General features: G+C 40.5%; 1 protein-coding gene across 3 annotated transcripts; it reads right to left on the reverse strand.

Annotated features, from left to right (window-relative positions):
- Window positions 1-30,902: 30,902 nt before the first annotated feature.
- On the reverse strand, window positions 30,903-217,809 carry rbm33a (RNA binding motif protein 33a). 3 transcript variants are annotated; one of them, XM_072254055.1, is made up of 20 exons: window positions 217,587-217,809; window positions 209,537-209,615; window positions 202,404-202,452; window positions 194,891-194,961; window positions 157,746-158,088; window positions 143,790-143,930; window positions 135,696-135,864; window positions 120,731-120,912; window positions 119,176-119,464; window positions 112,143-112,201; window positions 106,615-106,738; window positions 106,081-106,400; window positions 103,941-104,111; window positions 102,984-103,052; window positions 97,800-98,126; window positions 79,846-80,478; window positions 66,478-66,678; window positions 63,200-63,388; window positions 34,958-35,046; window positions 30,903-34,059 (listed from the first exon to the last, which is right to left on the reverse strand). In XM_072254055.1, the coding sequence occupies exons 1-20, from the start codon at window positions 217,603-217,605 to the stop codon at window positions 34,011-34,013; spliced, it is 3,573 nt and encodes a 1,190-aa protein (XP_072110156.1). In that variant the 5' UTR covers window positions 217,606-217,809; the 3' UTR covers window positions 30,903-34,010. The 3 variants fall into 3 exon arrangements, with proteins under 3 accessions (XP_072110156.1, XP_072110157.1, XP_072110158.1); XM_072254056.1 differs by lacking the exon at window positions 102,984-103,052; XM_072254057.1 differs by lacking the exon at window positions 66,478-66,678.
- Window positions 217,810-259,173: the final 41,364 nt, after the last annotated feature.

A 259,173-nucleotide genomic window follows, 5' to 3' on the forward strand; every position in this document is an offset into this window, starting at 1 on the left:
AACTTCTTTACTCAGAGAGTGGTAGCTGTGTGGGACGAGCTTCCAGCAGAAGTGGTTGAGGCAGGTTTGATGTTGTCATTTAAAGTTAAGTTAGATAGCTATACAGACAGGAAAGGAATGGAGGGTTATAGGCTGAGTGCAGGTCGGTGGGATTAGGTGAGAGTAAGAGTTCGGCACAGACTAGAAGGGCCAAGATGGCCTGTTTCCATGCTGTAATTGTTATATGGTTATAATCAAAGACCCCTCTCACTCAGGACAGTCTGTCTTCTCCCCTCTCCCAACGGGCAGAAGATACCAAGTGCCTGAAAGCATGCACCAGCTTCTACCCCACTGTTATGGGACTATTGAATGATTCCCTAGTAAGATGGACTCTTGACTTCCCCATCTATCTGTCCTGGCCTTGCACTTCGTTGTCTGCCTGCACTGCATTTCCTCTGTAGCATCTTAATTGGTAGTTGCTTCCCTCCTGCTACCTCAATGCACCGATGTAGTAAGACTGGATGACATTTCACTTTGTCTTGCTCCACGTGGCAATAATAAACCAATTTAATTTATCATTTTCTGCATTTTGCTTTACTTTTTTACAACCTCAGTGTAATGATGATCTATCTGTCGGGACCATCGTCCGTTGTCAAGTGTACCAAGATGCACTGAAAAGGCTCTTCACTGTATCTTGGTACAGATGACAATAATGAACCAGTTGCAAAGCCCAAAGCCACGGGAAGAGCAGCTGCTTGAGTTCTGTATCGTGTCGTATAATTGTCGCATATCATGCTACATTCAGTCCTCTAGGCACGACCTAGACTCTAAGAAAGTGCCAGGGTCATTCTCTGAACCCACACCTGCGCACGTTGTTTCCTTTTCAGGCATTTACCTGATCCCTCTTGGAAAGTTTTTGTTCAATCCAATCCAACTGCCCGAACAAGTCATGTCAAAAAGGATCTCGAGCTTTCCCAGCATGCATGACAAATAAACTCATCTCGGACTTCCAGCCGGGTACAGCTATCCCTGGCAGAGTTGGTCATCAATGCTTCAGTTTAAGTCGATACCTGTACCTGGCTGGGTGCCCCAGAAGAGTTTATAAGTCAAGTCGTTGATTGTCATTTAACTATATACATGTATACTATCAAACGAGACAGCGTTTCTCCAGACACAGTAGTACACATAACACACAATAAGTAGGAAAGTAAGGATTAAATCTACTAATGAATTACGCATACATAGACAAACTAACGTGCATAAATTAATACTGTAGGGTACAGAAGCAGTTCATTCCAGAGTGCATTCAGCTTGCTATTTAAAGACACCCTCTCCTCATCCCCCCTCTGCCTTTTACCTCAGACCTCAGTCCCTGGTCTGCGACGCTGCTGCCACGTGAAACAATTTCCCCCATCACTGACTGGATGCTTTAATCTTGATCAGACTGTATTCTTCTCACATAAACTGCAAGCAGCATAAATATTTTATGGCGATACTTTGTGCATGTAAATAGTCTGTGATCTTATTAAAAGTTGCTATAGTAACAAGTAGTTATTTTAGCAAGAAGAGACAAATAGGATAAAAAGTTAACATTCCCTGCCAGCCCATTGGGAAGGGCAATTAAAGCTGACTGATAATCGGCGGATCGTTAAATAATACCTTTTAAAGTCAGCGTTAGCCGTTTCGGTGGAGAAGAAAAATACTTCAAATAGCCACTGTGGGGCAGTGTTTGCACACAGTATCCCAGGCGAAGGACCCGCGTGGGGAACTTGGCAAGGGAAAGGAGAAAAGAGTAATTGGACAATGAACGTAGCTAAAATGGCACACGATGGAGCTCACATTGTTGGTCAGTATTCGCAGATAATGTCACCATCTACTTATAGCCGTCCTACCTTCGGGCACAGAATCTTCTGTGAATTAGGTTATTCCCGCTAACTGCAGCTCGTCAGGCAATCCGTGGGGAAATTACTTGCAACAAGATGACCCTGTTAGATATTTTCATTCTGTATCTCATGAGAGTCTCTTTCCCAAGCCTTTATATAATCCCCCACACGGCACGGTCATTTTTTTTTATCTTGAAAGAGGGGATTGGATGTAAAATCACATACAAATATTATCTCTTTAAAAAACGCAGCTTAAGTGATTTTTCTGGGCAGGTAATATTTATAAAGGTATAACTGATGGGCAGTATTGATCATGTAAACCTGAGGGATAGCGCAGTCAGTATTCTTCATAGTTTCACTGACTGATGTCACTGAAGCTTGGTTGTTGACCCTAATGCACTTCAGCACAATGTGCTACGTAAGTGTGAGAAGATGACTTTATAGAGTGTCGCGTTGGTTTCGGTAAACTATTAGGGCCAGCCAGTGATACAGTTACCGCCCGGGCGGTTTGTGCGTGTAGCAAGAATGATCCTTTCATTATGTCTTCTCTGTAAAGGCTGAGGCAGGCAGAGCTATCAGGAACACAAAGGCTGGAGAGCTATTTTACTCAAAACAGCACACACTCACACTCACACATATATACACACTCACACAAATATTCACACTCACACACATATACACACTGACACACACACATATACACACACACTCACACATATATACACACACAAATATACACACTCACACTCAAACATATACACACTCGCACTCACACACATATATACACTCACACTCAAACATATACACACTCGCACTCAAACATTTACACGCTCGCACTCACACACATATACACATTCACACAAATATTCACACTCACACACATATACACACTCACACACACATACATACAATCACACGCACATAAATATACACACACACACATATATACACACACACGTACACACACACATATACACACTCACACTCACACACATATACACACACACATACTCTCACTCTAATATCAAAGAAGATACTAAAAGCTTTTTGAAGTATATGAAGGGTAAAAGAGAGTTGAGGGTAGATACGGGACCAATAGATAATGACGCTGGAGATATTGTAATGAGAGACTCAGAGATGGCAGAGGAACTGAATGCGTATTTTGTATCAGTCTTCACAGTGTAAGGCTTTTGCAGTATACTAGACATTCAAGAGTGTCAGGGAGGTGAAGCAGGCGCAGTGAACAGTATGACTGAGAAGGTGCTCAGGAAGCTTAATGGTCTGAGGGTGGATAAATCTCCTGGACCTGATGGAATGCACCATCAGGTTCTGAAGGAAGTAGCTGGAGAGATTGCGGAAGCATTAACAATGATCTTTCAAGAATCAATAGATCCTGGCATTTTACCGGATGACTGGAAAATTGCAAACGTTACTCCACTATTTAAGAAGGGTGGAAGGCAGCAGAAAGGAAATGGTAGACCTGTTAGCCTGACATCAGTGGTTGGGAATTTGTTGGAATCGATTGTTAGGGATGAGATTAGGGAATACCTGGAGGCACATGACAAGATAGGCCAAAGCCAGCATGGTTTCCTGAAAGGAAATTACTTTAATCAGAGGGTGGTAAATCTGTGGAATTTGTTGCCACGAGCAGCTGTGAAGGCCAAGTCATTTAAGGCAGAGATAGATGATTAGCCAGGACATCAAAGGGTATGGGGAGAAGGCAGGGGAGTGGGGATGACTGGAAGAACTGGATTAGCCATGATTGAATGGCAGAGCAGATGATGGGCTGAATGGCCTACTTCTGCTCCTATATCTTATGGTGTTATGGTCACTCACACTCACATACATATACATGTAAACACACACACACACACACACACACACACACACACACAGAGCTGGAGGATCTCAGCAAGTCAGGCATCATCAATGAAAGAAGATGAATCTATGCCATGGGCTGAGACCCTTTATCAAGAATTGGCACAAAGTCTCCACTGCCCATTTCCCTCCATAGATAATACCCGACCCGCTGAGTTCCCCCAACATCTTGTGTTTGCTGATCCAGATCTCCATTGGCATTCTCCCCTGCGCCAGAGGAATTCCAGTTTAAACATGAAGTGGGGGTTACCTCCAATTAAACAAGGGTGGTGACGCCACATTAAAAATAATCCATCCTAAAGCAGTTTGACAAGCCTAACCAGTATGTAACACGTGGGAGTGAGGCCAGATACTCACCCGTTCCCTCATTCCCACAGCTACCTGTGACGAGTTTGTACGTTGTTCTCCCCATGACTATGTGGGTTTCCTCTGGGTGCTCTGGTTTCCTCCCACAGTCCAAAAGACATAAGGGTAGATCAGTTAATTAGTCATGGAACATTTCTCATGATTAGGCTAGGGTTAAATCAGAGGATTGCTGGGTGGTGAGGCTTGAAGGGCCGATTCTGTGCTGTATCTCAATAAATAAATAACAGCGGAATAAGCTGAAGGGGATGAATTGCCTCCTTCTATTCCACCACAGCATCCCATAAAGGGACTAGCAGCTCAGAAGTTTCAAAGTCAGAGAACGACTTGGCCAATGGGGAAACCAAAGGGATGGCAGCAACTCAGCTTTAATGAAGGGCCTGTTTCTGTGCTGTAATGTTCTACGTTTTACATACAGTCACCATGGTCATGCAAAAAGCAAATTTACTTACAGCAAAGTCCCACAAACAACAATGTGTATAACGTAATCTGTTTCAGAGAGGAAAAAAATTCTCTATAGAGAGAGAGAGAGAGGAGAGAGAGGAGGGAGGAGGGAGGAGGGAGGAGGAGGGAGGAGGGAGGAGGGAGGAGGAAGGAGGGAGGAGGGAGGAGGGAGGAGGGAGGAGGGAGGAGGGGGGAGGGAGGAGGGGGGAGGGGGGAGGGGGGAGGGAGGAGGGGGGAGGGGGGAGGGGGGAGGGGGGAGGAGGGAGGAGGGAGGAGGGAGGAGGGAGGAGGGAGGAGAGAGGAGGAAGGAGGGAGAAGAGAGGAGGAAGGAGGGAGGGAGAGATACCATAAATATGTGTGTGTGTACATATACAGTCTCTCTCTCTCTGTATAGAGATATATATATATATATAAAACCACTTTTTATGATGTTTTCATTGTGAATACATGCTATTATTTTGTAATTATGCACGCTTTATTCCATATCGTACTTTAACCTATAACTTTATTTTATGTGGTTCTTTATAATCATTGAAAATTGGTTTTTGTTGCACCACTGCAAATTCCTAGTACATGTAAATGTATATGGCGAATAAAGATGATACTCATTTTAGTAAATAACACCATGGGATCTATTACATCCACAGGGAGAGCTGACACAGCCTCAGTTTAACATCTTATTTAAAAGACAACACCTTTAGCAACGTAGCAGTCCCCCAGTACTGCACTGTCAGGCCAGCCAAAATGGGTGTACTGCACTTCTGTTTGTGGAGTGGGATTTCAACTCAAAACCCTCTCACTCAGAGGGAAGAGTCCTATAGACTGAACCACAGCCAAGCAAATGCACCTGTTCCTCCAGGAGAGCTAATGCACCTGTGCAGGCCAATTGGGCAACTGTTCAGCTATTACAGGGTAATTGAGAATGAATGAATGCGGTTGGCCGACAAGGAACGTTTTCAATCATCATCGTTATTTCTGCTCTCCCTTTCCTGGTGACCTTGCCACCGGGAGGAATGAAACAATTATGAAACCATTAACCCTATGTTTGCCTGAAGGAAGAAAAGGCAAATAAGGTAACCTGCTTTTTCAGCTACAATTGAAGTACAGATTCAGGGGGGTTGGGCATATTTTTCTGCTTGTTTACTCCTGAATTGCAGCACATCCAGGCTGATACAGTTGCAACAACAACACAGGTAAGAATTACTAACAGACCAATTTAATGATGAGTTTCCCATCATGCTTTATGCATATTTGAGACCAGTGCACCAATATCAGTCCCTTTTCCAGAAAACAGCTTTGCCCCTGGTTGGGATTGTGAGATTCCATTCACTTCATGTCCTCAGCATATGTTCTACGAACCATTTTGTGCGCACCAAGGAAAGGTAAATGGATTTATTTGGTTCGTAAGTGATTCTCAGCTGTTTTAATATGATTGTCATAAACAAGAGGCTTACAGGAAAGTCCCACAAACAGCAGTGTGATAACAGACAATCTGTTTCAAAGAGGAATCTATAGGCCAAGACATTATTAAACACCCTTATTACTTTAATTAATCAAAAATATTAACTAGTTTTAATTATTAGTTAAAATATGAACGACTTTTATTTAAATAGTAACTAGTTTTAATTAAAATATTTGTGGTATTGTTGTTGGACAAGATATCAAGTTGAAGACATCAGATTTACATATTTTGGCCTTTAGCTCTCTTATAGCTAGGAGGGCACTTTTGTTTAAATGGAAAGACGTTTCTCCTCCTACTCATGCTCAATGGTTATGCGACGTTATGTCAATCTTAGATTTAGAGAAGATTCGTTGTTCAATTTCTGAATCTCGTCAAGACTTTCAAACATTGCGGGGACCCTTTCTGAATTATTTTCAAAACTTTCAAAACCCTCAATTCGTGCTCGCTTCCGCAGCACATATACTAAAACCCTCAATTCGTTGTTTAAATTTTATGTTGACTATTATTAATTTTTATTATACAAGAAAGTATCTTACCTTCTCCTTAATAAACAGCTTCTGTCTTAGTAGGGGTTAGATTTTTTTTGTAATAAATTATTATATTTCAATATAACTTTGACTAACCTACAGGAATACGGGGTAATGAGATTGTTATTAGGAATAGATGTAGTGTAATTGGTAGTTGGTTTTTTCGACCTTTATATATACTTCCTTGTACTCTATATTCTTTTATGTGGAAACTAATAAAATATTTGTTTTTTCCAACAAACCTGCTTTGTTAATGGAAGTGGGGATTCCACTTTTAAATATTCTGCTTTAATAGGAAGAAATATAAATAACTGGACTCCACTAATTCAATGCTTTCATGGAAGATTTTGCACTTAGGGTTGTGCAAAGGTTTTACCAGAAATTTTAGACCATAACTCAATGAGTATGCTTTCCAGTCTGCTTTGGGCAGAGCGTCTCACTGCATACAAAGCTGAAACTCCGCCGTGTGGTATCAGAGGCTCAGCAGATGCTGCTGATGGTGGAAATGTGGAGCAACACGCAAAGGAGAATCAGTTTCAGATTTATTGATCACATGTACATGGAAACATAGAGTGAAATGCGTCATTTCCATTAACAGACTAGAGATGTGCTGCGGGCAGCCTTCAAGTACTGCTACACATTCCGGCGCCAACACAGCATGGCCAGGGAACTCAGAAGGTCAGAGGACATCTCGGAGGAAAATGGACAGCTGATATTTCAGGTCAAGACCCTTCACTAATGTTGGTTTCTGCGTAATGATTGTGCAGGATTCCTTAAAGGTTAACTTGCAGGTTGAGTGGGTGGTGAGGAAGACAAATGTGATGTTAGCATTCATTTCAAGAGCACTGGAAAATAAAAGCAAGTATGTAATGCTGGGGCTTTATAAAGCACTGGTCAGATTACACGGAGTACTGTGAGGAATTTTGGGCCCCCTATCTAAGAAAGGATGTGCTGGTATTGGAGAGGGTCCAGAGGAGGGTCACAAGAATGATTCTGGGAATGACGGAGTTAACATATGAGGAGCATTTGATGGTTCTCAGCCTGCACTCGCTTGAGTTTAGAAAAATGAGGAGGATCTCATTGAAATCTATTGAATATTGAAAAGCTTAGAGTGGAGGTGAAGTCAATACTTCCTATAGTGGGGGAGTCTGGGAACAGGGAACGAAGCCTCAGAATTCAAGGATGTGCCTTTAGAACAGGAATGGGACTAATTTCTGTAGCCAGAGGGTAGTGAATCTGTGATATATTTAAAGCAGAGGTTTACAGGTTCTAGATTAGTAAGGATGTCAAAGATTATAGAGAGAAGGCAGGAGAACAGGGTTGAGAGGGATAATGATTCAGTCATATTGGAATTGCAGAGCGGACTCGATGGGCTGAATGGCCTAATTTTGCTCCCATGTCTTATGATCTATGATCTAAATTGTTGAGATTCACTGTGAAGCTGATAGCCAAAATCAGGAAGCTGCTGTCTGCAACTCCTAGTTCCTTGACAGGGAACGTCGCTTTGGAATTTTTCCAGCATTTTCTTGGAAATCAGCAATTTGGTGGCAACTTCCAGGCATTTTCTAATTGTTCATTCTGTTGAAGAAACCCCGAAAATGTGATGAGGTGTATGTGAACATTTAATGTCTATAATTATTCCTCACCTGTGGTTCCAAGTAGCTGTTTGCATATGAAAGTTGACATACCTTAGTAGACGGCTTCAACAGGTAGGCCAGACCAGGTGAGTGCAGCCAGTGGGCCTCATACCTGGTGAGGTGGGAACATGCCTGGCCTGGCCTAGCATGTGAAGTTAGCTTCAGCGGCCTGGACAGAGTGGATCCACAGTGAGAACCAACAGCCAGGAAGGTGCTTCTGCAAGCTTCATGAAGAGCGAAGGGCATGACAAGGTGCAGAAGAAGTCATGGTCATCCACCATAACCACGGAAGACCTGAGTAGTGACGAGCACTGGTCCCACTGACCCCGGCTGAGAGAGTGGAACCACCCCAGGGCAACAGCTTTTCCAATTTAAAAGCTCCTTGGCACAGGTTTTCTGTCATCGTTTGATACGACAAACTTCGCCAGCCCTAGAAAAACAACTTTGTGCAGGTACATTGGATTATTATTCCAAGATTCTGCACATTTAAAATAGCATTTATATTTTAGATAAACTTCACTGGCGATATCTCTGTTTCCACCCTGATCTCTATTCTGAGGCTGTGCCCTCTGGTCCGAGACTTCCCCACTATAGGAAATAGCCTCTTCACATCCACTCTATCTAGGCCTTCCAATATTTGATAGGTTTCAATGAGCTCCCCTCTAATTCTTCTAAACTCCGGCAAGTAAAGGCCCAGATCCATCAAACGCGCCACGTGCATTAACCCTTTCATTCCCAGTATTATTCTTGTGTTCCTCCTCTGGATCCTCTCCAAGGCCAGCACATCCTTTCTTGGATAAGGGGCCCAAAACTGCTCACAATACTCCAAGTGTCGTCTGACCAATGCCTTATAAAGCCTCAGCATTACATCCTTGATCTTGCATTCTAATCCTCTCGAAATGAATGCTAACGTTGCATGTGCCTTTCCTATCAGTGACTCAACCTGCAAGTTAACATTTAGGGAATCCTATACAAAAACTCCAAAGTCCATTAGCACCTGTGCTTTTTTAATTTTCTCCCCATTTAGAAAATAGTCTATACCTTTATCACTTCTACCAAAGTGCATGACCATACATCTCCCTACTCTGCTTTCCATCTGCCACTTCTTCGCCCATTCTCCCAATCTGTCCAAGTCATCCTGCAGGCTCCCTGCTTCATTAACACTACCTGCCCCTCCACCTATCTTTGTACCATCTGCAAATCTAACCACAAATTCATCAATTCCATCATCCAAATTGTTGATATATAACGTGAAAAGAAGTGGTCCCAATATCGACTCCTTTGGAATACCACTTGTCACCGGCAGCCAACCGGAAAAGCCTTCCTTTATTCCGACTCCCTGCCTTCTGTCAATCGGCCAATCTTCTATCAATGCTAGTATCTTTCCTGTAATACCATGGGCTCTTCACATTACAGAAGTATGATCTAGTGATTTTCTTTTTCACAATTGGGAAAGATTTCTGAAAGAAAGCATCAAGTGAATCCTTTTCCACATATGAATAATAATCTCACAGAATGAAATACAGCTGAAGAATAGACTGGATGTGTTTCTGGCATAAAGAACTGGCTGGTGGATTTAGGGACAGAGGATTTAATGTTAGTTCAAAAAAGACAGGGTTCTCAGAGTGAATCTACCCTTGAAAAGTACAGATGGGTGCTCTGGTGGTCTTCAGGAAATGACTCTCTTCCACCACCGTATGCCACCATATCTCAAATAACAATAAGTTGGAGTACAGGAAAGAGATAGACAGTTTAAAAGCATGGTATCATGACAACAATCTTCCCTCAATGTCAGCAAGGGAAAAAAGCTGTTCATTGGCTTTAAGAAGGAGCTGATGTACGTGCTCCCACTCACTATCAATGGTGTTGAGGTTGAGAGGATTGAGAGGTTCATGTCCCGTTACAAACACATAGATGCCACACCAAAATATCTCGCCAACACCTCTATTTCCTCAGGAGGCGAAAGAAATTTCCCTTCACCACGTCAACTCCTACCAATTTTAATTGATGCACCATAGAAAGAAAGCATTCTATCTGGATGCATAAAGATTATGAGAGAAAACTGGCAGGAAACATAAAAACGGACTGTAAAAGCTTTTATAGATATGTGAAAAGGAAAAGACTGGTAAAGACAAATGTAGGTCCCCTGCAGACAGAAACAGGTGAATTGATTATGGGGAGCAAGGACATGGCAGACCAATTGAATAATTACTTTGGTTCTGTCTTCACTAAGGAGGACATAAATAATCTTCTGGAAATAGTAGGGGACAGAGGGTCCAGTGAGATGGAGGAACTGAGTGAAATACATGTTAGTAGGGAAGTGGTGTTAGGTAAATTGAAGGGATTGAATGCAGATAAATCCCCAGGGCCAGATGGTCTGCATCCCAGAGTGCTTAAGGAAGTAGCCCAAGAAATAGTGGATGCATTAGTGATAATTTTTCAAAACTCGTTAGATTCTGGACTAGTTCCTGAGGATTGGAGGGTGGCTAATGTAACTCCACTTTTTAAAAAAGGAGGGAGAGAGAAACCGGGGAATTATAGACCGGTTAGCCTAACGTCGGTGGTGGGGAAACTGCTGGAGTCAGTTATCAAGGATGTGATAACAGCACATTTGGAAAGCGGTGAAATGATAGGACAAAGTCAGCATGGATTTGTGAAAGGAAAGTCATGTCTGACGAATCTCATAGAATTTTTTGAGGATGTAACTAGTAGAGTGGATAGGGGAGAACCAGTGGATGTGATATATTTGGATTTTCGGAAGGCTTTTGACAAGGTCCCACACAGGAGATTAGTGTGCAAACTTAAAGCACGGGTATTGCGGGTAAGGTATTGGTGTGGGTGGAGAGTTGGTTAGCAGACAGGAAGCAAAGAGTGGGAATAAACAGGACCTTTTCAGAATGGCAGGCGGTGACTAGTGAGATACCGCAAGGCTCAGTGCTGGGACCTCAGTTGTTTACAATATATATTAATGACTTGGATGAGGGAATTAAATGCAGCATCTCCAAGTTTGCGGATGACACGAAGCTGGGTGGCAGTGTTAGCTGTGAGGAGGATGCTAAGAGGATGCAGGGTGACTTGGATAGGTTGGGTGAGTGGGCAAATTCATGGCAGATGCAATTTAATGTGGATAAATGTGAAGTTATCCACTTTGGTGGCAAAAATAGGAAAACAGATTATTATCTGAATGGTGGCCGATTAGGAAAAGGGGAGGTGCAACGAGACCTGGGTGTCATTATACACCAGTCATTGAAAGTGGGCATGCAGGTACAGCAGGTGGTGAAAAAGGCGAATGGTATGCTGGCATTTATAGCGAGAGGATTCGAGTACAGGAGCAGGGAGGTACTACTGCAGTTGTACAAGGCCTTGGTGAGACCACACCTGGAGTATTGTGTGCAGTTTTGGTCCCCTAATCTGAGGAAAGACATCCTTGCCATAGAGGGAGTACAAAGAAGGTTCACCAGATTGATTCCTGGGATGACAGGACTTTCATATGAAGAAAGACTGGATGTACTGGGCTTGTACTCGTTGGAATTTAGAAGATTGAGGGGGGATCTGATTGAAACGTATAAGATCCTAAAGGGATTGGACAGACTAGATGCAGGAAGATTGTTCCCGATGTTGGGGAAGTCCAGAACGAGGGGCCACAGTTTGAGGATAGAGGGGAAGCCTTTTAGGACCGAGATTAGGAAAAACTTCTTCACACAGAGAGTGGTGAATCTGTGGAATTCTCTGCCACAGGAAACAGTTGAGGCCAGTTCATTGGCTATATTTAAGAGGGAGTTGGATATGGCCCTTGTGGCTATGGGGGTCAGGGGGTATGGAGGGAAGGCTGGGGCGGGGTTCTGAGTTGGATGATCAGCCATGATCATAATAAATGGCGGTGCAGGCTCGAAGGGCCGAATGGCCTACTCCTGCACCTATTTTCTATGTATGTTTCTATAATGGCTTGGAATGGCAACTGCTCTGCACATGATCACAAGAAACTGCTGAGAGTTGTGGACATAGCTCAGCACATCACAGAACATAGAACACAGAATAGTACAGGCCCTTCGGCCCACAGTGTTGTGCCGACCCTCAAACCCTGCCTCCCATATAACCCCCCCACATTAAATTCCTCCATATACCTGTATAGTAGTTTCTTAAACTTCACTAGTGTATCTGCCTCCACCACTGACTCAGGCAGTGCATTCCACGCACCAACCACTCTCTGAGTAAAAAACCTTCCTCTAATATCCCCCTTGAACTTCCCACCCCTTACCTTAAAGCCATGAACTCTTGTATTGAGCAGTGGTGCCCTGGGGAAGAGGTGCTGGCTATCCACTCTATCTATTCCCCTGAATATCTTGTACACCTCTATCATGTCTCCTCTCATCCTCCTTCTCTCCAAAGAGTAAAGCCCTAGCTCCCTTAATCTCTGATCATAATGCATACTCTCTAAACCAGGCAGCATCCTGGTAAATCTCCTCTGTATCCTTTCCAATGCTTCCACATCCTTCCTATAGTGAGACAACCAGAACTGAACACAGTACTCCAAGTGTGGCCTAACCAGAGTCTTATGGAGCTGCATCATTACATCGCCACTCTTAAACTCTATCCCTCGACTTATGAAAGCTAACACCCCATAAGCTTTCTTAACTACCCTATCCACCTGTGAGGCAACTTTTAGGGATCTGTGGACATGTACCCCGAGATCCCTCTGCCCCTCCACACTATCAAGTATCCTGCCATATACTTTGTACTCTGCCTTGGAGTTGTCCTTCCAAAGTGTACCACCTCACACTTCTCTGGGTTGAACTCCATCTGCCACTTCTCAGTCCGCTTCTGCATCCTATCAATGTCTCTCTGCAATCTTCGACAATCCTCTACACTATCTACAACACCACCAACCTTTGTGTTGTCTGCAGACTTGCCAACCCACCCTTCTACCCCCACATCCAGGTCGTTAATAAAAATCACGAAAAGTAGAGGTCCCAGAACAGATCCTTGTGGGACACCACTAGTCACAATCCTCCAATTTGAATGTACTCCCTCCACCATGACCCTCTGCCTTCTTCAGGAAAGCCAATTCTGAATCCACCTGGCCAAACTTCCCTGGATCCCATGCCTTCTGACTTTCTGAATAAGCCTCCCCCTCCATGGATTCTGTCTATACTTCTTGATTATGCTGGCTCCATCTGCATCCTTTCCTTCATCACCTTCCTCTGCCTATCACCTACCTGCCTCAGTCTTCCAGCTTCAACCTCCACTCCCTCAGCTACCTCCTGCTGTCCATCATCACCCTCCCATCCCTCAGAAGAACTATTACCCCTCCCCCACATCTTCCTACTGGTGACCTTCCCTCTGTACTCTCAACCAAGATGCAAGGTCTCAATGTGAAACATTGATAGTCTCTCCCCCGAGATGCTGCTCGATGCCTTGAGCTCATCCAGCAGATTGACCTTTGCCCCAGATCCCAGAACCTCCAGACCCTTGTGTCTGCTCACTCCCTTCCATTCCGGAAACTGTGGTGAGAATGAAGAACAACTCCACCACCACCACAAGGAGAGAGTCACTAAGGTTACTAGCAGGGACTGCGTCTCAATGACTGCTTCAGAGAAGAGAGGATAATGTGAGAATCCTCACACTTTGTCCATGCAGAATTGATATCACGACATGTTGGAACCACTGTTTTGGTTCCGAGGGCTGATTGTTTGCCCCGGGCTAAACAGAGAGGCATGAAGGTGAACAAGAGAAAACCTGCAGATATTGGAAATCCAAAGCAACACACACAAAATGCTGGAGGAACTCAGCAGGCCAGGCAGCATCTATAGAAAAGAATAAACAGTCGACATTTCGGGCCGAGGGCCGCGTGAGCAAGCTGGGGCTTTTTTCTTTGGAATGAAAGAGTATATGAGGCAACTTGGTAGAAATGTACAAGCTGATAAGAAGCATTGATTGCATGAATAGTCAGAGACATTTTTCAAGGGCGGAATTGGCTAGTACAAATGGGCACATCAGAGTTAAGTTCTGTGTAAGAGTGGTGAGTGCATGGAACACCCTGCCAGGGCTGGTGGTAGAGTCAGGTAGATTAGGACATTTAAGAAACTCTGGGATAGGAATATGAATGATTGAAAAATGGAGGGCTATGGTGGAGGGAAGCATTAGATTGATCTTAGAGTCAGCACAACATCGTGGGCCGAAGGAAGTTGTACTGTGCTGTTATGTTGCAATATCAGGAAAGAGCCCTTGGGGCAGATGATGCATGCTCCTTCAGTGTTTAAGAATCTGCTCCAAAAATTAATCAGCCTTGAATCTTGGAGATCAAGAGGTAGCATTGGATTGACAGCTGGAAGGCCAGTAACTCCCAGCACAGGACCAATCCACCTCACTGAAGGGAGGAGAAATGAAGTTTATTGGGGCTCCTTAAAACTACCTCAGAGGCATGCCTGCCCGACAGTGCTGTTGAAAATGTACTTTTAGAACCACCGCCTTTCTTTATCTGTGCTTTGCACTGTGCCTGCACTCCCTGCAGACGTGAGCTCAGAATTGAAGCTTGCAATAACCTTGATGGCCTGTTAGGCAAAAAAAAATCTTTCCATCTGATCTCTAAACAGCTTGTTGCCGTCAATGGATGATCACATGATCATAGAATAGAATGGACGATCGTGCTTGTATCACTCAGAGCAATTCCTAAGCTCTTCAGCTGAGCATGTCTGAAAGAGCAGAGCATGTTTACCAGATCAAAAGCTCCCTGTAGCTTTAGCTGAATTGTCTGTAAGACATCTATTTATTTAACAAGAAAAAGCTGTTATGAATTGGATAGAAGGTGCAGGGGCTGCCCTCCATTTGAGGGGGCCTATCTGAACGGAACAAATTATATGTTGAAAATGGAATTGAAGGTGCTTGAAATCTGTGCAGCAAGATTGCATTGCATGTAACCAAGGATTTTTGAAAAATAATTACAAAGTCAATCCTCCACAGTGAAGCAAATGGTGAAATAAGACATGTCAACAGTCAGTTGTCATGATACTGCACACATTTAGATTGTAGTTAAAACTGCCCGACATAACAACAGCAGCTTACACACCATCAAGGACTTGTCCGTGCAGAGAGGTGCTGAGAAAAGGCCAGCAATAACATGAAGGGCTCCACCCGCCTTGTTTATGGACTGTCTGTCCCACTCCCATCAGGGAAGAGGCTGCTCAGCCAGGACCAGCAGATGCAAAAACTGTCACTTCCCCCAAGCCATCAGACTGATCGACACCTTCACCCATTAACCCACCCACCACTACTTTATCATTTCCTGTCAGTCACCTTACGCACAAATACATCTGTACCAAGTGTCACTTTATGGACATACAATCAATCTATGGATATAAGCTAACCTTATTTATTTATATTTATTGTGTCCTTTGTGCTTATTGTATTTTTTATGCTGCATCAGTTCTGGAGTAACAACCATTTTGTTCTTCTTTACACTTGTGTACCAAGTGACAGTAAGCAATCTTGAATCTTGAAAATAGACTGTTCACTAAGTTTATATGAATTGAATCAAGGAGAATAAATTGGAGACGGTCCAAATCACCCCAGTCCTTTTAATGGAACCTGAGATCAATCTGGTCTCAGTATAAACGGTACGAGTTGAAAGAGATTATGGATGTAGTTATGAAAGAGTGAGAAGCCATCAATGTTCAATATAACTCTCTCCATTTCTCTCTCTCACACACAGGTCTTCAAGACTGTAAATGTCAGGACCAGTGCTACATGAATTCCATTACTGCTCCTGTTTTTGACTAAAACAATGCTTTAGGTTTTGTCCATGGGGAGTTCTGCCAAAGAGGATTTTGGCAGTGGACCAGCAATACAGCACGACTCCAGTTCATATATTGTGATTGACTTGGTGTTTTGAAGATGACTGGGAGCTGGGCTGTGGAAAAACAAAGCATTGTCAATGTAAGAACACCCTGAGGACCAAACGACACTCCACCTTGCAGTATAATCTAGATGTTAAATGGTCAATCCTGGAATGTGGCCATTAAGATTGTAATGATGCATTGAAAGGGATTAACAGAATTAAAGGAATAATTGTAATGTGAAAATTGGCAAAGTGTCCAGAGCTAGGAATCTCCACAACCTGCTGAACACAACATGCCAATCTGCCATTTGTTTCCAGTCGTATCGCTCCCTTGGTATCGCCAGTATGTTTAACAACTTTGATGGATTTTCACATTAATTGTCTGTAAAACTTGTCACTGAGTATTAAATTGAAGTATCAATACCACAATAACAACTTTAGCATCCGTATTTCATTGGATAATCACAACTTTCACTCACCTCAACTCTGAACTGATTCCACGAACTATGGACATACTTTCAAGGACACTACAATTTGTGATCTCAGTTTTATTTATTTCGATGTATGTTTGTTTGTTTATTTATTTACACGGGTTATCTTCTTTTGTGCATTGGTTGTCCCACAGTCATGTGTAATTCTTCATGGATTCTATTGCGTTTCTTTGTTCTACTGTGAATGCCTGCAAAAAATAAATCTCAAAGTAGAACATGGTAACATTGAATGTATGTTTGTGGTCTTCTGCTGCAGTAAATCATCCACTTCAAGGTTTGTCATGTTTTCCATTCATAAGTGGTCTTCTGTACAACAATGCATGGTTATTTGAGTTCCTGTCACCTTCCTGTCTGCTTGAACCACTCTGGTCATTCTCCTCTGACCTCTCTCATTAACAAGGTGTTTTCACCCACAGAACTGCTGATCACTGGATGTCTTTTTTTGTTTGTTTTTCACAACATTCTTCGCAAACCCCAGGAACTGTGTTGTGTGAAAATCCCGAGACCAGCAGTTTCTGAGATACTCAAAGCACCCTGTCTGGCACCAGCAAACATTTCATGATCCAAGTCACTGAGGTTACTTTTCTTCTACATTCTGGTGTTTGTTTTGAACAGCAAATGAACCTCTTGACGATATCTACATGTTTTTATGCATTGAGTTGCTGGTACATGATTGGCTGACTAGGTATTTACATTAACGAGCAGATGTACAAGTGAACCTAATAAAGCAGCCACTGAGTGTATACATTTTGATAATAAATTTACTTTGAAAGTTTTGTGAAATATTGGTAATAGTAAAACAGTTCAGTTTTGTACTTCATAATAATTTTTTACACCAGTGTGAACGAGAAGTATTAGAGTAGTCAGGCTTTGGGTCAACAGGCTTCAGAAAGAACAGGCACAGGCTCTATATAAGTTTTGAGTAAGTCAGTTTTCCTTCCTTTGTCTATTAGTAAATCGCTAGTACAGTGACATTGGGTCTAGAGTTTGGTATGTTTTTGTGTGAGATGTGGGCACTCTGGGAGACCCACTCTCCCTGATAACTACATCTGCACAAAGTGTACTGAGCGGCAGCTCCTTCGACACCAGGTTAAAGATGAATTTCAGCTTGTATGGGGGAATTGGGAGATGCTAGATAGAAGCTTCAGGGAAAAATTTACCCCTCAGTTGCAGGCAGCAGGTACCGGGGTGATTGTCAGGAGAGGGAAAGGGAATAGGCTACCAATGCAGAGTATCCCGGGGTTGTATCCTTCAATAATAAGTATACCACTTTGGATACAGTTGGGGGCAACAACCTACCAGGGGGAAGCCACAGCGACTGAATCTCTGGCACTGATTCTACTTCTGTGGCTCGGAAATGAAGGGGGAGAAGAGGAGTGGAATAGTGATAGGAGATTCCATAGTTAGGAGAGCCGTCGAAAGACACTGTGAATGTGAAAGAGACACCCGGATTGTATATTGCCTCCCAGGTGCCAGAGTCAAGGGATGTCTCAGATTGGGTCCACAGCATTCTAGAGGAGGAAGGTTCAACAGCTAGAAGTCATGGTACACATTTGTACTAATGGCATGGAAAGGAAAAGGGAAGTGGGCTTGAAAAGAAAATATAGGGAGTTAGGTAAAATGCTGAAAAGCAGGCCCTCCAGGGTAGTAATCTTGGGATTGCTGCCTGTTTCATGTGCCAGTGAGGGTAAGAATAGGCTGATTTGGCAGATGAATGCATGGCTGAGGAATTGGTTCGGGGGCAGGATTTCAGATTCCTGGAACATTGGGACCTTTTCTGGGGAAGGTATGACTTGTACAAAAAGGTTACTCCTGGATCCAAGGGGAACCAATATCCTTGTAGGTAGATTTGCTGGACCTATTGGGGAGGGTTTAAACAAACCTGGAAGGGGATGAGAACTGGAGTGATAGGGCCGAGGAAGGGGCAATTGGTATACAAGTAGATGCAGTGTGTAGTGAGGCTGCGAGGAAGAACAGGCAGATGATAAGGTAAAATTGCAGTCAGTGGTATGAATTGAAGTGTAACTAGAGGGCAAAATTGAAAATGGTCATGAATATGAATATGCATGAATACTGAAGATGTTACCTTTAAATGCACACAGCATACAAAGATGGTCCTAGTTGGGAGCTTAACATCCAAGGATATACATTGTATCAAAACGATGGACAGGTAGGTAAGAAGGTGTTAGTAAAGAATGAATCTAAATCCTTAGAAAAAAAGATGACATAAGATCGGAAGAACACACACAAAATACTGGAAGAACTCAACAGGCTAGGCAGCATGTATGGAATAAAAGTACAGTAGATATTCAGGTCAAAAGCAAGATGTAGAACCTTTGTGGGTAGAGTTAAGAAATTGCAAGGATAAAAGACCCTGGTGAAAGCTATAACAGTAGCAAGGATGAGGGATACAAATAACAACGGGAAATAGAAAAGGCATATAAAAAGGGCAATGTTATGATAGTTATGGGGGATTTCAATATGCAGGTAGACTGGGAAATTCAATTTGGTGCTGGATCCCAAGAGGTGGTTTTTTAGAGTAGCTTGTAGTTGAAGTCCACTTGGGGAAAGGCAATTCTGGATTGGGTGTTGGGCAATGAACCAGATTAGAGAGCTTAAGGTAAAGGAACCCTTAAAGGACCAATGATAATAATATGATATAATTCACCCTGCAATTTGAGAAGGAGATGATGAAGTCAGATGTATTACATTGGAGTAAAGGGAATTACAAATGCATGAGAGATGCTGACCAAAGTTGATTGGAAGGGGACACTAGCAGAGATGAGGCAGAGCAGCACTGGCTGGAATTTCTGGAGGTAATTCAGAAGGCACAGGATAGATACATTCTAAAGATGAAGAAGAATTCTAAAGGGAGGATGTGGAACCATGGTTAACAAGGGAAGTCAAAGACAGCATAAAATAAAGAGAGAGCACATATAATATATCAAAAATTAGTGGGGAGTCAAAGGACTGGAGAGCTTTGAAAAAACAGCAGAAGGCTACTAAAAAGCCATATGGAGAGATAAGATTAAACATGAAGGTAAGTTAGCCAATAATATAAATGAAAATCCCAATTTATTTTTCAGATATATAAAGAGTAAAAGAGAGGTGAGAGTGGATATTGGACCACTGAAAAATAATGTTGGAGAGTTAGTATTGGGGACAAAGAAATAGCAGATGAACTGAATAAGTATTTTGTGTCAGTCTTCACTGTGGAAGACACTTACCAGTATGCCAGAAATTTGAGTGTGTCGGGGGACAGAAGTGAGTGTAGTGGTTATTACTAAGGAGAATGTACTTGGGAAACTGAAAGGTCTGAAGGTAGATAAGTCACCCGGACCAGGTGGTGTACACGCCAGAATTCTGAAAGAGATAGATGAAGGGATTTTGGAGGCATCAGCAGTAATCTTTCAAGAATCGCTAGAATGGTTCTAGATGACTGGAAAACAGCAAATGTCACTCCACCCTTTAAGAAGGGAGGGAGACAGAGGAAAGGAAATTATAGGCCAGTTAACCTGACTTCAGAGGTTGGGAGGATGCTGAAGTTCATTATCAAGAATGACGTTTTGGTTTTGGGGTACTTGGAAACTTGTAAGGTCGAAGTCAACATGGTTTCCTTAAGGGGAAATCTTGCCTGACAAATCTGCTGGATCTCTTTGAGGAAATAACAAGCAGGATTTACAAAGGGGAGTCAGTAGATGTTGTTTAGTTGGATTTTCAGAAGCCTCTGACAAAGATGGTTTAGCAAGAGGATGCTTAACAAGCTAAGAGCTCATTGTATTAAGGAAAGCTACCAGAGTCGACAGAAGAGTGGCTGACTGGCAGGAGGCAAAGAGTGGGAATAAAAGGGGTCTTTTCTGATAGTCTGCCAGTGATTAGTGGCAGATTTGTTACCACTACTTTTCCAATTATATGTCAATGATTTGGATGACAGAATTGATGGCTTTTTTCAAGTTTGCAGATGATGTGATGATAGGTGAAGGGGAATGTAGTGTTGAAGAAGCAAGGAGCCTGCAACAGAATTTAGAACGATTGGGAGAATGGGCGAAGAAGTGGCAGATGGAATATTGTGTAGAGAACTGTATGGTCATGTACTTTGGTGGAAAGTATAAAGGCATAGACTATTTTCTAAATGGGGAGAAAATTTTTAAAAAATCAGAGGACTAGAATATAAAAGCAAGGATATGATGCTGGGGCATCAGAAGGCATTGGTCAGATCACATTTGGAATAATGTGAGCAGTTCTAGATTCCTTATCAAAAAAATCATTTGCTGGTATTGGAAAATGTCCAGAGGAGGTTCATAAGAGTGATTCCACGATTGAAAAGGCTAACAATTGAGGAGCTTACTGGAGTTTAGCAGAATTCTTTTTTTCACATTGGCTGTTGTTTGTTCTTTTGGGTACAGTCTTTCATTGATTCTATTGTTTCTTATACGTAATGTGATTACACACAAGAAAATGAAACTCAGGATTGTATATGGTGACATTTATCTACTTAGTTAATAAATTTTCTTTGAACTTTGAATGAGGGGAATCTCATTGAAACCTATCAAATATTTAAAGGAACACACATCAAAGTTGCTGGTGAACGCAGCAGGCCAGGCAGCATCTGTAGGAAGAGGTGAAGTCAACGTTTCAGGCCGAGACCCTTCGTCAGGACTAACTGAAGGATGCGGAGAGGATGTTTTCCATTGGGGCTGGGGGTGTGGGGATGGAATCTAAGACCAGAGGGCGCAGCTTCAGAATAAAGTACATCCACTTAGAACAGAAATGAAGTGGAATTTCTTTAGCCAGAGTGTGGTAACTAATTGCTACAGATGGTTGTGGAGGCCAAGACATTGGGTATATTTAAATATTTAGAGCTTGATAGGTTTTTGATTAGTAAGGGCATTAAAGGTAATGGGCAAAATGCAGGAGACTGGGGTTAAGAGGGATAATAAATCAGCCATGATGGAATTGTGAAACAGACTCAATAAGCCATTTTATGTTTTATGGCCTTCCTTCTTTATTGGAGCCTAATTTGAACTCACCATTTTCCCCAATTCTGTCTCATTTCTTGATCACCTAATTTCATTTGTTAAGGAAATCTACTATTGTTCCCAGGTCCACCATTTCCCCCTTTGCACAACTTATAATTAAAGAAAGTAATCATGTAAAAACTAAAGGATAAAGAAAAAAGTCAAATACACTAAGCTCAAAGGAAAGTCACTGGTAAGGAGATACAGAAAAAGTCAAAAGCGGAAAAAATTAAATGGCAAGTTGATGCATTACAGGGGAAAAACAGATTTAAGGGAATAAAATGTCATGCAGAGATATCAAGTAACTTTTCTCCTGATACTCAATACTTACAATGCTTAAAATCTTGATTTATACAATTCACTTAAACGCTGTATTTCAGTGCCAAAATCACTCTTCCTTCCAATCAATGTGTTAAGCTCCCTTAACAATGTCAGTGCCCTTTTCCAGATTGTCTGTTGTGGCTCAGGAGATACCATTCTTACTGTTCAGTGAGAAAGTGAGAGTTTAGGTATCACAGTAGCACTTCAAGCACATTGTCATGGAATTGCATACTGTACTTTGTGTGACCTAAGTGTCCTAAGCTAGCATTGCCTCCATCTTCAACTTGCCTTCTCAGAAGTTGTCTACATCGTTCATCCTCACACTCCATTTTGTATCACTGCTTAATCCTACTTATTCGAGTCTCAGTCATTGGTACATACAGGAAATGTATTCACCAAGCAAGATGAGCTCTTGCAACTGCACTGGAAACTCTTCCAATGATGACACACCAACCAATGCATTCTAATTCCTGCCATTGAGCCAGGTTCAGATCCAACTGGCTACTTTCTCTTGCATCTCATACAACATAAAATGAAGCCATTTCAGCCCATTAAATCTCTGCTTTAGTCTTTTATCTTATATACCAATGTCTTATACAACTTAAACATAACATCCCATCTCCTGTACTCAGTGCTTTTTTGCACTAGAGGCAATATACAGTAGCCAATAAACCTACCTACTTGCATAACTTTGGGAGGAAAGTGGAGCATAGAGTTATTGAGTCATAGAGCACCACAGCACAGAAACACGTCCTTCAGCTCATCTATTATTATTCTGCCTGTCCCATTGACCTGTACCTGGACCATAGCCCTCCATACTCCTCCCATCCAGGTACTTATCCAAACTTCTCTTGAATGTTGATATTAAATTTGCATTTACCACTTACACTGATAGCTTGCTGCACACTCACTACCCTCTTAGTGAACAAGTTTCCCTTCATGTTGCCCTTAAACATTTCACCTTTCACCGTTAACCAATGACCTCTAGTTCTAATTTCACCCAACCTCAGCAGAAAAAGCCTGGTTGCATTTACCCCATCTACACCCCTCATAATTTTGCCCACCTCTATCAAATCCTCCCATCATTCTCCTATATTCCAGGGAATAACATCCTAACTTGTTCAAACTTTCTCAAAAACTCAGATCCTCAAGTCCTGAAAATATTGTTGTAAATCTTCAGAGCTCTTTCAATTTTACTGATAATCTTTCCAGTAGGCAGGTGACCAAACTGCATGAAATACTCCAATTTAGGCCTCACCAATGTCTTATACAACTTAAACATAATATCCCATCTCCTGTACTCAGTGCTTTGATTTATGAAGACCAATGTGCTAAAAGCTTTATTTACAAGCCTATCTACCTGTGACTCCACTTCCAATGAATTATGGAGCTGTATTTCCAGATCCCATTGTTCTACCACACTTCCCAGTGTCCTACCACTCACTGCTCAGGTTTTTCCAACTGAAGTGCAACATCTTGTACTTGTCTGCATCAAATCCCATCTGCCATTTTTCCAGCTGGTCCAGATCCCGCTGCAAGCTCTAATAGTCTTCCTCACTGTCCACTACACCCCCAATCTTGGTGTTATCCACAGTGTTGCTGATCCAGTTAACCACAGTATCATCCATATCATTGCTATAAATAACAAACAACAATGGACCTAGCACTGATGCTTGCAGCATTCCATTAATTAGGGGCCTCCAGTCAGAGAGGCAATCATCGACCACCACATTCTGGCTTATCCCACAAAACCAATGTCTAATTCAACTTACTAGCTCATCTTTAACGCTGAGCGACGGAACCTTCTTGACCAACCTCCCATATGGATCTTGTCAAAGGCCCAAAAGAACACCTTGTCAGCCCTGTGGATTTATCCACCCTGATTTGACTCAGGGTAGCGAACACCTGTACAGGGTCTGTGAAATTGATGCCACTTTACCTCACTTCTAAGGCCTTTGTGTGCGTCTCCTGAGCAAAAAAATTATTTAGGATCTCTCCCTGCTTTTGACTCCACACATAGATTACCATTCTGATATTCTAGAGGATGAATTTTGTCCCTTACAATTCTTTTGCTCTTAACATATCTGCAAAATCCATTGGGATTCTCCTTCACCTTGGCTGCTAGGGCAACCTAATGTCTTCTTTTAGCCCTCCTGATTTCTTTGAGTGTTCTCTTACATTTCTTATACTACATAAGCACCTCATTTGTTCCTACCTACCTATACCTACTATGCACTTAATTTGTTTTCTTAACCAGTGCCTCAATATCTCTTGAAAACCAAGGTTCCCTAAATCGCATTATCTTTGCCTTTTATTCTGACAGGCACATACAAGTTTTGTACTCTCAAAATTTCACATTTAAAGTCCTCCCACTTACTAAGTGCATCTTTGCTAGAAAACAGCCTGTCCCAGTCCATGCTTGCCAGATCCTCCCTGATACCATCAAAATTGGCCTTTTTCCAATTTAGAATTTCAACACAACCAGATCTATCATTTTCTATAATTACCTTGAAACTAATGGCATTATGATCAAAATGTTCCTCGACATAAACTTGTCACCTATCGTGCCTCATTCCCTAATAGGAAATCTAGTATTACACTATAATTCGGACTTCTATGTATTGGTTAATGAAACTTACCATTTGTGCCAATGGTAGGAAAATTATTGGAGGAAATTGTAAGGTATATTTGGAAAGGCAGGAACTGATCAGGGAGAGTCAGCTTGGCTTTGGGGAGAAGCCCTGTCTCACTGATTTGATGAGTTCTTCTGGGGAACTTTCCTCAGCGTTTTTCTGAGAAACTTGCCACTAAGTTGGCAAGGCAGTAGATTCTATTAAGAAGATCTTTGACAAACTCCTGGTCTTGGGATTCATGTGAGCTGGCTAATAGGATCCTAATTTGGCTCAGGTATTGTGGTGGTGGATGGGTGCATTTCTGATTGGAAATCTGCAACCAGTAATCGGTGCTGGGACCATTGGGATATACATTAACAACTTGAATGTAGATATAGGAGGTATGATTAGCAAGTTTGTAATGACACGGTAATTGGTGGTGATGCAGAGAGGAAGATTATTTATACTTCATTGTCTTAAATACTTCATTTAAGACTATAGGAGGATGTACTGTAGATCAGATGGGAAGTTGGGCATTGTCAGATTGAATTTAATTCTGACAACTGCGAGCTGATGCATTTTGGGAAGTTACATGGGGGTAGGACATACACAATGATAAGAGCACCAGACAAGGTTAATGAATAAATAAATCTTGCAGCAAGTCTAAAGTTCCCTGGAAGTAATACTACTTTAAGTTGGTAAAGGTGGCATGTGGCATGCTTGCCTTCATAGGTCAAGGGTGATTAATGTAAGAATTAGGAGGTTATTTTGAAACGTGCTGCTAAGACTACATTGAAAGAACTGTACTGTGCTGGTGGTCACCACACCATAGGATGGATGTGGTTGTCCTGGAGAGTGCAGAGAAGATCCACCAGGATGTTTTCCGGATAGAAGTTATCACGATTGGATAGGACATACTTGGAGAAAATGAGGCTGAGTGGAGTGAAGTAGATAAATGGCATAGATAGGGTAGATAGTTAGCCCTTTTTTATAGCTATGGTATCAGAAGAGGGCACAGGTTTGAAATGAAAGAAAGGAGTTTGAAGGGAAGTTTATTTTTGCTTTTACATGGTTGGAGATATCTGGAACTATTTTTGCTTTTACATGGTTGGAGATATCTGGTAGTGATGGCATCAGAGACAGTCACTATATTTAAGAGACACTCAGGCACTTAAATAGGCACAGAATAGGATACAGTTCTAATGTGAGCAAACAGGATTACTGTAAATGGGGGGGAGGGTCTATATCTGTGCTGTACAACTATATAATCCAACTTATTACTTCAAAGAATTAGGCATATTTACTTACCAATTCCATACAGCTAACCATTGATTACACTATGTTATTCAAAATGAAAAGTAATGTCCTTCTGTAGTATTTGTTCATTAATAGTGATGGTGCATTGTTGAGACTATTATACTTCAGCTTATATTCAGAGCACTAATGCAACCACAGGTGCAGGACAGTGTTGAACACTTTTGACTTATTTAACGATGGAGTGGGTTGGTAGTGGTTCAAAGATTCACAAGGACCTGGACTCCACTGACAAGTGAAAGACCTGAGTAAGTACTGACAAGTGGAAGTCAGTACTTCCCACTTGTTCTGACTTGCACAGCATAGAAACGTGCACTTCGGCCCACCAAGACTGCATCAGTCATTAACTATCCATTTAGGACTTATCATAGGTTAATTCCACTCTTCATCTTCTCCACCTTCCTACTTACTGACCCCACATTCTTCCAAAAGCTATACATTCAGAGTAATTTATAGTGACCTACCAATCCATCTCTTTGAGATGTGGAAGGAAACCAAAGCACTCAGGAAATCCGCTTGACAATGAAATTTAATTGAACAACCTTTTTGCTCTTTTTAATATTTTGGTCAACTGGACCTATTTACCATTGGTGTTAATAACGTGCAATGTTACCTTAGGAAATAAACTGAGTCATTAAACATCCAATTAAGAATAACATAATGCCATGAAGTCAGCATATTACAAATAATAAATTGTTAATTATTTTTATGCAAGTCTGTGACTCAACTAAAAATAAGACAAAGTATGCCAAGTTCATTTTGGAACATTTTATTATCAATTGTTTTACTCACAGTTCAATACAAAGAATTTTTATATTAAAATTCTTTATTTTAAAATGGTCAATATTACAAATAAAAATCTTATGCACACCATAAATAATTAAAAATAAAGATTCACACTTTAGATATTTGGACAGATTAATGCATTTAATAAAATGTTACACAGTAATATTTGGAGCATGAAGCAATTCCAAATCCTCCATCAGTATTTAGAAACCCTGAGAATGAGTACTCCATTGTAATGTTAATGCTACTGTAACTCCCAAAGAGCATCTATTTAAACCTCAACTGTAAATTCAGGTTAGGAAGGATCAACTTCAGTGACAGATACAACTTGGAATACAACAACCCTTTTAAGTTAACCAAGTACAGTTTTCAGGTGCCGAACTGCTAACCATATAATCGTTTCTACCACAGAATAGTGGCCAATTCAAGTGAAAGGCAATCCCTCTACATTCCTCCTGTGGGCTTAAACTGTAAGAAAAACAGCAAGTTAGTGTCATACATTAGGATAATTTCAACATACATTTAACAAGCTTGCAAAGTGCCAGGTTATCTCCTCCACACACCACCTGCAAGAAAAACTAATTAGCAAATAAGAATATTTGTCATAAATACAGGTATTAGCAAATCCTGAATGATAGAATGAACCTCCATCACCATCAGAAAACAAAAATCAAAGTTATTTAATTGACGCCCATGCTCTTGAAGTATCATCTACTTTACTGTATGGCATTCATGCAAAACATTTCAAAATTTAATAAAAGATAAATTTCTATCAAACCCCTTAGACTTACACCATGAAAATAAGATTATTTATGCAAGTCAATTTGCCATATGTTAAAAATTACAATCTCCAAAAGAAATTTAAACATTGCTTAATGACATCATGCAATTGTGGCAATCACTTAACAATTACAGTTTACAGTCATGTGAATGTCTACACTGTAAACTAGAAAAGGCACATACCACAATATACAGTACTAACTAGGTGTGGAAAATAACCATGACAGCATTTCCAGAAAATACAACAATTCTAAAATACAAGGCACCATAGAGATAGCCACATAAGTTTCTTAAAAAAAAGTTTTGAAATAAAGCATGGAATTCTCTGTGGATTAAACAGAAGTTATTTTAGGAGGAAAAAAGGGATCCAACCAAATATACTGGATCAGAATACTGCATCTGTAAGGACATAAATCTGTTAGAAGCTTCATCCCTGACACCAACTGCTACTTCTCAGTTCCCTACAAAAAAAAACACATCTGTGAATAATATTTAATGTGTCAGTCATTGAAACACAGACCTGGTGCAGGCAGCATCCGTTTCCCTGCCAACCCTCAGCCCAGGCTTGGAGAAAAACACGCTGGGGACACCTTATAGTTTAAGATAAAAGCTCTTAAGTATTATGCAAGACACTCAGCAGGGAAGAAAAACAAAGTGAATGAGGGGAAACTGCATAAATAATAGGTGGCTCTTAGCATTTCAAGGATGGTAAGAAATCACTGTTACTTCAACACTGATGAATTTTACTTTCTTGTACAGCATGCTTGGTGAATAACAAATAAAGTTATTATATAAATGTTAAGGTCAACTCTGTCCAGTGTCAAGACATCATTAAGGTGACCAACAGTTCATAATGGCTATCAGGTAATGCAGGGCTCTGTTTATCAAATTACTTTAACTGAAGACATCAAATAATGTATGGTTGGAAAGGAAAATAACATGGCTCTTACTTAAGATGCAAATGGAATATGCAAAGCAGCAGATTAAAATATACTTTCTCAGGCTATGAATTTTTGAGTGCTTTTTCTTGGATATTAATAAAAATAGGATCTAAATGCTAGGAGAATGCCAGAAAGGAAACACATTCAAAATATATTACAATCTTTCTTGCATCATTTTTGCACATTTGAAAAGAAACATGGACTCAATGCAACAAAACATTTCTTTGTAAATACAATTATCCTCAAGTATTTAGGAAATTTACTTTTCAGCATCTTACCATGCTGAATACTTTTATACTCGAACATTGCAGCATTAAACGGTTACATTTATATATAGTCTAAAGCAGAACTAAACACAAACAGTTAATATACAGCTGTTTAGCAGGGGCAAATTGTAGTTTATACGTTTAAATACAGAGTGTTGTTCACAATTCATTCTTTTGTGGAAAGCCCGGGCCAAGAGACGCAGGGATGAAACAGTGGAAAAGTTGATGTTACAACATTCAGATACTGATCCTTCCCAACTGTGTTCTATAAAGAGCTCTAGTAAAAGCTACAACTTAGATTCAATGTGAATCAGCTTGTTCATTTAACATTTGCATGTAATGGTTTCAATTACCAATACCAACCTAGTCAGAAGTTACAAAACAAATCTTACATGAAATCCGTTGGATTCATAAGATTCTAACCACATAAAATCGTGGGAACGCTGAACAGCTGAATACCCATGGATATCCTACTATTCCAGTAACCAATTTAAAATAAAAAAAATAAAAGTACTTTTATGCAAACCCATTATGTTCCGTTTCTTAAAAAACTTTCTTGAAATATTGGGAAAGAACATGTTTCAGCACTTAGTCCTTACAATTAACACTGCATAAATGCAGCTATTTTAAACTCTGACTTTATATAAAAAGAAAAAGTAAAAGAATAATAATATTCAACTGATTTAAAGAAGCCAGTTATAAATAATGGACAGAAAACAATGTCAATAAGCGATCACGAATGGTTGCAAGGAAAATGATGGTTATTTCTAACGCACTGAAGCTATAGGTGTAAAGATGGGGAAAACCACAGTATCTAACTCGTTGAATAATGTTAAATACAGCTTGAACAACAAAGTAGTAAAACAGCTCAATAAACATTGAACTTTTGTGCCATGATTGATGAATTCTTGATTATTCTACCTTATATATAAATTAATTGAACTTCTCTACACGTGTAAGGAAAAGCACAACAAATATTCTTGAAAAATTCTTAGTAATCCACTGAGTGAGTAAGTGAAGCCAAATTCAAAGCAAACAAAGCAACGCCACACAGTAAGCAAAGCATGACAATAAACTTGAACAATGCTACACTAAAATGCAAAAGCTACAGCAGGATAAATACTACAAAACTAGCAGAGAATAAGGCCTGGATTTGAAATATCCACACAGCTATGTATTAACTCTAACCTTGTGGCAGGATATTCAAATCTAAACGATCCAAACAGAAGGCTAATACATTTGTCACTGACAGACAAATACATTACAGGCGATCACACAACTATATCTCTATCCTTATAATTCTACATTTAAGCACTTCAATATTGAAAATGAACAAATGAAGGGTATTCCACATTCTTTGAAGTAAAATATTTAAATAATCATATAATTGACAATTGTCTACGCTTTCAAGTTATTTGCATCTGAGTTTGGGATGGGATAGTGATTTATTAAAATATTTTGTCTATAATTCAGGTCAAAAATATTACAAAATGTTAATAATGCATATCTAAATGCAAGTCAACAGAATGCAGAGTTAAATGAATAAATATATAAAATATTAAAAGAGAAAATGTACCTTTCACAACTGTTAAATTGTAGCTATCTAGTGTTGACCAGAAACAATACAACTAAAACACTATCTTCGAGGGGCGTGGGGTGGAAAGAATGCTTTTTTAAAAGTGTTTAAAACACAACTTCTACATACAGTATTTCAAAACTTTTTCACAAGCTCTCATACAGATGTGTTCACATTTCCAACAGTGAAAAAATCAACTAGGATGCTTCAGGAATCATCACGTAATGGTTATCCAGATCGAGCAGGGGCTGCAATCCGCTTCTTAAAATTAGCGATGTGGTTTGCACCATCAAAGTACAGTCCCTGTCAGCAAACACCCAATATGACTCAATGTTTCCTGAAACACACTAGAAAAATTACTGCTCCACCTTTGTAAAATGCAAGTTTTCCTTGCACCTCAAAGGTAGGTACTAATTTTAAGAATACTGTATGTAGGAGATTTAAAGGTGGACGATTATGTACTTTTCTTCTATAACCCTTTAAACCATGGCCCTGAATCACAGTTGCACGAAGTACAACTTCATTTGTGTCAATGTTTGGAGCATCTCACTTAGAAGCTACCTCCTGCTAACAAGATTTCCATAAACATCCAGAAAATAAAGTTATTGAGTCAGATTCAAATTATACTATTTTAAAACTCAACCCCACAAACTCAAGAAACATTTTACTACATATGGAACAATACAGCAACACCCCAAAAAAAAAATTTGGCTCCACATACACACTGAGGAGTTTATAAAATATCACCTCTGAGTGAAAAGAATCATGCAAATAAACAGGAGAAAGTACATATGGAAGAACTGTGATCTTTATAAAAATGTATTAATACACAGAATGTCTTGTTCAGTTCAATAATCATTGCATCCAATAAACTTCCGAATACATTGAAAAAAAACACAGGCAACTTCAGAAAGTATTAGCTAATGCAAAACGTCTAAAAAGTAGATGGAACACCACGGACGATGACTTGAAAGCATTTTGCTCTACTTACATGCTGCTATACAAATGCATCTTTACACTACAAGTGAAATCCACCAATGTGCAGTGAACAACTCTGATGATGGTTGCAGCAAATCTTCCTCTAAACACCTACATTTATACTGCACTTATGTCCTTAGTGTGTCATGTCTTATCCCACATTATTTCCCCTCTGGCAACTATCCCAATACTATTAACAAATGGCCATATACATTCCTTCCTCTAAAGCTACAGCACTGAAAGTAGTTGTTTCAATATTAAAAGTTACACTTTACTTCATGTGTATATATATTATACACACAATATATATTTTATATTTGTGGATGAGTTGTAACCCATTTGGTTTTCCAAAGCTAAGATGTTATATGCAAGTGCAACATCTAAGAGAACCAAATGGCAACTCAATTTATGGGTGATGCAATACAAAAAAATAAACTGCAATAAATAAAGACCAAAGACTCTTACCATCTGTAATATATTTCATTCCATCTACATCTGATCATGATACAACAAATAGTTCCTCATGTTGAAAGAACTAGCAGAGACAGATCCATTCTGTCCGGGTTTTGTTAAATGCATCCACCAAATTGCATGTAACAAGATTCTATTTCCTCAAACAGAAGCTTATGGTGGGTCTAAAAAACTAAGATGAAAACCCTCATGATACTTTCAACCTTTGCACTATTTCAGGATTGACCAACCAATCCAAAAAAAAAGACTTGCATAAGCTCAGTACATTCCTGGGTGACAACCTCACCTCCTGCCCTTGCACTGTTTTTGTAGGTTTATGCTAAACCTTCTGTGATAAATCTACAGTGTTTACAGTTATATATCAGCATAAACAAAATATGCAACTGAAAACCCATCCATTTCATGCTAATAATAAAACCTCAAAAAACAGCAAGATCTGACAAATCTGGATTCTTTGCTCTTATTTCCCCTATAACTGTTAGATAACTTCATTAAATGGGACTTTGCTGGGCAAGCTCTCTCAAATGTTATATTACTATCTTGGATCCACAAACACATATATACTTTGTCCTATCACAAAACAGGTTAAACATCCAAGTTTCTCTGATCATCAAATCCGTAGAAACAATTTCTCCAGCTGCAATTAAGTTAAATATTAAACTGAATGTCGACCATGTCAAACAAAAGCTGTTTTGATTGCACAAAATTTACTTCTGCAAGAATGACTGAGAAGTGATGTATCAAGTTAAATACCTAAACAACTCTCAATTGTCTGAATAAGATCAATTCTGTTTTTAAAGATATCCAATAAAAATATTTTGCTGAAGACCTTGGAGCACATACTAAAACAATACCTACAACAATTTTTATCTCCATCCCAAGATATCATGCAATAACAACTGTTTCTTAAGTTCTTCAGTTTGCAATGTCACTGACTAAAGTATAATTCCATCTGTTTTGGAAGGCTTGTGAATGACTAATTTCACCAGCAATCCAAGGTGAGAAAACTGAGCAAGCCAACTGTCACTGCCTGTGGCTGCGAAACATATCTTTCTACAGGTGATAAGAATTTAGCAGATACATTATGGTATGAGTAAATGAGTGGTGCAGTGGAATGAAAACCTGGTTCTCCAGTTCAATGTGCATCTACTTCAGTAAGCACTTGGTCTGTTTATAATCCCAAAGCAAATAATAAAAAGCTTTACATCAGGTACGAGACAACATAGTGATATATATGCTAAATGTACAACTGTGGATGAAAATATTTAAAATGCTTCAACAAAGCCTTGAAACCATCCTAATTTCATGGTCGATAATATGGAGAAGTACCAACTATAGATCAATCTATAGGAACATACTAGCATTCATTCTGTTACTGCCCCAGTAACCCTGATGAACTACCCAAAAGCATCCATCTTTGATCTGTATTTGTAATAGTAAACTATTTTGCAGTCTTCTACCACTAAAGAAAATGAACAACTATGTTTCAAAAGTTGAATATCAAGTATGTTGGATATTTTACAAAGGTTATATCTTTCAAAATTATTTTGCCGTAATGGGTTATAAATCTACACATCTGATCTTTCATTCACTTCTGATCAGAAAGGATAGGTAAATATTTTAAGGTAGTCAGTTAAATATCTGACCAATACTCTGATAATTTCCTTCAAATTATCTTTTGAAAACATTAACAATGTACGTTTCTTCTGATTAAACCCATTGTTCATAATCATAAATTTTCCAATAAGCAGATTTACTATGAAACAAAAATAAAACTAACAACTAACAGGCAAGCCTTCGTCAAATGTATTCCCTTGAACTTTCTATTTAGCATTATATGTCTAAACCCATATCAGGAGTTCTAAAAGAATGGATTAATGTGAATTTACAACTCAAACTCAGCAGCATGCAGTTCAACTTAGCTTTCTTTCCAACTAATTCTTACTTAGATGGACATAATGATGCATTATTTGGAAGTGAGACATGACATTGGTACAATATAGTTTAAAAAGGGGTATGTATCTCACACAAATCTAACCCTGCAAGGAAAGAAGTCTGCAGCAACCATTATCTAGTGTTATTCACCATAAAAGTCTTCTATTATATAAGCAGCCAAACTACTTCTACAGTGCCTACTTCAGTCACTGTTCACAGATAAGTCATTCTTTGTGGTATTTTCAATCCACATAGGTGGTTTTGCCAAGATTTTGTTCCATTTGTTGACAAGAAACAAATATGGAGAAAAAAAGAGTACAAACAGTCTTCTTCAGTGCCATTACATACTTCAACCCACAATGGCCTTGGGTCAACTCCTTTGGTTTCACCAACTTGACAGCTTACACTGGCTAGAAATTGATCGCTGTATGGTAGCTCTGCCATATCACACCTTCACTGGACTTGATCTGACCTTCTGCACTCGTACGTAGCTATACTTCCATTCAAAGAGTAATCATTCATCCATCAGTGCCACATTAATATGGGAGAGGTCTATCATGTGTCTGCAGAAATATGCAAGGAAATGTAAACAAAAACAATTCCAAGAGATCCAGGATTAGAAGAAAAGACATAAAATTAATATCAAAAAACACAAGTCTTCTAAATACTTCTTCAGTTCTTCTTGATCTACTTTACATACTATGAAATGAAAGCCAGACAGCTTCCAAACTCTGATATTTAATACCATTATTATGTATTACCAAAATGTCAGGTCAAACAAAATGTCAAGTTATACAGAACAAGTCTAAAGCAAAAACAAGGGAATGTGACATACAGATAGTCACGAATGGTGAAATGGAGGCAGCAGTACTCCTTCAAGTATGAATTAGAATAAAATAAACATACATATACCAGCTCAATCTCAGGATGTTTCAAAGGAGTACACAGACAGTGTAGTATGGAGATAGAATAAAGCAGTGAAGGAAAAATTGTAATCAATAATCAATCTTTTTGCTAAGACTGAGGGAATAAGTTACTGCAATATTCAATGGTGACGACAGTAGATATGTGGTTGTTACAGCAGCTCTGCGCACATTAGAAAAGTAGCATTTCATGTTGATAAACTGTCAGTCAACCAAGTATGAATTGTAATTTTCAGGTAAATATTGTGGGGCAAAGAAAAGAAACTTCCCGCCTGGTAGTTTCCTAGGAGCTAGTGGTTGGCAAGTGGTGCATGGAGGTAATAATCCCATGTGTAGTTTGATTCGGAACATCCCGAGAATAATGCTTACCAAAGACTGAACTAAGAATTCAGGAATAAGCAACAGAATTAAATCTAAACTTATATTTTCTGTTGCAAGAAAATGTATTTTACTTGGATTACAAATGTTATTGTTAAAACATAATTTACTGTGTTCTTTTCCAATTTTCCACTTTCCAAAAACAATAATGAATAATGACCTGTGAAATTTCTGCTGAAAGGCTGAAGCATGCGCTGGTTCCTTGAATTTTGCAATGGCTTTTCGTTGCTCTCGCATCATCTTGAAGTCCTGCAAAAATATTTTGGAAGTGTATCATTCTGAAATTGGATTTTTGACATAATCCAACTGTCACATTCAAAGAGTAACTGGATAAATACTGGAAGAAATTCTATTTAATAGGAGAATATGATGCTGTGGAGAAAACTGGACAGTTTAATGAAAAAACAGCCGACATGTAAATCACATTCTTCTGTATCATTCTGTAATATTATGCAATATCACTTAACTTACACATTTCTCTCCTAAAGATCAAGTCCCACAAGTCACGTGGTACTTATAAACTGGTACAGCATTAGCTTCAAGTAAAACTGCAAGCACTCTGAACTCGAGTCAAATTTACTCCAAGCACAAGTGAAGTAAAATTTGAATTCCTCTCTTCCAGTCCTCCTTGCTTTCATTTGCTTTGATTCATGTCAATGACAGTTTCCATTTTGTTGGTGATTCAGAGAAGCCTGATCGCTGACTGGATTTTGTCCTGCATTTTATAAACAGGATACATTTGCCTCTCAGTTCCAGCAACTTCTGGTACTGTGTGTAATTTGTGCATTCTCCTTTTGACTACATGTTTTCCCTGGAAATCTGATTTTCTCCCATTCCCAAAGTTGGATAGGTTAATTGCAAATTGTAAATTGCCCTAGTGTGCAGATGAGTGGCAGAATCTAGATTTAGGGAGAGTAGGAAATAAGACTGTTCTTTTGAGTCAGCATAGGAACTACTTCTTCCCCTCTGTCATCAGATTTCTGAACAGTCCATGAACCCACGGATATGACCTCACTATGCCTCTGTCGTGCACTCTCTCTCTATATATTTATTTATTGCAATTTATAGCATTTTATAATGTCTTACACTGTACTGCTGCCACAAAGCAGTAATTTTCATGACATGTCTGTGATAATAAAGTTGATTCTGGATTTTCAGTGAGTTGAAATGCATTTATCCTATATTGTAAGGAAATATGAATTAGATAAAGATGATTTGACTTTCATAAAACTGGGTTGGATATGCCCGATCACCTTAATTTTACCTAAGAGCCCTGCCCTAATGTTTTTCACAACAGCTTCTAACACTTTCTCTCTTGCAGATTAGCTTATTGGTTTGTAGTTTTTAGCTTCCTTGTCTCTGACCCACCTTGAATAAAGAAATAATATTTGACTTTTTCCAAACTATTGGAACCTTCTCCAAATCCAGACATTTTGGAATGTTAAATCCAATGCATTAACCATGTCACCAGCCGATGCTTTAAAGATGTAGTCTTTCACAACCCAGAGACTTGTTAACCATTATTTCCAACAATTTGCTGAGTTCCACATTCCTTGTAATATTTTTTTTCAGTTCCTCCCTTCCAATTTCAGACATACTATATGTATCTTCTGAAGTGAAGTCCAATGCTAAATACCCATCGAATTCATTTATTCTCGGCTTATTTTCAAAGGTTCATTATCAAAGTATACTACTCTGAAACTCTTATTCTCCAGATAGCACGAAACCAGGAAAGAAAAGACCATCAGCACAATCATCAATCCCCAAATCCCCTGCCCCCCACACAAAAAAAAGAAAAAGATCAGGCGAGAAACAGAGAATACAACAAAAAAAAACACCATAAGATTGGAACAGAAGTCCACAGTCCAAATCCACATCCAAGACACTGAAAACATTCTCCCTCTCTGTAGCAGAGCGATCTCACAGTGATACAAAATAGTCTCCCCTCTCTAGCAGCACAGTGAGTCACCAGCGATAAAAAGGGAGTCTGCTCTCTCTGTAGCAGAGCAATCTCACCAGTGATTAAAAAGGCAGTCTCCCCTCTTTCGCAGCAGAGTGATCCCGCAGCAAATAAAGGTAGACAGCCAGCATTTCAATCTCCATCATCGCTTTAATCGGTGAACAATGGAAGCTTTAATCAGCAAAATGGAGTCGAAAATCAGGTCGCAGCCTTCTCACTACAAAATTCATGCACACTGCCTCTGCCTCTTGGATCCCCTCAAATACTGAAGAACGTTGAAACACCCAAATAATCTCCAAACTGCAAATCAAAGGCTCCAACAGTTCCAGAATCACATCCAAGACAAAAAACAAATAGTGAAATATATGGTTTCATGATCTATCCAGAAGATGTCGCCCAAAGGAGCGTTGTATGCAGGCCCCATCTTGACTGGAAGTTCAACCAGAATTATTTTTCCATTATTAATTCCCAGGACAAGTTCTCCATAGGGCCAAACCTAAATTTATATTTTTGGCTAACTTTGTCTCATACAATCTTTTCCTTCCTCACCAATCCTTACCTTTCTTTGTTTTTGAAGTCTTCTGAACTGACACATGTCTTTGTATAATTGTTCTCTTTTTCTTTAAATTTAAAACCATCTTTAACTTTTTTTTGTTAATCATGAACAGTGGGTCTTAACCCTGGAATTTTTCTGTTTCGCTGGAATACATCGACACTGTGATTTCTGAAAGGTACTGTTAAATGTCTCACTGCACTTTGACTAGTGATTCTGCATTTTTACCCATTTACTTCCACCTGTTACCCACCTACTTCTGGCTTGAAATTCACCACTGCCCCTCTCCACTCCAACTGCCTATCATCCTCCATATCTCCTTCAGCCAACTATCACCTACTGGTCTCTCTCTCTCACCACTCCCCCCCCTCCTCCTTACACTGCTCACCTTCCCTCTCCACTCACCGTGCAAGCTAGATATATGCCTTTTTGCCAAAATAAAATCTGCACTGCTCATTTACTTTTCAATCTTCAACAGCATTTCTTGAACTCTTTATTATGAATATTTGAGTTTTTAAAAAAAAATAAAGTTAGTTTCTTATGGCCCAACTACCGAGTCTTTCATTTAGTGCTGTGTAATTAGTAGATATTCAGTCAGATGCCCAGTGCTCATTAAATTACCGGTCTGGGAACAAAATATCGACAGCTTTCTTCTCCTGCCATTAGCATTTTAGAATTTTTTTTGCAGATGAATGCAATTACTTTTGAGTTCGTCAGCATGGTGATCTGGAGATCTTAATATGAAAGACATTTTGATAGCAAACCTGCAGGCATGTCAGGAATCACCTCCTTTTGGATTATTTCAAATGAGTACTGAACCATTTGTGAGCCTAAAAGGCAATTCATGAGTTATGTATTGGCTGAAATTAAATTTAAAAACTACATTAAACACATTTCACATGCAACAGGTGGAGTGAGTGATTCAGAGAGGAGGCAAGGTGGAAGAGTTTTGATGCCTGTCCACCTAAACGGGGTGCGAGTTTGGATTGGTCTAAGTGCTGAGCCAATGGCATATCACTGCAGTGGAACCTGAGTCCGAGTGCGCGGCAGCATCTGGTGTTTGGATGATTTAGATGCTGGCTCAGACAGACTGGAAAGGCGGGGCGTTGGGCTGTTTCCGCTTGCTCTCCCGCGACATTCACTGCTCACTCTGAGGTGCTGAGGCTGTGAGATTGCTCTGGCTCCTATGCATTTCATGCCTGTGATTCACAGCGATTTACCCCCCCCCCCATATGATGAACTGAAACCAAGGCTTTTGGCCTACTCTGGCTGCTCCGTGATCAGGGTCGATGGAGTTAATTTGGTTCAGAATACTATTGCTTGCTTCTACTGTTTGTATGATTTGTGTTTGTTTCCCCCCTTCTTCCTCTGTGCATTGGGTGTTGGTCTTTTTTTAAAAAATTGGGTTCTTTCGGGTTTCTTGCTCTGTGGCTGCCTGTACGCAGACGAATCTCAAGGTTGTATAATTTATATATACTTTGATAATAAATGTACTTTGAACTTCAAAAATGTTCCTCCACAAGTCTTGCCAGATCACAGTAACACATTTACTAAAGGAAACTCTTCTGTCTTAGAAATCAGATTTAAATTCCGTATACCAGAGAAAGGTATCTTTTTGCAGGATAAAGAATAGCTACTTAAATAGCAATTAATAATTCTGCTAGTATATTTTGCACCCCGCATATGGCTTACAGCATTCCAGCACAAATAGGAACACAATATTAAGTTTACTAAGAAAGGTCAAAACATAGAGATCTAAAATTTCCTCAATTGAGCTTAAAAGTTATGTATGTCAGTAAGAACTGACAGAACTGTGGGTGAATACATACCATAGGACCAGAAGACGTAGCAGCAGAATCAAGCCATTCAGCCCATCAAGTCTGTTTCACCATTCCATCATGCTGATCCCGGATATCACTCAACCCCATACACTTGCCTTCTCATCATACCCTTTGATGCCCTGAGAGATCAGGAATCGATCAACTTCCGCCTTAAATATATCCAGAGACTTGGCCTCCACCACAGTCTGCGGCAGTGCATTCCAGAGATTTACTACACTCAGGCTGAAAAAATTCCTCCTTACCTCTGTTCTAAAGGGTCACCCCTCAATTTTGAGGTTGTGCCCTCTAGTTCTGGATACCTCAACCAAAGGAAACATCCCCTCCATATCCATCGTATCTAGTCCATTCAACATTCGGTGGGTTTCAATGAGATCTCTCCACATTCTTCTAAATTCCTGTGAGTACAAGCCCAAAGGTGCCAAACGCTCCTATGCTAACCCCTTCATTCCTGGAATCATCCTCATCAATCTCTGGGCTCTCTCCAATGACAACATACCCTTTCTGAGACATAGGGCCCAAAACTGTTGACAATACTCCAAATACAGCCTGACTAGTGTCTTATAAAGGTTCAGCATTATCTCCTTGCTTTTATATTCTATTCCCCTTGAAATAAATGCCAACATTGCATTTGCCTTCTTTACCACAGACTCAACCTGTAAATTAACCTTCTGGGAGTCTTGCACAAGGACTCCTAGGTTCCTTTGCTCTGCTGTCATCCCTGTCAATATCCTCCCCCAATCCACATGGGCAAGCTCCTCTCTCATGCCTCTGTAATTCCCTTTATTCCACTGCAATACAGATACATGTGAGTTATGCTTCTCCCCCTCAAACTGCAATATAAATTCAATCATTATGATCACTGTCTCCGAAGGGTTCTTTTATTTTAAGCTCCCAAATAAGATCTGGGTTATTACATAACACCCAGTCTAAGATAATCTAAGACAAGCTACTCTAAAAAAGCCATCTCGTAGGCATTCAACAAATTCCCTCTCTCGCAATCCAATACCAACCTGATTTTCCCAATCCCATTGCACATTGCAGTCCCCCATTACAATAGTGTTATTACCCTTATTACATGCCCTTTCCAGCTCCCTTTGCAATCTCAACCCCACGTCTTGGCTGCTATTTGGAGGCCTATGATTCCCATAATGTCTTTTTCACCCTTGAAATGTCTTAACTCCACCCACAAAGATTCAACATTCTCTAACCCAATGTCACCTCTTTCTAAAGATGTAATTCCATCCCTTACCAACAGAGTCACACCACTGCCTATAAGTTCCCACCTGTCCTTTCGATGCATAGTATATCCTTTGATGTTAAGCTCCCAGCTATGGCCTTCTTTCAGCCACGACTCAGTGATGCCACATCATACTGACCGATCTGTAATTGCGCCATGAGTTCGTCCACCTTATTCCAAATGCTACACTCAATTTAAATACAGAACCTTCAGTCCTGCATTCTTTGTCCTTTTGAATTTTGCCTCTGAGGTACAATTTAACACTCTGCCCTCTCTGCATTTGTACCCAGTCATTGCTTGTCCTTCGTTCACATTCAAGTTACACAGATCACCTACTTGTAAATCTGCTGGTTCATCCTCAGCTCTATCATACTGGCTCCCATCTCCCTGCCATATTACTTTAAACCACTCCCAACAGCTCTATACGTTAGCAAAGCTGGAACAAAAAGGTAAGGGGCGAGATAAATGAGTGATAAGACACTTGCCTGTTAGAATCCAACACAAGAGAGTCTTAAAGAGAGGAAAGCAATGACAATATAGAGATGATCATGAGGATAAGAGCTCAAATATCATGGTGAGACATTGGAAGCCACTGAAGGCTGAAATGGCAACAAGAGGAGTTGCAAAAGTCTTGACTTTGCATATTTAGGCATATGCCTAAAACCAATCAATAGTAGAGCGGCCAATCTAATACTATTTTTTTTGTTACAGACAGGTTCAAATGGAAATCTGGTAGAAGCAGAGTCCTACAGGTGCTCAACCGAAGGAAGTTTTCACTCCTCTGAATATCAAAACTGGAGAGATAACTGGACATGCAATTCAGACTTTCCCTTCCACTATCACCATCACTTCCTAAGACCAATAACCTACAATATACTGGCTATTTTCTCATTTACATGTTGCCTCTCAGTAAGAAGATACACATCAGCCCACTCACTGCCAGTTTCTGTATGTTGGCCAACATCCCCAACTATATCACAAAAACAAGCGTGCCTTCAAGCTTGTTGTCTGGCATAGAGCAAAATCATAGCTTTCAGACTTCACCATAGTATTGTTCCTCTGGAAGCTGCAGCTGTTTGAATCAGATGCAAAATGATTTTCACCACATTTCCAACTCATTTTTGTTAACCTCCCAACCTCGACCCTTTACAAACATCAAAGGATATATATAGAATATTATAGCACAGTGCAGGCCCTTCGGCCCACAATATTGTGCTGACCTTTTAACCTACTCTTAGATCAATCCACCCCTTCTCTCCAACATAGCCCTCCATTTTCTATCATCCAGGTGCTTATCTAAGAGATTTTTTAAACGTCACTTGCGTATCTGACTCCACCACCACCCCTGGCTGTGCGCTCCACGCACCCACCACAATATGTAAAAAAAAATCTGACATTCCTCCTATACCTCCCTCCAAGCACCTTAAAATTATGTCCCCTTATATTAGCCACTTCTGCCCTGGGAAAAAGTCGCTGGCTGTCCACTCGATCTGGGCCTCTTACCGTCTTGTGCATGCGTAACAAGTTTCCTTGCATCCTCCTTTGCTCCAAATAGAAAAACCCTAGCTCACTTATCTTTCAGGCCAGGCAGCATCTCTAGGAAGAGGTACAGTCGACGTTTCATGCCGACAAGTAGTTGCTCCATTGCTCCTTGAAATCCTAATTATTAAATCTCAAGTCATATTCACATGTACCAGATTTAGGCAATCTGATCAAAACAGTCTTCTTCAGGATAAAGCAACACACTCACTCGCTCTCGTTTACACACCTGCATCCTCAACCAATCCCCACCAACTCGCCTCCCCAAGTATACAAGAAAATAATGGCTAAGCCAGGTCACACTCAAGAACAGAAAATTAAACTTAACATCCCAAATCATTGAGAGAACCACCTTCTGGCTCAGATTCCCTTCTAAACCCTCTCGTATTCTAAATTCAGTGTTGGTTTTCACATCACTCACACCCTTTTACAATATCCATACTACCCTCCTTAATTCTTTGAATAATATGGACAAAATTAAAACCAATAGCTGCTGCATTAAATCGAACAAATAAATGGTATGAAATGAGCTTTTTAAAAAAAACTGCGGATGCTGGAAATCTGGGATAAAAACTAAAATGCTGGAAAAGCTCAACAGGTCACACAATATCTACGCAAAGTGAAGAAGTCAAACTGGAACATTAACTCTGCTTCAATTTCCACAGCCATGCTGGTTAACCTGCTGATGGTTTACAACATTTTCTGTTTTTAAATCATGGCCAGCTGCAGACGAAAGAGATGAAGAATGCAGCACGTTAACTCTCATTTGGAGACGATATTCCAGGAACAAGAGAAACAAAATGCCGGAATCTGGGACAACAAACAAAATGCTGGAGGAATTCAGCAGATTGAGCAGCATCCATGGAGGAAGAGAGATTATTCAATGACTTGGTTCGAGACCCTGCATCAGGACTGAAATGCAGAGGGGAGAAAACTGTATAAAGATGTGAGAACATGAGGTGGACAGGAGCTGGCAGGCAGTAGGTAGAACTAGGTGAGGAGAGAGAAAAAGTCAAGGGACATTGATAGTTACAAACAAAAAAAAATACGTGGGGCAGGTGAAACTACACAGGGGGAAGAAGGGAAGGGAAGGGTGGAGGTATAAACCAAGGTTTGAAAGCTGATAATTGGAAAATCAAGTGGTTGCAGATGCTAGAATCTGGTAAGTAAGGAAGGTGATAAATGGAACCACAAAAGGGAAGGATGATGGTCAGATGTAGCACATTAGGATTGGAAATAGTAGAGCCATTTTATTTGCCTCCTCCACCTGGTTTCTTCTGCCCATCACTGACACACTACCCTTTCTGGTTCTCTTAATCCAGCGTTTCCAACCTCGTGCATCTCTAATTATAACATTCCAGCCTCTATCTCCACCTCCACCCTCTCCTTCCTGCAACCTGGCTCCATCTACCCCTTTATTTTCTCTCCTTATCTATCTTTCACCCACTAGCCACTGTTGCCTGGCTCCACCTCTTCCTCCCTCCCCCACCCACCTGTATCTGGCAGCCCCTGCCTCAGTCTTCCCTCTCACCTCTTTTTGGCTATCTCCCATCTATACTCAGTCCTGATGCAGCATTTTGACATAAAACATCAACTATCCCTTTGCCTCCACAGATGTTGCTTGCCCCCATAAGTTCCTCCAGCAGTTAGCTTTCTGCCCTAGAGATAAAGCTCACATTGCTCACCTGCAATGCAATAAGCAGAGTCATGAATATATTAATCAATGAAGAGCACAAAAAGGCACATCAATTTTTATATGACATTTAGTTTAAAATGTGACAGCTCTGAAGTTGTACAATGATAAGCAAGCCTCCACACAAAAATGAACTAATTAAAACAAATCTTTCACCAAGCAGGATAATTAAGAATGAGCAAGACCCTTTAAGAAAGCTGAAGCTAAAGGCCAAACATAATGTATATTATATAACAGGCAGTGTGATAATGAGAGGCACGGCTGCAGATTTGAAAACCTGCAGGTTTTGTAGACTTATAGTAATACAATACTACTTGACACTTATTAAATTTTGGCCTTATGACAAAAGCATTCACTTCAAGTATCTGCAATTAAAAAACATAATTGACTATGAGTGATCATTCTGTACAAATGCAGCATGGGAATTTTCTTTGAGAAATAACTGGAGACATAAACCTAGAAGCATTCTTAGTTCCAAACAGATTTAAAAGGTAAATTATTCTCTAAAAGATTCAACAATCTGCTATCTGTGATGAAGTTGTGCACCACACATCCTGGTTAACTAGAAACATCAGTGCTATCTGTCCCATGAATAAATCCTGGCAGAAACCCAAGTAACACTGTCCCTGCACATTTTAATACCTAATTAGTATCACACTTAAGATAGGAGAGGGGGAGGGACAAAGGAGGAGCAAGAACATGAATTGAAAGACAAAATGGAGAGATGCAAGAAGAAAAAACTACTTATGATATAAACTATCCAATAGCTCCTAAGTGAACCAGTTCCAACCCCTTCTTTTCAACATTTACCCTGCCCAATGAATTTTATCCATTGCCTTATCAGTTCCTCATATTTTCCATTTGAACATAAATATGACCGGAATATTTTATAGGATGTTTTAATACAGATTTCATTTCCTTCATCTACCTAATGTTAAGAATATGTTTTATTGTATTTCTACTGCTATGCTATGAAATATTTTTAGTTTAGCAGTTTTCTGCAAATGCAATGTGTTCTGTTAGCTATGCTTCATAGATCAGTGCTTTTACTTAGGCTGAGATAAGGAGAGTTTGCTCAGCCTAGAAATGTTGTTAGCCAATTGGGTTTGTTTGGAATTGTGCAGTGACATCCTGTCCAGTAGGACGTCACAGAATATTTGAGAGAGCTAGGTAGGATCAGATTTCTGAAGGACAGTCATCTGGCTTTGGCTCTTTTGTTGGGAGGTGTGGAGAAGATCATAAGGAAAGATGCTCAGAGGATCCCACCCGAAGAGGTGACCCTATTGTAAGAAGTGCTCTGTGCAGGCAAATGGTTCAAAGGAGGAAATACCAATACTCCTGAGTTAGCCAGTTTGTTCAAAATGGTCTTCGAGGCAAGTTTGAACTGTGGCTAGTATCTTTCATGCAGAACGTTGGTTCAGCATATGAGTAATCAAAGCGAAGGATCCCGACTACTCAAGAAATGAGCTGCAACATTTACGTGCACATTTAGATTAGTTTAACTGTAATGGCCTTTTTCCTTTCTTCCCCCCATCGACTTTTTGTTAAAGTTGAAACATTTGTAAGTATACTTCCATTTTAATTTTATACTGGTGCAAGGTCTGTCATTTCCTAATGACTGATAACTTTGCATGGAGCAGCATTCACCACAACTTTCATTCCCTCATCGGAACACTCCAACTTTCCTGTTTGGCTGAACCCAAATCATACCGACCCAAAACATGTGTTGCTTATTGAAGGTGGCTTTCACACCATTACCCATGCAATGCTAAGTTAGCTAACCAGCCAATTTTGTTACTAGCCACGGTGTGAGGGTTACACTAATAAATCAAAAAAAATTTAAATGCAATTTGATTTTTAATAAATTTATGCCAGCCATCTTATATTTTGAAGTTTCACTAATTATATACCAATTTATCAATCCTCAACATGCTCTTTGGCCCAACACATCGGTGCCTTCCATGATGCTAATCACATCTGGCTGCATGTGAATCACTTTCCTTTTTTCTCAGCCCATTGATGCGTCAATGCAAATGCTTCTTAAATGCTGCTATCCTGCTTCTTCACTTCTCCTGGCTTAACATTCCCGACACTTACCCCTGTGTAAAAAACCTGCCTTGTGAATCTCCTTTAAACTTGCCATTCTCACCTTACACCTATCCCTTCTACAATTTGACATTTCCACCCTGGGAATAACTTCCTACGTGGTTCTAGACATTTCCTCCTCAATATCAGCAGGAGCAAGGGTAGATTTCCTTCAGGTTGCCTTGACGCCTCTAACACTCCACAGAAAACAATGAGTTTATCCAACTGCTCCTTACAGCTAATACTCTCTAACTCAGGCAACATCCTAGCGAACCTCTTTTGCACCTCTCCAAAGGCTTCCTGTAAATTCTTCTTGTAAAATAATGACCAGAACTGCACACAATACTCCAAGTGTGGCCTAACCAAAATTTTATATAGCTGTAACATGTATTTCCAACTTTTAGACTCAATATCTTGACTAATGAAGACAAGCATGCTGTACGCCTCCTTTAACACCCTATCCACCAGTTGGCATGATCAGGGCACTGCAGATTTGCAGTTCACGATTTCCCTGTACATTAATGCTCCCAAGGGTCTTGACATTTAATATACATATGTCTTTTAACCATTTTCATCACTATCCACAACTCCAATAATTTTCATGTTAGCTGGAAACAAACTAATCAAACCACCTATATTTACATCTATATTATTTAAAATAAGAGGTCTTAGCACTGATCCATTCAAAACACCATTGGTCATAGACTTCCAGTTACCAAACACCCACAGGCATGACTGTCTTCTATGAACAAGCCAATTTTAGATTTAAATTACCAGTTCATCATGGATCCCATGTGACTTAGGCTACATCCATACTATGCCGGATAATTTTGAAAATGCCGGTTTCGAGTAAAAACGACAGGCGTCCACAGTACGCGTTTTTCAAAATATCTCTGTCCACACCAAAACAGATATTTGGGCGAATCTACTCCTACTGGGCATATGCAGACACATCTACAGAAAACAAGCGAAGAGGAAACGGTATAATATTTACCGTTTCCGTGGTGGTGTTGTGCTATTTCCATAGAATAAAACTAGAGTCCCAACAACAGCGAAAGAAAGTTTTCAACAATGTCTTCGAGGAATACAAAGAAAACCTCCGCTGGAAAAATCAGACCGGACTTCTCCGTTTAGACAGACAATGAGGTCGAGCTGTTTCTGCGAGTTACAAACGACTACAAAGTCTGCAAAGCGGTAGGGATGAACAAACTATTAACGTAGGCAATAAAGTAAACAACACACGCATGAAGCCGTCCTCCACCCAAGATCAACAAGTGAGTGGAATCTTCTGCCGCCAGACCTGCATAGTATTTCTGTCATTAGTATTTTTAAAGACAGACTCAATCAAATCAATTTAGGGGATCTAGTCAAAAAAGCTCATTTCACAATTTAACACTCACGCCATTCACACCAACTGCGCATTATAACAGCGGTGGTCAGTCAGCGACAGTGCCGGCTTGGAGACCCCGGGGTACAGGAGATCGAGGGTATGACCACCACAGACTGGGAGACCGGAGGGTACGGGCAGAAGAACAGAGGATGCAAACAGAGAAACCGAGGAGACCAGCTTGAAAGCCACCTCCAGTTTAAATTCCATGCGGAATATTTTGGAGGATCAAGAACCAAGAACAGCCGTCCGGCAGTGCTTGCACAGCAGCAAGCAGAAGCAGAGAAAGCATTGTTGTTGTGGTGTTGTCATGACAACGCAAAACAATCGTTTTCAAATTTACACACTCTGGAGAGTGTTTTCGAAAATCTACGTTTTCGGGGGATGAAAACGCCGGTTCAGTGTGGACAGAGGGTCAAAAAGAAGAGAAAAGGCTTCGTTTTCAAAATTATCCGGCGTAGTGTGGATGTAGCAATCATCTGGACTAGCCTACCACGAAAGACTTTGTCAAATGCTTTACTAAATTCCATATAGACTGCCTACCATTTGTGGGTAAAATGAGGGGGCATAATTTTAAAATGATTGGAGGGAAGTACAAGGGTGTATTAGAGGTAAGGAAGCTCTAGGGGTGTGCCAAAGGCAATTTTTTTTTCTTTACACAGACAGTGGTGGGTGCACTGAATGTGTTGCCATGGATAGTGGTAGAGGCAGATATATTAGGGACATTTAAGAGACTCTTAGGTAGGCACATGGATGATAGAAAAATGGAGGGCTATTAGGAGGGAATGGCTAGATTGATCTTAGAATAGGTTAAAAAGTTGGCAGAACATTGTGGGCTGAAGGGCCTGTAACGTGCTGTAATGTTCTATACTCATTCATCAATCACTCTTTGTCATTTCCCAAAAACTTAGTTGAATTTGTGAGACATAACCTCCCCTCAACAAAGCCATTTTGACTATTTTTGACATCCATGCTTTTCCAACGCAACTAAATCCTATCCAGAATCTTTTACAACCACTTATGCAAGGTTCACTGCCTATAATTTTGTGGAACATCTATGATGGCCCTTCTTAAAAAGCAGATCATCAATGGCTGCTCTCCAGTTCTCTGGCATCTCACGTGGGGCTAAAGAGGATAAAAAGCATTCTCCTTACTTGGTTCCTTCAATATCCTGGGATAGATCTCACGACACTTTGGGGATTTACCCACCTTTAAGCTTTTCAAGATACCCACCTCCTTCTTAATACCAACATGGCCTACAATATCAACATGCCCCACCTTAATTTCATCATCCACTGCATTCTCCTTGCTGAACATTGATGCAAAATACCTACTTCCTCTGGCTCCACGGAAAAATACTCTCTTTTGCCCTTGAGTGGACAAAATATGTTAGGATTCTCTTTAATCCTACTTGCTAAGGACATTTCATGGCCCCTTTCCAAGTTCTTTCCTACCTCCTCAAGGGCCTTATCTGATTTCAGCTTCTGAAACCTTGTCTACGCTTCTTTTTGCTTTAAAATCCCCTATTTAACTGCCTTTTATTTTATTGGCTGTTTTCCAGATCAATTAAACAATTTTCATTTAAAAAAAAATGGAAACTGCTTGCAGAGAATTTCCAGTTTCTTTCATTAAACTGGAATGCACTAATCATAATAAAATGGTTGGAACTCAGTTTGGCACCTAATATGAGAAAAGATCAATTTAGATACAAGGGGATATACCAAGAGGTAAACAACCTCAGGGTGATATTCATAGGCTAGGAGAGATGTGGAATTTTTATGTTGTAAACATACTGCAGTTTATTTCAGGTACCCGAATGGAGTAAATTCACACTTTTAAAAAGACAATGTGTTAAATACCTTGGGAAATGTATAAAAATCTTAAAAATATGGACGGGCACGCAAAAATCATTGGATTCCAGATTATATAAATTAGGAAATACAGTACAAAAGCAAATAAGTACTATTCACACATATTTAAATCAGTTAGATTACAGTTATGACAAGGAAGCTGATTTTTAGTGGTTCCTCATAAGCAGAACCAAGGCCAACATAGAACCTATTGATTAACAAAGAATGAAAGCCAACATTGAAGGGAGGCCAAAGGAATTGAGGTCTTTCTCATCTGAGGTAAAGTACACTGAAAATTGAGGAGTTTTGATGCAATACTCTGGGAGAAACCAAGCAATTAAAGTGCATAGATTTATTGCCAAAAATACCTGGGCCATGTCTGAAGGAATTGGAGGTTTCTGATATCCCGACAAACATTTATCCCTCAACTAATACTACCAGAGCAGACAAGTGCATGCAAAGTGGCTTCTGTTCTTCCCTAATACCTTGGCTGCACTTAGGAATGTTCATAAAAGCGACTCTGTTTTTCTTCATTACAGATACACTCAGTGGCCACTGTATTCTGTATTAGGTACAGGAGTGAAACCTGGTGTGGTCTTATGTTGCTGTAGCCCATTGATTTCAAGGTTTAACGTGTAATGTATTCAGAGACTCTCTTCTGCACACCACTGTTGTAACATGTGGCTATTGAGTTACTGTCACCTTCCTGTCAGCTTGAACCAGTCTGGCCATTTTCCTCTGACCTATCTCATTACCTAGGTGTCTTCACCCACAGAACTGCCAGTCACTTGATTTTTTTTTCACACTATTCTCTGTAAACTTTAGAGACTGCTGTGTATGAAAATTCCAGGAGATCAGCAGCTTCTGCGATACTCAAACTACCCCATCTGACACCAACAATCATTCCACGGTCAAAGTTACTTAGATCTCATTTCTTCCCCCATTCTGATGTTTGGACTGAACAACAACTGAACCACTTGACCATATCCGCAAGCTTTATGCATTGAGATGGTGCTACATGATTGGCTGATTTGCATCAAAAGCTGGTATACAGGTGTACCTAATAAAGTGGCCACTGAGAGTATTTTTATAGTAGTAAGGTATATAAGCTAGATGATGTAACATATCACCTAGCTAGATGTGAGAATTATGAAGGATTTCGTTAGGATTAATTGAAACAGCAAATTTCTAGATGGAGACCAGTAATGAGGTGTCGAAAATGTTTAGAAAGAATCATACAGGAGTAATTATTACTACCTGGAGAAACAGATGCAAGAATGAAAATAGCTAAGATTTGCAAACGTAACTCTGCAAATAGTTAACGCATATCAAAGGCAAGAGGGGACAAACATCTGAAGATGCTGAGCTACTGGAAGAGCACAGGCAGTGGCATTAACTTTCCCCTACTGAAAACAGAACTCACTGTACAAACTTAGCCTATAAACTACTGAAAATAATTTGATTAATTCCTGCTTTTCCCAGTGTATATTAATCTTGAAACTCTGATTATTTTCCTGTTAATTTCCCTACAGCTGATGTTAGGTTCATCAGTTTAAAATTACCTGCATACCCCCACTGCACTTGTTGAATAAAAATACCACATTTGATGTCCTACACTCAACTGGTTCCTTGTCTGTTGCCAACAAAGATTTAAAACTCACTTTTACAGCCTCAGCAATCCCTTCCCTTGCCCTCCATAGGAATTAGGGAATATATCACCAGGACCTGGGAATCTGTTAATATTTAAACTGAGTAAGACATTTAATACCTCCTGCCTTTTAATAATAACAAGTTCACGATTAATTACATGGTATTAATCATTCTAAAAATGCATCATTTCAGATTGTTCAGGAGTAAATTCTATATGCTATTCTCTGCCCATATTATCAATAGATATCATTCTGTTGCTGAAGAAATTTAATAACTTATTTAAACATATCAAATTAACAGGATCACCCTTAAAAACATGCTAACACCTACCTCCCCAAGGACAGACTAATCCTGTTCTTCAACATATTTTTCCTATATTTTATCTACTACTGAGGCTAGACTTGAAAGTCCAGACAACTTCTCCTTGCAACTATAATTCCATAATCTGTCATCATCTTTCAGTTGCACAGTGGTCTACCTGTGGTATATGTAATGTTTTCTGCAGTTTTGTTTCTCTATTCTTCAGGTCTGCCACAGAGACCAAATAAGTCCAACTCCAGTCTTGCCTATCTTCTGGCATGGGTAAAGTTGTCCAGTACTGGCAAAATCCTTAAAATCTTACTTCAAGGACTCTAGACATTGATAACTATAGCTATATTCAGTAAGCATCAAGATGTAACTTAGCAAGTTTTTGTTCAATTTGTTCATACCCTCCTTACTTTTATTTACTATGTCATGGTTAATAAAGTATCCATGTGCTTAACTTTATCAACTTATCCCATTCCCTTTGCAGTTCAGTAGACATGCACCTCTCAGTTTCTATTCACTTAATGGTCTTACTTTGTAGTTCTACAATTGAATGATTAAGGGAAAAATGGGCTAACGAAATATAATGTCAGAAAGTATTCTTAAGTAAGAGGAATCAAAATTATCTAAATGGAGAAAGGGCAGTGAGATTGTGGTGTTCTGGTGAATGAATCACAAAGTTGACAGGTTCAACTAGTAGTTCAGAAGGCAAACTGCATTTTGGTCAGTTGCGAAGAGACTGGAGTTCAAGGATAGGGGGCTTTTTTACATTTCTGCAGTATGCTTGCAAAGCCACATTTAAAATAATAAATACTTTAAAAAAAAAAGGGAGAGTCGCTTTGGAGGCTGCCCAGAGGAGAGGTCTGCCATACAAGAGAGGGGGTAGATAGCTTGGGACTGTACTCCTTTGAGCTTAGAAGGATTAAGGTGACATAGTTTAATCTTAAGTGCAAAATAGAATGCAAAAGACAGACTACAAGCCATGTATGGCCAATAAAGACCACTCTTTAACAGAACCAAGTGTAATGTAAATGATGGTGACAATAACATTTATTAAGCATGCAAAATTAATACAAAAAAGATAATTGAATCTGGAATAAATGAAAACACTAAAATCACACAGAAAAAATAACACACTAAATGGAACACTGAAAAAAATCACAAAGCCCTTAGTCATTTTTTTTTTCTGGTTCAATCAAGTATGACTTACTGTTCTTACAATTAATATCTGCTGAATTCAGAATTGGTGCATTTGTCAGAAGCAATCTAACCAAGAAGCTTAAGTGTCTAATGACAGCAAATCACATACAAAGTAATGAGAAAACATTACTAGAACAATAACAAGTAACACTGATATACAAGCTAGGCTTCCACAATTAAGCCAGGAACAATGTGATTCTGCTGATACGGACCAATATTCTCTTTGAATTGTCAAAAGTCCAATGAAAACTCACGTAAGAATAACAGTGTTTCTCCTGCCTTTGCAATTCTCTCTAATCTAAGTTTTATTCTGGAATACAATTTTAAAGACAATTGGCCACAGCTATTTCAATCAGAATTGCAAAATTTGCATGGCACAAATGAACTTATGCTTTGCATTGGCTCCCTAATACACTTGCTTCAAGATTTTTATGCACACTCAATCAACAGAAATTGGTTCATGAGATTTTTAGTCTGCAACTTAAAATATTAGGAGCAATGAAGCTGTTCATATATCCAAAGTTCTCAGTCTGTAACACACAGATTCAGCAATTTCTTTTTTTTAATGTTTAACTAAATAGATCCCAAATTTTTTCTGCAGAGAAATGGTATTTGTATCAAACAATCATGAGGGGAAATCAGGTTCAAATAAAATCTTGCAGAGAGAAATAATCAACTGAAATTTCTACCTTTTCAGCTTTTCATGAATTCATCTGAAAATGGTTGGCAGAAATGGATGGAAATTGATCCCAGGAGAATCCATTTAATTTGTTCACTCCAGTTTCACTTGAAGGACTTGACCCACAATGACAGGGATAACAGGACTAATTCAAAGCCCACCAATGATACGAATGCATTTGGAAAGTCAAACATTCCTGCTCTCAGAGATGCTGCCAATTGTTTTAAAATAAATTATCCAGTTTCTTAATTTAGTCTGAAGATGTAATAATACTAGCATTTTAATTATTTGCAATATTTGAATTTAAAGATTTTTTAAAAAAGCAGATGATGTAAATTTGAAAAGCAGGTAAAGAGAAGTAATTAGTGTTTCAGGGCTGTGACTCTGTATCTCTTAACTAATTCTCTTTCCACAGATGCTGCATGACCTGCTGAGGGTTCTCAGAATTTTCTGTATATATTTTGCATTTATTTGCAATTTGTCGTAATTTGATCTCATAACCTGTTTTCAACAACATTCTTTGGCTCCGATTCACCTCACAGGAGACTAAAATGGTAAGTCTCTCTAAAGATAACTGCCAAAAACTTTTATTTCAAGTTTCCAGCATCTGCAGTATTTTCCATTTTCCATTTATACAGATATGCTGCAATAATACTTTCAAAATAATAATTCAAAAATATTTGCTGATTAGGGGCAAAACAATATGCATTAATGTGCAAAGTCCTGCAATTTGACAAAGTTGATAGGAAAAACGTGAACAAAATAATGCCACCAGAGTTGGTAGAAGAGATATAATTTGCTAGTGACAACTCAGCTGAAATCAAAGATGATCAGTAAACAACCTAATGAAATGAAGGTGCAAGGTAGGGCAAGGTCAAATTAGAGCTGGGAAAGGTGTCAAGTTTTACCACTTCTGAGTTAGGCCTGTAAGTAAAGTTCCTCCCTACACCTTTCTTGGTACATTAGTGGCAACTCTACCGTTGCTTTAGCACTTGTCGGTTTTACGGGGCAAGCTGCTAGCTCGATACTCAGCCCAGCACAGATAGAAAGTGTGTAAAGAGCTGGCTGGATACCACTGCTGTTACGTGATCATGGGTTTTGTTTACTGTGGGCATCACTTTAAGTGCCTGGATGAGGAGGAGTACGATGTCAGTATAACAAAATGCAGACACACTGCTGGGACAGAGAGAGTGAGTGAGTGTGTGTGTGTGCGCGTGTGTGAGAGAGAAAGTGTGACAGAGTGAGTCAGTGAGAGAGAGAAAAAACACTTTGGACTGCAAGCTGGAGCTCACTACAGTAATGGGTGAAGTTAAATACTTTCCCATGCCCAAAGGATTGGGTGAATGAGCGGCACACAGTACATATTGGATAAGTGACTGTCACTTCTTATGATCCATACGTGGATTTTTTTGGGGTATTCTGTGGCAACCACTTTCGTTAATCCTTACATGGATTTGGGTGTGTTATGTGGTGACTACTTGTGCTAAGGAATATTCCGTGACTGTCACCTTGTAATATCTCTACGTGGATTTCAGAATACAACTCGACAGCTGAGATCTTCTGCGACTGTTACTTCGTTTTCCCAGCATGGAACCTGTGGAATTCTTTGTGATCACCTCCTCGTTGCATTTTAATGTGGATTTACAAATTTCTCCCCTCAATTATTCCGTGGATAGCTGAAGCTTTTCAGTTTGCCATCTCAAAACTTTAAAAACTGTTCCTAAGCTTGACCGTTTGGGAGCCACAAACACATAACACTGTTAACTTCTGTTTAGAAGAGTAGTTTGTTTAATTTTCTATATTTTGAGTAGATACTAATAAGTATAGTGGTTTAACATTAAACCCTGACTCAGTTTGTGGTCTATTGTTACTGGTACATAACATAAAGTGGGGGCTGGTCTGGGATCTGAACAAATTGGGGCTTACTGATTGATTGATTACTTCCTTTTTGATTGACTTGTGTGTGGAAACCAGCAGCAATGGATATTAATAAATTCCTGGCATCGCCAACCTGTGAAGAATTACAGAAAGCCAAAAAGATAGAGTTGTTGGTCATTGTTAGTAAGTTAAGACTTGTTACGGTAAAGCCGGCTATGAAAGAGGCAGAGATTCAGAGGAGAATAGTTGAGCACTATGTATCTACAGGTGTATTTACAGCTGAGATGTTAGAAATGTTTCCTGAAAGTAAATCAGATGACCATCAGTACAAGACGGAACAACTAAAGTTAGAGCTAAAGAAACTTAGATTAGAAGCTGTGGACAGAGAAAAACAAAGACAGCTTGAGGCTGAGGAAAGTGACAAACAAAGGCAGTTTGAAGCAGAGGAAAGAGAAAAAGAAAGGCTATTTGAGCTAGAGAAGATGAAGTACGTGGATCAAACTTCTGGCTCTAGTGATAGGTTTGCTGCCAGTCGGGAAGTTAGATTGGTTCTTCCATTTGATGAGGCTGAGGATGATAAATACTTTTAGCATTTTGAGAAAGTTGCTCAGAGCCTACGGTGGCCAAGAGAGAATTGGCCTCTCATGTTGTAATTAAAGGTAAGACTCAGTAGGTTTATCCTGCCCTATCAGTTGAAGATGCAGCTAACTAAGGAACAGTAAAACTGGCTGTGCTTAAAGTTTATGAGTTGGTTCCAGAGGCCTATAGGCAAAGGTTTAGAAATTTGAGGAAATCTGTGAGCCAGACTCATGTGGAATTTGATAATGAAATGTCTGTGTGTTTTGAACGATGGTGCACACCTAAAAATATGGATGATGATTTCGACAAATTGAGAAAGTTGGTTTTAATTGAAGAGTTTAAAAGGTGCATCTATAATGACATAAGACATATTTAGATGAAAAGGATGCAGCAACTTTACAAAAATCTGCTAAGTTAGCAGATGAGTTTGCTCTAACCCACAAGTCTAAGTTTGCCCCAAGTAAGACCTTCCAAAAGAATAGAATGGATAACCACGGTAAACCAGAAATCAAGTCTGGGAATAGTGACAAAGGTAAAGATGAAGGAAAGCAATTGAAGGAGAAACATTCTGGTCCTACTTGTCACTATTGCAAGAAACCTGGTCATGTTATGGCTAATTGTTTCCTCTTGAGGGAGGAGGAGGAAAAGGAGGTAGTTCCAGATGCCTGTATTCAGCGCTTTGAAACACCTGTGAGCTCACAGGGTTCCGGACATTCTGATAAAGCTCTGTCAAAGGCTGAGACGTCTGACCTAGTTAGGAAAGAATTTATTCCTTTTGTGTCAGAGGGGTTTGTTTCAGTGAATGAAGGGTCACCCGCGGTGCCAGTGAAAATTCTTCGAGATACTGGGGCTTCTCAATCACTCTTGTTAGACAATGTTCCAGAGTTTTGTGATGAGACTGCCACTGGTGAGCTAAATCTTATTCAAGGTATTGGGGACAACATTGTTTCTGTACCTCTGCACAAGGTAATTTTGAAGTCCGAGTTAGTTTTGGGACTTGTTAAGATAGGACTACGGCTCAGTTTACAGGTGAAAGGTGTTTCTTTGTTGTTAGGGAATGACCTAGCAGGTGGCAAAGTTGTCCCTGCAGTGCAGCTGACGACTAAGCCAATCACTGATGACCCAAAAATGGATTCTAATGTTTATCCATCCTGCGCAGTAACTCGAGCTATGGCAAAGAGGCTTGCCTATGCAGATGGTCCTGTGCAGCATGGTTCTGCTACTCATGATAGCCCAAATCGGGACTCAGGTTTTGATGACCTGTCAGTGACTTTCCTGCCTTCACTGTTGGACTAGGATCCTTGTATTAGGTCTGACTATAAAGATTTACCTTTGTCCAGGAAGGAGTTTATAGCGGAACAGACTAGAGACCCTGAGATTGTTGCATTGAGAGAAAGAGCTCTCTCAGGTGAGAAGATTAAAAAAGTGCTGGTAGGATATTGTATCAAGGGTGGAGTGTTAATGAGGAAGTGGAGACCACCTGATATTCCAGCAAGTGAGGAATGGGCAATTGTTCACCGATTTGTAGTTCCTAACGTCTACAGGAATGAGATTTTAACCATGGCCCATAGTATGCCCCTGGATGGCCATTTTGGTGTGAATAAAACTGTGGACAAGGTTTTTGAAACAATTCTTCTGGCTTGATTTGAGGAAAGATGTTGTGACATTTTTGCCGAACTTGTCACACTTGTCAGGTTGTGGGTAAACCTAATCGGGTCACCCCAGTGGCCCCACTGCAGCCTATTCCTGCATTTGGTGAACCCTTCTCTAAAGTTATTGTGGATTGTGTTGGCCCACTGCCAAAGACTAGAGCTGGCCATCAGTATTTTCTAAGCATCATGTGTACGTCATCTAGATTTCCAGAAGCAATACCTCTCAGGAATATCAAAGCTCCAATTATGTCAAGGGCTCTCATAAAATTTTTCATTTTATTTGGTTTGCCAAAAGAAATGCAGTCCGATCTAGGAAGTAATTTTATGTGAGAATTATTTCAGAAGGTAGTTTACGAACTGGGAGCCAAACAGATTACGTCGTCTCTGTACCATCCAGAATCCCAAGGGGCCTTAGGAAGATTCCATTCTACCCTCAAAACCATGATTAGGACATTCTGTATTGAAAATGAGAAGGATTGGGATGAGGGAGTTCACTTGCTTTTATTATCAGTGAGGGAGTATGTACAAGAGTCCCTAGGCTTTAGCCCCTTTGAGCTTGTGTTTGGACACCAGGTCCGAGGTCCTTTGGCATTGTTAGATAGCAGTGGATCAACAATGACCTGTATATAAATTTGTTGGACTATATTTTAAAATTCAAAGACAGATGCAAAGGGCTAGCAACCTAGCAAGGGAAAATTTAAAATCTGCTCAGAGTAAAATGAAAACCTGGTATGATAAGAAAGCCAGAGTTAGGACATTTAAGCCAGAAGATAAGGTGCTCGTTCTTTTCCCTGTGTAGACAAATCCTCTGCAGGCCAGTTTCCATGGTCCCTATGGAATTGCGTCTAAGGTCAATGATGTGGATCATGTAGTCAAAACACCAGATAGAAGGCCAATGCAGCTTTGTCACGTAAGCATGCTTAAGCTGTATCATGAAAAGCAGACTGCAGCTGTGGTGGTTGTTGTAAATAATGATGGATCCGAGCTCTCTGGAAATTCACTAGCTGATCCTACTGAGGCCCATTTTAAATCAAACATTATTTCAGCCAGATTGACAAATTTGACTATTTTGGAAAATCGTGATGAGAAACTGGCTAATTTGCAGCCACAGCAGCGGCAGCAAATGAAGCAATTGATGATAAAATTTCAGGATTTATTCCCTGATGTTCCAAAAATGAACAGTGGCCTCGCATGATGTAGATGTTGGTGATGCCAAACCTATAAAACAACATCTGTATCACATGAATACTGAAAAATGTAGGCTTGCTGAACAAGAAATTGAGTATATGTGGAAAATGGTATTATTAGGCATTCTGCTTCAGATTGGAGCTCACCTTCTGTTATGATACCTAAACCAGATGGTAGTATCAGGTTTTGCATTGATTACAGAAAGGTGAATGCTATAACAAAAACAGATGCTTATCCCATCCCAAGATGTGTTGACAAGGTTGGAAAAGCTAAGTTACTTACAAAAATCGATCTGTTAAAAGGGTATTGGTGTGTTCCATTAATAGATAGAGGTAGGGAAAACTCTGCATTTGTAACACCTTCTGGGTTGTATGAACACAATGTTCTGCCATTTGGAATGAAAAATGCTCCAGGAACAGTCCAGACAATGAATAATTCTGTAATTCAAGGGTTAGAACACACAGATGCCTATATTGATGATTTGGTCACAGGAAATGACACATGGGAAGCCCATAGGATCTACGGGCATTTAGAGAATCATGGTCTGATCAGGGACAGTCAACATGGCTTTGTGAAGGGCAAATTGTATCAAACAAGCCTGATAGAGTTCCTTGAGGAGGTGACCAGGCATATAGATGAGGGTAGTGTAGTAGATGTGATCTACATGGATTTTAGTAAGGCATTTGACAAGGTTCCATACGGTCGGCCTATTCAGAAAGTCAGAAGGCATGGGATCCAGGGATGTTTGGCCAGGTGGATTCAGAATTGGCTTGCCTGCAGAAGGCAGAGGGTGGTGGTGGAGGGAGTACATTCAGATTGGAGGATTGTGACTAGTGGTGTCCCACAAGGATCTGTTCTGGGACCACTACTTTTCATGATTTTTTTTATTAACGACCTGGATGTGGGGGTAGAAGGGTGGGTTGACAAGTTTGCAGATGACACAAAGGTTGGTGGTGTTGTAGATAGTGTAGAGGATTGTCGAAGATTGCAGAGGGACATTGATAGGATGCAGAAGTGGACTGAGAAGTGGCAGATGGAGTTCAACCCGGAGAAGTGTGAGGTGGTACACTTTGGAAGGACAAACTCCAAGGCAGAGTACAAAGTAAATGGCAGGATACTTGGTAGTGTGGAGGAGCAGAGGGATCTCGGGGTACATGTCCACAGATCCCTGAAAGTTGCCTCACAGGTAGATAGGGTAGTTAAGAAAGCTTATGGAGTGTTAGCTTTCATAAGTCGAGGGATAGAGTTTAAGAGTCGTGATGCAATGATGCAGCTCTATAAAACTCTGGTTAGGCCACATTTGGAGGACTGTGTCCAGTTCTGGTCACCTCACTATAGGAAGGATGTGGAAGCATTGGAAAGGATACAGAGGAGATTTACCAGGATGCTGCCTGGTTTAGAAAGTATGCATTATGATCAGAGATTAAGGGAGCTAGGGCTTTACTCTTTGGAGAGAAGCAGGATGAGAGGAGACATGATAGAGGTGTACAAGATAATAAGAGGAATAGATAGAGTGGATAGCCAGTGCCTTTTCCCCAGGGCACCACTGCTCAATACAAGAGAACATGGCTCTAAGATAAGGGGTCGGAAGTTCAAGGGGAATATTAGAGGAAGGTTTTTTACTCAGAGAATGGTTGGTGCGTGGAATACACTGCCTGAGTCAGTGGTGGAGGCAGATACACTAGTGAAGTTTAAGAGACTACTCGACAGGTATATGGAGGAATTTAAGGTGAGGGGTTATATGGGAGGCAGGGTTTGAGGGTCGGCACATTGTGGGCCGAAGGGCCTGTAATGTGCTGTACTATTCTATGTTCATATCTCTGCAGTGAAAAAGATGTTTGACAGGCACTAAAAGGCCAATCTTACAGTTAACTTAACTAAGCGTGAATTTGGCCATGCCACTGTGACCTATCTTGGTTATGTTGCAGGTCAAGGCAGGTTGGCTCTTGTTCAGGCAAGTTCTGAGGTTCCCATTCCAACCGGTAAAAAAGCTCTGAGAAGATTCTTGGGAATGGTCAGATATTATCGCAAGCTCTATAGAACATAAAATAGTACAGCACAGTACAGGCCCTTCGGCCCACAATGTTGTGCCAACCCTCAAACTCTGCCTCCCATATAACCCCCCACCTTAAATTCCTCCATATACCTGTCTAATAGTCTCTTAAACTTCACTAGTGTATCTGCCTCCACCACTGACTCAGGCAGTGTACTCCAAGCACCAACCACTCTCTGAGTAAAAAACCTTACTCTAATATCCCCCTTGAACTTCCCACCCCTTACCTTAAAGCCATGTCCTCTTGTATTGAGCAGTGGTGCCCTGGGGAAGAGGTGCTGGCTATCCACTCCATCTATTCCTCTTATTATCTTGTACACCTCTATCATGTCTCTTCTCATCCTCCTTCTCTCCAAAGAGTAAAGTCCTAGCTCCCTTAATCTCTGATCATAATGCATACTCTCTAAACCAGGCAGCATCCTGGTAAATCTCCTCTGTACCCTTTCCAATGCTTCCACATCCTTCCTATAGTGAGGTGACAGAACTGGACACAGTACTCCAAGTGTGGCCTAACCAGAGTTTTATAGAGCTGCATCATTACATAGCGACTCTTAAACTCTATCCCTCAACTTATGAAAGCTAACACCCCATAAGCTTTCTTAACTACCCTATCCACCTGTGAGGCAACCTTCAGGGATCTGTGGACATGTACCCCGAGATCCCTCTGCTCCTCCACACTACCAAGTATCCTGTTATTTACTTTGTACTCCGCCTTGGAGTTTGTCCTTCCAAAGTGTACCATCTCACACTTCTCTGGGTTGAACTCCATCTGCCACTTCTCAGCCCACTTCTGCATCCTATCAATATCTCTCTGCAATCTTCGACAATCCTCTACACTATCTACACCACCAACAACCTTTGTGTCGTCTGCAAACTTGCCAACCCACGCTTCTACCCCCACATCCAGGTCATTAATAAAAATCATGAAAAGTAGAGGTCCCAGAACAGAACCTTGTGGCACACCACTAGTCACAATCCTCCAATCTGAATGTACTCCCTTCACCACGACCTGCAGGCAAGCCAATTCTGAATCCACCTGGCCAAACATCCCTGGATCTCATGCTTTCTGACTTTCTGAATAAGCCTATATAAAATTTATAATAAGCCTATATAAAGTTCTCTAAGAACTTTGCCGATATTGCCCTCCCATTGACTAACATCTTGAGGAAGGGTGAAAAGTTTATTTGGACAGATCCTTGCCAGGAGGCATTTGAGAAATTGAAGGCCATCTTATGTCATCAACCTGTGCTCAGGTCACTTGACTTTGCAAAGCCATTTTTCATAGCCGTAGATGCCAGTGATGAAGTTGCAGGAGCAGTGTTACTACAAAGGGATGATTGTGATGATATTGACCATCCTATGGCTTACTTTTCAAAGAAATTCAATAAGCATCAAAGAAATCATTCCACCATAGACAAGGAATTATTATCACTTATTTTTAGCTTTGCAGCATTTTGATGTTTATGTTTGCACAGCTCAGAAACCACCTGTTGTTTGTACAGACCATAATCCATTGGTGTTCCTGAGTAAGGTGAAAAACAAAAATAGAAGGTTGTTGAATTGGAGTTTGATTTTGCAGGAGTATGATCTCGTGATAACTCACATTAAAGGCAGGGTTAATATAATTGCCGATTGTCTTTCCAGATGTTAAGGTTGCAATGTACTTTTAATAGTGGAGTGGAATTTACTATCTGTATACGCTCCTGCAATATGTTATATTTGTCTGTAGTGTGCTATGTGGTAACCGTATATGTATTGTTTAACATATTGTAGTTTGTAGTTAAAATTTTGCTGTTACAGGTCAAAATTTTTCCTTCTTGGGGAAGGGTGTTACGTGACGACGGGTTTCGTTTACTGTGGGCGTCACTTTAAGCGCCTGGATGAGGCGGGAGTATGACATCAGTACAACAAAATGCAGACAGACTGCTGGGACAGAGAGGGAGAGAGGGAGAGAGGGAGATATATATATATATATATATATATATATATATATATATATGATCCATACATGGAATTTTTTGGAGTATTCTATGGCAACCACTTTCGTTAACCCTGACACGGATTCGGCTGTGTTATGTGGTGAGCATTTCTGCTAAGGAATATTCCGTGACTGTCACCTTGTAATATCCCTACGTGGATTTTGGAATACAACTGAACAGCTGAGATCTTCTGCAACTGTTACTTCGTTTTCCCAGCGTGGAACCTGTGGAATTCTTCGTGATCGCCTCCTCATTGCATTTTAATGTGGATTTACAAGTTTCTCCCCTCACCTATTCCGTGGATAGCTGAAACTTTTCAGTTTGCCATCTCAAAACTTTAAGAACTGTTCCTAAGCTTGATGGTTTGGGAGCCACAAACGCACAACACTGTTCACCTTCTGTTTAGAAGAGCAGTTTGTTTAATTTTCTATATTATGAGTAGATACTAATAAATATAGTGGTTTAACATTAAACCCTGACTCAGTTTGTGGTCTGTTGCTCCTGGTATGTAATACTGCACTACCAGCGCATGTATTTAATGGATGACAAAAGCATTTGATAATGTTAACAAATATATTGTACGTACAAATGTAAAGATTTGCCAATATATTTTCCAAGCACAACATCAAAAATAAAACTACCCAAACCATCTCTTAACATGAAAAGACGGTCAAGGGCAAAGAGTCCTAAGACAAATGAGATGGAAGGTGGTGTTAAAACTCAAGGTAAATTATTGAGCTGGATTTGGGTGATGCACAGCAATCTACAAATCCAGACACTTCTGTCAATGAGGGTGACAAGCTAAGACAGGCTACTGCCATCTGTGCATTAGAAGAAGTGCAATCCATGTAAAAAGCTGTATGCTAATACATATCCTGCATATCATGAAATACACAGAAGCTGTAATTTAGAGTCCCCATCTATTATCACATTCTTAATATTATTTAATCCAACATGGTAATATGCACTAATAATAAAAATCTGATGAACTTTACGTAAATATTAGGTGTCTAGATTAAAATGAATTGAAACAGGTTTTAAAAAGTCTTACAATAATTTGTGTGTTAAAAAATGCATGCAAGAGGTCACTTACTTGAATAGGTCCAACTGACATCAGCAGGTTTTTCAACTGGATTTCAGTGGTTGAAGAAGAAAGCCCTTCAACTGACACCACACATGGTTGAGGTCTGCATTCCACCACTCGCAAATTCTGTTTATGTTGCATCATGCGTCCTCGGCCCATCTGGCCTGGTAATGCTATGCCGCGCCCCTGCATAATGACCTGTAAAGAACACAACACTCAGCCAATTTATTTTGTCCTTGGGGTGTCAGCTTGTGGCTCAAAACTTTCTATGGGTCATACAATGGCTTCACAACAATACGATGTGACCCTACAGTTTAAGGCAAGGTTACATCTTTAAAACTGTTGTGTTTTAAATTTACCTAGTAAATATGAGCCCTAAAATCTTGCAGCAAGTTAATTACTTTCAACTTGAAGCAATATTATAACTGGAAAGATATAATTTATATGCGCATGAATGTGCCATCCTTATCCTGCCTAGTTATATATGCCTCCAGACCCACAGCATGTTGTTGACCTTAGACTGCCCCTGAAATCACCCAGCAAACTGTCCGGTTGTAGCAAACTGCTAATTCAAAGCACAAGAATAAACAGGATTGCTGGAAACTGCTGGTACTTCTTCAGTTGGGTGACTAGCGTGCTCCAAGTATAATTTTATTTACTTTAATATTTTTCCTCACTAACAAATTACCTCAAAATTCTAAAAGCCTCATGGACCTGCTGTGTCCTTGCATGATCTTTCCTGTCATTGGAATGAGGCACAAATAAAGGATGAGATTGAAGAATTTTGACAGTTGGATAATTGAAGTAGTCCATTGACTAATGTGGGTGCTGGATGTTATAAGGGTGACCCTGCAACGTTGACTAGTTGAGTTAAAAAGTCAGACAGTTATATAGCCCAGAAGCAGTCCCTTCGGGCCAACTCCTCTAGCTGTCCAAGGTGCCTTGCTGAGCTAACTTAATTTTCCTGCATTTAGCCCATATCCCTCTAAAACTTTTCAGTTCCATGAGAACCTGTCCAAAGGTATTTTAAGCATTGTGACTGTACCTGCCTTTACCGCTTCTGAGCTCATTCTATATACTACCCACGATGGAAAAACTGGCCCTCGAGTAACACTGACATCATGAAATACTTGAAATAGCACCCTCTTCCCAAAAAAAAATCAGGTTCCAAGTTTTTTTTTATTTCCAGAACGAATTTTGTAGCAAGTGTTTATAAAATTCACAGTCAATGTATTTTCCAAGTGAACACAAGTCTCAAGACCAAAAATAATCCTTTAATGATCAACTGGATTAATGGAACAAGTGTAGCTAGATAATGGAAAAGCCAATCACCTCACATTGCTTTACCTAGTCTTGCACCATTCCAACTTCAATAAAAATCTATGCATCACCTTAATCACTATATCAAAGTCCTGGATTTTTCTACCAGAGAATATTATCAACAAATCATCAATCTGAAGTCAGCAGTTATCAGCAAAGAAAGCCCAGCAGAACCATCTCAGGCAACCTGAGTTAGAATTGTTGCAACCTTCCTCATGCCAATGAACAGAAATCAACTACAGAGCAATTAATAGCACAATGCACGATCAGTCAAAGCCCCACTGAATCCAGGTCCAATGAAAACTCAGACCTTCCTCACCCTTTTTAATAAAAGTCCCAAAAAGCAGGATATGATGAGCATTCAGGCCTTAGCCTCAAATTTCTAATTATTAAGTTAAAATGTCAGCTGAAATCAAGTATATTCCTTAAGATTTTCTCAGCAAGTTGAAGTCTGGTTAACCATTTTCTCAGTATGGTTAAAAAATGCTCTGCATGAGAATAATAATTAATATAGAAGGTTACTGAGATGTGGATTTGATTATAACTGAAGATCAGGATAAATGGTGAGAAATACATCACAGGCTTCTGCAGCTAGACGAGAGTGAGACAGCGAGAGTGCAAGAGCACGAACGAGAGTGCAACAGCATGAGAGAGATTCGGAGCTTAGAAGCCTGTAACAATGCTTAAGGGTGCCAAGTGTCCTGGGGAATAAAAGTAGTTGAAGATGGATTTAATTTAAAATATTACTTAACCAGACAGAAATTTCAGTTCATGACAGAATTAGTGCAGGTGTCTTGATACCTCACAATTAACAGAATATCGTCTGGGTTTTACTCTTGGTTGAAAGTTCCTGATATGATATTTTGACTTACAGCCACAATATTACTCGATTTGACAACTACCAGAAGTTAGCTAATACAGTAGCACAGTGGTTATAGAATTATAGATACAACTCAATGGTCAAGTTCAAATTCCACCAAATCACATTCTTTGAATTATATTAATAAACTTGTTAAATTTGAAATTGGTATAATATAAAATGACAATGAAAGCTACTGAAACGCTAGAAGTCGTGCATAGTAACTATTAATCCTTTTGCCCCAAGCTTGCTTTGCACATCAACAGAACAGCTTAAACTTTTTCGCTATCACAGGTCCATGCAAAGAGCTTTGTAAGCAACTTAAATGCTGCCACTGCTGTAATGGCAAGATGCCATGGCACTATTGAATAAACAAAAGAATAATCCCAGCAAACATTCACCCCTCAACCAATCTCAGTAAAATTGGTTAGTTTGACGTTTACATGTCATTGTTCCTGAGACTTCTATGAACATATTAGCTGGTGTGTGACCAGTCAAGCAGATGAATTTCAATAGGGGTCATTTTCAATGCCAACTTCAAGAATACTCACCTGCTGCGCAACCCAACTTCAACAAAGTGAAAAATTAACATATGCCATTCAGATTACAATGCTAGTGCCAGGTTAGAAGAGCACAAAGTTGAGTATTACCCCATTTTATTTAGTAATTTCTTCCCCTTAAACACATTAGTGGCCTCCAAAGGGAAATAACAAACATTTCAATAATTGAACAGGTTCTCAAATGGCATGATTTTAGTACCACTACTGTCAATTATGACACTGCTTCCAAATGATAACATTGTTACAGCATCTGTTAATAAGGAAACTCTACATAATGCCATCTTCATAGAGATAAAAAACTGGTAAGATTTATAAAATCTGCTTATATTTCTGTATCTATAAAATGGATCAACATCTCAGATGAGGAGAAAAAGTTGAAACATGGTATCAAATTTGTCTCCTAATACAATGTATTCAAAAGCATTGCAATAATTTGAAATAATTAGCCAATTACTTCCTTTGTGGCTGAGGGCATTTTAACATTTTGAACATTTTTTTGTCATCAAAACACTAGGCAGCTCCAATATGTGAAAAGTGCACGTGCTTACCCTGTTCTGTTGACTGGATATATTTTTTGCCATTCCTAACAACTGTGGTACAGATTGCTGCCGCTGTTGCTGTGGTCTTTGCTGTTGCGCTCCTTTTGTCAATGTGACCTTCCGAACGGTCTGTTGTTTCTGGAGTTGCTGCTGGTGCTGCCGCTGAGGCTGGACCTCAAGATGAGAGAAGCCAGTGTTCTCGCTCCCCTGCTGCAAGAACACAGCATCATGCTGCTCAGTGTCTTCACTCAACATAAAACCTTTTACCACTCACCATGTGCTAAATGCAGTATGACCTTGCAAAATCTGAAGAAATAAACAAATATATCACACTGAGGTGATATATTTGTCTCACTAATAAAAAAAAGAGCTATTTAAGTCTGTTTCACAAGACTAAAGCAGGAGATTTCATAGAAAAGGTTCAGCGATCATTAGAAAATTGTTTTCATATCCACAAGAATAGTAGCTGAGCACCTACCGTCACGAATTCTAAAAAATGGAGATGAATCACTTAGGAATTTTTGATATTATTGTCACTGCTGAATTTCATCAAGGGTGCCAAGATTCAGTGCCTTCCAACTACCAGGTAATGTTGACAGGTTAAACCAGCTGTGTACCTGTTGACTTAAGCACTATTATGATGATAGTTGGGCCAGTTGAGATCAATTAATTTCAGCTCAGAGGAACAGCACTATTTGAGTGTATAGAAAGGGAGGCAGAGAAACAACAGCATGGGTTTTTTCCTGCCTATAGCTAGCGTAGCAGACCCAAGAGGATTTGAAGAGCAAGGCCCTTTTGGTCAGAAAGGTCTGTGGGTTCTCTCTTCATGGCCCTTTGGTAGAACAGTGAGATAGATATTGGTGTAGTTATGGATGACTGATGAATCTTCCCCCACACTTTTTTTTTTTAAAACAGTTCAAATACGTTGTAGGAAGTGTAAATTATCCTCAGCTAGTCTGGGGTTAAATTGCAGTTGCTGGGTGGTGCGGCTCAAAGGGCCGGAAGGGCCTATTCCACTATCTCTTAAATAAAATAAACAAGGCTGAGATACAACAGGTCAGCTGGTAAAATGAGCAAGATTGGCTAATGGAATTCAGCTAGTTAAGTGCAAAATGATGCATTATGGGAATTTAAACCAGCCCAGGACTTAGACAGCAAATGGCAGAGCCTTGGGGAGTTTTACCAAACAGCAAAACTCTGGGGTACAAATACACTGTTTCCTCAAAGTGATGGCAAAGGTAGATAAAGTGGAGAAGTAGGTGTATGGTATGCTTACTTCCATTGTTGAGATACTGAACATTGGAGATGGGCCAGTATGTTAATCTTGTACAAATCATTTGGCCACACTTAAAAGTATTGTGTGTATAGATGTGATCCACACACTATAGAAAGGATGTGATTAAGCAGGAGGACAAATTTCTAAGCTGACACACCAAACTCATATTGAGGGAGAGCTTTTATCTTGGATGAGTTGTTTAACCAAAGCCCCATCTCATCTCTTGGGCAGAACCATTCCCTTGTTCTTGTGAGCAATATTAATCCCTCAGCAACATTTCCAAAATACATCTGATATTTCAGTGAATGGCCGGGTGCTGGTGGAGTGCTGTACAACAGACACTAAGGTGTACATGAAACTCACAATTATACACAGTCATATGGCACTCTTGCCATGATCAGTCAGGGCACTAAGTACAAAAGGTGGGACATTTTACAGCTGTCCAAGATGTTAGCCGGATGGCACTTGGCAGTATTGTGTACAGTTCTGGCCGCCATTCTCCAGAGAGGATTTCATTATGCTTAAGAGGATGCAGAAATATTCCCAAGGATGTTGCCAAGAATGGAGCGCTTTAGTTATAAGGAGAGACTGAATAAGTTGGTACTGTTTTCCCTGAAGCAAAGACAGCTGAGGGGTGACCTCAAGAGGCAGGTAAAAACATGAGGGGCAGTGGATAGTGAAATTCTTTTAGCCTAAGGTAAGGGAATCTAAAACAACAGGGCAGATATTTAAGGTGAAAGAGGCAAGATTGGGGGGGGGGGGTAACTTTTCTACTAAGAAGGTGGAATGTATATGGAAAAAAATTGCCAGAGTTCGTAATAGAGGCAGGCAGAACTACAATATTTAAAAGAATCAGGATAGAAACATGAATATGAAAGGTTTGGAGGGATGTGGGCCGAGCACAGGTAAAGGTAGATGGGCATCTTGGTCATCATGGAGACCTAAGGGCTTGTTTCTATGCCATGTAACACTCACAACACGCTGGAGGAACTCGGCAGGTCAGGAAGCATCCGTGGAAAAGATCGGTCGATGTTTCGGGCCGGAACCCTTCGTCAGGACTGTAGAGGGAAGGGGCAGAGGCCCTATAAAGAAGGTGGGGGGAGGGTGGGAAGGAGAAGGCTGGTAGGTTCCAGGTGAAAAACCAGTAAGGGGAAAGATAAAGGGGTGGTGGAGGGGAAGCAGGGAGGGGATGGCAGGAAAGGTGAAGAAAGAATAGGGGAAAACACAATGGGTAGTAGAAGGAGGCGGAAACATTTGGGAGGTGATAGGCAGCTGGGGGAGGGGGCAGAGTGACATAGCGATAGGGGAAGGGAGGAGGAGGGAATTACCGGAAGTTGGAGAATTCTATGTTCATACCAAGGGGCTGGAGACTACCTAGACGGTATATGAGGTGTTGCTCCTCCAACCTGAGTTTAGTCTCATCATGGCAGTAGAGGAGGCCATGTATGGACATATCTGAATGTAAGTGGGAAGCACAGCTGAAGTGGGTGGCTACTGGGAGATCCTGTCTGTTTTGGCAGATGGAGCGGAGGTGCTCGACGAAGCGGTCCCCCAATCTGCGTCGGGTCTCACCGATGTAGAGGAGGCCACACCGGGAGCACCGGATGCAATAGATGACCCCAACAGGCTCACAAGTGAAGTGTTGCCTCACTTGGAAGGACTGTTTGGGGCCCTGAATGGTGGCAAGAGAGGAGGTGTAGAGACAGGTGTAACACTTGCGCTTACAGGGATAAGTGCCAGGTGGGAGATCTGTGGGGAGGGACGTGTGGACCAGGGAGTCGCGGAGGGACCAATTCCTGCAGAAAGCAGAGAGGGGTGGAGAGGGAAAGACGTGCTTAGTGCTCAGGGCCCCAAACAGTCCTTCCAAGTGAGGCAACACTTCACTTGTGAGTCTGTTGGGGTCATCTATTACATCCGGTGCTCCCGGTGCGGTCTCCTCTATATCGGTGAAACCCGACGCAGATTGGGGGACCGCTCCGTCCGCCAAAACAGACAGGATCTCCCAGTAGCCACCCACTTCAACTCTGCTTCCCACTCCCATTCAGATATGTCCATACATGGCCTCCTCTACTGCCATGATGAGGCTAAACTCAGGTTGGAGGAGCAACACCTCATACCGTCTCGGTAGTCTCCAGCCCCTTGGTATGAACATAGAATTCTCCAACTCCCGGTAATTCCCTCCCCCTCCCTTCCCCTACCCCTATGTCACTCTGCCCCCTCCCCTGGCTGCCTATCACCTCCAAATGGTTCCGCCTCCTTCTACTACCCATTGTGTTTTCCCCTGTTCTTTCTTCACCCTATCACCTCCCTGCCTCCCCTCCCCCACCCCTTTATCTTTCCCCTTACTGGTTTTTCACCTGGAACCTACCAGCCTTCTCCTTCCCACCCTCCCCCCACTTTCTTTATAGGGCCTCTGCCCCTTCCCTCTACAGTCCTGACGAAGGGTTTCGACCCAAAACGTCGATCAATCTTTTCCACGGATGCTGCCCGACCTGCTGAGTTCCTCCAGCGTGTTGTGAGTGTTGCTTTGACCCCAGCATCTGCAGATTATTTTGTGTTTCTATGCTATGTAATTCTATCAATCCATGTATTTAGGGAACTAGACATCAGGTTAAAGAGCAGGATCTATCTGCTGTACTCTCTGAATTACTGGCAGTGCCTTGTGCTTGTGAGTATAAAATCCACAGGTACATCAGAAGAACACGTGGCCAAAGAAATGGTGTTGGAGAGAAAGAGAGTTAGACATCTAGATCACTGGGGCAGGTTTCTGGGAAAGGTGGATGGGGTGCACCTGAACATCCAACATCCTTGTGCAAAACTAAAAACAGAATATACTGGAAAAATTCAACAAGTGCAACAGCATCTAGAGGAGGAGGAACAGTTAAAAGTTTCAGGTCAAAGATTTTTCATCAGAACTAAATTCAAGCACTTCTGTTTTTACTTTAACATTTCCTGTATCTGCCTTTCTAAAGGTTTTCATTCTTAAGAGAAGGCTGTTTGGGAGAGTTTTAATTAATTAAGCAAGGGAATGGGACACTCAACAAGTGAACCAACGAGGGAGAGGTACAATTAAATGTTGTAGGAAAATTAAGTCAATCATGTAGGTTCAACATACAGAGAGGTGATAAGTACATGGAAGGAATGTGCCCAACCTCACTTTATAGTTAATAGGAGAATGTCTTCTGAGCTGTGGATACAGACAGTTTTAGAGGAACTCAGTTTAAAAGAGAACCAGCCAGATCACACTGAAGCTACCATAACTTATTTGGAGGTGACTAACACAAGATAACAAGAATTTCGGCTGCAGATGACCCAGAAAGGTGGAAAAGGGCAATGCTACACAGAACAATTGTGCAGGCTGTCTTTGAAATGAAGAAGACAGGGGATCATAGGGTCAAACAGAATGTGGAAGTTGCTGCCAGATGGGTTTGCCCTGAGAAAATAACCCAGGGAGGAACAGGAAACCAGTGCCAAGGCTTTGGAGTTAATGGTACAGAGCTCTGACATTAGCTTCAGAATGATTTGCAAGACTTTTAACAAAAAACTGACTTCAGTATCATAAGCGAGAACTTTTGCATAGTTGCGTGTAACCTGAAGGGTATAAGAATTGTTTTCAGCTTTTTAAAAATGATCACCTGCAGTTATTTAAACAGACACGTGTCTCAAACAATGATCTGCTTATGCATAGTTCCAATAAACAGTAATATTACATGTACATTTCAAAGGCCATGATTCTTTTTCTCAGTGCATAATTTCAACTTGCTTAAAGTCAAAGCGTGCGCACTTTATAACCTTCAAGTATGTTGGGGTCATCCATTGTATTCGATGCTCCCAGTACAGCCTTCATTACATCGATTTATGCCTGACATAGATTGTGGGGCTGCTTTGTCAAAAGCCTTTGCTCTGTCTGCCATAAAAGGCAGGATCTCCCAGTCTCTACCCATTTCAGTTCAACTTCCATTCCCATTCCACGGCCTTCCTTACTGCAATGATGAGGTCACACTGAGGTTGGAGGAGTAACACCTCCTATTCCATCTGGGTAGTCTCCAGGCTGAACACTAACTTCTGGTAAATGTCTCCCACCTTCTTTCATTCTCCATTTCCCATTCTGGTTACCCTCAATTCTTCTCTTCTCACCTGCCCGTCACCTCCCCTCCTGGTTTTCTTTCTTCCATTATCAACTGTCCTCTCCTACTAAATTCCTCTTCTTCAGCCCTTTACCTCTTTCACCTATCCTCTCCCAGCCTCTTACTTCATCCCACCTGCCCCACCCACCAAATTCTTTTGAACCTGTCACCTTGTGCTCATTCCCCTCCCCCCACCTTCTCACCCTGGCTTTTACCTCTTCCTATCCAGTCTGATGAAGGGTCTCAGCCTTACAGGTCGACTGGTTATTCCCTTCCATGGATGATGCCTGATTTTCTGAGTTCCTCCAGCACTTTGTGGGTGTTGCTCAAGATTTCCACAATCTGCAGAATCTCGTGTTCACATTTTACAATCTGATGCTTAAATAAGTAGTCCACAAGAAACCCAAAAAGCTAGCTTTCTGCTCACTTATCAGCAAGGTATTCATTTTTAATGTATATTTTTGACTTTTATAGAAACATTGTAGCACAAGTATGTGTTACTATCCTGCCTCGCAAGTTGAACACAATGAGCACTCACCTAAGTACTGCTAAAATATAAATTTCAGCCTCTACTTCCTACTCAGACAAAAGAGTTCCAGGTTCCACAGCTGATGAAATGATTTTGATTTTCCTCAGCTTCCCTCTAATCCTATTAATGCCTAAAATCCACCAACCATCTTATATTTCTTCTGAAATGCCCATCTACCTTTGTGTTTTCTGGATGTTATAGGAAGGATTATGGCGATAAAGGAAATGCCCGAAGTAGAAGATCAGCCATGGCCTCAATAAATTATAGGATACATCTAAGTGATGAATGGCCTCCACCTACGGCTGTATCAATTTTATTTTTGGTCCTCAACAACTTTTGGTTACTTGCATTTACTGTGTATTCTCTTGACATATCGAATACTGAAAGACCTAGTGGATGTGGAGAGAATGTTTCCTACTGTGGAAGGAGTCAAGGACCAGAGGGCAGAGCCTCAGAATACAAGGACATCCCTTTAGCACAGAGGTGAGAAGGTATTTCTTTTGCCAGAGGGTGCTGAATCTCTGGTATGCACTTTCACAAATGGCTATGGAGGCAAAGTCATTGGGTATAATTAAAGTGGAGGTTGATAGGTTCTTGATTAGTGAGTGTGTCAAAGGTTATGGGGAAAAGCCAAGAGGCATAGGGTTGAGAGGGATGGTAAACTGGCCAAGAGTGAATGTCAGAGCAGATTCAATGGGCCAAATGGCCCTATTTCTTATGGTCCTGTAGACATGATTCTGCTCCTCAAAGGTATTAATTCATACTTTCAGATTAAATTCCATTTGGTACTTTTCTGCTCATTTGACCAGCCTACTGATTTCTTCCTGTGGAACAGCTCTTTCTTCACTGTCAGCCAATCCTTACGTCAACTGTAAACCTCTTAATTGCAGACCTCACTTTTAAGTCTAAACATTCTTTCTCATTTTCTTCCTTGGCTGTTTAAAAAAACTGCAGATTTATGAGCAAATGATAAAAAGTAAGTACAGTAAATGCTTTACTATATAGCATTCAGAGAGTATGAGGGTGCTAGTAAGTCAAATATGCCAGCTGGTCCAGACTTCAACTTATTTTCACACAACCAATAATATTACAGATCATAGAATAAGAGAAACAAAAGGGGTGCTCTACAGTACTCAAATTCATTTATCATATGTGGCAGTGCTGTAGTACTAATCCACTATACTGCATACAGTATGTAAAATTATATTGTACCTTTAAATTTTTTACTTCACTGCTGTACTGTATACTATAAGTTAATGTTTTACACTGCACTAATGCTCTTCTACGCTAGGAATCTACAATATTAATTGCTAGCTGCAATGAAGATACAGAGCTTGAAGATTTTGTAAATGCTGCCATAGCCATTAGTAGCAAATTTCTTGTGCCTTTTCTTCAGACAGGCAAAGGAATTCTTACATAATTTTAAGACTGCCTTCCGATTTGCTTTTGCAGCACAGGTGATCTTGGGCTAATTTTGTCTTTCTTAGAGTCTTCGTCTGGTTTGCTCGGGATTAATAACATATTGGATGATTTGGTCAGTTAACACTGACTTCAGCATCAGCATCTATATTCACCCATTCTTCAATTTTTTTATTCATTAAGTTCTGTGGTGAGTTTGAGGATTCAAGAGTCTTGAAGACATTATGGATTTCACTAATTAGTTTTTCTTCATCTTCTTTGTAATCTTTAATTTTTTTTTCATCAGAGGAATCATTCACAAACATAATGTACTGTAAGAATTTCCTCTAGGCTCTGCTCAAAGTTCAATTCTTCAGAGAACTCCAAGCACATACTAAATTATACATTGCATCTTTGATGGTGACCTTGGATTGAAATTCTTAAATGCCACCCATTTTGCTCATTGGCAAGTGCTTTCAAACCTTCATGTATAGCAGTCTCATTTTCCCCTTGAAGAATTTTTTGATCCATCTGCTATATGAGGGATGTCACAAGGGTAGGCAGGAAAGCCATGTGAACGTTCTCAGGCACTAACCATAGCTCTGAAGAGTGGAATCGACAATACGTTCCTTGCTATATTTTCCTCAAAGATTGCTTGAATGTTGGTTAAAATGAAAATCATAGATCCAATACTAGAGTTCTCCGTCACTCCGGTGCTTGGTGCTGATATGTGTGTGATGCTCCTGAAACTTCTGAACTTGTATTTTTTTAGCTTGTCCGTGCCTGCATAGTAATATGTTTAAAGGTGGATGCAGTTTTCTCCTTTGCACCCACTGGAAGTCAACAATACCAGGTCAGGCAGCATCTGCAGAAATGAATAAACAGTCAATCTTTCTGGCTGAGAAGTTTTATCAGGACTGAACTGTTTATTAATTTCCATAGGTGCTGACTGACCTGGTACTGTTCCTCCAGCATTGTGTGTTGTGTTGCTATGGATTTCCAGCATTTGCAGAATCTCTTGTGAATACCATGCAACAGTCTTGTTGGTACTGCAGATTGGGTTGTGGAAGATGGTGGAAAAGACCAGGTTCACCTACCACTTTCTAAAAAGTACCTGTATATTTCTGAGAGGCTTTTTTCTGCAAAGTATTATGCCTTCATTAAACTTCCAAAAATTATGGAGTTGTATCATTTCTGTGTTCTCACGGAAATCTTCAGCCTTTTCAATAAGCATGGGTCCAGACATGGGAAGACCTCTCACGGATCCCAACAACTAGTCTAACTGGGACAGATTTAGTTTTTGAAGAGATCCGTGAACATCAAATGCTTCATTTACCATCAATGAAACCACAAAATTCAGTGACTGGGCCTTTTGAACTTTTACCGTTAACCAGTCCACAATGTCTTCTTCCCGTTATTACTTTCAGCCTTTTCCAATTATTATTTTCAACTCCTCAGTGATTGTAAGCACTTGTGCCATATATCCTGCTAGTGTAGCCATATTCCAGATGGGTGATACAAGCCAGATAAAAGCACAAAATTCATAAGGGATAGAAGCAGAAGGGAATATATAGAAGCTAGAAACAGAAATTTTCCTGGATAAAAAGGAAGATTTTTTTAATTGGATTAAGTATTTTGTGTTTAATAGTGCTTTGCAGTTAATTAGACACCGGAGAGTAAAACTTCCACTGTACTGGAATCACTCAATAGACAAGTGTGAAGAGAACAAACAAGTTGATGGTAGCATGGCCTTCTAAAAACTGACATAGTTGGACACAAGATAAATTTTACATTCCTCTAAAACTTGCTGTCCAATCTCCTTAGGCTTCCCACCCACAATGACTTCTGGACAATCCTTTCATCAAATTATACAAGATGACTTAAAAAGGAACAAAGCCAAGAAAACCAAACACACATAAATACATTAAAAACCCAGAAAGGTTAGCAAAATTGTTGTGAACATTGCTATATGTGCACAAGTATCTTAAAATAAGCGAGAGATGTTAATATTCAAGCTATTAACAAGAAGTGCTAATAACTGAGGTGTGTAATGTAAATGAAAGGGTGAAAGGGAAAAGGCCCAATTCTGACAGAACTGAAAAGCAAAGGAGTACAGATGCCAATCTGAAATAAAACAGTAAATGTGAGAAATGCTCTGGTCAGTCAGTTTGGATACAAATGAGTTAATATTTCAGATTGATGTTCTTTCCTCATTTTTTTTCTCAAGTGCTATTTTCACACAAAAAAATGCCCCTGGCCAAGCACCTAATTACCTTACCCCGACCCAAAACTGCTGAGTGCACATTCCATAAATTAGAACGTGACAATTTCTAATTAATATATCTCAAGCAGCAACCTGCCAAAGATATTGTGTACATCTCAACCATACATATTTACATCTATATTTTTCCTTCCTCTTCATGAAATGCTGCTTTGCTCAATGCCACACGGCCTACTGAGCATTTTTTGTCTTTTCTTTCTCAAATATAAATTGCTTTTATATAGCACCTCTGAAGTGCAAAAATGCCCCAGAGTCCCAAAAGTGTATGCAAAAATATATCCCTCTGTAAAGGGTGGTCAAAAATGTAATCAGAGATAATATATGTTGAGAATATTAAGTAGCAAAACAGAGGGATGGAGCAATGCAGGTAGAGTCAGAGAGATGCAGCACAGAAACAGACCCTTCAGCCCACTGTGACAATCAACCGCTTGCTTGTTTACATTATCCTGCATTATTCCAGATTCTTATCAATTCCCCGTACAGCCTACCACACACACACCCAACTAGGAGCAATTTACAGTGGTCAATTAATCAACCTATGTGGGAGAATGTGCAAACTTGACACAATGGCCAAAAGTCAGCACTGAATTGGGGTCTCTAGTGTTATGAGGCAACAGGTCTATTGTTTAGAAAGGGAATTCCGGAATTATAACTAAGGATAACTTGAGGCTGAGCTATCAGCAAAGAAAATGGAGGCAGGCACAGAAGAATACAGATTAAGGAAATGAAGACATTGCGGAAGTAGACCGAGAGCAAATAGAGATCACAGCCAGAAAGGAGCAATAAATAACAAGCACAAAGTCCAGGCAGCAATAATACTGTACAAATTATGAGGACATAGCAAAGAGGCTTCAGGCAATAATGCCAGGTTAGGTGTTGAGGGCAAATAGAATATCATGTAGAAGAATGTGTGGGCATCCAATTTGGGAGAAAATATGGAACAGAAGAGTATTATTTATAAAGTGGTAGCAGACTGAAAGGTGTTGGTGTTTAGATGAACATGGGTGTCCTTAGACACTAATCAATGAAAGTCAATGTGCTTTTTCAGGCCCGATTACTTAAAAGTGCAATGATGTGTCTGGTTTGCTTCATCACTCAATCCTACTCTCCTCTTAATCTAACTGCTTGTATTATGCTCCAAATGTTCACAATTTTTAAAAGTCTGACCACTGATTGCATCACTTACTTTAAACATTTTTACATAATCAAATAATTTAACTTCTAACTAGTAAACATCTACGATCCAAATCTTAAGAGTTAGTGAATACACAGCATTTCAGCAGAATAAATACAATAAATAGAGATCAATATCGTCACATTTTTAAAAAGCTTATTATTCAATTATATCAACATATAATATGGAAAAGATATCAGAGAAAGCTGCTCAAGGATCCTAGAAATAGACTGTTTGCAATATTGAGCCATCATGACATGGACAATGATGCAAGATTAAATGCTAGAATCTCAGAAGAAGCCAAGAGAAACTGCTTTGCAGAGTTGAATTGCTGTGGATATCAGTTCCAGTGTTAGAGGTTGACTCAGAAAGTATAACAATGAAGTTTACATGGAGATGACTGAAGAAAAATGTGTTAAAAGGTCAAACAGCATCTGCAGAGACAGAAACATGATTAATACTTCAAAGTTCTGACACATTAACTCTTTCTCTTCCTACAGGTGTTGCCTGAACTACTAGTATTCCAAGCATTCTGATTTTATTTGTCATTTCCAGCAACCGTGGTTTTTGAGTATCTAATGGATTAGAAAATTCAAATTTTGGGACAACATGGTAGTGTAATAGTTAGCACAACACTTTACAGTACCAGCTAACTGGGTTCAATTTCTGCCACTGCCTGTAAGGAGTTTCTACCTTCTCCCCATGACCCTGTGGGTTTTCTCCGGGTGCTCCAGTTTCCTCCCAGAGTCCAAAGACGTGCCAGTTGATCGGTAACTGGGTCTTGTAAATTGTCCTGTGATCAGGCTAGGATTAAATTGGGGGATTGTGTGGTGCAGCTCGAGGGGCTGTACCTCAATAAATAAAATAAATAATTAAATAGAACTGGGTGAGTAATTGTCATTAGGCACAACTTGTAAGGAAAATAAAAAGGCCTTCACAAGATAGGAAAATAAAAGGGCCTTCACAAGATGGGAAAAAGTGTTTATATTTAGTTTTGTCAATTTTTTGCAATTATGAAGTTTAAAAGAACATTCTCCAGTTGACAAAAATTTACTTAATTCTTAACTATCAAAAAGTTACATCTTCATAACTGTCTTCATTATTTTTTTAATATATTTTATCTATGATTTAAATTTAGCAAATACACACTCTCCAAACATGAATTGCACATTACTGCCACAACACTATTATATTTTTATTAAATTCTATCAGTTTTGTCTCAGAAAAATCCTTTCCAAAAGACCTTCAAAATCTAACTGATTAAATCTTATTCCTATTCTAAAACCCAAGCAAGTGGTGATAACACCGACCACATTCAGCAGAGTGCAAATTGATTAATCCCCTTCTATAGAATTGCACCTCTCTTGATTACACCTATCAAATGTTAAGTACCATTATTCTGGAGTGACAACACATGACAAATTCCCCATCCATTTGCTGCAGTCTTTGTGGTCCTGCTAGCCTGTACTAACGCTGATGAAAAATTAATTTCCCTTATCTACAACTAAGCCCTGAAATCCAAATCCTGCAAACTGGCAACTCTTTCTGTACAGGTATTATGAAAACCTCTAAAGATTAATTGCACGTCAGGTGACATTAAATTAATTTCTGTATTCCTGACAGACATTTGATACTCTGTACTGAGAGAAAAGATAACATTGTCAGAGTACACAGAACGAGAGCAGTGCAGCTTCCTGGGCAGCATCGGGAAGATTCCCTTTATAAAAAGGCGACACTGCACTGTCAAAGGTACTGCCACCAATTCAGCTGCCGGCAGACTTTCCAAGACAAGAATCTATTAGCAGTGACACAATGCTTTTACTACCACTTGCAAATAAAAAAAAATTCAGATTTATGTTCAAATCCCATTGGTATTTATGGGAAAATAAGCAGATTTAACACTCTTCTTTCATTCTAAGCCGCAAGAACCTGAATTATTTGAAGTACCATTAACATCAGTCAAAAGTTCAATTAGTACACATGGGCTTCACCTTCAGGAGATTGTACTTTGGTGCATCTACTACTATTTTATAGATTGATTGATTTATTTTACACACCTTCAAGCAATACTGCCTGGCAAAAAAAAAAGTCAAATTTAAGGCAAATCACCACTGAGTCAAAATTTTGATATTTTTAAGAGTGCATTTCTATCATGGACTATCTTAAGTGAAGATATAGTTAAGAGATGAAACAAGATGAGATGCTGGGCTTTCAATTTTCTCAAATTACAGTTTAAATCTTGGAAGCACAGTCAAAAGGGTTACCAATTAATACCCAGCACTAAAGTCCAATATAAAACTGTATGACTAATTACATTCAGTACTGTAAGACTTAAAATATTTGCCAATGTATGGTTTTCGAGTCTTCTGAAATCGTTAGCAATACATTATCTACAATTCGAAAACAATTCAGAAATAACACAAAAGGTAGACATCTGTAATAAAGATTAACTACTGTCTGAGTCATGAAGGTGCTTCTTTCCTCAAGATTTCCCAATGACATTCCTGACTACTGATTTGGAAATTGCTTCTCAGATTTTTTTCCCCAAAATTAGCATCAATCCATATTTTTAAAAAGAAAGTTGGGTCTTACCATTGTTGGTAGCTTGAGTACCCTTACTTTGGGATTATTGTGAGGGCCATCCCCTCCTCCACTGTTCATTCTTTGCATTACTGTCCGTTTAAAACCAGGTTTTAATTCTTGGGACTTGAGTGCAGGAATAAGCATCTTCCCAGATTGCAAATTGGGTCCTGATGCACCAGCGGGCTTAGACTGGGCCAGTCTGGAAAACTGTTGTTGATTTAAAGGTGCAGGTCTGACCTGTTTGATTTGGTTGCCATTTTTTCTCATTTCCGTCTGAACTTGCAGAATATTTCCAGACTGTTGAGTTCTATAGGCTTGGTGCTGTACTCCTGTAAACTGTTTCTTTGTGAACAGTCTATTCTTTATATTTGGCTGTGCTTGATTTACAGCCTGTAGTGCAGCTGGGTTAATATTCTGGGCAGCCTGCTGTGTATTTACTAGCTGTTGTTGCGACTGTTGTTGGGCTGCAAGTGGCTGCTGCTGCTGTTGCTGCTGTGCAAGTCTTTCAAGAAGTTCTTTTTTACGGGCACCAGCTTGCTGCTGCCGCCGGAGTTCCTTCTGTCTCAGTATTTCTTCTCTAAGTCTTTTCTGTTCTTCAATTTTTAAGCGATACACCCTTGTTTCCTCATCTTCATCTACAGACTGGCAGAGAAACAAAAGTCGATAATAAAATTAATAAAACAAAATGTCAACTTTGAAGATTAATCTAAACATTTCAACAATCAATTAAAGAACCAATGCTAAAGGGGAATCTTTCTAAGACAAATCTGCACAAACATTTGATAACTTAAAAAATGGCAGCCTACAAGTCGGTCTCCACGAGGAAAATATGGGAAGCTGGAGGAAGGCATGGAGGTCAATGAAAGATCCATCTTCTTTCTTTTAACCTAGAACTAACTTCAGAGGTAGAAATGGCAGTCAGTGAAGCGGTTTCTTCATGTGAGATGTGGGAGATCAGAGACATATCAGGTCCTGACTACTACACTTGCAAAAGTTGTATCCAACCGTGCTCCTCTCAGCATGGATCAGCTGGAATCAGAATCAGAATCATATTTAATATCTCTGGTATATGTCATGAAATTTGTTAATTAGCGCCAGCAGTACATTGCAAAACATGATAATATAGAAAAATAAGTAACAAATCAATTACAGGACATATATATGTATATTAGTTATAATTAAAAACAGTGCAAAAACAGAAATAGTAAGTGAGGTAGTGTTCATAGGTTCAACGTCCATTTAGGAATCAGATTGCAGAGGGGAAGAGGCTGTTCCTGAATCATTGAGTGTGTGCCTTCATGCCTCTGTACCTCCTTCCTGGTGGCAACATTGGGAAGAGGGCACATTCTGGGTGATGGTTGTACTTAATGATATTGCAGCCTTTCTGAGACATCGCTCTTTGAAGGTGCCTCGGATACTATGGAGGCCAGTACCTAAGATGGAGTTCACTAATTTTACAATTTTCCTGTAGCTTATCGGATCCTGTGTAGTAGACCTTCCCAACCTCCCGATACCAGACAGTGATACAGCTGGTCAGAATGTTCTCCACAGTACATCTATAGAAGTTTTCAAGTGTCTTAGGTGACAAACCAAATCTCCTCAAACTCCTAATGAAATATAGTTGCTATCTTGCCTTCTTTATAGAAGAGAAGAAGAAAGCCCTTAACTCCAAGTGGAGTCATCGGGACGCCGTCACGACAGCATTTTTTTTTTAGCAGGCTTTCTTACTTTTACAAGGCCGAGTTGCTAGCTGGACGCTCAACCCAGCACGGATGGAAAGTGTGCAAGGGAGCCGGCTGGATTCGAACTCAGGAGCCTTTGCTCCGAAATCTGGCACTGATGCCACTACCCCACCAGCCGGCCTTGCCTTCTTTATAGCTGCATCAATATGTTAGGACCAGGTTAGATCCTCACAGATCTTGACACCCAAGACTTTGAAGTTACTCACTCTCTCCACTTCTGATCCCTCAGTAAGGATTGGTTTGTGTTCCCTCCCTCTACCCTTCCTGAAGTCCACACTCAGCTCTTTAGTCTTACTGGCATTGGGTGCAAGGTTGTTGCTGCAACACCATTCAACTAGCTAATATATTTTGCTCCTGTACGCCCTCTCGTCTCCAAGTAGAAAGAGTTCTACATAGCAGTTTCGAGGTAGTGATCATATTGCAATGTGTGAACACAAGGAGGGGAAGGCAGGTCGGTCTCCCTTGGCTGTTCCTCACTCTAACAAGTATGTCAGTTTGGATATTGTTGGGGAAATGGCCTCTCCGGGGAAAGCAACAACATCAGGCAGAATAGTATTACATGGCTGAGTCTGTTGTACAGCAGGGTTGGCCAACACTCAGGCAAGTGGTAGTGCTAGGGAACAAATGACGGGTTCAAGTTATTCCCTTGAATAAGAGCACACTTAAGGAGGGACTGAGGAGGACCAAAACAGCTGAAGAGTTATCCTTGACAGGCAAGGAAAACAATCCCAAAAGATTCTATTAATATATTAAGAGTAAAGCAGAAAGAACTGATCCTCCATGGATCAACTTGGTAATGTGTGTATGGGGCCAAAGGAAATGGACAAGAATCCATCTGGATTTACTGTGAAGGACACAGAAGCTTGAGAAGTCAAGGGAGGAAAAGGTGATATTTTGGAGCATACCAATGTTAGAAAGAATGAGGTGCTGGAAGTCCTGAAATAAAAAGGTGGATAAATCCCAGGACTGGCCAGACGTTCCCTCTGATGTTAGGGAACTATGGGCAAAGATTGCTGGGTCCCTGAGAGATTTTTGTAACTGTTACCTCAGGGGAGGTATCAGAAGACTGAAAGATAACAAATGCTACACCTTTTGTTTAAGGAGGTCAGCGGGAATAAGCCAGGTAAACACGGGCCAATGAATCCTGCATCAGTAATGGGAACCTTATGAGAAGTAATTATGAAATACAGGGTTTATAAGCACTTGGAAAGGCAAGGACTGATTAGGGATAGGCAGAGTGGTTTTGAGGAAAATCATGTCTCACAAATTTGATTAACAAGTGACTTATTCGAGTATTGATGAGGGTAGGGTGGAAGATGTTATCAATGTGAACAAGGTCCCACATGGGAAGTAGGTCTGAAAGGACCCAGGGAAACTTAGCCAATTGGATAAAAACAACTGGCTTGATGGTAGGAAGCCGAGGATGGTAAGTGGAGGGTTCTTCCTCAGATTGGACACCTGTGAGCTGTGTTATGTCACAGGGAATCAGTTCAGGATTCTCTGTTGTTATATATATTAGAATTGGGTGAAAATGTAGGAGGTACAATTAGTAAGTTTGTGGATAACAGCAAATTTGATGACATAGTGGACGGTAAAAAAAGATTGAAGTAGGATGCACATAAACTGGGAAAGGGGGCAAGCTAATGACAGATAGATTTTAACAGAGACAGGTAAAAAGTGATGCATTGTGGGGAGTTAATTAAAGGCTTAACATACACAAGGGATGGCACAGCACAAGGCAGTATGGTTGAACAAACACCTTGGGGCTTCTGAAAGTGGCAACACAGATTAATATGGTGGTGAAGCAGGCATGTGGCATGTCTGCCATGATAAGCTGAGATGCCACGTAGAAGGGTTGGGACGTTATGTAACAGCTGTATAAATCATTGGTTAGGCCACACTTGTAGTATTGTGTGCAGTACTGGTGGCCACACTATAGAAGGTACAGAAAATATTCACGAGGATGTTGGCTAGAATAAAGGGCTTGAGTTATCAAGAGAGATTAGATAAGCTGGGTTTATTTTCCCTAGAGAAAAAGGGACTTAAAGGTGACATGATACTGGTATATAAAACTGAGACACGTGGACAGGATACATAACCAGTGTTCCCCATGGTAGGGGTGTCTAATACTAAAAGGCATAGGCTTAAAGTGAGGAGGAGGAGGAGTTCAGAGGGAAATCCAAGGGTCAAGTTTTTCAAACTAAGAATAGATTGTATCTAAAATGAGCCAGATGATATCTAGAAGAGGTGGTAGAGGCGGGAACAATAACAACATTTAAACAGAAGCTGGACAGGTACTTGAATAATACGTGATATAGTGATATTATACGTGATAATAATGCAGGCAAGTGGGATTAGTACAGGTAGACATGACGGTCAGTGTACACAAAATGGGCAACAGTGCCTGCATCTGTGCTATATAACTCTATGACTCTAGGAACAAAAGTAGGTTATTAATTCATTTCATTACATTTGTTCCTGTCAGGCTGGCAGATCAGCGAAAAATCATGTTCAGCTCCGTCGCTGGAAGTAAAGTGAATACAAAACTGAAGATGGACTTTAAGAAAATAACAATGTTTAAACATATACATTCAAAACAATTGCTTTGAAAGCTGGCCATATTTGTGTTCCATTTAATTTTATAAGTAATCTAATTCCAGAAGTCATATTTGAAAAGGAAAATGAAAAGGAAAATAAAAAGAGAATGGTGAAGAATCAAGAAAATAAGACTGGGCTAATCAGCTCCAAATGAAGACACAGGACCTACACAAAAACTACAGGCTGATTGCCCATCTGTCGGGTTGTAATTTCCAGAGTTCTGTATCAGAAGATATCCAAAACATACGATATTTGAAAAATTAAAGTTTTCTTGTTTATTTTCATAATTCCCTCAGAATTATGCAGCACATGCTGCAAACAGTAGGAAACTTTGTCACATGGTGTGAGCAGAATTATTTGCAGCTTAATGTGAAAAAGACTAAGGAGCTGGTGGTAGACCTGAAGAGAGCTAAGGTACCAGTGACCCCTGTTTCCATCCAGGGGGTCAGTGTGGACATGGTGGAGGATTACAAATACCTAGGGATACGAGTTGACAATAAACTGGACTGGTTAAAGAACACTGAGGCTGCCTACAAGAAGGGTCAGAGCCACCTCTATTTCCTGAGGAGACTGAGGTCCTTTAACATCTGCCGGACAATGCTGAGGATGTTCTACGAGTCTGTGGTGGCCAGTGCTATCATGTTTGCTGTTGTGTGCTGGGGCAGCAGGCTGAGGGTAGCAGATACCAACAGAATCAACAAACTAATTCGTAAGGCCAGTGATGTGGGGATGGAACTGGACTCTCTGGCGGTGGTGTCTGAAAAGAGGATGCTGTCCAAGTTGCATGCCATCTTGGTCAATGTTTCCCATCCACTACATAATGTACTGGGTGGGCACAGGAGTACATTCAGCCAGAGACTCATTCCACCGAAATGCAACACAGAGCGTCATAGGAAGTCATTCCTGCCTGTGGCCATCAAACTTTACAATTCTTCCCTTGGAGGGTCAGACACCCTGAGCCAATAGGCTGGTCCTGGACTTATTTCCTGGCATAATTTACATATTACTATTTAACTATTTATGGTTTTATTACTATTTATTATTTATGGTACAACTGTAACGAAAACCATTTTCCCCCGGGATCAATAAAGTATGACTATGACTAAACATATTTTTTCTTCTAGTTGTATAAAACTTGAAGCAGTGTACATACATCACAATTACTAATTTCTTTCACACAAAATATACATCATTGTTGACAATTTTCTCACTCTGTGATTTTCGTAAAAAAAAATGCTTGTTCATGTAAGCAAAACTATACCTCATAGAGGGGAAGGTCAGAAAGCGGCACTGGCCAACTTACCAACTCTGACATGTTAAGGGTTATCTAGAGAGACAGCAGATGCAGGAATAACGGTAGAAAAATAACCATCTCCTTTTAAAGCAACTTTTACACACACCACTAACACAAAGAAATAGCTAATCAGAACATTATACCTGTTGAATGTCAATTCTGCCAAAGAATCTAAAATACCAATGTGAACGCCACTTGAATTCCATGTGAAACCTGATATAAATTCCAAGCCCATTCCTCAATGAACAGCAGAGAATTTAGAAAATCTATGTAAAATTAAACTGCAGATCGACAATCAAAATTTAATTACATTTACTTGGTGACAGATTACAATGACGAACATACAATTTAGAGATACTAATTATAACAGTAATGGTTATCAAAATGTTTTAATGGAATCCACAGGATACCATTAATTTGATTAAATCCCAAGAAATGATGTATCACAGATGCTTTTAAGTACAGACAAAAAGTCTTACACATGTTATCAGGCCTTTAATTTCACTGTCCAAAACAGTCTCAACAAAGGAAATCATTTCTCTAAAGCAGCAATGTACCACAGCGACATAGCAAATGGCCAACTAAACTAATCCCCTCCACCTACACAATGTCCATATCCTTCCATTTTCCTCACATTTCTGTATCTATCTAAACTTCTCTTAAAGTCTCTTAGGTAATCTACCTCTACCACAACCCCAGGCAGTGCATCCAGGCACCACTCTCTGTGTAAAAAAACTAGCTCTCTCATCTCCTTTAAAATTACCCGTTCTCACCTTTAATGCATGCCCAGAAGTATTAGACATTTCAACCCGAGGAAAAAAACTAATATTATTATGCCTCTCATAATCTTATCATAATCTATCAGATCTCCCTTCGACCTCTGCTGCTTTAGGAAAAAAACAAACCAAGCTTTTCCAACCTCTTGTTATAGCATATGCCCTCTAATTCAGGTAGCATCCTAAAGGGTCGACCAAAAGTGTATACAATTAGTATGGCTCTATTATAGCTTGGAGTTCAAATCTGGCGCAGCCTGTAAGGAGTTTGCACGTTCTCTCCGTGCCTGTGTTTGTTTCCTCCCACGTCCCGAAGTCGTATGGATTAGTAGGTTCATTGGTCATTGTTAATTGTCCTGTAATTCAGCTAGTGTTAAATAGGTGGGTTGTTGGGCAGTTGGGCTTGTAAGGACAGAAGGGCCTGTTCCACACGGTATCTCTAAATAAATAAATAAACATTTATTTAGAGATTTTCAGTCCACTCAACACCCATCTCCCACTTAGCTGTAACATGCTCCAATGCCTTTAACTAGCATTTGCACAAACATTGGTGAACCCTCCCTCATACAGCCCTTAAAGACTGAATAATCATATAAAGGACAAGGTTCAGAGAAGATACATTTTGGAAGAGGCAAGTGAGCAAGCAGACATCTTAATTTTTTAGGTCATTCCACATAATGTTACCTGGACTAACACTACTTTTGTTTTTTAAGGAAAGTTTTTCTGAAGTGGTCGCTCCTGTTTCTGCACACAAATACTGATAACTGAGATAAAGTATCTGATAAATGCTTCACCCATATTCAATGATGTTGCTTTGCTCTGAGAATGCATTTTGCATCAACTGAAAAGTGAATGCAGAAGTACATCAACAATTCCACTCAGCTGGAACTCTCCAACTCGTTTAGGGTAATCAAACTAATTAACACATTGAATTGCAAAATGCTACACTCTCAAAAAGAACAACTATGATTTTCGGTTGAAATAGAAGAGCAGGTGTCATCACTATGAACTGTCAGGTTAGTCACCTTTTCCAAGTGCAGAAGCACTGATAGAAAATTAGGCCCATCCAGTGCCTCTCCATAAGAATTTGATCTCTTTTGGGATCAGAGACAAGATGACCCATCTGATTTTGTGCAACTTGGAATTGGGCTTTGTTCACTACTAGGAACTTGAAGCTCTTAACTTGGTAGCTTTGGACATCATCAATAGTCAGTCCTGGTAACCATGTTGGTGTCACAGCCAAGAAGTTCACCAATGCCTCTACTTCCTTAGGAGGCTGAAGAGATTTGGCACATTCCTGTTGACCCTTAGCAATTTTTAATCAAAGCACCATAGAAAACATCCTATCTGGATGTACAATAGCTTGGTATGGGTATAATGACTTGGCATGGCAACTGTTTTGCACGTGACCACAAGAAACTGGAGAGTTGTGGATACAGCTCAGCACACCACAGAAACCACGGACTTTGCCTATGTATTTTGCTGCCTCAGTAAAGCAGCCAGTATATTCAAACACCCCACCCACTGCAACATTCTCTTTCTCCCCCTTCTATTAGGCAGAAAATAAAAAAGCCAGAAAGCATGTAGCACCAAGTTCTTTCCTACTGTTATAAGACTACTGAATTATTCCCTAATATGATAATAGACTCTTGACTTTAACCTATCTTATTCTGTACTTGCAACTTATTATTTATTTGCACTGCACTTACTCTGTAGTTGTTAAACTTTATTCTGCATAGTTATTGTTTTACCTTATTCTTCCTCAGAGCACTGTGTAATAATTTATTTGTATGAACATTATTGAAGACAAGCTTTTCATTGCATCTTGGTATACGTGTCAATAATAAACCCATTTTAATTCTAAGACCATTTAAAAAGTTATGGACAAATCCTCAACTTGCTGTCATTCTAGTAACTATAATTACTAATCTCCATTCTACTTAAATGGAGATAAGAGAGTGCAGATGTTAGAATCTGCAGCAACACGCAAAAGCGAGAGGAAGTCAGTAGTTCATGCAGCATCTGTGGAGGGAAATGGATGGTCAAAGATTTGGGTCGTGAACCTTCATCATCCACATAAAGGGTTTCAACACAGGAATCTGACATCTAGATACTCTGTTTACTTCCTCGACTTTTTGTGTTTCGCCCGCTCTATATAATAGTCTAGTGATAATTAGTCATTTTCACACTACAGAATTAGCTCGACGTATAAGTTTTAGTATTTCAAAGAATGTGGAAACCAGCGCAAGAGAATGAAGTCAATGACCGAAGAAAGGAGCAATCATCAATAGACTTAGGATGACTTAGCTTCATCTGAGTGTTGCAATCTAAATGTTTTAACAAACTGGTTCAGCAATTCCTTTAAGCATACATTGTCCTAAAACCAATGCACCTATCAATTATTTTGAACTGGTTCACTCAAGAGCTGACTCGACAGTCGCTCCAAAAATATATATTTCCCACACTACATCTTAGACCAACCTGGAAACCAGGCTTCAAAAATCAATCAAAAATGCAACTCCTGGATTTAGCTCAATGCATAAATTTATTCTAGAGCCAACAGGTTAAAACTATAAGAACAGAGTTAGGCCATTCAGCCCATCGAGTCTGCACTGCCATTCCATCATGGCTGATTTATTAAGTGAGTCTTCCAGTGCCTGAGACAAACACAGTCACGGAAAAGGGATGATTAGCACAAGGGGCTGAGCAATTCCTTTCAAAGTTGGAAAGGGAACATTACGCTCATGGCACCACAGAGGACCTTCAAAAATATAGTTTCTTCTTACCTGCCCCTCTACCAGCCTTGTAGACTCTTATCAAGTTCCTCAGGCTTAACTGGCTTTGTGGTTTTACTCCTCATTTAAGTCAAAATAACATGAGGGTTTGAACAACATTAAATTCAGACACACACCTGAAGGAGAATCAGTGAAAATAGGAATTTGTGAATTAATCTAAGTACTTTAAACATGGATGCAACTGGACATCAAAAATGAAGGAAGGATCTGCCTTGTGAAATAAGTATTTTGTATCAGTTTTCAGTGAATGAATAAGGCAAATACCTGCTGAATAATTGCTATAATAATCAGGTAGGAAAGGGCTTCGTGAACTTAACTTAAAAAAAATTAAAAAGCCATGAGATAATAAAACAGCTATCCAGGACCTGATAGTTCAAACCACATATTAAAAAAGTGATGAAACTGCAAATTCATTTAATCACATTTCTCCAAAACTCACCAGATGTACTCAAGTTCAGTTAATACTGCCAGATTATTTACAGAAAGAGGGTGATCTGTCAGTTTAATATCAATTATGGGTGTTATAAGAATCCCAGAGAAAGAGTCATAAAGCAATAGTAAAAGTCAAATTCGTCAACCAGAGTCAAATATGAATGGTAATACTAGGTCACATCTGAATAATCTAGTTAAAATTTCTGAACAATTTGCCACCACAATGGATTGGGAAGTGCCGATGGATGCTAACAAGGATGTGTTTAATTAAGCTTCCCAACGTTATTGGGAAAGATAAAACAGTGCAAAACTGGAAGTAGCTTTGTGACATGGCATCTGAATGACAGTTGACAGAGAAAAGCTTCATTCCAGATTGACTAGACATTGGCAAGAAGTGCTCCCCAGAGTTGTGCAAAAGGTCCCATCTTTTCAATATTTATTAAAAATAGAGTTGGATTTCCAAGTTTACAAAATGACACAAAATTGGAAGTTACAGGAGGCAATGAAGATGGGTTGGTGGGGTTTGGGAGATGGATTGACAGACAGGACAATGTAGGAAATACAGAAACTTTCATTTTGGATATGAGAAAACCAAATTAGAATATTTTAATGGGAAGACAAATATGTGAAGGAGTAGCAAAGGCATTTCAGATCAAAGCACACAAAAGGCTGGGATATTGGTACAAAATATTCCTGAAAACATTTCTTACATAATGTGGGCCTTTACCTTAAGGAATTAGATTGGGAACTAGTGAAACCCTTGATGACAAAAAGAAATATAGGTGTGCATTTGAGACAGAAGTTGGAAGGCATAGAGGATATGAGAAGGATCTGGCAGGCAAGGGAAGGCAAACACCCAAGAGATTTGATGTATACAGTATTTAGAGTAAATGGGTGGATAGGGAGAGAATACGTCCTCTTAAAGTTCAGCATGGTCAGTTATGTATGGAACCAAAGGAAGTGGGTGAGATTTTTAATGAAAATTTCTCTTCAGTTTTACTGTGGAGTAAATGATGGAAGCTAAGGAAATGGAGGAATGACTGTTGTTGTCTTGGACAACATGAATTAGCAGGAAGGAAGTATTGGAGGCCTTTAAGTGCAATAAGGTGGGTAAGTCCCCAGGTCCTTACCTAGTACATTCTCAGAACTTGTGGGGAAACTAGAGAAGAAATCATGGAGGCCCCTGCAGAGACATTTGTTTCATTTCTGGCTAAGGGTGAAGTTCTGAAGGGCTGGAAAGTGGAGTGTAAATGCATAGTTTGCTGAAAGTGATGTCAAAGGTTGAAAGGATGGTGAAGGTGTTTGCATGCTAACCTTCATTAGTCAAGGCAATTATGTTACAGTTATACAAGACAGTGGTGAAGTCGGGCTTGAAGTATTACGTACAGTTTTGGATACTCACTTGTAGGAAAGATGTTATGCAGAAAAGATTTACCAAGATATTGCCTGACTTTGGGCCAGTCAAAAGGAGAGGTTGTACACTCAAGGACTGTAATCCCTGGAATGTGGGAAAATTGAAGGGTGACCTGATGGAGCTATACAAGGTCATGATATGGGCATGGTGAAAGCACAGACCCCCCCACCCCCCAAGTGAAAGGTACGAAGATCAAGAGGGCATAGGTTTAAGATCAAGAATGAGAGATTTAAAAGGCTTATCAGTGGCAATTTCCACTCGCAAAGGGTGTTGAGTGTTTGGAATGTATGGCTGCAAATCTTGATTGAGGTGAGCACATTAACAACATTTAAAAGACATCTAGGATAGAGGATGGAAGGATAGTGGAGGCTTAGTGGGTTACAGCCAAATGTGGGCAGATGGGATGAGCTTGCTGGGCAACACAGTCAGCACAGATAAGTGAGCCAAAGGGCGTATTTCCATGCTGAATGAACTAATTTAGAATCTTGGTGAAGAGAGGTTTTAGTTGCACAAAACCCTGGACAGACATTTTTGCACTGAATCTCAGAGGCTTATACTAGCTTTGCACAGCGTTTGGCCTAGATTCAGCAAAATGATACAGGCTTAAAAGCTTAAATTATAACAGGATGCATAATTTTGCTTGTGGTTCCTCATGTTTAGATTATTAAGATCCAAACCAATTAAAGTATTGAAAATAAAAGCAGCAAAAAGAAAGTACAAGTAAGGAACTGGAAATAAAATCTTCAATTCTGGAGATCAGCAAATAGATTCGAAGAAGGAGTAAATGTAAAATAAAAACGAGGTCTTTTTTACAACTCCAAGGTTGATCCTCCCCTCGGGTGTAGATTTTGCTTATACACTCTATGACCATATGTGCTTCCTTAGGTGCAAACAACACACATCAAAGTTGCTGGAACACAGCAGGCCAGGCAGCATCTCTAGGAAGTACAGTCGACGTTTCAGGCTGAGACCCTTCGTCAGGACTAACTGAAGGAAGAGCTAGTAAGAGATTTGAAAATGGGAGGGGGAGGGGGAGATCCAAAATGATAGGAGAAGACAGGAGGGGGAGGGATGGTGCCAAGAGGGATGTCCGCCAGAGAAAGCAGGATCTCCCAGTGGCCACACATTTTAATTCCACATCCCATTCCCATTCTGACATGTCTATCCACGGCCTCCTGTACTGTAAAGAAGAAGCCACGCTCAGGTTGGAGGAACAACACCTTATATTCCGTCTGGGTAGCCTCCAACCTGATGGCATGAGCATCGACTTCTCTAACTTCTGCTAATGCCCCACCTCCCCCTCGTACCTCATCCGTTATTTATTTTTATACACACATTCTTTCTCTCACTCTCCTTTTTGTCCCTCTGACTATACCCCTTGCCCATCCTCTGGGTTCCCCCCCCTTGTCTTTCTCCCCGGACTTCCTGTCCCATGATCCTCTCATACCCCCTTTGCCAATCACCTGTCCAGCTCTTGGCTCCATCCCTCCCCCTCCTGTCTTCTCCTATCATTTTAGATCTCCCCCTCCACCTCCTACTTTCAAATCTGTTACTAACCCTTCCTTCAGTTAGTCCTGACAAAGGGTCTCGGCCTGAAACGTCAACTGTACCTCTTCCTAGAGATGCTGCCTGGCCTGCTGCGTTCACCAGCAACTTTGATGGGTGTTCCTTAGGTGCTCTGGCTTTCTCCTCTTCCACTGAAAGATGAGCTGGTCTATTAATTGGCCATTGTAAATTGCTAAACATAAGTGACAAAAGAATCAAAAGTGAACTCATAGGCATCAGAGAGAGAGTAAGTCACAAGATTACAGGGAAATCAACAGAGGAAATGGAACAGCTGCAAATACCATGTTGGTAGAAGACGAGGACTAAATGGGCCAAAGTGCTGAAGATTTATGATGGCATAATGGTGCAGTCACCTCTTAGCATGTCTGGAGAAGAGGAGTTTCAGAGTTGTACACTCTGATAATAAATAAACCTTTGAATTTTTTGCATGTGACCCAGGTTCAATTCTGAAATCAACTTATGTCTGCACAGCTTTTTCAAATCACTCTGAAACTACAAATTTCAGTATATATCTGGAGTGATGACTGTGAAAATCTTTAAATATATACAAGAACAGTAACAGAAAACTTCATGACATGATAAAATGTGCAATACATTGATCTGAGCCCATTTTTCCTACAGATTAATTTGTATAACTCATATTTGCTAATTATGAACTTGTAGCACAAGCTGTGCAGAATGAAAGTAAAAATATACTTCTAATTTATTTGAAAATTTATTTTCTTGATGTACACATATAGCATAAAATACTATAGATTTTTCCATTACTCAAAGCTAGAAAGGAATTATCCGTTATCTATTTTCTCCAAAGCACACATATATAAGCAGAAATTTTGTGGCAGGCAGGAGTTTCAAGTCGCGCTCTCTAAGCTCTCCTGAAGAAGCACAAAGAAATTGGCAAAGTTGAGGATCAGAAACACAGTGGTCGGCCACAGAGAATGAGTGCAGCAGACGAGAGTTACATCAAACTGACATCCCTTCTAAATCTGAAAAGGTCCAGGACTGTTGTCAGTTCTGAATTCACAGAAACTACTGAAATCAAGTACACCCCTCTACAGTCCGAAGGAGTCTTGTCAGAAATGGTCTTCATGGAAGAGTTGCTGCCAAAAAGCCATTCCTCCAAAGTGGAAAGAAAGCCAAAATACCTACCCAGAAAAATACAAGAACGTGGGTACTCAACAATGTCCGTAGAAGAGCTGGAGAACACTACATGGATGACTGTCTGCAGCCAAGAGTGAACCATGGAGAATGTTCCCTCCAATTTTGGGGGTGGCTTTTCTACAAATGGAGTTGGTTAACTCTCCCCTCACCTTTTAAATCTACTCCTCAGCTTTTTTTCTCCAGTCCTGCTGAAGGGTTTCAGCCCAAAACATCAACTGTACTTTTTTCTATAGATACTGCCTGGCCTGCTGAGCTCCTCCAGCATTTTGTGTGCGTTGCTCAAGTTTCTAGCATCTACAGATTTTCTCTTGTTAGTGATCTGGTCAGAATTAATGGAATCCTCAATGCTGAGAAGTACAAGCAGATTCTCATCCATCACACAATACCATTAGGGAAGCATCTCATCAGTCCCAATTTCATTCTGCAGCAGGACAATGACCCCAAACACACAGCCAAGGTCATAAAGAACTATTTTCAATGAAAAGAACAAGAAGTTCTGCAACAGAAGCTATGGTCTCCACAGCGCCCTGATCTCAGCATCATTGAGACTGTCTAGGATTACCTGGACAGACAGAAACAAGCATGACGTGACAGCCAAAGTCTGCAGAAGAACTGTGGTAAGTCATCCAAAATGCTTGGAACAACATACCAGACAATTTTCTTATAGAACTGCACAACTGCGTACTTAAGAGCATTGATGCAGTTTTAAAGGCAAAGGGTGGTCATGCCAAATAATGATTTTAGTTTTTTACTGTTTACTGCTCTTTATAGTAATATTTTTGATACTTAGAAACTTTTCATTATTTTTGAAAGCATCTTCACTTTACACAATATTTTTTATATGCGCCTTAAGACTTTTGCACTGTACTGTAGATCTAACAGCAGCAGTGCAGTCACATGGTAAATATTTTCTTCAGCTATTCTTATATTTTATACAAAGGTAGGGACATCCACCAGGGATTTCAGGACAGCGATCTTTAAAATCCCATTAAACAGACAGGAGAAGTTCTTTAGTATACCTTAAGTTGCAACTTTCTATAAAACAGGACTCCATGATGACCACAATATATTGGAAACATTAATCAAGATCATATTCTTCATTTCTTACATTTACATTTTTTTAAAAACGCCAATTGCTGGCAAATCCAAAGTATAACCAGAAAATGCCAGAGACACCCAGCAGGTCAGACAGCATCTGCGGGAAGAAACACACAATTTAAGTTACTGTTTCAGGTTCAAGACCCTCTGAGTTCTGACAAACGACAATAGGACCCAAAATGTTAACTGTTTCTCTTCCTACAGATGCTTCCTGGCCTCCTGAGTGTTTGAAGCTTTTAGTTTATTCATTTGCAGGATTCCTGTGGATAATTAAGTGCTCCTGAATCCTGGAATATCTGGGGCAGCTGCATAACCTCAAGCTTTTTCTTTTAATATTTACAAAATAGTAGCATTCTAAATCAATTATATAACACTAATAGATATTGATTTCCCAAGAACGCTGCACATGCCTACATGGAATTCTTATTGAACAGTGTCTTCTGAATCTCAACCCTTTTCCTGAAAGATATTTCAGCTGGCACCTGTCTTGCCTTTAACTCTATGCTAATTGTTATTTTAGTTTTAATTCAATAGTATATTTGAATGCAGTATCACCACACCGGCTTAAAACTAAGTTTCAATGGTCAAGCAAATATAGTTCCAGAGTTAGCATCTTCAGCAATGCCCAGAGAAAGCCACACTTTAATCCAAAGCAAAGTTAATTCATCAACTTCCTCACTGCTGTTTGGGCAGACATTTGGGGTTAAACTGTCCGGTGCATCTGCCTCAAAGAGACTATATATTACACTTCAAAGTAATAAATCCACGGGATTTGAGGAAGAATCTTCTCACCTATAAGACAGTGTGAATCTGAAATACCCTCCCTGAAGAAGCAGCGAAGACAGAGATTCTAACAACATTTACATAGCCAGATGAGCACTTGAATCACAGTAGCATGAAAGCCTAAAGTCAAATGATGGTAGATGTGATCAGTGTAAATGGTAGACCAAAGACCTGTTTCTCAGCTGTATGAATCTATCACATGATATTGGAGTAAAAGTTCATCTTTAGTTGCATCTTAAACCGATTCATGAATGACCCACACCCCCATCTATCATATTAAGAAGTAGGATATTCACTGATAATTGCACAATGTTCAATTTCATTGGCAACTCGTCAGCAAACAAAGTTATGCATAGCTGCAAACTACAAGCCTTGAACCTCATTCAAGCATCAGCTGATATGTGGCAAAGAACAGTCATGCCACAAAAGTACCAGGCAATGTCCATTTCTATCCAGGAGAGAGTACCTGTGCCTGACACTTAATGGCAGTACCATCATGGTGTTCGCCACTGTTAACAACATGGATGACACTACTGGCCAGAAACTCAAATGCACCGGTCATGTAAGTCCTATTGCTACAAAAGGAGATCAGAAGCTGAGTATCCCGCGATGACATGAGTACCTACCGACACCTAAAAAATTTACACCATTTACATCTTACTGATCCTGACTTGGAAATATACTGCCATTCACTCAATGTTGCTGAGATCTTGAGGCTCCCTTCTCAACAGCATTGCAACAGTACATTTACTGAAAGTGTGACTCTTCAAGAAGATAGCTCACCTTCACCTTTTCAAGGATAATTAGGAATGAACAATTCATGCTGACTTGGCCAGTGATACACAGATTCCCCACAATTAATAAATAATCAGAGAACCTATTTCAAAGACATTGATTCAAGGAAGAATATTTTATGGGAAATATTTAGGAACCAACTAGACACTGCACAAGGAAAATAAAGGGATCACTCAGAATGGATAAGTCAAGATGAACAGTAACTTCTTTGCATATGCAAATGTAGCTTGCATGGTTTGGATCCGAAAGCTCCCTATATCAGAGGTGTTGAAGCCTATATCTTAAAGAGCTCCTCTAATGCTCTCAAGATCATATACGATGTGTAGACAACAGTACTTGGTGGCATTTGGCCTTCGGGCAACTGCTCAGGCAGTCCTGTTTCAGGCTTTCAGAAATTTTTAACATCTGCTTCTACAGCAGTGTAAATTTTAGCTGCAAAATAAGTGAATGATGGGTAGATAATAAGCAAAAACCTGATAGGCAACAGCTATGAACAGAAGTTTAAAAGTTATACAATATAAAATAAATTATACTAATATAAGTTTGTGTTTCTCTTTTATTAAACTAATAATACTGAATCCTCTTCTATAACAAATACTTCACACCAGAGTAAGTCCCTAGGAGAATTCCTAGTAGTAAAGATCACCTGTAATGATCCAACCATTTTGATACCACAGCCAAGAAAGCTTACTAGTGCCTCTACTTCCTCAGAGGCTAAAGAAATTTGACTGTCCATTTCTAATCCTCACCAATTTTTATCAATGCAGCAAAGGAAGTATCCTATCTGGCTGCGCCATGGTTTGTTATGGCAACTACTCCGCACATGATTGCAAGAATCTGCAGAGGATTGTGGACACAGCTTCATCATGGAAATCAGCCTCCCATCCAAAGACTCTGTCCATACTTCTCAATGCCTCAGTAAGGTAGCCACCATAATCAAAGACCCCACCCTCCCCAGACATTCTTTCTTCTCCTCCCTACCCATTGGGCAGAGGATAGAAAAGCCTGAAAGAGCATACCACCAAGTGCAAGAACAGCTTCTGCCCAACTGTTATATGAGTATTGTATGTTTCCCTAATATGCTAAGATGAACTCTTGATCTTAACAATCTACATTGTGACTCTGCAACTTACTGTCTACCCGCACTGCGCTTTCTTTACACTGCACATTTTATTCTGCATTTTACTTTACTTTGTACTACTTCATTTCACAGTTGCAATAAATTGATATTTATGGAAAATGTACAGGACAAGTTCTTCCCTGTACCTCAGTATGCGACAATAATAAACCAAGGTTACCAATAACTGTCCCAAAATTTAACTAAAAATATGCATAATCAATTAAATCAAATACTGCTTTTCAAACATCAAATTCAAAACTTGTAACATCCAATGTGATTTTAGCATTTCACACAAAGACTGAAAAGATCAGAAATCAGTTTGCCCACTTGCACTAAGTTTATCTTAAATCTCAAAGGACGCATTGACAAATACAGTTAGAAAAAATTCTAACCTCTCCCACTGTAGGATCATTTGATACTGGTTTTTGCTTCTTGTTTTTTTGCTGCAAGACCTTCTGTTGCACTCTGTCTCCTGATGCAGCCTGAGCAGTAGATGCACTTTGAGCAGTCTGTTTCATTCGAGTTGCATTTGTAGTTGAGACAGTAGATTTTGTCCATGAAACAGTTGTAGCTTGAGCAGCAGGGGCTGACATAGGACGCTGATGTTTCGGAGTACTATTATGAGGAGCAATAGGCAATTCGCGGAGGTTGCTGTTCCGTTGAGGAGAGGCCTGGAATTGATTTGGAAGCTTATTCATGTTTTGCATACCAGGCATATTCTGCAGGTAACAGAAATGGACAGGAATATTTCAGATAAAAGTTTAATCAAATAAAAGTCACTGATTTTAAAAGTTCCACATATCATCAAAGTGGCATCAAACCTATCACTTAAGAAAACAATTAAGCTATGCCTTTTATGAACAGATATGTTAAGAGTTAGTAAAATGTCACAATATTCTCATATTTCATTCCCTTTTGGGCTTTACTTTGCCAAATTTTAATGAAATGTTGAAAAATCAGTTTAATTCTGAGCTCTACCATCAAGGGTATGGGGGTACAGTGGCTATGTAGTGGATTGGCAATTCTCAATTAATTAGTGAGTGACACATTTGAGTTCAACAATGGCAGCTAAGCAAGTTAAATAAAGTAAGAACTTAGCAGAACCAGAAATTGGCCACTCAGCCCATGTGCCGACTCTGCCATAGTAAAAGGTTAATAGATTTTACCTCAGTGACATGTGCCAGCATTTACCTCATCCTTCTTAGCTCCCTTAAAATCTGAACACATATTAAGTTCAATATTGAACATACTCAGTGACCGAGTATGCACGCAAGCCTACTGGGTAGAGAATTCCAAAGATATATTATCTAGATGAAGAAAGTTCTCATCTCTTTCTGAACAGGCTAATATCGCATTTTGAGATTGTGACACCAAGATCTATATGTCTAGTCAAGCTCCTGAAGGTGGAAAAAAAATCTTCAAGGGCAATTTGGGTTGGACTTGCCAGTGATCCACAAACCTTTGAACAAATTATTTAGAAAATGTGTAAGCAGGAAATGGCCCTAGGTAGGACAAAACAACTTTCAGCTATTAAATTGATTCACCAATTCTAACTGCTCCCACCCAGCAGGCAAATAATTAATATCGATCACATACACTCTAAACACAAATGAGAACTTAAGGCACATGTGAAAGAAAGTGGCGAGATGATGATATAAAATGACTGAAGTATATTTCAACCAGAATACATTTTAATTAGAGATACATAAGCCTTTTTGACTTGAGGATTATAGGCTTTAAAATGATGCTTTCATCTGGAAAAACCAGCATTACAATTCAAATTTAAATATTCCAACTTTATATACAAGGGTAAATGAAAAATCTATTTTTTTTAAAATTTACTTCAATGATAGTCTTATTTCTGGACAAGTTGTTGGCATTAATGGAAAGCAACTTAAAATTGTTGCTTCCAAGAGCAGAAAAGGTCACCTAAACAAGATAGAAGGGAATCTGGTTTTGGTCAAGGTATGAAATTAGGATTTTTAAGTTAGTAGGTCATAAAGAATCAACTCAAGAAGTGACTGATCTATTGTGCACCAAACAGCACTACTGAATTGAAAACAGGGGATTTTGGTTAATTAGGCTATTAGTTAATCCGGGCAGCCGCTGTTCAAGAACAGAAATGAATTGAGAAAAGAGCCAGGACTCCCTTCGTTTATTTGGGATATTATGCCACTCAACTGGGGCAGGGTACTGTTGCTGAAGTTTCTAACTAGCACCAGTCAACATGAATTTGTGTAGCCATCAAACCTTACACCATGCTTAAGAGTGAACAGTTTTTAAATAGCATCAGTTGCATGTGTTTGTGTTCAAAAAACAGTGATTTTTGTCACTGATAATTGATGAGAAATAAGCAGTAAGGCAATCCGAAATAGTTTTGCTCACTGCAGTTTCAAGCATTCAAGCTTAGAGATGCCAGAAACAGCTGGGAGTGAAAATGAAATTTCACTACTTCAGCATGTTAAGCATCGCAAACAATTTGAAGTTATCGACAACCACCTTAAACATTACAATGAAAATGAAGATTTGGAGGATGACATTGTTGACAGCATTATATGAAGGCATCAATTATCTGCATTAAGTATCTGCGCTGATTTGTTCATTTACAATCAAAAGGACACAGCAGCACATGGTATATTTCTTCTGCTGATAAATATTAAAGACTACAGGTTTATAGTACTGTAGTTGTACGGTTAGTGTTCTAATTTGATCTGTATTTAAGTACATAATTTGTCACTCAGTTAAATCGTAGTTCATCTTTTGTATACATTTTTAACTATTTTCATGAAACTTTAGCAAATTGGGGCAGCCGCTTAATAGGGCCAAAATGTACTGGTCTCAATGTGTCCCAATTAACTGGAATCCACTGTATACCCTGACTTGGAAAAATATCATTTGATTATAATCTTCATTTATCAGCAATGTGAAAAGACTTTCATACAGGCTGCCACAAATCAAGTCATCACCACCTTCTGAAGGCATAAGATCTTGGCTTTGCTCAAGATGTTTACATGTTATGAATGAACTACAATAAATGGGATAGATGACTAAAAGTTTTGTTAAAAGATTTATTTTGCAGACAACTCTAAAAGACTAGGTAATTCACATAATACTGACAGGGCTCAAATTAATTTGAAATATCCAACAAATTATCCCACTTAACCAGAGTTCATTACAAAACAAACATCTAAAGGGAAGTCTTGTGCTTGGTTCCATTTCCTAGTATTTGCATCAAAACATGGAAACAAAATGCTGGGGCTATTCAGAATTCCTGAGCCACTCCAGTGAATGGGGATTTGTCTGGAAGCAGTCACAAAGTGAGTCAAATACATATAAAGAATAATAATTGAAATTACGGTACAATGCTCCTACAAATTAAGCAAATTCCTATACAAGGCATTTTTTTTTCCTTTGTCGTTCATAAAAAATAGGCTGAGTACTAAAGGGTGGAGTAGTCAAATTCAAATTTTCCTCTTTCCCCTGCAAATTAACTAATACGGACATCCCAAAAGAAACCAAAAATAAGCGAGATTATTTCCAACTGGTTTTGCAGTGATAGTAAAAGAAAATAGTGGAAATACTGTCAGTACAGCAATCAAATGGATTTTCATTCTCATCTTTTCCTTACAAAAAAGAGTACTCCAGCTGTTAATTTTTCCTAAATGAACTAGTTTAGTTCAGTACTTAAAATTGCACATGAACTACCTACAATTTGCTGATAAATGCAAAATGTTCCTAACCTAACGTCAAGATAACTTTTGAGTAAGGCAATCCATGTGCTGAAAAGGAGCATTTACCACAACTGAATCAAATTACAAATATTGAAGCTGTCACCTCAGAAGGCAGGAATTTCCTCAAATAGAAGGGATTGGGTAGGTTTAGCCTCTCCTGGCCCTCCACCTGCTCCAGTTCTGGTTGATCAAGATTAAGCCAATTTCAGGGTGATGTGAAAAATTTAATTAACAAGTTTGGATCTGTAGGGGGCAACAGACCCAAAGAAAAGCAGGTACTTTTCCCAGAAGTAGAGAAGACATTACCACGCTTCCAAACTTCGCAAAAATCACTGAATCTTATGGCTGCTAATTAAATGTTAGCAAAAAAGTAAATTATGTATTAAATTTATCATATTAAAAAAGGTTCAAAATTGAATTGAAAATTAAAAGTTAAAACAAAATAGTCTACCGACTGCATGCACAAACTTCAAAGTAAATTTCTAACATAATTTGAGAAAACTGCCAGAAGGCAGAGGATCAAAAGATGATGGTTCCCAAGACCACTTGAAGGCACCATTATATTCTCACCAACCTTACTGGTCAGTTAGACTGTTGGGCAGATGCTAAAGAAATCTAGTCTTTTATATTTGCACTGCATGCAGCACATGAGCACAAATGTCCCACCGGCTTTGTTCATCTATCAACCTTTCTTCCTCTCCCCATCCTGCGCAATACTAAATCTCCTTATTTTTCTCTCTCACTTGCTTCACACATCAAATATTTAATTTTTGAGAAGCTTTTTCCAATGTTAAGTAGCCATGCACCACATCCTGAGAGTTTACACTATGAACCCAGTTCACCTCAGTTTCATTTTCGATTGGACATTAGTAGTTACCAGCTATCCCAATACTTTACAGTTCCTGCTGAAATCTGGGATTTAGTATAAATGTCAAAGGCTCAGTTGCTAAGGTATGTAAGTGGCAGCATCATTAGGGATACTGGAAGTAAGGACAGTCAGATCTGGTGACTGCTTTCAAGCAGTGCTGAGAATCACATCTGTTTGAGACCATAGATACAGAGCAAATTAAGTTGTAGGATGGGCTCACATTTTAACAATTTGAAGGTGATGCACACAATAAGTTGAGCATTTATAATCTGTTTTCATATGTTTATTTAGGACATTAAAGCAGATTTATGAGGATTAGTGCAATTGGATAGCTGATGATCAGTGGGGACTTGCTGAGACAGTAGGCCCATTGCTGTGCAATATATATGACTCTATGACCAAAGCATGCAATAAATGTGCAACTAATAGTAAAGCTCGAATTTGCTTGTGTTAGAAATGCTGAATAGATAACCTGAGAATGAATGACATGCCCAAATCTCATTCAAGACAAAATCTCTTTTATACCAGGTAATGCTGCCACAAGGGTTAAATAGGAATTTTCTGAAGCATGAATTGCAAAGCTGCTGACATCAGCAAAATTGAAAGCAAGTCAAATAAAGTCACAAATAAATTCAAGATTTGAAATAGTTAATGAACAGTATTCAGGTGTTAAATATACAAGTATTAAATAGCACTGAAGGAAGCAATTAAAATAGAAACTTAAATTGTATGTATAGTTTTCTAGCCAATGGATATTGGGCTACTGCTTTTATAGTAAGAAATCATGCAAATTATTGATGCTGTGCTTGGGAGCAAAAATGAGTATTAGGTGCACTATCAATGGGAAAATATTTATAAATGTAGGAATAAAATCAAATTCTAAGTTAGACCAAATATATTACTTAGTGATTAGTCATTTCCACTTTGGAAGCTATTTTTGTGAGTGTGCAACTGAAATTAGACTTGTATTTGATTACCTTTTCCAACAAGAACATGTTTCCAAAATTATTCATGGGGCTGGTGAAGTTGATCCAAGTCGAGGAAAACTGTTCACAATGAAAAAAGCTTAAAAAATTATGGGGTGGACAGAATTCAGACAGGTATATTTTACATAATGAAAACAGAGATAAGAAACCAAGGAATACTTTTGAAGTAAAGATGATAAACTGATTAAAAATGAGAGGAAATGGGAAATAGAAAAAAAAAGCTAGAAGATGGAGTTGAGAATAACTAAAAAGAGATCTGTCGTTTGAATCAAATGACCTTTATAATTCTTAAAAATTTATATGCTCCAATAAACTTGTATTGATTTTTTATTCTCAAGTCCTTTACTCCACGTCAGTTTTGCAGTTCTTCACATTATGCTCAATCTTAGATGCCCTGAAGCTACAGGCCATGAAGCTTGATAACTGACAAATTACCAGAAACTGTTTGTCTTCTGCAACTAGTGGCTAACCACAGAACAGAAGCTTCAACTGATAGTTGACAGACTGTTCAGAAAGCAACTGCTTACAAGGTAATAATCTTGCAGTGTATGTCTGAATGCACGACATTGGAGATCTCTTCAAATAACAGACCTTTACACAAAATAGTATCAGAATATCAAGACCCCTCTACTGATGTCATTTCTCTTTTCTGAGGCAAACAACTCAGAAACTGATAAGTTCTTTGATCAAAGGACTACCTTTCATTACAAGCAGCAATTTTTTCATTTTCTGCTGAGGAAATGGGGTCACTGTGTTGTCAATAATTAAGTGAAAACACACCAATAACTCTAAACCCAAAGCCACACACCAAGGGAAGGATCATAGAGCAAATGTATCTGCTAGGATTTTGCTTTCAGGTAACTGAGCAGTTAAATTATAAAACAGTTAAAATTAGATTTCATACTTTATAATTTCAAGAAACTTTTCTGAAATGAAAACAGTGCTTACATGTCGAAGCTTCATTATATTCTGCCGTTGTGGGCGTTGAGGTCGCTTGTCATTTACAGATGTGTTAAGAATCTGTAAGTGCGGCCTAAACTGGTGTGGAGCATTGGGAATGATCGGCTGGGGAGAACAACTATTCTGGTGTTGTGGCAATGGCTGCAACTGCATGGGAGGCTGAAAAATTAAAAAAAAAAGAGGTTAATATTTCAGTAACAGGAAAGCATATTTACCTGTGTTCAGAAACAAACTTACTGTAATTTACAGTATATTTTATGTTTTGCACTGTATTGCTACCACAAAATAACATATTTTACAACATATAACAGTAGTAATAAACTTAACTCTGATTATGAACAAACACATACTCAGTGGCAAATTTATTAGGTTCAGGAGTGGAACCTTGTGTGCTCTTCTGCTGCTGTAGCCCACCCACTTCAAGGTTCAATGTGCTGTCCATTCAGAGGTGCACTTCTGCACACCACCGTTTCAATACATGGTATTTGAATTACTGTCACATTCCTGTCAGCTTGATCCAATCTGGCCATTCTCCTCCGACCTCAAAAACAAAGTGTTTTCACCCATGGAACTGTCATTCACTGGATATTTTTTCCATTTTGTACAATTCTCTTAAACTGTACAGACTGTTGTGCATGAAAATCCCAGGATATCAGAAACTACCACGCCTGGCAACAAAGATTATTCCACATCTAAGTTGTTTAGATTACATTTCCTCCCCCATTCTGATGTTTGGTGTGAACAACAACTTAACCTCACATGTTTGGCTGATTAGATATACTTATTAAACAATTGTACAAGTGTACCTAATAAAGTGGTCACTGAGGGTATGTCATCATAGAGAGATGCTGCGTGGAAACAGAGACACTTCAGCCCACTAAGTTTGCATTAATAATCAATCGCCAATTTAGACACACCATAAATTCTCTGATGCATTATATAGTCTCTCCCCACAACCACTCGCTAACCTACCACTTCACCTACACACTAGAGACAATTTACAGCTGCCAACTAATGTACCAGCATGCATGTTTTTGAGGTGCGAGAGGAATCTGAAGCACAAGAGGAAACTCGAGCAGTCACAGGGAGAACATGCAAACTCAACACATACAACACCTGGGCTCAGAGTACACAACACCATTTGTTCCTTACTCAAGTCCTGCAAGTGCTCTTTACAATGCCTTGCAGAAGTGCCTGTTATATATTGTGGGAACAGGAATGTTAGTACATAGAAAAAGTAGAGTGTGGAATTCATTTGACTCTTCCACACTCTACTTTTTCTACATTCCAAACAGCCAATTTTTCATTCCACATTGACCAAGTCAAATCATTTTCATTTATTCTTAATTGAGTAAGTGATTACATTAATAGCTAAATGTGTTTACAAACGTGCACCATGATTGCTTCAGTAAATTTAGTACCATGAATATACTGCAGCAATTAGCATTACAATAATCCATATGTTCAAGAATCACACTGAGTTATCCAATAGGTAAAGGTTTATACTGCACATTATTGCTTGATTTGCGAAATCAATTGTAACAGAGTCATATAATTAAGTATTTGCTCAATAAACTTAAGATTTTTAATCAGAAAACATTTTGTACAAAAACAAAGGATTTCAGATGCCTATTCTTAAGGATCACTGAATTTAAAATGATGTTTTTGTATTTTACACAGTTTAACAATCAAGCAAATGTATTTCCTAGACATATCACCCCTCGGTGCACTATTGACAAAGCTCTATTTACCATGCAGCAGTAGAGGGCGCCCTAATCTTCCTCAATCATGCTCTCCAGACATTTTTCCACAGCAAATAGTGTTAATTTCATGTTCCATGCACACCCAGAACTCAGATGATTCTTTCTGGCAAGCAGTTTCAACTATACTATAACTTATGTGAATGTTTACTTAGTATACTTTGAATATTGGTTCACAATGCCAATCATTACATTTTTTTTAAATAACAGATACATTAATGCACTGCAAACTAAAACATGATCCTCACAATTTCAGTGCACAAAATATTCCAAAATTTTCACTAATTTTTATAACATTCCGTTAACAATAAATGGCAACTCTATGGTTAGATTCTTGGTGTTCATATTTACTGTGCAATTCCTCATACCTGTAAATTTTGTTGAATGTGGGGAGATGGTGGAAATGGCTGTCCAGGTGCTTGTGGAAATTGCTGTCTTGGAGGAATGAATGGTCTTGGTGCTAACGGACCAGGTTGGTTAAAGGGAGGCATTCCCATATGACCTTGGGGCTGAAGATTATTTCTCAGTGAAGCTTCCCTGGGAAACATATGATGTTGTGCCTGCTGGTTGAAACCTGGGTTTGGATGGCTGTACACCATGGGAGGTTGTAAAGACATTGCATGATTGTTCATAAGTGGGGGAGGAGGACTCCGCTGTTCAAACATATGCTGTCCTTGGAATCTTGAATCTGTGAATTCAACCATCCATTAATTATGGGTAGAATGGCACGAAGTTATTACATCTTTAAAACTGCAAATTAAAATTGCTTTGCAAACTCTACGTAGTAAAACAATAATCCAATGTCACTATTTTTAAAACTGTTCACAATTTTCATTATTACAAGAATAAACCATTTTACTGATATCAGCAGCTCTTTTAAAATGCATTGCTCAATTTCTTACCACCAATGAAAAAGGGCTCTCTCTCCTGTGGGTGTGGCCCTCTCCATGGCTCCTGAAGAGGTTGCCTGGGTGGCTGATTAAAGTTAGCAGGGACTGGAATAGGTGGCTGAAATTCTGGCGGATTCTGTTGAAGAAACAACACAGTTATCAACCAGTTGGACCAAATTTCCTCTTGGAATTTTTAATTGGGGCCCTTGCAAATGATTTCAGAATGAGTCCTCACATATTAGGACAATGCATTTGATGGCCATCTAGAACTGCCAAATAATTGCTTTTCAATCCAAAAGAATGTACATTCAAACAATAGACCTCACCAACTTGACTTCTTACATTTCTATATTCCCAACCGCTAATCCATACATGGGTCTCTCAAAAGTACCCTTGTTAAGAATATGATCTATTCACTTTTATTGGGTTTTAAAAGCACAGAAGAATGACTCCCAGCTGGAAGAAAAACCAGACTACAAGCAGAAGGTTAACCATGCCATCGGCCTTCTCAGCAATTTGCTTGTTTGTCATTTCTGTGCAAGTGCAAATGTACAAAGGAATTATATGTGACATTAATTCATTGTACATTATAAATAACACATTATGCATCATACCTACATATGGGAGAGAAAAAGAGGCAGAAGCACACAGACCTTTCATGACATCTCTTAAAAACAAAATAAGCAAGGCTGTTTTCATCCATTCGCAGAATGACATAATACCTGGCCACTCATTTTATTCTTTCATGGACCCCTTCCAGTTAAGAAATTAACCTTCTGTCATGTGATTCATACACAAACTGTACTCTTGCTTTTCTACCTTGTTAATTATTTGATGTTATCAATGGTAATCCATCTTTTCATATGGAATGATGGCAACTGCTTACAATGGTAAAACAGCTAAAACTTCACATAAGGTGCTCAACAAAAAGTTAATCAAAGGAGGCACAGCCAACCAAAAGGATCAAATGACTATTGTATGACTTATCAGCTTTCTCAATAGCTTCAGCTGTATAGTCACAAAAACCTTTAATTAAATACTTTAACAACACTGTTGAAATCTTACGAATTGTTCAACAAATTAATAGCGTCCGTCTTCAAGGCAGACATTTATTATTAATCCTACTTAAAATGTGAAATATTTATACGTGAAAATAAATCTGATATAGTGGGTGAGCACAAGTTAATTCAACTGACTGTGTTTGGAGCAAAGAAGCAAAACCTAAGTAAATTAAATGATTGCTATACAGCCTGCATTGGTATAACAATACACAGTGAAGGATCTTCAGTTACTGGATATAGATCCCCTTATCTTCCAGACCAGAAGTGACAGTATCAAATGCTTGAAGAAAAAAAGATGTCATGAATAAACCTGTACGCCTATCTCTTTACATTCAAAGGCGCTTTATACAGCAGAGTGGTTATTAACCTGAGAAACATCCCCTGGGCATATTCTGTTTTTTCCTGTGTATGTCTATAAACATATATCCTATAGATCTTTATTTAAGATCGTCATTTCCAAACTAAAGTGTTAACATCCTCCATAACTTATCCTTTTGCTAAAAGCGAATGTTAAGGATAAAGTCTATTGAGACTCAACACATAACAGTTCACTGGAACAATTGTACATCTACAATTATACTATTATTTAAATAACTTTCACAACATGATAATTTTCATTTTCCATTAAACTTAATTTCAAAATGAACTGGTGAGGACAAAGACCTGAAGACCCCCATTGTAAACATTTTTCTGTATACTTAACACCTATCAGCCAAAGTATTCATTTTCATAGTCCAAGTACATATAATAATTTGAAATATTTAAAAGATACAAATGGAAACTTGGAAATATGGCACATTAACCTTTTAATATTTTAATTTGTACATTCACCAAGATAACTTTTGAAAGAAGGGTTTGAAGTCTTTTCAGCTGATCTTTCATGTGAAGTATACCAGACTGCAGGCATGTGAATTTGAAATGCAAGAAATGAAATTCTAAAATTCAGTTTTTTTTTAAATGTTATTTTCACAAGATTAAAAAAATGGTGACCAAGGGGCAACTAAACAGCTGATGGGGACAAAATTAAGGTACTTAGTGCATGAACCCAAAGTGAGATGAGATTGCTTTGATGTTATGATTTGCTACCTACTGCCTAAATGGATAAGCGAAGCATATTGAAATGAAGCATGTTGAAACAAGGGATGTTTCAAACAATTGAAAAAATATTTGAAAATGAACAATTTATATTGTTATGGGTAAAGGTGCACTATTGATTTAAAGAGTTAACAGGCACAAGGGCCTGTGCTGCATGGTTCCACAATAATCATCCTCTTGGTACATTATTATGCAAGTGAGTAGAGCAGTAAACTGTACAGATGCTGATAAAATATTTATCAAATTAATGTCAACTTGAGCCTGAAGTTGGGGGCTAACAAAACTTCAAATTTGGCTAGTATCACTTTTGCTAACCACAAAGCATTAAAAACATTCAATTTAATAGCACCTTCATGGATAATATTCCGTCATCCAAAGCCGTTCTGGTCTTTTTTTCACTCTAAAACAATCCATACACTGGCAATTCTGGCACTTGCTGTTGATTCCCAATTAACTCCTTCATTCAAGGGATAGGAAGACAGTAAAGGCTAGCACTGCCAGCAATTTTCTTGAAATAAACAATATTATTTAAAAAAAACTAAATTCACACCAATTTGCTCTCTATGTTTCTGACCACATAATTCTTATTCACTGTAATTCCACAGAAATGATCTTGTTGCATAAAAATGCCATTATTGTCTGGGTCTTAATGTTGTCAGCTATAGTGTCAAGTGCAAAGACATCACAGTGAAACCAAATTATCTCCAAGTGCAATAGCAATTGATGTGACTCAGTAGCAATTACGAATCATGGCTAATTTACTCTTCAGTCACAAAAGGTGTTGAGGTCACTTGTTCCTTATATAGTTTTATTGTCAGATTAAATGCACACAAATTGAACACTGATCAGATATACACCTGAACCCGCATATTTCAACTATTAACTCACTGTATTCACTGGAGGGAAGATTACATTTATTTTCACAATCCATAATAACAGGGTTAACTAAAAATGCAACTAGTAAATTTTAACTTCAGTTAATGGGCTGAAACACAACAAATCTGCCCGAATTTAGCCTCATAAATGGCACTGTGTGACTTCCGTGCATGAAGTCCAGCAGGAGAACTTGCTTTCTCAGGTTTCTCCAGAACTACGCCAAGGAAATACCTCTTGGAGCCTATCAGCATGTCCAAAAACCCATTGATTTAGGTTGGGTCATGGCTGAGACAGGTGATTTTTTAAAAAATTCTTTTACTTTAATCTTTCAAATTATTCTGTCTTTATGGTTTTCTTAAGTATTATTTTACTTATACAATAAAATTTGTTATTTAACTGAAAAAAATGGCAAGACATTTTAAAATTATTAAAACTCTGCTGACTATCAAAAGCTTTTGGAAACAGGACCATCTCAAGTCCATTCAGTGCAAAGGTCATGCTGCTGGATGCCAAGAACAGCAAAACTCACCTTCTGCATTTAGAACAGGTAATTATAGGTGTGGGGAGTACCACATGCAGAGAGAATCGTTAGCAAGTCACGGCCCAATATTAACATCAACAAGCTTTCAACAAACATCCTAAAGCCCTAAACACTTGATTTTAAAGCAATACATTATTTCTACCGACTAGTTTTCTACTGAGAATGCATTTATTAAGATCTGAATTACAATATGCTTAATATCAGAATATATTTTGAAAAGCAAAAATTTGACAAACCTACTGAGAAAGACAAGAGTAATTCCTCTCCAGTATTTATGAGAAAAGAAATCAGTAGAATTTAAGAGGCTTTGCTATGAGTGTTGCTTTGACTTAAAACAATCTTCCAGCAGCTCTTCACAAAACATTTTCTCAAACTGCAGACTCAGAAAACAGTAAATGAAGATCCAAGCTTTAACACAACTTTACATAATCATAAAAATAATGGTGTCAATCAAGAAATAGCAACAGCCATCCTGGTTTCCAGAAAAACTAGATTAAAACTACTTTTATCCAAATTGTTAATATAGTTCTTGCAAATACTCAAAGGCCCAAATGACATCAAGAATTATATGAACAAGAGCTGTCATACAGTCTTTTAGAAGCTGCATTAAAATTAATGGAATTTTTTTCTACTTCTTGATATTCAGATAGTATACACAAGCATACAACTCAAATGCAAACCATATTCTTTGCAGCTTCACTGAGCTCTGCTGATGGAAAACAGCGGATATGATTAAATTTGATAGTATGATAATATATGCTAATCATGATTAATCAGATGCCTGGTGGCAAATGGAAGTTGCTTGGTATTATGTCACCTGCATTTTAAATTGTGCACTGTATATGCCAGTCTGACAGTATTTGACAGCTGATGGTACCTAATATTGCATCTGCTCTACTCTGCCCAAGATCTGATGAGAGAAAGTGCCCATCATTTCTTTACCACCTATAAAGGTTATAATTACATGGCTTTCCAAAACATGGCATGAAAACACAAAACACTTAGACTAAAATCTTATATTACCCTGATCACATCTTTCCTATTTTTTAGCAAGGTCCATAACCTAAATGAAATGTAATTTGCTGCAGCAACCTTGTTCATATTCCATTTGCATAAACTGCGATGAGAATCTCTACCCAGGAAATGTCAATCACCCACCACCTGATGTCTTGTACCCTGTAGAAGACAATGCTACTCTCTATGGCTCTGAACAATAACTACAGCATACTACCGATTCTCTCTTAGTTGATATGTTTGATCTGTGTATCTATTATAATCTTGCCTGCAAATTTGGATTCCTCTGTTCATTACTCTACCAGCTATTCTGATTCACAAGAGAGGGCTAGATTTAAAGGCAATTTAGGGGTGGAAATTGCAAATATATTCTACAGCAAATGCATTAACAGAATACTGATGTTTAAATACTGCAATTCCTTCAGGGTCAATAGGAGTGACCCAGATACATTTTGCACAATACTACTGATTCAGAAATACACTGAAGAAGCCAAAAAGAAAAACAAATGCAAAACCATGTAGATACAGCAATGAAATGTCAGGAACTAAATGAATACACAGAATTTAATCAAGCCCTCTGACCTTAACTAATACCACCAAATGGAACAGTGGGAGCATCTCTTCTCTTTTATTTGAAAAATAATACGATGGTGCGTTCATAGAGCAAAATTCTGTCTTATCTATTTTAATAGATTTTGCTTTCTTTAAATCGTATAAAGATCCTGTTACATCTCCTGTCGCTTTCACATTTGTAGAGCTTACAGTAAAATCACCAAACCTATCAAAGCATAAAGCTCATATCAAACATTTCCAGCTGTGCAGGGAACCAACAATGTTTACAGATTCTCAAAACTTTATTTAGCTTTGCTGGTATTTAATTACTATGTTAATACTACTTTACAGAGGTACGTGCAATCAATATTGCAATACAAAGGGAAGCAGCTGCTACTCACCAGGAATCTCTGGGGGCCCACAGCAGGCCTCGGCTGGTTTGGCGTAGGCATCAAGGGCACTGCAATTACAATGAGGGGAGAAAAAAAACACCAGTCATTACCTTTGTGTTCTGACCTTTCAAGGGAGTCAGTTGTATTCATTGGAAGAAATTCACACTCAAAGATGAAATGACTTTTATAGTGTACTGAAAGCAAGCTATAACTACTTCTCTCCAATTTCTGGAGCAGAATATCTATACATGAAATATATAAATCATTACTTAACATCATTTGGGTCTGTACCTATAGCAGTTAATGTTGTCAAAACAGGTTTTGACATATGTACACTTCCAATTAAAGACTACTTGATCCCATCACAAACTGATTAAGCAAATCAATTGGCATGTGCATATTTTGACATAATCTGACACTGTTGAAGGAACACTTTTATTAACATTTGTTTTAAAAACAAACTACATATTAACAAAGGAAATACCTTGAAAGATTTAGAAAAAAGAATATGCTTCTGAGGTACACAGAAAAAAAGCTTCAGAGTTAATGAAGGTATATTCATTCTGAGAGTTGGTATTTACTTTCCCTGGTGTTTCATTATTCATAGCTTCCAACTCACCATCCCTTGTATTTTGTTTCCTGAAGGCACAGAAGATATTTAAGTATGGCTCCCTGTGCTAACTGGTAAATACCACTTAATTTGAAAGTACATCTACCAGAGGCCATGCTCTACTTTATACCAAAATTTCAAAAGTATTAAAACAGGGCTTTCTGCTCTTGGTAAGGTCACCCATGCCAAACAGGTCAAAGGGTAGAGGCCATCATTCCTCCAGGTTCAGGGGTTCAGCTCAGGACTAACAACCCTGACTGGTAAAGCAAAATTATCACAGAAACAACAATGAATAATCCTTCTACATCTGAGTGCGATAGTATCCCTGAGTCTCCACTAGGGACTTGACAGTGGTGAAAACTACTGACATGATGAAGGAAGCCCTGAACACTGTAAGAGACAGAGGACCTTCACTGCTGCCCTAAATGCCAGTGGCGTAACAAGTACACAAACTGTGTGAACCAACAATCTAACAAGGCAGCCTCTATACAAAATAATTCCTATGACTTAGCTCATTGCTGTAATTTAGAAGTTTATCGGTAGATCAGTAGGACTTGGATCACCTGGACAATATAAACACCCTATGTCACGATGCTGTTCATTGACTACAGCCCATCATTCCCATAGTCCTGATTAATAAGCTACAGAACCTGGGCCTCTGTACCTTCCTCTGCAATTGGATCCTTGACTTCCTAACCAGAAGACAACAATCTAGGCAGATTGGTATTAATAACTTCTCCTTGCTGACTATCAACACTGGTGCACCTCAGGGGTGTGTGCTTAACCCACTGCTCTACTTCCTCTACACCCATGACTGTGTGCCTAGCTATAGCTCAATACCATTTATAAATTTGCTGATGGTACAACCATAGTTGGTAGAATCTCAGATGGAAATGAGAGGGTGTACAGGAGAAAGATATACCAGCTAGTTGAATGATGTTGCAGCAACAATCTTGCACTCAGTGTCAGTAAGGCAAAAGAACTGATTGTGGACTTCAGGAAGGGTAAGATGAGTGAACATAAGCCAATCCTCAGAGAGACCAGAAGTGTAAGAGAGTGATCAATTTTAAGTTCCTGGGTGTCAAGATCTTTGAGGATCTAACCTAGTCCCAACATATTGATGCAGCAATAAAGGCGGCAAGATAGTGGCTATATTTCATTAGGAGTTTCAAGAGATTCAGTTTGTCACCTAAGACACTTGAAAACTTCGAAGATGTACCATGGAGAGCATTCTGACAGGCTGCATCACTGTCTGGAATGGGGGGGGGGGGGTGGGATCTACTGTTCAGGAGTGAAAGAAGCTACAGAAATTTGTAAAATTTGTCAGCTCCTTCTTGGGTGCTAGCCTCCATAGTATCCAAGACATCTTCACAGAGCAGTGCCTAAAAAAGGCGACGTCTATTATTAAGGACACCCATCACCGACGCCGTGCCCTCTTTCCACTGTTACCGTCAGGAAGGAGGTACAGCAGCCTGAAGGCACACACTCAGTGATTTAGGAGCAGCTTCTTCCCACCTGCCACCTGAATCCTAAATGGACATTGAACCCATGAATACTGTCTCACATTTTTAATATATTATTTCTGTTTTTGCATGATTTTTAATCAATTCAATACATATATATATTTACTGTAATTTTTTCTACTTTCTATATTTCAAGTATTGTCCTGTACTGCAGCAGCTAAGTTAACAAAGTTCATGACACATGCTGGTGATAATAAACCCAATTCTGATTTCTGATTCTGATAAATCACAGAAACTACACGGTTTTAACATTATTTTCTTATTTGTCAATTATAATAGTGAGTTTTTAAAAACAACTTAAACGTTATCAACTGCTCCGAAGTTTATTGCTTTACATTTGTCAACACAAACATTGTCACCAAAAGCAAGAAAATTCTGTAAAATTTCCTTACTGCACTTCGGCATTGGCTATTACAGCCTTACAATAATCCACTTGAGCACATTAATTTAAACAGTACAACAGAATTGTGATTAAGTTACTGGACTGATATTCAGAGACCTGGAGTATTGATCTGAAGGCAGCAATTTGAATCCCACCATAGCATCAGGGAATTTAAATTCAGGTAATTAAATAAAAAGCAGGTACCAGAAATAGTGACTATAAAACCAACTGATAAGAAATTTTCCACCAGGAAGAAAATGCACTTTCCTTACTCAACAACTCCATCAACACCATGGTGGTGACTCATCACGGCTGTCAAATGGCCCAGCAAGCCAGGGAGTAATTTCAAACAGCCAATAAATGGCATCTATGTTCTGCAAATGAATAAGTAAAAAAGGAACTGCACAAACATTAATTCTACACATTAATACTAAATAGGCTGTTTGACAGCTTAGGTGCTCAATGTAGACAGTTCTTCAATACATTTGCTACAAAACAACGGTGAACACAAAAAAAAAGCTGAATAATTAAAGGAAGACATTCATAGCAACAGTTTACAGGAGTTCCCAAACTTTTTTTATGCCATGGACCCCTACCATTCTCCAAGGGGTCCACGGACCCCAGTTTGGGAATCCCTGATCGTTGATGAAAAGAGGAGAACCTTAAACTTTCCACAAAGGATTGGACTATAAATACTTACAATATTTGTCAGAATTATTCCCTTTTAGTTTGGAAGGATTTACTTTGGAATTACTTTAAAAAGACAGACCACATTTCATCTAATTGCTGAAGTTAGGATTTAAGTAGAAATTTTAACACTTTAAAATTATCGTTGAAAACAGAAGCTTATTAGAAGTTAGCAAAAAACTATTTAGGGACATAGTGTTGTTTCTAATAGTTTGACATAGTTTGTAATAAATCATTAAAAACAACAACACTTAGGAACTAAAGTTCAAAACTCCAAGATCAGTAAGTTTGCAGAAGATAGGAAAACTTGTGGCGGTGTGGACAGTGAAGAAGGTCGTCAAAGGCTGCATAGCACAATGTAGATCAGATGGAAAATTGGGTGGAGTACTGGCAGTTTGAATTTAAACCAAGCAAGCATGAAGTGATGCACTGTGTAAAGTTATATAACAGACGACATACACAATAAAGAGTAAGTAGGGCATCAGCAAATGTTAATGAAGAGAGACCTAGAGGTCCAACTCTTGTTGTTCCCTGGAAGTGGCAACACAGGTCAATATGGTGGTGAAGGCAGCTTATGGCATGCTTATCTTCATAGGCCAGGGCACAGAATACAAGAGAAGGTATAAAATGTTGCAACTGTACAAACAGTGCTTAGGTTGCAATTAAGATTACTGTGCACATTTCTGGTTGCCACACTGTAGGAAGGATGTGATTGTGCTGGAGAAGGTGCAGAGAATATTCACCAGCACATTTCCTGTCCTGGGGGACTCTTGTTATGGGGGAGATTTGATAGACTGCAATTGTTTTCCTTGTAGCAAAGGAAGATAGGTGTGTTGATGGAAACACTATGACAGGCATAGAAAGGATAGAGAGACAAAATATTTTTCCCATGGCAGAGAAGAAAGCATACGTTTAAAGTGAGAGGAAGGAGTTTTAAGGAAGAAAGCTTTTATAAAAAAAAAAGAGGTTAAAACTCAGAACACACTGCCAGAGTGGTGGAATGAAACACAATCACTGTTTATGAGGTATTTAATCAGATGTTTAACTAGGTAAGGCATAGAAGTTTAATACGGGTAAATATGATTGGTGTTCATTTGTTCATAACGTGTCCATGTCGTATGACGTAGGTGATCAAGGCCTTTCCATGGCCATGGTTGTTCTTGACAAATTTTTCTACAGAAGTAGCTTGCCATTGCCTTTTCCTGGGCAGTGACTTTACAAGGCAGGTGAAGCCAGTCATTATCGATACTCTTCACAGACTGTCACATAACCAAGATTTGTGATATGCACCAGTTGCTCATATGACCATTCACCACCTGCTCCCATTGATTCACGTGACCCAAGGATGATGGGCAGAAGGGGTGTCTTATACCTCCTTTGGCAGAAATGCATCTTCACCCCGCCACCCAATGATTAGTGTAGACTGACAAAAAAAAATTAGCAAGGACATACTGGGCCAAAGGGCTCATTTCTGTGCAATTCCAGGAGACCATGACATCAGCTAAATCAAAATACCGATAAACTTCTACAGAAGACTGGGCCCGTTAGATTGAATTTCTGGTTTTAAGAGAATGGTCATCTTTAATTTTGGCAACTTGTTAAATAATAAAAGTTACTTAAGCTCTAAAAATTTCCCAATGACAGAATTTATAAATTATCATCCAATCTTTGTTCGTTTTGAGGCGGAAAATGACGTGGTGGCTAGGAAGACCACCCCTTCTTCCAATGACCAGGTGCTGTGTCTTACCATGGCCGATGTGAGGAAAACTCTATGCAGGGTCAACCCACGGAAGGCTGCTGGACCAGACAATATTCCTGGCAGAGAGCTCAGAGGATGTGCAGACCAGCTGGCAGATGTTCTCACTGACATCTTCAACATCTCTCTGAGCAACGCCATCATTCCAACATGCCTCAAGGCCACTACCATCGTCCCCGTGCCGAAGTCTTCAGTATCCTACCTCAACAACTACCATCACTCACATCCATCATCATGAAGTGTTTCGAGAGGCTCATCAAGACCCTGCTGCCCCCCTCACTGGACCCCCTGCAGTTCACGTATCGTCCCAACAGCTCAACAGACGACGCCACCGCCACCGCCCTCCACCTGGCCCTTACCCACTTGGACAAAAAAGACACGTATGTTTGAATGCTGTTCATAGATTACAGTTCAGCATTCAACACAATCATTCCTCAGCACCTGATTGGAAAGCTGAGCCTGCTGGGCCTGAACACCTCCCTCTGCAACTGGATCCTAGACTTCCTGACAGGGAGACCTCAGTCAGTCTGGATCCGGAGCAGCATCTCCAACACCATCACACTGAGCACGGGGACCCCTCAGGGCTGTGTGCTCGGTCCACTGCTGTTCACTCTGCTGACCCACGACTGTGCAGCAATACACAGCTCGAATTACATAATCAAGTTCGCCAATGACACGAACTCATCTGCAAGAACGACGAGTCAGCATACAGAGAAGAGGTGCAGCGGCTAATGGACTGGTGCAGAGCCAACAACCTGTATCTGAATGTGAACAAAAGAGATGGCTGTTGACTTCAGGAGAGCACGGAACGACCACTCTCTGCTGAACATCGACGACTCCTCTGTAGAGATCATTAACAGCACCAAATTTTTTGGTGTTCATCTGGTGGAGAATCTCACCTGGTCCATCAACACCAGCTCCATAGCCAAGAAAGCCCAGCAGTGTCTCTACTTTCTGCGAAGGCTGAGAAAAGTCCATCTTCCACCTTCCATCCTCATCACATTCTACAGAGGATGTATCGAGAGTATTCTGAGCAGCTGCATTACTGCCTGGTTCGGAAATTGCACCATCTCGGATCGCAAGACCCTGGAGCGGATAGTGAGATCAGCTGCAGGGATCATCGGGGTCTCTCTTCTCGCTATTATAGACAGTTACACCACACGCTGCATCCACAAAGCTAACAGCATTGTGAAGGACTCCACTCACCCCTCATACAAACTCTTCTCCCTCCTGCCATCTGGCAAAAGGTACCGAAGCATTTGGGCTCTCACGACCAGACTGTGTAACAGTTTCTTCCCCCAAGCCATTAGACTCCTCAATTCCCAGAGTCTAGTCTGATACCAACCTACACACACACACACACACACACACACACACACACACACACACACTCTCTCTCTCAATTGAACACCACTCCACTCCCTTTGCAATTTTTGCTCATTTCGTTCTCAATTCCTGCTAAAACATTGTTTACATTATTATATTGTAATTTGTCCTTTACAGTGCCTACTGTCTTGTTTAATAATTATTGTACTGTCTTGCGCTGTTTTGTGCACTTTATATAGTCCCGTGTAGTTCTGAAGTCTAATGTACTTTAGTGTTGTTTCACGTAGTCTAGTGTAATTCTGTGGTGTTTCAGGTAGTCTAGTGTAGTTTTGTGTTGTTTCATGTAGCACCATGGTCCTGGAGGAACGTTGTTTTGTTTTTACTATGTACTGTACCAGCAGTTATGGTTGAAATGACAGTAAAAGCAACTTGACTAGTTCTTTGACAAATTAGGAAACATCATGTTTAACTATAGAATCATTTGGAAATCATCTCAAGTACCCTTGTACTGTCACTGATATAGGAATACTTAGGACAATTTGCTTCTGACACCAGGCAAGTGATCTTTCTGAAGGCATGAACTCACTGATCTCATGCCACCAAAAAACAAAAACCCCAAAACAATCAATGTTTAGGGTTATAAATAAAGGATCACTGACAGATCAAGATTACTATATTACAACTATAACATTACAATGTAAAATGGAATGTGATTTTTCTTAGAAAGCATTATTTACATATTGTTGCAGAGCTCTAACCTTGGACAGGAGTAACCACTGGGCCTCGGAAATGAGGGTTTATATGAATGTTCTTTGGTTGCTGGGCTGGGATTACTGCTTCATTCAAACTGATAGGAGCAGCTTCTGAATTCTGCGGTTGGTCTTTCTGCTGTGGATGCTGCTGCTCTGGTTGCTGCGGAGGGCAAATGGATAATTGAGAGGCGGAAGGATGTCTTTGAGGTACCAGGAGAGGCGGTGGCTGTTGTCGCTGCTGAAAATTACCTCTACCAGACTGATGATCTGGGGAATTTACAGGAGCACGAGGATTCTGGAGAAAAGAAATAGTTGATCACTCTTTGTTTTCCATTGAGCAGACATCCAAGATCTACATTACGTAATTTTATACAAAGCATTATCTCAGCTCATTTATTGTATTTCAAAAATTGAGAATACAGGAGAGAAAATTTATGATATAAACTTCCTTCATAGTAATCCATTATAAATGAAATCTGGGTGAATTAGTAACAGTCTACTTTGTACAGCTTCTTAAACATCACATTATGCATCTGATACTGTACGTATATTTCAAGTAACTTGTGCATTCCCATGATCGGTATGATACTAATTTGATTCTCTGAATTTTAATATTTCCACAAGAATAGAATCAATATGGAGGATCAAATTAGCTCAGTTTTCTGTCCTTTGAGTGAAAGTTACAAGATTGTGGACTATTCTAGAACTTCAATGTCAGATGTATCAACTCAGTGACAGAATTAAATTCAATTCAATTGCTTGTTCCATGCTTCAGCTGATCTTGCAAGACTATCTGAAAGACATTTTTCATGTATACCAGCATCAACATACAACTTACAATAAAAAATACACCAATCAATCACATAGCTGTTTATGGGACCTTATTTCAAAATCTAAATGATCACATTCAGAGAAGCAGATAGCTATAGTTCATCTAAATTGTCGATTTCAGATTCCAAGAAACATCATTTCTGAAAATTTTATCCAATTGCCCTGACAACAGCATGGAACAAATACAAATATATATTTTTGCATTAATGCTTGGAAAGGCATAATAAATGTATTCAGGAAAATTACATATACAAATGGTATTTCTGTAACATTGGCAAAATTTCAGCAGAAAGAGAAAAGAAAAAGGAGAAACAAGTTTTTATTATTGCTAGTTAAATTAACTGAATCAATTATCTGATTTCATGTTTAATGTTGATTTTACTTAATTAACTTTATTTAAACATTCCACTGCAGGTTTTCATTTTCTTCTTTGGCATTGCAGGTCTTTCCGATTATATAAAAATTTCTACATTTTCCTCAAGAAAAACTGAAAACAGAATAGATCACCAGATTGTGCAAACATGGTGAATAACCACAATCATCATAAAAATGACATGGAACCGTTTCAATGATCAAGTCACTGAAAGGCAGATTGCTTGCAATAACTCTGAACTGGATATTTTTGTAAGAAGGTAAACTGGATAAAATCCATCAGTTCTTAATGCAGTCAACCTTCCCTTGCATAGTCAATTAATTTTCAAAAATAAAAACAAAAACAAACAAACATTACCGGCAGTGATGGAGGCACTGGCATCAAAGGTAGGCGCTGGTCTTTCTTCCTTCCACCATCTTTCCTAGGGTCGCCAAAACCAAGGTTACCTGAACGCCCTCTTCGCCCTCTTTTTCCTTGTTTCCGCTGGCGTTCTGTCTCCTCAAATTCACGTAATGCAGCCTTAGCCTCATCAGAAAGTTCTGAAGTTAAAACACGATCATTAGTTGGCCGTGTGTGCTATCAAAACACTAAACACATGCCTAAAACATGCAGATTAATTGAAAGTATGACCCTTCATCAGGATTCATCAGGGGACTGACTGAAATGTCAACTCTATTCCCCTCCACTCATACTGCCTGGCCTGAATTCCTCTAGCATTTTGCGCCTGTTACATTGTATTTCCAGCACCTACAGAATCTCAAGTTTATATTTAGCTTTTATTGTGTGGAACAAATCTAGATGCACAGAATGAATCAAAATAAAAAACTTACACAGGGCCAGTGACCCAAAGAAACTATCCAACTCTATATTTGTGCTGAGTTTTTATTTCAGGATTCTCACATTCTGATGAAGGGGTTAGCTGATGAAAATGTCAACTGTTTCTTTTTCGCAGTGTGTGATCAAGAATCATAGAGCACAGAAATGGGCTTTTACAACAGCTCCCCCAACCTTAGAAAAGCAGACCCTCTTTTCTGTGCATCTAATAATTTTATCATCTACCAGCAGTTGCATCTCTGGCACTGAGATGGGACCCTCAGCTCAGAAGAGAAGGAGGGAAAAGAGGAGAGCAGTAGTGATAGGGGATTCGATAGTTAGGGGGACAGGTAAGAGGTCCTGTGGGAGAGATCAAGAATCCCAGATGGTCTGTTGCCTCCCTGGTGCCAAGGTCCGCGATATCTCGGATTGAGTTCTCGGAATTCTCAAGAGGGAGGGTGAGCAGCCGGATGTCGTGGTCCACGTAGGGACCAATAACGTGGGTAGGAAGAGTGAAGAGGTCCTGAAAGGCGAGTTTAGGGAGTTAGGCGCCAAGTTAAAGGACAGGACCTCCAGGATAGCAATCTCAGGATTGCTACCATTGCCACGTGCAGGAGGGTTTGGAAATAGTAAGATAGCGCAGATCAACATGTGGCTGAAGACATGGTGCAGGAGGGAGGGCTTCAGATTTATAGATAATTGGGCAGTTTTCCAGGGAAGGTGGGACCTGTTCTGGCGGGACTGTCTACATCTGAACTGGAGGGGGACAAATATTCTTGCAGGTAGGTTTGCTAGAGAGACTGTGGTGGATTTAAACTAGATACAAGAGGGAGGGGAACCAGAGTGTAGGAACAGATATAGGGAAGAAGGAAAAAAAAGAAAATAGCAAAGTTGTTTGCACCATTAGTGATAAACAAAGAGTAAGAGGCGGAAAATTTCTTAAATGCATTTATTTTAATGCTAGGAGCATTATAAGAAAGGTGGATGAACTTAAAGCATGGATTGATACCTGGAAGTATGATGTGGTAGCTATCAGTGAAACATGGTTACAGGAGGGGTGTGATTAGCAACTAAATATTCCTGGATTTAATTGCTTCAGGTGTGATAGAATCGAAGGGACAAGAGGGGGAGGTGTCGCATTGCTTGTCAGAGAAAATATTACAGCAGTGCTCTGGCAGGATAGATTACAGGGCTCGTCTAGGGAGGCTATTTGGGTGGAATTGAAGAATGGGAAAGGTGTAGTAACTCTTATGGGGGTGTATTATAGCCCACCAAATGGGGAGCGAGAATTGGAGGAGCAAATTTGTAAGGAGATAGCAGATATTTGTAGTAAGCACAAGGTTGTTATTGTGGGAGATTCTAATTTTCCACGCATAGACTGGGAAGCCCATACTGTAAAGGGGCTGGATGGTTTGGAGTTTGTGAAATGTGTGCAGGATAGTTTTTTGCAGCAGTACATAGAGGTACCAACAAGAGAAGGGGCAGTGTTGGATCTCCTGTTAGGGAATGATAGGTCAGGTGACGGAGGTTTGTGTTGGGGAGCACTTCGGGTCCAGTGATCACAATGCTATTAGTTTCAATATAATTATGGAGAAGTATAGGTCTGGACCCAGGGTTGAGATTTTTGATTGGAGAAAGGCGAAGGAGATGAGGAGATGCGAAAAGATTTAGGAGGAGTGGACTGGCACAATTTGTTTTATGGGAAGAATGTAATATTGTGTACAGTTTTGGTCACCGAATTATAGGAAAGATGTCAACAAAATAGAGAGAGTACAGAGAAGATTTACTAGGTGTTACCTGGGTTTCATCACCTAAGTTACAGAGAAAGGTTGAACAAGTTGGGTCTTTATTCTCTGGAACGCAGAAGGTTGAGGGGGGACTTGATAGAGGTATTTAAAATTTTGAAGGGGATAGATAGAGTTGACATGGATAGGCTTTTTCCATTGAGAGTGGCGGAGATTCAAACAAGAGGACATGAGTTGAGAGTTAAAGGGCAAAAGTTTAGGGGTAATATAAGGGGGAACTTAGTAGAGAGTGGTAGCTGTGTGGAACGAGCTTCCAGCAGAAGTGGTTGAGGCAGGTTCGATGTTGTTGTTTAAAGTTAAATTGGACAGCTATATGGACAAGAAAGGAATGGAGGGTTATGGGCTGAGTGCAGATCGGTGGGACTAAGTGAGAGTAAGAGTTCGGCACAGACTAGAAGGGCCGAGATGGCCTGTTTCCATGCTGTAATTGTTATATGGTTATATGGTTACTGTAAGGTCAGCCCTCAGTCACCTACATAAGCTGCCTATCCAATTTCTCCTTGTAACTACAGCCTTCCATTCTAGGCAACATCCTGGTGAATCACTTCTATGTACTTTTTCAATTGTAGTGATACTCTTCCAGCAGTGTGGCAATGAGCAAGATACCATTACAACTTTTATTCTAAATATCACTGCCTCTTATGACAAGCAATGCCTTCATTACTGCTCTACCCACCTATGTCACCATTTTCTGAGAACTCTGGACCTGTAACCCAAGATCCTCTATGTTTCTAAGATCTGTAAAATTTACTCCATATATCATACCAAAATTAGACTTCCTGAGATGTATAACCTCACACTTGACGGATTTAAATTTATTCTACTACTACTCCACCCAGCTCTCCATGCCTTGAAAGAGTATTCATCCCCCACAACTATTTTCACATTTTAATGTTTCATTTCCTAAATTTAAAATATAGGATATTTTTGAGCTAATTTACAAAACATTGCACATCATGTCAAATCAAAAGAAAAATTCCAAAACCTGTCAACAATATTCTAAAAATTAAAAACCAAGATTGTTAGGCTGAAAAAGTCCCTTTGTGGTTACAATGCTAACTTTCTTCAGGTGAAATACCGTATATTCACTTTAGGTGAAATATAATACTGCCTTACCACCTCACCCTATTGACATAGAAAATTGAAGAATCACTTGAATAGATACCACCTCTCTCTGTAAGGTCGCTGTTGAAAACTTACAGACCAAACCAAAATGAAGGCAAAAGGTATTCAAGACGAGTTAGGTGATAGAGAAGCACAGATCTGGGGAAGAGTATGGAACATACTGAAAGGCACTGAGCATATCTTAGAGCTCAGTGCTGTCCATCATGAAGAAGTGGGAAAAAAAAAACAGGAAACCACAGCCACACTGCCTAGGTCAGGCCAACAATCACTCAAATGAGCTGCAGAAGTCAGTGGCTGAAACTGGAGGTGAAGCTCATGGCTCCACAATCTCTAAGACATTGCACAAAAAGGGTATTTATGGAAGAGTGGAAAGAAAGAAGATACTGTAAAGATGTGGGTTCTTTTCTGTAGTTTCTTGTAGAAATGCATAAAAAAATTAATTTAAAAAAGATGTGGAAGACCTTGTGGTCAGATTTGATTAAAGTGGAATTTTTTTGGCCTCAATGCTGAGTGGTACATTTGACATATATCTAATAATCCTGAGCATCAGCCAGGTAACACCATCCCTACTATAAAGAATGCTGGAGGTGGCATCATGCTATTGGGATGCTTTTCAGGAGCAGGAACTGGAAATCTAGTCAGGAATGATAGGAAGATAAATGCCGCTAAATACAGAGAGATCCTGGATAAAAACCTGCTAGCCTCTGCTGTAAAGCTTAAACCGGGGAGAAAGTTCAGCAGAACAATGACTCAAAGCACAGAGCAACATGGAGGTGCTTCAAGTGAAGAAAATTGATATCCTTGAGTGGCCCAGTCAAGAGTCCTGACCTCAACCCAATCAAACATCTCTGGCAAGACCTCAAGATTGCTGTTCACCGCCACTCCCCAATTAACCTTGCACAGCTTGAGCAATTTTGCAAGGAGGAATGGACAAATATTGTGCAAAAAGACTACTGGCAGTAATAGCTGCAAGAAATGGTTTAACTAAGTACTGAGCAAAGGGGGTGAATACTTCCGAACTGCTGACATTTCAGTTATTGAAATTTTAGTTTTTCATGTTTTACAATTTTCCCTGGTTTCTTTGAGAGGCTCTACTATGAAAAGAGGAACATGTGATTCACAAATGAAAATTCTCAATTAAATTGATCAAAATCCCTGGTTGTAATACTCATTTATATGAACAAAGGGTAGGGGGGCCGAATACTTTTACAAGGCACTGTACATCCTGCAGAACCTTTGAACAATCTTCTTCACTATCTATTTGACTCCATCAACGTTAGTGTCGTCCGCAAACTTACTCATCAGAGCACAGGAGTTCCAATCAGAAAAACATTCTTCCATCATTACCTTCTTCCAAGCAAATACTGGATCCAGTTTACCAACACATCTCAGAGCCTTTCTGCCTTAACCTTGCCAAAAGCCTTATCCATGCAAATTATATATATTGTATTGCCTTCAACAATTTTCTCAGTTAATTTGAGAGACATGATTTTCCCTGCATATAAAAAAATATTCTAACCTCTCCTAAATCCTGTCCTTCAGAATTTTTCCAGCCACATTGCCAAAGCTAATTGTCTTTATTGAAAAACATCAACTACCCTTTAGCCTTCTAATACCTCACATATGGCAAATGAAAATGTGAAAATCTCTGTCAGCGCCCAGCAATATTGGCCCTATTTTCCTTACATACTGGGATAGACCTCATCAGGCTGCAAGGATTTACCCATATTAATTTCTCCAATATTTCTATCTCCTCCTCTTTCCTGATAACTAAGTGCTCGAGAATATTAGCATAGCTCTCCCTTAGCTCTCCAGCCTCCAAATCGTACTTCATGGCAATCACTAATGACAAGCCTTCATTTTGGACCTCAAAGATATGCCTTGGCTCCACACAGAGACTACCCGTTTGGTTCTGAGGGGACCTGATCTTAGAGTTCTCAGTTAGTCTTCTTGCCGAAGTAATTTGACAGCTCCTTTATCCATCCTACATTGTTTCCTGCATCTCCTATGAATCTCAAAGGAAGTATTCAAAATAATTTTCCTTTACCTTGTATTTGCTTAGTTCTTTTCCCTCATCAAACCTTTGTTAATCAAGATTCTCTAAGCTTAGCCTCTGTACTTCTCACCCTTATCAGCCATTCTGACTCTAAACCTTCAGTATTTTGCTTAAAATGCCTCTCACATATCAGATGTCTGTTTCCCCTCAAGCAGCTGCTCCCAATTGACTTTTGCCAGTCACACACTTTTGAAAGGCACCCTTCCCCAGTTTAGGGCTCTACCTTGGAAACCAACTTTGTCTTTTTCCATGACTGCCTTGAAACTTCCTAAATAACAGACACTGTTCCGAAACCATTCCTGCACTGATACAGTCACTGGTCACTTTATTAGGTACAGGAGTGGAAGCCAGTGTGGTCTTTCGCTGCTGTAGCCCATTCACTCTAAGGTTCAACCTGATGCTCTTCCACACACCACTATTGTAACTTGTGCTATTCGAGTTAATGTCACCCTTCTTATCAGCTTGAACCAGTCTGGCCATTATCTGATGATGTCTCTAATCAACAAGGCGCTTTCACCCACAGAACTGCCCTCACTCTGTTCTTTTGGTTTCTCACACCATTTCTCTATAAATTAGGACAAGGGTTTCCTGTTTTTTATGCCATGGACCCTGACCATTAACCAAGGGTCCATGGACTCCAGGATGGGAACCTCTGCTCTAAAGACTGTTGTATGTGAAAATCTCAGGAGGTTAGCAATTTCTGAGATATTCAAACTACCCTGTGTGGCACCAACAATCATTCCACAGCCAAAGTCACTTAGATCACATTTCTTCCCCATTCTGATGCTTGATCTGAACAACTGAACCTCACCATGTCTGCATATTTTTATGCATTGAGTTGCTACCACATAATTGGCTGACTGGATACTTGCATTAAAGAGCAGGTGTACCAAATTTGGTGCCCACTGAGTGTAATTCTATCATTTACCTATCCTCAATCTCTCAGATAAACCTAGTGCAGCCCACTCCTTTGTAAGACCCGCTACAGACTGTTTCAAAAGACTCTTGAAGGCATTTTACAAATTCAACCCCATCTAAGTCCCTTGCATGGAGGAAATCCCAGTCAATATTGGGAAAGTTACCCCACTATTACAGCCTTACTACTTTTATACTCTGGTGTTCTGATTACATACCTGTTCATCTAATTCCTGATTACTTTTTAATGGGCCTACAGTTTAACCTGCTGGGCATTACCAGGATATTCTGTTTTTATAAGACCATAAGATATAGGAACAGAATTAGGCTATTTGGCCCATCAAGTCTGCTCTGCTATTTTATCATGGCTGATCCAATTTTCCTCTCAGTCCCCCTCTCCGGCCTTCTCCCCATATCCTTTCATGCCTTGATCAATCAAGAATCTATCAACCCCTGCCTTAAAAATACCCAATGACTTGGCACCCTCAGCCACCTGTGGCAAAGATTTGCACAGATTCACCACACTCTGGCTAAAGCAATTCCTCCTCATCTCTGTTTTAAAAGGATGCCCCTCTATTCTGAGGCTGTGTCCTCCGCTCTTCCAATCTCCCATCCTCTGCACATTCACTCTATCAAGGCCTTTCACCATTCGATAGAATTCAATGAGGTCAGCCCTCATTCTTTTGAATTCTAGTGAATACAGGCCCAGAACATCATACACTCTTCATACGACAAGCCATTCAATCCTGGAACCATTTCTGTGCATCTCCTTTGAACCCTCTCCGCTTTCAGTATATCCTTTCTAAGATAAGGGGACAAAACCTGCTCACAATACTCCAAGTGAGGCCTCACCAGGGCTTCATAAAGTCTCAACATTACATCATTGCTTTTTATATCCTAGTCCACTTGAAATGAATGCTAACATCGCATTTGCCTGCCTCATCACAGATGAAACCTGCAAATTAATTAACATTTAAGGAATCCTGCACAAGTACACCCAAGTCCCCCTGTGCCTCAGTGTTTTGTATTTTCTTTCTATTTAGAAAATCGTCAACTTTTTCAGTTCTTCTACCAAAGTGCATGACCATAAACTTCCCAACACTGTATTCCATCTGCCATTTCTTTGCCCATTATCCTAATCTGTCCAAGTCCATAAGACCATAAGACATAGGGGCAGAATTCATCTGGTCCATCGAGTCTGCTCCACTCTTCAATCATGGCTGATCCTTTTTTTTTCCCTCCTCCTCAACCCCAGTTCCCTGTCTTCACCCTGTAACTTGTGATCCCTGTCTCAGAGGCCGAAGTTAGGCTGTCTTTAAAGAGAGTGAACCTTCGCAAGGTGAAAGGTTCCCATGGAGTACCTAGTAAGGCTCTGAAAACCTGTGCCAACCAACTGGCGGGAGTACTCAAGGACATTTTCAACCTCTCACTGCTACAGGCAGAAGTTCCCACTTGCTTCAAAAGGCAACTATTATACCAGTGCCTAAGAAGAATAACATGAGCTGCCTTAATGACCATCACCGGTAGCACTCACAGCTACAGTGATTAAATGCTTTGAGAGGCTGGTCATGACCAAACTGAATTCCTGCCTCAGCAGGGCCCTGCATTTTGCCTAAACCACAATAGGTCATCGGCAGATGCAATCTCAATGGCTCTCCGCATGGCTTTAGACCACCTGAACAACACAAACACCTATGTCAGGATGCTGTTCATTGACTATAGCTCAGCATTTAATACCATCATTCCCACAATCTTGATTGAGAAGTTACAGAATCTGAGCCTCTGTACCTCCCTCTGCAATTGGGTCCTCGACTTCCTAATCGGAAGACCATAATCTATGCGGATTGGTGGTAACATCTCCTCCTCACTGACGATCAACACTGGTGCACCTCAGGGGTGTGTGCTTAGCCCACTGCTTTACTCTCTATATACCCATGACTGTGTGGCTAGGCATAGTTCAAATACTATTTATAAATTTGCTGACAATACAACCATTGTTGGTAGAATCTCAGGTGGTGATGAGAGGGCATACAGGAACGAGTTATGCCAACTAGTGGAGTGGTGTCACAGCAACAACCTGGCACTCAACGTCAGTAAGACGAAAGAGCTGATTGTGGACTTCTGGAAGGGTAAGACAAAGGAACCAATCCTCAGAGGGATCAGAGGTGGAGAGAATGAGCAGTTTCAAGTTCCTGGGTGTCAAGACCTCTGAGGATCTAACCTGGTCCCAGCATATTAATGCAGTTATAAAGAAGGCAAGAGAGCAGCTGCATCTTATTAGGAGTTTGAAAGATTTGGTACGTCAATAAATATACTCAAAAACTTCTATAGATGTACCGTGGAGAGCATTCTGACAGGCTGCATCACTGTCTGGTATGTGGGGGGGGCTACTGCACAGGACCGAAAAAAGCTGCAGAGGGTTGTAAATTTAGTCAGCTCCATCTCGGATATTAGCCTACAAAGTACCTAGGACATCTTCAATAAGCGGTGTCTCAGAAAGGCAGCGCCCATTATTAAGGACCTCCAGCACTCAGACAATGCCTTTTTCTCACTGTTACCATCAGGTAGGAGGTACAGAAACCTGAAGGCACACACCCAACAATTCGGGAACAGCTTCTTCTCCTCTGCCATCTGATTCCAAAATGGACATTGAACTCTTGGGAACTACCTCATTTTTAAAAAAATATACAGTATTTCTTGTTTTTGCATGATTTTTAATATACTTATACTGTATAAAGTATACTGAGTAAGATTTATTTATTTTTCTTCTATATTATGCATTGCATTGAACTGCTGTTACAACTGAAGTTAACAAATTTCACGTCACATGCCGGTGATAATAAACCTGATTCAGATTCTGACCTTTGATGCTACATCCAATCAAGAATTTACCAATCTCTGCCTTAAATACACCCAACGACCAGGCCTCCACAGCTGCACGTGGCAACAAATCCTACAAATTCACCACTTTTTGGCTAAAGAAGTCCTTCTGTAGCTTCTCTACTTCTGCAAAACTACCTGCCCCTCCACCTATCTTCAAACCCTCTGCAAATTTTGCAACAAGGCCATCAATTCCATCATCCAAATCATTGTCATATAACACAAATAGAATCCGTCCAAACAGAGACCCCTTGGAACACCACTAGTCACCAGCAGCCAAGCGGAAAATGTCCCCTTTATTCCCACACTTTGACTCCTGCCAATCGGCCACTGCTTTATCCATGCTAGAATCTTCCCTGTAATACCAAGGGCTTGTCAAGCAGCCTCATACGTGGCATCTTATCAAAGGCCTTCTGAAAATCCAAGGACACAACATCAACCAATTCTCCTTTGTCTATTCTGCCTGTTACTTCACAAAGAATTCCGACAGATTTGTCAGGCAAAATTTTCCCTTGAGGAAACCATGCTGACTATGGCCTATTTTATCATGTGCCTCCAAGTACCCTAAGACCTCATTCTTAATAATCGACTCCAACATCTTCCCAACCACTGAGGTCAGACTAACTGGCCTATAGTTTCCTTTCTTCTGCCCCTTTCCCTTCTTGAAGAGTGGAGTGATATTTGCAATTCTCCAGTCTTCCAGAACCATTCCAGAATCTAGTGATTCTTGAAAGATCATTACTAGTACCTCCATGATCTCTTCAGCCATCTCTTTCAGAACTCCGGCTTACACACCAAGTGGTCCAGGTGACAGATCTACCTTCAGACCTTTCAGTTTTCCAAGAACCTCCTCCCTAGTTATGGTAACTTCACACACTTCATGACCCCTATCACCTGGAAATTCTACCATACACATTGCTCATGTCTTCAACCGTGACTTGATATCATAACCTGCAGTTTTCCCTTTGTTGAAATATTTGTTTGCAGAGTGTAGATGTTGGTGACAAAACTTACTTATTGCCCACCCTTAGTTTCCTCTGAACTGAAACTGTCAGGCGTTAGAAATAAATGCCAGTTTTGCCTTACTGGTAGGTCTCAAGTAACACGCAGACTAAACTGGACAAGAAAGGCAGATTTCTTTCCCTGAAAACCACTGTGAAGGCCTGTTATTCCCCATCTATGTCCTGCCCTGGTGTAACTAAATAACAAATCTATTTTATAAATGCTGCTTGAAGGATTAGTATTACCCAGAACAAGAATAACTCCTCCGCTCTCTGAAATAGTGCCACCTACTAGGCAAGGTTGGGTCAAGCATCTCATCTGAAAAGATGTATATCCTCAAACACAATTTGGATTGTCAGTCTAAAAATTTGTGTTCATCTGGCATAGTTCTCAGTTGCAGTGCTGCAGCACTGTCATCAATTAATTTACAAGCTTAGAGGAAATTGGAAGTTTTACTTAATTAGCGCTGTAACAATTTTCTGGCAAGTCTTGTTTCTGGCACCAACACAATGCATGGTACAAAGAAAAAACTTCATATTTATAGCAAGGTATCCCAGAATACTTTACAGCCACCTGGGTTTAATTACCAATGTAATGGACGCAATTGCCAATATACACACAATGACAGCCAAACCCCAATGAGATATGCAAGATGATAATTTGTTGCTGTATTGGCTGTCAGCACATCAGACATAAGTACTGCCACACAGCTCCATCCTGACTTTGGGCGCCATATGTGTGAAGTTTGCATAATCAGAATCAGGTTTATTATCACTGTTTACTATGATGGAAATTTGTTTTTTTATGACAGCAGTACAAAATTGAGACTTCATGGAATTTAAATTGGTGATTTAAAGGTTAGTGATTTTATTCCTCTTGTTGGAATAACCTTGTTTAAGAAGGTGCTGATGATGCACAGCGACAACTTGGTGGTAGCAAACAAAACTATAAGATACTGTATTGAAGACACTTTTTCTCAGATACTATGACTGCAATCAATAGCCTGTAACTTCCCTTTTGGAGTTAAGCTTTTGAACCGCCCATACAAGTTGACATTTTTACGATGTGAACTGAAGTCTCAAAGATGCAGGATGGCCGTGGTGTGGCAGGTAAAGGCGGAATCAAGGCGCTGGGGTCCAGGCCTGAGAGTGGGGAATGAGTCAATGTTTGTCCATTGCTGGAGTGGATTTTGAGGTGATTCGATGCAACACAACTGAGGGGAGGAGCTTGGGACTGGGACTGAGAGCAAAGAACAACCTGAGGTTTGCTGATTTAAGCAACAGGCCAGATTGAAATATCAGGGTGTCAAGGCCAGAGATGAAGGATAGGCCTGTGTCCAGTTTGCTGCTCTACAAGGTTTACTTGTCTCTGCACAGAACTAAGACTGTGGCCTGCAACTAACAAGCTCCTGGATCAGCTGCAGTGATGACTGGTCTTGCGGTTATAAACTCACTTTAGTGAACTTCAGTTCTGAATGTTATTTGCTCACTCTTATTGTTTTTTATCTGCATGTTGGGTGTTTTACAGTCTTTATTAAATGGATTCTATTATTTTTTTTTTGTTTTGTGGCTTCCTGGAAGGAAACAAATCTCAAGGTTGTATATAGTATAGATACTTCGATAAGAAATGTATTTTCAACTTTGCAAATTGATTGGCATATTTCTAATACTACACTGTGTTTTAGGATGTGCAGACCTTCAAAGATATTGACACCCAGGAACTTAAAGCTGCTCATCCTTTCCACAGCTGACCCTTCAACAAGAACTGGAGAATTTTCTTCTGACTTTCCTTCCGTAAGTAGAAATCTACAGCACATTACAGGCCCTTTGGTGCACAATCAATTCCTTGATCTTGCTGATGTTGCATGCTGAAGTCATTGCTGTGACACCACTCAATGAGTCATTTAACAAAGGTTTCCCCAAGCTCCATTCATCTCCCACATTCTAAAGTCATACTTGTACATTGCAAGGACCACTAAATTGCCTCTAGTGTAGATGTATCGTAGGAGAATCAAGGGTATTGGATTAGCATAAAGAAAGAAAATTATTTACAGAGAAATAGGTGAATGGGATAGGTGGGAAAAGTACTGAGAGTTGTCAACATTCTATGGGCGTCTTTCATGTTATAAGAAAATACTATATAAAACAACAATGAATATTATTATGCTACACAGTTAGCAGTTCTCCAGAAAAACATGCCTAAACAATACACAGCCCTTTTCCAAACCTTTGTGTTTTACAAGCCATCTAATGGGTTAATGACCATCTTAAGAATATTCAACAAAGATCAAGGAGAAGAAAGAATATGCTAACACTGTATTTTCTACAAATGACTGCACATCCCAATACACAGTATAGTATTAGAAACATTATCAATTTGTACAAGATTTTTCCAACAAAAGGAATGAAATCACTAACCTTAATCTACTTAAGTGCCATGAAATCTCAAATCCAGATGAACATTTAAGGTGCCATCCAAAAGATGGAACTTCAGCATTCCCCCAATACTTCAATGGATTACAATTCAAGATAATATCTGAAACCTTTAGATTCAGGCACGAATTTAACATGTTGACTAGGATAATTACGCTATTTCTAAACGACAATTACCATTCACTTGGAGATTAAATTCTGCAGTTACATTCTAGGCTTTTATATAACTGCAATGGAAACCAAGCTATTCAGACTGTCACCAAATTTCTATTGCAGTGAACAAAATATTACTCAGAAAAATCTATTGTCAACATAGTTAAGAAACCATCAACTTCAGATAAGACTTTCCTTAAATCAACAATCATTTCTGCTTAGCTTACTAAACATTCAGATTACACCAATCTTCATAGAAGACCTTTTATTTCAAAAATGCATGCAGGATGTTTTCACATATTTTTGTGATACAGTGAATCAGCAATTATAAATGTTACTTGGACATTCTTAGATGTCGGGATTAATTTCAGTAAAGCTGAAAATAAAATGGTTTCACACGACAACTCTAATCAGTTGGCAAGAATGCTTTCACCCAATAGAAATAAGCTGTCACATTAGGTCAGCAAAATCTGACAAAGTGAAGATTGCATTTGCAACTTCAACTGAAATGTCAATTGCCCTTTAAATGCTTTTTCAACTGCTTCAAGCTTCCAGCTGAAAGCAGTTGCAGGGTTCCTTTTGTGTAGACATTTATCGATTTTCAGTTTTTTAACCTGTTCATTTAGAGTCCCCTAGAAAAAGCTAAAGCATTTTTCAAAATGTGTTACCATTTTGAAACAACCATTGGAAAAACTTGAACATAAACTTTGTGAAACAATTAATCATTTTATAAGCAATGAACAATATTCCAGATTGTATTCCAAGATCCAAATAAAGAACACAGTTTACTAACTAGCACTGCCCGCAGATTTAATCCAAGGAGAAAGAGTCATTACGGCAGTCATAGCTAGAGGGAAACAACATTTACTTTTTTAATCTTTACCTCTTGATGGGATGAGAAGAAATGGAAGCAATCTCTTTTTCTTAATCTGTCATGGGATGTGAATGTCACTGCCAATGCAGACAGTTATCGTCCATCTCTAATTGCCCCTGAAATGAGCAGGAGGAGGACAGTACAGCCAACATTCAACCACTTTGGTTGGTTCAAAGTCACGAATAGCTCAGATTGGTAATGACGGAAAACTTTCTTGCAGGCACAGTGAACCAGATGGACTTTTATGACATTGTGTTAGCTTCACCATTATTGCTTATATTAAATTGATTAATGACAGGAATGCAAATTCCCAAGCTGATGTGATGTGATTCAAACTAACATCTTGTGGACAAAGGTCCTAGATGTTAGCTACCTATAACATAACAACTATGGTATCTACCCATCTTTTCATTTGTATATCAACGTAATACAAAAGTGAAAAACGATGACAGTGGCATTTAATTTAGTACATTTTCTGCTTCGGACTGCTTTCAGGACCACAAAGCCAAAGTAACAAATAAAACTACCAATCACTTTCACCTTTGCCTCTTCCCTTCCTCGCCCTGTCTTCATCAAAACAATTTGGAAGCAGAAATGATAATGGTACTTTAGAGATTTTTACATAGGCACAAATACAACAAAGGGATATGCAGGCAGAAAGGATTAGTTTAATTTGACATCATGTTTGGCACTGACATCATGGGTAAAAGGATGTCATGGTCCTGTGCTATCATGTTCAGTGTTCTATGTTCTATCTCCGGATATAGGTCACAAACAACCATTAGAAGCCCATTGATTTTCAAGGCTCTCTAAATTATACATCCTCAAGGACACCACTGCATTCTCCTAGTTCCTCCACGTTCATTGTTCGGGGTCCAAATGATCAGAATTCCCCCTCCCCCTTTTCTGCTTTAAACAAGGAGTCAGGTGAAGGAACTGATTCTGAATTGACAATCAACAAATCTATCTACTTTCACTGAAGTAACATTACCGATTTCCACCTGCCTCAGTTAATTAATGGTGAAAGCCTGTAGATTAACGCCTTTCCTTTCAAAATCCACATATACCTGAATCATATTACCCACGAGATCAACAACCAATATCCTAAGACAGCCCTGTCACACCTCTAATTCATATCCTCCCAACAAAAGTCATGCATTAGTTCCTTTAAGGGTGAACTAAGAAGTTACGACAAAATATTTGCGATATTATTGTCAAGATTTTTAGAACACAGGCAATCAAATTTAGTTGCATGATGATTCCTTACCCAAGGTGTCCGGAATGTTTCTCCTTTTTCTAGCCGCATCTGTTAACCGAATGACTGTTCCTTCTTTCCGTTCAGTTTTAAAACGAATTCGCCCAGATTCCTCATCCTCGTCATCTTCATCATCAGAAACATCCTTCTTTTCTTCCACTTCCTGTATTAGCTTCACCATCTAAATAATTTTAAAACAATGAAGGATAAATGTGTGGCTGAGGGATTGGAGCAGGGGGCAGGGATTCAGATTTCTGGATCATTGGGACCTCTTCTGGGGCAGGTGTGACCTGTACGAAAAAGGACGGGTGGCCCTTGAATCTGAGGGTGACCAATATCCTGGCGGGGAGGTTAGCAAAGGCTATTGGGGAGAGTTTAAACTAGAATTGCTGTGGGGTGGGAACCGAACTGAAGTGACAGAGGAATGGGAGGTTGGCTCATACATAGAGAAAGCTTGGAGACAGTGCGAAAAGGAAGATAGGCAGGTGATAGCGAAGGGACGCACTCAGACCGATGGTTTCAGATGTGCCTATTTTAATGCAAGGAGTATTATGAACAAACCGGATGAGCTTAGAGCGTGGATCAGCACTTGGAGCTATGATGCTGTGGCCATTACAGAGACTTAGATGGTGCAGGGGCAGGAATGGCTACTTCAAGTGCGAGGCTTTAGATGTTTCAGAAAGGACAGGGAGGGAGGCAAAAGGAGGGGGGTGGCACTGTTAATCAGAGATAGTGTCATGGCTGCAGAAGAGGAGGAAGTCATGGAGGGATTGGCAACGGAGTCTCTGTGGGTGGAAGTTAGGAATAGGAAGGGGTCAATAACTCTATTGGGTGTTTTTTATAGACCACCCAATAGTAACAGGGACATCGAGGAGCAGATAGGGAGACAAATTCTGGAAAGGAGTAATAATAACAGAGTTGTTGTGGTGGGAGATTTTAATTTCCCAAATATTGATTGGCATCTCCCTTGAGTGAGGGGTTTAGGTGTGTTCAGGAAGATTCCTTGACACAACTTGTAGATAAGCCTATAAGAGGAGAGCCTGTACTTGATCTGGTACTGGGAAATGAACCTGGTCAGGTGTCAGGTCTCTCAGTGAGAGAGCATTTTGGACATTGTGGTCACAATTCTATCTCCTTTACCATAGCACTGGAGAGGGATAGGAACAGACAAGATAGAGAAACATTTAATGGGAGTAAGGGGAAATATGAGGCCATCAGGCAGGAACTTGGAAGCATAAATTGGAAACAGATGTTCTCAGGGAAAAGTACGGAAGAAATGTGACAAAGGTTAGGGGATGTTTGCATGGGGTTCTGCATAGATACGTTCCAATAAGACAGGGAAAGGATGGTATGGTACAGGAACCGTGGCGTACAAAGGCTGTTGTAAATTTAGTCAAGAAGAAGAGCTTTCAAAAGGTTCAAAGAATTAGGTAATAATAGAGATTTAGAAGATTATAAGATTAGCAGGAAGGAGCTTAAGAATGCAATTAGGAGAGCCAGAAGGAGCCATGAGAAGGCCTTGGCAGACAGGATAAGGAAAACCACAAGGCATTCTACAAATATGTGAAGAGCAAGAGAAAAAGACATGAGAGAATAGGACCAATCAAGAGTGACAGTGGAAAAGTGTGTATGGAACCTGAAGATATAGCAGAGGTACTTAATGAATACTTTGCTTCAGTATTCACTATGTTAAAGGATCTGGGCAATTGTAGGGATGACTTGCAGCGGACTGAAAAACTTGAGAATGTAGATATTAAGGAAGAGGAGGTGCTGGAGCTTTTGGAAAGCATCAAGTTAGATAAGTCACCGGGACCTGACGGGATGTACCCCAGGCTTCTGTAGGAAGCGAGGGATGAGATTGCTGAGCCTCTGGCAATGATCTTTGCATCATCAATGGGGACGGGAGAGGTTCCGGAGGATTGGAGGGTTGAGGATGTTGTTCCCTTATTCAAGAAAGGGAGTAGGGATAGCCCAGGAAATTATAGACCAATGAGTCTTACTTCAGTGGTTGGTAAGTTGATGGAGAAGATCCTGAGAGGCAGAATTTATGAACACTTGGAGAGGCATAATATGATTAGGAATAGTCAGCATGGTTTTGTCAAAGGCAGTTCGTGCCTTACAAGCCTGGCTGAATTTTTTGAAGATGTGACTAAACACATTGATGAAGGAAGAGCCATAGATGTAGTGTATATGGATTTTAGCAAGGCATTTGATAAGGTACCGCATGTAAGGCTTATTGAGAAAGTAAGGAGGCATGGGATCCAAGGGGACATTGCTTTGTGGATCCAGAACTGGCTTGCCCACAGAAGACCAAGAGTGGTTGTACACAGGTCATATTCTGCATGGAGGCCGGTGACCAGTAGTGTGCCTCAGGGATCTGTTCTGGGACCCCTACTCTTTGTGATTTTCATAAATGACCTGGATGAGGAAGTGGAGGGATGGGTTAGTAAATTTGCTGATGACACAAAGGTTGAGTGTGTTGTGGATAGTGTGGAGGGCTGTCAGAGGTTACAACGGGACATTGATAGGATGCAAACTGGGCTGAGAAGTGGCAGATGAAGTTCAACCCAAGTAAGTATGAGGTGGTTCATTTTGGTAGATCAAATATGATGGCAGAATATAACATTAATGGCAAGACTCTTGGCAGCGTGGAGGATCAAAGGGATCTTGGAGTCCGAGTCCATAGGACACTCAAAGCTGACACTGTGGTTAAGAAGGCATACAGTGCATTGGCCTTCATCAATCGTGGGATTGAGTTTATGAGCTGAGAGGTAATGTTGCAGCTATACAGGACCCTAGTCAGACCCCACTTGGAGTACTGTGCTCAATTCTGGTCACCTCACTACAGGAAGGACATGGAAACTATAGAAAGGGTGCAGAGGAGATTTACAAGGATGTTGTCTGGATTGGGGAGCATGCCTTATCAGAATAGGTTGAGTGAACTAGGCCTTTTCTCCTTGGAGCGACAGAGGATGAGAGGTGACCTGATAGAGGTGTACAAGACAATGAGAGGCATTGATTGTGTGGATAGTCAGAGGCTTTTTCCCAAAGCTGAAATGGCTAGCACAAGAGGGCATAGTTTTAAGGTGCTTGGAAGTAGGTACAGAGGAGATGTCAGGGGTAAGTTTTTTTACGCAGAGAGTGGTGAACGCGTGGAATGGGCTGCCGGCAGCGGTGGTGGAGGCAGAAACGATAGGGTCTTTTAAGAGATTCCTGGATGGATACATGAAGCTTAGAAAAAGAGAGGGCTATGGGTAAGCCTAGGTAGTTCTAAGGTAAGGACATGTTCAGCATAGCTTTGTGGGCCAAAGGGCCTGTATTGTGCTGCAGGTTTTCTATGTTTCTAATGCTGACATCCACAGGAACTAAAATCAACCCAGGCGAAGAGTCTTGACTGCAACCATGACCATCTATTTGCCTGCAAAGATGCTGCCTGACCTTCTATGTTCAAACAGCCTTTTTTTTATTTTAATTGAACATTTGCCACTTAATTTAGTATCATTACAAGAAAGCAGAAAAGAGTGGTCTTTTTTAAATTGTCATTCATCTTGTTGGAACTGGTTATTATTACCAGCATTTATATCCCTTTATGCGCTTAATTCATCTATGCATTGACTATAGATGCATCGGAGATGGTGATCTCCTATGACAAAGGAGACGGTGATGGACTTTAGGAAGTCTAAGCTTGCACTGCTCCCTGGTACCATTGATGGGTGAGGACGTGAATGTGGTAAGGACCTACAAGTTCCTGGGGATGCACTTGGATGACAGACTTGAGTGTAGCACCAACACAGAGACTGTGTAAAAGAAAGGCCACAGTCACCCCTGCTTCCTAAGACTACGGTCCAATCTTGATGAAGAGTCCTAACCTGAAAAATTGATGTTTATTCCTCTCCATATATTGAATTCCTCCAATATTTTGTGCTTGATGCACTGGATTTCCAGCACCTGCATAATCTTTTCTGTCCACTGCCAAACCTCTGAGGTATGCCCACCCTAAATAAGTTTAATCTTCTCTTTGACGTGAGTTCAGTGGGACCTTCTCTCACTGCTCCCACTGTGTAGTCTCTGCTGCTTTTCAACTCTTCAACTATGTACTCACCCAGACTCGCTCCCATCAGATTCCTTCCTCTTCAATCCTTTACCTCTTCCACCTTGCTGTCCTTGTCACTGTCATTCAGAGCACAGTCCAACAATTGACTAGACAAGGAGAACTATGTTCCCACACTTGCCACTGAACCCTCACTAGGTTAATTGTTGTACAGGTTAAGCAATGCCATCTATCTCAAGAATATCCCCTATGGAAGCACACTTTTGCTAATTTACATGTTTTCAATTAAGTTAATTTAAATGTATTTAGTTCAAGTGTTTGAGTGGTATATTTTAAATACTTGCTGAATTTCTTAATTAAATTTGAATAATTTAATATTTTAATATGTGATTAATTTTTAATACTATTTAAAAATTTTCAAGGGACATTCACAAATACCTTTGATGGGTTTAACTACTGATACATATAGGAGTATCGTTTAGCCAGTTGTAAAGCACTTCTAGGAATTTTGGGCTGTGAGATTGGGGAGAAGGAGAATGCACTTGCATTTTCAGCAGCACTGCCCTGCTTGGTTACCAAAGTTTCAAAGTAAACTTAATATCAAAATACATACAACGTCACCATATGAAATTCATTTTGAATTTTCCTTTGAAATTCATTTTCTTGCATCTATTTATAGGAAAATTAATATAATAGAATTTATGAAAAAACTATACAGAAACAATGACTGACACCCAATGTTCGAAAAAAAAGATTGTTATCAGCTTGGATTTGTCAGGTTGCCACTTCAGACAAGTCTGGGCAAAGAAGAGTTTGCTACTGTTTGGAATTAGGCCAGCATTGACCAATATTTTTCATGGCTAGCTAAATTACTCTTGGCATCATAATGTTATTAACATAACGTAAAGAAAGAACAACTGAAAATACATACAATATATATGAAATCTCCACCAGGAATACATGAGGAATCTAAGGCTGTGACAAATTTAATTGTTGTTCCATAAAATTCAGATTAAAGACTTTTAAAGATTATTAATTTAAAATGCTAACAAGTTATCAATTATTTCAGTCACTGTTCATGTTAATACTCAATTCAGCCAATATATCAGTTTAACCACAGCTGAAGTCCTAATGATTTAGCTACCTCTAGACATAACTCCATTGCATTTTTGGCCAAACTCCCACTGTGACCATTCTTAAACTCAGCCAAACCTCCAAGACATGCAGAGCCTTAATGACCAATGACAATGCCTTAGTACTAAAATTCTGTTTTAAATTCAGACCTCTTCAAACCCTACACTATCGCATTTTCACATGCCAAATATTACTCACTTTGTTGCTAGTTATCTAATGCCATCTACATATTAGCTGTTCTGGAATTCTATCTCTGATTGTCTCTCAATCATTAGATGTTCTTTGAGGTCTCTCTGACAAAGCTTTCAGTCATAAGATCATAAAACACTGGAACAGAATTGGGTCATTTGACCTACTGAGTCATCTCCACCAATCCATCATGGCTGATTTATTATCTCTTTCAACCCCATTTTCCTGACTTCTCCCCATAACCTTCAACGACTTGTAATCAAGAACCTATCAAACTCGGCTTTAAATATATATAATGACTTGGCCTCCAAAACCTTCTGCTTTTATATTGTATCTGTAATGATAGAATATAAGTGATATACAGTGTATATAAACTATCTAATATAGATATCATCTTTACTGACGCACAGTTAATTGTCAAATTTGGTTCAGAATTTAATAAGTAGAGATGGGTTACAGCATAGCAGTTCTCTAGCCTACTTGATTATTCAATAAGATTGTGACTGAACTTTGTATCAGTACTCTGTTAACTACCTTAAGGTATTTCACCTCAAAGACATTGACAAAAAAATGCTCGTCTTCAAAATCACATTAAACCTGTGCTGCACAAAGGAACTGTTCAAACTTTAGGCACATCATCCAAAAGAAATATTCAACTGTGTATGAGACTCAAAGCATAGAACTGGAAAGCAAAGAGAACTAGTCTTCAAGCACTAAAGCAGGGCAAGGTGGTGACGCAGATGGTTGGGCTGAAGTAGCATACAAGAAGCGATCCATTTCTGGCTCGTCAGAGAAATGAATGGGAGGCTCAAATTAAGCCAACAGGGAGAGATGACGGGTTAGAATTGAGCATGAAGGGAAATCTTAAAAGTGAACGTATAAAGGAATACCAATGTCTCAGACTCAACCATTGCTGATCAGGGAGACTTGGTCCTTCACACAGTGCAGAGGCATGCCTCAATTGCTATTGAGCACAGTCCTATTCTACCTGCAGGACTTGGGAGACATGAAAATAATTTTAATATTAGCCGTGGTCCATATCAGTACATAGAATTACAAAGAAGTCATGTAAACCAACATTGATCCAGAAGGTTAGGCTACATGGGATCCAGGCGTGTTGGCAAACTGGATCCAAAATTGGTTTGGTGGTAGGAGGCAGAGGGTAGTGAGATGATTTTCTGACTTGGCATCTGTAACCATTGATGTACCTCAGTGCTTGTACCAAGTGGACGGATTAGCAAGCTTTCTGACAACAGAATTATTGATGGAGTGGTAGACAGCAAAGGCTGTGAAAAGATACAAAGAATGCGAATCAGTTGGATAGTCTGGCAGGTAGTAGTAGGTGGAACTTAACACAGAGAAGTGTACAGTAATGCATTTTGGATATTAATAGTAACAAAACATATGTAGTAAATTGTCAGGATCTCAGAGTATTGATGTACAAAGGGACCTTGATGTGCAATTTCAAGTCTCACAGAAAATGGTGAATAGTATAGTGAAGAAGTAATTCAGTATACTTGCCTTCATAAGCAGAGGCACTGAGTGTAAGTGTCAGAATATCACGTTACAGCTTTACAAAACATTAGCTAGGCCACACTTAGTCTTGCATACAGTTCTGGTTGCCACACTACAGGTAGCATCTGAAAAAGTTTAAAATAGCCACCAGGTTGTTGCCTGGAATGGAATGCTGTGATTATAAAGAGAAATTAAATAGATTGAGTTTACTCAAGGGATGAATATTTGCAGGCTTATAAAATTTTGGCAACATAGGCAAAGTAGACGTTTTTTTCTTGAAGGTCAAGAAGCCGAAAATCAGACAGCATATGCTTAAATTGAGAGGACAAGTCTTTCATACAGAGGGTAGAGTGTATATGGAACAAGCCGTAAGATGATAAAGGCAGATACAATCACAATATTTAAAAAGTTTTTGGCTAGGTACTTGGATAGGAAAGGAGTGAAGGACTAGGGCAAATGACGGCAAATAGAATTGCACAGTTAGGGTTCATTGTCAGCATGGACAAACTGGGCTGAAAAACCCATTTCTCTACTATGCACTGAGTAATTTCACTGATCTTAATAAACAGATATTTGAATAAAATCTGTGTGGTGCATGAAAACTTTTTGATACATAGATGATACATACATTTTATGTTTTAAAAAAAATGCTGCTGCCAGTACTAAATGAGAAAGTGCACATCTTTTCCACCTTATCGTCATGTCTTGCTCAGAAGGTCAAACTCTTCTATTTCAATTAGTTGAATTGGCATCATTTGGTAATCAACCATTGGGCATATTGGTCTGCATGACTTTATACAAAAGCAAGTAGTGTATTTCAGGGACTACCAACAGAAAATGCTTTTCAAATTGATTTCTCTCTCTTTCTCAAAAATCATCAGTTGAGAAAGTGAATCCTATGTGACTGTCAACTATACTTTGCCATTACTGATGGTGTCAAAGGAACCAAAGCTCTTCAAATTGGCTACAAATTCCCAGACAGAAACACTTTGGTTTACTTTCTGTTGCCCTGAATAACTGCTAGAAACTGATTAATAGAGGAATTGAAAAGTGAAAAACTACAAATGCTGGTCAACAGAAATAAAATAAAATTCTAAATACAGATAGGTCAGGCAACATCTGTGGACAGACAAATGGCATTAAAATTTCAGTGACCTGTCATCAGAACTGGAGAATTAATGGAGGTCTGTCATGTCTAAAACTATATTTCACTTTACCTCTTCAGGTTCATTCACTGTTTCTGTAGCATGCTCTTGTACTTCTGTGGTCACTGCTTCCTCATATTCATCATTACCCTGAGTTTGAAGCTGTTCCGGCATATCTTGGTTTGCAACATACAACTGTGAATATTCTTCATCCTGGTAACAAAAGTAATATTAATGCAATTTAATGTTTCTTGTGTCGCTTTAACATTCTATTTCTCACAGCTAAAATAAAGTAACAATTCATCATTGCAATACAATATAATGTCCACGTAATTAGTTATAATTAGCAGTTCTACACCTCTATATACTGTAATAAATATATTCTGGCATGATATAAACAGTAACTAATTTGCTTATTAAATAAAATCAGACAATTTATAGAGTCGAGAAACTTTACTTTCCAGATCTTAGTGCAAATTATTACTTCAGTAACCAAGTTCCCTTTTTGTTATTTTGTTCCAATTTGGCCATTATTAAATTTCCAGTTACCACCCCACCACCCTCTTATCTTGGGTTGAGTTGTTCTCTGATCTCGGCAATTTACTTGCCAACATTTTGTCACCACGCGAGACATCATCAGTGTGCTGTTGATTGTGGTGTGCTTGGAATTTATATGCTTTTCTATCAGTTGATCGGAAACTTAATTGTTAATACACAAACCACCTCACCTGGCAGCAACAATAATTCCATGGTCAAAATCACTTCGAACACAATTCTTTCCCCATTCTGATGTTTGGTCTGAATAATAACTGAACCTCTTGATCATGTCTACATGCTTTTATGCTTTGAGTTGCTGCCACATGACTGGCTAATTAGATATTTGCATTAATGAGGTATACATTTGTACCTAATAACGTGGCCATTGAATATTTTCAGTCAAATAGATAATACTCCCATTAGATTCACAAATTCAAAGTACATTTATTATCAGTACACAGTATACAACCTTGAGATTCGTCCTCCCACAGGTAGCCACGAAACAAAGAAACACCATGGAACCCATCATCTTATCTAGGTTAATATCCATACATACTTTGTTTCCCCCCTTTTTTAAAAACATACAATACAACAGTATAATACCTACCCCAGTAAACCCAGCGAGCTTAAAGGGAGCAGGAAATAATCACCTATTCTGGATCCCTCATGCTATAGGCCCCAATGGCTACACACTTCGTCCACAATACAGATCTTGGGCATTGAAGTCCCCAATTTTGCCCACGTACTTTACTTGCGCTTTGGACATACCAGTCACATTATGAATTATTGAGTCAGATATGAAATGGAAGAGATTTCCAAGCAATGGTATGTTGGATTAATCAGAGATTTGATTTCAGACAGATGGTGCTCATCAGCCGTGGTTGGCAACTCACCTACGAGAAAGAAAACCCCGGTCTCAAACCTCTGCTGCCTTGCGGTTATACCAATTCACGGGGAAGCTTCAGGAGTAAACGTCCCCCCACCCTGCCCGGCGAGGAAAAATGCGGAGCTGAAGTCCCTAAAGCAGTCCTTCATTGAACTCAATCACAAATAAGAGAAAATGTGAAGATGCTGGAAATCCAAGCAACACACACAAAATGCTGGAGGAACTCAGCAGGCCAAGCAGCATCTACGGAAAAGAATCCAGTCAACATTTCAGGCCAAGACCCTTCGGCAGTACTGCAGAAAAAGAGCTGAGGAGTAGATTTAAAAGGTGGGCGGGGGAGTGAAGAACTGGGAGAAACACAAGGTGATATTTGAAACTAGGAGGGTGAGAGGTGAGCTGGGAAGTTGATTGGTGAAAGAGATACAGGCTGCAGAAGGTGGAGACTGATAGAAGAGGGCAGAAGGCCACAGAAGAAAGGAAAGGTGGTGGGGGGGGGGGGGGGGAGAAGCACCAGAGAGAGAGAGGCCATGGGCAGGCAAGGAGATAAGGAGAGACAGAGGAAAAAGGGGATGGAGAATGGTGGTGGTGGTGGGGGGGGGGGGGGGGGGGGGGAGCGATTACCAGAAGTTTGAGAAATCGATGTTCATACCATCAAGCAACACACATAAAAGTTGCTGGTGAACACGCAGGCCAGGCAGCATCTCTAGGAAGAGGTACAGTCGACATATCGGGCCAAGACACTTCGTCAAGATGATCTCATGTTCATACCATCAAGTTGGAGGCTGCTCAGCTACCCAAACTGAATATAAGGTGCTGTTCCTCCAACCTGAGTGTGGCCTCATCATGACAGTACAAGAGGGCATTGATAGACATATCAGAATGGAAATGGGAAGTGGAATTAAATGGGTGGCCACTGGGAGATCTTGCGTCTTCTGGCGGACAGAACATACGATGAAGTGGTCTCCCAATCTACATCGGGTCTCACCGATATACAGGAGGCCACACCTGGAGCACCACGCACAGTATATGACCCCAAGAGACTCACAGGTGAAGTGTCACCTCACCAGGTGCACTGCAGTGGATAAATACATTTCCCCCATGTTGTAGTAAGGGCTAACCTATAAGGACTGGTTTCAAAAATTCAGTTTAAATTTTGTCTGAGATTATAATGTTAAGGGCTGGTACACACAAGTCAAAAATACAAATAGGAGCATGAGTAGGCCATCCGGCCCATCGAGCCTGCCCCGCCATTCAATAAGATCATGGCAGGGTATGTACGGAAACTCAGCTCCATCTACCTGCCTTTTCCCCACAACTCTTAATTCTCCTACTATGTAAAAATCTATCTAACTGTATCTTACGTATATTTAGTGAAGAAGCCTCAACTGTTTCCCTGGGCAGAAAATTCCACAGATTCACCACTCTCTAGGAAAAACAGTTTCTCCTCATCTCCATCCTAAATCTTTTCTCCTTAATCTTGAGGCAATGTCCCCTAGTTCTAGTCTCACCTACCAATGGAAACAACTTTCCTACTTTTATCTTATTCAAAATTTTGTACGTTTCTATAAGATCCCCTGTCATTCTTCTGAATTCCAGAGAGCATAGTCCCAGGCAACTCAATCTCTCCTCATAGGTTAACCCCTTCATCCCTGGAATCAACCTGGTGAACCTCCTCTGCACTGCCTCCGAAGCCAGTATATCCTTCCTCAAGTACGGAGACCAGAACTGCACACAGTACTCCAGATGTGGCCTCACCAGTACCCTGTACAGTTGCAGCATGATCTTCCTGCTCTTGAATTCAATCCCTCTAGCAATGACGGTCAACATTCCGTTTGCCTTCTTAATAACCTGTTGTACCTGCAAGCCAACTTTTTGCAATTCATGCACAAGTACTCCTGAGTCTCTCTGCACAACAGCATGCTGCAATCTTTCACCATTTAAATAATAATCTGCTCTTCTATTATTCCTTCCAAAGTGCACATTTACCAACATTGTATTCCATCTGCCAGACCTTGGCCCACTCACTTAACCTATGTATATCACTCTGCAGAATCTCCACATCCTCTCTACAATTTGCTTTTCCACTCAGTTTAGTGTCATCAGCAAGTGCTGCCACACTCAGTTCCCTCTTCCAAATCATCAATGTAAATGGTAAACAGCTGCGGGCCCAGCACCGACCCCTGCAGCACTTCACTCATCACTGACTGCCAACCAGAGAAACACCCATTTATACCAACTCTCTGCCTTCTATTGGTTAACCAATCCACTATCCATGCCAATACACTTCCTCCGACTCCATGCATCCATATCTTATTTATAAGTCTCTTGTGCGGCACCTTATCAAATGCCTTCTAGAAATCCAAGTATATGACATCCACCTGGTCCCCTCTATCCACTGCACTCATTATGTTCTCAAAGAACTCCAGTAAGTTTGCCAAACAGGACCTGCCCTTTCTGAATCCATGCTGCATCTTTCTAATGGAACCACTCCTTTCTAAATGTTTCGCTATTTCTTCCTTAATGACAGCTACAAGCATTTCCCCGACTACAGATGTTAAGCTAACTGGCCTATAGTTACCTGCCTTTTGCCTACATCCTTTTTTTTTAAAATGGCGTGACAGTTGCTGTCTTCCAATCCGCTGGGACCTGTCCAGAGTCTAGAGAATTTTGGTAAATGATTACCAACGCGTCTACTGTAACCTCCGCCAATTCAATAGACAACAGGTGCAGGAGTAGGCCATTCGGCCCTTCGAGCCAGCACCACCACTCACTGTGATCATGGCTGATCATCCACAATCAGTACCCTTTTCCTGCCTTCTCCCCATATCCCTTCACTCCGCTATCTTTAAGAGCTCTATCTAACTCTTTCTTGAAAGAACCCAGAGAATTGGCCTCCATTGCCTTCTGAGGCAGAGCATTCCACAGACTGTGAAATATAGCACTCCCTCAATAGCTAGAATGTCCTTCCTCAAATTTGGAGACCAAAACTGTACACAATATTCCAGTTGTGGTCTCACCAGGGCCCTGTACAACTGCAGAAGGATCTCTTTCCTCCTACACTCAATTCCCCTTGTTATGAAGGCCAGCATGCCATTAGCTTTCTTCACTGCCTGCTGTACCTGCATGCTTACTTTCAGTGACTGATGAACAAGGACACCTAGATCTCATTGTACTTCCCCTTTTCCTAACTTGACACCATTCAGATAGTAATCTGTCTTCCTGTTCTTGCTACCAAAGTAGATAACCTCACATTTATCCACATTAAACTGCATCTGCTATGCATCTGCCCACTCACCCAACCTGTCCAAGTCACCCTGCATTCTCATAACATCCTCCTCACATTTCGCACTGCCAACCAGCTTTGTGTTATCTGCAAATTTGCTAATATTACTTTTAATCCCTTCATCTAAATTATTAATGTATATTGTAAGTAGCTGCAGTCCCAGCACCGAGCCTTGCGGTACCCCACTATTCACTGCCTGCCATTCTGAAAAGGACCCATTAATCCCTACTCTTTGTTTCCTGTCTGCCAACCAATTTTCCATCCATGTTAGTACCCTACCCCCAATACCATCTGCTCTAACTTTGCCCACTAACCTCCTATGCAGGACCTTATCAAAGGCTTTCCGAAAGTCCAGGTACACTACATCCACTGGCTTTCCCACGTCCATTTTCATAGTCACATTCTCAAAAAATTCCAGAAGATTAGTCAAGCATGATTTCCCCTTCATAAATCCACGCTGACTCGGACCTATCCTGCCACTGCTATCCAAATATGCCACTATTACATCTTTTATAATTGATTCCAGCATCTTCCCCACCATCGATGTCAGACTAACTGGTCTATAATTGCCTGTTTTCTCTCTCCCTCCTTTCTTAAAAAGTGGGATAATATTAGCTACCCTCCAATCCGCAGGAACTGAACCTGAATCTATAGAACATTGGAAAATGATTACCAATGCGTCCACGATTTCTAGAGCCATCTCCTTAAGTACCCTGGGATGCAGACCATCAGGCCCTGGGGATTTATCAACCTTCAGTCCCATCAGTTTACCCAACACCATTTTGTGCCTGATGCGAATTTCCTTCAGTTCCTCTGTTACCCTAGGTCCTCTGGCCACTATTACATCTGGGAGATTGTTTGTGTTTTCCATAGTGAAGACAGATCCAAAGTACCTGTTAACTCATCTGCCATTTCCTTGTTCCCCATAATTATTTCACCCGTTTCTGTCTTCAAGGGCCCAACTTTGGTCTTAATTAATTTTTTCCTCTTCACGTACCTAAAGAAGCTTTTATTATCATCCTTTATATTCTTGGCTAGCTTACCTTTGTACCTCATCTCCCCCCCCCTCCCCCTGTATTGCCTTTTTAGTTATCTTCTGTTGCTCCTTAAAAGTCTCCCAATCCTCTGGCTTCCCACTCATCCTTGCTATGTTATACTTCCTCTCTTTTATTTTTATACTGTCCTTGACTTCCCTTATCATCCACGGTTGCCCCTTACTCCCCTTAGAACCTTACTTCCTCTTTGGAATGAACTGATTCTGCATTTTTTGTATTATTCCCAGAAATACCTGCCATTGTTGTTCCACTGTCATCCCTGCTTGGGTATCTTTCCAGTTAACTTTTGCCAGCTCCTCCCTCATGTGTCCATAGTCCCCTTTGTTCAACTGTAATACTGACACTTCCGACCTTCCCTTCTCCCTCTCAAATTGTAGACTAAAACTTATCATATTATGGTCACTACCTCCTAATGGTTCCTTTACCTCGAGTTCCCTTATCAAATCTGGCTCATTACACAACATTAAATCCAGAATTGCCTTCTCCCTGGTAGGCTCTAACACAAGCTGCTCTAAGAATCCATCTCTGAGGCATTCCACAAACTCCTTTTCTTGGGGTCCAGTACCAACTTGATTTTCCCAGTCTACCTGCATGTTAAAATCCCCCATAACAACTGTAGAATTACCTTTGTGACATGCCAATTTTAACTCTAGATTTAATTTGCACCCTATATCCAGGCTATTGTTTGGGGGCCTGTAGATAACTCCCATCAGGGTCTTTTTGCTCTTACAGTTTCTCAGTTCTATCCATAATTCCCTCAGCACCCTGGGGTGCATCCCATCAGGACCAGGGGACTAATCTACTTTCAGGCCCCCTAGTTTGCTCTTCACTATCTCTTTAGTGACAGTGATTTTATCGAGGTCCTCACCTCCCATTTCGTCCACAACATCATTCTTTGGCATATTAGACGTGTCCTCCACCGTGAAGACCAACACAAAATAGTCGTTCAATGCATCAGCCATTTCCTTATCACCCAATATCAATTTCCCCTTCTCGTCTACCAAGGGACCTAAGTTGACTTTAGCCACCCTCTTCCACTTTATATATTTATAAAAACTTTTGCTATCTGTTTTTATATTTTGTGCTAATTTATTTTCAACCTCTATCTTCCCTTTCCTTATTTCTTGCTTAGTTGTTCTTTGTTGCTTTGTGAAGTTTTACCAATCCTCCAGTCTCCCACTACTCTTTGCGACCTTGTACACGAGTTTTTAATCTGATACTATCTTTTATTTCCTTAGTTATCCAAGGCTGGCTTTCCCCACACTTACTGTCCTTACTTTTGAATGGAATATACTTTTGTTGAGCACTATAAAAAATCTCTTTGAAGTATTCCACTGTTCCTCAACTGACCTACCAAATAGCCTGTGCTCCCAATCCACACTAGCCAACTCCTCCTTCATCCTGTTGTAATCTCCCTTGTCCAAGCATAATACACTAGTTTTAGATCTAAATATTTCATCCTCCATCTGTATGCAAAATTCAATCATACTATGATCACTCTTTCCAAGAGGATCCCTGACTACAAGATCATTAATTTTACCTGTCTCATTGCACAGGACTAGATCTACGATAGCATTTTCCCTTGTAGGTTCACTAACATGCTGCTCAAGAAAGCCATCACTGATGCATTCTATAAAGTCCTCCTCAAGACTTCCTTGACCAACTTGATTCACCCAATCTATGTGGAAATTAAAATCCTCCATGACAACTGCTGTTCCGTTCTTACAAGACTCAGTTATTTCTTGGTTAATCACCTCTGCAATATTTTTATTAGGTGGCCTATAGACAACTCCCACCAGTGATTTTTTTTCCCTTTACTATTCTTAACCTCTACCCAGATGGACTCAACATTCTGCTCCGTAGATCTTATATCGTCTCTCACAATCGCCCTGATCTCATCCTTAACTAAGAGCGCCACCCCACCTCCTTTGCCTTCCTGCCTATCTTTCCGTATGACCTGATACCCTCGGATATTTAATTCCTAGTCATATCCACCTTGCAACCAGGTTTCTGTAATGGCCACTAAATCATATGCCTTGGTACTTACCTGTGCCACAAGTTCACTAACCTTGTTTCTAATACTACGGGTATTTAGATAAAGTCCCTTTATACTCATTGTCCTTTTAGAATCTAGTGACCTGTGCGACTTTTGCTTTTTACTTTTATGCACTCTACTCTTACTTTTTTCTTCACTAACTCTAGCTTTGGTATCTGCATCACTTCCCTCTTCTCTTCTGCGTGGGTTCCCATCGCCCTGCCATATTAGTTAAAGTAAAAGAAGAATGCAGTAGAGTAGATACTAAAGAACTATTTCGTCAAATAGGTAAATTTGAAAACCAGGTTAAAAAGTATATTACGAATAATGTACAGTCATGGAGTCACAGAGGTGAACAGCACAAGAAACTAGCCCATCAGCTCACCACATCTATGGAACCTTTACTGCAAATGAAAACGCATCCCATTCGTCTGCTCTAGGTCTGTATCTTTTCATGGTTTGCCTATTTAAAAGCTGGTTTAAGTGTCTCTTGATCATAGTGACTGCATCTTCTGACAGAGTTCCAGATACCAACCACCTGAGACCATAAGACATTAAAGAAGAATTAGGCCATCCGGCCTATTAAGTCTGTTCTGCCAGTCCATCATGGCTAATTTATTATCCCTCTCAACCTCATTCTCCCACCTTCTCCCTGTAACCTTTGATGCTCTGATTAATCAAGAACCTATCAACCTCCGCCTTAAGTATAACCAATGAACTGGCCTCAACTGTGATAATGAATTCCACAGTTGCACCACCCTCATCTCTGTTTTAAATGGATATCCCTCAATTCTGAGGCCGTGCCCTCTGGTCCTAGATTCCCCCTCTGTAAGAAACATTCTCTCCACATCCATTCTATCTAGGGCTTTCAATAGGGTCTCAGCCTGAAACGTCAACTGCACCTCTTCCTAGAGATGCTGCCTGGCCTGCTGCGTTCACCAACAACTTTTATGTGTGTTGCTTTCAATATTCAATAGGTTTCAATTGATAAAGTATGCAAAAGGATTAACACTTCATTAAACAATAGCAACCTGTTCTTTCTGAAAGAAACCTCTGATGATCAACAAATGTGCTAAACCATGCTGAGCCATATTTCTTCTCGGAATTAGACAGTGTTTCAAGATCTTTTAAAAACGCAAACATGAGGAAATCTGCAGATGCTGGAAATGCAAGGTCTTTGTTTCTTTGTGCAGTCAAGTGCAGAGAGAGAACCAGTCCAGCCTGTTTGTGTATTACACCATTTTGCCAATTCTGTAATTTGTCTCTCGGTACTGTCAAACAATAGATAAATCTGACTCCAGCTTGGTATGTGTGGGGGTACTTGAACATTATATCTCTTCTATAAGGGGAATTGTGAGTTAGTTGGTGGATTGGGCAGGAGCAGACTATTCCTGTTTGAGCGACTAACTGAGTAAGCCCCGGGTGCTTTGAATAAAGAGTTTGTACTTATACAGTCTCTGAGTGACTTTATCCGGATTCGACTTCCACACAATAAAATCCCCCCTCATTCCTCTAGTGAATGTAGGCCCAGAGCCATCAAACTCACCTGTCAACCTTTTCATTCCTGGGATCATTCTCGTGAACCTCCTCTGAACCCTCTCCAATGCCAGCACATCTTTTCTTTGATAAGGGGCCCAAAATTGCTCACAATGCTCCAAGAGCAATCTAAGCACTGCCTTATAAAGCCTCAGCATAATATCCTTACTCTTATATTCTAGACCTCTCAAAAAGAATGCTAACATTGCACTTGCCTTCCTTACCACCAACTCAATCTGCAAGTAAACCTAAAGAGGATATGCATGAGGACTCCCAAGTCCCTTTGCACGTCTGATTTTTAAAAAATTTTCTCCCCAATTTAAAAAACAGTTCACACCTTTATTCCTTCTGCCAAAGTGGATAAGCATGTTTTTCCTTACACTGCATTCCATCTGCCACTTCTTTGCCCATCCTCCCAATCTTTCTAAGTCCTTCAGGAAACACCCTTTCTCCTCAGCATTGCCTGCCCATCCACCTATCTTCATATCGTCCGTAAACTTGGCCACAAAGCCATCAAATTCCTTCATCCAAATCACTGACGTATATGACATTGCTACCATGAGCAAAAAATTCTTAATACCCACACTATCTATGCTTCTTACTAATTCATACACCTCAATCAGATCACCTCTCAGTTTCCTTTGCTCCTGCCTACTCAATTTTCCCCAAAACAAAAGTCCTCCAATCTAGGCACCATCCCGATGAATCTCCTCTGCATACTCCCTAGCACAACCACATCCTTCGTATAATACAACAACCAAAATTCACACACATTACTCCAAGTGTGGTTGAACCAGTAAATTGTAAAGTTGTAACGTAAGATTCAGTCCAACATCCATGCCCTGACCTATGAAGGGAAACATGCCTTTGCCTACACATCTACCAGTGTAGCTACTTTTAGGGAACAACAGACTTGAGCCCAAAGTCACATTGTTCATCAACATTACTTCATGCCTTACCATTTACTATATTAGTCCTACCAGCACTTGCATTCCCAAATTACAATATCTTGCACTTGCAAGGTTTAAACTGCATCCTCCAACACTCTAAAAAACTTTCCAGGTGATCTATGTCGTACTGTAGTCTTAGATAACCTTTCTTGTTACCCACAACACCACCAATTTCTATCATCCATGACTACTCATACTGGTATGGTGATAGGTGGAGGGTTGTGGTTAAGGTAGTTTTTCTGACAATGATCCAAAGATATTGGCCCTGTATTTTTTTTTTATAAAATAGCCTGGGCAAGAATGTTGGTAGTTTGATAAATACATTTGCTCAGGACTCGAAGACTGTAAGGATGGTTCCCCCAAGTATCATCTGGAAAGATGGGCAGAATGGTGGCAAATGGAAGTTAATCCAGGCAAGTGTGAGGTAAGGTATTTGTGGCCATATAATACTGGTCAGACATACGTAGTCAACAGCAGTACACTGATGCAGAGAGGGCACTTGAGATGCAAGTTTTAGCTTCCCGAAAACTGTGATAGGTGGATAGCATAGTACAGAAGGTGCTTGCTTGCTTGCTTTCATACGTTGGGGTATTGGCTTAGGGCAACATGTTGCAGTTGTACAAGAATTTAGCCACATTTGAAATACAGTGTACAGTTCTGGTCACCACAATATAGAAAGAACACGGAAATGCTGGAAAGAGTGCAAAAGGGAATCACCAGAAAGTTGCCTGCAATAGAAGGTTTTAGTTACAAGTAGAGATTGGAAAGGCTGAGTCTATTCCCACTGGAGCACAGAAGGCTGAGGGGTGACATGATAAAGATCTATAAAATTGTGAGGGCTACAGACAGGATAAATGGTCAGTCATTTTCCAAGGATAAGTTAGCCTAAAACTAGTTTTAGGTGAGAGGGGAAATTGCACTCAGAGGGTGGTCAGATAACATGGAAGAGAGCAGAAAGGTGACTATTTTAGAGATCAAAGTATAATCTCATCAAAGTGATTGCACCTTTCTTATTTTTTGAGCTCTACCAATTAGTGCGCATGCGCCGGTCGTGCATGCAGCCTGTTACAGTCGCTCCATCTAGTTTTCTTACTTTTTAAACTTTTTTAACTTAGGTTATTTGTTGTATTTTTTTCCACGGTAACACGTTGAAGCTGCACCCTCTCTAACATGCTGGTGGAGAGAGTTTTATTTGGGTTTTCAGTGCTGGAAATAGGTACATTTGGACACGTTTCAGTAGCGTGGCAGCAATATGGTCGCATTGTTTATTCCAGGGACCAGATGATTGCGCTTATGCCAGTGGGTTTAGCGAACAGAGCGGCGGAAACCCCGGCTGAAATCTGGAAGAAAACACACAGAGGATGCAGAGGGGGATCAAAAAGGCGAGGGAAGAGGACCAGGTCGAGACAACAGAGGCTTATGGAGAAGAGAAGTTATAAGCCATGTCTCCCCTCTCTCATCATGGGCAATGTGAGATCGCTGGGTAATAAAATGGATGAGTTGACGGTGCTTGTCAGGAGTCAGAGAACATTTCGGGAGAGCAGTGTTATGTGTAACCACTTTCTCCCGGGATCAATAATGTATGACTATGACTATGATTATAAACTCAGTGGGCGAGTCCTCCATTATGCCTCCTCTCAGTGCAGCTATGATACTGTCCCTGTTTAGAGGCGCAATGCCTCCCTTTCTTTCACCTCCCTCCATGCCTTCCAAACCAATGAAATTGTGAAATATTAAGCAGCCAGTCCTGACCTTCCTTCAACCACATCTCTGCAATGGCCACAACAATGTATTCCCTGTACTCATTCATGCTCTAAGTTCATCTCACTTGCCCTTAATTCTCCTTGATTTAAAATAAACACATTTCAACCCTTCATGTACGACTCTATGACATGCCTTCCAGTCATTAATATATAATCAAAAATAGCAAATCACCAACCCCTGCAGTACACCACTGATTACAGACTGTAATTCACTTTATTAGGATCAGTGAAAATGCTTGTCAAAATGATTGGAGCTTTGACCGCTGCCTCCCATCACCAGGCCAATTTTAGATTTAATTAGCCGGCTTGCCTTAAATCTCACGTGCTGTAACTTTCTGGATCAGTCCACCATGGAGAACCTTGCAAATGGCCTGCATTATCAACAAAATCACAAACCAAAGGTGGTAGTGATATCATTCTGAAATGTACAGGAAGTCACCTCTTTATTACTTGTCATCAAGGAGGGGTTAAGTATGTTGAATAACCACATTACCTAATATTCGCATATTAGTATGCATCCAATGTAGGGAAAAGTTATGTTAACACAGCCCAATAAAAAACATGCAACACACATCAAAGTTGCTGGTGAACGCAGCAGGCCAGGCAGCATCTCTAGGAAGAGGTATAGTCGACATTTTGGGCCGAGACCCTTCGTCAGGACTAACTGAAGGAAGAGCTAGTAAGAGATTTGAACTCCCTCTCCCACTTTCAAATCTCTTACTAGCTCTTCCTTCAGTTAGTCCTGACGAAGGGTCTCGGCCCGAATCGTCGACTGCATCTCTTCCTAGAGATGCTGCCTGGCTTGCTGCGTTCACCAGCAACTTTGACGTGTGTTGCTTGAATTTCCAGCATCTGCAGAATTCCTCGTGTTTACACCGATAAAAAACATAGCAGCTTTAGAAAGATGTTCTGTAAAACACCAGCAAGATACTTCTTTCACCATCAGCCATTTGTGTCAGGATCCACCAGTGGTTATAATGGGAACAGTGTTGAAGCTCCTATCATTTTGAGGGCATTTTCACGGATCCTAATATTGCGAATTTGCCAGTTTTAAATGATTCTCTGCAAAGGATATTTACTATACTGATAAAAGGCTTCTTCCCAGAAAAAAAATTTCAGCATTGATTAGAGATGAGTGTAAACTGTGTATACTAGTTGAAAGAAAATAGGAATAAGATTTTTGGATGGAGAAAAATTGTTTAAAAATAACACTACAATTCTGTGAATATTAATGTTTAGTTTAGTAATAATACCCACCCTTCCAAAAGAAGTGATCTGGATAAAATCAGCAGACTTTAAAGTAACTTTTGTGTATAGAGTTGCAAAGGGAAAATACAAAAACTGAATTCAAATTTGCTGTTCAAGTACAAGATTTAATAATTTAACCCTCAAAAAAAATGTCATGATTGACTCATTATATAGATCAGCATTTCTTCCCTTTCAAAAATACACTTGACATGTGATTTTACCCATTTAATGATGATAAATGCTTCCACACTAGAGATCATCTCAAGAGCTGAGAGTTAATCTCTTTATTCAGCTTAAGGCTGCTATGTGTTGAAAGAAAGGATGCAAAGAACATCAATCATTTCTAGAAAATTAACATTCTAAAGAGGTCAGTAATCTATGCACCTTTACAGAGCTCAATCAGATCCCATCCAATCTGCTGATAAAAAAAAGCTTTTCACCTTAACTGTGCTCGACAATTGGCAATGTATCTGCATCAGACAATGCAGGGTTTTTCACAAAGATACAACCCTCAAGGTCATAATGCCAAGCAGTCTCTAAGCCTGTCAGAAGGGTATTGCCTACCTCCAAACAAGCTGTCAACATAAACTTTGTCAGACAGGAGATAAAGAAACTGACAGCAAGTGATAATAGGTCTAATTTTCACACCTCTCTAGGGACAGAAATAGTTTTAAAATCAGCCTGGATTCTGGTGATGAAGTGTTATCTGAAATGATACAACAGAAAAGGACTTACTTGAAATTCATCATCTAGAGGGTCATTGATTTCAAGGTCTAACACTTCATCATTGTACATCTCTTCTTCGCCCTGTTCTACCGGGTAATCCATTTGGTCGTCTCCTAGGTGAGTGTCGTTGCTTTCATATTGTAAATCTTCAACATATTCTTCCTGAGCATAGTCTGCCATCTCTTCTTGAGCATCGTCTACAGCTTCCAGGGCTGCACTTTCATCATCTGCATCTTGATCTGCATAATGCAATATATCTTCAGCAGATTTGTCACCAATACTCTTAGACAATTCTAAGGATGTACCCGTATAAGATGTCGAAGCATTGATGTCGACCGATACACCTTGATAACTGAAAAAATAAGGCAAGGCATGTTTTAAAATGTAAAAATCCATTTTCTAAAAGTACTGTCTCTATGATTACAATTAAAAATGATAAATGTATCAGGAGTAACTTTAATTAAAGTATTAATTGCAAAATTACAAAAAAAACTATGAAAAGGAAATGTTAATTCCAAATATGGTCAAGCCAATAGGCAAATATACATTAAAAATGTAGGTTATAACAAAATCATTAAAAATTTCCTTCTTAATCACAATACTGATGTTAATGGTTCATAATGTTCCTTTCAGTAAAAAGCCTGTTATCACTATATAAACTAAAAAACCCTCAAAAGATTCAAAATAAACTCCTTAAATAGTACATGAGATTTAATCACAATCAACTATGAATATGGATTAAATTCTTATGTAATTTTAATCTTTGGATTAAGAATGAAACAGATACTTCACAATGCAATCACAAAATATTGTGGGTTCTGAAAGTTTAAAGTAAAAATAGAAAATACTGGAAGGAAATTCTTAAGAGGTTTGAATTTAACAGCTTTGATGAAAGCAAATCAATGCACCTTTCTCCTTGGATGCCAGTTGCCTTCAAGGAAGTTAGTTTTTTGTTCTTATAACATGCATAGTCATATTAAACAAGAGTTCAGCAAATAGAAATATGTAGAAATATTTTTATTTCTAAAAATATCACGACTGTCACCATTTCCATCACTCACTTAATACCTTCTGTAATACAAAAGCATTTTAATAATTTATACTCCTATAACTGATGATGCAAATATAAATGTCATACCAAATGTAAAATTTCACATATTGCAAATGTATGCTTTAGGAAATGCAGGGTTCACCACGAAAGAGACCTGAAGAACACTGGGTACCTATTACATTTTTAAGTCAAATTTTGAATTCAACTCTAAAAAAAAATCTATTTCCCACCTGTGTATCTCAGGTGTTTCAACATCACCATCTATCAATTTGGACATTAGCACTGGGATTTATAACTTAATTTACAAAAGCCTTATGCACCCTAGATTTCTTTTTACATAAATTTTGTTTTAGGTGTTTATTTTTTGCCTTCTGCATTAGTGTAACAGTAGAAAAAATCAAATTTTAGATTTACATTCATTTTCCAAAATTTAAATATTACAGTAAAATAAGTGTATTTCTTTAAAGGAAGTAACCTACTACTTTGACAAAAGACTCTTCAAATAAAAACTTGATTACTTAGTACTTATATAGCCCAGTGTATAATTAAACAAAGATAACAAGCAGGTTGCTAATGATCAATGACAAGAGTTGAATGAACTAAAATGATTAACTGAAACAGAACAGGGCGTAGAAGGAATAAAACTGGGCAAAGGACAACCAAACTAAAAGGTGAGTGAGAACCAGACATGATTTAACCTTCAAATCATCAATTCTTGTACCATGGCAAGAAGTGAGACAAGGTGGTCATTCTGCATCAGCAAGGTCTCTCCCAAGCATAGATTTCACAACAGAGTTTCAAGATGTGTTCTTCAAGCTCTTCTGAAGCAGCACAAAGAAATGGGAAAGGTTAAGGACCAGAAGCACAATGCTTGGCCACAAAACTGAGTGCAACAGACGAAACACACATCAAAATGATGTCCCTCTAAGTCAGAAGACGACTATCACTGCTATCAGCTCTGAACTGGCAGAAATCATAGGGCCCAAGTACACCCCTCTACAGTCCAGAAAAGTCTTGTCAGAGTCATCTTCATGGAAGAATTGCTGCCAGAAAGCCATTCTTCCGAAGTGTAAAGAAAGCCAAGAAACTTACCTACCCACAAAAATGCAACGATTGGTGTAATGAACAATGGCAGCAAATGCTCTGAACTAACGAGTCAAAATTTGAAATTTTTGGCTTAAACAGGAGGCAGTTTGTAGAAGAACACTCCATGGATGAAGGTCTACAGTCAATAGTGAAGCACGGAGAGGTTCCCTCAAGTATTGGGGCTGCTTTTCTGCAAATGGAGTTGGTGATCTGGTCAGAATTAATGGAATCCTCAATGCTGAGAAACACAATCAGATTCTCATCCATCCATCACGCAATACCATTAGGGAGGCATTTGATAGGTCTCAACTTTATTCTGCAGCAGGACAATGAGCCCTAACCTTGTGGCCAAAGTAATAAAGAACAGGAAGTTCCACAACAAATGGGATGGCCTCCACAAAGCCCTGATCTCAACATTAAGGCTGTAGGGGATTACCTGAAGAAATGGAAGCAAGTGAGACAGCCAAAGTCTACAGAAGAACTGTGGCAAGTTCTCCAAGTTGCTTGGAACAACCTCCCAGCTGATTTTCTTATAAAACTGCATAACAGTGTACCTGTTGAACTGATGCATAAAAGCAAAGGCCAGTCACAAAAAATATTGATTTGATTTAGCTTTTCACTGTTTACTGGTTTTTATATTTTTTTGTTTATAGAAACTTATCATTTCATTATTTTTGAAAACATCTTCACTTTTCAGGAAAGCCTAAGGCTACATCCACACTAGACCGGATAATTTTGAAAACACCGGCTTCACGTAACAACGATAGGTGTCCACACCAGGTGTTCTTGAAAGTATCTCCGTCCACATTACAACGGATATTTGAGCCAATCTCCTCCTACTGGGCATGCGCAGGACACACAGAAAACAAGCGAAGAGGAAACAGTATACTTGGTGCACGTTTGCCCAGTTACAGAGTAGAAAAACTTAAAAGGAATTGCTGTTGGCTCTCGCGCACGAGGACTTAAAACTAAAAAAACAAATACTGGAGCATATGGAGGCAACCGACAGGGAGTTCACGGACAGTATGACCCACTGACGATGGAAATTGAAAAACTGACCAACTCTGTAGCATTAATAAATCACCTTGTTAAATGTATAAAACATGTCTACATCAGTGTTATCTGGTATTTCCATACAATGTTACATTAGGCTGTTACACATCTATTGTCAGAGAAGTACTTGTATAAATAGATAAACCACCTTCATACAAACAAGGACAAAAAACAGGGTCAAGTGAGTATACTTATTTATTCAGTAAGCTATGGGTCAAAGTACTTGGTGAGTACATTTCTAACTCTTCTGGCTTCAGTCTCGTTGCCGTCTGTTCTGAAATTGTTAGGTTGCGTGGGGGGTTGCGTTCAAGAAAACAATGAAATGCCGCACTGCCGCCATCTGTTCCGGCACGTCATGACAGCAGTTTTAAAAATATCCGTTTACCCCGTCCACACTGCTCTGCACAATCGGCGTTTTCAAATTTACACACTCTGGAAGGCATTTTAGAAAATCTCAGTTTTCGGGGGAGGAAAACGCCATTTCAGTGTGGATGGAGGGTCAAAACGATGAGAAAAAGCTTCAGTTACGGATTTATCCAGTCTAGTGTGGACGTAGCCTAAGACTTTTGCACAGTTCTATACATGAACACTCAGAAATTCACACCACATTTCAGGCACGTGAGTGTCCAATTTCACACCAGCCCTCCCACCCAAACCTTTCCCCAACCCAGTCATTGCTAGGGTTGGGTAAGTGGAAATTTAAATAAGGAAACTGAAACTCAACCACTATAAATCGAGATTAATTAAGCAGCCAGCTTAAAAGTAAAGTTGCAGTTATTGAGGATTGAAATAATTAATTTAATCAGAACCTATTCCCAAACAGTATTAAAATTTGGTGTGTTCAGTCTTCTTTCAGGCTCCCAAAAAGTTTCAAACATGTCTTAGGAAAACTTTATGCAGAAATAATGAATGCTGGGAAGAAACAATAAAAGAGATGAATTAAACTCTTCTCATTTTCAGACTATCGAATCAGTCTCCTTCCAGGCTCAGAAAATGCCAGATAATATTACAGCTCAGGGTATAAAACATTAAATTTACACCAATCATATAAGTGGTTGAGAAACCACATTTTGTCTGGAGAAAAGCGTTAAAATGCTCGATAAGGATGATTATTTGCAAAGTCATGGTATTATTTAATTACTGAGGTTGCAAGTTAGAAGGATTACAGACAGATTTGACAAAACAAATCCTCATTTCCTAACAATTATGAGTGTGATATCTTGTTTAATAATGCTTCTATCTTGTGTGTGTCGAGCGACCTACAATCTCAGTCCGGAGATAGAATTACTGATCTACAGGACGCGGTGTGGGTACCAGCTCGCATTCAATATGCCTCCTTATTCAATACAGAACAAATGAAAAACCAAAAGATTTTAGCACTTATAAACAGCCAAACTGTTAAACAGAGGCACCAAAATGGTTATATGAAATTTTGCTAAGTGGTTAAAGCAGACCTGTGAAGCAGGTCAGTGAATTTGGAATAAGACCATAAGACAAAGGAGCAGAAGTCGGCCATTTGGCCCATCCAGTCTGCTCCACCATTTTATCATGAGCTGTTCCATTCTCCCATTTAGTCCCACTCCCCCACCTTCTCACCAGAACCTTTGATGCCCTGGCTACTCAAATACCTATCAATCTCTGCCTTAAATACACCCAATGACTTGGCCTCCACTGCTGCCCGTGGCAACAAATTCCACAGATTCACCATACTCTGGCTAAAAAAAATTTCTTCGTATCTCTGTTCTGAATGGACACCCTTCAATCCTTAAGTCATGCCCTCTCGTACTAGACTCCTCCATCATGGGAAACAGCACCCACTCTGTCCATGCCTTTCAACATTTGAAATGTTTCTATGAGGTCCCCCCCATTCTTCTAAACGCCAAGGAATACAGTCCAAAAGCGGACAAATGTTCCTCATATGTTAACCCTCTCATTCCTGGAATCATTCTAGTGAATCTTCTCTGTACCCTCTCCAACGTCAGCACATCCTTTCTTAAATAAGGAGACCAAAACTGCCCACAGTACTCCAAGTGAGGTCTTACCAGCGCCTTATAGAGCCTCAACATCACATTCCTGCTCCTATACTCTATTCCTTTAGAAATGAATGCCAACATTGCATTCGCCTTCTTCACCACCAACTCAACCTGGAGGTTAACCTTAAGGGTATCCTGCACAAGGACTCCCAAGTCCAGTTGCATCTCAGAACTTTGAATTCTCTCCCCATTTAAATAATAGTCTGCCTGCTTATTTCTTCTGCCAAAGTGCACAACCATACACTTTCCAACACTGTATTTCATTTGCCACTTCTTTGCCCATTCTTCCAACCCATCCAAGTCTCTCTGCAGACTCTCTGTTTCCTTCCACCTATCTTCATATCATCAGCAAACTTAGCCACAAAGCCATCTATTCCATAATCTAGATCGTTGATGTACAATGTAAAAAGAAGCGGCCCCAACATGGACCCCTGTGGAACACCACTGGTAACCAGCAGCCAACTAGAATAGGATCCCTTTATTCCCACTCTCTGCTTCCTGCCAATCAGCCAACGCCCTATCCACGTATGTAACTTTCCCGTAATTCCATGGGCTCTTATCTTGTTAAGTAGCCTCATGTGTGGCACCTTGTCAAAGGCCTTCTGAAAATCCAAATATACAACATCCACTGCATCTCCCTTGTCTAGCCTACTGGTAATTTCCTCAAAAAATTGTAATAGGTTTGTCAGGCAGGATTTTCCTTTAAGGAATCCATGCTGAGTTCTGCCTATCTTGTCATATGGCTCCAGGTACTCGGTAACCTCACCCTTGACAATCGACTCCAACAACTTCCCAACCACCTTTGTCAAGCTAACAGGTCTATAATTTCCTTTTTGCTTCCTTGCCCCCTTCTTAAATAGTGGAGTGACATTTGCAATCTTCCAGTCCTCCGGAACCATGCCAGAATCTATTAAATTTTGTAAGATTATCGCTAATGCCTCCGCAATCTCCACAGCTACTTCCTTCAGAACATGAGGGTGCAATCCATCTGGTCCGGGAGATTTATCTACCTTTAGACTATTCAGCTTCCTGAGTACTTTCTCTCTCGCAATTGTGACTGCGTACACTTCTCTTCCCTGCTACCCTTGAGCGTCCGGTATACTGCTGATGTCTTCCTCAGTGAAGACAGATGCAAAATACTCGTTCAGTTCCTCTGCCATCTCCTTTTCTCCCATTAATTTCTCCAGCCTCATTTTCTATCGGTCCTATATCTACTCTCACCTATCTTTTACTCTTTATATACTTGAAAAAGCTTTTATTATCCTCTTTGATATTATTTGCTAGCTTTCTTTCATAGTTCATCTTTTCCCTCTTAATGACCTTTTTAGTTTCCTTTTGTAAGCTTTTAAAAACTTCCCAATCCTCTGCCTTCCCATTAATTTTTGCTTTCTTGTATGCCCTCTCCTTTGCTTTAACCTTGGCTTTGACTTCTCTTGTCAGCACCGGTTGCATCCTTTTTCCATTCGAAAATTTCATCTTTTTTGGAATATACCTGTCTTGCACCTTCCTCACTTCTCACATAAACTCCAGCCACTGCTGCTCTGCCGTCCTTCCTGCTAGTGTCCCTTTCCAGTCAACTTTGGCCAGTTCCTCTCTCATGCCACTGTAATTTCCTTTACTCCACTGAAACACCAACACATCGGATTTCAGCTTCTCTTTTTCAAATTTCGCAGTGAACTCAAATATATTTTGATCACTGCCTCCTAAGGGTTCCTTCACCTCAATCTCTCTAATCACCGCCAGTTTATTACACAATACCCAATCCAGTACAGCCGATCCCCTAGTGGGCTCAACAACAAGCTGTTCTAAAAAGCCATCTCGCAGACATTCTACAAATTCTCTCTCTTGAGATCCAGTGCCGACCTGATTTTCCCAATCCACTCGCATGTTAAAATCCCCCACAATTATCATAATACTGCCCTTCTGACAAGCCTTTTCTATTTCCTGTTGTAATTTGTAGTCCACATCACTGCAGCTGTTTGGAGGCCTATATATAACTGCCATCAGGGTCCTTTTACCCCTGCGATTTCTTACCAATAGAGCCATGCCACCCGTTCTGCCTACCTTCCTATCCTTCCAATACACCGTGTATCCTTGGACGTTCAGTTCCCAGAGACATGCATCCTTTAGCCACGTCTCAGTGATGGCCACAATATCATACCTAGAATAACAGCTAGGTCATTTCAGAAGCAATCCACACCTGCATATCTGGGTCACAAACAAACTGAACTGGCCCAGGATACCAGATTTTACATTTTTTAAAAACTGCAGACTTTGGAAATCCAAAACACTCAGCAGGTCTGAAGGAAGAGAAACAGAATTAATGCTTCAGATCAAAGACCCTTCATGAGAACTAGAAAAGGAAGATAAGATTAGTTTTAAATTGCAGGGAAGTAATGGATAGGGCCAGGATTCCCATGGTCAACTGAATTAACACTACAGGTGGTAACCTACAGCAGAAATTTCTGGTTCTTATTATAAACAGTTATCTGAAAATGTTAAATTTGAAGGTTGCAATATTCCCAAAAGGGAAAATGAGATGCTGTTCTGAAGCTTGAATTGGACCTTGTTAGCAAAGTGCAAAGGACCCAATGAGAGTTAGGTTGGTAAATTGGAGAATTAAATCAACAGCAAACTGAAAAACTCATGATTGTCAGAGCAAACCAGACAGGTGTTTTGTAATCCTGCAGAGTGGAAATAAGACCATAAAACATAGGTCTTAAAAGATATACAACATAGGTCTAGAACACTGCATACCATGCACTAGATTGGAAGAATATGTTAACTCCTGTCTTTACCTTAAAGGATTTTTGGCATTTCTGAATGGTGGGAAAGGACTAAGATAGTCTTTTTTGTTCCACATTGATATCACAGACAAGCTCGCCAAAACCTCTATTTTCTCAGTAGGCTAAAGAAATTTGACATGGTCCCATCAAACCTTTATCAATTTTTAATGAAGCACCATAAGTAGTATTCTAGCTGGATGCATAACAGCTTGGTATGGCAACTGCTCTGCACGTGACCACAAGAAACTGTACAGCACAGAAACTAGCCTCTCCTCTACAAATCTAATCAAAGATCGTACCCCGGACATTCTGTTTTCTCTCTTCTCCTATCAGGCAGATGATATAAAAGCCTGAAAGCATTTACCACCAAGCCAAATTGCCTGTACATCAAGGACAGCTTTCATCCCATTGTTAGCAGACTCTTGAAAGGACAGGTTGTATGACAAGATGGGCTTTTGACCTTACGTCTACCTCATTATGATCTTGTACTTCACTTAACCGCACTGCATTTTTCAGTAGTTTTTGCACTTCCTTCGGTACTGTTATTGGCTTATCTTGTTCTAACTCAATATACTGCGTAATGATTTGATCTATATGTACAGTATGCAAGACAAGCTTCTCACTACAGAATATCTTGGTACATTTGATAATAGTAAACCAACAATCTAAATGCTTATTTTCCTGTGACTACATGAAAAAGTGGTTGGTGGAAATGAAAAAGCAATCCAATAATAACCTCCAAGATCTCGGCCTCAATAACTCTTTGTGCAACAAGGTTCTTGATTTTCCTCACATGCAGACCCTAAGTCAGATTGGATTGGGAACATCTCCTCCACAATCACCATCAGCACACATGCACCACATGGTTGTGTGCTTAGCTTCTGCTCTACTTGCTTAATATTTATGACTGAGACAAAGCACAGCTCCAATGCCATATTTAAGTTTGCTGATGATACCTCTGCCGTTGACCAAAGGTGGTGACAAATCACCATATAGGAGGGATATTAAAAATCTGGCTGAATGGTGCCTCAACAACAACTTCTCACTCAAGAGCTGATTATTGAATACAGGAAGTAGGAAACTGGAGATCCATGAGCCAATCATCATCGAGGGATCAGAGGTGGAGAAATTCTTCAGTATTATCATTTCAGAAGATCTGTACTGGGTCCAGCACCTAAGTGCCATTATAAAGAAAGAACGGCAGCATCTCTAAATTCTTAGAAGTTTGTGAAAATTTGGCACGTCATCTAAAACTTTGACAAACTCCTATAGATGCATGGTGGAGCGTATACTGATTGATTGCATCACAGTCTGGTACGGAAACATCAATGCCTGGAACAGAAAAGCCTACAAATAGTGGATATAGCCACCTTATGGTTTGTGTCTTATTTAGATAGATATATAGATATACTTTATTAATCCCAAGGGAAATTGGGTTTTGTTACAGCCGCACTAACCAAGACTAGAGCATAAATATAGCAATACAAAAACCACAAACAATCAAACACCAAAATGCAAACTATGCCAGAAGGAAATAAGTCCAGGACCAGTCTATTGGCCCAGGGTGTCTGATCCTCCACGGGAGGATCTGCAAGTTCGATGGCCACAGGTAGGAACAACCTCCCGTGCCGTCCAGTGATGTCCAGTGGTGGAATGTGGCCGAAGTCCAACAGTAAAAAGTTTAATTTTTCATTGATTCTATTTTGTATTTACTGTGAACACCCCACATAAAATGAATCTCAAGGTTATATAGCAAGTATACGTACTTTGACAATATATTTACTCTGAACTTTAAGGATGAGGGATAACGGAAGATTTCTTCCTCTGAAGAACATTAGTGAAAAGAAATGGAATTTTTATAATAAAATTTTAATTTGTAGTCAGCATTACCAATAATTCCAGAGTAATAACTGACTAATGCTAATATAATTTCACTTTATTAACAAGTTTAAAATCCAGCTGCCATATCCCTGGATTGCTAGCTTGATCATTTAACCATTATACCTCAATAGATGAATTCTTGAAATTGAAAATGTACCGTCCTGAGGTGATACCAAGCAGAAAGGGCTGCAACTCTGCAGTGCAACAGAATGAGAGCTAATCTCGATGAGATAAAATACATTCTTAAAGAGCCTGACAACGTAAATGGAGGGATGATGCTTCCATTGGATAGCATGTTTATAATCAATAATTACAGTTTCAAAAATAAGGGATCAGTCATTCAGGACGTAGATTTAAAGAAATGTCTTCACCCAGATGGACAGCCCGTGGAATTCCCTTCATGAGATATGTGGGGGCTCAATTGCAGAGTATTTTCAAGAGATGCACTAAGATATTTAGGAAATCAAGTGGCTTGCGTGAAGTTAAAAGATCAGCAATGATCTCACGGAATGGCACAGCAGCTGCAAGTGGACACATGGTTTATTCCTGCTTATTTGACTTGTGTCCTCATTCAAAATTAAATAGCTTCAATCTGAAAGAGCTCCACTTGACATTTATACAGCACTCTTGTGCTGGTAGATTCACAATGGCATCCAATTAAACAAAGTTTCAGTTTTAAAATTTATAAATTCATTTCAAATCACTCCATGCTCTGCATCTCAAAAGCTGACTTCAGCCGTATAACCATCTATGGCTCTCTCTCCAGCCTCCTGAGTATCCTCAATTGTAATTTCTATCATAATCACCTATACTTTCAGCTACAAAGTTGCTAACTTCCAAACATCAAACAATAGAAAATCTGCAGATGTTGGAAATCCGAGCAACACACACAAAATGCTGGACGAACTCAAGAGGCCAGGCAGCACTTATAGAAAAAAACACAGTCAATGTTTCGGGCCAAAACCCTTCAGCAAGACTGGAGAAAAAAGGCTGAGGAGAAGATTTGAAAGGTGGGGGGAGGAGAGATAGAAACACGAAGCAATAGGGGGAAACTTGGAGGGGGAGGAATGAAGTACAGAGCTAGGAAGTTGGTGAAAGAGACAGAAGGTCATGGAAGAAAGGGGGGGGGGGGGAGAGAAGCACCAGAGGAGGCAATGGGCAGGCAAGGAGATAACAAGAGAGGGGGGAAAAAAGGGATGAGAAATGGTGAAGGCTGGGGTGCGGGGGGGGGGGGTGACGGCAATACTGAAAGTTTGAGAAATCGATGTTCAGAGTTCCAAACACCATTCCATTTACTTGGTCCTGAAAAAACTCCTTCAAATCTAATCCTAACCAAACTTTTGCATGATCTGACTAAATTATCTTCCTTTGTATGTTCAAGTTTGATTCTCTTAAAACTTAATTTTTTAAGGCATTGTAATGCTATTTTATCACACTAATAGTAATATACAAGCAGAAAGGTGTCTGGAACTACACCCTGTTCTACAATGATTATTCTTACTTGCTTTTTCTACACAGGTACTAGGCTTTGCAACACTAAGAACTGATCAAAGTACTTTGGGTACAACCTGACAGGTATTTTTTCGTCATCAACATCATATCTTCAAATCTGCGTTCTATTAATTTAGCAGAGGTCAATATTCAGTTAGATTGGTGACTCCTGCTCTGCAGGGATACTGTGATGGTGCACTGTTTAATTTACCATATTAATAAACCAGATGGTCCTTGATAACAATCCAAAGAAACACATTCAAATCCCTCTATCGTTGTGAATTTTAAACTGGGAATTTTTAAAAGTCTCATTGATTACCTTAATGTTAAAACAGGAAAAGGTTGACACCAGAAAGATACCAGCATTGACCTATGCTCTGCATCAGGACACAGAAAGGTCGATTGCAGCACAACCATTCAAATTTTTCCTCATAAATGCCACGTGTCTAATGTTTAAACTAGAAAATTTTGCCAGAGGCTAGCCACATAACAAACTGCTTCAATTTTACTAACATAATTTTTACAATGTGCAGGATTCCACTATCACACTGCCTGGATACATGCTATGGCCAGACAGACCATACAAGAGGTAGATAAGCAGTACCCTTTGGAGGCCGCTGTTATCTTTAAGGACACATTTTGCTGAGCGTGACATCAATAAGTCCTGGTGATACCAAAGTCAATGGGAATCACAAAAGAAAACACTACAGCAGTTGAAGTCATGCTTCAAACAAAGATGGTTTGATTGCTATAGATCATTCATCCCAGTAACACAATCCCACTGCAGGATCCACAGATGCTGCCTAACATGCCAAGGCTAGCTAGTTAGTTAGCTAGTAATGCAGCACGGAGTAGGACCTTCTCGCCTCGAGCCATGATAATCCCTGACAAACCCGATGAACCCTAATGCTCCGTAATGCAGCACGGAGTAGGACCTTCTCGCCTCGAGCCATGATAATCCCTGACAAACCCGATGAACCCTAAGCTAATCACAGGACAACTTACAATGATTAATTAACCTACCCAGAACATCTCTGGACTGTGGGAGGACACCAGAGGACTTGTAGAAAAACCACGCATTCCACAAGGAGGATGTACAGAGACTCCTTGCAAAATGATGCCAGATTTGAACTCTGGAATGTTTCAAGATGTAACAGCGTCACACTAACTGCTACGCTACCGTGGCACACAGATTTCAGATTTCTAGCTTCTGCAGTTTTCTACTCAGTTCAAGTTCAAGTTTAATTGTCACACAATCATACACACATACAGCTAAATGAAACAGTGCTCCCCAGGGCCAAGGTGGAAAACACAGTGCATGCAGCAACATACAGCACACAGTACATAACACATATATTTACGATAGCACGAAGTAGATTTTCAACTACCAGACAATGTACCATGCAAAAGTTTGGGCATCCCTGGTCAAAATTTCTGTTACTGTGAATAGCTAAGCGAGTAAAAGATGACCTGATTTCCAAAAGGCATAAAGTTAAAGACGACACATTTCTTAATATATTTAAGATTACTTTTTTATTTTCATCTTTTACAGTTTCAAAATAACAAAAAAGGAAAAGGGCCCAAAGCAAAAGTTTGGGTACCCTGCATGGCAGTACTTAGTAATACACCCTCTGGCAAATATCACAGCTTGTAAATGCTTTTTTGTCGCCAGCTGAAAGTCATTCATTTCTTGTTTGACAGATTTTCGCCCATTCTTCCTTGCAAAAGGCTTCTAGTTCTGTGAGATTCTTGGGCCATCTTGCATGCACTGCTCTTTTGAGGTCTATCCACAGATTTTCGATGATGTTTAGGTCGGGGGACTGTGAGGGTCATGGCAAAACCTTCAGCTTACGCCTCTTGGGTAGTCCATTGTGGATTTTGAAGTGTGTTTAGGATCATTATCCTATTGTAGAAGCCATCCTCTTTTCATCTTCAGCTTTTTTACAGACAGTGTCATGTTTGCTTCCAGAATTTGCTGGTATTTAATTGAATTCATTCTTCCCTCTACCAGTGAAATGTTCCCCGTGCCACTGGCTGCAACGCAAGCCCAAAGCATGATCGATCCACCCCCGTGCTTAACAGTTGGAGAAGTGTTCTTTTCATGAAATTCTGCACCCTTTTTTCTCCAAACACACATTTGCTCATTGTGGCCAAAAAGCTCTATTTTAACTTCATCAGTCCACAGGACTTGTTTCCAAAATACATCAGGCTTGTTTAGATGTTCCTTTGCAAACTGCTGACGCTGAATTTTGTGGTGAGGATGGAGGAAAGCTTTTCTTCTGATGACTCTTCCATGGAGGTCATATTTGTGCAGGTGTCACTGCACAATAGAACAGTGCACCACCACTCCACAGTCTGCTAAATCTTCCCGAAGGTCTTTTGCAATCAAACGGGGGTTTTGATTTGCCTTTCTAGCAATCCTATGAGCAGCTCTCTTGGAAAGTTTTCTTGGTCTTCCAGACCTCAACTTGACCTCCACCGTTCCTGTTAACTGCCTTTTCTTAATTACATTACAAACTGAGGAAACGGCTACCTGAAAAAGCTTTGCTATCTTCTTATAGCCCTTTCCTGCTTTGTGGGCATCATTTATTTTAAATTTCAGAGTGCTAGGCAGCTGCTTAGAGGGGCCCATGGCTGCTGATTGTTGGAACAAGGTTTGAGGAGTCAGGGTATTTATAAAGCTTTGAAATTTGCATCACCTGGCCTTTCCTAACAATGACTGTGAACAAGCCATAGCCCTACCAAGCAAATTAAGGTCTGAGACCTTGGTAAAAGTTATCTGAGAGCTCAAATCTCTTGGGGTGCCCAAACTTTTGCATGGTGCTCCTTTCCTTTTTCTCCCCACTCTAAAATTGTACAAAACAAAAATAATACACTAATCTTGCTTAAAATGTTGAAAAGAATGTTTCATCTTTAACTTTATGACTTTTGGAGATCAGTTCATCTTCTACTCACTTAACTATTCACAGTAACAGAAATTTTGACCAGGTGTGCCCAAACTTCTGCATGCCACTGTACATCACCAACAGTAGTCCAACTTACGCTTGCTACACGATGGCATTACCATACCCAAGACCCTGACCAGGGAAATCATCCAACAAGAAACACAACTGAGCTTATCTTGTAAACAGTGAGACTGCAAGAGGTTGGAGATCAATTGTCCTCCAACAATGGCTCACCTTTTGGTATTGCAAAGTAGTTCCACCAATATGAGGCAAAGGTCATTTAATATTCTTGTCTCTGTGTTTTGCAACTAAATTATAAAATTATCAATCTTCCAATGGATTCTAATTCTAATTATTGGCAATTACTGAAGTACACATTTGTTTTGGCATTGATTGACCAACCATATAGTTTTTAGGGATTATTTTTCAGAACAGTGATTGGACCAAGATAAAACTTTATTTGTCCCATAGGAAATTACTGTTGCAAGGTTGCTCGGTCAGAAATATATAGTTTAAAATACAAAATGCAAGCATTTTGATGGTGACTTTTCAGCCCATTCTGTCCATTCAAACCAAAACCTAGGCAATCAACTTAATCCCATTTCACAGCTCTTCTTTAGCTTTGTAGGTTATATTACTTCAACTGTACATTAATTATTTTTAAACGCAGGTTTAATTATATTAATAAATAGCTAAGTAAACTAATCTCTTCTGCCTCCATAAAATTCCATTTTCCTCACATTCATGTGCCTATCTAAACACCTCTTAAAAGCCCCTACTATACAGTACTATGCAAAAATCTTAGGCACTGTAGATTTTATACACAAATTTTGTTTTAGACTTCTTTTTTTTGTCTTCTGCATTAGTGTGTCAGTAGAAAAGAGCAAATTTTAGATTTCTAACCATTCATTTCCTAAAAATTAAATGTTACAGATGCTGCCTGGCCTGCTGCATTCACCAGCAACTTTTATATGTGTTGCTTAACATATTAAGTAAACTACTTTTCAAATAAAGTCTTGATTACTTAGTGTGTGTATATAGCCCAGTGTATGATTCAATAAAGATAACAAATGTGATACTAATGTTCAATGACATCATGAGTTGAATGAATGAAATTGATCAACTGAAACAGAAACGAGTGTAGAATTGAATTGAATTGAATTGAATTGACTTTATTACTTACATCCTTCACATACATGAGTAAAAATCTTTATGTTACGTCTCTGTCTAAATATGCAATGTTCAATTTTTAGTCATTTATAATATAGTATGTACAACACGATAGTCAATATAACAGAAATACAGTTGTGTCAGCATGCGTTAAGCAGTCTGACGGAATTTAACTGGACGTAGGGCAACCAATCTAAAAGGTTGGGGTGTGGCAGATGCCAGTTTCACCTTCAAAGCATCAATTCTTATACCATGGCTTGAGTGAGCATAGAAACAAGACACAAAGTGGTCATTCTGCAAGGTCTCTCTCAAGCAGAAATTTTGCAGCAGACAGGAGTTCAAAGATGTGCTGTCCAGACTCTTCTGAAAAAGCACAAAGAAGCAGGCAAGATTGAGGACCAGAAACGCAGTGTTCAGCCACAGAAACTGAGTGCAGCAGATGAGAGATACATCAAACTAATGTCCCTTCTAAATTGGAAGAAGACAAGTACTGCTATCAGCTCTGAACTCTCAAAAACCACTGGCATTGGTGATCTGGTCAGAATTAATGGAATCCTCAATGCTGAAAAGTACAAGCAGATTTTCATCCATCATACAATACCATCATCAGAGAAGTACCGCATTGGTCCCAACTCATTCTGCAGCAGGACAATGACCCCAAACACACGGCCAAGGTCATAAAGAATTATCTTCAGCAAAAAGAACAAACAGTTCTCCAACAGTTGCTTTGGCCTCTATAGATCCCTGATCTCAAAATCACCAAGGCTGTCTGGGATTAACTGTAGAGACAGCAGCGAGACAGCCAAAATCTGCAGAAGAATTGAGGCAAAGTCTACCATCAATTTCCTTATCAAAAATGCACAACACTGTATCTAAGAGAACCGATGCAATTTTAAAGACAAAGGGTGGTCACACAAGATATTGATTTGATTTGCTTTTTTTAAACTGTTTACTGCTTCTTATAGCAAATTTTTTTGATACTTAGAAATATTTTTAACATGTGCCAAAGACTTTTGGACAGTACTGTGTCTGCCTCTATCACCACCTCAGGCAACAACTTCCAGGCACCCACCACTCTGTAAATAACCTGCCCTTCACATCTCGTTTGAAATTACCCTCTATCACCTTAAATGCATGTGCTCTGGTATCAGACATCTTAAAACTGGTAAAAAGAAATTGTCGGTTTACTCTATGCCTTTCATAATCTTTAAGAACCTGTATCAGATCTCCCCCTCAGTCTCTGCCTCTCCAGAGAATACAACCTCTCTTTATAGAACATGCCCACTAATCCAGGTAGCATCCTGTTGAACTTCTGCACCCTCTCTGAAGCCAAGATACCTTTCACATAATGGGGTGACCGGAACTGTATGCAATACTCCAGATGCAGACTAACTAGTTTTGTAAAGCTGCAACGTAACTTCCTGACTTTTGAACCCAATTCCTCAATTAATAAAGGCAAGCATGCCATATACCTTCCTAACTACCCTATCAAGTTGTATTGCTATGAATTTGGACCCCAAGATCCTTCTGCTCATCAGTGAAATTATTTTGATTGTTTATTTTTAAATCTAAAAATTATGACCATATTATTTGTTCAGCTATTTCTTTCCAACAGTCATAAAGCTTCTTCTGCTTCACAATTGAGAAATGTGACATTGATTTAGGAATCACTTCCTTGAGTTCTCATAACCATTCATATGTATAAACAAAAAAAGCTGTGTTCACTGTTTCAGAGGAAATTAGAAAACAAACTACCAAGAGCTACAAACTACTTCCAAAAGCTAGAAAGTTGATTGATGAGAGATACGGGGCTAGAGAAGGGGGAATCTGATCGGAGAGAACAGGCAGCTATGGAAGAAAGAGGGAGGAGTACCAGAGGGAGGTGATGGGCAGTAAAAGAGATAAGGTGAGAGAGAAATGGGAATGAGGAATAGTGAAGGGCGGGGTGGGAGGGCATTACCAAAGTTCAAGAAATCGATGTTCATGCCATCAGGTTGAAGGCTACTCCGACCAAATATAAGGTGTTGCTCCTACAACCTGAGTGTGGCATCATATCAACAGTTGAAGAGGCAATGGATTGACAGGTCAAATTGGGAATGGGAGGTGGAATTAAAATAGATGGCCGCTGGGAGATCCTGTTTCTTCTGGCAGACAGAGCCTGGGTATGGAAGTTCAGTAAGGCTAATCAAGATGATAAGCTTACAGAGACAGTGTGCAGTTATAGTGCAATCAACCAGGCTGAGCACAGCTTTTGAAAACCAAACTCTGCAGGTCAGGAATCTGCTTCAGGACTGGGAAGGCAGGGGGAAGCCACCAAAATAAGAAGATGGGTTGGGGCAGGAGACGAAGTATAGAAGGCCGGGTGTTAGATGAAACCAAGTGAGGGGGAAGGTGGGGGGAAGAGATGAAATAAGAAGTTGGGATGTGATCCATGGAAGAGGTAAAAGGCTGAGGATTGAATCTGATAGCAAAGGAGAGTGAACCATAGGAAAAAGGGAAGGAGGAAGAGCACCAGAAGGAGATGATGGGCAGGTGAGAAGAAGGGGTAAGAGGGGAGCCAGAATGGGGAAGAGAAAAAGAGAGATATAAGGGAGGGGGAGAAAATACCAAAAGGTAGAGAAATCAGACGTTCATGCCATCACAAGAGATAATACAAATAGACTGGCCTCCAATGCAACATGAGGCCAGATGGTAACTCTCAAGGCTCCTCCTCTGACATACTCATTGAAAGACCCCATTAGGGAGCATTATCTCCTGCATCATCACGAAAGTCATTGACTCTGGAGATCTTTCCACTGCCACCAACATCATCATTTTCTCAGTAATACACACAAAATGCTGGAGGAACTCAGCAGGCCAGGCAGCATCTTTGGAAAAGAGTAAACAGTCAACGTTTCAGGCCAACACCTTTCGTCTATAAAGATCCATAAACTTGGCTGGATAGGTCCTTTGTCTATGCCTGCTCTTACCCCACTGAACTTATGTCCGCATACCTTGACTCCATTTTGGACCCCTAGGTTCAATCATTTCCCACCTATATCCATGACACTTCATACTCATTCTCAATCACTCTGGCCCTGACCGCCTCACTTTCACTATGGATGTTTTACGTCTTTGCTTTATTCTAGACAACAGGCCTAAACAGATCCTCTCCACCCTCTTTCATTTGGCAAAACTGGTACTCACCCACAATTATCTTCCCACTTTCTCATGGGTCCCATATTTAAGAAAGGGTGCGCTAGCATTGGAGAAGGTCCAGATGAGGTTTACCAGAATGGTCCTGGGAATGAAGGGGTTATCTTTGAGGTGCATTTGTTGCCTCTGGGCCTGTACTCAATTCAGTATAGAAGAAAAGTGCGGGGGGAGGGGGAGGAGAGAGGAGGGAAGCTCTCCGAAACCTACTGAATATTAAAAGGCACAGATAGACTGGACATAGAGAAAATGTTCCCAATAGTTGAAGTCTAGTTGTGCAAAACCTCAAAATAGAAGGATCTCCCTTTAGAACAGATGAGGAGAAATTTCTCACTTCACATTTAAATAACAGCTTCTTGCCCTCCGCCATCACATTTCTGAATGGTTCACAAACTCATTAACACAATCTCGTTATTTGTCTTTTGCATTATATTTATTTCTGTACCATACATAACTTGTCTTACAGTGTACTGCTGCTATAAAACAATAAAATCTACATCAGTGATAATAAATACAATTATGATTCTGCATCATGAAACAAAGTTCGCATAGTAGGCTGACCCAGAAGGTTAAGGCAGGAGATCCAAGGCAAGCTGATTAATTGGACTCAAAATCAACTCAAATGCAGAGGAAGGAGGTTAGTGGAAGGTTGCTTTTATGATTAGAAGTCTATGACTTGTATTCTATCACTGAGACCTTTGCTAATTGTGATATATAGTACACTAACAAATTAGATGTTAGTGTAGCAGGAATGATTAAGTTTGCATAAGTCATGAAAATTGGTAGTGTTATGGATAACAAAGATGGTCGTCAATAAGTAAGATGTAGATCAGATACAAAACTAGATTTTAACCCTGAAAAGTCTGAGGTGATGCATTTTGAGAAGTCAAATAGGGGCAGAACATGTCAAGCAAATGGCAACACACTAATGAATGTTCATGAAACCAAGTCCATTGTTCCCTGAAAGTGTATGGAAAACTTCTATAAACATTGTGCCCATGACACAAAACAGGTGTGAACAAGGCAGTTATTAAGAAAGAAGTTGCTGCAAAAAAACATTCAGGGTGCCAATAAAGTTTTAAACAAGAAATAGTTATCACAGCTGGCCAACAAGATCCAACAAACTCCGAGACCAACATCACCAAAATGATGGTTGTCTGAAGGACGGTGAAGATAGCACACGGCACGCTTGTCTTTGTGACCCTGGAATGTAGGGAACTTCAACTTTACGTATTTGGGAGTATTGTGTGCGGTTGCTACACTTTAGGAAGGACAAAGTTCACCAGGGTTGCGCTGGACTGGAGAACTTGAATTATGGTGAGAGATTGGATAGAATGGGCTGGTTTCCCTTGAGTGAAGAAAGCTGAGGGACGACATGATAGAAGTATCTAAGATTGAGAAGAGCGGCAAGGTAGCTGCTCTTTTGCCCACAGTAGACACATCAAAGACAAGCAGATAAGTTTAAGGTCAGAGGAGGGATTAAAGGAGACTTTAACTTGTGGAGTCAGTACTGAGACCTCAACTCCTTACAATCCACATAATGATTAAAGAGACTGCAGTAACTGTTAGATCTGTTGATGACACAGAAATGCAAGTTAGCAACTTAGGAACCTGCAAAGGGACAGACAGGTTAAGTGAGTGGGCAAGAAGTTAGCTGACAGAGTGTGATGTGGAGGGAAAAAAGTGACCCACTTTGGGAGGACCAATGAAAAAGAAATTCAAAGAGCGAAACTAATAAAATTTTGTACTGCAAAGGGATCCGAGTGCATAAAACACATAATCAGCATACAAGTATAACAAGGCTAATGGAATGCCAGCCTTGTTTGCCAACATAAGGAGTTTAAAATTAAGGCAGTTTTGAAGAAAGTTGGAAACACACTGATGAAACCACACCTGAATCACTGAATAAATGTGGATTAACGTGTTTATTTGTGTTGAAGACATGGCAGGGAAATTTTTAATTAATTTTTATTTAGCAATACAGAGAGTAGACACCTCCAGCACTGCCGTGCCAGCAACCCCACAACCCCGATTAACCTTAACCTAATCATGGGATAATTTACAATGACCAATTAACCTACTGGGTACATCTTTGAACTGTAGGAGGAAATTGGAGCCCATGCACTCCACAGGGAGAATGTACAGAAACTCCTTACAGAACAGCACCAGAATTGAACTCCCGAACACCCCGAGATGTAATAGTGTAATGTTAACTGCTACACTACCATGGCGCCTCTAAAGTTCACTGAGTTCATTCCTGGGGTGAAGAAATTGTTTCAGAATAAGATATCATCCTCAGAAGAGGGAGGTAAAAAAAAGAATATCTCCTCTCAGCAGGTTGCAACTCTTTGGCAGGCTGTATCACAAAGTGCTGTGATGCAGAATCATTGACCATAGTGAGGATGGTGATAACGATATTTGAACTGCAAGGGAGGTAAAATTATGTCAAAGCATAATAATATTGAGTAGAAGAGGAACAAGTTTTTTGGCCTACCTCTTTTTTTTTTGCATACTTATGAAGCCACATATCTATCATCTGTCACAAAAAATGTCCAAAAGTATGAAAGACACTTCAAGTTGCAATATATTACAAAATCAATATGGCTTCTATGAAAGGAGAATCAATTCTTTGGTGCTGAAGTGGAGAAAAGAATTCTTAATAGGCATGCAACGAAATACAATGATGAAGGTACAGCAGAGGACGTGGTGCATATGGATTTCAGTACAGCATTTGATAAAGGTTCTCCATGCAAGGCTCATTCAGCAAGTAAGGAAGCGTGGGGTCCAAGGAGACCTTGCTTTGTGGATCCAGAACTGGCTTGTCCACAAAAGGCAAGGGTGGCTGTAGATGGTTCATATTCTGCATGGAGGTCAGTGACCAATGATGTTTTGCAGGGATCTGTTCTGGGACTCTTCCACTTTGTGATTTTTATAAATGACCTGGATGAAGTAAAAGGGTGGGTTAGTAAGTTTGCTGATGACACAAAGGTTGGGGGTGTTGTGGATAGTGTGGAGGGTTGTCAGAGGTTACAGCGGGACATCAACAGGATGAAGAACTGGGCTGAGAAGTGACAGATGGAGTTCAACCCAGATAAGTGTGAAGTGGTTCATTTTGGTAGGTCAAATCTGAAGACAATATAATATTAATGGTAAGACTTTTGGCTGTGTGAAGGATCAGCGAAATCTTGGGGTCCATATCCAGAGAACATTCAACGCTGCTGCACAGGTTGATAGCGTTAAGAAGGTCTTCATCAACCATGGGATTGAGTTCAAGAGCTGAGAGGTAATGTTAAAGCTATATAAGATCTTGCTCAGACTCCACTTGGAGTACTGTGGTCAGCTCTGGTCACCTCACTACAGGAAGGATGTGGATACTATCGAGAGAGTGCACAGGAGATTTACAAGGATGTTGCCTGGATTGGAGAGCATGCCTTATGAGAATAGGTTGAGGGAACTTGGCCTTTTCTCCTTGGAGTGACGGAGGATGAAAGGTGACCTGATAGAGGTGTATAAGATGGTGAGAGGCACTGAGCTTGTGGATAGACAGAGGCTTTTTCCCAGAGCTGAAATGGCTAGCACAAGGAGGTATAGTTATAAGGTGTGTGGAAGTAGATACAGAGGGGATGTCAGGGGTAAGTTTTTTCACACAGAGAGTGGTGGGTGCGTAGGTATTTTAACAGACTCTTAGATAGGTACATGGAGCTTAGAAAAACAGAGGACCATGCAGTAGGATAATTCTAGGCAGTTTCTAGAGTAGGTTACATGGTCGGCACAACATTGCGGGCCGAAGGACCTGTAATGTGCTGTAGATTTCTATGTTCTATGCACAGGACATCAAGGAAGGTGAATGAAACAGTCAAACACAATATTCTCCACATTAATGTAAAAAAAACATTGCATTTCATGACACTTCTGACAACACCTGCCGTATATGGTTGGTGCTCCCAAAAAATACATTCAATAGTTTAGCTTTCCAATCATTTGGAATGAAGGAGTGTGCTATCCAGTACAGTATACTAATGCTGTAAACTGAAGACATGCAGTTAATGTACTTGCCAGTGTTAAACAATATTATTGTTGAAGCTTCTAGGTAACACTTCATCAAGCAATTTTTGAAGATATTTACGTTGCTGAAATCATCACAATTTCATTGCACAGCAAATACAAGACAAGACAGCTGGTTAAGAGTATTGTAAATAGATCCATGACAGCTTTCATATTTCTAAGGACCTAATTAATTTGTAACAGAATGTAAAAACCATTGGTTAGTGGGAAGACTGGGTGAACAATTCAGGTTATTATTCTCAACTATCAACAACTTTGAAGATTAAGTGAGAAAAGTTACTGTTGGTGCTCTGAAGCACAACAACAGTGCAAATTTTTAACATGTTATTGTAACCAAACCATTATACACGGCAAAAGTGAAAATGGTGAATAGACAGTTTTAGGTCATTATGCAGTAATTAACCGGTTCTGGAAAAGCTATGATCAAAGTTCATCAGGAAGCGAAGGAATGGCAGCATACTTTCTTAAAAAAAGGCAGCCCATTCCTCTCTGCCAAGTCTTCAGTTGCAATATTTTAGCAAGTCATATGTACTTCAGCACATTTTAATACAGCACAATGTATATTACTTTTTAGTGTTAATGTGATAATTATGAGGTTCTTTCCAACAGATCTGATAAAGGACACTTTTGCTATAAGTTGCAATAAGTCAAGTAGTCATATTTGTTTCTATTATCATATGTAGTGATTAAGCACTCAGCCAGCCTAACGTCTATGTAACTAATACCCCTTTTTTTTTAAGTTCCCTACGTTCCTTATGATTTTAAGTTACCAAGGAATATTAACTTGGAAAACTTTGCTGATTGATATCTTGATTTCAATCTTATTTTAACTAAACGTGGAAGTTTATACCCTGGGTGTTCTGAAAACTTATCCCATAGTGATAGTTCTGCATACATGAGAGCAATCTATTTACCATTTGATTAACTTTTAAAAAATGCCCCAACTTTCTAAATTGAAGTGAAATCAAGCCAGTGTATATATACACTATTTTCTCAATTCAACTTTACACTATGACTAAAAATTAATAATAGTCCAATTGGTCTTTTTCAAATCAAAGGAGATTGACCCCTATTTCTCCTTATTGAATTCTAAGTCAAAGCCATGCAAAGATGAACCTGACCTATTTGTTCGTGATGAGATTTTTTAAAACTCCGTAAATGGTTCTTCCAGTGTCAAATCTGGAACAACTTTAGAGCTGTCAAAATCCTTAAGATTCGCACGTATGTAGTTAGCATCATTTGCAAAATACAAAAGTGATTCATGTTCAGGGAGCACAGTAATCACCATTTCTTTTGACCAAAGTTCACACAACGTCCTTAGTACAACATGCAAAGGTTTCAATTGCATTTTTGCTTATCTGGCTGAAAGCTGTAAGTAGCAGAGAAGCAACTTTAAAAAGAGAAAGGTATGAATGAAAGTAACTACCAAGTGCACATGTTATCATCATTGTCTTAAGGATAATTTACTTTTCAACTTATTGTTCATTGAAGAATAAAATAACTAGAATATGTTCAAAATGCTGTTTATTTAAACTTGTGATGAAACATTCCTTACTCCTCCAAAAGGCAGGAAAACATTTGCAATTTAGAGGGTTGACAACGGTACAACTAATAAAGTTCGTTCCTCAAAGCTCCAAGACATGGGCTTGATCTTGACCTCTGATATCAAGTGAGTGAAGTTTATCCGTTGTCCCTGTGACAGCCTGGGTTTCCTCCAAGTGCTCCATTTTCCTCCCACACTCAAAAGCATGGTGGGCAAATTAATTAATCACTGTAAATTGCTCTTAGTGTGTAGCAAGTAGAACAATCTATGGATGTTGATGGGAAAGTAGGAGAATAAAATGGATTAGAGTCAGATAATCATTGAGTTATACAGCATAGATACAGACCATTCGACCCTTTATTCATGCTGAATAAGGGTCTTCCTGAGCCAATTTTACATGCCTGTATTTGACCCATATCGCTTTAAACTTTTCCTATCCATGTACTGTCCAAATGGTTTATAAATGTTGTAATTGCACCCACCTCTACCACTTCCCTCTCGCAGCTTCTCAGATAAAAACACCATAACAGAGTACAAAATAAAGTTATACAGTTACAGAGAAAGTACAGTACAGGTAGGCAAAAAGGCACAAAGTTATAACGAAGCAGACTGAGAGGTCAAGAGTCCACTTATTGCTTCAGGGGATCATTCAATAGTCATATAACAGCAGAATTGAAGCTGTCATTGGTGATACATGCATTCAGTCTTTTCTATCTTCTGCTCTAATGGAAGTGGTGGGGGGGGAGGTAGAAGAAAGAATGTTGGGGCTCTTAACCTCAATTTTTCCTTCAGCTCCTCCCACTTTCTACAAACTCAAGGGGCAGCCATGGATACCTGCAAAGCCCCAGCTGTGCATGTCTTCTGTTGGATATATGAAACGATCCATGTTCCAAACCCTTCCCTAGTATAATGCTCCCCAACTCTTGAAGCACTACATTGACATCTACATTAGTGGTGCTTCATACACCCATACTGAGCTCATCAAGTTTCATCAACTTTGCCTTCAACGTCTACCCTGCCCTTAAACTCACTTGGTCTATTTCTGATATATCGCTCCCTTTTCTTGATCTTTTGTCTCTATTGCTGTCAATTGACATCTTTTATCAACCTACCGATTCGCACAGCTATCCTGCTCACATGGGGCAAGGCAGAGTCATCTGGGTGCCCACTGTGCTCCAAGCGAGGAACCCTGGAGCACATCCTCAGCAGCTGTGCAAGGGCACTTGGTGAGGGACGGTACAGGTGGAGGCATGATCAGGTCCTGAAGACCATCACTGAAGCCGTCAGCGCAGGAATTGAGTAGGTGAAGTGGTCCCGACACTCCAAGCAGACCATTGCCTTTGTCAGAGCTGGGGAGCAGCCAATACCTGCCAAAAGAACATCTGCAGGCATTCTGACCTCTGCAAGGGACTGGCAGCTGTTGGTGGACCTCGAAGGGCAGCTGAAGTTCCCCAACCATTATTGGAAAATGTAAACGCATACATTGTATTTTCTATGTATTACAGTATTTACAATATTTACGCAACAGTATTTCAGTATTCACTCAAATGCACACATTATATTTTCTATATTTATTATGTAACCACTGCTAGCTGAATAGAGGGTATTCACTATGTAGCCAGGACTTTTGACCTAATCACTATTAATTCATGAAGAGAACTAGAATGAAACCAAGTAGGAAGATAATGGTGGCGAGTAAGGTAATGAAATATGTGGCAGTATGTCAAAACAAGACCAATTAAGAAATAACTGTGGTTAGGGATGAGGGGACACCTGGTCTAAAAAGTAAACTAGGACATAATTAAATTGGGGAGTAAAACAATAGTGGAAGGTTGAAAGCGGATGTATTGATGATATGTGATCACAGGCCGTCTGGATATGATAATGTAGCTAAGATAGGAGATTGCTATAAAAAATGCTGTGTACAAGCCTCGATGGGCAGTCAGCTACTAGCTTTCTGATTGTCTCAGCTTTGATTTGCAAATTAAAGTTTAAAACGTCTTGAAGGATTTTCTGCGTCTCCTTGTTGTTTGTAAGAAACAAGAAACCACGACAAAATTGGCGTCACGAACAGGATCGGATAGAGACCCGCGAGGAAGGGAACGGCAGATTGGGACGCTTCCCGGTCCCTCGGGGACCCTCACGAGGCTAATAGAATTAAGGGTGCACCCAAAGAAAAAAGTGAGCGCTTTTTGCGATAATTCGGACTAAGAATTCTGTTGGTTTTGGGGGGTCTCGGGGACTCAGAAGTGTGAAGCAATTGCCGAAAGGTCTCTCCGATCCAAAGAATCTGGCAGAATCGGGGATAAAAGGAGGCTCAGAGGATTAATCAAGAGCACGGCAGTGGGGGTAAGTACAAGTTAAGTAAGAAAATTCCACGTGGTGTTGGTAAGTCCCTGTGGATACCGCTTCGCACGGAACGAAGGTCTGAACAGGCAGGGAAGGAGAATTAAAAATCCTCGTGAATACCGCCTTAAGAAGTGTAAGGGTCTGCATAGGCGAGGTGCAAATTAAAAATCCTCGTGAATACCGCCTTAAGAAGTGTAAGGGTCTGCATAGGCGAGGTGTAAAAGGTTCTGTGGATACCGCCCTAAGTAGGGGTCTGCACGGGCAGAACGTAGTAAGAGACAAAGATAGTTTGATAGAGAATTCAGACGCTGGTGAGATAAACCATAAGGCTAGGCATAGAAATAGAGTTAGAAAAATAGTACTATTAAATAGGCAAGTAGTGAGTCAGAAGATTTGGGAAAGGAAAGGGAGAATGATGCCGTTGTTAGTAAAAGGATTGGGACAAGTACAGTATATTCCTTGGGGATCCCAGGACCTGGAAGGGCTGAAAAACACCCTGCCCAGCCTACATGAGGGTGCAGGGAAATGGATTAGGGCCTTTGAGGAAGAAACCACGGGACGAATGTTGGCTATGGGAGATTTGAAGGCGCTGCTGATAAGGATGATGGGAACCTCCGGACTGTGAGAGCTGATGGAAGCGGCTGGCATACAGAACGCAGACAGCACACTGATTGACGGGGCCAGATTTGACACAGTGAGGCAGAGGGTACGGGGGGCCCTCAGGGAGCTCTATCCACCCAAAATGGACCCCAAAGCCATGAAAGGGGATCCACTGGGAGACACTGAAAATCCAGTACCCTACATAGAAAATCAGTTGAAAAGGTGGAGACTGGAAATTGAACAAGAGGTGGAAGGCAACCCGTTTATGACCTGGATGTTCCGAAGTGCTGTTTTGGATGCGATGCCTTCCCAAGTTAAGTCTAAACTTGAGGAAGTGGCCGGACTGATGTCAATGACCCCACAGGAATTCAGGGACCACGTAGCCCATACGGTCGAAAAGTATCGAAAAGACAAACGAAAGTTGACTGAGCAGCAAGAAGCAAAGAAAGCTGATACAAATGCAGCTTGAAGAACTTAAAAAGAAGGAAAAAGAAAAAGGCAAGAAGATGCAGCCAGCAATGACCGATTTAAGCACAGCCGTTGAAATGAATGAAATGCCATTATATGGAGGGACCGGTCGTGCTGTAAGACAGAGTCCGGAAAACCCCATGCCAATAATAAACGTCTTTGGGGGAGCTTTTCCCGCAAATGCCCTATCAGGGACAGAATAAATTTAAACAGCAACCCAGGCAGGACTGGAAATCCCAAGGAAGGGGGCAGAGAGATAACAGGCTAGATAGGTTACCATCTATTCTGTGGTCACAACATGACACGGATGTAGGGAAAATAAGAACAGCTAGTCCGGTAGAAATAAAGCTGAAAAAGGGAGCAGTTCCACCCAGGAGACCACAATATCCCCTGAAACCAGAGGCAGAAGAGGGAGTAGCGCCAACGATACAGGAGCTACTGGAGGCAGGAGTACTAAGGACAGACAGCCCATGTAATACCCCACTGTTACCTGTCCTTAAAGCGGATAAATCTAAATGGAGACTGGTGCATGACTTGCGAGCGGTGAATGAGGTAATGGAGGACTGGCCAGCAGTAGTTCCCAACCCACACACGCTCTTGACTAACGTTCCACTAGAGGCAGACTATTTTTCGGTGATTGATTTGTATTCGGCTTTTTTCAGCGTTCCCCTGGTAGATCAGTGTCAGTACCTATTTGCATTTATATACAGAAACAACCAGTATACCTACACTAGAATGCCTTAAGGATTTAAACATTCACCACACGTATTTAAGCAAGTGTTAAAGGTGGACCTAGAGGGCATATCGTTGGAAAGTACATTGATACAGTATGTGGATGATTTGTTGATTTGCTCCGAGAGTGAGGGACAGTGTGAACAGGATACCATAACCCTTTTAGAGAGACTGGCGCATGGAGGGCATAAGGTATCTAGAAAGAAGCTGCAATTTTGCAAGCAACAGGTAGAATACCTAGGTAGAGTGATATCCAAGGGAGTGAAGGCAATAGCGCCGGATCAAATTGAGGCTATAACTAAAGCTCCCAAGCCCCAGACAGTGAGACAGATGATGACATTTCTGGGACTGACAGGATATAGCTCAGATTGGTTTGGGGAATATGCTGAAATTGTAACGCCACTAAGGAAAATAATGAAGGAAGCAGGACATACAAGCTTGAGGAGTAATCTACAGTGTGGAAACAGAGAGGTTTTAAAAAGAGCAATGGAGATCCCATACAGCACTGTCAGCAGATTTTAGATCTAATAAAAGCGCTAATGAAACCTAAAGCACTGGCTATAGTAAAATGCCAGGCACATAAAAAAGGAAACGATACAGTAACAAAGGGAAATCAAGCTGCAGATGAAGCAGCCAGGAAAGCGTCAGGGTGTACATCCGTTGTCAGCGCACCCCAGGTAAGTCTAGAGCCGGAACCTATGGTAGAGGACCTAATTGAAATACAGGGAAAGGCAACTTTGGCAGAACAAACACTGTGGAGACGAAGGGGGGGGGGGGGGGGGCCAAGCAAATCCCAGAAGGCCTATGGACCACGGAAGATGGCCTACTGGTAGCTCCCACCCCTTTACTGACTATCCTGATCTCAGAAGCACATGGGATGGATCATTGTGCAAGGGGGGAAGTAATAACAAAAATAAAAAAGGATGGATTTTGGTCGCCTTATTTACAGGCTTCAGTAGACCATGTGTTGTCACAGTGCGAGATATGTGTGCAGAATAATAATCGGAAAGGAATTACAACCCCAATAGGTCATATACCCGTACCTGAAGGGCCATTTAAACACCTAGTGATTGACTATATAGACATGATAAAAACAGTAAGAGGGAAAAGATACATGTTGATGGTAATCGACAGATTCAGCAGATGGGTAGAGGCAGTACCCTCGAAAGATCAAGGGGCAGGAACAGTGGTGAAATTCCTGACAAACAAAGTGATCCCAAGGTTTGGGATACCGACAGAAATTAGCTCAGACAATGGTTCAGCTTTCATTCAAAAAGTGGTCAAGTTAGTTCTGCGAGCACTGAGAATAAAGCAGAGATTTGGATGTGTGTATCACCCTCAGTCGCAGGGTATGGTGGAAAGAATTAACGGGACCTTAAAAACCAAACTAAACAAAATCTGTGCAGATACTAAACTTAATTGGGTCGATGCACTACCATTAGCATTAACGAGCTACCGCATGCAGACTAATCGGATGACGTGTCTAACACCGCATGAAATGCTAATCAGAAGGCCCATGCCAGTGCCCCGGTGGAGAGGACCATATAAAGGGCCTAGTTTAGAACAACTGGAATTGGAATTAAAACAATACATGTGGCAATTAACTATGATGCATAAGTCTATTTATGTACAGGAAAAACAGAAAGAGCCAGAGATTGATCAAGGGGAAGGACCAATCAAGCCAGGCGATCAGGTCTACGTGCGAGCGTTTCGAAGAAAGTGGAATGAACCCAGAAGAGAAAGGCCCTTTATAGTAACCAAAGCATCACTCACCGCAGTTCAAGTGGAAGGACGCTCCACCTGGTATCATCTCAGTCACTGCACTAGAGCAATCCCGCAGGTACAGTCATGTGTGCCAACCGAGGTAAGTGGTGAAGAGGAACAAACAGTAGGGGACAGGCAAGAGCAACAAGAAGCTGACACTGAACCGCAGGAACTTAACCAAGTAATAAGGGAAATTTTTGGTCCTGAGGACAGGCCCGAAGACCCTAAGGATGGGGTTATGGATGGTAGTACTCTTTCAGATAATGGGGATGACTTGTGGGCGACCAGTCCCGCCCTCCGGGAGGATACACTCAGATACTCTTGTGCAGATTTGGAGACCATTAATTTGGCAGATGTGGCATGGGACTGTTAGGATTCCACCAAATCTGAGAGAAAGTAAGAGGAACACAATGGTTACCTCCGTACCATGGTACCAGAACATGTGGTACCAATGGGCAAATTATACAGCAGGAATGATGAAGAGACAGAATTGTTATCTATGCTCAAGAGCAAATCCAGCACAGTATGTAGTCCCCATGCCATACAACTCTTCCACCTGCGCGCAATGGCGAAAGGAGTGGAGGGGGCAGTGTGCGCAGTAGTGTCCAAGTATAGTCAAGACCTGCAGTATGGGAATTTGTAGCGGGATAGATCCTTGTTATCGGAAATGTATTGATAACACACCAATGTGCCCTTATTGGTGTATGTTATACCAGACTTCCTCGCAGTATGATCAAAACAAGCTTGCCTCTAACTGTAATTACAGCAGACCGTGGGCTATGAATAAAAGAAGCCAGACATCCACATTTGAAAAGCTCAAAATGCAGGAGCATTTGAGTTATGAATGTTTCACACGGATGGGTGATCTCTTGGTTGGACATTTCAGTGGTAACTGTGCTAAGACTTGGGATGTAACCCCAGGCCAGAGATACAAGACAGGTACCCCTCCGCCCGATGGTGCACTGGATGCCCAGACCTTCCCGTTAGCAGGTGGCTCTGTGGGAAGGAGGGAGGTCTGAGATCCACGCTCCCCCTCGGTTGGACAAGTACATGTACACGAGTTATGCTGATTCAAGAAGTTGTAGTATCCCCTGAAGTACAATTTGACGCTCTGAAGCAGCAGATACTGCGACGAAGGAAGAGAAAATATGAACCTGATCCAACAACCCAAATCGACAGTATAGGACAGCCGAGAGGTATACCTAATGAATTTAAGGCAAGAAATGAGATTGCTGCGGGCTGGGAGGCACTTACACCTATTATAGGGGTTAGTAAAAATGTTGAATGGATAAATTATATATATTATAATCAACAGAGATTCATTAACTACACTGATGATGCACTAGAGGCCTTGGGGCAGCAGCTAGATGCAACCAGTAGAGTGGCGTGGCAGAATAGACAGGTTAGACTGGCTATTGGCAGAGAAAGGAGGAGTTTGTGTAATGTTTGGGGAACAGTGCTGTACCTCTATACCGAATAATACTAGACTGGAGGGATCGTTTACCAGAGCAATGAATAAACTGAAAAATTTAAGAAAGGAAGTTAAACAAAATGCAGGGTTTGGACATCAGTTCTTTGACTGGTTAAATAATAAACTAGGAGGATGGGGAGCATGGCTGACCAAGATTGCAGTAACCATTGGTATTGTATTGCTAAGCTGTGCGGTCATTCTGTGCTGTTTTCTTCCATGCCTCAAGTCGCTTGTAGTGCGTGCTGCAATGAAACGGTTTCCGATGCTCCTGGAAATTGTTGGGTCGAGCCCTATGGAGAAGGAGACACCGATGATGTATTCGTACAGTCTATGAGACATGCAAGACGAACAGGAGAGAGATGAGATATGTGGGGATTAGGCTGTGAAGGCTCCTGAGTCTTTTTCCCTGTCTCAGTTACGAAGGAATGGGTTTTTGGCTCAGCGGCCTAGGGAGTTAGAGAGAGAACACTTTGAGTCTTAAGCGCAGAAAACTATAGTTTAACCCAAATTTGGGAGTAAATGCGTGGCTTTATTTGAGCTTTTGTGCATAGACTCTCAGTCCTCTCTCTCTCTGTATGAGACCCTGTGGGTCTCAAAGGGCGGATTATATTGGAAAATGTAAACGCATACATTGTATTTTCTATGTATTACAGTATTTACAATATTTACTCAACAGTATTTCAGTATTCACTCAAATGCACACATTATATTTTCTATATTTACTATGTAATCACTGCTAGCTGAATAGAGGGTATTCACTATGTAGCCAGGACTTTTGACCTAATCACTATTAATTCATGAAGAGAACTAGAATGAAACCAAGTAGGAAGATAACGGTGGCGAGTAAGGTAATGAAATATGTGGCAGTATGTCAAAACAAGACCAATTAAGAAATAACTGTGGTTAGGGATGAGGGGACACCTGGTCTAAAAAGTAAACTAGGACATAATTAAATTGGGGAGTAAAACAATAGTGGAAGGTCGAGAGTGGATGTATTGATGATATGTGATCACAGGCCGTCTGGATATGATAATATAGCTAAGATAGGAGATTGCTATAAAAAATGCTGTGTACAAGCCTCGATGGGCAGTCAGCTACTAGCTTTCTGATTGTCTCAGCTTTGATTTGCAAATTAAAGTTTAAAACGCCTTGAAGGATTTTCTGCGTCTCCTTGTTGTTTGTAAGAAACGAGAAACCACGACACCATATCGCAGCCACCACCCTGCGACCAGACATTGTCCTAGTGTCTGAGTCTACTAAGCAAGTGGCGCTGCTGGAGCTGACAGTCCCATGGGAAGATAGCTTGGAGGAGGCCTTTGAAAGGAAGCTCTCCAAGTACGCAGGACTGGTCAGCAACTGTCAGCAGGCTGGATGGAGAGCGAGGTGTCTCCCAGTGGAGGTTGGTTGTAGGGGATTCGTAGCCCGTTCTTTAGTTAGAGCCTTCCGCATTTTGGGCATCGAGGGAGAGAGGAAGAGGAGAGCCATCCGCAGTACCACCGATGTGGCAGAGAGGGCCTCAAGATGGCTGTGGCTCAAAAGAGGGGAGCTATGGAGTCATAAGCAGCTAGCCATCTGGACACAAGCTGGGGTCTGATCAGCCCCGGCTGGGTCACCTGGAGGAGGTTGTATGATGTTGAAAGACCCAAAACACCCGATGATTCCAGGAACATCACTGAAGATGTGTCCAGAAGCATCAATAGATGTATGTACACAGCTATACTACTAAAACTCTCATGCTCTGTCTGTCTGTTTGTGACCTCCAATTAGCGCAAACGGTACATTACAGCAGCACTTCTTTTTGGCTAAATCGAATTAAAATGTGCTAACTTACAGAATGCAGGCAAAGTTTAGGGATATGTATTCACATAAAATTGCTCATTCGCCAAAAGTCAACAGGCTGCTTTTCACACGAGACCCGATCGGCCATCATGGAAATTGGGACGCCACAGCCCGACGCATACACACGGCCAGCCTCAGCAGCTTGGAGGCTTTGGTGATACTGCTTCCTATCTTCTATCAAGCATTAGGGTAAAAATATATGGATAGCCTAATTATGCCGCGTGGAAAGAGAAGGGGGGCATTATGGTCAAAAGATGACGCCAAATGTCGTCAGGAAGCGGCAAGGAGAGGGAGAGAACAACAATCGGATGAGGCCAGGGCCGCACGACTCCAGGATCAAAGAGTCAGGACAAAAAAGATGAGAGAAGACGAGACAGAGGAGGACAGGCATGCACGTCTCCAAAATGACAATAGGCACAGACGGAAAAGAGAACAAGAATCCGATCAGGCCAGGGCCGCACGACTCCAGGATCAGGGAGAAGGAACGAATGGTAGAAGAGATGAAGAGACGAAGGATGAAAGGGCTGCGTGTCTCCAGAATGACAAAAACAGAGGAGGAGGAGAGAGGAAGAAACAGAGGAGAAAAAGAAAGATCAACTTGAGAATATGTGGCACAGAGTAATTATTGCAAGAGTTGCTGAAGACGACAATGGCCACTTTCGATGACAATACCCCAACAGAGAAACAGCAAGGCAAAATGCACGACTCACATGCTGACACATTTCTGCTGATGTTGGTTCGAAGGTCAGGATAGGCAATTTGCAGCCTCTACTTAATGAACTCCTCAACTTGTACAGCAATGATGAAACTATTGCAAACTAATTCAGGAAGAACATCAGACAATACAATTGCCTCTTCCAAATGACATCCTTTGGTGCCAAAGAAGTCATTCCAACTAGGAATCGATGGAATCCTTCTGTGATTATTCAAGGCCAAATCCATCATTACATCAGACATTTAATTCCAGACATGACCCAGCAAGCCTGATTCCTTCAAATTCACTTCATGGATATTTAATGTTCATTCTGGTCACGTATTTGTCTTGCTATGCGTCTTTCTTCTTTAATAAGCTGAGTTTTTCTTCTTTAATTTCCAAATCAAAGAGATAGCAATAGCATTCAGGAAAATTTAACGTTCATTCTGGTCACATCAGACTGCACTATCCTTCTCTCAAAGGGTGCCCCAACGGGTCACCCAGTTGTCTAGTCTTGACTATACCTCTTTCCACCCCGTCTCCTGTAAAAATGCCATTCTATTTCTCAGTTCCTTCAACTCCACCGCATCAGTTCCCAGGATGAGGCTTTCCTTTCTAGAACATCAGCGATGTCCAAATTCTTCAGTGAAGTTTCCCTTCCTCAACCATTGATGCTGCCCTCACCCAATCTCCTCTATATTTTATACTTTATTGTCGCCAAACAATTGATACTAGAACGTACAATCATCATAGCGATATTTGATTCTGCGCTTCCCGCTCCCTGGATTACAAATCAATAGTAAATATTAAAAATTTAAATTATAAATCATAATTGGAAAATAGAAAAATGGAAAGTAAGGTAGTGTAAAAAAGAAATGAGATGCAGATCCGGATATTTGGAGGGTCCGGCCCAGATCCAAGTCAGGATCCATTCAGCAGTCCCAACATCCATGCTCAGCCCATCTTCCCTCCACTTTAACAGGAATAAAGTTCCTCTTGTCCTCAACCATCACCTCATGAGCCTCTACATCCAACACATCATTCATTCTCAGCAACTTCCACCATCTTGAAGAGGATCCTACCACCAAACATCTTTAACTGCTCTTCCATTTGCCTACCATCACAACAGATGCTATTTCACTACAGCTCTGCATCCCAATACCATCATCCTCACAAAACTGATCAGTAAGGTACAAGAACTAAGCCTCATTACCTCTTTATGCAACTGGATTCTCAGTCTTTTTACCTGCAGACCCCATTCTGTTCAGATTGGCAACACCTCCTCCACAATCATCAATGGCATAGGTACAACACAAAGCTGTGTGCTTAGCCCCCTGCTTAACTCATATTACACTTACGATTGTGTGGTTAAGCACAGCTCCAGTCATTGGAGCTCAATGCCATATTTAAGTTTGCTGATGACACCCCTGTCATTAGCCAAATCAAAGATGGTGATGAATCAGCATATAGGAGGGAGACTGAAAATCTAGCTGAATGGTGTCACAACAAACACTCAATCTCAGCCAAACCAAAGAGCTGATTGTTGACTGCAGGAGGAGGAAATCAGAGGCCTAGAAGGCAGTCTTCGTCAGGGAATTAGAGGTGGAGGGTCAGCAACTTTAAATTCCTCAATGTTATCATTTCTGAGGATCTGTCCTGGGTCCTGTCCTGTGACATTACAAAGAAGGCACACCATCGCCTCTACTTTTTTTTTTAAGAAGTTTGCAAAGATTTGGCACATCAACTAAAATTTTGACAAACTTCTATAGATGTGCAGTGGAGAGTATATTGACTGTTTGCATTATGGCCTGACATGGAAGCATCACCGCTCTTGAATAGAAATACTTACGAAAGTAATGGATATGGCCCAGTCTATCACGGTAGAGCCTTCCCCACTACTGAGCACATCTACAAGGAGCACCGTTGCTTTCTTCTCACTGCAGCATCAGGAAGGAGGTACAGGAGCCTCAGAACCCAAACCACCAGGTTCAGGAACAGTTATTACCCCTCAACCATCAGGTTCTTGAACCAAAGGGGATAACTTCACTCACCCCAATACTGAACTGCTCCCACAAAACTGTGGACTTACTTTCAAGGACTTTTCAGTATTTATTGCTTACTTATTTATTATGACTTTCATTTTGTATTTGCGGTTTGTTGGCTTTTGCACAATAGTTGTCTGTTTTTCAGTGATTCTATTGTGTTCCTTTGTATTACTGTGACTGCCCGCAAGAAAGTGAATGTCAAGCCCGCAAGAAAGTGAATATGGAACATATATGTCCTTTGGTAATAAATTTACTCTGAACTTTACTTTTTGAAAACCTCAATTAAATTCACGAGTCACGATTTCTTATACATTAAAGCAATGCTAGTAATCTCTAATGAGTTTTTGTCTTTCCAAGTGCAAAATTTAAAAGTGAGTCAAGAATTTACAGAAAATAGTGCAAAATACATCCACTGAGTGGGTAAAATCACCTTATTAACGACAGAGGTCAGAAGAGAATGGTCAGGCTGGTTCAAGCTGACAGAAAGGCAACATTAACTTAAATAACCACTGGTTATAACAGTGGTGTACAGAAGTACATCTCAGAATGCACAATACATTAACCCTTGAAGTGGATGGGCTACAGCAGCAGAAGACTAATCCTGTGACCACTTTATTAGGTATAGTATTCCTGTACCTAATAAAGTGGCCACTAAGTATATCTCTTATGCAGCTTATCTCTATGACTGAGTCAATATTAAAATAATGTTTTAAATACCATCTTATTTAATTACAATAGTTTTTGGTAAGTGGATAAAGGTGTTTTAAGGAGCTTTACACTCATTTTTTCTTTGATCAGGTATCTACACAGATGAATTGAAAGGAAAGTTAGTAACGGAACAGCAATACTGTGGATCTGCAAAATTAGTCTTGTGCTCAATTTCCCCATTACTGTACCTTTCATTTCCTTCTTCATCACTCTGCAAAAGGTTATCATCAAGCTCTTCATCAGACGGGTCAGACAGATTCTAATAAGTGAATAAAAAAAACACCAAATCAACTTAACCAACATTTCTGAATTACCTCTAAATTTCCTTATCCAATAAGCTTCAATCAGCTGTGCAATATCCAAGTTTTAAACTGTCAGGCTGCAGCTATTTTATTTCTAATTAATAGATCCAAGTCCTTACACTCTAAATCAAGAGAGTGAAAAACTTATAAAACCATGACCAAACTAGAAAGTGAAAATAGGCATTTACCATTTCTCAATCATATCTATATTTCACATTACATCTCCATTCTGCTTCACTGTGTTTCTAAACAATGATATTGCACATCTACATTTTAATTTCAAGCCTGGGTATGTATCATTATAAATTTTATGACAATTAAACAAATTTCAATTAAACAAATTTTACTCATTCATCATTACAAAAATACATTGACAAAATATTGACAACACTGGTGACTGAACAGTAACTGCCAAAGTACAGCATTTTGATTGCTGCCTGAACATAAAACTCAGACATGACCCCATCAGCAGCTGGTAACATTCCTATCTCAAGTGACAATGTAAGAACTGCATCCTGCAGTAAGTATATAATGGTCAAAGGCATCTGCAAAAGTTAGTATTTTGCCAAAGTCCTGACACTGGTTAAAAAGCCAGGAAGCTAAATTAGGTGACAAATCTGGAGTAAATTCAAATGTAATTTCCCCTTTCACCAACATGCTTCTTCTAACTGTTACCAAAATGGAGAGAAAATTCAAACATTAGAGGTGCAAAGTGACTTGGGAGTCCTTGATCAAGGCTCCCAAAAGGTTAATTCACAGGTTGAGTCTATGGTAAAGAAGGCAAATGCAATGTTAGCATTTATTTCAAGGGGAATGGAATATAAAAGCAAGGAGATAATGCTGAGCCTTTATAAGGCACTAGTCAAGTCACATTTGGGAGTATTGTCAAGAGTTTTGGGCCCCATATTTCAGAAAGGATGTGTTGTCATTGGAGAGAGTCCAGAGGAGGTTCACGAGGATGATTCCAGGAATGAAGAGGCTAACATATGAGGAGCATTTGGCAGCTTTGGGTTTGTACTTAATGGAATTTAGAGGAATGCATGGGGATCTCATTGAAACCTACTGAATGTTGAAATAACTAGATAGGTGGATGTGGAGAGGATGTTTCCTCTGGTGAGGGTATCCAGAACGAGAGGGCACAGCCTCAAAATTGAGGGACTGTAGCGATGTGCTACACACAGAGCTAGAAATAACGACACGCAGTCTGTAAGTTGCACTCGAGACTAGTTTATTCAAACTTCGCAGCACTGGTTTTTTACGCAGTTCCATTCCCCTCCTCTCCGGGTGGAAATGACGTCAGAGGTGCATTACAAAAGTCTCTTCCCGCGCGTGGGCTTTCTCCCCTTGCTGGTGAAGAAGGCAGCCCAGTGCGGCTGGCCTCTCTGCCATTTTGTGAGCCGGTTCACCTGCGTAGAAAGTGGGTCGCCACAGGACGACCTTCTGGAACAGAAGTAAGGAGAAATTTCTTTAGCCAGAGAGTGGTGAATCTGTGGAATGCTCTGCCATAGACTGCAGTGGAGGGTAAGTGCGTGGGAAAATTCAAAACGGAAGTTAATAGATTCCTGATTGATCGGGCCATCAAGGGATATGGTGAGAGGGCAGATATATGGGGTTGAATGCGATAGAGGATAAGCTGCGATGAAATGGCGGAGCAGACTTGATAGGCTGAAAGGCCTAATTCTGCTTCTATGTCTTATGGACTGCTCGTAACATGATAAACATAAGAAAATCTGCAGATGCTGGAAATCCAAAGCAACACGCACAAAATTCTGAAGGAACTCAGCAGAACAGGTAACATCTATGGAAAAGAGTCAGGACTGATGATAGGCCTCAGCCCGAAACTTCAACTGTTACTCTTTTCTACAGATGCTGCCTGGCCTGCTGAGTTCCTCCAGCATTTTGTGTATGTTGATCATAACATGACGTTGGCTCTACTGCTTTGGTGCATACTGCTTTGGTACATGGTGGGGAGGTGGCACTTATTAATTCAATTGACAAAATCAAATAGGATTTTAACCAAAAAAAAAATCAATAGAACATTTCATAACCGCAAAGACGAGGAATTCTGCAGATGCTGCAAATTCAAGCAACACACATCAAAGTCTCTGGTGAACGCAGCAGGCCAGGCAGCATCTCTAGGAAGAGGTACAGTCAATGTTTCAGGCTGAGGCCCTTCGTCAGGACTAACAGAACATCTCATAATATACATTTCTGTTATGCCATTCATTTTAATGTGAAATATCACCATATATATACTGTGCTCTTTCAAAGTCATACATCTCTCAGCTTTATTTAGTCCAAGTCTGGAGTTGCTGACAAAGTCAATATTAATTGCCAATTGCTAATTTCCCTGAAGATCGCTGCAGTAAGATATCCTTTTCACAAAATGGTTAAAAGATGAAAGAATATTTTACTCTTCAATCCCATATCTGCTCTCAAGAGTGATTCAGTTCATCACCATATGCACTCATGACCCTGCAAAATTTTTCTTTTCAGAGAAAGTGATGGATACAGCCTTGTCCATCAATAGGAAAGCCCTCCTGAACATTGAGCACATTTACATGGTGCGCTGCCACAAGAAAGCAGCATCCATCAAAGACCCCCACCATTCAGGCTATACTTCCTTCTTGCTACTACTATCAGGCAGGAGGTACAAGGAGCCTTAGGTCCCACACCACCACGTTCAAGGAAAGTTATTATCAGGACCTTGAACAAGCGTAAATAATTCACTCAGCTCAACTCTGAAATGACTCCACAACCTACAGACTTTCTTTTAAGGAATCTAAACTCAGTACAGGTTTCCCCCGCCATCCGAAGGTAGAGCGCTCCAATGAAACAGTTCGTAAGCCGGGATGTCGTAAAGTGAAAAAACAATTACCATCTATTTATATGGGAAAAATTTGTGAGCGTTCCCAGACCCAAACCAAATCATGCCAAATAACACATAAAACCTAAAATAACAGTAACATATAGTAAAAGCAGGAATGATATGATAAATACACAGCCTATATAAAGTAGAAATACTTTTCTGCAATCATTGCACTGTCCACCGTAGCGAAAATCTCACGCAAGCACTCTCGGCAGAAGCACTCAGCGCAAGCGCTCTCGGCAGAAGCACTTTCTCCAGTAACCTTTAAGCTATGAAGCTGTCAAATCAAACCAAATAACACCTAAAAATACACAGCCTATATAAAGTAGAAATAATGTATGTACAGTGTAGTATCATTTACCGGAATCGAGAAGACAGCGAGCACACTGATGATGGTGTGTTAGGCTGAGTCGTCAGAGGTTGGGGTGGTGGGACACTGGGGTGTCATCTCATCATCATCTGTTTCCATCAGGGCACACAGGTCATCTTCTTTTATGTCTGCCTGCCTCGATGTCGAAGGTCGAGGTTCGTCGTCTGCTGTGGCTGATGTGGAAGGTTTGAAAAACGACAGTATGCTTGACTGCTAGCCTCACGCATTTTTCTATCATACAGTTCTTCGTAAGCACTCAAACCATCTTGCAAATATGCCCTAAACCTACTAACCCTTTCAAAATTAAAGTCATACTTTTCTGCAATCATTGCAGCGTTGTCAATTGCAGCAAAAATCTCACGCAGTTGCTTCACATTCAGTTCCTGGATGACTTCACTTTCGCTACTACATTCGGTTTTGATTGTTATCGTTTCCTCTTCCAATTGCATCAGCTCTTCATCTATCAGTTCTTGGTCATGAGATGCCAAAACCTCTTCAACATCATCTTCGTCAACTTCCACAAGCCAAACTCACTTTGTCCTTACTTCATTCACCACGATTGAAACGCTTAATTATGTCTAGTTTTACGCTGTGTGACACCCTTACGAACTCTTTTAGGCTTTTCCGATACCTTAGAATTCACCTTGCTGACGGATGCTCAAAATAAATTGACATAAAGCACAGATGCTCACAGGCACATGTTTAAGCAACGCCGGCTAGAATGCAGTTCCAGGGGAAGAGCTTGGCTGCTCGGGGTACGCACTGCCTTTTTCACATGCTGCCTTTTTTCACACGTTGCCTTTTTTCATAACAGTGAAAACACCTTCTGTTCGCGAAAATAGGTAACTAATGTAGGTCTTTCGTAACAGCAAGGTGCTGTAAAGCGAACGTTCGAAAAACAGGGACACCTGTATTATTTATTTATAAAATGTCTTCTTTTGTATTTTGGTTATTTGTCCGTCTTTAAAAAGTTTTTCATAAATTCTATCGTATTTCATTAATTTCCAGTAAAAGTCTAAGAAAAAGAATCTCAAAGTAATCTGGAAATGTATGTACTTTGATACTAAATTAATTTTGACTTCTCATCCAACTCCTTCTATATCTTTCACGATCACTGGCAATGTATTCCAAACCCTAATCGCTCTCCAGATTTAAAAAAAATACTTTTCTTATGCCACTTTAGCCTCTTTCTTAGTTTCATTTTATATTCACTGGTTTTCAGCAAATGCATCACAATAACAGTTTTTGCTCTAACAGCTCTGCCTTTGTTCTTCATAACACAAAATTCTTTACAATACCCTGCTCTCATGACTATACTCCATCCCCACACAAAACCACCACGGTGGGCTTCACAGCTGAACAGGTGAGAAGACAGCTGAAAGGTTTCAACCCAAGAAAGGCTGCAGGACTGGATGGTGTCAGTACCAGGATGCTCCAAGCCTGTGCCCCTCAGCTATGTGGAGTACTTTGCCATGTATTCAACCTGAGCCTGAGGCTCCAGAGGGTTCCTGTGCTGTGGAAGACGTCCTGCCTCGTCCCTGTGCCGAAGTCGCCGCACCCCAGCGGCCTCAATGACTACAGACCAGTGGCATTGACCTCCCACATCATGAAGACCCTGGAGAGAGTAGTTCTGGAGCTGCTCCGGCCTATGGTCAGGCCACATTTGATCCCCTCCAGTTCGCCTACCAGCCCCGACTAGGAGTTGAGGATGCCATCGTCTACCTGCTGAACCGTGTCTACACTCACCTGGACAAGCCAGCGAGCACTGTGAGGGTCATGTTTTTTGACTTCTCCAGTGCGTTCAACACCATCCGCCCTGCTCTGCTGGGGGAGAAGCTGACAGTGACACAGGTGGATGCTTTCTTGGTGTCATGGATTCTTGATTACCTGACTGGCAGACCACAGTACGTGTGCTTGCAATACTGCGTGTCCGACAGAGTGATCAGCAGCACTGGGGCTCTACAGGGGACTGTCTTGTCTCCCTTTCTCTTCACCATTTACACCTCGGACTTCAACTACTGCATAGAGTGTTGTCATCTTCAGAAGTTTTCTGATGACTCTGCCATAGTTGGATGCATCAGCAAGGGAGATGAGGCCGAGTACAGGGCTACGGTAGGAAACTTTGTCACATGGTGTGAGCAGAATTATCTGCAGCTCAATGTGAAAAAGACTAAGGAGCTGGTGGTAGACCTGAGGAGAACTAAGGTACCAGTGACCCCTGTTTCCATCCAGGGGGTCAGTGTGGACATGGTGGAGGATTACAAATACCTGGGGATACGAATTGACAATAAACTGGACTGGTCAAAGAACAGTGAGGCTGTCTACAAGGAAGGTCAGAGCCGTCTCTATTTCCTGAGGAGACTGAGGTCCTTTAACATCTGCCGGACGAAGCTGAGGATGTTCTACGAGTCTGTGGTGGCCAGTACTATCATGTTTGCTGTTGTGTGCTGGGGCAGCAGGCTGAGGGTAGCAGACACCAACAGAATCAACAAACTCATTCGTAGGGCCACTGATGTTGTGGGGATGGAACTAGACTCTCTGACAGTGGTGTCTGAAAAGAGGAAGGTGTCCAAGTTGCATGCCATCTTGGACAATGTCTCCCATCCACTACATAATGTACTGGTTGGGCACAGGAGTACATTCAACCAGAGACTCATTCCACCAAGATGCAACACAGAGCGTCATAGGAAGTCATTCCTGCCTGTGGCCATCAAACTTTACAACTCCCCCCTTGGAGGGTCAGACACCCTGAGCCAATAGGCTGGTCCTGGACTTATTTCCTGGCGTAATTTACATATTACCATTTAACTATTTATGGTTTTATTACTATTTATTATTTATGGTGCAACTGTAACAAAAACCAATTTCCCCCGGGATCTATAAAGTATGACTATGACTAAAATACTTATCTCCATGCAACTTCCTCGATTTGGTAATTTTGTTCCCACTGCAGCTTGAAAGCACTCCTATGCTATTGTAGAAGTACACGGAATGTATGACAAGCCTTTCGGCCTAGGACAAACATGATAAACTATGCAGGTACCTGCACATACTCTATGTTCCTCCAATCGCTGCCAATTCATGTGCCTGTCTACATGCCTCTTAAACTTCACTACTGTATCTACTTCCACCACTTCCCTTCGTAGTGTGTTCCAAGCACCTATCACGCAGTGTAAAAGCAGAAATTACCTTATACATCTCATTTAAATTTTCTTCCTCTCACCTTTAATCTTTGCCCTCTAGTATTTGCTATTTCCACCCTGGAAAAAAAGACTGAACTGATCACCAGCGTTGTCTGTGTGGAGCTTGCATGCTCTGCCTGTGGTTTGCATTTTCCTCTTGGAGCCAGAGTTTCCTCCCACATCCCAAAGCCATGATGGGCCACTCTAAATTACCCCTAGTTTGTCAGCAGGCAAGAGCCTGGTGGTGGCTGAGAGGACCGTGAAGAAAATCAAATGCATGTATGATTGCTGTAAATGATGAGTGGCATGGACATGGGTAGGTCAAAGGACTAGATTCCTTGCTGCAACCTCCTAGACTCCCTTGTGGCAGTAAAGAACCGGTGATACAATGCTAGTGTATCAAATAATGGTGCAAAACAAAGCCACAGTGTGACCATGGTGGAAAAGATAAATATTTAAGGTAGCAGTTAGACTGCTGCTCAAGAAAGCAAGTTCCTTTGGTATAGTAACAAGCTCAAGTTTTGCTGAGGCTGCATTTAGCATGATAATCAGAATCCCTCTTCCTTCCTGACTTGAACCTGATGGATCAGAGGTTCCCAACCTGAGGTCCGCAGACCCCTTGCTTAATGCTATTGCTTAAGGCATAAAAGAGGTTGGGAACCGCTGCGATAGATTCTGCCAAGGATTTGGGAGCCAAAGTGTAGGTTTCTTGCCATTTTATCTCCAGTTTCTGCACCTGCTCTTGTTAACTACAGAAGGAAAATGGCTGGTCAAGTTTCAATGTTTCTCAGGATGCAAGTTTCTGCAGCTATGCTTTTTAAAAATTAAGAGATAGATCAGGAGTTGACAGTTGTTAGTAGTTTCCAGCACAAAACATTAGCACCTGCTAGTGGTTTCCAGCATTAAAAAAATATGAGAACTACTCATAACTGATCACAAGTTCCAAAGAATAAATACAATAAATTTTGTTTGTCTTACCTTTTTGCTCAACCCCCAGTCATCACTGAGCAAATCATCTTCAAGATCACTGTAAGACATGGTAATGGTAGATAATTTCAATTACTGACTGGTGCTGCAAAAGTTATGCAAATGTACATTACAGTTGAAAATTATTTAATACATTAACAGAACAGTATTTAAATAATTAATTTGTTGATTTGACTTACATTAGAAAATGATAAATTCAAGAATTATCTGGACATTCAAATACACCACAGAGATTTACACATTAAGCAAACCGTATATTAGTCTAAAAATGACAATTCAGATTATACATTCATTACAAAAAGATACTCTCGAAATGAATTATTTGCACACACAAAATTAATGCATGGGAGAAGTGAACGTTATCCATTTTAGATCCAGTTAATACTGCATTGTTATAGCTCGTTTTAATATAATAGGGATTCCATTGTGCCTCACAGGAACAATCAGACAAAAGCCAATGCTAATATGAAGGAAACTATTTGGACAATCCTGACCTACATTTTAAGAAGTGCTGTAATAGATGACATAAAAGTTGTATGGTTCAGTAAAAGAATTCTGGACCTTAAATGGGCAATTACAGAAGGGGGAACTATTTAGAGTTGAAAGGAAAGGGGAATTCTCAGAAGACAGAACTAGAAGAGTAATAACGGAGGTTTTCATATCTGAAAGAAATTGCAGCAGGCTTAAAAAAATGTATCTCCCATTCTTGAGCAGAAGCCAAGGTAATTCTATGAACAGAGACACTGGTCTGAAAATGACTTGGTGCTTATTAGGATATTTACAGCATTTTAGGAAGGTATGAGAGTTAAACAGCCAAGAGTGCACCATAGTGAATATAATGACTGAACGAATCCCAGATCCTGGGATGAAGCATTAGCAGCAATGTCTCTTACAAAATTCAAGATATTCTCTTTCAACAAAGCATATATTTTTTAAATAGTCAAAGCATACCTGTTTCATTTCACCAAGCCTAATTTGAAGACTGGCGGTTTTGCTATGTGAATTGCTGAGTGATATCTAAAAATATCGAATAGGCGAAGTCTGCACATTTTGCAATCATTTCAATTTTTTTTAAAAAGGCCTTGCTCAGAGCTCGATGAGACCCAGTAAAACAAAACTAATTTGAATCAGTGACTCTATAGCTCTAAATCAGCAACCACATTAAGTTGACTTGTATATCCAACCAGACCTTCATCATGGATTGTCTGTAAGGTTGCTACAAGGATGGCATTCTTACCCACTTAAAATATTTTAGTTTTCATGTTCTGACAGTTCTGATAAAAGGTCACCAACCTGATTTTTCCCTAGCCAAAGATACTGCCTGGCATGATAAATATCTCCAGCACGTTCTCTTTTTGGTGCATTGACAAGTATCATACTTTACTGGAAGCAATTCAGAGTCTAATTGGTTTATATATAATTTTGGTTTCCTAATACAATAGTGGTAAAGACTTGTATGAAGTTTTCCACACCGAAAAATGCTTCTGGCACTTGGCGATAAATGAATATGAAAAATAAACTGAGCCAAAGATTGTAAAAGGTTGCAAGTACCTCCTATATCATACACTTTTGGAGACCACTAGGGAAGGAATTGAGTTGGAACCACATCTATCAACAAAATTTCACGATCTTGAAACAATGGAGATATAAAGTTGCAGATCAAGTCCTATTAAAAAAGGGTTCTTGAATTGAGCACGTCACATTGAATTCACTTCTTCCATTGCTCTCCCAAGCCATCTTGTTTTTCCATTGAATTTCTATAACCTTATCATGACTTTTGAAATCTAACTTGACCAATATTTTTTTAAACTATGAAGAAAATAAAACATTGGCCTTTTACATTAGTAGCCTCTTTCAGCATTAAAGAGTATTGTATGAAAGGTATCCTCAGATTTCTGATAAACCCACTTGCTGATCAAATACTTGTGTGCATGCCATTTTCAACCCAATTTATGTGTTTGACAAAAATGATAGAATCACCACCCGATCACTACTATTACATCGACTCAGGCCTAGGGGGCCGGCGTCGGGCACGATGACGGACTCTCCACTTCTCCCTCTTCCTCATCAATGTGTTCAGTTCTTCTACATTAGCCGCGCTGCTGTCTTCTAGGAGCGTGTCGACCATAGTCTTGGGAGGGCGCCCAGGGTTCATCCTCCCGTGCTTGGGCTCCCATATGATGACTAGGCTGGCAGGTAGCTCAGGGTGGCATAGACAGTGCCCCGCTAGTTGCAGTCTTCTCCCCTCGATTTTAGTAGAGAGCATCCGTAGGTTGTTATAGAGCTCAATACTCATCATCGGCTGTTGTCAACTCACACCAAGAGCCATCCGGAGCACTCGTGTATAGCAACCATCTAGAGACGTCCGCATCGTCTTGGTGAGTGTCCACGTCTCACATCCATACGTGAGAATGGACTCTATGACTGCTATGAAAATCCTATTTTTAAGCCCTCTGGTCAGGTTCGACTTCCAGATTTCCTTCATGTCGCTCATAGCCAGCGCCTTCCGCATATTTATGTCCTTCTTCGAACTTCTTCATTCTTGACCTGAGGTACTTGTAGTCAAAAGACTTTCTTAATGGTATCATTCTCTACGGTCTTGAGAGTACCTTCGTCGCAGTTAAACGCCACATACTCTGTCTTTTTAGCGTTTAGGTGAAGTCCAACTTTATTGCACTCAATTTCCACTTTTGTCAGTAGCTGCGGTGCTTCCTCCATCTGGTCAGAGAGCAGGACTATGACATCTGCAAAATTGAGATCTGTGAGTGTAACTGATCTGATCCTTTTGGTTTGCCCTGGTTTTATGGTAAAACCAAGCTCGTCATGATCCTTGGTAGCTTGACGCAGAGCGTAATCAAGGACGATTATAAAGATATAGAGTGCCAGAGTGTCTCCTTGCAGCACACCAGCTAGGAGCTCAAACACTGCTGTTTCTCCGTCTGGTGATACACCATCTATTCCAACCACAAATTTTTTACTTGTACATCTTTCTTTCCATTCTACTGTATAAACATGAGTTTATCCAGCATTTCATTTTACTGATACTTACAAAAATTTTGTCCACTGAACCTGACATCATAGTCAGCCTGGAACTGCAAACCTCAGTTTGGCTGCAGATAAAAGTGTTAAAGTGCATTGATTGCACAACTGAAATTAACGTTATTATAAAATTTACAAAGGCAGATCAATATGAAACACACTGAAGCCAAAACAATGTATTGAAACTTTCTTTGCTGTGCTCAGTAATTTGTTTTATCATAAAAAGAATCTAGCTTGGTGGAATTTGATTGTGATAGGTTTTATGCAAAAATTATCTTGGTTGAGGTCAAAAATAGAAACAAGCAATCTAAACCAGTAAAATTTTTGTCAATATGTCAACAGACCCATCATACTTTTCTCATTATACTTCTGTCATCCGAAAAATTGAGTAAATCAATTTCACATGATATGTAATAGATCTAAATTGTCAATAACTTCTAATAATTACATCATAGTGTAATAAATTAAAATGTCAGTTTCATCTAGGGTCTATGGACCAACATGCAACATAACTACAATTGTATTCCCATAATTAGTGCAAATTCTTTGTCTCATACAAGTTCTGCAACATGAACATCATTTCAAATTTTAAAAACACAAGTACCACCTTTAAGCAAAAAGTAAAAATAGGACATTACTACTGCACCTGCACATAAAAAAAAGACACAGCAATAGCTTTGGATCAAGAAACTTTTTGAATTACCATCTTTGCTTCTGAAGTCAAACATCCCAAAACACTGTTGATAAACTTTAGCTTGCAAATAAAGCTTCGCTCTGCTATTTCTTAATTTTGCTGTGAGCACTTATTTTGAAGACCACCTGTCCAAAATGATCCTTGCCTGTCATTTATTGCTTTTGGGTTGTTCTTTTCTCACTCTTGACCTGCAATCTCCTTCTTCATTGATTTGCTTAAGTTTTATTCCTCTTTGCCTTCAACTTTAAGTTCAAGTTTATTGTCAATAGACTATATATAAAAACCAAATCAAACAATGGTTGAGGACCACAGTGCACCCACAAACATACCACACACAGCACATAAGACAAATATTACAACTAATAAGTTAATAATAATTCAAAATGCACGTAGTGCACAGTGCAAGTAAACAGTAAACAATTCACTGCCTAGGGACAAGACCTCGGTGGTGACAGGATGACAGTCTCTCAGACTGAGGAAGGAAGCTGTTATCCAATCTGGTAGTCCTAGTCTGATGCTTCTGTACCTCATTCCTGATGATAGCGGGTCAAAGAGATTGTGGGATGGATGGTAGGGATCCTCAATAATGCTTTAGGCCCTTCATACATAATGCTCCTAGTAAATGCTTTGAGAGATTAGTCATGGCTAGAATCAACACCTGTCTCAGGAAGGACCTGAACCTACTGCATTTTATCTATCACCACAATCAGTCTACAACAGACAAGATCTCAATGGCTCTCCACGCAGCCTTGGATCACCTGGACAATGCAAATACCCATGTCAGGATGCTGTTTGTTGACTATAACTCAGCATTTAATGGTATCATTCCTACAGTTCTGATCAAAAAGCTGCAGAACCTAGGCTTCTGTACCTCACTCTGCTTGACTTCCTAACCAGAAGACCACAATCTATGCAGACTGGAAATACCATCTCTACTTTGCTGACAATTAACACTGGCACACCACAGGGATGTGTGTTTAGCCCACTGCTCTGCTCTCTCTACACCCATGAATGCATGGCTAGACATAACTCAAAGAACATCTATAAATTTGTTGATGATACAACCTTTGTTGGCAGAATTTCAGATGATGACCAAAGGGCCTACAAGAGCAAGGTATACCAGTTAGTTGGGTGGAGCCGCAGCAACAACCTTGAACTCAACATCATCAAGACCAAACAGCTGATAGTGGACTTCAGGAAGGATAAGACGAAGGAATAAAAAAAACAATCCTCATGGACGGATCAGAAGTGGACAGAGTAAACAATTTTTAAATTTTTTTTTTAAGTTCCTTGGTGTCAATATCTCTGAGGACTTAACCTGGACGCAATGTTGATACAGCTATAAAGACGGCAAGACAGTGGCTATATGTCATTTGGAATTTGAGGCAATTTGGTTTGTCAACTGAAACACCTCGAAAACATCTATAAATGTAACATACAGAGCATTCTGACTGGCTGCAACACTGTCTGGTATGGGGAGGGAGCTACTGCAAAAGATTGAAATAAGTTGCAGAAACTTGTGAAATTAGTCAGCTCTATCATAGGTACCAGCCTTTGTAGTATCCAAGACATCTTCAAGGAGTGGTGCCTTAGGAAGACAGCATCCATCGTCAAGGATCTCCACCATCCAGGACATGTCCCATTAACATTGTTACCATCGGGAAGAAGGTACAGAAGCCTGCAGGCACACACTCAGCGATTCAGAAACAGCTTCTTCCCCTCTGCCGTCCAATTTCAAAATGGACATTGAACCCATGAACACTACCTCACTACTTTTTTTTTATTATATACACACACACACATACTCACTCAGACCCCACATAGCACTGGTTCATTACAACCCAGCTATTTCTTTATTGAAATTTTTTTAAATGACAAAAATTAATTCTAAACACTTAAAACTTCTCAAGAGCAACCACTATTACAGTAAACATTCAATCAGCCAATAAGAGCACTTTACATATGCTCTGAGCCATTCTTATGCAATCACATATTAGTTCACACTTTGCCTCCCCAGTGTGTGTAAGCGGTCTTGCTCCCTCGCCAATTTATTCCATTTAGTCACCCATAATGTCTGGAAAACAGCCTACAACTTCCAGTGAAAGTAGTACTTCTAAAGTGTCTACAAAAAGCATCAGCGTGGATGTGAAACTGCAAGTGATACGGCATTTGGAAGCTGGTGAGCGTCAGATTAATGTTGGCGCCTCTTTGAAACTGGCTACATCAACAATCAGAACAATTATTTTTAAAAATGGTCAGCTTACCCACCAGCCTCTGAGAGATGATCCTGTTAAATACTGAGCTAAAGTCGATGAACAACAGACAAGCATATGAGTTATTGTTAGCTAGATGAGACAGGACAGAATGGAGGACCATTACCAGTGGACTGATTTGAGTGGTTGGCAAACTGGTAGGGATCCAAAGTAGTTGGAAAATGGGATTTTATACAATCCATTACCAGCCACTTAAAGCAGTTCATGATTGTCGAGGTCAAAGCCACTGGGTGGTAATCATTCAGACCAGTTCCAGTCCTTTTGGACACTGGAAAGATGGCAGGTACCTTGAAGCCTACAGGGACAGTGTTCTACTGCAAAGAAATATCATAGCTAAGACCTCTGTTAGCTCAGTTGCAAAATCCCTCAGCAACTGAGCAGGTATGTTGTCTGGCCCTGCAGCTTTGCGTGGGTTGACCCTGGCTAGAATTGTCCTCACCTCGGCTGCAGCCAGACAGGGTGCTGTTCCTCAGTGGGAAAGGGAGAGTTCCTTGATGTTACATCATCCATTGTGTTAATCTGTGCATAGAAGGCATTCAGTCTATCAGGAAGATGTATCACAGTCATTGGCACGAAAGGCAGACTGACTAATCTTCCTTCTGGTTGCATATTCTTTGACCACAACCTGAAGATTGTACCAAAATATACTGGTAATAACGCTATATTTTCCATTTCAATTTAAGCTTTGTTTCTAGCAAACTCGTTTACATTCACTGATACACTGTACTCAGGAAGGAGCAGTCATAGGAGTCATTATCACATTGATTTACTGGCAGCACTGCTGTGTTGGGAACCTGGAACAAACACTCTCCAGCCACTTACTGCAAAAACATGGTATAACTGTAGCTGTGAATCCACTAGGTGTGGAGAGTCTGTGAAGACAGGAATTGGATGGGCTAGGAAAAGCATTGCAACCACTCTGAAAGATTTAGGGCTCAGAGCTCATTTTCAACTTTACCTTCTCCCAAAACATGTCTACAGAAGTATCCCAATCCTTGCACTACCTAAACCAGATATTCTGACATGATGAAAGCTATAATATAAATGCAAGTATGGTTTCACTTGAAAGAATACAATGTAGAATTTTAAAAATTATAAGAATCAAACGCTTTAACTACCTGTCCCATTCTTCATTGGCTGGTCGTCTCCTCCGAAATCTTTCAGAACCTGGTTTATCAACTTGGTCAAATTCATCTTCTAAAAACAATACAAATATATAGGTTACTAAACACAAGTCACTATCTAGAAAAGCAACCACTTGAACAAATAGACCATAACGATAAAAAAAAAGATAATTTGAAAACCTTTGACCTATGATTCTAAAGTTCATGACATGTGTACCTTAAATGGTTATAGTATGCAATGATCAGTAAAGCAGAAGTTACAAGTATTTAATTCTTCATTGCATGATAGATGCCCTCTTCATGTCAGGTCAAACACAAACTGAATGAAAACAAGTGTACAATTCACTGAAATCAAACAAGGTATGAAAATTCAATTCCTTTGAATGATGATATATTGGATACATCACAACTCCACTGCACAAAAGTGCAAGAGGGTACAGAGAGTGCTGGACTTGGACAGTTTCATCACACGGGCAGCTCTCACCATCGAGGATATCTGTAACAAGTGACGTCTCAAGAAGACAACATCCATCATTAAGGTCTCCCACCATTTGGGCCATACCCTCTTCTCATTGTTGCCATCAGGCCAGAGGTCTGAAAACCCACACAGAGGTTAAACAGCACCTTCTTCCCACTGGCATCAGATTCTTGAACCAACATTAAAAACACTAATTCTACCTCAGACTATATTTGCCTCAACTTGCAATAATGACTAATGTTATTTTTTATTTTATTGCATAAGCTATGTATAATTTACGTAATTTATGTTTGTTATTTTTGTGATGCACTGCTGCTGCTGTTAAAAGCTAATGTTCTTGGCATTTATTACTTGTACGTCCATCACAATGAACCTGAACTTGAGACATTCAACACCATTCAGAGCTAACACCTTTGTGAACTATTCTTACTTTCTACTTAAACTATATATTTCTGCCAAATCCCACATTTTAAAACAGCAGTGAAGAAATTTTAAAGAGGCAACATAGATTAAATTAACATTAAATCAGGATTTGGCACATTTATACATCACCTACAACCGATGATTAAGGGAGAACTTAAATTCAGCATCAAATATCAAAGATTGTATGCGCACAACTGACGAACCAAAAAGGTTGGATTTTAAGCCCTGCTTTCTCAAGAGCATAGCTGAAATAAAACCTGCCTAAGTAGAGGGATTTAAATCAAAGCTATCTTATCACCATCCTCTAATGGAATTGATTATGACTTTTCATTTAAAAATATTTACATTTGACATGCTAACAGTTTCTCTTCACTGGTCAATAACACATCCAGGAGTTCCGGTGCAATCCTGGATCCTCCTTCCAAGTGAAAAGATAAATGAATCTGATGTTTGAACTTGAATGGAGTGAAAGGAGCAATGGTGAAATGAAGATTAAAGCACATGAATATGGAGTATTACTATTTCCGTTTTCCTGGACACGGTGATATTCATGGAGATATTTTAACGATTGATTGCAGGTCTTTCAATTATTTTAAGAAATCACTCTTCTGAAGTTAAAGAACATTAATTATACTTACCTTCCACAAGAACATTTCTAAACACTGCTTTGCGTATTTTTTTATTCAAATATCTATAAATCTTAGAAATAATCTAGATTGGAGCCAACCTGAACATTTTTAAGCACTGAAACTTTGGAGGTTGCAGTGAGGTTCTTAATTTTTTGACATTTAATTTAATGTTTTTTAAAATTTAATAACTCTCAATGATTATTCCTGAAGACCCTATGGTTTATTGTTTTTATCCAAGTACAGATATACAAGAAAGCCATGTGCCGCTGCTCCTCACAATTTTCAGCTATTGGATGACCTTTTCTACCCCCTTTCCAGGCTGAGGAAAATGATAATTCTTATCGTTAACATACTGTATGAAGGCATCCAGGATTAAGTCTAGAGTAAAAATCTTTGACATGCTCTTTCCAGTGAGCTCTAACTGGTGATCCTGTATAAGCTCTTGGACATGATTTTGAATGGGTCTTTGTATGTTTAAACCACACATGGGTTGGACATGCATCCAACCATGCGTTATTGGCTGAAATTTTCTGTCTTTTCCACCAATTATCAATCTTTAAGTTTTCTGATGAACTGAAGCTTCAGCCTTCTAATGCCAATAGATGTGCCACCCACTCCCTCCATTCTCTCTTACACATTTGGAAACAATTTCAATTCAAGAACACCTTGCACCAGCGATTCAACAATTCCAACATCTTCGACCTGCTCTCTTCTGATCAAAAACCCATAACTCTCTTCACAGTTCCTCATTAAAGTAGACTTCCGGATCAACAAGGCCCTGTGGAAATTGGCAAAAGCCTCTGACTCCACTGATCTGCTTAAATGCTTCTGTCTTCTGCACAGTAACATGCAAGCCATGGGTCTAACCTATGATCAGCCACAAACCCAATCCCAGTGCAGGGTGGGGTCAAGTATTGCACCAACCCTCCTTGCAGACTATCTCTCTGCAATACCGTCCCTCAACCTGCAACATTTCATGCAAGAGTGGAGTTTATCTACTCTTCAGCAAATGAAAAACCCTTCATCCAATCATCGCTTACATTCCTGAAAAAACACTCCAATTTCAGTCAATCGACAGCTCAGAAACAGCATTTGTCTGAGTTTACATTTGAAGAATAAACTCCAGGCCTTTACTGACTCATTCACTGAAGCTCCAGCACAAATTTGTGAGATCCAAGTCCTCCAAAGCATAACAACAATCCTTCCTCCCTCAATCCAGATGCATAGCAGGACCCTGAAAAACTTGGAACATGTTCTATATTCTTGGCCATTCTCAATAAAGTCAGATATTCACCACTGCCTCTAGTACACCAGGCCAAGCTTCTGCCAACTGAGAAAGGAATGTTCAGAGACCAAAACCTCAAACCTAGCATACACTGAGCAGAGATGATGCCTACCCAGCTTGGGAAACATGGATGGACACACACACACGCGTTACTGTTCCATCATAAAAAAAAGATTTACAGGAGAACAAAAAAGCTTCAGCACACAATGCTATGCCAAAGCACTAGAATACTACAGCACAGTACAGGCCCTTTGGCCCTCGATGTTGTGCTGACTCATATTCCTAAAAAAAAGTACTAAGGCCACACTACCCCATAACCTTCTATTTTTCTTTCATCCATGTGCCTGTCCAAGAGGCTCTTAAATACCCCTAATGTTTTAGCCTCCACAACCATCTCTGGCAAGTCATTCCAGGCACCCACAACCCTCTGTGTAAAAAACTTATCCCTGATGTCTCCCCTAAACTTCCCTCCCTTAACTCTGTACATATGCCCTCTGGTGTTTGCTGTTCATGCCCTGGGAAACAGGTACTGGCTATCCACCCTATCTATGCCTCTCAATCTTTTAGACCTCTATCAAGTTCCCTCTCATCCTTCTATGCTCCAAAGAGAAAAGTCCCAGTTCTGCTAACCTTGCCTCATAAGACTTGTTTTCCAATCCTGGCAACATCCTGGTAAATCTCCTCTGCACCCTCTCCATAGCTTCCACATCCTTCTTATAATGAGGTGACCAGAACTGAACACAATACTCTAAGTGTGGTCTCACCAGAGATTTGTAGAGTTGCAACATGACCTCTCTACTCTTGAACTCAATCCCCCTACTAATGAAGCCTAGCATCCCATAGGCCTTCTTAACTATCCTATCAACCTGTGCAGCGACCTTGAGGGATGTATGGATTTGAACCCCAAGGTCCCTCTGTTCATCCACACTCTTAAGTAACCGACCATTAATCCTGTACTCAGCTTTCTGGTTTGGCCTTCCAAAATGCATCACCTCACACTTAGCCGGATTGAACTCCACCTGCCACTTTTCTGCCCAACTCTGCATCCTGTCTATATCCTCTTGTAATCTTCAACAACCTACAGCTCCATCCACAACTCTTCCAATCCTCGTGTCATCCGCAAACTTACTCACACATCCTTCCACCTCTTCATCCAGGTCATTTACAAAAATCACAAAGAGCAGGGGTCCCAGGACAGATCCTTGCGGCACTCCACTAGTCACTCACCTCCAGGCAGAATACTTTCCTTCCACTACTACCCTCTGCTTTCTTCCTGTATGCCAATTTTTTATCCAAACAGCCAAGGTTCCACTGATCCCATGCCTCATGACTTTCTGGATGAGTCTCTCGTGGGGGACCTTGTCAAATGCCTTGCTAAAATCCATGTAGACCACATCTACCACCCCACCCTCATCAATTTCTTTTGTTACCTCTTCAAAAAACTCAATTAGGCTCATGAGGCATGACCTTCCCTTCACAAAGCCATATTGACTAGCCTTGAGTAGACTGTACTTCTCCAAATGCTCGTACTGTAGATCCTATCCTTAAGAATCCTTTCCAATAGTTTGCAGACCACCGACGTAAGACTCACCGGTCTATAGTTCCCAGGATTCTCCCTATTACCTTTTTTAAACAAGGGAACTACATTTGCCATTCTCCAATCCTCCAGCACCTCCCCTGCAACCAAAGAGGATTCAAAGATCATAGCTACTGCTCCAGCAATCTCTTCTCTCACTTCCCACAGCAACCTGGGGTATATCACGTCCAGTCCTGGGGACTTATCAATCCTGAAGTTTTTAAGAAGATCCAACACTTCTTTATCTCCACATTGTCCAACACACAGACCTATTCCATTTCAACCTCACCCTGATCAAGGTCCTTTTCACTTGTGAATACTGAAGCAAAGTATTCATTTAGGACCTCCCCAACCTCCTCCACATCCAGGCACGTGTTGCCTTCTTTATCCCTTAACGGCTCCACTTCATTCTTGTCATCCTTGTTCTTCACATACACATAAAACACCTTGGGTTCTCCTTAATCCTACATGCCAAGGCCTTCTCATGTCCCCTTCGAGCTCTCTTAAGTCCTTTCTTAAGCTCCTTCCTGGCTACCCTATATTTCTCATGAGCCCCTCCTGCTTCCTACTTCTTATATCTAACATATGCTTCCTTCTTCCTCTTGACGAGTTGCCTAACGTGTTTCGTCAGACACGGTTCCCTTTTCCTACCACTTTTTCCTTGTCTCAGTGGGACAAACCTATCCTGAACCCAGCAGCACAAGTGGTCCCTAAACTTCCTCCAGATTACTTCTGTGCTTTCACCCTTGAACATCTGTTTCCAATTTACTCTCGCTAGCTCCTGCCTCATCCCTTCATAGCTAGCCCTTCCCAGTTAAGCACTTTCCCATTTAGATTTTTTTTTTTTCAGATTATGGGGACACTCAGTCCTCATCTATTGTCATTTAGAAATGCATGCATTAAAAAATGATACAATGTTCCTCCAGTATGATATCATAGAAACACAAGACAGACCAAGACTAAAACTGACAAAGACCACATAATTATAACATATAGTTATACAGTGCAAAGCAATACCATAATTTGAATAGAGCAGACCATGGGCACGGTAAAAAAAAAAGTCTCAAAGTCCTGATAGCCCCAATATCTCACGCAGACAGTAGAAGGGAGAAACTCTCCCTGCCATGAGCCTCCAGCGCAGCAAATTTGCTGATGCAGCATCCTGGAAGCACCCGACCACAGTCTGACTCGGAGTCCGTCCGAAAACTTCGAACCTCCGACACCAAGCACCACCTCTGCCGAATGCTTCGACCCCACCCCGGCCGCCGAGCAACAAGCATAGCCGAGGATTCGGGGCCTTCCCCTCTGGAGATTTTGGATCACACAGTAGCTGCAGCAGCAAAACAGGCATTTCAGAAGTTTCACCAGATGTTCCTCCGTGCTCTCACATCTGCCTCCATCAAATCAGAATTGTGCACGGCATCCTACTTGACAGATAACAGATATTCATCACCAGAGAGACCGCGTGCGCTGCATCGTGCCACCATCTTCTCCTCCACATTTTGTCTGTTTTTATCATCCTTTTCCATAGCTATGCTGAAGCTAAGAGAGTCGTGGTCACTCTCACCAAAATGCTCCCCCACCAAGAGGTCCGCCACCTGGCCAGGTTCATTAGCCAGAACTAGATCTAGTATGGCCTCTCCTCTTGTCAGCCGGTCCACATACTGTGTCAGGAATCCTTCTTGAACACATCTGACAAATTCAGCCCCAGCTATCCCCCTTGCAGTCAGAAAGCACCAGTCAATATGAGGGAAGTTGAAATCACCCATAACTACAATCCTGTATTTCCTGCACCATTCTAAAATCTGCCTGCTTATCTGCTCCTCGGTGTCCCCAGGGTTATTTGGGGGGTTATAGACTACTCCCAGCACAGTGATTGATCGCTTCCTATTTCTGACTTCCACCCACACTGACTCAGTGGACACTCCCTCTGCAGCGTCCTCCTTTTCTATAGCCATGGTACTATCTCTGACCAGTAATGCTACTCCCCGCCTTTTCTACCGCCCATCCTATTCCTTTTAAAACATCTAAACCCCAAACTAAGAATCATCCTCAAACTGTGCTTGATAAAATTCAACATCCTCACCAATTGATGGGAACTCTTTACCCATGTCTGTTGAAAAAGGAACAGCAGCATCCAAAAAGACACTGTGCAATAAGTTTCTATGGTTTTCGGCAGAAGATGCCCAGCCTGTATTTCAATCCGGTCACCACTGCACACAGAGCAAGAGAGAGCAGAAGCCAAAAAATGCTACCAAGGGACCACCAAAAAGGAACAAAATACATATGTGTACTATAAAAATGTTAACTTCCATTAGCATTTGGTCTGATTAAAATATTCAACTTTTGTCAGCTGTTAGTGCAATGTGCAAATCACACAAATCATAACCTTTTTGAACAACCAATATTTGAACCACCCATAGTTTAAAATAACCAAACTATGTAAATGTGAGGAATCAGAAACAAGTGACACCCATTCTAATTATGTTGTTCTCAACTAAAAGACACAGCTAAGATTTGGAACCACAAGTACATACCAGCTTATCAATGACCACCTTAGCAGGAGGTTGGAATTTTTAAGAATGCTGTTCATGTCAAAAGATCTGACAACATAAAATGAACGAGAAAATATACTAGAAGCGGTTCTTTTTTGCTCCATTTTGCAATATCTGGAAGACTGGAGTGTTTCCCTTTCTACAGAACTACTGGATACTTAAAATCATTTCAGTTGCCAAACACTAGGCCATAGTGTGTTTTTTATATAAGCAAGTGGCTCCATAAGTGCTTCATTATTCACATATCAAGATCAGGTGTACAATACAAGTACAGTAAGAAAAAGTGATTAAGTTAAAATAAAAATATGCAATTTATTAAATCACTACTGAATTTCTAGGTGATCAAAATCTAACAATCGCCATAGAATCAGATCGGGACAAAAGGAACTGTTGTCTGACTACAGTTGCTTGTACCATTCCACTTAATAATTAGGGTTCCTTTCAGTTAATATGGTGACAATGGAAGTCATGATAAAGTCACAGAACCAAACCAAACACAAGTGACAGCAAGTATCAATGAAGGGGAAAATCACGAAAAACGAATCATTAATTGAAACCCAGGGAAAGATGTGATCCCAAGGTTTGAAGCACAACAAACAAAAGGAATAAAAAGCCAATAAAAATATAAATCACAAAGGACCAACAGCCTGGACAGACTACTATTTGCAACTCTCAGGGATGGCAGCCATGTTAAACTCGTATTCGGAATTATTTTGAATAACGACTCAAACGATTGGGGATCGGGAAAAAAAACCATCGGGGGGGGGGGTTCTGTAGCCGACTATTCAATACATTTCCTGTAAAAAAGCGAATCATAAATAGCAGCATAGTCGCTCTTCCACCACCCCCCACCCCCGCCAATCTCACGGACACACAGGGAGAAAGTGGCGATGGGCACCGATTAAATCACAAAGCCCGCGGCACTGTAAACAACTGAGACCGCCGCCTTCCACAGGCCACTCAGGCTAAACAGGACAGATACCGGTGTTTTTCCGCAAAAAGGTTTTACTCTCCACAGTCACCGTGAGTCTCACCTTACACGAAGACCCCACAATACTCTGGCCTGTGATGTTGTCACTAACATTAGCCATCAGTTACCTTGTGCATTGGAGGCCATCGTGAGGGGACCGTCGTTGTTCTTCTATTTACCCTCGGTGATGCATTAACCAGAATCCGTGCTTCACCAAGTCAGCAAGCGAGAGGAAAGCCAGGACTGATATGTTCGTTCTTTTTTTCAATATTTCCCCCCCCCCGCCGGTACGTCTCTCTCCAGAGAGAAAATCACAACATGGCGGATTTGCGCCGTCCCCCCATTGCATCACGGAATACTGGAAGACTGACTTCGTTGCCGCGCATGCGTACCGACAAATTCCGGCATTACGGAAGTCAACAAATTCTGTTGTAACTAAGTGTGGGAAAGAAAACAACAGGAATTCTGCAGATGCTGGAAATTCAAGCAACACACATCAAAGTTGCTGGTGAACGCAGCAGGCCAGGCAGCATCTCTAGGAAGAGGTACAGTCGACGTTTCAGGCCGAGACCCTCCGTCGGGACCTGACGAAGGGTCTCGGCCTGAAACGTCGACTGTACCTCTTCATAGAAGTGTGGGAAAGTTTAGTTTTACGTGTACGGGGTTAGATGAAATGTTCTAGCCATTGGGATTCTTTTTTAAATATTGCCTATAATCGGTTATGTTTATTTTAAAGAAAAAGATACATTATCATCTCTGACTAATACATTATCGTCAAGAGGTATTCCAAAGCGTTTTTTACAATTACATTTTTTCTGTAATTGCTCGACAAATGGAATAACTTTGATCTGATATACTGCAGACTCGAATTAACATATTATTGATCTAACTATATGGAGCAAGTCGTAATGTAATTGGAACGTATGAGCGCATACTCTTCAGAGCAGTACACATCAAAGTTGCTGGTGAATGCAGCAGGCCAGGCAGCATCTCTAGGAAGAGGTACAGTCGACGTTCCGGGCTGAGACCCTTCGTCAGGACTAACTGAAGGAAGAGTTAGTAAGAGATTTGAAAGTGGGAGGGGGAGATCCAAAATGATAGGAAAAGACAGGAGGGGGAGGGATGGAGCCAAGAGCTGGACAGGTGATTGGCAAAAGGGATATGAGAGGATCATGGGACAGGAGGCCCAGGGAGAAGGAAAGGAGGGGAGGGGAACCCAGAGGATGGGCAAGGGGTATAGTCAGAGAGACAAAGGGAGAAAAAGGAGAGAGAGGGAAAGAATGTGTGTATATAAATAAATAACGGATGGGATACGAGGGGGAGGTGGGGCATTAGCGGAAGTTAGATAAGTCAATGTTCATGCCATCAGGTTGGAGGCTATCCAGATGGAATATAAGGTGTTGCTCCTCCAACCTGAGTGTGGCTTCATCTTTACAGTAGAGGAGGCCACAGATAGACATAGCAGAATGGGCATGGGATGTGGAATTAAAAAGTGTGGCCACTGGGAGATCCTGCTTTCTCTGGCGGACAGAGCGTAGGTGTTCAGCAAAACGATCTCCCAGACTGCGTCAGGTCTCGCCAATATATAGAAGGCTACATCAGGAGCAGCTGACTCACAGGTGAAGTGTCGCCTCACCTGGAAGGACCGTCTGGGGCCCTGAATGGTGGTAAGGGAGGAAGTGTAAGGGCATGTGTAGGGAGTCACGTAGAGAGCGATCCCTGCGGAAAGCAGAGAGGGGGGAGGGAAAGATGTGCTTAGTGGTGGGATCCCATTGGAGGTGGCGGAAGTTACAGAGAGTAATATGTTGGACCCGGAGGCTGGTGGGGTGGTAGGTGAGGACCAGGGGAACCCTATTCCTAGTGGGGAGACGGGAGGATGGAGTGAGAGCAGATGTGCGTGAAATAGGGGAGATGCGTTTGAGAGCTGAGTTGATAGTGGAGGAAGGGAAGCCCCTTTCTTTAAAAAAGGAGGCCATCTCCCTCATGATGGTGGAGGAAGGGAAGCCCCTTTCAGGGATCGCTCCCTACGCGACTCCCTTGACCATTCGTCCCCCCCATCCCTCCCCACTGATCTCCCTCCTGGCACTTATCCTTGTAAGCGGAACAAGTGCTACACATGCCCTTGGAGTTTAATGTTACAGGAGTATAATATTTTGATCACTCATATTAAAGATAAAGATAATGTGATCACTGTCTGTCTAGATGTTAAATGTACAATGTAAATTTTTTTATGCGGTGGTATTTTAACATTTGTAACACTCCTACTGTATATTAGTTTGTAAGGTGCTGTATGATGATACTGTGTAGATTGTGTATGTTGTAAATTTTATATATTTATATTTGTTTTTTTTGTAAATGGTTAATTGTTAAAATTTTGTTCCTAAAAAGACCAAAAAAAATTTTTTTGGAGGGAGGTGTTACATACCTCATGGATATATTGTGACTGTCTTATGACCATGATGTAATTGGGTAGCTGATGAGCATGATGTAATGGTCTTTTGGAGGTCACCTGATGTAATTTTCTCACCGATGTGAGGTCACGTGATGACCTTTTCTCACCAGGTATATAAGTGTAGACCCCGGTGACGCAGTTAGTTTTCAGTTAGATCATCAGTCAGATACTCCGCTACACTGCTTATTAATCTCATGACGCAGTATCGTTTTAAAATGGAGTTTTACTTTCTATTATAAGGTACAGAAGTGTTGGGCCGGTAGTTTCACCAACAGCTGCCAGATTTGTTGACGTATCTTTTCAGTAATATTGGAGAGTGAAGACAGGAACTTTTGAAGGAGTCGTTTGGTGGTTTTGGATTGAATCGACCATTATTGAATTCGTTCAAGTAAGAGTGATCTGTATGATATAACCTCTGCTAAAAGCAGCAGAAAAGATTGTGCAGTATCTAGTCTAGTCTACAGAGGAAAAAGGTCAGTGCCTTTAAACCATTTTATTTCTGTCGTCATGAATCCTGCAGACAAGGCAGGTTCCGGCTGGGATTGGCAGTGACGTCGTGTCTTTGTGGAATTCTTTACTTCAGGAAAGTCTCTCCTAATTGACTGTATAAATCTCTTGGACCTTCGAATTTACCATTCTAAGAACTGTGTTTGAATTTACCACTTTAAGAACTCTTTTCGCATTTATCGCTTTAAGAACTAGTACTGGGTGACTGTTTGTTAATTGGCCGCATAGCAGTTTACTTCTGGTTAAGATTTTAGTTTGTTTATTTTTTTAAAATATTGAGCAGAGTTTAATAAATGTTTGATTGTTTTTATAAAACCTGATTCGATTGATATACTCATTGTTGCCGATCATGTGACATATCACAAAAATATGGTGCACACGCTATCATTTGTGGTCGTGCTGAAAAATGTAGTCAATAATGGGTCTATCTGCCCGTGAGAGACTGAATTTGGTGAAAAGACTCTTAGTCCTGGATAGTGACACAGAGTCAGAATACAGTGACTTAATAAAACAGCAAGAGAGAACAGAATTTGATTCCAACGTGGCAAAAGTAAAAGAAGTCATAAAGAAAGATCCCAGACCCATCCCTTTGTTACCAGCATCTGACAAAGCTTGGCCCCAAAAACCAAACTTGCTGGTGCGGTACAATACTGATCTGAAGCCAAAGAGTGACAAGAATCAGGATCCAATTGAAGAAGTGAAAGAACAAGTGAAGGAATTGAGAAGTTCTATTGAAATGATGAAGTCTCAGCATAAAAAAGAGATTACACAGTTAATGAATGAATTAGATGAAGAAAAGAAGATTCATATTTCATTACAAATGGAAGTCGTTGTCGTCGTGGCTATCCCTCAAGGTCGAGGATGATGGTCTTCATTCTGAAGAAGTGGCCCGCAGAGCGAAGGCACCTGTGCATGTATTTGTTCAATGTGTACTTGATGTTGCATTCCAAGAAGCACACAATACTTCACAAATCAACCAACTGATTCCAATGGCATGGAAACCACAATGATTGGAGCTGATGGATTTGTTGCAGCCTTCATCCACCTTCACAGCCGTTGAGTTCAAAGTAACTTCATCCGCCTGTTCCAAAGTTGAGTTCTTGTTTGGATTGTTCTTTGTCAGGGACCTCACCCTCGACCTTACTGCCATGGGTGACCCTACCAGGAGCACAGCTCCAGATGGCATTGCTCTCAGGATCACAGGACCACACAAGCTTCTCCACCACGACAAGGTGACAATCCACGGAGAAGAAATGGAAGTAGAAGGAATTAAGAAAGCTACAGTACTAAGATAAATGGGGACCTCTTTGACTCTTTTATTTTAGAGAGAGGAACTAGACAGGGATGCCCAATTTCTTCTCTCCTGTTTGCACTATACATTGAACCTCTTGCCCAACTAATAAGACAGAGCGAAATTGTAAAAGGTATCAAGGTGGCAGAGATTGAACAGAAAGTGGTGCTATTCGCAGATGACATTTTAGTCTATTTCAGTGAACCAGAAAAATTATTTATAGACACAAACACGAGGAAATCTGCAGATGCTGGAATTTCAAGCAACACACATAAAAGTTGCTGATGAACGCAGCAGGCCAGGCAGCATCTCTAGGAAGAGGTACAGTCGATGTTTCAGGCTGAGACCCTTCATCAGGACTTTGTAGGATTGTTTACACTGTTGGGTGAGTTTGGGAAAATATCAGCTTATAAAATTAATGTAAAGAAAACGCAGGTTTTGTCCTTACATTCTACAGCATCCAAAAAACTGCAGAGTACATATGATCTGAAGTGGGAAGCTAAATCATTAAAATATTTAGGAATAACCCTGCCAAAAGATCTTTCAACATTTTCACAGGTAAGTTATGGGCCATTAATTTCAGACATAAAAGCAGATATACATAGGTAGAATCTTACATCCCCTTTTAAAGTTTAAATTCAAGGATAAATACCATAAAATTGAATATTCTCCCTCAGTTACTTTACCTTTTCCAGATTTTACCTCAGGGAATGGGACAAATGGATTTCCCGCTTTATCTGGCAAGGAAAGAAACCTGGAATCCGATTTAACACCTACAGTTAGGAAAGGAAGGAGGAGGTATGGCACTTCCTTGTTTGAGAAATTATTTTTATGCTTCACAGATAACCCCTCCGTTATATTGGTGCAATGGGGAATATAAGGCTAGATGGAAGGAAATAGAATTTGGATTGATTGACAGTTTTCCTCGACAGGCCTCAATAGCGGACAAAGGATTGATGGCCCAATCGGAAAAGATTAAAAACAGCTGGATAAATCTCACATTAAAAGTATGGCAGAAGGTGGCTAATTCATGTGGAATCAATAACATGTTAAAACTTTTCAGATGGTGTGCTTATGATGCCGAATTTCTTCCCAGCAGAGGAGATAAAAGATTTGAACTGTGGATAAAAAAAGGTCTTCCAACCTATCTCTCATTCACACATAAAAGTATATTACTAAGTTTTCAATCCCTGCAGGACAAACATGACCTAGAACACAATGACTTTTTTAGGTACCTTCAAGTACGACATTATGTTAACCAGAGTTGTAAATATACAGACTTATCAACAGCAGAATTAGTATTTTTCAAGATTCTGAATCCAGCTTACAGTTCAATACCAAGTAAATCAATTTCTCAATTATATAATGCCCTCTTTCATGCCAAAAATGAAAATACATTGTATATTAAAGAGAAGTGGGAGAAAGAAACAGGGTTGGTACTTTCAGAGGAGGCTTGGGGGAAAATATACACCTTCCAGTGGTCTTCAACTAACTCTTTGATTTGGAGAGAACATTGTTGAAAAAATATTATAAGATATTTCAAGACCCCATACCAGGAAAAATATAAAGACACAAACGTGGCATGTTGGAGAAGGTGTGGCTCCATGGAGGCAGATCATTTCCATATTTTTTGGGATTGCCCTAAATTAAGTTTATATTGGGAAGGTATTCACAGAACATTAGTTAAGGTATTTAAGACTCAGATACCTCTGAACTTTGAGACTCTCTACTTGGGGCATGTATTGTTTTTTGGAACAGAAGAAAGATATAAAGCTGCTGCAGGCCCTTTTAGCGGCAAGTAAGAAATCAATCACCAGAAAGTGGTTAAATCCATCTTCACCTACATTAGATGATTGGCACGAAATCATTTTGTAAATATTTAAAATGGAAAAGATGACCTACTCTCTGAAAATTCAAAAGGAAAAATTTTATCAAATTTGGAATAAATGGATTGAATTTATAACCCCAGGGTGAGCAGACATGAGATGATTCTCCTAATGGTTTATACTGTTTGTCTCACCAACATAGTAATAGTGCTAACATAAGCACCCTTGGCTCGAACGTTGGAAAATGTGGAATTAACACAAGTAAAGAAAATATCTGGGGAAATTTTGGACCAGAAAGAAATGGACCAGAAGAGATACATGAAATTAGTATTCAACCACTATCATTAATATTTTTATAACAACTATTATCATTATTCAGTTTAATAGAGTGGAATTACAATTGCACATAAACATCTATTTGAGTGCTTAATTATTTTCTATATTATCTCAATGTGCACTTGTGAATGTACTCACATAAAAAATGGAAAAGTTATATATGTAAAAAAAAGTTTGTGTATTACTTGTGAATAGCTTATCTAAATAAAAATAAAATTTTAAAAAAAAGAAAGCTACAGTACTTGAAGAAGTACAACCCAGATCATACATGGTCCAAACAGAAGAAGGAGCAGTGTTAAGAAGAAATCACAAAGATCTCAAGAAAGAGCCAACTTCAGAGTTTCAGTTACTGATGCAGACCAGATGAAACGTGAAAATAACAACAAAACATAAGAACTGTGTGAACCACATAGAAGGTCTACTCGTGTTCGTAAACCCCCCAAAGAGACTGACAGAGACATGTTAACTTATGCATTTGTTTTGATTAATGTTGCTAATTGTTTCTCTTTTTAAGGAAGGGAAGATGTGGTGATATCACGTGTTACATGTAAGAACATGATTGGACAGAGTTCAGAGCATGCGCAGAACTGAGAGAATGATCTAGAAACTTGTATGGAGAAAACGTGGTTGCTGTTTGCTGTTGTAAATAAAAGTTCTAGTTTTAATTCTTCCAGAATATTGTTTGTTATTAGAAACCCACGGTACGTATAAAGAACACAACACTTGTAAATAAATAAAGAAGATGCTGTCAATGTCAATAAAAGATTACTTATGGGTCATCGAGTTATGCAGCATGGAAGCAGGACTTTCAACTGATCCAAGCTGACCAAGATTCTCATTTAACCAGATTCTGTGGCCCATGTCCATCTGAAAGCTGTGTAGTCTATCCATAATCAATTTCTCTTTTTCCAAATGCTTGTATCTCTCATGTCAGAAACTTCTCCAGTAACTTACCTTCCACAGTTGTTAGGTTTACTTGACCATCGTTCTCAGGTTTTCAGAATCAAAAATCAGAATAGAGTTTAATACATTGTGACATTTGTTGTCTTTACAGCAGCAGTACAATGCAATAGAGGGGAAGATGCTGTTCCTGAACCATTGAGTGCATGCCTTCAGGCTTCTGTACTCCTTTTTGATGGTAGCAATGAGAACATGGCATGACCTGGGTGATGGGGGTCCTTAACCTTTTTGAGGCATCACTCATTGAAGATGTCCTGGATACTAGGGAGGCTAGTACCCATGATGAAGCTGACTGAGTTTACACTCTCTGCAGCTTATTTCAATCCTGTGCAGTAGCACCCCCCCCCCATACCAGATGGTGATGCAGCCTGTTAAAATGCTCTCCGTGGGACATCTGTGGAAATTTGCAAGTGTCTTTTGTGAAACTCCTTTGGTTTCCTTTGCAGCACTTCTTAAATAGAGGCACAATATTAGCCAACTCCAGTCTTATAATCACTAACCATGACAAATGATGATGCATAAATCTCGGCCAGGGCTTCCACAATTTCTTCCCTGGCTTTCCAGTGTCATTCAGCATAACTGATCTGACTTCGGAGATTTATCCATCTTCATACATTTTATGACATTCCATGCCTCCTCTGTTATAGTGCAGATTATACTCAAGACCTCCCCATTAATTAACTCAAGATCTGAAGTCTTCATGTCTTTCACCACAGTTAAAAAACGGAAGAGAAAAAAACCATTGAGGATTTCGCTCTTCCTTTGTGGCTCCACACAAAGAAGTCTGCTTTGGTCTTTGAGGTGTTCCATTTCTCTGGTACTGAAAACCTCTGTTAACCAAGTGGATGGAATGAGTGTTCAAGGGCATCTTCTTGAACTGCTGCAGTCAGAGGTTCCCACCAGCTTCAAAAGGGTATTAATCATTCCATTGCCCAAAAGACCAGGGTGAGTGCAGTCACAACAACTATTGATTGCCCAGTAGCTTGAACATGTACTGTAATGAAATGCTTTGAGAGGTTCGCCATGGTTAGAATTCATTCTTATCTGAGCAAGGACCTGGACTCAGTGCATTTTGCCTATTGTCACAATAGGTCCATAGTGGACAGAATCAAACTGGCTCTCCTCTCAGCCTTGGACCACCTGGACAACAGCAATACCTATATCAGGCTGCTGTTTATTGATTACAGCTCAGCATTCAACATCTTCAGTAATCAATAAGCCTCAAAACCTGAGCCTCTGTACTGCCCTCTGCAAATGGATCCTTGACTTTCTCAAGGGAGACCATAATCAAGGCAGATTGGAGAATCAACATAGGCACACCTCGAGGATACGTGCTTAGCCCACTGCCCTACTCTCTTGCTAGGCACTGCTCAAATGCCATCTATAAATTTGCCGATGACACTACTGTTGTAGGCAGAATCTCAGATAGTGAGAAGGAGGTGTACAGGAGTGAGATCAATTGACTTTTTTGGGTGGTGTCGCAACAACAACCTTGCACTCAATGTCAGCAAGACCAAGGAAACTTATTGTGGACTTCAGGAAGGGGAAGTCAGGAGCAGACACATCCGTCATTACTGAGGGGTCAGCAGTGGAAAGGGTAAGCACCTTCAAGTTCCTGGGAATCAAATCTCAGAGGATCTATCTTGGGTCCACCATATTGATGTAATCACGAAGAAGGGAAGCCAGTGGCTATACTTTCTTATGTGATTGAGGAGATTTTTATGTCACCAAATACTAACAAATTTCCATAGGGAGCATTTTGACTGATTGTATCATTGCGTGGTATGGAGGCTCCAATGCACAGGATCAAAAGAGGCTATACAGGGTTTTTGATTCAGCCAGCTCCATCATGGCCACAGGCCTATCCTCCATTGAGAACATCTTCAAAAGGTGGTGCCTGAAGAAGGCAGCATCCATCATTAAAAGCACTCTCCATCTGAGGCATACGCTTTTCTCATTACTACCATCAGGGATGAGGTGCAGAGTCTGAAGACGCACACTCAACATTTAAGGAATGGCTTCTTCCCCTCCAACTCTACTTCTGAATGATCCATAACCCATGAACACTATGTCACTATTCATTATTGCACTATTTAATTATTATATCTTTACTGTAACTTATCATAAATTTTTATGCCTTGCATTGTACTGCTGCCAAGAAACGTGAAATTGCACGAGATAGGTTAATGGTAATGATCCTGATTCTCATTCTCATTCTGTAGAAAGGTTCCCAAGGCAACAGCTGGTTAGGCCTCCACAAAGTACGATAGCTTGAAAAATAAGGAGGAAGATTTATTTATTTATCATAACATATAAAAGATTAATGAAGGGAACAGTTGCATTTGAATGTGTGAGGTTTATATCATATGCAATACTGGCACCTCAACAGAAGGCAAGTTAGTCTTCAGATTCAGATTTGTTCATTTATCACATGTAGTTCAAAACACACAGTGAAAATGAGTCATTTATGTTAACACACAACACAACCTGAGAGTGTTACAGGGACAACCCCAAAGTATTGCCACACATTCGGTGCCAACATAGAATATCCACAATGCTCGGCAGAGCACGGAACACAACATGCAACAAAAAAAAAACAACAGAAAACAACCACCACACATATATTCAGGCCTCTGGGCCTCCAATCTCCAGTGGACTTATGGACTTGTAGGCCACGGGCCTCTGACTTCCCCAATGGACTTCAGATTCATAGTCCCAGGGCTTCAGCCATTAGTCTCTGGCTTTTGGACTTCTGACTTCTGATTCACCTTCAGCTACAGTCAGCACTATTGACCCCAGATCTAGCCTATGAAGGGATCCTAAACTTCAGGCCTCAAAATCCAGACACACGGACTCGCATACCTAGGAGGTCATTGGCCCTCGTGCCTCCTGCTCGCATGTACATCTGATCCTGGGATTCACTGACCTGGAAGGACTCAATGACTCAGTGGCCACCAGCCTTGCTGGTCCTTGTCCGCAGCACTCGCCAGACTAACATCTACTGATCTCCTTCATCACATATCAACATTGGCTGCATTCGAGCACACAGCAGAGGCCTAGACTCCAGATGTCCTTTGTCTGACAGCCACAAGCACAGAGCACAAAATGAATGCCTAGCTCTGGGTGTCCTTCATCATCTGACTATGTGGCTGGCCTTCATACGTGGAATGTGGAGTGCAGGCTTGACCTATAACTCCCCCATGTCTCTGATCCTAAACCCTAACCTGACCCCTAATCAACATTCCTTCTAGTTTTTTTTTCCAGCTTCATGGACTGAGCAGGAAATTTTTACATGGCCTGAAAACTGTGTGGCACTTTAAATATTTTTTTTGTAATACATACACGAAACAAACACATACAACTCACAACACAAGTAAATTATGTCAGGCAGTGAAAATAGGCACAATGGCAAAAGTAAAATGCTTTGACTAGACAGCATCAGTGTTCAGTAAACTGGCAGTTTAATTAACAATGAGCTACCAACTTCCATTCTGCATTTATTGTCACAATTTGTAATATAATTGTAACTTGAAACACTGATAATATAAATCATTTAAGCTCTAAAATGTTTTGAAGTAAAGATCGTGCTACGTTCATTATTTAGAAAATTTATGGATGATGGCACCTAACAGCGACTCTGCTGATCTCCTGGGATTTTCATGCACAACAGTTTCTAGACTTTACAAAGAATGGTGTGTAAAACAAAAAAAAAAGCATGCAGTGATTGGCAGTTCTGTGGGAATAAATATCTTGTTAATAAGAAAGGTCAGAGGAGAATGGCCAGATTGCTTCAAGCTGACAGGAAGGAAACAGCAACTCAAATAACCATGTGTTACAACAATGGTGTGCAGAAGAGCATCTCTGAATGCACAACACTTTGAACCTTGAAGTGGATGAGCTACAGCAGCAGAAGAAGACAAACATATACTCAGTGGCCACTTTATTAGATACAGCAGGTACCTCATAAAGTAGCCACTAAGTGTATGTGAAAACTACTAGTCAGTAAACTAAGGTCCCACATACAATACATCCTGCTGACAACCCTAAGTGCTGGTTACTGCATTCCCATTGCTTGGACTAAATCATTAAATTAGTTTCAGTAATAAATCAATTAATATCATACCAGGCTAACCACGGAGGTTAGCTCCAGTCATGCATCCTAGTGTAACTGACAAATCAGAATAGAACTTCCTGAACAGCTCACAGGAAGGCAGATACAAGAAGACATTGTTAAAAAGACTCTATTGCTATTGCTTCATTTCTTCAGCAATCCTTCTCCATAGCAACACCAACCAGCACACCGGGAGTGCCCATAGTCTGAAAATACTGGAGCTGAAATGCATGGTTTCTGTTCATACTGATCGGGCAGAAAGCTTGGAATTAAAATGCTAATACGATTACTCGATAAAATAAAAATTGAGAAGATTTTTTAAAAAAATTTTCATGAAAATGTTTGAAATACTTTGCAAATTGGCACATCTGCAGAAAGAGGAATGGTTAATATGTCAGTTCTGAGACCCTTGGGAATGGAGAAAAAAGTATGTTTTCGGTCACAGTGAAGGTAATTCTTAATTGGCTTATTATTGTCACGTGTACTGAGATACATGGAGAACCTTCAGGATGGTGTTGAATATTCGTGGCTAGGGTTGAGGCATTTGATGTTGCGGTGTTTGCCGAGCTTGGCAATTATCTTGCAGACGTTTCATCACCAGTCGTGTGACATGCACAGGGCACAGCTGCTGGTGCTTCTCTCTGGGAGTCCTCGTATTTATATAGGCCCCCGTTTGCTTGCCTCTGTCCTGACTGGCTACCCCTTCAGTTAACCTTTGAATTCTATTGGCTCGCATTTCTTTGGTCCTTTGGGTATGTAGATGGTGCTTATTTCAATTTATTTGTTTACAGAGTTATCAGACTTCTAAAAATTATCTTCTAAAAACATACTTCTAAAAATGATCACACCTGCTTCTATAGACAAATATATCAAAATAGACGCCATCTACAAACTACTAACAGCCATTCAGGACCAAGGCAAGCAAATGGGTGCCTACATAAACATGAGCACTCCCAGAGAGAAACACTAACAACTGCGCACTGAGGATGTCACCTCGATTGGTGGTGAAACGTCAGCAAGCTAATTGCCAAGCTCAGAGAAGACCACAACATCAAACTGAAAACCTTTATTTTGCATGCCACCCGTACAGGTCATGTCAAAACTTAAGTACATCTAGGAGTACAAAAGGTAAAAAGACAATAACAGAATGCAGGGACTAGTGTTGCAGTTACAGCTGGTAGACAATTTTATTTATTTACTGTATTTTGTGACATAGTGTGGAGTTGGCCCTTTGGCCCTTTCAGCCAGCAATTCCACAACCACGCTTAACACTTACCTAATCATGGGACAATTTACAATGACCAATTAACCTACCCAGTACATCTTTGGACTGTGGGAGAAAACAGAAGGACAGGGGGAAAACCCTCAGGATTCCAAAGGAAGGACATACAGAGATTTCTTACAGAATGGTGCCAGAATTGAACTCTGAACTCTGGAACATCCTGAGCTGTAATAGCATTGAACTAACTGCTATGCTACCATGGCACTCACGTAAGGTGTAATGGCCATGTCAAGATAGATTGTGAGGTCAAGAGTTGAAGAGTTCATCTTTACCATGAAAGAGGTCTGTTCAACAATATTATAATATTAGGATAGAAGATGTCCTCAAGCCTACAGTAGTGGTGCGTTTTTTCTTCAAGCTTTTGTATCTACTGCCCAATGGAAGGGAGAAGAAGAAACAATGTCCAGGGTGGAAGAGTGTCTTTGATTATATTGGCTACTTTCCCAAGGCAACAGGAAGTGTAGACAGAGTCTGTAGAGGTAGCGGATGAATGGGCAGAACAAAGGGAATATCTCCAATTGGTGAGTTCAAATAGGTTAAAGAAAATAGTTTTATCTACATTATGTCTCTCTGACTGTGTAATTCTTTATACTAAGGCCAGACTATAAAAATAGAATAAGACAAAATAACTTTAGGCAGAAATGTCCCATTTTGATGCACACATGAAAGAAAGAGCGAGTTCCTTAAAAATAGAATTGTAATATTGAGTCCAGAAGGCTACAACGTGTCAGACAGAAGATGAGGTATTGTTCCTCAAAATTCTGTTTGGTTACATTGTAACATTGCTGGAGGCCATAGGCAGTGAAGTCAGAGCAGGAACTAGATGTCACTGGAAGTGTCAGTCAACCAGCAACCTTCAAAATACTGAAAAGGGAGGGGAGAGAAATATACATCTGGAGGAGGAAACTTTTTGGAACTCACAGAAATTATAAAGGTTGGTACTTCAGCCCACGATGTTCCACTAAACCAATTAACAGAATGACACCTAATTAATCAAATCCCTTCTGCCTACGCATGGTCCATATCTCTCCATTCTCTGCACATTCATGCACCTGTCTTAAATGCCTCCACCACCATCCCTGGCAGTGCCTTCCAAGCACACACCACTCTCTGTTAAAAGTTTAAGTTCAAGTTTATTCTCACCTGACTGTACGTATATACAACCAAACAAAACAGCATTCCCCAGACCACGGTGCACCCACAAAACATATATCACACACAGCACATAAAACAAAATATTACCACAAATAACTTAACAAAATACAATTGAAAATGCATGTAGTGCATAGCTCAAGTTTAAAAAACAACTTGCCTCGCTCAACTCCTTTGATCTTACTCCCTTTCATCTTAAATGTATGCCCTCTGATATTAGCATTTTAATCTTTAGAAAAAGATACTGTCTGTCTACTCTCTCTGTGCCTCTCATAATCTTATAAACCTCCACCACATGTCCCCTTAGACTCCACCAACCCAGAGAAAACAACCCAGGTTAGATGAACTTCTCCTGATAACACATGCCCTCTAATTTCAGCAGTATCCTGATAGACTTCTTTTGAAGCCTCTCAAAGCCTCCATATCCTTCCTACGATAGTGTTGAATGAGAAGGGTGTGGATCTGTGGAAACTCTGTTTTTGCTCCATGGAAGAGGAGAGGGGGATATTGCAGAGGAGGGTAGATGAGTTACAGTCAAGGGCTTTGACCATGATGGTAGAGGGAAAGCCATGGTCTAAGAAAAAGGAAGACATTTTAGAGAAATAACTTAATGCCACTACAGAATTTCTCTTCTCCCAGTACATCTGTTTCCCTCTTAGACCGTTGAATATTTCTGATATATACAGTGTTATATTTCCAATACTGGTTAAGTACCCCTTATCTGAAATGCTTGAGGTTGGAAGTGGTTCATATTTCTGATTTTTCTCGGATTTTGGATACATAATGAGATAGCTTGGGATTGTCATTATTTCAAACTCTGAATTTATAAGCTACCAGTAAGCAGTCCTTGTCTTACACTTGTTTGTCACACGTACTGTATGTACTGATGCAGCCATTCAATATGTTAGATTTTCACCAGCAACGATCTTGGCAAACTCATCAATGACTTGCTGTGCTCCTTCATGATCAGCAGACACTTTATCACTGCAAATCTTTAGAAATTTAATGCCATGCATTTTCTTAAACTCCTGCAACCAGCCTGCTGAATATTCACAATTACCTTCAATTTTCAGTTCATCGTGATAGATCTTTGCTTGCTTCATGATCAGCATACTGTTAGCGGCATATGTTCATTCTGTCGCTGATGAATTCACCGCTTCAATGCACAATCAAGATCTTCATTTTTCACTTCATGCAGTGTCTTTCTATTTTTCATTAACTTCTGTTCATTACATATGTGAAGTAATTTCTCAGACTTCACATCACCTGGAATATTCCCAGCACCTTGTGGAATTTTCCACTTGTGGCATCATGTCAGCACTGAAAAAAAAATCAATTTTGAATGTTTTCAGATTTCTGAGTTTTGTATCTAGAATATTTTATTTCAGGAGGTAGATCTGATTAGAGTAAATCTGTCAGTCCTGAGGAGATTTGCCTTTGGAGAGGCAAGATAGCATAGCAGTTAGTGTAAGACTATTACAGCACCAGCTGGTTGTTTTCCTTCAGATGTGCATATCTTATTCTGATTAACGATAGCTGCATAAGACACACAAACTTTCCTCGCACAACTCCTTTGAACTTACTGCCTCTCTTCTTAAATGCGTGCCCTCTGATATTAGACATTTTAATCTTTGGAAAATTAAAGATTTTAATTTTAATACCTATTCAGTACCTGCCACTGCCTGTAAGGAGTTTGTGCATTCTCCCCATGATTGCATGGGTTTCCTCTGGAATCCCCTGTTTCCTCCCACATTCCAAAGATGTATGAGTTACTAGGTTAATTGGTTACATGGGGGTAATTGGGCAAGGTGAGCTTATTGTGCTGGAAGGGCAGTTATCCTGCTGTATTTCATATTAAAAATAAACAAATTTGCCATAGAGCACAAGAGTTGTGACTTTCCTGTTTCTTTAACCTGCAAATTCAATGCAGCTGTGGATGTTTCAACACCTTGTAACAAAAAAAAATTGGACTCAGTCTCAATGGAACCAACTCCTAACAGATCATTTTGTGTGCACACTCTCCTGCACGTCTACACGCTCCTGCACTTCTTCCCACAATCCTGTATTTCTACACATACTCAAGTCAAAATCAAAGTAAGTTTACTATCAAAGTATGTATATGTCACCTTACAATTCACTTTATTGCAGGCAATACAGGAAATGAAAGAAATACAATAGAATTTATGAAAAACTAAACATTAACAAATACTGACAAACAACCAATGTGCAAAAGAAGACAAACTGAGCAAATGAAAACAATATATAAATAACACTGAGGATATGAGTTGTAGAGTCATTTGAAAGTGAGTCTGTAGATTGGGTTGTGGAATCAGTTCAGAGTTGAGGTGAGTGAAGTTATCCACACTGGTTCAGGAGCTTGATAGTTGAAAGGTAATAACTGTTCCTGAACCTGGTGGCATGAGACCGAAGATTCTTGTACTTCCTGCCCAATGGTAGAAGTGAGAACCTGGATGGTGGGTGTCTTTGATGATGAATGCTGCTTTCTTGTGGCAGTGTTCCTCATAAATATGCTCAACAGCAGCAAGGGCTTTGCCTGTGATAGACTGGGCTGTTTCCACCACTTACTGTAGACTTTTCTGTAGAATGTATAAACACTCTGCATGTTTATACATTCTCTGACAGACGTGAATAGGACAGATAATTATGAAATTATTCTGTAAGGAAAGCAGTATTTATGGAGTGAGAAACTGAGTTAACGTTTCAGGTCAATACCTTTCCATCAGAATTGAATGAAAATTCAAATTTGTAATGATCATTTTCATGAAAAGTCATCAACCTGAAACATTAACAAAGTTTCTCTCTCCATTGGCGCTACTTGACTTCCTGAATATTTACACCATTTCAGATGTACTAGATCTTCAGTAGTATACTTCTTGTGTGACTTGTGCATTTATCATTGTTAATTGGAATAAAACATTGCACATCTGAAGGAAAACAACCAGAAGAACTATTTTCATGTTTTTAGGGTGTCTTCCTTTGCTCAAAAATACAGCAGCTTATTAAGGTTGTAGTATAAGAGATGTATGTAACGACAGAATGGGATGAAAAATTCAATAGTGTGAAACAAGAAGTTGAACATTTTGTTCCAAATAAATTGTCTGTTTATAGATCCATATATTAGGAAATATTTCAAAGAAATGTACGTTGAATTGTTCTATCCAGAGATAAGTGAAGTAAAAACCAAGATTGAGATTAAAACCCAAGCTCCTCAATTACTTAAGCCCATCACCCCTACTGAGGCATAGGCTGCCAATAGTAGCTCAGCAGACTCCTCTGTCCTGGGTTGGTCTTTCAAGTTAACCCCAAGTGTAGCCCATCCTCTTGCTGTATCCTTCCTTTGCCAGGGATGAGGACTTTGGAGCTCTGTTGGCATTTCTATAGCTCTGGGTTTTTATGGGATAGGGTTGCTAGCCCCATGCCCAACCCTCCTTTCACAGCCAGGCTTGGGGCCATCCACGGTGGAGTTAAGCTCCTCAGTTGTGATGATTTTTCTAAATGTGTTTTGGAGATTTTTCAGTCCTGAAAAATAATTTCTATACGGTATTCAATACGTTATTTATTATTGTTATTTTTTTCTTTATGCATCACAACATTTTAAACTAGAAATTTCTGTTGTTATACTAAATGTCATTTCTGCTGATAGGGTCTAAGCCATTTGGAAGCACAGATTCATTATGTTAGCTGAAGGAAATAATGCAGACTGTTTATTTTAATTGCCGTATTACTGAAAGCTTACCCAAATATTGGCCAAGTAGAGATAATTTTAAAATGAATGAAAATTGAAATTCATTGTAAGTCATCGGTAATAGTAGTGGAAACAAACAGATGTCAAAACCAAAACATGCAAATTGAGAAGCTACAGAAAGTTGTAAAATTAGTCAGCTCCATCTTGGGTACTAGCGTCCATAGTATCCAAGACGTCTTAAAGGAGCAGTTCCTCAGAAAGGCAACATCCATTATTAAGGACCCCATCACCCAGGGCATACCCGCTTCTCATTGTTATTGTCAGGTCCAGAAGGCCGAAGGCACACACTCAGGGATTCAGGAACAGCTTCTTCCCCTCTGTCATACGATTCCTAAGTGGGTATTGAACCCGTAAACACCACCTCACTTCTTTTTAATGTATATTATCTCTATTTTTGCACTATTTTAAATCTATTTAATATACATATATATACTAACTGTAATTGATTCTCTTATTTCCCCCTTTTCTATATTATCATGCACTGCACTGCAGAGTTAACAAATTTCACAACAGATGCTGGTGATAAAAAACCTGATTCTGATTATTCCGATTCTGTATTGTACGTGCCCATTCTGTGGTTGGCTAATTGCTGAATCAAGAATTAGTTACATCATTGAAAGGGACCATTAATATAATGGCTTAATATAAGAGCAATTCCACTCTCCCTCAATCTCAAACAGTCCTACAAATTCTTTCCTTTCCGATTCCCTTTGACATGCCACTATTGAATTTGGTGCCACTACTTCCACAGTGGGTACTTTTTAGTCCCTAGCCACTCACTATGTGAAAAATACTTCCCTTATGTCACTTCTGGTTCTTTTGCCAATCATTTCTAGTCTGTGTCCCCTAGATATTGACTTCTCAATTTGAAGAGTAACTCACTATCTGCTTTGTCCATGCCCTTCCAGGTTTTAAATACTGCTACCAAATGTACCATCACCTCTCTGTTTCAAAAGGAATAAACCCAGCTACTCCAGTCTCTCCATGTAACTAAAGTCACTCATCCCTGGAAACTTATTAAATCTCCTTTGAATCCTCCCTAAGGCCTTCATATCTCTACTGGAGTGTGTTGTCACACCAGTGTTCAGCAAGGTTGAGTCATCACCACAAAATGTTTCCAATATTTCTCACTACACATCTTCACTGAACTTCTTGCTGGAGTGTAACAAATCTGCAGTAATAATAGGAAACATTTCACTCACTCCTCTCCAGAAACAATGCTTCCTATCCCAGGCTAATATCCCTAGCACTAAACTGGCACCTTTGGGATGGGCACACTAATCATGTGCCCTACATGGACTCATGAAACTGATACCCTATTCTGAGATCTGTTACAGCAAGAGATTATGAGATGAACAAATGAAAAAGTTCAAGGCTATTCTCTAAATATGTGTGTACGGAGTCTCTTCTTTGTATGTTAAACTTAAAATGGCTTCTTTGTTATGTTAATCTTTTAAACTGCTGCGTATGTGGATTAAAATGGCTTCTATGTTATGTTAAATACTGAGAAAGTCTCCAGTTAGAAACTTGCTTGGGTTAATACAAATAGCAGGGTGCTATTAGCCAATGGGTGTTCATGTTATTATTTCTTGGGTGATAATGCTGTCTCATATGACTGGGAACGGGGGTTTTGGGGGGGAGTCCGAGGAGAGATGGAGAGGACGACGGACGTGCGGGAACGCTTCGGTCAATCACTCCGGGTGGTCCTGAGCCGTGAGTGAACGGGGTCCGGGTGGTCCCGAAGAATTTTCTGAGCTCCAACTTGTGCACGAAGAACTTGAACTTTGATAAGTCTGGCGCCTTTTTCCATTCCTTCTTTTTCTGTATCGAACTTATACTAATTTCATAGACTTAGTAATATCTATAAAGTGTACTTGGTAAAACGTACTGTGTGTGCTGGCTGATGATTGATGTTTGGGATTGATTTGGGTGGCAGTGGTACAGCAACCGACCCAGCAGGAGGCGTCCAGGCGGGCGCCAGGTGGGATTTCCCCTAGATATATACAAGCCAATATAGCGGAGCTTTACATGTGGAAATCCCAATGAGTACTGGAAACCATAACCCATGACTGTCAAAGTGAAGTGAGAACATTTTGTATGGCGCCAAGAGCCTAGAATCCAATGGGAACATATAAAGCCCAGCATAAGTACTGTTAAAAGAGCCCCACCTTACAGGTTACCCACCTACTCATCCCATTAGGCTCTCTTGCTCTATCTTTGTGGTGCACACATTGGTCTCATAAGACACTTCAAAACCCATTGACTCAAAGTAGAAAGCTAGATATCCTTGACTCGAAGGACCATTTAGAGAAGCATGCTCAGAACTCAATACAATTACCAGTAATGTTTTATAAGCATTTATCATGACTTTCATGTTCTAGTATTTCTTTTGGAGCAGCTATAGATCACTCTCTCCCTCGAGTCTGCTAAGCCGTTTAATAAATAACGGCTGATTGTAACCTCAACTCTGTATTCTGGCTACCCACAGTAACCTTTCATCCTCTTGCTTATCAAGTATTTGTCTCTCTCTATCTTTACATAAACAGACATAACCTACACTGTCCTTTGAAGAAGAGTTTCAAAACATCAATATCTTCAAATAGAAAAAAAATCACTTAATCTCTGTTTTAAACGGACAATTCTTTATTTTAAAGAAATAATCCCTATAGTTCTAGATTCTCCCATGAAGAAATATCCTCTTTGCGTCCACTTGCCAAAGCCCCTGAGGATGTTATGTTACAATCCTGTTTTACTCTTTATTTTGCAGATACAAGCCCAACCTGTGCAACCTATTCTCAAAAGACAATCCACGTTTCCCAGGTAATAGTCTGGTAAACCTTCCAACACGTCAACATCACAGCACCTTAACTGCTTCCAACGCAATAACTTCGTATGTGCAACACAAAACTTATAGAATTATCAGTGTATCAGTGATCACTGTCCTGCTTAATGCATCGATGATTTGAACTACCTCAAACAGAACCATCCACATATATGCCCAGATTCTGCTGACCTAGTACCCCTTTAGAATTATTTATTTTAAAGCTTGTATTGCCTCTTCTAATTCCTCTAAACAAAACAGTAGCAATTTAAATATCTGTGTTCAATTTAATCTGTGAATAATTTGTCCATTCCAACATTTTATTAACAGCCTCGTGCTTTTACAGAAACCTCATGGCTCACAGCACCAGGTTTAGGAACAGTTATTACTCCCCAATCATCAGCTCTTGAACCAGTGGGGTTAACTTCAGTTAATCCTCTCACTTTACTGGAGTGTTCAGGTAGTCTACCTCCACTAGATATAGTGTCTTTTAAAAAGTTCTAATGTTGAAAACATTTCACAAACTGAGACTGTTCTTAAAAAAAGGAATTGGTGAATAAAGGAGAGAAGCAATTAAAGAGAGAGTGAGAGAGTGACCATTAAAAACAAAGAGAAAGATAGTTATAATATTGGTAATCCTTGCAACACCCTGGTAAAAATTTTATTGCTAATTGGTGAATAAAGGAGAGAAGCAATTAAAGAGAGAGTGAGAGAGTGACCATTAAAAACAAAGAGAAAGATAGTTATAATATTGGTAATCCTTGCAACACCCTGGTAAAAATTTTATTGCTAATGTTATAGGGTATTTCATGTAATTTTTACAGATTTCCAGTCTGCGCGTTGTAAGGCATGAAAATGTCTGACGCAGGCCTCCCATGGTCTAAGTCGACATTCCCTCCCCATGTAATAGTTTTTCTGTAGAAGCAGTGTGCTATGCTGGTAGTGTTTGGGTTACTGTTAAAGATAAAGGATGTTTAGGAATTTTGTGTCATCCAATCAGGAGGATGGAACTGGGAGAAGGTTCTAGAGAACACTGGGGGAGAGGTTTTGTGATGGACACTGATGTGGGTCAAGGTCTTGATCGGTGAGAGATGGAGAGAGAAGAAGCTTGAGAGAACTAGCCATAGGTTTCAATCCAGCAGGAATGGGCAATCCGATGTAGCCCAAGAGGGGGAATTCTACCAGGGATCAGTGAATACAAGTTGATGCTGTGAGTACATCGGACACATCGGCTTTTGGAAGATTTGAGCTCCAACCTGTGCACATTTGACTATTTAATTATAATGGGCCCTTTTTGTTTATTTCCCCTTTCTTTTCTTTAATAACTCTTTGGTTAACATTCATAAATATAATTTCTTTATAACTGTATGCAGCGTACCATGTTATTTCTTGCTGACGAGTGATTACATGGGGCAGTAAAATCACACAGTATTCACACAAACTTGGTTTTGAGTGGGCAAAAAATCCCAGCCTCGTGGCTTTGGCATGGCCCAAGTCATGTCTACCCTAGACGTACAGAGTCTGAGAAAGATGGTTTTCTCAAAGCTGAGTCCAGTAGCTGTTAGCAAGGGGCTAATGAGACGCATCTCTAGAGACGCCCAGTAAAGAGCAGTTTCATTTTTTAAATGTTTATGTAAGGAGCATACCTTACATACTATGGGTAAAATGAACTGAATTGCTCAATTTCAGTGACTATCTTTTCAATGCACTGCTATGGACAAGTAGTACATACCAAGTTTTTCTTTTTTCCCCCCCACTCCCCCAAGAAGAGGAGATGTGATGGTAGTTAATAGTGTTATTGCTGTGCCACTTAGTTAGCCACCCCCACATGGGAGGAGTTCACATATTGTACAAGCAGAGTTATCAATAAAGTTCAGTTGAATATCCTGCATGCTAGCGTCTTGGTGTGCTCTGCAATATTGAACACAACAATAACTGTTCCCAAATCTGCTTTATGGGTCCTGAGGCTCCTGTACCTCCTTTCTGATAGTAGCAGTGAGAAGATACCATGCCTGGATAGTGTGGATCTTCGATGATGGATGCTGCTTTCCTGAGACAGTGCTCTATGTATATCTGCTCAATGTTTTATCCGTAACACAATGAGCTGTATCTACCACTTTTTGTAGTCTTTTCCATTCAAGAGAATTGTTATTTCCATACCAGGCCATGATGCAGTCCGCCAATATTCTCTCCCACCACACATTTATAGAAGTTTGTCAAAGTTTTAGATGATGTACTCAATCTTTGCAAACTGCTAAGAAAGTAGAGGTGCTGCTGTGGCTTTCTTCATAATAGCTTTTAAGTGCTGGACCCAGGACAGGTTCTTTGAAAGGATAATACTGAGGAATTTTAAGTTGCTGACCATCTTCACTTCTGATAGCTGAAGAGGACTGGCTCATGGACCTTTGATTTCCTCCCCCTGAAATCAATAATCAGCTCCAAGGTCTTACTGACATTGAGTGACAAGCTGTTGTTGTGGCACCACTCAGTCAGATTTTCAATCTTTCTCCTATATGCTGATTTGTTGTTATGCAGCAACAGTACATTGCAATACATAATTTTTAAAAACTGAATTAAGGAGGTGGGGGAAGGGGAAGGAATACAAGCTGTAAGGTGATAGGCGAAGCCAGGTGAAGGGGAAGGCAGGGAGGCAGGATGCTGGAGCAGGGATCCAATCGCAGACCTAGTACTGTGCATACAGTGATATTAATTGAGCAACAAATCCCAAGGTGCAAACAAAGTTCAGGCAGAGATCAAAACATCCAGAGAAATCCAAAAACCAGAATTGGGAAGCAGGCAGAGTCGATATTCAGATGGACAGAGTACAGATACAAATGCTGGAAAGGCTCAGGAAAATTCACTGGCACAATCTAGCAACAAACAGGTCCAACACAGGACTAAAATACACTGAGCAATAAACAAAGGCAGATGATAGGTGGAGCACAATGAGACAGAAGTGGCTGCAAAACAGGTAATAATGAGAAACAGGTGAGAGTTGGAGTACTCAGTAATACAGGGGCCAGAGTAAAGCAGGAGCACATGGGACATGAAAACAAACAAGGCCACATGGCAATACAAAACCACAGACTGACAGCTAGGGGGAAAACACACAAAAAGACAAAGTTCAACTGAAGGTACTAACAGTAGCCCGCCCCCTACGGACACCTCCTGGCATCACAGCAGGTAGAGCTGGGTGCTGGCGATGAAACTCCCTGAGGAGAGAGGGGTCCAGGATGTTACAGGTGGGGATCCAGCACCTCTCCTCAGGACCGTAGCCCTCCCAGTCTACAAGGTACTGGAGGCCACGGGCCCAGTGAGAAACGTCCAGCAGTTGATGGACCTTGAATGCCTCTGACCGATCGATGAGCTGTCGGGGGAGGGGGTGTTTGGGGACAGGACACAGGTGGTGGCTCATGAAAGGCTTGATGCGGGACACATAGAAGGTGGGATGAATGCGGCGGAGGGGAACTTGAGATGGACGGCAGCAGGGCTGATGACTTCAGCAATGGGAAAGGGGCCGATGAAGCGGGGGGGGGCTGGGGCGAGCTTGTGGGAATTCACCTTGAGGGGCAGGTCTCGGGTTGAAAGCCACATACGCTGTCCCTGGCAGTAACATGGGGCCTTGGACCAATAGCGGTCAGCTTGACGCTTGATCCTAGCAGAGGCATAGCGAAGGGCATAGTGAGTGAGCTTCCACATCCGCTGACAACGGCGGGTGAATGCCTCAGCAAATGGAACACCAACCTCCTCCTCCTGGGCAGGATACAGTGGAGGTTGGTAGCCAAGGCAGCACTAGAAGGGGGACAGACCGGTGGATGAGGACAGATGAGAGTTTATGGCATATTCGGCCCAGGTTAACTGCTGACTCCACGCGGAGAGGTTCTGGGAGACCAGACGCCCCAATACTGTCTCTAGCTGTTGGTTGGCCCGCTCGGTCTGGCCATTGGTCTATGGGTGGAATCCTGATGATAGACTCAGGAGCACCCAGAAGATTACAGAATGCCCTCCAGAAGCTGGATGCGAATTAACAGCCCCTGTCTGACACAACATCTACAGGTAAAATATGTAATTTTAAAACATGCAATACTAGTAATTTGGCTGTTTCTTTGGCAGAAGGGAGTTTAGGTAAAGGAATGAAGTGTACAGACTTGGAGAAACGATAACTACTGTGAGAATGATGGTGTTACCGTCTGATGGGGGAAGACCGGTGACAAAATCCAGGGCAATGTGGGACCAGGGTCTCTTGGGAATAGACAGGGGTTGTAACAGACCAGCGGGTGACCAGTTAGAGTTCTTGCCTGAGCACAGACCAAGCAGGCTGAGACGAAGTTGCGGATGTCATCTCCCATGGAGGGCCACCAGAACCGCCGACTGATGAAGGCCTGAGTACGCTTGGTTCCAAGGTGACAGGATAACCAGGAAGAATGACCCCACTGCAATACCTGTGAGTGGACAGAGCTGGGAACATAAAACACAGTTAGTGGGGCATTGACTAGGGGCTGCCTCGCTCTGTTGAGCAGCTTGCACAATGGATTCAATGTCCCTTGCGCTGCACCCACGAGATAGTGAGCAGGGAAGATGACATTGGGGACCTCATGGGTCTCAGAGGAGGGAAATCTTCAGGAGAGGGCATCAGGTTTTCCATTCTTGGAACCGGGGTGGAAGGACAGAGTAAAATTGAATCTTGAGAAAAACAGGGACCAACGAGCTTGATGGGAGTTGAGACGCTTGGCAGCACTGATATATTCCAGATTTTTGTGATCAGTCCAGACTAAGAATGGCACCGAGAAAAAAAAAAACAAATTGGTTCAGCATGTCCCTGAGAACGTCATCTACCAGGGCTTGGAAGACAGTGGGGGTATTGGTGAGACCGAATGGCCTGAGGTGGTGTTGAAGGCCGTCTTCCACTCGTCCCCTTCGCAGATGCGGATAAGATGGTAGGCATTATGGAGATCAAGCTTGGTGAAAACTGAGGCTCCTTGCAGTAGTTCAAATGCTGAGGTCATGAGCGGAAGAGGGTAATGGTTCTTAACAGTGACTTCATTCAGTCCCCGGTAATGGATGCACGGACATAAGGAGCCGTCCTTCTTTCCAACAAAAAAACAGGCACCAGCATGGGAGGAAGATGGCCGGATGATGCATGCAGCCAGAGACTCTTGAATGTACTTACTCATGGCTTCTGTTTCAGGTACGGACAGGGAATACAGGCAGCCCCTTGGGGGAGATGTGCCAGGCAAGAGGTCAATGGCATGATCATATTCCCTATAGTAGGAAAGTGGCCCGGGACTTGCTGAACACAGCCTTGAGGTCCATGTATTCAAGAGGGTTGGCACGAAGGTCCAGAAATTCCTCGGGGAGATCTGAGCATGGCGGAGGCAGTGGGAGTGACAGAATGGGCTCCTGCCTACAATCTTGCTAATGAGCCAGTGTGGGGGTTGTGTCTGACTAACCAGGGATGGCCCAGGACAATGAGCCTGAAGAGAGTCAATAACATAAAGGGTTAACTGTTCATGATGGTTGCCAGATAAACTGAGACTCAGCAGGGCTGTGATATGGGTAATGTTAGCCAGTCTGTGACCATTCAAGGCGTTGGCCACCAATGGTGACTGGAGAGCAGACGTGGGTAATCCCCACTGGGCAGCCAAGCCAGAATCGATAAAACACCCCTCTGCACCAGAATCGACCAAGATGGAGACCGCTCACCATTGGGCACCCCACTCCAGAGAAGCAGGTATGAGTGTAAATGATGTCGAGGAGGGCTGGACAAGGGTCACACTCATTAGTACTCCTCATCCTACTGGTGAGCGCTTGGCTTATACTGGGCAGGTGGAGATGAAGTGGTCTGGTTGGGCACAGTACAGACAGGAACGGGTGCTGATTCTCCTTTGTCTTTCAGTCGGTGTCAGGCGAGTACAGTCAACCTTCATAGCCTCAGGCTCTGGGATGGGAATTGTAGATGGGGGCAAATGGCAGGGCAATGTAGAGTGACGAGGAGCTTGGAGCTCACCCAGTGCTCCCAGGGACCCTCTGGAACCCCTCCCTCTGCAGCGCTGCTGTAAGTGAACAATATGGATGGCTAAATCCACTAGGGCTTCAAAGATGGCAGGAAGGTCCTGGGTGACCAGCTCATCTTTGATGTCTTCGGAGAGGCCATTCAGGAAGGCGTCGTACTGTGCCTCCTAGTTCCAGTCGCTGGAGATAGCTAGGGTCTGGAACTCTATGGCGTAATCTGACACAGATCTGCGCCCCGGTGCATGTGCAGCATTTCACGGGCAGCCTCTGTCCCATGTTTGGAGCTTCTCATCTCCTCAGAAAATAACTGAAAACTACTACAGAAAGGGGAGCCTGCCTCCCAGACAGCTGTTACCCATTCTCTCGCCCAACCGGACAGTTGGGTGATGACGTAGGCTACCTTAGCTCGATCAGTCGAAAATGTTGTTGGTTGCAGTTCAAAAATGAGGGTGCACTGGGAAAGAGAAGAGCAGCAGGTACCAGGCTCACCTGAGTACTTTTCTGGAGGAGGCAGATGGGGCTCTTGGACGGGAGGAGCATGCGAGGACACGGAGGGCAGGGCAGATGATGCAGTCATAGAATGTTGATGGGTACTCTGGGACAGCTGGAGTGACTGAGTCTGGGCCACAAGATTGGTTATATTGGCAGAAAGCAAATCCACTGCCCTGAACATGGAGTCCAGCTAGTTGGTATCTCCCCAGCATCACTCCCTGTTGTTCCAGGGCAGCTCTCAGACCATCAGGGTCTGCTGGATCCATTCTGGCCAGATTGTACTGTCAGGACACTGGAGCAGGGATCCAATCGCAGACCTAGTACTGTGCACACAGTGATATTAAATGAGTAACAAATCCCAAAGTGCAAACAAAGTCAGTGTCAAGGTTCAGGCAGAGATCAAAACATCCAAAGAAATCCAAAAACCAGAATTGGGAAACAGGCAGAGTCAATATTCAGACAGAGTACAGATACAAATACTGGAAAGGCTCAGGAAAATTCACTGGCACAACCTGGCAACAAACAGGTGAAAACACAGGACTGAAATACACTGAACAATAAACCGAGAGGCAGATGATAGGTGGAGCACAATGAGACAGAAGTGGCAGCAAAACAGGTAATAATGAGAAACAGGTGAGAGGCGGAGTACTCAGTAATACAGGGACCAGAGTAGAGCAGGAGCAGGGACAGGAGCACATGGGACATACAAGACCACATGGCAATACAAAACCACAGACTGACAGCTTGGGGGAAACACACACAGAAAGACAAAGTTCAACTGGAGGTACTGTCAAACTGACACAGATTGGCACAGAACTGGCACAGAAGGGTCTCAGCCTGAAGTGTTGATTGTTTATTCCCATATATTGATGCTGCCTGGCCTGCTGAGTTCCTCCAGCATTTTGCATATGTTACTTTAGATCCTCTTTTGCTGTAATTTCCCTGATGTTGATTTTTGTCAAGGCCAATATCCTCCTCCCTATCACTCGTCTTTCAGTTCTGTGAATTCACACATTCAGTGTGAGCGTGAGAATATCCTCTTTGTTTCAGCTCTCAGTTCCCATACAAAACAAATTATCTTTCTTTTGAATATTAGGTTGCTATTCAAGAGTCAAATAGTTCTTCTTACTGAGATAGCTAGCACATACAGAAATGTCAAAAGTTCCAGTGGCCTAACTTCTGTTAACTTCCCATGTTCCAGTAACACATTGTTGAACTAATATTCATGATTTAATTAAGTTTGATGTTTGCTCAGAAAAGTTCATGAATGGCCCTTAATAGTTCATCAACTATCCATGTTATGTGTTTGCACAGCTGAACTGTTTATGGATGATGTCGACAGAAATGTCATGAATTTTCATGGGTGACTGCACACAAGGAGGAATAATAATCCACTTCATGTTTTATGGTTCTTTATAAATATTTATGTGTCAATTTTTTTCTGTTCACATTCATATTACTGGAATGAACTCATTAAATTGCACATCACCAGTCTGAAACAAATGAACTTTTGTGTAATCTCCAATGAAATGCTGAAAATTGCAATGGGATATTGTAATTTGTGTGCTATCCTCTCAATGCTGATAAATGTGCAATGGTGTGCTGTACTGATCCATACAGATCAAGAAGACTCAATTGTCTAGAAACTTCCCAATACATGGAAATTCATGATGAAGGGCAACTGTCATTGGGATCCCTGATAAGATACCACGCACAGTTATTCATGACATAATAGCTCTTACTCGTGCAAACACAAACAAAACCATTCTTCCAATGTGAGGGTTAGGATGATAATCAGGAAGAGGGAATGAGGAGAAGGAAGCACTCTTTATACTCAAATCCTCCTGCACTAAAGGCCAACATGTTGATCACTTTTGTAATTGCTGTTGGTAACTGATGAGGTTAGCTTCATGTATTACATATACATTGAAACATAGAGTGAAATGTATCATTTGCATAAGAACATAAGACATAGAAGCAGAATTAGGCCATTTGGCCTATTGAACCTGCTCCGCCATTCGATCATGGCTGATTTATTATCCCTTTCAACTCTATTCTCCTGCTTTCTCCCCATAACCTTTGACACCCTCACTAATCAAGAACATTTCTTTTTCCAGTTTAAATGTACCCAATGACTTGGCCTCCAAAGCCATCTGTAGCAATGCAGGAGTTCAAAGAAGTGGGAAGACTATGGAAGAATTTTATAAAGAAAAAACGGTGGGAACTTCAAAATCAGCACATCATTTAATGTTCGATCTAGGTCATCAGAGGCAATGGGTGAACAGTGGTTGGTCAAGTTAGGATGTGGAAAGCTGAGTTTTAGGTTGTCTCAAGACTACAGGCAATAGAAGAAAGTAGGCATTTTAGGAGACAGTCATTGTAGTTAAGTCCTGGGGTAACAAAGGATAAGGGTCACAGCAGCAAATGAACCAAGGCAGTTGAGTGTCAGGCAACATTACAGAGGTAGAAAAGGTGTATTAGCAATAGAAACCATAGAAACTACAGCACAGAAACAGGCCTTTTGGCCCTTCTTGGCTGTGCCGAACCATTTTCTGCCTAGTCCCACTGACCTGCACATGGACCATATCCCTCCATACACCTCCCATCCATGTATCTGTCCAATTTATTCTTAAATGTTAGAAAAGAACCCGCATTTACCACCTCGTCTGGCAGCTCATTCCATACTCCCACCACTCTCTGTGTGAAGAAGCGCCCCCCCTAATGTTCCCTTTAAATTTTTCCCCCCTCACCCTTAACCCATGTCCTCTGGTTTTTTTCTCCCCTTGCCTCAGTGGGAAAAGTCTGCTTGCATTCACTCTATCTATACCCAACATAATTTTATATACCTCTATCAAATCTCCCCTCATTCTTCTACGTTCCAGGGAATAAAGTCCTAAACTATTCAACCTTTCTCTGTAACTCAGTTTCTCAAGTCCCGGCAACATCCTTGTAAACCTTCTCTGCACTCTTTCAACCTTATTTATATCCTTCCTGTAATTTGGTGACCAAAACTGAACACAATACTCCAGATTCGGCCTCACCAATGCCTTATACAACCTCATCATAACATTCCAGCTCTTATACTCAATACTTTGATTAATAAAGGCCAATGTACCAAAAGCTCTCTTTACGACCCTATCTACCTGTGACGCCACATTTAGGGAATTTTGTATCTGTATTCCCAGATCCCCCTGTTCTACTGCACTCCTCAGTGCCTTACCATTAACCCTGTATGTTCGACCTTGGCTTGTCCTTCCAACGTGCAATACCTCACACTTGTCTGTATTAAACTCCATCTGCCATTTTTCAGCCCATTTTTCCAGCTGGTCCAAGTCCCTCTGCAGGCTCTGAAAACCTTCCTCACTGTCTATTACACCTCCAATCTTTGTATCATCAGCAAATTTGCTGATCCAGTTTACCACATTATCATCCAGATCATTGATATAGATGACAAATAACAATGGACCCAGCACTGATCCCTGTGGCACACCACTAGTCACAGAGAAGCAATTCTCTACTACCACTTTTTGGCTTCTTCCATTGAGCCAATGTCTAATCCAATTTACCACCTCTCCATGTATACCTAGCGACTGAATTTTCCTAACTAACCTCCCATGCGGGACCTTGTCAAATAGTTGAGATATGTTGTCCAAAGTTCATCTCCATTAAATTTAACCATGGATGTGAACTATCTAATTTACTCTAAACAGTAGCCAGGAAATTAAATCAGTGATTATTGCACTGAGTAGCCTGCAAGTGTCGCCATGCTTCCAGAGCCAACATAGAATGTCCACAACTCACTAACCCTAACTATACATCTTTGGAATGTGGGAGGAAATAGGAAAAACAGAAAGAAACTCATGCAGTCTTGGGGAGAATATACAAAAGTCTTACAGACAGTGGCAGGAATCAAACCTTGATCATACACCTGACGCTGTAAAGCAATAGCTCTAACCACTGTGCGACTGTGTCACCCCTGCATGTCCATATTACTGTGCCCATTAATGAACATGTCTTTGGGAGGTTGCAGAAAACTGAAGTCAGATTAAACCTGAGTTGCTGGAGCCACATGAGAGCTACACACTCTATACTGATATTGTGCTCCCCTATTTTCCTGTTTTATTCCAATATCCCTTGATTCCCTCAGTATTCCACAACGTGCTGACCTCTATGGCTAAATGACTGCGCCTTCACAGAGAATTCCAAAGGTTCACCTCCTTCACTGCGAAGGAATTTCTCCTAATCTCAGTAGACTACCTGTTATTCTGAGACTGTGACCCCTGGTTCTAGGCTCCTCAGCCAGGGGAAACATCCTTCTTACATCTGGCCTGTTAAATTCTGAAGAGTTTTATAAAATTCAAGAATCATACAGCAATTGGAATGACCAGATATCACTAAGTTTTAAATCATGCACAAAGGGCAAAGTAAACATAGAGAGTCCTTGAATCAGATAGCATAGAAACAGGCTCTTCAGCCTATCAAGTCTGTGTCACTCACCTAAATACTCCAAAGACACTAGCTACACTCTATACACGTACTGCGAAGACCATTCCAACTGGTTACATCACCGTCTGGTGTGGAGAAGCCTCTGCACAGAATCAGAAAAAGTTGCAGAAGGTTGCAAACTCAGACAGCACCATTATGGGCACTAGCCTCCCTTCAGAAGGCGATACCTCAAAAAGGAGGCATCCATCGTTACCTGCATCACCCAAGGTATGCCCTCTTCTCATTGCAGCCATTAGCGAGGAGGTACAGGAGCTTAAAACCACATACTCAATGTTTTAGAAACAGCTTCCTCCCTCTGCCATCAAATTTCTGAACAGATAATGACCAAACCCTTTAACACTACCTCACTACTCTTATAAACAAGAAAATCTGCAAATGCTGGAAATCCAAGCAACACATACAAAATGCTGGAGGAACTCAGCAGACCAGGCAGCATCTATGGAAAAGAGTACAGTCGATGTTTCGGGGCAAGACCCTTCAGCAGGACTAGAGAGAAAAAAAGACAAGGAGTCAGAGTTAAAATGTGGGGGGAGGGGAGGGGGAAACACAAGGTGATAGGTGAAACCAGGAAGGGGAGGGGTGAAGTAAAGAGCTGAGAAGTTGATACCCTATCTCTCTTTCACTTATCAACTTCCCAGCTCTTTACTTCACCCCTCCCCCTCCCGGTTTCACCTCGTGTCTATATGATTTCCCTCAAATCTGAGGCAAGTTTGCTTTTTCAAAAAGAGTTCCATAGGATCTTTTAGATGTCTCGAATTTTTCTTAAACTCTGCTTTTTTATAACCACTCATTTGATCAGTTCCTAAATCTTGATTCCAGTTGTGATTTCCTGTCTGCAGCTAGATTACCAAGCATCTCAGATCACCATTCTTGGCCTTCAGGTACTGTTTACAATTTGACCTCTCAGTTTTAAGCTGCTGAAGGTTTACTCACTCCATCCACATTTATATCCCATATGCTGTCATGATGAGTGTAAAAATGCCTATGGTTTTACCCAGTTACTTGATACTGGAGCCATTCTGGAAAACTGGCACAAAGATATTCAAATTGAACTCAGATCTTTTATCACGGGCCCTCTCAACTTTGCTTCATTCTGCATTTAATCAGTTGCCACTCAGTCCCCTGCATCCCACTCCAAAAGTTTTCTTTACAAAGCCAAGGCTGGCATTAGTATTTCATAAATATCAAAATATATTAATAGCTGCTAATCAGCTAGATCAGATTCAGTGCTGCAATAATTTATTACTTCATAACCTCTGTCGAATGGTTCAAAACAGATGATATTAGTAAATGTTATGCTTCATTTTAAAGCAAAAATGAGATTTAACAAGCAGTGGTTTGCAAAATATTATTACAAATTACATGTGTTATTGGATACAAGCCACAGTCTATTTCCTGGTGTTTCCACTCAACTAGTTATTGTACATTTTGATGCTAAATCTAAAAATGATGTAAATCCCCCAGTTAAAATCTGAAAAGTCATAATTTGGAGAAATGCATCTAACAGAGCTCAGAAGTTCTAAGAACAGTACAGACCTTGAGCCTCTCTTATCTGGTTTTTAATGAGCTTATTTTCAGTTTCCGTTGTTTATGGTGCAAATTAAGACCTTGAAGATAAGATTGGAAATTGTATAAAAACAGATTTTATCATATTATTCCCTAATTCAAAGTGTAGATATAAAATTAATATAATAATATACTTAATATTAAACTTCAATCTTGCAAAGCATCATAATGCTGGAAAATGAATGTATTACTGTATTGTATTTTGAAAAGTTTACACATTTCCATATTTCTGAAAAAAGGTAAAGGTTCCAGGAAATTCTAAATCTCAAAATGTTCTTTTTGTCTGTCTTCAGGAACACTTGTGATCCCCTGTCAACAGGTTGTAGTGTCAGAAAATTTTAGGACTGTTAACTTATACCATCGTGTAAGAAAGGGAGTAAGCAGTAAACTGAGTGATTATAGGCCAGCTGTTGAGCAAATTATTTGACTTACTTTTGTCAGCATGCACCTTCATTTAGAAAGGCACAGTTTATTCAAGAAGAGGCAGAAAGGAAGGTTGTGATGGATTATCTTAATTGAGAAATCAGGAGGGTAAAATGAGTTGAATGCGGTGGATCTGGCAGGTAACATTAAGGAAAATCCCAAGAATTTCTCTAGCTATGCTGAAAGGGTGATTAGGGAGTGAGTAGGACCCCTTAAGATCAGCAGGGCTACCTTTGTCTCAAGCTGCAAGAGATGGGTGGGATTTTTAATAAATATTTCTCCTTGATGCTTATGGAAGAAAAATCATGGTTGCTCAAGAGATAAGTGAAACAAATGGAGATGTTCTGGAGGACATTCATATTACCAGGTTAGATGTAATTGCAGCTTCACAGTGCATTAATTTGGCTCAATCCCCAGGCCTGAGTACCTATATGGGAAGCTAGATAAGAAATAGTAGAGATGCTTGCAGAGGTATTTGTTTCACCACTAGCAATTGGTGAAGTTCCAGAAGACTGGAAGGTGACTAATGTTGTTCGGTTGTTTAAGAATGGGAGTAAGTACAAACTAGGGAACGATGTAGTAAGACATCAGTAATGGAAAGATTCCTGGAGAGGATTCTGAGGGACATAATCTACCAGCATTTGAATGGATCGAGTGTGATTAGGAGGAGCTACTATGTCTTTGTGATGGAAAGTTGATCTTGATGAATCCTTCCAAGATTTTTGAAGAGGTAACCAAAAGGTCAATTTTTTTTTAGCGTGTCACACCAGTTAGCCATTCTTGTCTGGCAAGTGGTGTCAGGATTGGTCTCCTTTTGGATTAACTGGGTCATGATATGAACATTCCTGACTCGACCCTTTTATTTTTAAGGAGGCCAAGCGGCTAGCTTGACGCTCAACCCGGCACAGATGGAAAGCGTGCTCAGGGGGTGGCCCGACTTGGATTTGAACTCAGGAGCCTTCGCTCCGGAGTCCGGCGCTGATGTCGTTCTGCCATCAGCCGGCTGACCAAAAGTTCGATGAGACTAGGGTAGTAGATGGTGCCTATTTGGGCTTTAGCAAGGCCTTTGATAACATCATCTATGGCAATCTGGTATGGAAGGTTAGGTCCCATGGAATCCAGGGAGAGCCAATTAGTGGCTTCAAAATTGGCTTGGAGGTAGGAAGTAGAGCGTGGTGATTGAAGGTTGTTTCTTGGAATGGAGTCCAGTGACTAGTGGTGTGCTTCAGAGGTCAGTATTGGGACTCTTGTTGTTTGTTATTTTATATTAGAACATTAAAAAGTTTTTGACAAGGACAGGCCATTCAGCCCAACAAAGCATGCCAAATTCCTATTCACATAATGTGTTGAAATAAATATGAAATAAAAATAAATGATTTGGATGCAAATACATGAGGTTTGATCGGTAAATTTCTGGTTGACACAAAATTCGGAAGTCTTGTTAATAGTCAAGAAGACCTAAGAGTACAAGTGCATTGTTCATCAATACCAGAATTAGAGATGGACAGGGTAGTGAAAAATGCATTTATCACTCTGGCCTTCATCACTGGGTATAGAAGTTGGGATATTATATTGCAGTTTATAGGTCATTGAGGCCACACTTGTGGGAATACTCAAAGTTGAAAGTTCGAAGTAAATTTATTATCAAACTACATATATGTCAACATATACAACCCTGAGATACATTTTCTTGCAGGAATACACAGTAAATCCAAGAAACACATTAGAATCAATGAAAGATCGCACTCAACAGGACAAACAACACATGTAGAAGACAATACTATGCAAATACAAAAGAGTAAGTACATAAGTAAGCAATAAATATCGAGAACGTGAGATGAAGCGTCCTTGAAAGTGAGTCCATAGGTTGTGGGAAAGTGCTTTTAATAGTCAAGAAGGCCTAAGAGTACAAGTGCATTGTTCATCAGTACAAGCATCAGAGATGGACAGGGTGGAAATTTAATTTTTTTCCCTTTGTAATATTTGTTTTTTACAATCCAAAGACCATTCAACTCCAAGAACATCGAGTACTGCAGAGCTACTCCATCAGTGAGCTCCTCGTTGATCAGAGTAGCTGTACTGGTGTCTGTGGGAGTGCCAGCCCAGGTGTCGAAGGGGTCAGCCAAGACCAGGATAGTGGCGGAGCTAGTCGGTATATTGGAGGAGCCTGTTGGGATGATGGAGGAGCCCGCCAGAATGTTGGAGGAGCTCGCTGAGATGTTGAGGAGCCAGTCTGAGTATGAAGAAGTTGACCTGGCTGTAGACCACTCCTCAGAAGCATCAGCGTTGGTACAGTATAACCGTGGGAAATTGTCTCCAACATTTCACTTGCAATTGCAAGACTCTGTTGGACAATGATAATGTAACTTGCTGCCCTTGTCTGTTGGAGGGACAGACAACATGGGAGCTGTGTAGCCTCAGTTGTAGCGAGGTCTAGGCCTCAAGCCTTGGGTCTGCCTGCTGCTTCAGACCAGGTGAGAGAACGTGGATGTGTTTACAGAGTGGCATCCAAGGTTGGCAGGGTCCTAGCCTCTCCTGTTGGCGCTGCCCTCCCGTGTTCAAGTGGTGGACTGACAGGCTGGATTGCAGAGGTACTGCACCATCGATTGTCGAACACTGTCGCTCAGGGACTTGAACTATATATATATTTTTTGAGTGAATATGCTTCTTTGCTCGCTATTTTGATTATGTTACTCACTATTTCTGAACATTTGTTTGCTATTTTGAAGGTTTTGCACCTTGGCTCCAGAGAAACGCTGTCTCATTCAGCTGTATCTATGTAGGGCTTGAATGATAATTAAATTTGTTTTGACTTGATTTGAACAGTGCAGTAACGGGGCAGTGAAGTTGAGTGAAGTTATCCCCTCTGGTTCAAAAACCTGATGGTTAAGGGCAAAGGAATCCAAAACTAGGGGGCATAGATTTAAGGTGAGAAGGGAAAATTTTATAAGGGACTTGAGGGGCAACATTTTCATGCAGAGATGGTGCTGCCAGAGGAAGGGGTTAAGGCAAGTACAATAGTATTATTTAAGAAGCACTTGAATAGGTACATGTAAGGGCATGGCAGAAGGATATGGGCCAAATACAGGAAATTGGGACGAGCTGGGTGGGCACTGTAGTCAGCAAGGACTTGTTAGGCCAAAAGACTTGTATCCATGGTGCATTGCTCTATAACTCTACAATACTGAGTGGTGATCTGCAGAAAAAGTGGCCTTAGACTGGATTGACAAAGTCTGTTTCAAAGAATCCAGTAGCTTTTCGTCAGATGAAATTGCTGTAGTATTTAGTCCAGCATGAATGGAACTTCAGTGGTGCTGAAGCAGTAGAATTTCTGGACCAATTATTTTGTTTCTGATTAATACACAACACATTTTAGTTCATTTCTTTGATGTTACATGCTAATATAATTTTCCAGTGACCCGATATGTTTCAAAGGAGTACAAGAAATAACCAGGTGAAATTCAAGGGAGCACGAGAACTGGGACCAGTGTGTGTTGAAGGGAGTGTGGAATACAGGATCACAGTGGAACGAAATATCCAAGAAGCAGAATTTCCAATAGTAGAATTACAGAATATTATGGAGTTTAACTTTTTACACTAAAACAGCAACCTTCATTAATATTTCCTAGTGAAGTTATCCACTCCGTAAGTGTATGTAAGTGGAGTGTATGGGGTGTCAGGGAGGGGTAGCACCTCTGGTGGGGGAACATGTCGCGTCCTTTTCAGGGCGGTTTGTCCACCTTTGGTCCCCAGCTGGAACTCAGCTCTCACCTGTGGCTCCCCGTAGCTGTTTGCATGCAGAGCAGCCACACCCTGGGCAACAGCTTCAACAAGCCGGGTAAACCAGGTGAGGGTCTCAAACCCTCGGTGAGATAGGGAGTTGTCTATCCCAGCATGTGAAGATGCATTCCGGCAAATTGAGTGGACAAGACTAATGGAAGGTCCAATGGTCAAGAGGGCGGTCTCTGCAAGCGTCGTGGAACACGTAGAGCACTACAAGACACAGAAGATGTCCTGGTCATCCACTGTGCCTACTTTCATCTCCAGCCCTCCTATATGCTCCCATAATCACCACCTTTGATTCAGTCATGACACCATGTCACCAGGTTTTTTTTATCTTCCTCCTGTGCTCTGGCCCATTGTTGTTTGAGATACAGCCCAGTACAGTGGCATCATCTGCAAAATGGTAATTGGAGTTAGAGCAGTCATGAGAGCTCTACAGGGTAGGGGACTGAGGATGCAGATTTGTAGGGCAACAGTTATGAAGATAATCATGGCAGAGGTGAAATGAGGGTATTGTTCCTGGACAATTTAAAGAAACTTAGCCAATACTGAATTAAATTTACAGGAATGATGAGTGATTGAACTTATACGCAAGATTCTGTGAGTGATGTTTGAGCTCAGTGCTGACGGGTTGTTCCCTTTGAGTGTATCAGAGGATGTTTTAGGACTGAGGCAAAGAATATTTATTGATTTATTTATGTGCTGAGATACATCATAGAGGAGGGCCTTCCAGCCCTTTGAGCTACAGCACCCAGTAATCCCCCAATTTAGTCATGGGACAATTTACAATGACTAATTTACAATGACAGAGAAAATTCATGCTGCCATGGAGAGAAGCTACAAGGTAGCAGCGGCAATCGAACCCGGGTCGCCTGCACTGTAAATCCATTCAAGTCAAGTCAAGTCACTTTTATTGTCATTACTGACAGGGTTGGAATTATTTTCCTTGGAGCACTGTGAAAAATGAGCATATTCTACACTATGATCCATATACTTTTGGGCAAATGGCACTCAGGGTGTAAGGAGACACAAAAGATTGCAGATGCTCAAATCTGGAGCAACACAAAAAGCACTGGATGAACTCAACAGATCAGGCAGCATCAACTCCTCCCTTGGAGGGTCAGACACTCTGAGCCAATAGGCTGGTCCTGGACTTACTTCCTGGCATAATTTACATATTACTATTTAACTATTTATGGTTTTATTACTATTTAATTATTTATGGTGCAACTGTAACGAAAACCAATTTCCCCCGGGATCAATAAAGTATGACTACTACTACTACTACTAATGGAGGGAAATTGACAGTCAACGTTTTTAGTCAAGCTTCTTTGTCTGGACTCTTGACCAAAAATAGCACCTGTTCTTCCCTCTACAGTTGCTGCCTGGTTGTGTTGCTCCAGCGCTTAAGGGTTCAAGCAGGAAAGTGGATTTGAGGTTCAAGTTCAAGTTTATTGTCATTTATTGTCACATGTATACTGCTAAAGATTCCTCCAGACTAAGGTCTTCTTCTTGGAAGTCCGTTGGGAATGACTATGATGTCAGTGATGCCTCTGATGACAGCCAAGCTCGAACTGGGAAGTGCAGGTGCACTCACAGGTCGGGCACGCAACAGCCATTGAAGGGTTGAGTTGTCTCCCCTTGTGGTCTTGGCACTTTTGATCGCGGTCCTTCAGCCACTGTTCTTCGAATGTGCTGGTGCCTTTGTATACTGCCAGGTGCCAGGTATTGCTGTCTTTGGCCAAGGCCTCCCAACCAGTCACAGGGATATTGCATGCCTTCAAGGACTCTTTCACGTAGTCTTTATAGCGTTTTGTGGGGACTCCCTGCTTTCTGGTGTTATGAGCCAGCTCGGAAAAGAATACCACCTTTGGAAGGCGGTTGTGTTTCATCTAAACCACATGTCCATCCTATCGAAGTTAAGCCTTCATAATCAGTGTCTCTGTGCCAGAACTCTCAGCCCTTTGTAGCACGTCTGTGGTGTGGACTCCGTCTTGCCACGAGATGCCTATGATCTTGCGAAGGCATCACAGGTGGAACTGCTCATATTTTACAGTTATATAGCAGAGAAGTCAGGACGACTGATCTGTAGACTGCCATCTTGGTCTTCAGCCGAATGCCATGTTCTCCTCACACACGTGTCCATAGCTTGCCAAAGTGTGCACCAGCTTTTGTAAGTCCGTTTCAGAGCTCTTGATCTAGACTGCAGGGTGAGGTGAGGCAGCTTCCCAGGTAGGTGAAGGTGTCAACATTGTTGAGCTGTGTGCCTTCAATTTCAACTCATGGTTCCGCAGGGTTGGTTAGGGGTATGGACTAAAGTAGAACTTCTGCCTTCTGCAGGCTGATGGTTAGGCTGAATTTTCTTGCTGACACAGCACGGCAGTCAGTGAGCTCCTGCAGGTCCCTTTCACCGTGCGCTGCACGAGCACAGTCATCTGCAAAGAGGAAGTCTCGTAGCACTTTGGTTTTGGCCTTGAGGCGTCACAGATCAAAGAACTGTCCATCAGTCCTGAAGCAAATAGGAGAGCAGAAAACAGTTTTGTGGCAAACAGCAGGCCGAACAGAGTAGGTGCAAGGACACAGCCCTGCTTGACACCGTTAGTTACTAGGAAGGGGTCAGAGGAAAGGCTTTGGGAGTAAACCCCAACAAAGAAATCCCGAGTCACAGCCTCTAAGGCAGTTTGATGTTGATTCAATGTCATTCTAGCAGCTCCTCTGCAGTTCAGCCGTCATCAAAACATTATGCCTGGCATCCCTTTTTGACATCAGACTCACACACAATACATAAAGCAATATTACAACAATTAAATTAACAAATACTAAAATTAATATTATTTTATTATTTGAAGATTGACATTTAGCATTAAGGTGAATTTATGACACAAGTTAAAAAGTAAACAGTAGTGCTGCTGGTGCTTCATAAGTGATGAGACCTGGATGGTGGCAGGCAGCTTGGGGGAAGAAGCTGTTTTCCACCCTAATAGTCACTTTCCTAACGCTACGCACCTCCTGCCTGATGGTGGAGGGTCAAATTGAGAGATAGGAGGGATCCTTGACAATGCTAAGAGCCCAGCATATGCAGTGTTCCTGATAAATATCTCAGGTTGGTGGAAGAAAGACCTCGATGATCTTCTCAGCAGGTGGCGGATTAGCTGTGATCTTATTGAATGGTACCATAGATATGAGGTCTGGAAGACATATGGATTTAGCAGGTAAACTGCTTATCTCTCCATTGATGCTGCATGGCCAGTTCCTCATTTGCACCATTTGCTTATTTTACTTCAAATTGTAGGCTATGAACAATATTTTGGCAACACAAGATAATCAGGAGCCAAAAACAAAGTGTCAGAGGATCTTAGTTGATCAAGAACTTCTGTAGAAGCAAAGGAATGGTAAACAATTTGAGTCAAGACTCTGCATCAGGACCAGAGTGCAGAGGGGGAGATATTAGTATTACAAAGGTGAGAGGGGAATGAGGTAAGGGCTGTTAGCTGATAGGCAGAATCAGCTGAGGTGGGAGATGATAGGTGTGAGGAGGAGGGAGTTAGAAAAATAGGTGGAAACAGATAAGAACCCATGATAAGAACATTGCTATTCGGCTATGATTGAATGGTAAAGCAGATTAGACAGGCCAAATGGCCCACCTTAGCTCCAAAGTCTCATGGTCTTATTCCTCTTTTGCACTTTTTATTTTTGTTACTTATAGCAATTTTTAAATTTTGCACTGTATTACCAACATAAAATATGAAATTTTACAACATACTTCAGTAATAAACCTGATTATGAAATAGAATTGAATGGAGGACCAGTTAGGAAGGATGGCCAAACGAAAAGAAACCCTTGTAGATAAGTGCAAGGGTTTTGGCAGATGTAACTAGGCATAGTGGATTTAACAGGGCATGTTGGCAGAATAGAAAAAAAAATCAGCAAAGTAGACCATTTGGAGTGGGAAAGCAACACAGAGATTTCCTAATGTTGAAAACTCAATGTTCATACTATTAGTTGCCGACTATCCAGGTGGAATATGAAGTGTTATCTTTGCAGTCTGGGTTCTACCTCATGCTGGCAGCAGTAAAGGCCTAGGGCAGACAGGTCAGTGTGGGAACGGGGAGTTGAAATGGTATGCAACCAGGAGCACAAGATGGGTCAGAGTTGATAGAGCACAGGTGATTATCTAGCCTATACTTTGCCTTTCCGATGTAGATGTCATATAAAGAGCTCGGAGAGCTAGACCAGGTTGAAAGAGGTGTCAGCAAATCTCTGCCTCTCCCGGAGGTGCTGAAAGGTGGTGTAAGGGCAATGCTGATGTTAAGGACAGAGTATTTGTGGTAGGTAGTGGGAATAAGCTGCCAGAAGTAGTTTAAGTTAGTACCACTACACAGTTTAAAAGACATTTCGACAGGTGCATGGATATAATAGGTTTGGAAGA

Source organism: Mobula birostris, chromosome 3, assembly GCF_030028105.1.
Source record: "Mobula birostris isolate sMobBir1 chromosome 3, sMobBir1.hap1, whole genome shotgun sequence".
Classification (NCBI taxonomy): Eukaryota; Metazoa; Chordata; class Chondrichthyes; order Myliobatiformes; family Myliobatidae; genus Mobula; species Mobula birostris.

What these genes read in the sequence shown, in the direction of transcription:
- rbm33a (XM_072254055.1), bottom strand. An exon ending in CTCTAGATGATGAATTTCAA is followed by an intron (nt 143,931 to 157,745) that starts GTAAGTCCTTTT and finishes TTTTGTTACCAG; the next exon opens with GATGAAGAATATTCACAGTT. An exon ending in TACTCAAGCTACCAACAATG is followed by an intron (nt 66,679 to 79,845) that starts GTAAGACCCAAC and finishes GTGTTCTTGCAG; the next exon opens with CAGGGGAGCGAGAACACTGG.